Genomic DNA, 288358 nt, shown 5'->3' on the forward strand with positions numbered 1-288358 from the left:
CCCCAAAATTTCTATCATGGGCAGGCAGGCACTGGAAAACTTTTAAAATTGTCATATACCTAAAATGTCCTTTTGAAATGCCTATAACTTTTTGTTATTGAAGCTAAAGATTTAACATTTGGGGTGTTAGGACTACTGATGACAGTCTTTCAGCAGATAAAGCGATTTATTTCTTGCAGGCTCCTTTAATATTAATGTCGATTGTTCAGTAATAAAGGCAAATATATGGTACATTAGGTAATTATCTTACAGTACAAAATATCTCCGGACTTTAATCATCAGGGATCTAAAGGGATAAGACAATGGCCGATAAATTGATGTTAATCCTCAATGATGATAAAAATTAGGAGTTGAACTGTTGGAACACTCAATTAACCAACCAATCAAAGTACTAAGGCCCCCAAAGTTGTTAAGTCAACGAATAAGAAAACGTTATTATTAAACTTTGGGGACTAGTGTAATATACAGCTATTGTCCCCTTCTCTCCCTCTCTCTCTCTCTCTGTCTCTGATTACACAACACATCCTGAAACATATGGACCTGAGAAAAATATTACACAACCTGCACTATGGGGATAAGATTCATGTTAATATGAAATCATGATATACAATAAAAAATTATTTTAACATATTCTAATCTACACTATTTATGTATGTTGTCATCCTTGTTTAAAAGATAAGCTTATGCATTTCCTGATATTTGTAAATATAATCTACATACATTGACTTTTTTTGTCTGACTCTGAGTTAACTTAATAAAAATAAGATTTAACCGCATAGTTTATGATTTTGCAATCATACACCCTTATTCATCCCATATTTTCTATCATTGTTGGGGGTGGGGTGGGGTTGTATCCTGGAACCTATAATTTCATTCTTATAAAGGGGGGGGGGGGGCAAAGTGACACTTTTTGAAACCAAAACTAAAAGTCAACAAAGGAACTCAACTAAAAAAAGAGTTACAGGTCTGAGATTTTGCATGGCAGTTGCTTTATAGGGGTACAATATGGAACTGTGAAGAAACGGCGGCGCAACCGCCGAAAACCGCCGTTTTCCGCCGAATTTTTTTTTGCCTTTTCTCGGCGGTTTTCGGCGGTTGCACCGCCGTTTCTTCACAGTTCCATATTGTACCCCTATATAGCAACTGCCATGCAACATCTCAGACCTGTAACTCTTTTTTTAGTTGAGTTCCTTTGACTTTTAGTTTTGGTTTCAAAAAGTGTCACTTTCGCCCTTCCCCCCTTTACTTAGGGGGAGGGGGGGGGGGGTAGGGAGTAGTCCAATGGCAATACTTTAAATTCTTTTCAGGGAGGATGGGGACATTGGACTGTAAATTACAATGATATCAAAAGTTTTTTGAACAATATATCTTATTGGTTGACTTAAAAACTTTGTTTAATTTTATTATTCCTTTATCAAACTTTTAGTGTCAAAATTTTGCTACCAATAGTTTGAATATGCACAAGGGATAATTTTGTTCATTGTATTGGGAATGTACTTTCATTATTCTATAGGTCATTGTCTTATCTCTTAAGATCCCTTAACTGTGGCACAAGATTTAACCGACTCGTGTCAACTATCTAGTACTTATCGTATTTAAAGTATTAGTCAGAAGGAGCGAAGCTGCTCGCTCTGTACATTGATTTGTAATTTTGACCTTATAGGATTAACATTAATATGAGATGATGTTTTGTCCACTTATTGTTTACTATTGGCTACGTCCCTGGAGGCTATCGAGGGAACTTTCAATCTTAGTTTTTTAAAGGTAAATTTGTATATTGATTTAGGTTAGGTTAGGTCTTATTGGATACTGGGTAGACCCTCGGGGTTAGGGCACCGCAGGAGTTAGAAATATGAAAAACTTACCCCAACTTATTTTCAATTTATTAGAAAAAAATGTGAGAGGGGAAGGGGTTTTCAGTGCTCTGCAGGAACTTTGAGGAAAAATATCCATTATTATTATTAGTTCAAAGCTTCTCTATTTATGGATGTATTCATCCTGTTCAAATTCCTAAAAGAACGCGATGTTAGATATTCACATACTTTTACTATAAGAAATAAAGAATTCAAATTATTTTTTTTTAATAGAAAACTTTAAATGAATGTTTTAAAGTACCATGATTTCTGTCTGCCTTGTTAACATTCGAATTGATTAATTCCCAATATTAGGGAAAGTTTAGTATTTGTCCTGGGCAGGTTTATTGCTATTTTGTTAGAGGTGGTAAGTCTTCACTAAACCCATTTAAGAATAATTAGCATAAACAAGGGGTTACATAAAAAGGTCGTCATTACTACTAAAAAAAATGGCAAAAATCACAAAAAAAAAATTTTATTTTATTTTGTTGTTGGTTACAGCAATTCTAAAGAATTATTTTGCATGGAAAATACTTTGTTAGACATTTAATTGCGTAGTTGGCTCAAGAAAAAAAACTTTAAATTTGGTCAAAGAAAGCTAACTTTTTTTTAATGAAATACACCCAAATATTTTGCCCTTTTTAGATAAACATGAAAATAATATATCTCAAAAAGCAAATATATTAATAACAACACTAAAGAATATACTTTCTAGTAATCATTCGAAAATTCCCGGTGCATTAGAGCCGGTTCTTATCCATACGATAAAATTATGTCTAATATTGTATTATATACAGTTTTCTACGAATTTTAAAAATTGTTTCATTAATGTAATTGTACATTTTTATATCCGCGGAAAGCTGTTTATAATACGATGCAAGAAATAACTATTCTCATTTTTATACATCGAAACAGTAAAAATAACAAAAATAGAAAGAAAATTTTGCATTATATTATCTTTGTATTTAAAGATCAGCAAATGGCTTCGTGAAAAAATTGTATCAGTATTTTAAGGGTCATTATATCCATTGAGACTCCGGGAGAAAGAGTCCCCAAAGTCTTATAATAACGTTTTCTTACTCGTTTGCTTAACAACCTTTGGATCTTTTATTAAATTTTGATTGGTTGGTTCATTTAGTTAAGTGTCTAAACGGTTCTTTATTTTATTATTATTTTTTAATTTTACTTAGTCATTGAAATGTCGATTTCTAGGACTATTAAAAATACTTTTTTAGCGTGGGAAGCATCTCTACAATTATGCCTCAAAATGTATGTACGTCTATATTAAGCTACTAGTGGCTACGCCCCTAGAGGCTTTTAGGGGCACTTGAGGAGGGTAGGGTCGAATTTGATAACCCAATTTCTTATTTCAGATTTTAAAAGAAATAGTTAAAAAAAAAAAAATTGGGGGGGGGAGGGGCGATTTCTCTTTGGAGGGTGGTGTTACCCTCCCCCAAAATAGTTATAAACCTTCCTGAGACCTATGAGAAGCTACCCTGTTAAGGAGAGCCCGATCGGTTCAGCGGTTAGCGAGATCCCTCGGTACACACAAACAGACATCCTAACACTTTATTATAAGGATTATAAGGATAGTCTAATCTAAGTTAATGTCTATTATTTTCTATTTTTCTTTTAAATTAATGAGTATTTTTGTATGAAATTGTTGTCTGGGTTTCTTAAGGTTTATTTTTGATGAAACAAACTATTTTGTTTTATCTATTAGCCAAAAAAAACAAAGACGTCCAAAATTTTTTTTATGTCAGTGGGTAAATATTGCTCGAATCGTGCCAAAATTTGGTATATGAAATATTAAAAATTCACCTGATTTTTAAAAACTAAGAGCTTTAAACCATTTTTTGTATTGTTCATTTAGAGAGGTTATAAAAAATATACTTGATAATTATGTCAGTGCGGCCAGGAGGACATAGTGACTTACATTAAAGCGGTATAGTCCCTTTCGTGGCAACGCTTCTTAAGGGGCGATTCGTCGTATTTTTAAAATGATTCTTAATATGTTATTTTAGGTTAGGTTATGTTGGGTTAGGTGATTAAACCGCAGGGTTAGATCCCCCCGCAGGGTCTAGAAATTGGAGAAAAGCTACTGTGAAAATACGAAGGAATCGCCCCTTAAAGGGAGTTGCAAAATAAGGGATAGTGTAACAGCGCTACTAAGGCAATCCTCTATTTTTGCTGTAAGAAATAAACACTTTTTAGTTGTGTAAAGAATTAAACGGGAAATTAAGAACGGAACTGTACAGGATATACAAAATAAGGACAGAAAATTGAAACAAACAGCGTTTATGTATTTCAGCTAATTTTTATTAAACATTAAAAGCTAGGTATTTGTTAATATCATGTCTGTATGGGCAAGTGGCAAAGCCGCTGTTATTAAAAAGTGATGAGAGGGATAAGACAAGGGAAGTAAAATTATTGTAATACATTTTTGTTGTAAAAATTGCTTTGATGCCATAAAGAATATCAGTTTTGATATACGATAGAGTTGCTGCTACGTTACAAAGTACTCTGCGAACCAAAAAAAATAGGCAAATTCGAATTAGAAACTTGTAACAAAAAGATGCATCAAAATTTTGTATTTTTTGTAGTAAAATCGTCCAAAATGAATACATAATGAAGCTGCTATTCTGAAAATCCGAATTTGCAGTATATATACTATCGGCTACGACCCTAGAGGCCTATAGGGGGTTGGGGGGTCAACTCTCACTTCAAATATTTGTAAACTTTTCCAGGACCTACGAGATGCTATAATGCAATGGAGAATCATATCGGTTCAGCGGACAGCTAGATCCCTCGGAACAAACAGACACACTGATAGACATCCTGTTACACTTATATAAGGATAAAGATACTTTTTTTCCTATGGGGTCAAGCAGGACTTTTATTATATGATGAAATACTAATCAAGTTATTCGTCAGACAGTTATGTTTCTATATAGTTGTTCAATATTGTGTGTAACAGTAGATTTGTGTACTATATATCTTACTACTCTGCTGTAATTCTACTAGCAATCAATAACAGGAGAAATTACTTAGTTTTACTGAATTAAGCCCAATCTCAACTTTTGTTTTATCTTAAGAAAATTGGTGATTTCCAAGAAAGTGGCTAGTGGAGCACAGAAAGCTACCCCCCGCCTTATTTACAAATAGGTTGAAACTTTTGGGGGTTGGGTGTAAGTTTTTTTTGTGTTTTACACTAGATTAGGTTAAGTTAGGTTATATTTGTCCCCGCAGGCTATACAGGACCAGCTTTTTTCCATTTTTTAAAAACAATTAGGTGGGGGAGATTTTCAAGTTTTTTTGAGGAAAAACACCTGATATGAATATTCTGTTAATTTGAAATAATATATTAGTACAAATATTCTATTCAAAAAGGACGGTTCTATTCCATGGAATGGAGAACATAATGTATGTAAAGCAAATAATAGGTTACAGACAGACCGAATAACATACTTATGAAGTAGCTATGTCAGATCAAAAAAAAATATTTTATTAATATTAATACTACATAATTTATATTGGAGGCAAATATATTATTTCTAGTATTGATAAATATTCCATTAAATTGAGACTTGTTTATTTCCGAGACCGTATAATCTTTTTAGGCCCATGCAATACAGTTTTTAAAATAATTTTACCTTATTTTTCCAAATAAAAACAGATTTATCTGGAACAAAATAGAAGGATGTTTTTTCGTCTGTATGTCCATTTAAAGAAAGTTTAGGAACTATCTATCACTAAGGCAAATTTTCAGGTAATATTTCTTATGATTGTACCATGGTCTAGGCTTATTCTGGGTGATGGGACACTCTCGTCAGAAAACAACCCCCCCTTTACCCCCATCTTGGGGCTAATATGTACCTAAAGAACTAGTACTGATATACCCAAGATATTAAGTATCTGCTACAAACAGACACAAAATTATCGATTACGCAAAATAGGCAGAATTGACACATAGCCTATACAATTTTTGAAAATTATTAAAAATATCAAGTAATTACGCTCTTTTTATAGCTACCCTGCAACTTAGTTTATCTATTGCCTATTAGTCCGCTGTGTACGCATTCTAGATTATACAGAATCTACGCAGTCCTTATTATTAAAGTTTTAAATTCTTAATATTATATTACTGTCTGTTTTTTCTTCTATGCAGTAGTAGAAAACTTCTCTTTTTAGGTGCTCTAATTTATGGCATCTATGCATACAAACTGTTACTTTTTTGCTGTTTCTGCGAATAGAATTGTCCTTGTTATTAATACTAGATCAAAAATATTGAACTGTGTTAAGATATATTATGATATTATAAGTTGTTAATATCCTTAAAACCGCGACAGAAAATTCCCCCCTTCCCCATTTCTCTTTCGAAAAACATCCATAGATTACGGGGAGGCATTTTTTCTGTAACACCCTTCAGACAGCCAACCCTTTGATTGCACAGTTTTTGTTTTGAATTTCTTGGAGTTGTGCCTGTTTATCGGCCAAGGCTTTCCACATACCAGGGTTAGAAGGGTTATTAACATAAGATTTTATTTAATTTTCGTAGATTTTTAATGTGATTTTGGAGAATTTTTCACGATAACAATTTTGCCCCACTAAGCGATTAGTGGGGCAATTTTTTTAAACAATCCACCTCAGATCTCCTTAAATGTAGTCGAACATTTCAAAACTTTGCTGTTGGAAAAGCAAAACGTACCATTGTTATGCCCATTACCCCCTTATTGTTTTTAATTTTCTTAGGGGCGGGGTTCACTCTCTTCCAAAAATATTTTGATAATAAGTTTAATATTCCTCTTTGATATTGAAATCAGTTTGATCTAGTGTAAACTATTTAATTCAAGATAATTTCTTGCCATCGCAGGTGTGCATTCCCTTCCGCATGTCAATTTAATTTTTTAATAATCAGAACTGCATACTATTACAATATCCTAAACAGCCTAATCCACATTGTTTAGCAAAATAAACGTTCTTTGTTGCTATTGTAGCGTCTCTTTTTGCGGCCAGCATTTCTGCTATGTAGGTAGATATGATAATAAGCAAGCGGCAGTAAATGCATACTCTTGCCAATACTTTTTTTTGCGATTTTCAAGCATATTTAGGAAAACAGGGATTTGCCAATGGAAGAAAACTTGTCTGTATTGCATCGTTTGTCATTAATAATACACATTTTAAAATGGCTTTTTATAGGTTATTTTAGGTTAGGTTAGGTTATATTGGGTTAGGTGATTGCCCCACATGGTTAGGTAATTGGCCCCGCAGGGTTAGAGCCCCCCGCAGGGTCTGGAAATAGGAGAAAAGCTCCTATGAAAAATACGAAGAATCGCCCCATAAGGTGCGATGTTACTAAAGGGACTATACACGATAGTTTTTATACAGATGCCATATATTGGATAATATTCTGTTAGATCATGTTAAAAATATATTAAAAATAATAAAACAAGGATGTCAATCTTATTGTCTAGCATAGCAACAAATGCTTGGACTTGGACTATAAAAAATTACAATTGGGCTATTGTCTTATCCCTTAAAATCCCTGAGATTACCTTCTCATTAAACATAATAAAGCAGTAGTTTAAGTTTGGCCTGCCCTATTACTGTATTATGATTTACTCTTATGCTTTTAAAAAAATGTTGCTTTAAAATATAGAAAAGTACCTACTTCTTTTAATTCTTCCTTGTTACTGTTTACAATTTTTTTTCATTTAAAAATCTTGCTGTAGCTGTGCTCCTTATGGCAAAAATTATTCTTGTTTTTTCACAACAGAGAAAAAAATTATCATACGGACTAAATAAACTATAGACTAATAACTCAACTAAACATTAAAAACTGATAGAAAAAAATGCGTCAAGAAAATAGCAAATAAATCCGCCCAAGTATTTTTAAAGTCTGTCCTCTCCTTCTGGTGGTGTTGTACAACAGGAAAGCAAGCGAAACTAAATAATCTAAATAACATGTTTAAATGTTCCGTCTCTTGTATGGCGCTTAGTTTAGCAGTTGCTTTCATATTAACAACATTCATGTTATACAGTGAGAATAATTAAATTAAATATTTTTGTTTTTCCTTTACTTGACGGTAAGTTTTATTGAATTTTTAAGGCATCTTATTAAAAAAACATTTATATTAATAAGAGCAAAGCATTTAAATAATACTTTCTCGTATATATTCGAAACCCGATTAATATCCGGTGGATGAGAACCGGTTCTCGTCCATACGAAAAAATTATGTCTAGCATCGTATCATGTACAGTTTTCTACGAATTTAAAAATTGGTTTTAATCTTATAATTGTAAATTTTATATCCGCGGAAAGCTGTTTATAATACGGTGCGAGAAATAACTATTAACTTGTAATAAAGTACAAAGAAAGAACAATATCTTTGTGTTTAAATTATTTCCAAGATCAAGGACAGATTGATTTATTATTGATAAGTGTTGCTTTCACATTTCTTTGTACATTAGCATGCTGTAAATGCAGTTTTTGGAAACAAACTTTTATGAGTGTCGGAAAAGTTTTTTCAAGTGCAAGTCTATTACCTAGTCTTTTTGTTTTTATTATTTTTAAAAGCAAAGCTTTTCTGTAATTAGGGTCGGTCCGCCCGTCTGTTCGTAACAGACTCTTTTCGTTAATTTAGGTATGTTAAAATTGTCCTATCGATTATAAACTTTGCATGATGATTCCTAAAACAGTTAATCAAGTTCTGACACACTAATGTTAAAGTGTTAATGTTCGTTTGTCCTTCCATTTAAGAGCTTCGCTTTTATGCTTTTATGGATGTTGTCATCCTTGTTATTTTTTATTTAATCAACTAATTGCAAATCACAACAGGCGCCAGTGGCAGTTGATTTTCAAAATATTTTAAATTATAAATTACTTTTTTTAAAGTTTTGCTTAACACCCCTGTTTGTTTAAATCAACACCTGTTTGAAATTTCTAGATAAACTTCAATATATTTTTAATATTTACAATCCGATGTTTTTTATAAGTAATATGAATTTAGTTTTTATATGCTAAACTTAATTTACAAAGGAAAACATTTTTTGCGTGGTCTGAATATATAAATACTTATTCTTATCTCTAAAACAAAGTAGTTTGATGTCTGTCCGTCCGTCCGTCCGTCTGTCTGTCCCTTAAGATCTCGGTAACCGCTGAACCGATTGGATTCTACTCTTTAGGGAATATATCTACTGGCCCTGTGGTGGTTTTAAGCTATCTTCTTGAATCTTGGGGGTGGGACAATCCAAAAAACAAAAAATCTCCCCCAATTTTTTAGACAGCTAATTAAAACTTTGGTGGTCGCACCACCACAGGTACTTCATTTTTTTAAATTACCTCTTTGGGCAAAGCCCCCAGGGGCTAGGGGCAAAGCAGCTAGTGCAGTGGTGGTATAAAGTTATTGTTTTTTCAATAACTTTTGCATAGACCTTTGTAATTGGGTCTGTCTACCTTTTAGGATAACAAAGACAATTGTTTACACATTTGCAAGTAACTTTTGAAAAAAACATTTAAAGAAAAGATCAGTAGGTACATTGTATTAAAGAAACAATTTAGATAATCGTGTATTTTGGTTGCTGTTATTTTCCAAAATTGAAAATTTTAATCTAAAAAAATGATAATTTAGTTGATTAACATTGAGGATGTATATCAATTTATCGTCCATTGTCTTATTCCTTTAGTTTCCTGATCTAGGCCCATTTGCCTTGTCCTGCCCACTTAAAATACACAGACACACACACACTCACACACACACACAAACAATATCTATAACATGCGCGTACAGCGTGATTTCATTTTTTTATTTTCATTGTGTTAAATTGTAGTTTTACTTAGAACAGCATAGCTGCTCTTTGATTTAGTTTTTTTGTTTGTTTATTACTTGAGTTCGGCCATACAGGAGTAAGAGTAAGGAAAAAAACTTTCCCTCCCCTTTATTTAATCTTATTTTAATATATGGGGGGGGGGGGTTTAGTGCCCGAAAACCATAAAAAATATTACCTTGATTTTTGCATAGCCGGTGATATGCAACCTCCAGAAAAACCATTATGTATTTTTCTTATTCCAAATGGACATGTATAATAAGACGTCATTGTATACATTAATATGTAGAAAATCAGAAGTTTATATGTAGAAGTTTTTCTTTGTTCCTATATATATATTTGGCTCGGATCTATCATTTTATTAATTTTGTCTGTTTTGTTTAAGGATGTTATTATCCTTGTTACTATAGAAAATAAGTTGAACGACTTTTTTTGCAATTTTATCATTGATAGAAGGAGTGAAAATTGAAATCATGGATGTAGGGATGGGTTAATGGCAGATAAATTCTACACTTACACAATTTAGATAATTGATTTTTGTATTTGAAGAAGGTTCTTTCGATTCTTTGTAGTTTAAATGCTGTTGGTCTAGTTCCTAGCCTAGCATAGTATTAGGGCATCGCAGGTATAGGAAGACCCCATAGGGTTAGGGCCTTCCCGCAAGGGTTAGGCATAAGTTAAAAATCCTTTTTGCCTGTAATTTATTTAAAGTTTAGCGCATTTACCCTTTTTTATAAATCGAAGGAAATTAGCTTTCTGATTTGACGGATTTTTATACATAAAATGAAATAGCATTCTATATTTTATGTTTTTACGATGATTCTGAATTTATCATATCCTTTTTTCCTGGTCCCCTTTTTTGCGTTTAAATTACACTTGTCAGAATTATATTTTCTTAATAAGTACAATAAAAAGGATTTACTTAATTATATTATTAATTTAAAGCAAGGCTTTTATGCAATATGAGACATTAGTTACTTCGTTTTGATAATGGATATAGAATAAACGTGGATATATTGACAGAGGAAAATTTGTCGTAGATTTAGGTTTCTAACATGGACCTCATTTATTGGTCAGTTTGTTTATACAGAAGGAGGGGAGGGGATAGGATGAGCGACGGAAAGGGGTATCGTACTTTTAGCCAGCTGCTAGTATTACTTAATAAGTATGCATAAAAATCTGGTGCACTTTTATGTCCTGATGAAAAATCTTGAAGATTTACTTTTGTTCATTGTATTTTATTAAATTCTATGGATAATGTCAACCTTGTTATTATAGAATATTACTAAATAATCCACAAAGATAAAGTGTTTGTAGTCAATTGGCCTAATTCATTTGTACTATGAAACATTTTTAAAGATAAAGTAAATTTTATACTTTTTTTACTTAAAATCTTGCATTTTTTAGTAAAATTAGAGACAAAAAGTTTTTTTTGTCAGATGATAAAACCTGCTCTGTGTAAATCTTTCTTTTAAAAATCCGCAAACACTTTTTTTCAATAACAAAAGAATCAAGTTAATAAAATATTTATTGGCATTAAAGATTTTTATCTTTGCAATTTATATTTTAGAACAGGGAGGGAGGGGACATTGGGCTGTTTATTACACTAGTCCCCAAAGTCTTATAACAACGTCTTCTTATTCGTTTGCTTAACAACCTTGGCTACTTTAATTGAATTTGATAGGTTGGTTTATTTAGTTGAGTATCCAAACGCTTCAACCTCTTTTATTCAACGTTTAATTATATACTACAGAATGGGTAGTTATATGTATCATTATTATAAGTACATAAATCATCGGCCATTGTCTTATCCCTTTATATCTCTGATTTTAGAATTAGTCAAAGTGACAATTTTAAAACCCAACTCAAAGACTGTTTAATGATTGCTTTTTATTATTTTGTGCAGATATTCTCAATCTGTCCGAGTGAGTGTCCAATAAATAAATAAAAAATAGCCTAAAACCATCCCAAGATTTTTAGCTCTCCGAGATCTTTTGCTTCAGACAAACAACTTTATTACATTATTATTTTAATCTTCCCTTTTTCATAAAGAGACGGTTAAAATTACGGAAAAAACAGCTTTTGGATCATTAGAGTAAAACAGTATAGGGGGAAGGAGTTAAATAACACATGTCCCTACCCTGAGGCCCCTGTGCCGACTTTTAATTGGGGCTTTGAAAATCAACTAATAGCGTCGGGAATATTATCACAGCCAGTGGCCACAAAATAGCAGTAAGCAATTTGTTAGCAGACGAAAAAGGTCCCCAACAGGGGGTTCCAGGTACTTGTCTGGTTATACATCTTCATTTATACATTTATTTTTGACTCAATGGCTAACCTAGTAACCACCCTGCCTAATTTAATAACCTAACACTGTACAGAGTGCGCACTCTAAACGTAAGAACATTTTCTCTAGTTGAAGTTGCCGATCTTTACTTGATCCAAATAATATAAAAGCTTTACACATACACAAAGAACAAAAAAGAGAAACATAATATTTACTTAACATATTACCTACTTAGAAACAAACGTATGAATAAATCTGTGTACATACAAAATAAGTAGGTAAGAATAAAGGGATAGGTCAATGTAAGGTAAATAATCTTCCCATCATTTTTATAATAAGAAAATTATCATTAGCAGTGTAAGGATATACTTTATTTGTAGTTATTATATCCCTCCTTGTAGGTAGAATAACTCGATCTTCTGATTTCAACTAAACTGAAGACTGCTAACTAAAATTAAACATATAACTCAGCTGCCATTGAAGATAAGTGTCCAAAATGTTTACCATTTGTTAAACTAGTTCTTTTAAGCTTTTAGATGTTGATAAACAAGGATGACAACGTACATAAAAGAGAACATTGAAGTGCCAGATCTTTTTGGTACAATTATAGAGTTGCTACGCTTTCTAAATCATACTTAACTGTTACAGGAATCATCATCTAAGGTTTGAAATTGATTGGACAATTCTAACATGCCTAAATTTATGAAAAGTTAACTTGACGTACACACGGACCCTAATTATAGAAAAGCTTCGCTTTTAAAAATATTTAGTTGTTTCTATAATTCTGATTAAGGCATTGTGTATCTTTTTACTGATGTGTACAGATGTTTAAATACATAAGAATATACTAGCAGCTTCGCCCCTAGCATCTAGGGGCTTTGCCCAAAAGATTATCAAAAAAAGGACCAAAAAAATCTTCAAAAAAAGGACCAAGGAAATCTTCAGCTAAAAAAATTTGGGGGGGGGGATTTTTTTGTTTTTTAGGGGGGTTTGGGGTGTTCCACCCCCCAAGAGAATAGCCTAAAACCACCACAGGACCAGTAGGTATAATTCCTGAAGAGTAGAATCCGATCGGTTCAGTGTTTACCGAGATCTTAAGGGACAGACGGAAAGACTGTAGACATTATCAGGGTGGGGAAAAACCCAGGGTTTTTTTTAAAAGCCCAGCCCAACCCAACCCAAAAACTTAACCCAAAAACCCTTAAAAACCCAGGGTTTTAAGGGTTTTTATGGGGGTTTTATTGGGCTTTTGAAAAAAACCCTGGGTGGGTTTTTTGTATGCCCACCCTGGACATCATTCTACTTTGTATTTTAGATGGTCATACATCATTTTTGCCTAAAAAGTGGATATATCAATTTTAAATGTATTAATTTCAAAATTTCAGATTAAACAACGAGTAAGATTAATATGAAGATGAGAATTGTTTCAGCTATGATATTTAAAGATTCTAATAAAAACTCTTTTTGGCTCTAATATCATTGTGGTCGTTTTTCTTCAATTTTGGGTGTAATGTATATCGGTTCGCTTTGATTAATATTAGGCGGTAATTGTGGCACACCTATATATACAGGGTGGGGCACATAAATCCGGACTTTTTCAAATTTTTAAACAAATGAACATAAAATCGTCAATTTTAAAGATTTTATTGAATTTTAAAAACTGGTAGGCAGAATAGGTATATGACTATTAGATTATTCAAAAAAATGGCCGCCAGTCTCCTTCACCGCCTCTACCCGCCTCCTCAAACGCCTGCAGGCCCAGGTCAAAATGTACAAGGCCAAGTTGGCGAAGTTCTCCTTGATAGTGGCAATGAGGGAGGTCTTTGTGGTATAGGCATGTCTACTGGTGCATGCTTTAAAGAAGCTTTAGGCCCAAAAGTCCATTGAATTAAGATCAGGCTGCTGGGAGGCCCCATTCCCTTAGGAACGTGAGTAACCGCAGGATCCAAATTAACCCAACTTTCAAGCTACCCTTAGACACGGAGGTTCTTATTTGGACCACAGTTGAGCTAGAACGACGTTCTTTACCTTTTTGGAAATGGCATGACATTTCAGCTACGGTTGTCAGCGCAATACATAGTCTAAAATGAGTTTTAAAGTTCCATATGGGTTCCTGAAATCGAGAACCGAGAAATATTCACATTTTTCACGATTTTTGACGTTTTTGACATCTTAAAATTTGCCACGTTTCCCTTTGCTGGAGCACTACGGCCAAGCCATTTCAGTTAGAGAGCTCTAGTCTTTTCAAGTGTCTTTCTTATGTATCTAAGAGTATCTCCAGCAAGTTTTATAACCCTACCTCACCTACAGATGGGCTGAGGTCAGATTTAGTGGGCCTTAGTGGAGAATCAAGATTAAACCACCAGCGCATTTCGAATCTGCCTTGTTAAACATATGTGCGGCCAGCTCGAAATACACGCCAATCATCGTCCAAAGATTTTTTGTGCTAAAAGGTCATTACCTAAGCTTTTTATAGAGGGGTCAAATGTCCTGATTGGTCAAGTAGCTTTGACGCTATGGCCGTTTAAAAAAAGTCCGGATTTATGTGCCCCACCCTGTATATATATTTTATATATTTGTGCTCATGTGAACAGAAATACGCAGTTGAAAACAAGGTAGTATTAATTGTAAGTAGCGCATCAAATCAAACATAATGCAAAATGAAGGAATATTACTGAGGGCTTTTCATACAATATTATTGAAAGCTTGACAAAATTACTGCTTTAAAAAATCTTGAATAAGTTGATGTTTCTTAATTTTGCATAGAATTTTCGCAGCTAGCGTAAATGCACGAAGACGGATTTTACTACGTATTGCTTTAGGCCTTATGAAAATATTTTAAGCATTTTGAATTAATAGGAACTGATTTTTAGAATAGCTACGCTTTCTGAGAAACGAATAGCCCCATAGCGCCATACTCTAGATATATTCAGGGAGGGTGGGGACATTCAACTGTAAATTACACTGGTACCCAAAGTTTTATAACATTGTCATATTATTTGCTGGCTCAAAAACTTTACGTACCTTTGAATTTTGATTGGTCGGTTCCAAATTTTTTAACCTATTTTTGTCTACAGAAGGGGAAATTTTCTTTATCATTGGGAATGTACATCGACATATAATGTCCATTGTCTTATCCTTTAAGATCCATGACGATATTGTATACGCATAATTAGGACACTTTGTCAGTTGTACATTCACTTCCACATACTACTTAATATTCGCTAAACAAGGATGACAACATCCATAAAAGCGAAGCGCTGAAACGGCAGGACAAACGGACATTAACACTTGTACAGTGTCAGAACTGAATAATCAGAACATAAATGTAAAGAGTCGATGCAAAATTGTAAGTAAATTTGTTGACAAACTGCTTGATACAGAATAATGTTTATGATCATACTTTCATTTTAGGACTTAATTATAGAGTTGCTTCGCTTATAATATTGTACTTTGTTACCCAGGAATCAATATACAAAAATTTTATCAATCGGATAATTAGATGACATAAAAATTTGTTGTTAAAAAAGTAAAAAAATCAACATGTTTAAATGGACGTACGGACATTTTGGTAATAATTATAGAGTTGCTTCACTTTCTAACTCGTACCTAACTCATCACGCAAAGTTTGAAATCGATAGGACAATTCTAACATGCCTAAATTAACAAAAAAAGCTATCCGTTACGGACCGACCCTAATTATTGAAAAGCTTCGCTTTTAAAAAGTATCTAGCCATTATAAATATGAGAGTTATGCTAAGAGAAGGGGAAGTTTGTGATGTTTTATTATCATTCGGTTCTAAAAGGAATAATGAACGATAAATACATCCCCAATGATGATAAACAACTTTACCCATTCTGGACACTTCTTATAAAAACACCCTAAATTTTTTTAGCCAATGAATGAGAAATTTTTGTACCACCAGTGCAATTTACAGTCCAATGTTCCGTCCTTTCCTGGGTTTTATAATGAGTGCACATTGTAACCCCTTGACTTACTCGACGCAACTCTGACGCACGTTTAGGAAAGTTTCCGATCAAATCCTTTATTTTACAAGTGACTCATATGTTCCCTACCTCCATCCTCCTTTATATTTAAAGTTTAATAAAGATGCCTTTCGTAATAGAATCTCACTTAATGGTATTTCTAACCCCCCCCCCCCCCTCTTTTTCTAGCTAGATTTATTTTTAAAGGTTAAAATTTGTATATTATTTAATGATTAAAATTTATAGCATGCCATTGTACAATATGATGCAGAAAACAATACATTTTCTCTCGGTCATAATAAGATAAAAGGTAGAATGTCTGTCTGTCTATTAATACTTTCATAAGTTATGGGGGGGAGGTTGGTGGCTGACACGCCAAATATGAGATTCTAGCGGAAAAGTTTTCTGCAGATATTGTGCCTCAAATTCTTATAATTTTTTAGGTGCAAAATTTCTAGTTAATTTATACCTAAAGGAAGATGGAATTAGGTTGCCTAGGAAAATTACCAGGGTTGTGGGGGATAGGTAAATATGAGCAATTTGATAAATTGTCAGTCCCCCTTATATTAAAATTGATAATAAAGGAATTGGGGTAGTTTTAATGTGTTAGGATTAATGTGTTTAATTTTTACTGTAGGTTAGGTTAATTCCAATCCTAGATACTACTAGGTCATTAATTTGTGTATGCAAAAAAGTTTATCTTCAAGTGTCATATCTTTTCCCCCTGATTATATTTATAAACATGTTAATTTATGTTTTTATTTTTAGAAATTGTTATTGTAATAATAATAGTGTACATTTATCAATTTATGTAAATTGAAAACAAATAATTATTTAATTTTATCAGTATAACTGCTACTCTATAATTCACTTTGTCTTTCAGTCAGGAAATAACGCTAATAGGAATAATATGATTTTCTCGGCTATTATTCAAGATGGACGGCTTAAATCTTTTATACATAATTTTTCAGTATTTATTAAAGCAAGTTCTAATACAGCGAATATTAATCGGTTTCGAAGCCATACTGGAATATGTTATTTTGAAACTTTCCATTTATTGCAGCCAGTCGTAAAAGATATGAACAAATAAAAATTATTGAGTAGCTTCTACGCCAATAATCAAATATATTCAAATAATATTTTGCTTTTCCTTTCCCTTATCTCTTATTATGTTATTAATAGTGAACAAATATTTTTAAAAAATATGTAGGGAAGCTACTCTATAATCATAAATATATGTCCATCTGGCGTTAATGTTTGATGGGAAATATCTCGGCTACTAAATAAGTTATACGTTTGACGTTTTATGTAAAGATTCTAATGACGATTTAGCATCTTCTATACATACAATTCAGTTTTTGTTTCAGTATGCTTCGCTTTCAAATAATGGAGGTTTGAATAATATGCAAATCTGTCCCTCTCTCCCCCCAAAATTCTCAATTATTTTAAGAAGAATTTAGCACATAAGAACTGGGAAGAAGATTAGTTTAAAGTCCATTATCCTATCTCTTATCAAAAGTGTGATATGGTGTGTTTTCACTTGCGCTAAATTATCAAAACAATCTTTCTACAAATAACTTCTCAAAGGAAATAGTAGCTTTCCAAATATTCCATTAAATTGTCAGCAAACTTCCAGTCAAATGCGCTTCTTAAGTCTAACTGTTCTTAATGTTGACCAAGCGCATATTTTAAAACAGGTTAACCCAATAAGCGCATTTGACTGGAATCTTACTCACAACTTTACGGAATTTTGCAAACGCTAGTATTCTCTTTCTCTTTCCCCTTTGATTTTCTTTCTCAGTATTAACCCTTTTCTCCCTCCCCCTTATATTTGCTATTGTGCAATTATGATGAAACACTGTGCGGAAGTGACAATTTGCGTAAGTGAAGGCACACTGAGCGTAGGTCTCATTTTAGGAAAGTTCAAAATATTCTTAAGTTCATTACCTTGTATAGCTTCAGATTTTTAGAGAAAGCTTGATAATTTTTTATATGAATAGTTACTCTATAATTCATTATATTACACTAGCGGCTGCGCCCCTAGCATCTAGAAGGATATGGAAGGGCAGAAAAATAGCCTAAAACCATACCAAGACTTATTTATAAAATAAAATAGCCTCAAACCATATATGGACCCATAAGAAGTCTCACTGTAAAGGAGAACCATATCGGTTCAGCGCTGAGCGAGATCTATCGCTAAAGACAAAAAACTTACTATTTTATAATAGGATTGCCGGTTGAGATGATTAAATGTATTCTTTATTGATACTTTTACAGCATGTACCGGTCCCGTTAGTTTCGTACTAAGAAAGCTTTGTTATTCGTATGATGCTATTTTTGATTAGTTGGAATATCTTGGCAGATAAACATATACATTTATAAGTTCCAGACTAAGGTTTGGGCAATTAAATTTATTTTACATTAATAAGGAATTAAATAGAATATGTACAATAATCTTAAAAAGGATAAGAATTTTTTCTACAACGTTACGGACACACTAACTCACACTACTTAATATCAGGGATCTAAAGGGATAAGACAATGGCTGATCATTTGATGTAGATCCCCAATGTAAAACTCAAAATTACCCCATCTATAGATTAAAATTATTGGTTTAAACTTAACTAAACTTAATGAACCAACCAATTAAAATTCAGTAAATGTTCCCAAAGTTGTTAAGCCAACGAATAAGAAAAAGTTATTATAAAACTTTGGGGATTAAAACTCTTCCAGGCATAATATATGTAGTAGAGCTGCACATGGAAACTAGAGTAGCTGAGCTACTAATAAAATTCAAGCTTATAAAGTTTCCTTAAAATATTTGGATTCTTACATAAGATTAAGAAAAGCGTAAAGATGACCGTAAAACGCGTCTTAAATTTCAAGAGCAAAATCTCTCACTAGTAAAACACTAGAGGGAGAAAGGTTTGAATAACTGTATCTCCTCATCACAATGTCCTAGTGTCGACTCTCAATTGGGTCTTGAAAAACAACCTATGGTGTCGGGAATAATAACACAGCCAAGTAGCAGAAAACAATTTGTTAGCAAACGTAAACGGTCTGTATAAAACATCTATACCATAGATCTATTTCTATTACTTTTGCGCAACTGATATAGTAGCAGGTGGAACCCTCTTTTAACGTCTTTAGTTATGACACTGTGTTAGGTGACATAATAGTCAACACACCAACAAACAATTATTTGGGGGGAAGGGGGGTAGTTATCTATCATGGCGATTTGAGAGATTTTATTTTATATTCTAGACAGAATATTGTTTATGTTATGTAAAATTGTTTATTTTTAAATAATCAAACAATAATCTGATATGCAATGTTATTAAAATAAATACAATTACAGGGATAGGTTAATGAAAACAAAAATTAACAATATTACCCCTTTTTTAGATTAAAACTATTAGTTGAAAAGTTTGCACACTACGAGTTTTGAACCAACTAATCCAAATTAATTATATCTATAATACAAAGTAGAACGATGTCCGTCTGTCCGTCTGTCCGTCTGTCTGTCTGTCTGTCCCTTAAGATCTCGGTAACCACTGAACCGATCGGATTCTACTCTTCAGGGTATATACCTATTGGTCCTGTGCTGGTTTTAAGCTATTTTCTTGGGGGGTGGGACGCCCCCAACCCCCCCAAAAACAAAAAATCCCCCCCCATTTTTAAAAGCGAAGCTTTTCTATAATTAGGGTCGGTCCGTCCGTCCGTCCGTACGTCCGTCCGTCCGTCCGTCCGAGATAGATAGCTTTTATTCGTTAATTTAGGCATGTTAGAATTGTCCTATCGATTTCAAACTTTGCATGATGATTCCTGTAGTAGTTGGGTACGATTTAGAAAGCGTAGCTACTCTATAATCATTACCAGAATGTCCGTATGTCCATTTTAAACATGTTGATTTTTTTACTTTTTTAACAACAAATTTTTATGTGATCTAATTATCCGTTTGATCTGATTTTTGGTATATTAATTCCTGGGACAACAAAGAACAATAGTATAAGCAAAGCAACTCTATAATCAAGTCCTAAAAATGTAAGTATGTCCAAAACATTATCATGTATCAAGCAGTTTTTCTACAAATTTACTTACAATTTTGATTCGACTCTTTCTATACTTTTATATTCTGATTATTCAGTTCAGACACTAGACAATTGTTAATGTCCGTTTGTCCTACCGTTTCAGTGCTTCGCTTTTATGGATGTTGTCATCCTTGTTTTTTTTTGCTTAAGATTTCATTGGTCCTTTAACGAATTTCGCCCTAATCACCCCTTGGGGCAAAGCCCCTAGAGGCTAGGGGCGAAGCCGCTAGTGTACAATATATAAAATAATTTACAGTCCAATGTCCCCTCTATTTTCTGATTAATTTTGTTAAATAATACTAATCCATATTCTTTATTTATAATAATATTTGACTTAATATCTATTTAATGATAAATCTTTAATTTTCAGGTAAGTTTTGTTTCTGTCCCGAGGCTATTTATAACAAAGGCATGTGCGAAAAACAATTTATGCGATTTTTCTGTGGACACCCGTTCCCTTTTCAAAAGGGGATCTTTGTTATCTCAGATTGATTTTAGATTTTATTATTCAGATCATAACGATAACATATTATGATTGATTTATAGAGTCTTTTTTGGTTTAAACTAGATTTTTTAACTTTATATTTAAATAAGGACAATTTTGAGCATGAGTAGCACAGAATTAATACTTTTACATATTGATGAATAGAAAAAATTAATCTTGGGAATTGATAACAACGAAATTAATTCGCAAAAAATCACAAAACTGTTTTTTAAAACGGACAGACGGACATTCAGACTTTCTTTAGTTATAGAGAAAAAAGTTATTATGTAATATGAATTATTTTCTCTCAGTTTACTTTATGTTTATGTTAAAATGATTTGATTGCAAAGCTTTTCTCCAATTAAAGTACATATATCTGTAAGTTCATTTGAAACTTTTTACCGTCAACATTTCAGTTATTTACTAGTCCGTCAGTCTCTCGGTTGTGCTACACGGACATTTACATATCTTTTTTTCTTTTCAATCCCTCATTTTTATGACCACTGAACAAGTACTTTCCCAGTATAGATGTATATACAGATAATTACCCCCCCTCCCTCTTTTTCAATGACCTTTTTCGTCTGCTAGCAAATTGTTTTCTGATACTTGGCTGTGTTAATATCCCCGTTACCATTAGTTGATTTTCGAAGGCCTAATTGAGAGTTGGCACAAGGTGATTGCGATAGGAAAATACAGTTATTTAACTCTCTCCCTCTAGTGTTTTACTCTAATGTTGTCATCCTTGTTTATCATTAATATGTTATGGTCCAAAGTTCAATGTTAATAGCAAAAATCAAAATAAGGAAGTGCGTATTGAGCTAAGAATAAGTACTCAAAAAAATATTAAGCAAGTCAGGCATCTTTAAGGGATAAGACAATGGACGTATACTTAATACACGTCCTCAATGATGATATACAAAATTACTAAATCTTTAGATTCTTCCCAGTACCCGGTATAATTTAATCCCTTAATTTATTTTTAAAGAAGCCTTTTTAAATATTGCTAGAATCCGGAATCCGTCAAAAAATTAGAATCCGGAATCCACGGATTAATCAGTTTCATTTTTGACGGATTTTTGTATGAATCCGAATCCGGTTAAAAAATTAGACGGATTGCCAACCCTAGTTTTTATTAAACTTATTAATTTTCATGCATACTTATAATAATATTATTGTAAGGACAATTTGTAAAATAAAAACTAGTATTAATTTTTTATAGCATAAAGGATGACAACATTCATAAAAGCGAATCTCTGAAACGGACAAACGAACATCAACCCTTGTAGAGTGTCCGAACTAAATAATTAGAACATAAATGTATAAAAGTCGAACAAAATTGTAAGTAAATTTGTTGAAAAACTAAATAAATACAGGATAATGTTTAATGACATACTTAAACTTTTAGGACTTAATTATAGAGATGCTTCGCTTATAACATTGTACTCTGTCGCCTAGGAATCAGTATTTAAAAAAAGATCAATTGGATAATTATATGATGTAAAAACTTGTTGTAAAAAAGTTTTAAAATTAAAATGGACGTACGGATATTCTGATAAATATTATAGAGTTACTACGCTTTCTAAATCGTTCCTAACTACTACAGGAATCACCATGCAAAGTTTAAAATTAATAGGGCAATTCTAACATGCCTTAATTAAAAAGCTACCCGTTCCGGACGGACGGGCCGACCCTAATTATAGAAAAGATTCGCTTTTTAAAGTACAAGTTTGTAATTTCTTTATTTTAATAACAGAATGTTGTTGAACGAATGTAATACGGAATTGTTGCAGTTTGTCTCAATAATGATCAGCATAGGGCCTTATGTCAATGAAAAAGAAATCAATTCCATTCCAAATATATGTCCTTGTGTTTTAGCCCTATTGACTTTCAAAACGATTTGTTATTCGTAGCAAGGCCACTCCATAATTCCAAACGTATAGCTCATTTCTAAATTTACTAATAAACATCCTGCATATGATTTAGTTGATAAGTCATACGACATATATGTATATTTATATTACGATTTATAAAGGTTTCGTGATTTTATCCCTCTCTTGTTTATCACAACTAAACATCTGCTCTATAAATTACTTTTTTCTTTTTTTCCCTAATTTTTTTTATGAATCAATAATTCCTTTAAAAAGTACACTTTTCTGCCCCTTTTTTGGCTACTAAATCAGCTGATGCTGTCTTTTATTCTTTATTAATTGAAAGTACATTTTGAAAGCGCCTTCTTATTCCTCTTTTAATTTTGGACCACCCGGCACCCTTAGAAAAGAGATAGGACAATGTAAGAAAAACCAATCATCCTCAAAAAAAATTGTCTATATTTTTTGGTGAATTGAATATATTAAAGAGGAAAGAATGGATTGTAGATTAATTTTACTAATAATATCCTGTGTTTCCCTGGACAACACTCCTAGTTTTTTAAAAGCGAAGCTTTTCTATAATAAGGGTCGGTCCGTCCGTACGTCCGTCCGTAACGGATAGCTTTTTTCGTTAATTTAGGCATGTTAGAATTGTCCTATCGATTTCAAAACTTGCATGATGATTCCTTTAGTACGATTAGATACGATTTAGAAAGTGTAGCAACTCTATAATCATTACCAAAATGTCCGTAAGTCCATTTTAAACATGTTGATTTTTTTACTTTTTTAACAACTAATTTTTATGTGATTTTATCATCCGTTTGCTCTGAATTTTGGTATATTGATTCCTGGGACAACAAAGTATAATGTTATAAGCGAAGCAACTCTATAATCAGGTCCTAAAAATGTAAGTATGTCCATAAACATTATCAAGTATCAAGCAGTTTTTCAACAAATTTACTTACAATTTTGCTTCCACTCTAATACATAATACATTAATATTCTGATTATTCAGTTCTGACACTATTCAAGTGTTAATGTCCGTTCGTCCTACCGTTGCAGTGCTTCGCTTTTATGGATGTTGTCATCCTTGTTTTTACATAGATCTTAAGAGATAAGACAATGAACGAAAAATTGGATACTAACTCATAACCAACCAATCAAAATTTAATTAAAATACCCAAAGTTTTTGAGCCAACTAATAAGATAACGTTGTTATAAAACTTGTGTTACCAGTGTAATTTCCAGTCCAATGTCCCCTTCCTCCCTGTAGTTTTTTAGCAATAGATCAAATATTATAAAATAGAGTTCTAAAATATAAATAAAGGGTTCAAGTACATTTTTGAACTACAGTTGACTAGAGATACGGAAATGAAAATTAAAGAATTTTTACATGTTTTATTAGGCCTGAACTGGGACCTTATGGGACAAAAGTCATGATACTTAAATGTGTTAAGATTAGTAATATTATTCGGTCATTGTTATATCTATGGTGTTTAATTTCTTGTTGCTAGGGTTGACGCATTTTCTATACGCGTAACTCCAATATTCTAGTAGAGTACAATAGCAAAGGTGCGCGAATGCTTAAAAAAAGGTTACTGTGTCCGTCTGTCGGTATGCATACAAAACAGTCAATTTTCTGATAAATATATGAATAAATTCAACTTTTGGGCCTGTTAAAATATGTAATGTAAAGTTACTTTTCAAATTGTGCTGTAATCGTCATTAATTAGAAAAGAAGAAATGACAAAACGTATTTTTTTATAACATGAAAATATAAAGAACCTAAAAATTTCTGCAATTTTAAAGATCTTAACACACAGACAGACATCTAATTACATAGTCTAAAACTCTTCAAACTTCAAGAAAAACACAAAAGACAAAATTAAATAAATAAAATCTTATTTATTTTTTTGCAGTTTTGCGTGAATCCTTCCTGAGCATGCGTTGGTAAAGTGTTACTGAATAGGCATAGCGAGGAACAACACATGGCTTGTAATAATAGCATAAAACCAAGTCAGAGTAAAAAGTACAAATCATTAGAGGTTTCTGTACTGCCATTTATGAGATCTGACGGAAAAGACGTATTCAAACATTTAATGACGTCATAAAATGTACATACAGTTAGTGCCTGTCGTTAAACATCAGAATGTTAAAAAAGGGAGGATAGAAAAAAAAAGCGAAAGGGAAGGTTTAGAGTGGAAAAAAAACAAGTTCTATGGTTGATTCCCTAAAAACCGTCAAAAGTACATAGTACAATAGTATCTTTTAACGCTCTTAGTACATTTTACTCAATAAACCAATTATATTAATGTATGTTTTTGTATCTATTGGTCATTTATATATTAGAGTAGGTTTAGCGCCCCTAACCCCCCCCCCATAAAATAGCCTTAAACCACCACAGGATCAGAAGGCATATTCCCCTAAAGAGTAGAATCCAATCAGTTCAGTGGTTACCGAGATCTTTAGGGACGGACGAACAGACATCAAGCTACTTTGTATTATAGTATAAGTTATGTAGGATAATAATAGGATGTTTGCTATCTTAGTGTCTGTATGCACCAATAGATATTTCTAACCGCTGTAGACCAATATGGTTCTCCTTAACAGAGAAGCGTTTTATATATAATTACTTGAGATTATTTTAACTACCTAGGAAAGTGTGGGGGGGGGGGGGGTGTTGGTCCTAATTCTCACTCAAATTTCGCTGTTATGTTTTCATATATTTTTGTAACATTATGTGAGAACTAAGTTCTTTGTAACTGGCTAGATAGATAGAATATTATTAATATTATTTAGTCTGTACAAGTCTTATATATAACAAATACTCCCTTTTTCTACACGTTTTACTATACAAATCTAGAAAATTTGAGTGATTAATATTATTTTATGTCCTTTAATAAATATATTTTTCAAGTTACGTGATTAAGGAAGTAAATAAATAAAAGGGATAGTTCTATGAAGTGTATTTAAAGAGTTAAGGTACTTAGAGTAGTGAACTTTTATATGTCTTAGTAGAATATATTAGGCATTGGATAGATATGATTATATGTTAAAGAATTTTTAACATTGACCAGACCAAACTTTTTTTATTTGACAATATCGAAAAAAGTTAAAGAGATTTGCCACATAAATTACATGAGAATGGTCTATTTTTTTCCAAATATGTATAGCCAAAACACCAATTTTGGATAATCTTTTTCCACATATTTCACAAGAGTTATAAAAAAATTGAACAGGGGTTCCCCTTGGGACAAGTTACTTAAAAAACATAAAAAATAACGTCCGGTTCACTATAGGACAGGTTTTCTATAGATTCTTTTTAAAAAAATAAAGAAAACCGTCCGGTTTACTTACAATATACACATTATCTCACGCGGAAATACCAACTAACCATACAACATATATATATATAAAAAGACCATTCTCATGTAATTTATGTTGCAAATCATTAACTCTTTTAGATATTGTCAAATAAAAAAAGTTTGGTCAGGTCAATGTTAAAATTCTTTATCACAATCATATCTATCAAATGCCTAATATATTCTACTAAGACATATAAAAAGATCACTACTCTAAGTACCATACTGAATATTTTATTGGTCATTCTTTGTTGTTATGTGTATTTTGTTGTATAAAAAGTTTAAAGTTCTATTAACTAGTAAATGCTATCTAAAGTTGTATTTATGACAAAAAAGTTTTTGCCATATATAACACGCAACGAAGTTGAAAATAAAAATGAAAAACTCATTTTTTAAGGAAAATCCCTGGTAAAATCTCTTAATTTTAATCAATAACTTTATATTATGCACTACTACGTTATTTAAAAAAGAAAAAACTTACAGTTCACTATTTTTTTTAAAATGCACTTCGTGAAACTATCCCTTTAAAAATGTACAATTTTGTGTAACGAGAGTGAGAGTTTTGATAAAAAGGTTAGATATATTTATAGTTATGTGTGTTTCCATTTTAAATTGAATTAATATTAAAAAAAATGTTTATTATATGTACTTTGAATAAGCAGAAACTAGTCTTTAAATAATGCACGTCAGTTCGTCATTCTTTTAAATTTTTATTATTCAGTTCAGACACTATACAATTGTTAATGTCCGTTTGTCCTACCTTTTTAGTGCTTCGCTTTTATGGATGTTGTCATCCTTGTTAGATTATGATTATATATTTGATTTTATGCAGTAATCAAAACTATAATAGTATTAGGGAAAAGTAAATGGCGATTAAAGAAAACTATTTTGCGATTTGTTTTGTTGAACCTCAAGAAGCTGGCTAATCTGGGAGGGGGGGGGGGAGGGTTGTAAATTAATTTAAAGGAGGGATAAGATAAGGAATCTTGATTAGATTTACTGTACATTCTTTTTTAAAACCCCTGCGAAAGGCCCTAACACTCTTGGGCTACACTTAATCCAGTAGACCCTAACCTAAAGTAATAACGAAAATACACCCAGCCCCTCTTAAAGTTTTATTTTAACCTCAATTTCACCATCCCGGTATCCCTGCGACATTGCGACGACCTTTGACTGGCAACTAACAAAAAAAATGAAACTCATTTGCAATCATCTTATTCTTAACAAGGATAATTGTTTCGTAGATTTTCGCATCATATTTTCATATTAAATATCATTCTTTATACATATTACCTGACTGTGACATACTAAAGATGTGTTATTTACACGGACTGGGAATTGGTATTGTATTGGCTTTAAAACAGGCACTTGTTAAAACTATCTAGAATACAAAGTAGCTTGATGTCTGTCTGTCTGTCCGTCCGTCTGTCTGTCTGTCTGTCTGTTTGTCCCTTAAGATCTCGGTAACCACTGAACTATTTGGATTCTACTCTTCCGGAAATATTCCTACTGGTCCTGTGGTGGTTTTAAGCTATTTTCTTGGGGGGTTGGACACTTTATATTAGTTGAAAATAATTTGAAGAGTAGCCGCGACACCGTAAAAAGTACAATCTAAATTTAAGTACAAGTAAGATAAGGAGCCGGCTTTTAAAGATATTATGAAAACGAAAATTTTTACGCAATTTACAAAGGCAGAGATTATATATATAAAAGGAGGGTGTCATTTATCGTCTTTGGTGCTACCCCTTTTTCCCCACTAGCGCTTAGGCCCCTTGATGGGAGGAGGGAAGTCGAAAAGTCGACCTTATATTATGAATTTTAGTTATAAATAATTTTTTTTAGGGGGGGGGGGGGTTATTTCTATGGGTGATTGCTATTTAAAGGATGGAGGGACCACCCTTCCCAATTTCTATGCTCGCATTAAACGTTTGTTCAATAATAATAATAGATTTACTATCTCCTCCTACTTAAGAAATTAATTCTAGATCGAGTTAGTTTGGGTTAAGTTAGTTTAAATCACGTTTCCAACAAGATAGGAGGAACTATAGTAAAGTTATTGATTAGTTAGTGATCGTTTTCATTGTGTTTAATCATCAAAAGAGTGAGTTATTTTTCTTGATTCGTTATTTTATTACGTTAATTTATATATATTCTAGTAGGTATATTCCCTTAAGAGTAGAATCCGATCGGTTCAGTGGTTATCGAGATCTTAAGCTTCAGACGGACGGACGGACAGACAGACAGACATCATTCTACTTTGTATTATAGATTAGTCATGACGAATGCAATGCAATATAGCTTGCCGAAAAGTTGTAGGCAAAATAGGTTTTATTTAGGTGTCATATCTTGTTTGATATTCAGCAAAACTTAAAACATTAAAAATGTAAATCTATTAAAGTATCAAATTTTCATTTATAAGAACTTTTAATTTCATCATACTATTGGTAAAAAAATGTATTGATTGGCTTTATTTATCTATTTCTTGGCTAAAATTGCTATTAAAATTATTACGTATTTTATTGGTTTTAATCCGTTTATAAAAATAAAATCACAAAAATATTACTAAAATATAAAATATAAAATTATTTACAATTACTACATAAAAATAAATTCGGTTTCTTTCATGTGCTCCGTCTTCTTTGACTATTCGCATTTATCCAATTATTATTCGTCTAGTCTGAGTGAGGGCAAAATTGCATCATGCACACTTAATCCTGCTAAGTCAGGTGCGTGTACTTGTAGATAGCAATATCTATGATAAATATTAGGTGAAAATCGTTACAAACCTAAGATTGAACTTACAGTTATAGGCATGCAATCAAATGGTTGCAATCAGTAAATTTTTATTCTTTAGCAGTGCTAACCAAAATGAGATTTCCTTAGCTTCTCCTGTGCACAATAGGCGTCTGAATTTTAGTAGTAGATTCTCATAACCAAAATACTATTAATTAACTGCTTTTATTTATTTTTTGTGTGCTCATTCTGTAATTCTGTTTGTATTTGTATATGATGCGTTTAAAAATGCGCAACGAAAAGCAGAGAAAATAGATTTTTCCTAACTTCGCTAACACTAGACTATAATATCCTTGTAAAAAAGATGTTTACATAATTTTTCGTTATAATTATTCCAAATGTCAACGCTTATAAAATTTCTCTTAAATAATCGACGATGCATTTTTATTTTTAAAAGTAACTGACAGATTAGTAACAAGGATGACAACATTCAAATGATGCACAGCTTCTTATAATTGAAATAAAAAAAAACAAGTAGTATTGTGTTCACAGATAACATAGCATCCACAGCTTAATTTTGAATCCCCTTTTCTCACACAACCAGGTGAAGTTGCGTGATTATTATTGCGAATGAGAAATTCACACACGGAGAATTGAACTCGAACTCTCACCACCGTAGCTCAGTGTGCTACCACTGAGCCACGACGCCCCATATCACCTTATTAAATAGCGTTTTTGGCTTATGAACCAACGAAAAAATAGACATAGAGTAGCTAAGCTTCTGAAAAAATAGCTTAAAAGAGAATGGAGCCATAAAACTTGTTTACACGTCAACTTTTTATTATCAGGTAGGCGTGGTATTGGTCTTCAGAATAATTTTGACAGAAAGATATTTAAGAGTTAGTTTCAAATGGAATTAAGATATACTTTTATTTACAAGAAGTTTTTTAATTTAGACTATACTCAAATTTATCTTTCTATTTGTTAAAGATACCAGCGGCTTCGCCCATTTAGTCATTCGGTTCAGTGGTTAACTAGATCTAACCAAACAAAAATACATATTTAATAATATTTCTTCCTTATGAAAATCGAAGATTTTTCCCTTAAAGATTTTTTTTCACAGATTCTTAATCTTTTATTTCTGCATCCCTTTTTCGAGCTGATTTTTGCCGACTTTTTTTTTGCAGACTTTCATGCTTTTGAATTGATAGTTTACAGAAAAGTGACATTTTATATCTTTTAGATAATGCGCATTTTTGAGCGTAGCTAAACCATAATTCAATTAGACTGTACGTCTTTTTGTTTGTTTTACAAGAGTAGAATTAGATCATTGCATATGATATTTCACGTACACTTAAACTAATTGATATTAGCTGGATTAGAACCCCTTCTCAACCACATTAAAAAATCATGTTAAGCATCGTAGTATACACAATTTTCTACGAGTATTAAAATAAAAATTATAAAATTAAAACCAGTTTTGTTAACCCGGGCATTCGGCCCCTCGATAAATTACTAAAAACAAATCCTTCTAACAAAAATTTACATGATTTCTTCGGTACTTAACAGATAATTTTTTATTGTGTGTAAATACAATCTATTTTAACTATCTAATTACCTATCTATCTATCTATTTAGGTCTGTATGTCTGCAATGACTATACCAATGCTTGTCTAAGAACTATGTATATCTATCTATCTATCTAAACTATGTATGTATCTATCTATCTATCTATTTAGGTCTGTATGTCTGCAATGACTATACCAATGCTTGTTCAAGAACTATGTCTATCTATCTATCAATCTATCTATCTTAACTATGTATGTAACTATCTATCTATCTATTTAGGTCTGTATGTATGCAATGACTATACCAATACTTGTTTAAGAACTATGTATATCTATCTATCTATCTTAACTATGTATGTAACTATCTATCTATCTATCTATCTTAACTATGTAACTATCTATCTATCTATTTAGGTCTGTATGTCTGCAATGACTATACCAATACATGTTCAAGAACTATGTATATCTATCTATCTATCTTAACTATGTATGTAACTATCTATCTATCTATCTTAACTATGTATGTATCTATCTATCTATTTAGGTCTGTATGTCTGCAATGACTATACCAATACTTGTTCAAGAACTATGTATATCTATCTATCTATCTTAACTATGTATGTATATCTATCTATCTATCTATCTAAACTGTGTATATAACTATCTATCTATCTATTTAGGTCTGTATGTCTGCAATGACTATATACCAATGCTTGTTCAAGAACTATGTATATCTATCTATCTATCTTAACTATGTATGTAACTATCTATCTATCTATTTAGGTCTGTATGTCTGCAATGACTATATACCAATACATGTTCAAGAACTATGTATATCTATCTATCTATCTATCTTAACTATGTATGTAACTATATATCTATCTATTTAGGTCTGTATGTCTGCAATGACTATACCAATGCTTGTTCAAGAACGCCTTGATTCTAAGGTAAACTATTTTATTAGTAGCGCAGCTACTTTATAACTAATATGGCTGTACGTACAAAAAAAGATGCATAAATTGTAATATCTTAATTATTACCAAAAGGTTTAACTACATTTTTTGTTAAAACTAAAGATTTTTATCTCTAGAGATTCCTTCTGTATAAATTCTACTGTCCTTTTCTTACCCGAAATGTAGATAACTTGTTCTCTCTTTAGAAATTAAAGCATTTAGGGTCTATATATTCTAAAGGGTATATGGAGGGCCGGGTGCATAAAAAGAGCCTAATACCATCACAAGATAATAAGAATTCTCGGGTATGGTCCCTTTCATGACAACGCCTCTAAAGGGGCGTTTTGTCGTATTTTCACCGAATTTTCTAAGGAGCATATAATAATACAAAGTAGCTTGATCTCTGTCTGTCCGTCCGTCCCTTAAGATCTCGGTAACCACTGAACTGATCGGATTCTACTCTTCAGGGAATATACCTACTGGTCCTTTGGTGGTTTTAGGCTATTTTCTTGAGGGGTGGGACACCCCCAACCTCTACAAAAACAAAAAACCTCCCATTTTTTTTATATTTTTTAAAAGAATTTTTACGGATTTTGCGAATTCGCCATTTATTCGCGAAAATTTATGATTCCTTCACATTGTTTTCCGCTGGGTAGGTAATAGAAGATGTAATCATACCTCTTGGGGCAAAGCCCCTAGAGGCTAGGGGTGAAGCCGCTAGTCATATTATAAGAGTAGGATTATAAAACTGTAATAAAGTCGCAATATGTACTCAAATATGTACACAGTATATGTACATACATACTTTAAATAACTGAAAAAATCATGATATGTTTAATGTTTATCTTTTAATCTCACTCAAAAATCATTCTGTTTATTTAAAAACTATGAAAAAAATCTCCAAAACTAAAGTGTTATGTAACGCAATATTCATTACAATTTTTGGGTATACTCCCTATCGTGTCAACGCCTTTTTAAGTGGCTTTTCGTCTTATTTTCACAGTACCTTTTTATAAGTTATTTTAGGTTAGGTTAAGTTGAATTATGTGATAGTCCCGCAGGGTTAGGCAATTAGGGCTAGAACTATGGGAAAAGCCACTGTGAAAATACGACGAAACGCCCATTAAGAGGTGTTTCCACGAAAGGGACTATTAACCATAAATATTGAGTAAAATGTAATTCTAATTTATGGCAGGTGTCTCACTTTACAACCTGAAAAAAATACTATACTGAAGCTAGAATATTGGTTGAATTGTTAGAACACCGCCCAAAACGTGCTGTCATACTTTTCACTCCCGTGTTACGCAATCACATATTTCAATTAATTGTAGAATAGCTACTCCTCAATTCATTTTTTCCGCCATTGTCCTATGTCTGTTAATATTTATAAGCCACTTGTTGCTTTTTATCAAGTGAGGGTAGGGGTGTGGGCTGATTTATCTTTTCTTTGGGGGAGGGTTGACCAACCCTACAGAAATGGAATTATATGAAGAATGCCAAATAGGCAGTGAGAGCGGTTAGTGAGATCTTTTGGTACAGACAGACACAGACATCATTTATATTTTTATATCGCTATTTATCAATTTTCATTTTTACATTCAATTGAAATTTGAACTTTTTTATGGCTGGGTCTTTTTAGATATTTATCCTTGTTTGAATTTTTTCTCTCATTTTGATTTGCTTGCTAGTAAAACAAGGACATTTTTTCCATGAATGACGCAACAATAAAGCTCGAACATTATTGACATTGATCAATAAACAAGTAATTCATATCATTCTCTCCTCAATTTGACGGATTTTTGGGGGGAAAAAGTTCATATTCATTTGAATATATTTCTAGATTTTGCTCCATTCATAAACATGGCTTTGGGATGTTAAAAAGGATTATCCTTATATAAAAGTAAAGGATCTGTGAGTTTGTAGCAAAGGATCTCGCTAACCACTGAACCGATATAGTTCTCCTCCTTTACAGTGAAGCTTTTAATAGGTCCACGGAAGGTATATAACGATTATCAAAAAATTCTACAGTGTCTTTTCAAAACCAACAATATAAGTGGAGGGTCGACTCCGCTAATATGGAAAAATTTAAGGAAGAAATCCTTTAACCCATTAAAATAGCTGAAACCCTGTCCTTGTTTTTACATAAAGAAACCCTAGTAATCTCTGTCTCAGCAATTTACCTTTTTTTGTGCTTATATAAGCATTTTTGTCAGATTTAAGTAGGACGTGCTCACATCGGGAAAGTCCGCACTTTACAACAAAAGTGGCTTACTTAAATCGGACATGTCGGACTAACGAGCCATTTTCGTAGGTTAATTGCTTACTTGAAGAACTATTATTGCCCTATAAACCCCTAAAAATCCCCAAAAATAAGGGTGGCTGATAAGAATCAGCCAAATCGGACGCTTTTGTCGTAAATGTCTTACAGATTAAGATTTTAATCCGGATTATTTTTCCTCAAAATTTAATCCCTTCTCAGCCATTTAGGCTATATTTGTAGTTGATAGCTTACTTATATCTTCCATTTTTGCTACAAAATCCTTACTTAAACAAGCCATTTTTGTGATTAATGTCCTACTTATATCTTCCATTTTTGCTACAAAATCCTTAATTAAACAAGCCATTTTTGGGGTTCATTGCTTACTTAAATCCTCCATTTTTGCTGCAAAACCCTTACTTAAATAAGCCATTTTTGGGGTTGATTACTTACTTAAATCATCCATTTTTGTTGCAAAATCCCTACTTAAATAAGCCATTTTTGGGGTTGATTGCTTACTTAAATCATCTATTTTTGCTACAAAATCCTTACTTAAATAAGCCATTTTTGGGTTTGATTACTTACTTAAATCATCCATTTTAATTGCAAAACCCTTACTTAAATAAGCCTTTTTTGGGGTTGATTACTTACTTAAATCATCCATTTTTGTTGCAAAATCCTTACTTAATTAAGCCATTTTTGGGGTTGATTGCTTACTTAAATCATCCATTTTTGTTGCAAAATCCTTACTTAAATAAGCCATTTTTGGGTTTGATTACTTACTTAAATTATCCATTTTTGTTGCAAAATCCTTACTTAAATAAGCCATTTTTGGGGTTGATTGCTTACTTAAATCATCCATTTTTGTTGCAAAACCCTTACTTAAATAAGCCATTTTTGGGGTTGATTACTTACTTAAATCTTCCATTTTTGTTGCAAAATCCTTACTTAATTAAGCCATTTTTGGGGTTGATTGCTTACTTAAATCATCCATTTTTGTTGCAAAACCCTTACCTAAATAAGCCATTTTTGGGGTTGATTACTTACTTAAATCATCCATTTTTGTTGCAAAATCCTTACTTAAATAAGCCATTTTTGTGATTAACTTCCTACTTATATCATCCATTTTTGTTACAAAATCCTTACTTAAACAAGCCATTTTTGTGATTAAATTCCTACTTATATCTTCCATTTTGGCTACAAAATTCTTACTCAAACAAGCCATTTTTGTGATTAATCTCCCACTTATATATTCCATTTTTGTTACAAAATTCTTACTTAAACAAGCCATTTTTTTGTGAATTATTTCCTACTTTCATGATGAAAATTGGCAAAATTGATTTTATAATTAATGTAAGAAAAAACTTTATAAGTCTAATTATATTAAACTACATGATATTATACAGTATTACAATACATTCAAAAATTTTATATTCTTTTCATGTTTAAAAAATGACTGATGAAAGTTTGTTTTAAATTTATACAAATTAGATGTTTAAATTAAATTCACTAGTTTTCTGCATAAATCAATCTTGCTGTTTCTGATTTAAAGTTGTGTTATAAAGTTCCAGCAAAACCACTCTAACCACAGACTGAGACAATCTGCCTTTGAAGTGATTCTAATGTACTCTAATGATATTTTGATTGATTTATCAACTCTGTTCTCCAATGAAGTAAACTCCTGAGAAAAAATTACTAAAATTAAATATATTTAATATTGATATGAAATACACAAAACTACTCATTCTAACATATGTTTCTTTAATATTTACAATAAATATTCATGAATTATTATTAACATTTAGAATAAATAAATAATAGTAAAATATCTAATATAGTATTTGTCATTTGGGATTAGAGTTTTATTCAAAAACAAATTTAAAGCTATTATGTATAAAAACAAGCAATGAAGTGCACTGATGTCTAAGGGGGGAGGGATGTACAGGTATGATAACCCCCACCCCCAATGAAATTTGGCATTTAGGAACTTAGACATCATTGTGGAGCTTCTATGTAATACAGCATGACACACAAAAAGTATTTTTTAGGGTTTACAGACCATATTACTTAGTGTATCAAAAAAAGTAGCATATGTTCTTGATCTCTTAACATTTCCACACAAGAAAAAAATTTTAGAAAGAGCCTAAATTTTGAAAAAGTAACTTAAGAAAAAGTAACTTACACAAGTTTTAAGTAAAAAGTTAAAATAAGTTTTAAGTTGAAAGCATTTTTTTAGTCTTGTAAGGTTAATGATATTTTCATGATCCTAACTTTCATAAAATTTCATCAAAATGAGTTTTGATTTTCAAAAGCATAATTTACCAGAGATCTAAAGAGATATGTCGAAAAGGGGGCCAAATAAATGTTGGAATTCATCCTTTATTATACACATTGTGATGAAAAAATTTAGTTTTTAAAGTTAAAAGCATATTTCTATTATTGGGATTATTTATACCCACAAATTTTAGTTCCAAGGTTAAAAGTTTTGGGAATAAAAAAGATTTACAACCTGAAATGGAAATTACCATTCCTTTCAAAAAAAGCATGGAAGTCCTTGAAAGTCCTTAAAAATGTAAGAATCGATCTAGCACCCCAAACAATTGGCAAAACTTAATGAAACTTGGTGAAAATATGAAGATTATTACCATAATTATCCCTAAAAATTTCAGCTCTGTATCTTTTATAGGAGTTGAAAAAATCATGTTTCACCCTTTCTGTCTCTGACAGATGGACGGACAGACAGATAGACATTTCAGCTTTACTACTAATTATAGAATAGCTTTGCTACTAAAAATAAGCTCAGAACTCATATTTATAGTTTTAGAGGGGGTCTTTTGCTCCACTAGCCTCTAGAAAGGAAGTCCCGAAATGAAACTGTAATGGTTAATTAGTTAAGTTATGTTAAAAAAGTTTTCTTTAAAAAATCAGATTGATATCTTTAAAAATAAGCTCAGAACTTACATTTTTAGTGTTTTGGGGGATCTTTTGTTCCACTAGCCCCTAGAAGAAAAGTCCCAAAATTCAATTTTTACAGTTTTACAGGTGGATCCAATCAAATAAATGAGCTTACAAGCTATAAAAACAAGCCCAACAATCCAGGGCAAAATTTGGTACTGAATTATAAATATTATTGTAGCATTTGCTGCATAACAAAAACACACACACAGAAAAACTTTAGGGTACCTATATTTTTGGGTACCCCAATGCCATAGAAATGATAAGAGGGTAATAAAAAAAAATTACTTGTGTAAGAACCAATTATATTCAGAAAGTTTTTTAAAAACAGAGGGGAAGAGGAATGAGGATACTTTGTTAAATAGTTTAATGTTGCTGCCCTACTTATGGATATACTTATCCTTGTTTTAAATTAGTATAGTATAATGTTGTTGTTTTACATATGTATATAACTGTCCTTGTTAACATTAGAAGGAATAATGTTGCGTTACTAATTTCCTTGTTAACCATTACAGATTGGGGGGGAGTCATATTGACCCCCCCCCTCTAGTTATTTCAGTGTCAATTTTTTTTGTAGGTAAGATAGAGAGTTGTGACTTCATGACTATTTAAGTTTTGTAATTATACGTCGGCAAGAGTTGATCTTATAAGGATATCTGGTCTGTGTCGGTCGTGGCGTCCAGTCAAAGTTGGTTAGGTGGCACCAAATTTAGAAAAAATTTTAAATAAATCTTAATTTCTACATTATGACTTTTGTGTAAAAGGAAAACCTAAATTTTTTTTGGTGAATACTTAGATATCAATGACCTTCTGAGAAACGTGGTGTTATGACCGTTTGACCGCTCCCTGACCGACTTTATGACCGTTTTTTGTCCGGCTTTTACTACAGACATATATCATGAATATCGTGGCTTATATTACAGCTAGAGACCTATAAATTTTGTTGGTAAATCCTTGAGTAACAATAAACAGATAAAAATATTAATTGGCGTTGCCAACCGCTGTTTTACCGCCTATCCGCCGAAAATGGCGGTTTCCGTTATTTGCCGTTTTTGGCGATGATCAGAAAAAGTATTTTTTTGTTATGAAAAATTAAAAGTTCGTCCTAAAATTTGGTCATCCTAGCTGCAAAATTGGCCGCTCTACAGCTGTTTTAATATTTAACGGCTGGCCCCTAAAAAGCAGCTAATGAGCGGTCTGACTGCTATGACTAGAAAAAGTAATTTTCTCTAAAAATACACATGAATCACCAGAAAATTTTTATGTCTCTAACTGTAACAGGAGCCAAGATAGAGGGGGGGGGGTCAATATGAACTCCCCCCCCCCCAATCTATTTAGGTGGGAATTGGGGCCCGATCTGTAAGGGTTAAATTTAGATTATCATAATGTTGCTGACAAACTTGTGGATATAAATGCACTTGTTAAAATCAGTAATTTACCACAAAAATGGCACAATTAAGTAAGCAATTTACTTTTTTTCATGCTTACTCCACGAGGAGAGATTACTAGGGACAGCATAATATAATTTTGCCGCGCTATTTATGAATATACTTCAACATTACTTAAACATCACAATTGTATAATATTGCTGCTCTACTTATGTTTATACTTGTCCATGTTAAATTCAGTATAGTAAAATAATGCTGTTCTTCTTATGAACATACTTGTCCTTATACCAGTATTACCTCTAGGGGCTCGGTGACGCTTTGGGTAAAAGTCCTCTCCGCCCCACCTTGAACCTACTCTGTGTCTAAATTGCAATGTAACGCGCTCAATCGCCCAAGGGTATTAAGTAAGGTAACACCAAATAGATAGCCAAATCTTTAATTGCACGAATTTTGTCTAGAGGTCCTAACTGCATGGTAATGAGTTGCACCTGTTTTAAACCAAGACATTCCCCATACTCAAACTATTAATGTCACAAACCTCCCTCCTTGTTTGCTCAAACAAATGCATCTTAAAAACGTTTTAAGAAATAAAGCCAAACATTAACCCATTTACTAATTTAAAACAAGGAAATTTAAATAACAAAATGATTTGCTCATAAAAAAATTTAAAAGGGTGGGGTCAAAATAGGTAAACAAGGATGACAACATCCAAAAAAGCGAAGCTCTGAAAAGGTGTGATAAATGAACATTAACACTTTTAGAGTGTCAGAACTAAATAATCAGAATATAAATGTTTAAAAGATGAAACAAAATTTTGAGTAAATTTGTTGAAAAACTGCTTAGATACAGAATAATGTTTAAGGACATACTTACATTTTTATAGATGCTACGCTTACAAAATTATACTTTGTTGTCCTAAAATCAGATCAATCAAAAAATTATATAACACAAAAATTAGCTGTTTAGAATGGACCTACGGACATTCAGGTAACAATTATAGAGTTCCTACGATTTCTGAAGTCTACCTATCTACCACAAGAATCACCATACAAATTTTGAAATTGATAGAAAAATTCTGACGTGCCTATTTTAATTTAATTTAATGCATAATTTTAATTAACACTCAAAATATTCTTAAAAGTATATACTTGATATTGGGAAATATGTAAAAATATAAAAATAGCCAAAAACCTGCTAAAGTGCAGTCCAATCACCATGGATGTTTTTTGAAACAACTGGAAAATTAATTTTGATATTCTTAACTACAAAAATTTTGAAAATTGGACCATAATCACCAAAGATATGGGGAAATATGTAAAAATATAAAAATAGCCAAAAATCTGCTAAAAGGCAGTCCAACCTCCATAGATGTTTTATTAAAAGGCAGGAAATTTAATTTAGATATCTAACAATGGATGTGTGAAAGTTAATTATAATCATTAGTGATGGGAATGTTGTCATAAAGTTTCAGCCATCTATCTGTCATAGAAGCTGAGAAATCCATGTTTTTCCACTTTTTCTCTGACAGACAGACAGTCTGACAGACGGATGGACGGACGGACGGACAAACAGACAGGCGGGTGGACAGACATTTTGAATTATAGAGTAGCTTCGCTACTAAAAAGTAATCAGCTATCTATATCCAATTGATTAGGGTTTATATAAGAAGATGTAGATTGTTATTGCTGCGCTTCTTATGAATAAATATAAAGATTTAAAAAGGTTTAATTGTTATTGTTGCCCTACCTATGATCTTATTATTCTTGATTAAGAAAGTCTACTTTTTATTGATGTGATTCTTATGAAATGACTATTCTTGTTTGCATATTTTTTAAATGTTAGTATTTGAAATATATAACAAAGGAAAGGGTTATTTTGTCTTTCTTTATGATAATTAACTAACAGCTACACCCCTAGAAGCATCTAGGGGTAGGAGGGGGAAAAGTCAACCTCAGCCTATTTTGAATTTGAGCTTCAAAAGAGTAAAAAAGTATTTTTTGTTTGGGGGGGCGTGAAGATACCCTCCCCAAAAATAGTTTAAAACCATCCCAGGACCTATAAGAAGCTTAACTGTAAAGGAGACAATATGACAATATGCAGACGTGAAGGCCCACCAGAGTAAAGCATTGTATGGATCGTGAAGGGATGTGACACTAGACGAAATTAAAGTAACTATATTGTCTCTTATTTATTATTGCTTTAATGCAGGGATCTACAGGGAAAAGATAAAGGCCGATAAATTAATGTACATCCCCGATGATAAAACAAAAATCTTCCATTACAATTAGTGGTTAAAACTTTTGGATACTCAACTTAATGAACCAACCAATCCCCAAAGTAAGTTGTTAGGCCAACAAATAGGAAAAAATTATTATAAAACTATGGGGACTATTGTATAAAATAGCCCATGGTCCCCTCCCTCCCTTGAATTATCCTTCTTTTCATTATAGACTAAATATTTGATCTTACCAGGAATCTAAGGAGATAAGACAATGGACGATAAATTTATGTAAGCACCTCAATTACAATAAATCTTTTTTGTGGGTAACACTTTTTTAGTAGAAAGGTTAAGGTTTAACCACTACCATACTTAATAACCTAACTATTAAAAATCTAATAAAAGTCCCCAAAGTTATTAAGACAGCGAATAAGAAAACGTTATTGTAAAACTTTGGGGACTAGTATAATAATCAGCCCATTGTCCCCACTCATTCTCTGCTAGTTCCTGATAATTCAATTATAACAAGGATGACAACATCCATAAAAGCGAAGCTCTGAAATGGAATGACAAACGAACGTTAACACTTGTCGATTGTCAGAACTGAATTAGCAGAATATTAAATGCATTAGTACAAACAATATTGTAAGTAAATTTGTTGCAAAACTGCATAAATTGATGATACTGTTTAAGGACATACTTACATTTTTAGGACTTGTTTATAAAAATGCTTCGCTTATAACATTGTACCTTGTTGGAATAGGAATCAGTTTTTTAAAAATCAGAAGAATCGGGTAATTTTAACATACAAAAATTTGTTGTAAAAAAAAGTTAAAAATCGACATGTTTAAAAAGGACGTATGGACATTCTGATATTGATTATAGAGTTGCTACACTTTCTAAATTGTATCTAACTACTACAGGATTCATCATGCAAAGTTTGGAATCGATAGGACAATTCTAACCTAAATTAACAAAAAGAGCTAACTGTCTGTGACGTACAGACCGACGGACCGACCCTAATTATAGAAAAGCATCGCTTTTAAAAATTACTATTAGTCAACGTAGACTTTCCAGAATAGACACACATCATAGTGCCCCTAAAAGCTCTCTCTTTTCTCAGGCAAGTCGTGTCTTTTGTCTTGAGAAAAGCTGTGTCTTTTGTCTTACAAGCTCTGTCTTTTCATTTTGCAAGTTGTGTCTTTTGTAGTACAAAGTAGAACGATGTCTATCTGTCCGTCTCTATGAATGCTGAACCGAATGGGCTCTACTTTTCAGGGAATATACTTACTGGTCCTGTGGTGGTTTTAAGCTATTTTCTTGGGGGTGAGACACCCCCAACTCCCCCTCCCAAAAAAAAATTTAATAAAAGATTGAAAAGAAAGCATTATGGATAACTCATAAAATTATGGTTCGCAGCACCAAAATCTAAAATCTGCTTTTTTTTCAAATATGTTAAAAAAAAGTGGTTGCTTCTCCAATTTTTTTTATTATTTACCTCTTGGGGCAAAGCCCCTAAAGGCTAGGGGCGAAGCGCCAGTTCAATTATATTACAAGGAGAGACAGGACACAGAGAGGTAACTTAAAATAGAACTTAAGATAAAACTTTGGGTACCAGTAATTTACAGCCCAAGGGCACCTCCTTCATTGTTTTTGCTCAAAGACATACATTATAAGTAATACACCCCCCCCCCCCTACCACCCTCTCCTTATACAACCTAACCTACCTAACCTTGCCTAGTTCCAGTGCTCAACAAGGTACTTCAAGTGAAAGCGTTAATGTTTTTTTTTGAGCATGTATGTTTTTGTTTTGTTTTTACTTCAAACTAAATTTTATTTTTTACCAGGAATATTAAGGAATAAGACAATGGACGATAAATTGATGTAAATTTCCCATTATGATAAGAAATAAATAAATAATTTGATAACCCAATTTCTTATTTTAGATTTTAAAAGAAAAAGGAAAAAAATATAAAATATGTTGGGGGGTGGAAATTTTTTTAGGGGGGAGGATTCCCCCCATCATTTTTAATTTTTGTTAAAAAATTAAACTTTTTTTCTAAGGGGGAGTATTTTTCATTTTTGGGGGGGTTGGGGGTGTCCCGATCCCCAAGAAAATAGTTATAAACCTTCCCGGGACCTGAAGAAGCTACCCTGTTAAGGAGAACCCGATCGGTTCAGCGGTTAGCGAGATCCTTTGGTACAGACACACAAACAGACAAACACCCTGTTACTTTAGTATAAGGATAGTGTCTAAACGTCCACTCCTAATTGTAATCCATAGAAGGGGTAATTTTGTTTACCATCATTGAGGATGTAATTGTACATCAATTAATCTGCCATTGTCTTATCCCTTTAGATTCCTGCGATAATAAAATTTGGGTATAGTGGCAAGGGGTGTTTCATCGTAATTTTAAAAGCGAAGCTTTCTGAAATAAGGGTCGGTACGTCCGTCCGTAAGTACGTCTGTCCATACATCCGGAACGGATAGCTTTTTTTCGTTAATTTAGGCATGTTAGAATTATCCTATTGATTTCAAACTTTGCATGGTGATTCCTGTAGTAGTTTGGTATGATTTATAAAGCGCAGCAACTCTATAATCATTACCAGAATGTCCATGCGTCCATTTTAAATTTTTTATATATTGGTTCCTGGGACAACACAGTACAATATTATAAGCAAAGTAACCCTATAATCAAGTCCTAAAAATGTAAGTATGTACATAAACATTATCCTGTATCAAGCATCCTTGGTTTATGAGATTTTGATAGGTTATTTTAGGTTAAGTTGGGTTATGTGATTGCCCCGCAGAGTAGGTCAGTTGCGCGACAAAATGGGGACATGCAGGAATTGACCTAAAGTCATGCACAACTAAGGGATTAGACAATGATGATAAATAAATCTTAAGATCCCTGATAGTATAACATAACGTTAAAATCATTAATAAAAATTTCACCTTGATTTTACGAACATTTAAAACCAATAAAAAGCATCAGATAACCAAACCTTTGATTGTACGACCTTTGTCCGAGAAGTCCTAACTGTGAAATAGTAATGAGTTACGCTTGTTTTAGGCCAAGGCATTCCCCCCACTCTAACTATTTATGTCGCGCATCTGATATAGCAGCAGTTGGACCCATTTTTAATGTAATTAGTTGTGACGCGGTGTCGTACCGAGATTCGAACCTACGACGAGAATGCGGTACGTATTGAGACACGGCTGCGGGTTAAGGGATAAGATAATGGACGACAAATTGAAATACATCCCAAATGATAATAATAGTTATTTCTCGCATCGTATTATAAACGGCTTTCCGCGGATATAGAAAGTACAATTATGAGATTAAAACTAGTTTTTTAGCCCCGAGGTGCCGAAGGCGCCGGCTAAAAAAACTGGTTTTAATCTTATGATTGTACATTTCTATATTCGTAGAAAGCTGGATAAAATACGATGCTAGACATAGTTTTTTCATATGGATGAGAACCGGTTCCTATCCACCGGATTCGAATGAATACGAGAAACATGATTATCCTTCCAAATATTAAAACTGTTGGTTGAAATGTTTCTGAGCAAACAAATAAGATAAAGCAGTATAACAACTTTGGGTAAAAGTGAAATAAAGAACCCAGTGTCCCTTCCAAGTTTAACTGGTTATAAAACTTTGGGTACAAGTGAAATTTACGGTCCAATGGCACCTCCCTCCTTGCTTGCTCAAACAAATACATCGTAAAAACGTTTTAAGAAATAAAGCCTAACATTAACACATTTACTAATTTAAAACAAGTAATTTTAAATAACAAAATGATTAGCTCTTTAAAAGATTTAAAGGGTGGCATCAAAATAGGTAAACAAAGATGACAACATCCATAAAAGCGAAGCTCTGAAAAGGTGTGATAAATAAACATTAACACTTTTAGAGTGTCAGAACTGAAGAATATAAATGTTTAACGGTTGAAACAAAATTTTGAGTCAATTTGTTGAAAAACTGCTTAATACAGGATAATGTTTAAGGACATACTTACATTTTTAAAGATGCTACGCTTACAAAATTGTACTTTATTGTCCTAGGAATCAGTATTCCAGAAATCAGATCAATTGAATAATTATTAAACACAAAAATTTCCTGTTTAGAATGGACATACGGACATTCATGTAACGATTATAGAGTTCCTACGATTTTTAAAGTCTACCTATCTACCACAAGAATCACCATACAAATTTTGAAATTGTCTTTCCGTCGGTATACCCATGTGTTTATGTCTATATCTCCGTCAATACCTTTTTGTTAATAAGGCATGTAAGAGCTGTCTTTTAAATTCAAAGGTTTCAGGGTTTCAGTGCTCAACAAGGTACCCTGAGTGAAAGCGCCAATTTTTATTGGGATAAGACAATGAATGTTTAATTGAAATACATCCCCAATGATGATAATAGCTATTTATTGCATCTAATTATAGACAGCATTCTGCGGATAGTAAAATTAAAAGGTTTATTCTGGTTTTGTTATCCCTTAGGGGCCGAAGTCCTGGGCTTAAAAATCTGGCATTGATATTATGTTTTTTTCATTATGATATTCATAAAAAAATTGTGTTATCATAATACATTACACATTTGTCCAGTATGGCTTTGAACCGGTTCTAATTCCGCGGATATTAATCGGTTTCAAAGCCATACAGAAAATAAAATTACCCCTGTTGTAGATTAAAATTTTTGATTGAGCACTACTTGTTTGGAACCAACCAATCAAAATTGAATAAAAGTACCCAAAGTTTTTAAGCTAAATATAAGCGAGGATGATAATAAAATTTTGGGTACCTGTGAAAATACAGTCTAATATATGTACCCTCCCTCCTTAGGTATAAATGTAATTTACTGCTCAATGATCCCTACATTACTGGGTATGGTGTGTCTACAAAGTGTCCAAACTTTTCCACCAATAAATTTAATCTACAAAAGGGATCCCGTTTTATAATTGTAATTGCGCATATTGTAAACAGTTATCGCACAAGTAAATTTCTGTTTTTGATAATTGTCTACAATATAATACATTTTTTTCAGTATGAATCAAAACCTATTAAATCAAGAGAGAAAAATTAGATTCGTAGCCACACTGAAATAGTTATTTATAGCATCGTATTATAAACACAAAACAGCTTTCCGTGGATTTAAAAATATAAAATTGTAAGAGAAAAAAATTTTTTAAAAAAATGCGTAGAATACTTGATATAATACGATACAATAAATGATTTTTTAGTATGTCTTAGAACCGGTTCTAATCCAGCGGATATTAATCGGTTTCGAAGCCATACTAAAAGTATTTTACTAGTCATAATATATACCCCTACCTTATATATACACAAGTATGCATGATATTTGTTTGTTTGTTATGGTTTATTTCTTTAAAGTGTGATTTTATCAACATTGCAATATTAACATAATAAAATTCAAACAATATTCTTTAATATTCGAATTTTAAAATGTTTACAGCATTGTTAACATAATATTTGCTTTCACATACAAGGCTTTGAATTTAAACTTTTATAACTTTTAACATTAACACTCATTCAATGCTTCACTCTAGGCAGGTAAAAATAAACTAAGTCTGACCCGCGCACACTCACTCACACACACTCACACACACACACAAACAAACGCGCATATACAAACTAAAGCAACCATCGCATTTATCATTCAAGCTAATGTACATTTACACTTTTTGTGCTAACAAAACTCATGGAAGGAGTCGTTTTACGGGTGTCATCATAAAATACTAAATTGTAGAACTGATCAAGCCTGGCCAAAGTTAAATTCTGTGTCACCTGCCTACAATGCTTCGTTACGGCAATAGCGGCAATTTTAAGCGGCGTAAACGCGTTTCAAAACTTTTCATCCAATAAAAGTAGTCTTGGGAATTATTTTAAGGACTTGCCCTAAAAATACTTTTTTCTAGAACTCCAAGCGCCCTACAAAAGATGTCATATGTAGAATCCACGTAAGACGCACAATTACGGCGTTAGTGGAAAGATATAAGTAACGATTACAAGAGCTCAATTATTTATCATAGATATCCCTAGTAATGTCTTCCTGTGTAAGAAGGCAAAAATAAGTAAAATGCTTATTTAATTGTGCCATCTTTGTGGTAAATTACTGATCAGCCACATAAATATAAAATGCTTACTTATGTCAGCAATCTACAACAATTTGGTCTTACTTGTGAGTTAAAAGTGGGTGGAGTAAATTAATCCTCAGACATTTATAGTAAAAGTTGCTTATATCAGTTGAAGTGAAGTAAAATGAGGAGGAGTAGTTATTAATCCCAAGGGCATTCAAGCTTTTTTATTTTGGGGGGGAGGTCAAATTGCGCACAAAGCGTGCTGGAAATTTTTTTACCACCCAAAATTTTTACCTATGGGGTAAAATTTGCAATTAAACCTCCTGGAATCTGTTGGGAGACAGGATGAATACCCCCTCCCAAAATCTGTTTGGGGGGTAATTACACCCCCTAAAAAATTTACCCCCAGGGTAAAATCTGTTGGGGGGGGGGGGGTTTATACTAAACCCAAAGTTTTATCCAAAGTTTTATAGAGGTAACCAAAGTTTTATACTGTACCCAAAGTTTTATACTGGTACCCAATGTTTTATACTGGTACCCAAAGTTGTATACTGGTACCCAAAGTTTTATACTGGTATATATACAAAGTGACTTATTTCCAATGTAGTTAAATAATTTTTATTTAATTAAAATGAAAAGAATGAAAACCATACACATAAAAGATACATTCTTTTTAAAATTATTTTAAAAAATAAGTTTGAATAATCTTATTTTATAACGCATTTGTATATGTGACAAAAATAAATTTGTTGTATTGCATAAACATTTGTTGTCATTTAACCCTTTACAGCCAATTTTTATGTTTTTAAAATAAGTGAGAGAACACAAACATGTTAATGTTAATTCGTTGATATATTATAAAGAATTAACTTTTTAGTGAATTTTTATAGTAAAATCATAAGGCCTAATTTTACTCTATACCAGAATACAATATTTATGAAGCAAAACAAATAAAAAAAAAACCTTTTGCTTCGGTCAAAATGAACAACAACAGTAAAAATTAATATTTAAATCCCCCCAAAAAAGTTTATTGGGGATTTAATTCAAATTTAGGCTCTGCAGTCTGATTCTACTGGTGTCATAGTATATTTTTTATATTCGTTTTAAAAATAGGTTGAAAATCAGTTTAAAGTCTCTACATTACTTCTTTATTTTACGATAATTCTCTTTTTATTACGTTGAAGTCTCCCATATATTTTTTAAAACTTTGATTTTTTTGTCATTTCTCTTGGGAGGGTGGTTGTACCCTCCCCCAAAATAGTTATAAACCTTTCCAGAAACCATGAGAATCTACCCTGATAAGGAGAACCTGATCAGTTCAGTGGTTAGCAAGATACATACACACAGACAGACACACAGACAAACAAACATTCTGTTACTTTAGTATAAGGATTTTACTTTACACTGAAAGTTGTCTATAATACAATGCAATAATAATGTCAAATCCCGGCTTGGTGATGTAATTTCAATAATCTTATTTGTTTATGATAAGGGTCTGTGCGTCCGTCTGTTCATACACTATGTCGATTTAGAATTGTCCTATCAATTTCAAACTGTAGGTGGTGATTCCTGTGTATTATTTAAGAAGCGTAGCAACTCTATGAACAGAAAGTTTGTATGTCCAATTGAAATATGTTGATTTTTAAATTTTTTTTACATTTTTTTTGTGTGATTTTAAACCAGTTTTGTTAGCCCGAGATTCCAAAGGCACGGGTAAACAAAACTGGTTTTAATCTTATGTACATTTTTATATTCATAGAAAACAGGATATAATGTTTTTTCAGTATGCTCTAGTACCAAAAATATTTTTTCCAGTATGGCTTCGAAACCAATTAAAAACAGCTGAATTAGAGCCGGTTCTAATCCATACTAAAAAATTCTAGACAATTTTCCACGAGCATTAAAATAAAAACCATAAAATTAAAATCAGTTTTCTTTGCCAGATCCTTCGACCATTCAGAGCTAACAAAACTGGTTTTAAACTTTTAAATTTTTAAATCTAATTTCTGCAGAAAGCTAACAATAATACGATGCTATAAATAATTCTAATTTTTAAATTCATTTACTGTTTTAAAAATGAAGCTTTTCTATAATTAGGGTCGGTCCGTCTGTCCGTAACGGATAGCTTTTTTCAATAATTTAGGCATGTTAAAATTGTCCTATCGATTTCAAACTTTGTATGGTGATTCCTGTAGAAGTTAGGTACAAGTTAGAAAGCGTAGCAACTCTACAAATTTGTATGTGTCCTAATTATCCGATTGGTCTGAATTTTTGTATACTGATTCCTGGGACAACAAAGTGCAATATTATAAGCGACATGACAGGTCTCTACAGTTCTTGATGTGTGATAGATCTTTCTTTTTGATATCAAAATGGCTAAGATTGTGTTAGAAACCTGATTAAGGTGTCTATAGAAAGATATTGACGTGCCCCATCAAAAATTCTAAACATGGGGTTTATCTACGAGATTTTAAGTACACAAGACGGTCTGTTCTTTTTTTTAAGACAGAGCAGTCATATCTCTATGTTTGATGGGTCTGTCTTTTGAAAGCCAAATTGGCTAGGATTGGGTGAGAAATCTTATTAAGGCGTCTACAGAAAGGTCTTTACAAGCCACATAAAAAACCTCTAAACCTATAAGTGTATAGGAGAACCATATTGGTTCAGCAGTTATCAAGATCCTAAGGTAAAGAGAGACAGACATACAGACAAAGGTACTGTTACTTTATTATATGGAATGAATAAAAAAAAATAGCCTAAAACCATCTAAGGACCTGTAGGAAGCTTCTGTGTATAGGAGAACCATATTGGTTCAGCAGTTAGCAAGATCCTTAGGTACAAAACAGACAGACATACAGACAAAGGTACTGTTACTTTATTATAAGGAATAAAAATAAAATAGCCTAAAACCATCTTAGGACCTATAGGAAGCTTCCATCTATAGGAGAAACATATTGGTTCAGCAGTTGGATCAATCCTTTGGTACAGACAGACATACATATATACAAAGATCCTGTTACTTTGTTATAAGGAATAAAAATAAAAAAGCCTAAAACCATCTCAGGACCTAATGGAAGGTTCACCGTAAAAGATAATTTTATAGGTTCAGCTGTTATTGAGGTTATTTTCTACAGACATAAAAAACTTACTACTTTATATATCAACAATACATGTGAGTTAAAAGAGGGTGGAGTAAATAAATACTCAGTCATTTACAGTAAAAGTGGCTTATATAAGTTGAAGTGAAGAAAAAGAAGGAGGAGTAATAATTAATCCCTTCCTTCCTGTAAGCAGTTTATGAAAAAAAGAGAAGATTTGGCTGATATAAGCCAAATAAGCAACAAATGTGATTGATTGCTTGTAAGTAATTTATCAAAAAATTGGATGATTTGGTACATAAGCCAAATAAGCATTTATTGTGATTGATTGCTTGTAACTAATTTATCAAAAAATTGGATGATTTGGTATATAAGCCAAATAAGTAATAAATGTGATAGATTGCTTATAAGTATTCTATCAAAAAATTGCATTATTTGGTATATAAGCCAAATAAGCAATAAATGAGATTGATTGCTTATAAGTTATCTATCAAAAAATTCCATGATTTGGTATATAAGCCAAATAAGCATTTATTGTGATTGATTGCTTGTAAGTAATTTATCAAAAAATTGCATGATTTGGTATATAAGCAAAATAAGCATTTATTGTGATTGATTGCTTATAAGTTATTTATGAAAAAATAGCATAATTTGGTATATAAGCCAAATAAGCATTTGTTGTGATTGATTGCTTATAAGTAATTTATGAAAAAATAGCATAATTTGGTATATTAGCCAAATAAGTAATAATTTTCATTGATTGCTTATAAGAAGTTTATGAAAAAATAGCATGATGTGGTTTGTAAGCCAAATAAGCAATAACTTTCATTAATTACTTATAAGTTATTTATAAAAAAAATTGCTTTATTTGGTATATAAGCCAAATAAGCAACATTTTTCATTGATTACTTATAAGTTATTAATAAAAAAAATTGCATGATTTGGTATATAAGCCAAATAAGCAATAATTTTCATTGATTACTTATAAGTAACTTATAAAAAAATTGCATGATTTGTTATATAAAATGCAATAATTTTTATTGATTTCTTAAAAGTACTTATAATTGTGGAAGGAATTTCATAATTTAATTTTGATATTCTTAACTACAACAATTTTGAAAATTGGACCATAAACACCAAAGATATGAGGAAAAATATAAAATAGTTAAAAAGCTTGGATGATTTATAGTTAATTATGCTTCTTGACCCTTAATGGTTAGGGGGGAGGGGCATTCAGGACAGCCCTTTCCGTTTTTTTCTCTCATTTTCTTCGTGTGTAGCTGAGTGAGTTTTTAAACACAGGTATAACACATAATTGAGAGTTGGAATTTTTTTAATATCTTCATCCAGGCAGGCACAGGATGCAAGCAAAAATGCAGGGTTATCCAGGTAAAGAGCAGAAATAATTTTTTAATTAAACAAAGCATTTTATGTTACCAAAATACTAAATTATCCTCTAGTAGTACATGCTTATATAAAATATAGGTGTTAATTCCTTCCTTCCTGGAAGCAGTTTATGAAAAAAAGAAAAATTTAGCTGATATATGCCAAATAAGCAATACATTTCATTGATTACTTATAAGTAATTAATGAAAAAATGGCATGATTTGGTATTTAGGCCAAATAAGCAATAGTTTTCATTGATTGCTTATAAGTATTTTGTCCAAAAATTCCATGATTTAGTATAGAAGCCAAATGAGCATTTATTATGATTGATTGCTTATAAGTAATTAAATTAGTTAAATTTCATGTTTTCTAAAAACAATTTTATTTCTAACTGGTTTTAGTCCAGAAGAATTTCAATTGATGGATTTTTTTTATAATTTTACAAAAAAATAAAGAGTAGGGGAAAAATGGCCAAATAATTGCTTCAGTGGTAAGCAAGATTTCTGAAGACGAACAAAAAAAATTGGTGGGAGTTAATTTTTCTGGGGCAATTTTCTTAGTTGGGTGTTTGTACCCTCTTTTGAAATAGTTATAAACTTTCCCAGGAACCATAAAAAGTGTCACTGTAAAGGAGAAATAGTAGTAAGCGAGATCTTAAGGTACTGGCAAACAAATAGACATTCAGTTACATCCATATAAGGAAATTTTACTTTCTTTCTATCTATTTATAGAAGAGCAAAATATCTATCTATCTTTCTCTTTTATTATTTTATTATTTCTCAAATTCTCTCTCTCTCTCTATCACACACACTCTCTTGATCTCTCTCCCTCTCAATCAATGTCCCTCTCTTTTTCACTTTCTCTTTCTCTCTCTCTATCTATCTATCTAATTATCTAACTATCTATCAATCTATTTATATATCTTACATTTAAATATCCATGTTTTAATTTTACCTTTGCTACCAGGAATGAAGGGGACAATGGGCTTATTTGGCTTATATACCAAATAAAGCAATTTTTTTTATAAATAACTTATAAGTAATTAATGAAAGTTATTGCTTATTTGGCTTACAAACCATATCATGCTATTTTTTCATAAACTACTTATAAGCAATCAATGAAAATTATTACTTATTTGGCTTATATACCAAATTATGCTATTTTTTCATAAATTACTTATAAGCAATCAATCACAACAATTGCTTATTTGGCTTATATACCAAATCATGCTATTTTTTCATAAATTACTTACAAGCAGTCAATCACAATAAATGCTTATTTTGCTTATATACTAAATCATCTAATTTTTTAATAAATTACTTATAAGTAATCAATAACAATAAATGCTTATTTGGCTTATATACCAAATCATGCAATTTATTGATAGATTACTTATAACAATCAATCACAATAAATGCTCATTTTGCTTTTATACCAAATCATGTAATTTTTTGATATATTACTTATAAGCAATCAATCACAATAAATGCTTATTTGGCTTATATACCAAATCATGCAATTTTTTGATAGATTACTTATAAGCAATCAATCACAATAAATGCTTATTTGGCTTATATACTAAATCATACAATTTTTTAATAAATTAATTACAAGGAATCAATGAAAATGATTGCTTATTTGGCTTATATACCAAATCATGCAATTTTTTGATAAATTACTTATAAGTAATCAATCACAATAAATGCTTATTTGGCTTATATACCAAATCATGCAATTTTTTGATAGATTACTTACAAGCAATCAATGAAAATGATTGCTTATTTGGCTTATATACCAAATCATGCTATTTTTTCATAAATTACTTATAAGCAATCAATGAAAATGATTGCTTATTTGGCTTATATACCAAATCATGCTATTTTTTCATAAATTACTTACAAGCAGTCAATCACAATAAATGCTTATTTGGCTTATATACCAAATCATACAATTTTTTGATAGATTACTTATAAGCAATCAATCACAATAAATGCTTATTTGGCTTATATACCAAATCATCCAATTTGTTGATAAATTACTTACAAGCAATCAATCACAATAAATGCTTATTTGGCTTATATACCAAATCATGCAATTTTTGGATAAATTACTTATAAGCAATCAATCACATTTGTTGCTTATTTGGCTTATATCAGCCAAATCTTCTCTTTTTTTCATAAACTGCTTACAGGAAGGAAGGGATTAATTATTACTCCTCCTTCTTTTTCTTCACTTCAACTTATATAAGCCACTTTTACTGTAAATGACTGAGTATTTATTTACTCCACCCTCTTTTATCTCACAAGTAAGACCAAATTGTTGTAGAATGCTGATATAAGTAAGCAATTAGTATTCTTTATGGCTTATAAGTAATTTACCACAAAAATGGCACAATGGCACATTTAAGTAAGCCAAAAAAAATGTTAATTGCTTACTTACGCGTTTTGAGATTACTAGGGAAATACACTAATTGAAGAATATCTTTGCTATTGAAATAATAAAAACATTTAATAGAAAAAAATGTGTTAAATAATAATATTATATTCGCAACAAATTAAGGAAAAATAATAAATTGAGGATATTACATCAATGTAAATCATTAATAAATGTCTATAGGATTAGAACAAATATTCTTAGAATTTAAATTGTTATTGGGTGTGTTGACTTTTTTACTCTATGGGCGTTGTGACGCTTTAGGTTCAAGTCCTCTCCACGTCACCTTTCAACATACTCTGCATTTTAAATTGCAATGTAACGAGCTCAATCCCTTGGGTATTAACACCCATCAGACAATCAACCCTTTGATTGCACGACCTTTGTCTGAAAAGTCCTAACTGTGCATAGTAATGGGTTGAGCCTGTTTTGGGCCAAGGCATTCCCCCTAATCTAACTATTTATGTCGACCATCTGACATAAAGTGTCGGTCCGAGATTCGAACCTATCACCTTTCCGACGACGAGCGGATGCGCTACATGTTGAGCCACGGTCGCGGGTTGACTTTAGTGTTAGGGGATGCATTGAGGAGGTTCCCTGAAATTACTTTTCTATACACAATATTTTATTCGTTGGCTTAAAACTTTGGATATGTTAATTAATTCAATTTTAATTTTTTTTCCAAAACTATTAGTGTTTAAACTTTTCAACCAATAATCTACAGAAGGGGTGATATAATGTTTATCATCATTGGGGATACATTTCAACTATCATGTTACCAGGGATCATAAGGACTAAGATAATATATTATATGCAATACATCCCTAATGATTAAAAACAAAATTACCCGACTGTTGATAAAAATTATTGAATAAAATGTTTGAACACTGCTATTTGGAGATAACCAATCAAAATTAAAGTCCATTGTCTTCTCCCTACCTAACATGCTATCTACAAAGCTTAATTCTATCAATTGTTTTTCTCGTATTCATTCGAACTAGTTTTAATCTTATAATTGTACATTCTATATCCACGGAAAGCCGTTTATAATACGATGCGAGAAATAACTATTCTCAATTTCTATCTTTGTCCCTGAACTTCTAGATTAAGCCCGATAGTGAATTATACACTAAATAAATTTAATTTTATACGTACTATACAGTTTGTACTAGGTACGTTCGTTTTTGTTTTTAGTTTTATTTTTAAATTTAATTTTGATTAATATAAGTGTTATCTTGATAAAAAGAAATCTTTACCTGCTTATATAAAATACATTAGGATGTCTGTCTGTGTGTGTAGCGAAGGATCTTACGAACCGCTCTGTACTTATTTGGTTCTACTTAAAAGGGAAGTTTCTTTTAGGTCTAGGGAAGGTTTGGAACAATTTTAGGGAAAAGTACCAACAGCCCCCCAGAGGAAATCGACCCTGGAAAAAATATCCCCCCCCCAAAAAAAAAAAAATTTAAAACTAAAACTGAAAATTAAGGGTTGACTAATTAAATTATTTTCAGGTATTATCAAGTTCGAATTCCTTAGAAGACAAGGATTACGACACCGACATGGATCTGGGAGAATTTCAAACTCTCTTTGAACACAAGAATTTTCAGTCTGTTCTAGAGGTAAAATAAATTTTTGTAGAGTAGTTGCGCTAACAAATATTAATAACTCTTTTAAAAGTAACAGGATGTTTATCCGTCTAGTTGTGTGTCTTTTTCCGAAAGATGAAGGGAAACGCAGTGAACCTTTTGATAAGTCCTGAGGTGAATTCTTGAAAAAACTTTTGCCCCACTAAAATTTTAGTGAGGCAATATTATCCTCTCTAAATTTTTAGTTTGCCTCACTGATTTTAGTGGGAAAGTTTTTTAAGAATTCACCTCTGGTTTTAGATTATTTTTGAAATTAAAGAGTTGGTTGTCTATGCTTTGTAATTATACACAAACAACGTAGTTGCTGACTAACAGAAGACTCTCCTGAAATAACGAAAAGCTTTGCTTGCAAAAATGTGTTAAAGACACTACATCATTTTTAATTGTCATATTTGTCTGCAAGTTCAACTTTTTCCAAGATTTATGGGTCAAAAATATGATACAATGTTTTTTATTGCGTGAACTACAATGTTGCGAGTTTTACCATGGTTTCTATGAAAATAATTCTGAAATTTAAGTAATTTTTTGACGAAATACCATCAAATGTTTTGTTGAGTTCAAACTGCTTTGAAGAAAAAAAGTAACTTTTAATACAATAAGAAATATCTATTATGAGAGCTTTATTGAAAATCAAAAATCAGATAACATTTCCAGCGGTTCAACTTTTCAACTTATTATAATCTACAAAAGGAGTTATTTTTTTCTCTCATATTTTGTAATTTTCATTAATTTTTCGACCATTGTTTTATCACTCTTAATTTTTGTAGGTGTTAGGAGAGCATGAATCTTACATGGCCTCATTTATGAAGGCGCATTCATCATTACTTCGTGGAGATGTTCCTCTATCTATACCAGTCAGGTAAACATAGGACTAAGTAGTTATGAGAGAATATTCATTATTATTACGTGGAGATGTTCCTCTATCTATACCAGTAAGGTAAACATAGGACTAAGTAGTTATGAGGGCGCATTCATCATTATAACGTGGAGATGTTCCTCTATCTATACCAGTCAGGTAAACATAGGACTAAGTAGTTATGAGGGAATATTCATCATTATTACGTGGAAATGTTCCTCTATCTATACCAGTAAGGTAAACATAGGACTAAGTAGTTATGAGAGAATATTTATCATTATTACGTGGAGATGTTCCTCTATCTATACCAGTCAGGTAAACATAGGACTAAGTAGTTATGAGGGAATATTCATCATTATTACGTGGAGATGTTCCTCTATCTATACCAGTAAGGTAAACATAGGACTAAGTAGTTATGAGAGAATATTTATCATTATTACGTGGAGATGTTCCTCTATCTATACCAGTCAGGTAAACATAGGACTAAGTAGTTATGATGGAATATTCATTATTATTACGTGGAGATGTTCCTCTATCTATACCAGTCAGGTAAACATAGGACTAAGTAGTTATGAGGGCGCATGCATCATTATTACGTGGAGATGTTCCTCTATCTATACCAGTCAGGTAAACATAGGACTAAGTAGTTATGATGGAATATTCATTATTATTACGTGGAGATGTTCCTCTATCTATACCAGTCAGGTAAACATAGGACTAAGTAGTTATGAGGGTAATGTTCATTATTATTACGTGGAGATGTTCCTCTATCTATACCAGTCAGGTAAACAAAGGACTAAGTAGTTATGGTGGAATATTCATCATTATTACGTGGAGATGTTCCTCTATCTATACCAGTCAGGTAAACATAGGACTAAGTAGTTATGAGGGAATATTCATTATTATTACGTGGAGATGTTCCTCTATCTATACCAGTAAGGTAAACATAGGACTAAGTAGTTATGATGGAATATTCATCATTATTACGTGGAGATGTTCCTCTATCTATACCAGTCAGGTAAACATAGGACTAAGTAATTATGAGGGTGCATTCATCATTATTACGGGGAGATGTTCCTCTATCTATACCAGTCAGGTAAACATAGGACTAAGTAGTTATGAGGGAATATTCATTATTATTACGTGGAGATGTTCCTCTATCTATACCAGTAAGGTAAACATAGGACTAAGTAGTTATGATGGAATATTCATCATTATTACGTGGAGATGTTCCTCTATCTATACCAGTCAGGTAAACATAGGACTAAGTAGTTATGATGGAATATTCATCATTATTACGTGGAGATGTTCCTCTATCTATACCAGTCAGGTAAACATAGGACTAAGTAGTTATGATGGAATATTCATCATTATTACGTGGAGATGTTCCTCTATCTATACCAGTCAGGTAAACATAGGACTAAGAAATTATGAGGGTGCATTCATCATTATTACGTGGAGATGTTCCTCTATCTATACCAGTCAGGTAAACATAGGACTAAGTAATTATGAGAGAATATTCATTATTATTACGTGGAGATGTTCCTCTATCTATACCAGTCAGGTAAACATAGGACTAAGTAGTTATGAGAGAATATTCATCATTATTACGTGGAGATATTCCTCTATCTATACCAGTCAGGTAAACATAGGACTAAGTAGTTATGAGGGCGCATTCATCATTATTACGTGGAGATGTTCCTCTATCTATACCAGTCAGGTAAACATAGGAATAAGTAGTTATGAGGGTGCATTCATCATTATTCGTGGAGATGTTCCTCTATCTATACCAGTCAGGTAAACATAGGACTAAGTAGTTATGAGGGTGCATTCATCATTATTCGTGGAGATGTTCCTCTATCTATACCAGTCAGGTAAACATAGGACTAAGTAGTTATGAGGGAATATTCATAATTATTACGGGGAGATGTTCCTCTATCTATACCAGTCAGGTAAACATAGGACTAAGTAGTTATGAGAGAATATTCATCATTATTACGTGGAGATGTTCCTCTATCTATACCAGTCAGGTAAACATAGAACTAAGTAGTTATGAGGGAATATTCACCATTAATTTCAACATAATTTTGGTCGTTTGACATTAGAAAAGAGTTTGATCCGTTGAAAATAACCGAACTAAATTGGAATTACACAGCTAAAAACGCGCGAAGATGGTTAATTTTGTAATGAATGCAAATGAGTCTTTTTATCTTCTTTTAGGCCTGTTAATTTGACAAAATATTCCAATGATAAAAAAATATTTTAGACATTTTGTTGCCATGATATCCGCCAGTCAACACAACTGTGAATCCCTAGTTTCATATCACAGGTATTAACTCTAAACCTTCAGCACTCACCAGTGGAAAATGTAACGTCTGCTGTATGTTGTGTGATACTAAAGACAATAAAAAGTTTTGGCTCATAATTAAACAGGTCTAACCTATTAGTATATCTAGTTTTAACTTTAAGACAAAAGTTGCAATAGGTAGGATTGCGGATCTATATTGAAGGTTGAATTTTTTTAAGTTGAATTTGACATGATAATTCATAAGTAAACTCATCTAATAACATGGTTCCATAAATATATTTATCTCTCTTTACATCATTCTTTCAATATATCCATCTATCTAGATCTGAGTTTCTATCCGCCGGAGGATGTGCGGATTGGGCTGAAACAGGTTTATCCGCGGCCAACACAAAACTTCAAAAATTGGGGTAAGATAAAATTACCTTTATTTCTAGCTATCAAAAGTTAGATAAATAGTACGGGGGTATATTTTCCATACCCCCCTCACCCCCACAAAATTTTAAAAAGAATTTAAGAGAAAAGAGGGAGGGGGGGGAGTAGAAACATTAATTCCAACTTGGTTGGCAAATATAAAACACTGTAAATATTTAAAATTCAGAAAGTTAAACAAAAAGGACCTTTTGACCTTTTGAAACTTTTTAGAAGATACCAGTGGCTACGCTTCTACCATGTAGCATTTACATTTTAGGGATTGGTAGGGGGTGCGGGGGGTAGGGGTTCATCCCATTACTTTTAGACATAAAATAGCCATAAATAACATTCTTTAAGTTAAGTAAAGTTTCCAAAAATGGACTATATAATAGATTTTTTTTTATATAAAATTATTACTTTTAAAAATTTTAATCTTTATAGGACAATAAATCAAGTATTGGCTCACCAACCCTGGACAATTACACCAGCACATATTGAGAAAATTACCAGGTACCATTTTTCTCTTATTCATTCGAAACCGATTAATATCCAGTGGATTATATCCAGTTTTCTTTGAATATAATAATGTACAATCATAAGATAAAAGCCAGTTTTTTTTAGCCCCAAGACTGATATTAATCTTAATCTTTTAGTTGTACATTTTATATCCGTGAAAAGCTGTTTATAATACGATGTGAGAAATAACTATTAAGTTTTATTTGGGGGGGGGGGGGGGGAAGGATCATAGTTTTTAATAGTGCCCTACTTCCGTAAGCAGTTGGATGCAGCTTTTACCAGCAACGAAATTAATTGGGTAAAAATCACGAAACCTATATGTGATTTTCAGCTGTCGTTGGGGGGTGGGCAACACTTAGTAGAATTGACGATCTTTTTATCTGCCCCCCAAATGTAATTTTAGATTTATTTCGCTTTTTTTGAAATACCTTATTGCTGGATGTATGTGTCCCTATTTAAACGAAATGTTGCATATCTTCGCCTTTTTTCGGATTTTCAATTTTCTTTCATGAAAGTTCCAGAAAACAAATTCTGGTTGTTTAAGTTTTTACATGAGATGACATTAATCTTTTTTTTCATTTCCAAAGGTATCAGTTTTCAGTTAAACTAATCTTGTATGAGCCTTTACGCGACATTTCTAGCCAAGTGTAATATATGGGTCTGATTCTAAACATAATTGGAGCTTTGTTAATAATTGTAATTTTCTAGGTCTAGTTCTAAAGATAATTCGAGCTTTGTTAATACTCTGTAATATTCTAGGTCTGGTTCTGGGGATAACTAGAGCTTTGTTAATAATCTGTAATATTCTAAGTCTAGTTCTAAAGATAACTGGAACTTTATAAATATTTTGTAATATTCTAGATCTAGTTCTAAAGATAATTCAAGCTTAGTTAAAAATTTGTAATATTCTTGGTCTGGTTCTAAGGATAACTGGAGCTTTGTTAATAATTTGTAATATTCTGCGTCTGGTTCTAAGGATAACTGGAGCTTTTTTAATACTCTGTAATATTCTACGTCTGGTTCTAAGGATAACAGGAGCTTTGTTAATAATTTGAAATATTCTAGGTCTGGTTCTAAGGATAACTGGAGCTTTGTTAATATTCTAGGTCTGGTTCTAAAGATAACTGGAGCTTTGTTAATACTTTGTAATATTCTAGGTCTGGTTCTAAGGATAACTGGAGCTTATCAGAGCTTGTTTATGCTATTGTGCTTATGGCACACTTCCATGCCTTTTCTTCTTTCATAGGTAAACATTTTTTTCCATTGTTGTTTCCCTATTTTAAGTATAAAAAGATTTAAAAACTTTGTTCTAAACCTAGAAGGGAAAGAAATGATGAATATTTATTTTTAATGTTCTTTTTCTGTATCTTGTATCTAAAACCCCTAGAATTACTCAAACTTTATCCGTATTGAATCGTGTTTTCTACAAAATATAAAATGGACTTGTCCTTTAATTTTCATTTGACTATCCGCGGAAAACTTTCTATAATACAATGCGACAAATAACTTATTATTCGCCATTAACCAATCCCTTACCATATTGTTTAGAGAGTTGTGTAAGTGTTGAGAATGGAAGTAAGAAAGCAGACAACCTACCCTCCCCCATTTCCCCAACCAGTAATGGAAACCAGTCATCACGACCATTTGATTGTACCAGCCCTTCAAGAGGCACTCTGGAGAGATCTTTAAGGTAAACATTCAAAGAAAAAAAGCGCGCGAAATTAGAAAAAAATTGCGGGAAATTCTCAAGATGTCGTCTTTGAATTGAAATGAAAGGCAAACAGAAGAAGGATTAGAAATATTGCCCGAGAGAGGGGACTTTGGATGTAAATTACACTGGTACCCAAAGTTTTATGTACACGTTTTGCTATTTGTTGGCTCAAAAACTTTGAAAACTTGTATTGAATTTTCTTTTCTTTTTGTCTATTATTATTGGGGACGTTCATTAATTTATCGTCCACTGTATTATCCTTGAAGATTCCTGAATATTTACAGAACTTAGTAGGAAGTACTCTTATAAGTGTACTTTACAAAAATATACATAAATTAAAGCATTAAAAATCAGTTATGTCCAGATTATGATAATTAATTACCAATATTTGCTATCATTGCCATTTTTTTTATATTATTGCGTAAAGCCATTGAATACTTTATACAAGGACGGTTATTTTCATAGGTAGCATAACAATAAAAAGATCAACTGTTTCTTTAAATTATTTGTTTCCATTTTAATTTAAAGGCCATTTGATTTGAAATTTCGAGTAAAATTTTGTTGACTTTTATAAGTTTTTAAATATTTGGAATCATTATGGACAGACTGTATTTTTAGAGAAGCTTCACTTTCAAAAAAAATAAATTGTCTTTTTTGGAATATCTCATAAATAATATTTTTGAGTATAAAGCAAAACTTATTGTTTTAATAATATCATAAATATTAAAACTCATGGCATTGTAATAAAATGAATTAGATTCATTTCAAAGTCAAAGTTGTAAAATAATTTTCAACGTCATAACTATATTATTTGGACCTCTAATAAAACAAGAATGAAAAAATCCGTAACAGTGTAATATTTTATGTCTTAAAATTGTTTCTAGAAACGTTTGAACTTTTTCACCCTAAAATCAATGTTAAAATAGGTTTTTAATGTAGATAAATTAATTCGAGTAAACTTTATAGGTTTGCTCCTGGGATATAAAGGGATAAGACAATAGTTGTTAAATTGATGTACGTAACATACCCTATAAGAAATAACAAAAAAAAACCTTTTTTAGATTTAAATTATTGGTTAAAAAGTTTAAAATCCACCAATGAATAATATAACATTGTTACAAAATTTTCGGTTTCTGTACAATTTACATTCTAATGTCTTTTACCTCTCTGGGTTTACTACAAAAATGACAATCAACAGAATATTTTATTTCAGCAAAGAAAAGAGGCGGAGAAAAAACAGTTCTGCCTCGCTGTCAAGTATAGACTCATGCACAGCGGCGGAGGAAGCTGGTGCGGGGGGTAAACATGCCCCGTATGACTGCTCGGCACCCATTAAGGTAGGTCACATTAAAAACTATTAAGGATATAATAAATGTATAAGAATAGATGTTTACCCCAGACAACCATCTAGATCCAGTGTTTGGAATCTTTTTTGTCTGCTAGCAAATTGCTTTCTGCTCTTTAGTAGCGACTTGGCAGTGTTAATATTTCCGATGCTATTGGTTGATATTCAAAGATTCAATTGAAAGTCGGCACAGGGTCCACGTGATGAGGAAATAGAGTGTTAACCAATTATGTACATTTAGCTATGTGAGGAAAAAAAACGTTAGAGGTAATTTAGAAGGACTGACAAACAGAGTAAAGAGTGTATTCGCAAAGTTGGTAAAGTGTAGACACTTAAGCTTATGAATAGTAATAATTGACCCTACTAATAATATAGTACCACGCTTCGGGGTATTGTAATTAAAACTATAAAGAAAAAGTTTAAGAGATGAAAAGTGTATTGTAAAAATAAAGAATAACTATTTATATAATAATAATATGGTAAAATAGTAACATTCATTAATATTAAACTTGACTAGGGAATTGATAATATCCTTCATAGATACCTGTGGCAGTTTTATAGTATATCTGCCACAGATATGTAATTCAGACATTACCAATTACCCGGTCTGCCATACCTATGGGAGACTGGGGGGAGCAGTTGGTATCAGCTTGTGGGTCCTACCCCAAACGTAAGAGTCCCAAACGTCAGAGTGGACAAACGCAAGAGTCCCAAACGCAAGAGTCCCAAACGCAAGAGTCCCAAACGTCAGAGTGGGACAAACGTCAGAGTGGGACAAACGTCAGAGTGGACATTGCTTAAGTAAAACATCAGAGTCTATGCTATTTTAATTATATGACAAAAAATAGACAGTTAGGCCCCCTAGCCTGCCTAGCCGCGGGCGCTCGGCCCCCTAGCCTATAACCTAACCTAACCTAATCATAAAGAAAATGACTCTGGCTGCAGCACTCAGCACCCTGGCCTACCTAGCCGCAGCGCTCGGCCCCCTAGCCTGCCTAGCCGCGGGCGCTAGGCCCCCTAGCCTATAACCTAACCTAACCTAATCATAAAGAAAATGACTCTGGCTGCAGCACTCAGCACCCTGGCCTACCTAGCCGCAGCGCTTTAATGATTATAAAATCGAGACTCATACGTTTTACTTATAAAATGTCCACTCTGACGTTTGTCCCAAAAATCCTGCGTTTGTCCACTCTGACGTTTGTCCCACTCTGACGTTTGTCCCACTCTGACGTTTGGGACTCTTGCGTTTGTCCACTCTGATGTTTTTCCACTCTGACGTTTGGGACTCTTACGTTTGTCGTGGAACCAGCTTGTGCTGTAGGACTGAACTAACTTTTTAGAAAGAAATTTGCCTTTTTATATAAAATTGTTTAGGTGTTGGCTCAAAAGGGAAAGAGGTGGGGAGAGCTCTAAAAGCTATAAGTGTGCTTTGTTGTTTAACTTTTTAACAAGGATGGCTATGTTTTAGTTAGGTATGGCTTTTATAAGATTACATACATTAGTGGTTTACTAACAATTATATGACTAAACTTTATGAATTTTAAATAACAACAAAAAATGTTTAATTGTTGTTTTTACAATCATGAAACATGGGGTTTTTCTAATAATATATAAAATGAATTTTTAGTAAAGTAAAAAGTTTTTATTTTGATTATTAGATAAAAGAAAATTTAACTAAAAAATAGAAGTTTTGTAAAAAGGTGTACAAAGAAGTATTGGCTTTACTAGGAGCTGTGACTCATTTCTTTGTTGAAAAATCTTGTTGTCTAAAAGATACGTTAAAAAGCATGGGTGTATTCTTTAAACAACTGTGGGCTTAAATTAAAGATTAAACTTTGAAGTGAAGCTTTATAGTAATGTCTTTATATTTTGCTGGGAAGTTGTGTTGTTATGTTTTGCTTGAGAGCTATACTTATTTAATTACAAGTTTTATAAACATACAAATTTTATAGATTGACATTGTAAAAGTAGTAAAGAGAACTAAATATGAGTTTAAGGTTCTGCCTAAGAATATTCTGGTAGGGGCGCAGCCAATGGATTGTATCTTTGTGTAAAGAAAAGGGCCTCTGTGTTTTGAAGCGCGTATTTTTTAGGGTGTGTAATCTTAATGGTGAGAATCTTTTGTTGTATAATTTTGGAACTACACAAAGAATATTTTCAAAAGCAGTTTGTTTGGTTTTAAAGTTAGATGTTTATGGTAAGTAATGATTTATAAAATTGATTTTTTTTATAGTAAAATTTGAAAAAAATTGTAGGAGAGGAAAGAGAATTTTTCATCACCAGAGTGATTTAACCGCTTCCCCTTCTATTGTTCCACTTAAAAAGGATATGAAGTTTTTTGTGTAGCATTCATAAACTAAAACCGTTATTAATCATTAAATGCAATGGTGTAGTTTGATAAGATTATTTTTAATTTAACAAGATGTATTTATTAAGCTATTTCAACCTATTGAAATTATTGGATCATGAAAAGAAAAAAGTAGCTGGTATTTTCGTATTTTTACAGTTACTTTTGATAGGTTATTTTAGGTTAGGTAAATATCAATGATTGTCCCGCAGGGTTAGAGCTTCCCGCAAGTGTTAGAATTTAATTAGGAGTAAAGCTACTGTGAAAATGCGACGAAACCCGTTACTTCGTTTTCTTTCAGTGATTCGAATTATTTACCTACCTAGGGTAAAGCGGGGCGAACTCGGTCTTTTTTTCGGTTTTTGAACCTGCAAATCGTAAAAATTATTTTTTTAAATGGGACCAAGACCAGTAGAAAGATCTCGGAAAAGTCGATCAGGTCCTAAAAGGACGTAAACCTAGGACTTTGGGAAGTTTGTCAAAATTGATCTCTAAAACGGCACCGACTTCGCCCCGCCTTGAGGCGAAGTCGGTAGGGCATTTTCATTTCAAGCTTTGAAAAATCGATGACGTATTGATTTTATTACAGCATGCCCAAAAGGTAAAAGTTGCTAAATGTAATAAAGAGTATGCACAAAATTTTTTATTAAGATAGGTCAATTTTTTCTACAAAAAAAAATAATTTTTCCGAAGTACGCGAAATTTGACTTTTTTTTTCGAAAATTTTTTTGATAAAAAACATAAAAATACTACTAGGAAAAATAACTTTTTATGACTTTACAGGCCTGATCCTTAAAATTCAGGCAATTTTGAATAGATTTGGCCAAAAAAAAAATTAGTTCTATTAGCAAAATTTCCTAAAAAAATCAAGTTGAAAAAAAGAGAAAAGTTTGGCAAAATCTGTGGTCGATTTTCCAGCTTCAAAAAACCTATGACATATTGATTTAATTACAGCATGCCCCAAAGGTTAAAGTTGCTAAATGTAATAAAGAGCATTCACAAAAAAATTATGAAGATCGGACAATTTTTTCTACAAAAAAAAATATTTTTTTTTAAAGTACGAGAAATTTGACTTTTTTTCTCGAAAATTTCACTTTTTTATATAAAATTGAAAAAGTTAGTATAAAAAGTGAAAAAACCGAATTCGCCCCGCTTCACTTTTAGTCGATTTAGGAAAAAACTATACAAGCTTTTTTAAAGTTTTAAACGGAAATGGATAGCCTATTAGATTCTTAATAAGTCCCCTGAAGACGTCTAAGCTCTAGCTCTTACCAGTTTTTGTCCAACTTACCGTTTTTCCGACCGAAGCAAAAAAATCGAAAAAAATTTTTTTGTCGTCCGACTTTAAGACCCAATAAGTACCCTAAAAATTCATCTCACAAAAATTTCATTTTATACTTTTTTGTAGGCAATTTAATTTTATGTTTTTTTCTGTCAGTCGATTAGAACATGGAGAAAAATGTCATTTAATGAAGGTGGTCAAAATAATACCGACTTCACCTCAAAACCGAGATCGCCCCGCTTTACCCTATTGTTTTCAATAAACTTTTTATTAAGGTTGATGGAGCTAACTCCAGTTCTGGGTCTCCAGTCACAGACTTGGTGGACACTCTTGTACAAAAAATGGAGGAGCTTCGCGCCGAACCTGAGGCTGATAGGTGGGTAGTTTCACCAAAAAAAGACGACTTTTGTTTCTTTTAACGCAACTTATTTCCCGTATTTAAAGACTTCTCATATACAATAATAAATTAAGGGAATTCTAGACTCTTCTAAGCTACGATATATTTGGTCTTAAAACTCCATTCATCTTTAGGGTTATTTGATCAAAAAATAAGTAATACCTCTACACAATATTGTTTTTATCTAATTTAGTAGATAGGTACGCCTATTATTTGTATAGATTCTGGATCATGGAAAGAAAACGAAGTTGCGGGTTTCTTTGTATTTTCACAGTAGCTTTTCTCCTATTTCTAGCCCCTGCAAAGTGTGGGGGGGGGGGGCTCTAACCATCTGGGGCCTATTTCCTAACCCTGCGGGGCAATCATTAACATTTAGCTAACCTAACTTAAAACAACCTATCATAAGCTGCAATGAAAAAAAGACGAAACCCGCAACTTCGTTTTCTTTCCATGATCCTAAATTCTAATAGAAAATGATTTGTTAATAATCCTTATTATTGTAGTCAAGAGTTGGAGGCAAGATTTGAGCGTGTGAAGCTAACCAGTGCAGAGCTAGCTCCTGCTCCAAATCGTGGAGATCTAAATTCAGAATTCCTTCCCCCTCCACATATCAGGAATTTTATCATTTATTTCACTTTTAGTCAGCGATCCGGAGCTGTTTAATTTTTTTGTGGCTCCGGCTACGCGGAGCCGCTTGTGAAAATAACGGCTCCGACCTAAAATCAAGAAAAACTCAACATATTTTTTTGCCAAGTCTATTTTTGATTATTGAAGGTTTTAAAGGTTAATTTTTTTTATAAAAATAAACTTGAAAAATTTAAAAGGGGCATTTGCACACGGCACAACAGAGTTACCAAATTATAATTCTTATTAATTTTTTTTTTAGCTAACCCGGAGCCAGAGCCGTTTTTTGCCGTCTCCGCAACTGATTTGTTGTATATTAGTTTTTTTCTATTGTATGATTTGTTTTGCTTTGCAGTTTTTGGTGTATTATTTTTATCACTAAAAGGTCAACAACTTTTCCTGCTAGGTAGAATTCTTTTGCAAAATCTAGATAATTTGCACATTATCTTTCTAATTTTGCACCGTGAAATGTTACCTGTCTTAATTTATGTCAAAATAAAAATCTTGAAAACAATACCTACTTACTTTTAAACAGGGATGCGGAGCGGGTATATCTTGATTTTTTATACCTTGATTAAACTTAATGTTTAAATTTTATAATTTGGAAACCCTTTTAAGTGTTTCAAGTCCATTTTTCTCAAAAATTAAACTTTCTTCAAAAGTAAAAAATAGATTTGGAAATTTTTTTTAGAGTTTTTTATTTAAGGTAGAAGCCGGCCGCAAATAAAATCAAACGGGTCCACATCCCTGCTTTTAAAGATAGAAAACAAAGACTTTAAGAAGTGGTGCTACTTATAGATTTACAAAAGAGAATGGCGTTAAGATTGTAGAAAACATATTCTCTGTGATCTTTTGGCGTTGAACGTACGGACATAATCAACTGCTAGAGTAGCTGGGCTACTTGAAATAAGATATGACTCAAAACAGTAGAAAAATTTTTGAATTATCAAGATAATAAAGTAATTTGTTCAAATTTTGATAATTTAATTTTATGGTCTACGAAAGATAAACAACATGACTATTCTTTTTGATAATATCAAAGTATACAAGGAAATTTTTGTCCAGAAGTAGAACCGCATTATATTATGATAATAATAATAATAATAATGTTTATTTGGTGCTGCCAGGTACCCCCTAGCTTAGGAGATAGCACATACAATACTCTAAATTGCTGCTATCTATCGACAATTTAGAGTTTACATTATGATGTTTAGTCTCATACAAAATAAAATAATATATACTAAGAGATTAATTATTAACTAAATATAAATTGGTGGAAAAGAAGTAAAATTTTCAGGATATGCACCAGGAGCTACAGGAGTACTATCTTGACCAAAATGGGGATAGTGTATTTGATTCCTGAAGCCCCTTTTTAAAGAAGACGAAAAGAAAAAAAAGAATATAAAACAAATTAAATGTGAAAGGGAAAATTGAAACTTTAATTTAGTTAAATTGAGTTGTGAGGATGGTAAAAAAAAGTAAAAAAAAAAAACACAAATAAACATTTATATTATGTTAGAGAAATCAGTAAATAATAAGAAAAATGAAAAAAAAAAATATATGAAGGAATTTAGAGAAAAAAAAAAACAAAATTAATATGAAAGTAAAGAGAATAAAAAGGAAAAATAATAAGATAGATCATTGTTGTATATAATTTTAATACCATATTTCAAGTTTTAAAATATCATTGAAGATTAATAAGTAAAGTTTTTATAAAAAAAAAGGAGAAAGAAAAAAAACATAAAAAGGGAAAAAAAGCAATACTTCAAGCCTTTGTCATTGTATTATTTTTCAAAAAAAAAACAGAAATTTCTCAATTCAAAATAATATTTTTTTATAGAATGCCACTTTGAGCTTTGCCCTATATTCAACCCTCCCCTCCCTGCCAAAAAACAACACTCCCCTCCCCGCCAAAAGACAACCCCCCCCCCCCCCTACTTAAAAAATCACTAGGTTTTTTATGAAATCAATTTTCAAGATCTGTTTATGCACTCAGAACAGTTTTCTCTATTACAAATAAAATTAAGTTTTTCCAACAAAAAATCTTTGAGTTTCATACAAAATTGTTTTCTTGACATAACTGTGCTAAAAGTATAAATAACCTCGTCATTATTATTATCATTTTCATTTTCAGGATTAGGATTAGTATTAGGAATAATGATTTCATTCCATAACTTTGGTAGATCAGAGTAAGGGAATTTTTTAAATGTCTCAAGTCTAACAAATGGAACATTGTACTGTTGATTATTTCTAAGGACTCTTGTTGTTCTTGTGCTATTTCTAATCCATAAGTTATCAAAAGAACATGGAAGCCTATGATTAACATAATCAAACATAAATTGTAATTTAGAATAGACAATTTGTTGAGTTACAGGAAGAATTTCTAAATTTTTAAATAAAATTGTAGTATGTGCATTATATTTTGAGTTGGTGATTATTCTCAGTGCTTTTTTTTGCTGTTTTACAATTTTATCAAGAGTTGATGCTGCTGCACTTCCCCAAATTGGGGCACAATATGTAAGATGGCTATGGACAAGTGAATTGTATAGAGTTTGCAATGCTTTTCCACCAATAATATGTTTTGCAGCATTTATAGCAAATAATGAGCGTGAAATCTTTTTATTTATCATATCAATATGATATTTAAAGTTTAATTTAGGATCTAGATAAACACCTAGAAATTTAATTGCAGGAGTTTCACTCCTTGAGTTGACATATGAAAGTTTGTGTACCAAATTTGGATCATTTTGGTTATCATTATTGTGATCAAGATTAATACTAATGCTATCAAAGTCAATTGTTGATTCATCTTTTGTAAATATCATAAATTTAGTTTTTGATGGATGTAGGCTTAACTCATTAGTTCTAAACCAATAAGTTATTTTTCTTAATTCAATATTAAGAATATCAATAATATCATGAAGGTTTTTACCCGAAATTAAAAAACTGGTATCATCAGCAAAAAGTAATGTAAATAGAGTAGTACATTTAGCTAAGTCATTGATATAAATTAAAAATAGTAAGGGTCCTAAAATAGAACCTTGAGGTACACCTTTGTTAATATATTTCATATCAGACTTTTCATTGTTGATGTAAACAAATTGTTGTCTATTTGCTAAGTAATTTTTAAACCATGTCAATTCTGTACCATTGATTCCAAGCTTAGAAAGTTTGTCCAGCAAGATTCTATGAGAACAGCAATCAAAAGCTTTTTGTAAATCACAAAAGACTCCAACTGTATACTTTTTATCATTACTATTCTTTACAATTTCATTTATTAGATGAAAAATGGGCTGTATGGTTGACTTTTTTTTCTGAAAGCCATATTGATGTTTGTAAATAAGGTTATTTTCATCAAGATATGCAGTAAGTTTATTTGCAACTATTTTTTCAAGAATTTTTGAGAAGATTGGCAAAAGACTTATTGGTCTATAATTAGACATGTTACTTAATAGATCCGATTCTTTTGTTTTAAGTTTGAAAATTGGCAAAACTTTGGCTATTTTGAGCTCATTTGGAATGTTGCCTGACTGTAAGGATAAATTTATAATGTGAGTGAGAGGAATAGCAATATTTTCAATGATTTTTTTCATAAGTTTATTAGAAACACCTAGCATGTCTTGGCTTGATTTAGACTCTAGACCATTTACAATTGTTACTATATCTTTAGGCTGAATATGAGTAAATGAAAATATGGAGTCAGATGCAGTGGTATAATAAGTGCAGTCTCTATCTGATGGATTTATTTTAGTTGTAATATCATCTGCAATGGTTGTAAAAAATTCATTAAATTTGTTAGAAATATCTTTCCCCTCCTTATAGCAAACCCCATCACAGTAAACTGTAATACACTAGGTATAATAATATCCTTACTACTTAGAAAATCTTGTTAAGTATTTGGTAACATGAATATGTAAACTTTAGTTAACCAATAGCAAAGCTTTTAAAACATATTATCTTTACTGCGATTTTGTTTGTGTGTTGGAAGCGAAAAATTGACAATATGGTTGGGCCGGATACTTTTTTGGCCGGATACCGGAAACCCGGCTGATTTCTAATGCTGGATATCTGGTATCCGACCGGATATCTGGCCAACGCCAAATATCCGGAAAATTACCGTATATCCGGAATTTTAAATCAGCCGGATATCCGGTATCCGGATAGTTTCAATATCCGGTATCCGGTATTTAGAAGTGAAATAAATGTTCAATATAATTGTAGAAAATTCCTGTTAACTGCTGATTTCCACTATGTTGATTTCGCACAGAGGGATAGGAAACTAGAATTCCCTACTTTCAGAATACAGGTATGTTATTGCTGGTAGTTTCACTCATACTATCTTGTCCAACATAGAACCCCCCACTCTTATATTGAAATAAATTTAAAATAGTGTGTGGGGGGTGGGGTACTTTTTAGGGAGGATATCCTTATAATAAAATAACGTTTGTCTGTACCGAAGGATCTCGCTAACCGCTGAACATATCGGATTCTCCTTAACAGGGTAGCTTCTCATAGGTCTGGGGAAGGGTACCACCACCATCCCAAGAGAAATCACAAAAATATAAAAAAATTACATGTTACGCATTATTTAAAAAAAAAAACATTTAAAGTGCCTCTAGGCCTCTAGGGGCGTATCCGCTATTGTTATATATGTTACAGGTAAGCCGTTCCTTTAAAATTAAAGAGCTTTTTATATTTTGGACAGATTGTTTTGGAGGGCCGATTTTTCTTGGAAAGGTGAAGGTACCTCTCCTTGATTAGTTAAGCTTTATTCTAAAGGGGAACTATATCGGTTTAGCGGTTAGCGAAATCTTAATCTACAGACAGACACACATCTTGTTACTTAAATGTAAGGATTATTTTTTAGTTGGGTTAGGCCGGATATCCGGCCAGTTACCAGATATTGAAACTGATACTTATTTATATTGCCGGATATCCGATTATCCGAGCGTATATCTGGTAATTTGCCGGATATCGAACATTGGCTAGATATCCGGCTGGATACCAGGTATCCGGCATTAGAAATTCGCTGGATATCCGGTATCCGGCCAAAAAAGTATCCAGCCCAACCCTACTTTTTAGGATTTCAATTGGGAGGAGGAAGGTTTCTCTGTGATATCACGATTCTACGACGAAATAGCGCAGCTACTCGATGACAAGTTCAGGACGGCGTACAACATGACTTACAGAACTATGGGTAGGCTGACGGCCATTGATACAACCATGTTCAGACGAGCTACGTGGAATTACATTCAGGTAGGCACTCCCAAAATTTTGAATTTTGAAAGTTTATCCCTCACCCCACCCCACCCCCACCTGGTAGTGCGAATGGGGCGCTTGTCCAATATTATGGTATGGAGATCGCTCTTCTATGAGTACTACTAAAATTCCTACTTTTACTGCAATACACATAGACATTCTCATCGTCGGTTCGTCAATTTAGAATGCTTATCCCTCTATTCCCACAAGTATAATACGAATTTGGTTGAGCCTGTGGTAGCTCAACAAAGACCCACGCGAGGTATTATATTGCTTTAAACTAAGAATAAATGGTTGGTTATGGTATTCGATCTGTATTATATAAGTATATTAAGCACTCAAGAAGGAAGATGATTTTATAAAGTGTATTTACATTACAAGTGAATAAGTTAAGTATGAAAATATTTACAGGATAAGTGATAATAATCATAAGTAGTGTAGGACAGAAAAATGCCCCAAGTCCTAAGCATTGAATTGTGCTAAGTGTTAGAGTTCTGACATAAGGCCTAAGCTCAATTCATGCTAAGTACTGAGGGTCCTAAATTTAAACTACAATGCGTGCCAAACAACTAAGTCATTACCTTTAAAGCCAGAAGAACTTGATGGTTAGAGAGTCAATAAATAAGTGAGATATTTTAAGAAGTGCAAGCTATAACATCAACTATTAATAAGGATCTAAGCACTTGTCTGTTTAATTAAGTGTCTGTATGTTAAACTTGTGACGTAAATCAAACTATGGTTGTAGGCATACATACTTGAACTAAGTGGTTACATGGTTACTTTAACAATAAACATAATGTTTTAATAAACATATAACAATAATAAATCACATACAATTTACCATGATTAGGCTAGCATTACCCATATATGGTATTATATTGGTAAAGATAGGCTAATAAATACTTAAAAGCATATAAAAGGTGCCCTGGGGCTAGCTAGAGTAATTGTATCTCGTGCCTGAGTTGCGCTCGGTAATTGCCGTGGCACGTCAATCAAATATTCAGATTCTACTTTTATATGGTGTAAAATTTATAGTAAACATAGGTAGATGGACTAGATGCGAAGCATTTCTGTAAGAGTCTCATTCGTACGTTCAAAAAACTTTGAAAATTGGGGATCGCATCTCCACACCAAAAAAAAAAAAAAAAACTTGGACGCCCTTGATAATGTTCCTCATTTATCTATAATTCAAAGTAGCTTGATGTCTGTCCGTCTGACCGTCTGTCTGTCCGTCTGAAGCTTAAGATCTCAGTAACCGTTGAACCGATTGGGCTCTACTCTTCAGGGATTATACCTACTGGTCCTGTGATGGTTTTCAGCTATTTTCCTGGGGGGTGGGACACCCCCAACCCCCCCAAAAACTAAAAAAACCACCCCCCCCAAAATTTTTTTTTACATTTTTTGTAAAATCTCAGCAACTGCTTAACAAATTGGGCTCCACTCTTCTGGGAATATACCTACTGGTCCTCTGGTGGTTTTAGGCTATTTTCTAGGAGGGTGGGACACCCCAACCCCCCTAAAATTAAAAAAATACCTATTTCCAATTTTTTTAATTTTTTTAAAATTTTTGTAAACAAAAACCAGTAATTGGGTTGGGGGAACCCCACTGCACCATGGGGCGAAGCCCCCATGAACCCCTCCCCCCCCAAAAAAAAAAATTTCACCAATAAATTTTTTTGGGCTTTTTGTAACTTTTAAAAATTGACATCTTTGAAAAGTTGTTGCAATTATAGGTATTAAATAAAATTTACAGAGGAGAGTTTTCAATTTTTGTGTATATGTGGTCCAATCAGTGGGGCTTCAGAGCTTGCGCCGCATACAGGGTACTCGCTTATGCTCACCCCGTACGAGATATACGGTAAACAACCTGGGTTTAATTTTTACGAATTGAAATTTTTGTGCATACGGCGCACAACCTGGGTTTAATTTTACCAAAGAGTAATTCGGCAAAGTATAAATTTTTTGAAAATATAACTATAAAATTATTCTGGAGGGTTGACTTTCCATTACCTAATGGGGCGAAGCCCCTAGAGGCTAGGGGCGAAGCCACTAGTTAGATATATAATATAGACAGTTCCTCCAGTAGGAGGGAAGCGGATGGTATAGGGGTTATCATTATATTAGCCAGCTGAAAGTAGCATAGGTACTATCCACGTTTTCTATATCCATTGTAAAATCCATAGTTTCTTTATATCATTGTACCATAATAAAGATAAATTGGTAAACATCCCCTTGATGAATTATATTTATCCCTTATGTAGATTAAAATTGTTTGTTAAAAACTTGGAATACACAGGTTTGGAACCAAACAATCGAAAATAAGATAACGTGGTTATAAACTTTGGTTACACGTGTATTTTATGATCTAATAATATCCCCTTCTTCCCTGTCTGTTTTCAAAAGCGAAGCTTTTTATAATTAGGGTCGGTCCGTACGTCCGTCCGTACGATGGATAGCTTTTTTGGTTAATTTAGGCATGTTAGAATTGTCCAGTCGATTTCAAACTTTGCATATTGATTCCTGTAGTAGTTAGGTACCCTTAGAAAGCGTAGCAACTCTATATTCGTTACCAGAATGTCCGAACGTCCATTTTCAACATGTTGATTTTTTACTTTTTTAACAACAATTTTATATGTGATGTAATTATCCGATTTTTGAAGTACTGATTCCTATTACAATAGGGTACAATATTATAAGCGAAGCATCTCTATAATCAAGTCCTAAAAATGTCAGTATGTCCATAAACAGAATTCTGTATTTTAAAAGTTTTGCAACAAATTTTGTCAAAAATTTATTTATATTTTATTTATATTTTGTATATATTTTGTATATTCAATTATGTTACTCTACAGGAGTTCGTCTGTCCAACTGTTTTTTTTTATAGCTTCGCTTTTATGGATGTTGTCATCCTTGTTAATAACAATATATCTCTGAATATTAATTCAAAATTTAAAATACTATTTTAGTGTCTGTATGGAATCAGATGGGATGATTATGATTATTCCAGAGTTAATGTTCTTCTCCACAGGTATTGTAATATTTAGTTTATATACAGGGTGGGCCAGATAAATCCGGACTTTTTCTTATTTTTAAACAAATGAACATAAAATCGTCAATTTTAAAGATTTTATTGAATTTTGAAAACTGGGAAGTAAACTAGGTATATGACTGTTAGATTATTCAATAAAATCGCCGCCAGCCTCAATCACCGCCTTTACCCGCCCCCTAAACCGCCCCCCGACCCTGGTCACCATGTCCCTGTCCAAGATGGCGAAGTTCTCCTTGATAGTGGCAATGAGGGAGGTCTTATATATGAAGATCGGGGCTGCTAAGAGGCCACATCTCCTTAGGGACGTGAGTAACCGCAGGATCCAAATATACCCATCTTTCAAGCTACCATTCGACACGGCGGCTCTCATTTTGGCCACAATTAAGCTAGAACAACGTTTTATACCTTTTTGGAAATGGCATAAAGATTAAGCTATGGTTATCATCGCAATACATAGTCTAATACGATTTTTAAGGTTCCAAATAGGCCCATGTAGTCGAGAACCGAGAAATTTTCAAGATTTTTGACACCTTAAAATCTGCCACGTTTCACTTTGCCGGAGTACTACGGCCAAACCAGATGTGATAGAGAGCTACAGTTTTTTTTCTAGTGTCTTAATTAAGTATCTTACAGTATCTCCAGCAAGTTTCATAAGTCTATCTCAGCTACAGATGGGCTGAGATCAGATTTAGTGGGCCCATATTGAGAATCTAGGGTAAACTAGCGCTCATTTCGAATCTGCCATGTTGAACATAAGCGCTGCCAGCTCGGAGTGCACATCCTCCATCCTCCAAAAAAATTTATTGGCAAAAAGGTAATTACCTAAGCTTTTTATAGTGTGGTCAAATGTCCTGATTGGTCAAGTAGTTTTGGTGCTATGGCCGTTTGAAAAAAGTCCGGATTTATGTGGCCCACCCTGTACAACTAGCGACTACGCCCCCCCTAGAGGCCTCTAGGGGCTCTTGAGAAGGGAGTTAAATCCCAAAACTCAATATTTACATTTATATTTTTTTAAAATTAAAATAGGGGAGGGGAGACGATTTCTCTTTGGAGGGTGGTTTTACCCTATCCCAAAATAATCATAAACTTTCTCGGGACCTATGAGAAGCTACTCTGTTAAGGAGAACCCGATCGGTTCAGCAGTTAGCAAGATCCTTCGGTACACAACACACAGACAAACAGACATCCTGTTACTTTTAATAAGGATCAGCGTCATTTTACTGTCATTTATACAGTAAAAATTCAGTTTGTCATAAATACATCCATCACTGGCGAATACACATCCACTGCACTGTAAATTTGCTGGATGTGTAAATGGCAGTCCCCCCCTCATATACCTCTAGGGGCACTTGTTCAACTTTTAAAATAAACTTACGTTATGTTCTTTATCTGAAAGCATGAGAAGCTAAATTTAGCCAAAAACATGAAAAGTGTACTGAAGATTGCGATTCCATGGTAAGCCAAATAGCACTCTGTTAAATAAAATGTCTTTTTATAAAGAAAAAGTTTGTTTTAAGATATTTTCTTATTTCTTTTGATTCGTCATATTATTTTAAGGAAAAAAATATTGTATTTGTTAAAACAATTTTCAAGTAATATTTAATGTAAAAATGATAAAAAATTTATGAAATATTTGTTTCAGAGACACCTAGTGCATAATAATTGAACTATATTTCCAAAATATCTATTTTAAATAAACACATGCATGCTCTAACATGTTTTTTATTTTTTAATTTTATTTTTAATAGGAGTTTTCCAAAAGATTTTTTTATATTAGATACCTATAGGTAAATTCCAAATTAGTTTGATATAAAAAAAAAGTTGGATAGGGTGGTGGGGGAGGGAGGTTGTAGAGATGTCGTAATTTAGGATTTCGGGGTTAAAAAACAAAAGGAATGTACTCGTTCGTAATTTTGATTTTCAACGTTTTTTAGTAGCGAAGCTACTATGTAATTCATTTTGTCTTTCTGTCCTCAATGTGATAGAACGCGGATTTTTTTGGTAAAGGTTCATCGGTCCGTTGGCCATGCTTTTAAAACATAAATATGTAATTTTTATAATAGTTTCGTGATTTCTTATGAATTATCTTTTTCCTATTAACCGTTTGTCCATCCATGATTTTTTTGTGCCTCGATTCTTATGGATGTTGACATAACAGATCTATAGTATAGATGTATATACAGACAACTACCTCCCTTCCTTTTTCAAAGACCTCTTTCGTCTGCTTCTAAATTATTTTCTGCTACTTAGCTTTGTAATATAAGCGATACCATTGGTTGATTTTCAATGACCCAATAGGAAGGTTTCACAAGGTGGTTGCGATGGGGAGATACAGTTATTTAACCCTTTCTACCTCTAGTGTTTTACTCTAATGTTGACATGCTTGTTCTATTTCAGGTCGCTAAAGAAGTATATAAAAACAGCTGCTTGTTATCCAAACAGATGTACTTCTCATGATTATAAATCTATCATGCAAGATTTTCTACCTTCAGAAAAGGTAAATTGGCGGTTTCCCTCAGAGTGCCAGTCAAGTTTAGATCCCCCGCGTCCAATATTTAAAAAAAATTAAATTGAAGAAAAATGTTAGTGGGGAGGGGGTTAGTTTTTCGTTTTCTGCTTTTCTAACACTAGGTTAGCTACTCCTTCCCTTATAATCAATTTACTTTAAATATAAGGCGGGGTTTTCAGAGCTTGATAGGCACTATTGAGGGAAAGAACTATTAATTAAAAGATTTATTTTGCATAAAGGGGGAGGTAGGTTGTGCTAAAATTCCGTAAAGCTGTGAGTTTTCAGGCTTAAAAACAGTAGGAGTAGAATGATAATATTCACTAAATATTTTTCACTAATATTTTTGTCTATAGTTCTGTTCAATAAGGAATACACATATTTAGTGAATATTATAGTTCTACTACTGTTTTTAAGCCGTAAAACTCACACCTTTACGGAATCTTAGCACAACCTACCTCCCTCTTTCTTACCTTATAATTCTAAAGAATTTTGGCATTCATTATTTTTCTGCTTTTATTACAGAGGAATATAAACAATTAATGAAAGTATAAGATATAAAAAAACTTGTTTAATAAATGGATAAACATTAGATTTATCTGTTAGTTGGTTCTATCTTGATATATCTGTAAGGTTTTTTTTTGTCTGTAGCTTAAGATTTAGCTCATCTTTGAGAGTCCATTTTGGGCTATTTTACTGCCTTTCTTAATCCCATCAAATACAGAGCCCCAAGATGTTAGGAGCGAAGTCGCTAATTACATTCTAAATTAAGAAGATACTAAATATCCCTTTATACCTTTCGGCTACTTTTATATTGAATCCTCTATGTTGTAGTAACTGTATTGTCAACGCAAAATAAACAAACATGTCTATCTCCACTTGTTAACTGATACCTTACACTAACTTTGTTTAGATTTACCAAGGGTGAAATTGTCCATAGCAAGATGTTTTTTTGCCCAATAAAGTATTTAATAGTTTGTGAAAAAGTACGGGGATTATGAATTGTTTATTATCTGAGACGGGGGGGAGGGGATGTGTGTGTAACTTTGGAAGTCTATTAAAATGTAGCTTTTGACCACAACAGTTATAAAGCTAACTTGAAAAGAAAGTTTCTTTTTTTTTGGAGGGGGGGAGGGTTTCACTTTAGGTGATTTGATTGAACTTTGGTTGGGATAAAAAGGCCCTAAACAATTTTTTCACCCCCCCCCCCCAAAAAAAAAAAGCAAACAAAATTGTTTTGGATAGGATATTTATTCCTACTATAGACGTTTTGATTAAGAGATATCTTGTTGTGTTATTGAGGACTCATCATTTTTATTTTAGGTGCACGTGTGCCTGCTTGTGGCCGAGGCAAAATTTCAATCAGAACTTCTCTATGCACTCAGAGCCATCGCCACTCACTTCAGAATATGAAATTATTCAACAACGACGACATTTCAAATTGTCAAAGACGACTTTCATGTTAGCAAAGACGACTTTGATATCAATATATGTAGATGAAAATAATAAAATAGAAGCAAAATTTAAGTAAATCAAACACCAAATACGCCTATTAATTCTTTCCTTCGCACATTTTCAAATTTATTCCATGTGGTAAGAGATAAAATGTTAAATTATTTGCCTTTATAATCAGGGTTCAGGGAGAGGACAGTTAAAGATAAATTATTTTTCCTTTAAATTCTACTTTTGGTATCTTATACTGTTCTCTTCCCTGACTGCTTTTTCTCACAACGTACTTACCAAAACTGAATGATATTATAACAACTAATCATAAAATGCTAATTATAGAAGTTATAGAAAATGTCAATTTTTATTAAAAGGGGATTGTTTCATGAGTGGGATTGAGTTAGTTTGCCCATAAGAATAGTAATCCATCAAATATTCCCATGGAATTGTCCCTTTTTTTTGATAAAACTTTTACATTTTCTAAACTTTCATGAAAATTAATCAAGGTATTTATTTAAGAGGAGGGAAAAAGGCATTACTCACATAATAAGCAATAACCAAATATTTTGATAATTTATTAACATCTATAGAATTATTAAATTAACATAGCTTTTTTGTATATTTATCCAAAGGAGAAACAGGGCTCGATAGCCATCCATTTTATGTGCAGCTCTGGCAGAGGCTGAATAAAGGGGTAATTTTGTTGATCGTCATTGGGAATGTAAATCATTTCATTGTACATTGTCTTATCCCTTAAGATCTTTGACAATTAAACAATATGGCATGTAAAAACAATGGCGCTTCAGAACAGCTCTATAGTCCAGAATTCTGCCTATATTGTGAAAAAAAAATTCCTTTTCCCTACCTCTTAAAACTTATACATGAGCTTCTAATGTGTCAAAAAAATTTGAGATTTGAAGAGCTTATCCTAATGTTACTTCAAATCTGATGAAACTACGATGCAAGATATACTATACAAATATGAAAGTATATGGGATACCGTTTGCAAGATCTTACTGGATATACAATACATACATCCAGATACTGTTGTCCTTAAATATGCTTTCTTATTTGTACAATAAAAAAATCTACTAACGAAATGGTGAAAAAATCTTTTTTTTACAGCATTGCCTAAGTTTTTAAGCTTTAATTTATAATCAACATTATTAAACCTTGTGTTACTTTTTTTAAAATTTGTTCTGAGAAACGGACAGAACATTTTTTTCCACTTTGACGCGCAACCTGTGATTAAGTTATTATTTCAGCAACTTAAAAACCAGTCTCTTAGTTTATTTTTATGTACAAAAGGGCCTATTTTATCATGACGTTTTCAAAGTTAAGCCTAAATGATATGTTAAATGTTTGTTTTCTAATAACATTTACCTTCAAAATATATTTTATTTTTAAAAATTCATATGGGGTATTTTGTCGTATTTTCACAGTAGATTTTCTCATATTTTCTCCTATTACCTAACCCTGCAGGGCAATCAGTTAATCTAACCTAAAATAACCTATCAAAAGCTGCTGTGAAAATACAATGAAACGCCCCTTAAGAGGCGTTGCCATGAAAGGGACTTTACCCAAAAATTGTAGAATTAGTTTTTAATGTATCCTCAAAACTAAACACTTTTAAATCACAAAAATTTAAAATGTCATAATTGTAAAAAAACGGACTTTAAGATATCAAAAAACTTATTCATTCAGTCATTTATTAAGAATTAATTATTAAATATATATATTTTTAAACTTCTAAATGTTTAATATAAATATTAATATTTTAACCGTTAAAATTAACTTAACTGCACAATACTTATACATTCAGCATAAATTTAACCTAAAATTATAATTATATACTAAAATGATATTAAATAGAGTAGGGTTGGGCTGGATACTTTTTTTGGCTGGATACCAGATATCCGACTGATTTTTAATGCCGGATATCCGGCAAATTACTGGATATTTGGCATTATAAATGAGCCGGATATCTGGTACCCGGATAGTTTTAATATTTGGTATCCGGCCGGGTATTGAAAATGGCCGGATATCCTGCCAAACCGGATATCCGGCCCAACCCTAAAATAGAGCAAAATAGTTAATAGTATCAATATTATAATTTTTCAAATATGAAAAATTGAAAATTTTTAATATTTGAAAATTTAAAATAATATAAACTTATCACATATATTCTTAATAGAATAGATTAAAATTAATGCAGTATAATACTGTATCTATATTGTATGTTATAAAAAAAATTAATAAGATGTCTTTTTTCTTTTTCATAAATCAATGATTAATTAAGTCATCTTAATGTTTTTTTTTGTGTAATTGTATCCGTTACCAAAGTAGGTTGTACTACTTATTATTTTTATTTTGAAAGAGGTTTTAAAATTTTTTTTTAACATTTGTGTCTAAATTTATTTTGTGTAATTGTGATTATGGATGGACTGGATACCGGATATCCGGCTGATCTCTTAATCATGAAAATAGAATACAAAAAAAACTTTGGATGCTACCCACCATTTTACTTGTAGTTAAGAAACAATAAAATACTTTTTTGGCTTTTGTCTGCCATATTTTTGGTCCAAAATGAGTTTAAATTTTTGGCGGATTCCGATTTGGATTGCCAACCCTAGTTAAAATCACATATTACCAAACACAAAATTAGTTTTGTCACACTTGTTTTAAAAAAAAATATGCCACCCCTCTGCGCTGTGTCTACATTAATCATTCATTCTTGTTTTACCCAAAGTTTTTTAATAATTATTATTTCTATCAGTTTTATTTTTATTGTTTTTTTACATGTAGAAATTGTTAATCAAATGTTAAATGTTTAATAGAAATCTTTGGAAAAGGGGGAGGTAGGTTGTGCTAAAAATCCGTAAAGGTGTGTGTTTTAATGCCAAAAAATAGTAGTAGAATGATAATATTCACTAAATATAAATATATAAAAAAAATTTCTATGGTTCTTTTTAATAAGGAATACACATATATATTATCGTTCTACTACTGTTTTAAGCCTTAAAACTCACACCTTTAAGAAATTTTAGCCCCCTTTATTCAAGCTAAAAATGTCTCAAATTAAAAAATATTTTTTTTACATCACAGTAGATTAAGAGGCATTTTTAATGGAAATTATAATGGTGGATTTTCAGTGATTTTAATCATTTTGAAGAATACACTTGTTTTGATATTCTTTACATTCAACCAATAATTAAGGACTAGATAAGGGGCAATTTTGTTTATCAAAATTAGAGGGTATAATCTAAGATCCTTAGGTTTAATACAAATTATATGATTCAAATGGATTAAAATCCTGTAATATCCATCTTTTTAATGTAAATATATTTTTGTGGCATGTGCACTTATTAATAATATACAATACATATATATAATAATCTGTGAGGGGTTTATGGCATCCAAAAAAAATCTTGTGTATAGTCCCTTTCGTGGCAACGCCCCTTAAGTGGCGTTTCTTCGTAGTTTCACAGTAGCTTTTCTCCTATTTCTAGCCCCTACGGGGCAATCGCCTAACCTAAAATAATAAAAACCATTTTCAAAATACGACGAATCGCCCTTTAAGAGGCGTTGCCATGAAAGGGACTATACATAAAATCTTTCCACCTGTCGAACTGCTGTTATTATGTAGAATCATGCATACATTATAACAATTAGTGAAGGCAAAATAGTTTTTATTTCAGGTGCCATATCTTCATCCTCTAGAATAATAAAAAACCTATTGACTTAACATTTAATGAAATGTTTATTTTATGTACAAAAAAATTAAATAAAATGTAATATCAAAATGTTTTGTTGCTTTTTTGAATACTACTATACGCCCCTAGAGGCCTATAGTGGCACTTTAAATGTAATGTAAAAAAAAATACATAACATTTCTATGTTGCGTTCAAGTCTCTAAAATTTCTGTTGGGAGGATGGTGGTACCCTCCCCCAAAATAGTTATAAACCTTCCTGGGACCTATGAGAAGTTACCCTGTGAATAGAGAACCCGATCGGTTCAGCGGTTAGCGAGATCCTTTGGTCCAGACAAACACACATCCTGTTACTACTTTATTATAAGGATGTTTTTTTTAATACTGACTATAGATTTAATTAGAATCGCCTTTCCAATGCAATGGGATCCTTGATTTAGGCCTAGCACAGAGGTGTGTACAGAAAATAAATCTAAGAATATAAATTTGTTTAATAGCAACTAAACTTTTTTAGGCTATTTATTTTACTTCAGAATATTTTCCTAACATTTTAAAATGGGTATGGCCTTATCATAAAAGGGTTCTTCAATATTCTAAGCTTAAAGTCAAAAATTTTGACCAAAACAATTAAACATCTTGTAGCCTGTAGCGATTTTAATGGTATGCATAACTTTTTTCTACTGTTAACACACGCGGCGCAATTGAATTTTAAATATATATGCATTTTTTGGCACACCCTAGAACTACTACAGGCATCACAATGCTAAGTTTGAATTCGATAGGACAATTCTAAGATGCCTAAATTAAAGATATTCGTACAGACTGACCTTTATTATAGAAATGCTACGCTTTTAAAAAGATACATAGTTGGATGTTATATGTTTATTGTGCATAATATGAAGATAGGCCCAGAATCCAGTAGACTGCCACAAAAATTAGAAATACAGTTGGTAAAAATAGTTTTATAAACAGCTTCATTTGCTTCAAGATTTTGCTGGATGTTCCTGGTTTATTAAGGTTACATTGAAATTGTATTCCTGTTATTCTGTCCGTTTAGATTTCGCTAACCACGGAACCCTTTGAGTTTTTCGTTACAAAAAGCTTCACATTAATTCCAAGGTGGTTTTGGTCTATTTTATAAAAAGAAGGATGACAAGTTGACAACATCCTTAAAGCAAAGCTCTAATATGGTAGAACAAACAAATATTAACACTTTTAAATTGTCAGAACAGAATAAGCAGAACATTAATTTGTTAGTCTAAACTAAATTATAAGTAAATTTGTTGAAAAACTGCTTCAATGCAGAATACAGTTTAAGGACCTACTCATATTTTATGTCTTGATTATAGAGATACTTTGTTTATAACATTGTATCTCGTTGTAATAGGAATCAGTATTCTAAAAAATCAGACGAATAGGATAATTACATATCACATAAAAACTAGTTTTCAAAAAGGTTAGAAATCTACATGTTCTACAATCTATACGGATGTACGGACATTCTGGTGATGATTATAGAGTTGCTACGCTTTCTAAATCGTACCTAACTTCTACAAAATTCACCATGTCTAAAACATCGATTTGAGCTATCAGTTACGGACGAACATATCCTAATTAAAGAAAAGCTTTGCTTTAAAAAAGTTCTTATTTACAGAATGATTCCTACTCAAACTAAATTCCATGTAACTATTCCTTTGAGACTTTCTTTGCTGAGCTGAAACATGAGAGTATGGCTGGAGATGATGATGACCGGGTAGATCAGGTTCACTATCATCCATATGTCGATCATCTTGATGTAGGTGGAGGCGGGCAGAGAGTTGAAGGTGGAGATGAAGATGGAGCCAATGGTCATCATGATGGTGGCATTCACAGCAATTATACCTGGCAAATCAAGTTTACAATTCCAGGAATTTATAGGGATAAAACAGTGGACGATAAATTTTTATGTACATTCCCTAAGATTTTCCTTTTGTAGATAAAAGTTATTGGTTGAAAAGTTTGGAAACAACGAGAGTGCTCAACGTGCGTAAGTCCACGTATGAGAGGTAGTTTATACAAAATCAAAACCAATATAATTTACAGTGCCATGTCCATCCCTTTCCTGATGAAAACAAATTTTTTTACAATAATTTTAATTCATACAATATTCTTTTTTTTCTATTAATTAAATACCTAAGTAATCATATATTCATTTATGCATTGTACATAATGACAACTAGGATCTAGTGCAGTTCACGGTAAAATATTCCTGGTAACGATTATCACCAAAAATCTAGGAAATCTAAAATGGCTAAATGCGCATGGCTTGCCCGCACACCGTGTTAAGCGGGATAGGAAGGCCTACAAATATTCTACAATAGGGAAAGCTGAAAGAAAAAACGCTTAAAATCAGTCTTTTTTTGTGCATTTATGTGCACTGCGAATAACAGTGCATTATTAAGTAATGCCTATTTCAGATTATTTGTGGCGTTCTATTGTGAGCGAGCGAAAACTATACGTTCCGCCGTTTGGCCGATAGCAGCCCACCAAGTTTAGAGATTACCAGGTACATTCTACCTTGAACTAAACTAGATCCATATTAATTGTTACCTTCTAACGTGCCATAGTCGCTGAAATAATTAGTAAGCTGATTAATAAAAGTCAACAAAAAAGTTGGCAGAAACGTGTTCAGCACCAAAGGAGTGAAATTTCTCCTGAGAACAGGGTTGCCAGGAAAAGTCAAGGGCAGATTAAATTACATGTTTTTTTCCCGGTTTTAGCCACCAATAAAAATCCATATTAAAAGTCCACCTTGAAAAAAATGCTGTTTTTGGCTCCAAAAATGTCCTAAATTACTCCCTTTTCTGAAGAAACTTCTTAAATCTTCTTAAAACGCCTGTACACACAGTATAGAAACATTAGAATTTACAACAAAAAAGTATTCTTTCTATCTTTTTTAAAATAAAAATGTTGCATTCTAAAAATAAGTCTTTTTTTTGTTGTAAATTTTCTTTTTTTTATACTATATAGTTTTCCCCAATATTTAACCAGTTAAAACCGGACTTTTAAAAGTCCGCGGACTTTTCTAGAAAAAAACCGGATTTTTGGCAACCCTGCCTGAGAACAAGAATGATTGTAACCACGGGAGCACCCTCGCTGTCAAAGGATTTGGTGAAGTTTTCCATTTCAACGTCAAAAGTTGAGTAGTGTTTAATCTGATTTGTGACCAACATCTCGAGGTTCAGTTCTTTAGATTTGATGGAGGCTGAGTGAACTATTACAGGGCATTTCTAAGTTAATCATAAAGAAAATTTTCATTTTGTTACTTAAAAATTAAGCCCTTTTTTATTTTGACTGGGGATAGGGCGAAACTTTTTATTATTAGGGTCGGTCCGTCCGCTTGTCCTTAAGGGTTAGTTCTATTCATTAATTTAAATATGTTAAAATTGTCCTATCTATTTCTAACTTTGCATAAATATTCCCACAACAATTAGGTACGATTAGGAAAACGTAGCGACTCTATAATCGTTACATGAATGTACGTCCATTTAAACCATGCTGATTTTTTACTTTTAGACAACAAACTTTTATGTTATAATTATCCTATTCAATTAATTTTTGGAATACTGATTCCTGTTACATCAAGGTACAATGTTATAAGCGACGCATCTGTGATCAAGTCCTAAAAATGTAAGTATGTCCTTATACATTATCCTGTATTTAAGCAGTTTTGTAACAAATTTACTTACAATTTGGTTTAGACTTATACATTTATATTCTGCTGCTTCAGTTTTGACACTCTACAATTGTTAATGTCCGTTTGTCCTACTGATTCAGAGCTTCGCTTTTCAGGATGTTGTCATTCTTATTTTTCTGTATATTTTTACTATTGTACAACGACTTTAACAAAATGGTTGTTACCTAGGTTGTCTCTAAATGCTAAGAGGTGTTAGAATTATATCAACCTAGAACCAACATAGTGACTGCGCCCGTATCACAGCTTAGCGACTTTGTTTTTGAAGGTGTGGGAGGAGGAAAATAATATCCTTAAAGCATCCCAAAGGGCCAAAAATAAGGCAAAATAGCATAAAACCATCACAGGTGACTTTAGCTTTACATTTTCTTTTATAATTTTCCTGTGTGTCAAAAGGATACATCTGCCAGTCCAGATCACAAATAAAATCAATGGTGTATCTGTTGTCCTTGTATTAGGGTTGGACCGGATACATATTTGGCCAGATATCCGGATGATTTCTAATATCGGAAATCCGATATCCGGCAAGATAACCAGATATTGTAGTAGCAAAAAAAGTTTTTTTCATAAAATGGTGTTTTATTATGTTAAAATTAGAAAATTGAAAATTAAGTGACTATCAAGTTAGTCCTATATTTAAGAATCTAATGAACTATTACTACCATTCTTCTTCTTTCTTGGGTATCCGCCCAGATATTAAAACTGGCCGGATATCCGGCCCAACCTTACTACCTTGTAAATCTCAACATTGCTACCCTCGTAATAAAAATCATTTCTATTGGAACTGTAGCTGGATGTATATTCAGAACTGTTGATAACTTTAAGGTAGACAAAGCTGTTCTTCTCCTCAGGAATAAAGGAGGTTTCTATGAATTCTTTTGTGTCTTTCATCATAAAGTCTGGGATCCACATTTTGCTCCAGGCATCGTAACCCAAAACATTATCTAAAATTTGGATTTACAATTTAATTTTGGTCAGGGGTATCTTTTCTAACAATAAATACTACAAAAAATCACAAAACCTTTTAAAGTTTTCTTTAAAAATCTCAAAACCTTTTAAAGTTTTCTTTAAAAAATTTCGAAACCTTTGAAAGTGTTTCATTTAACCGAGGAGGGGTGGGTAAGAAGGGGAGGAAAAGAGGAAGGGGGTTGTGGGAAAATTTTCCATTGGAATTGTTTGTCAGAATATCATTCCCTTGTAATTTTAAAATAATATTTTTTATATATGTGTACATACAAATTCTGCGAGTCGGCTCCTTTTTTTTTCTGGCTCCCAATATCGAATCTCATATGTATTTTAGTAAAGAATATAAGCAAATTTACATATATAATCCCAGAATTTTGGAAGCCAAATCATTTCTTCAAAGGCGATTTTTTAAAAAGATTTTTGGTGTTTTTGAGCCACTTTACAAATCTGATATGTAACGGTAATAAAGATGTTAAAGATAAGAAAGTAATGTTTATAAATAATCATAAAATTAATAAAATTTAACTTTTATTGAATGCAAAAATTCACAAAATCTCTTACTTATATAAATACTAGAGTTGGCTGGATATAACTATCTCCCTATTGGCTAGTTTTCTATATGCATATCTATTTCTCAATAAATCTATTTTCCTCACCCGGCATTACTATTTAAACAGAAGTAAATATTTAATAATTTAAATGATCTTAAAAAGATCTTTTAAATTATATTTTTTTCTTTACATTACCATCACCAAAGGGTTTATTATATGATTACAATTTTAGTTCAATATTTGAACACACAAAGTGTCGCCACAATCGAATTCTTTTAAAACAGAGTTTTCTTAAATTTATTATATCATAAATTTAAATTTTCTTTTTTATGATTAGAAATTAAATACTTCATTATAATGTAAATAGCAACATGAAATGAAAAAAATGAATTTGTTTTTAATAAAGTAAAATAATGGGTCTTATCGTTCTGGGCAATGAGAGTTTATTATGGATTATTGGAGCACTATGAGTTTTCAACGAACAGTCCTTGGAAAACTTGAGCTCGTTTATAGACATTTATTTCCTATATAGATCTGACATGGATCTTGAAGCAATTAAGCAGGCCGTTTTGTACAGGTTAAAAATTGGAAGATTTCATTAAATAAAAGTTATCGCAAATATACTTAGTAAATTAAATGAAAATTCAACTGGAGCAAAACCAGTTAGCAAAACCTAACTTCTTTGTTTATGAACGGATTTCAAAAATTCTTTCACTAAACCCAGACATAAACAAATTTTATCCAACTTGAATATTTCGAATGAGTTTTAAATTAATATTGTTATACTTTAGATGTAATTTTTGTAAGTAAATGATAAAGACACATAAAGAATCAAATAATAATAATAATAATAATGATATTTGGGGGTTTAATGGAGAGGTCATCAATTCTACTATGTGTTCCCCCCCCCCCCTCAAATGACAGCTAAAATTACGTATAGGTTTTGTGATTTTTTTCCCGAAATAATTTCATTGTTGCTATAAACATCCTCCAAGTAAATTTACTAATTGGATAAAATAACTTTTTCTGTTGGTTCAAACTTCAAAAATATTTTCATTATGCTAAAGATAACATATTGTTAAAAACTTCCCCAAAATGTATATGCAATTCTTTAGGTAAATGACCAAAACGAAAAAGGGAGAATGCCACAGGTCTTCTTCTTCTTTTAGCCCTTTCAGCTCAGCCTGGATCATCGTCATTTCTTGCCAGGTTCAAAAATCTGGCTGCTTCCTGTGGCTTAGACCAAAGGTCCCTGACGTTGAGTGTGGTCGGATTGTTCCTACAGCTGAATAAGTGATTAGTTGTGTGAGATGCATCGTTACAGTGAGGGCAGGTATCTATGATGGGTGTAGGTTGATTCTGGCTAATTCGGGCCTTGTAACTATTTAAGTAGTTGCTGTAGCCAGATCTCAGTTGAGCAAGGGTGGATCTTGTTTCTCTGGGAAGGAACCTTTTCAGAGTCTGCGATCTTTGGGGGGGCGGCATTTAGGACCTTGTTATTTGCCATGCTTGAAATTTCATTCTGGACACAACTTGTATGGACATTTTTAAGCTGTTTCTTGTATGTTTCTGGAGACATATCTGGGTAGGATATTTGTTTGATTTTATCGCCAAATGAAGAGGTCAATGTATTTTTCATTTGACGTGGAGGTGGAGGGTCGGACAGATTGATTCTGTTGGGGTGATTTGGCTGCTGGGTGGCCAGCAGGAACTGTTGACTAAGCATCTCGCAATGTGGCTTAACTTTCATGATCTTAGTTTCATGGTGCAGATGGTCTATATCTGTCATTAAATGACAGCCTGTGGCGACACGTAGCGCAGCATTCTGGGCTGTCTGGAGACCTTTCCAGGAGGTGGCACTTAGGGAAGGTGTCCAGATTGGACAGCAGTAGTTAAGGACTGATTGTCCAATAGCCTTGTATGTCGTGACAAGAACTTCCTTCTCTTTCCCCCAGGTGGAGCCCGCCAGGGCTTTCAACACGTTATTTTTGGTTTGAAGTTTTGTTTTCATATCCGTAGCGTGTTGTCTGAAGGAAAGCAAGTTGTCAAAAGTAACGCCCAAGATCTTAGGTTTTTTGACAGTTGGGACTGTTTCACCATCAATAATTATGTCGAGGGTGGTGCTGACTTCATTTGAAGCTGTCGTGAATAGTGTTGTTGAAGATTTAGAAGGTGAAATAAACAGGTTTCTGCTTTTAAACCAGTTGTTGAGTACTGACAGGTAAGAATTCAATTCTTCGACCAGTGGTTCAACAGTTGGGCCGGAATTAAGCAGGTTTCCGTCATCTGCGTAGGTAACTAGTTTAATCTTTCCTGGTGGGCTGGGCATAGATGACATGTAAAGGTTAAATAGTATAGGGGAGAGTACCCCTCCTTGTGGTACCCCCTGTTTAACCTTTCTGTACGTGGATTCAGAGTTTCTGAAAACCACGTAGGTCTGGCGGCCTCTCAGGTATGAACAAAGAAAACGTTTTACATAGTCATTCAGTGGAAGGTTGTTTATGTCATTGAGGAGAAGGCGATGGTCTACTGTATCAAATGCTTTTGATAAGTCAATGGCCACTGAAACTGTTCTATGTACAGGTTTTTTTCTGTTCAGTCCTACATTTATGTGGTTTAGTATGCTCTGAAGTGCTGTGGTGGTTGAGCGTCCCTTTCTAAAGCCATGCTGGTGGTCGGCCAGGTGGATTGAAGCAGTAATGAATGGTAGAAGAAGTGCTTCTAGGATCTTTGCTGCTGGCGACAATAGAGAAACAGGTCTAAAACTTGTTCCCTTGTCTATGGGTTTACCTGGCTTTAGAAGGGGGATGATTCTTGCAACTTTCCAAATGCTCGGAATGATGGAGGTGAAGATACACTTGTTGAAAATGATGGTCATGAACTTGATGCCATTTGGGCCCAAGTTTTTAAGCATAATGGGTGATATGCCATCTGGTCCAGCCGCTTTGGAATTTTTGGCTTTTTTGATGGCGGCTGCAGTTTGAGAGGTGGTGAACAGGATCCTTGGATCACTTGGTTTCTTTTTCATCCGCCTCAAGATGTTTCTAATGGCCTTGTTGGGCTTTGTATTTGATGGTGGTGTGTACTGCATATTGAAATGATTAGCCATCTCCTTGGGGTCATTGGTAGTTTTATTATTGAAACTGATGCCGTGGTTATCAGGTTGTACAGGTTGATCATTTAGGTTTTTGATGGTTTTCCACAGTTTCTTTGATCCTGCTTGACAATTGGATAGATGTTCTTTCCACTTTTCCTTCCTGTGTTCATTAATGAAAGTGTTGATGTTCTTGTTCATATCAGGGATTCTATCGTCAGCAGGATTAGTTTTTCTAATGTCATCTTGTTCATCTATTAATCTGGCCGCTTCTCTTGGGAGGGCATTGAAGGTCTTTGGGATTCTTCCGGCTGTGATGAATTTTCTGGCCGCATTTAGAACTGTAATACGGAAGAATCTTTCTGCTGAATGGACATCTTTGACCTCCTTGGCTTTTGAAAAAATCTTTTCTGTAAAGTCCTTGAAATTTGGCCAGTCTGCTTTATTGAAGTTAATGTAGGTGTTGTGTTGAGTGTTGGTTTTAGAGAGTTCGGCTGAGATGGTTATGATGATCGGGAGATGATCAGAGCTCATTTTAGTTTCTGTATACCAGTTGGTGGTTGGTATCAGGTTAGAGGACGCTATACTAATATCAGGTGCAGTTGATGAATTACTGTGTACTCTTGTTGGTTGATCTTCGTTGATGACGCCAAAATCCAGGCTGGATATTGAGTCAACTAAGAGTCTACCTCTGATATCAGCAGTAGCTTCAGTATGCCACAGCTCGTGGTGAGCATTGAAATCACCTAGTATTAGCGATGAAGGGCCAAGGTTATCAAACAGGTTGTTGAATGGAGGATTGTAGTTTTGTTGGCAACTGCTTTGTGGTGGTATATATATATTTCTGATGAAGAGATTGTTGTTGTCTTTACTTGGTAAACTGATGGTTAAAGATTCCAAGTGTTGATCTCTTTCATGGCTGGGAGGCGTAGGTACTAAGTTAAAATTGACGTCTTTATGAATAAGGAACGCCAATCCACCTCCTTTGTTGGTACCTCTGTCCTTCCTTATGAGGGTGTAGTTTGGTGTCTTCTTGAGCTTCGATTTACCATTGAGTTTTGTTTCTTGAAGTGCGCCAATAAGTATCTTTTTTTTCTCCATGTAGTTTAAGAGTTCATCAATCTTGTTGTTAATACCATTGATGTTATATTGAAGCACTTTCAGGTGGGAGCCAGTGTTGTTTTGAATCGGGGGGGTGTTTGGGGGGGGGGGCGGGGGGTTGTTGTGGGGGGGAGAGTGGTGTTGTTGTGGGGGATGATTGCCATGGGGGGAAGAACGGGGGCGGGGGTGGCGTTGATATCGCTGAGGGCGAGGGGGCGGTGGGGAGGGGCGGGGGATGTGTCGAGGGGGGGTGAACATGCAGCATGGTCCAATCCAGTTGGGATATTTTTTTCTCTCATTGGATGATTTTAGTTGAGAACATTTGATGTGGAGCCATTTTTTGCATTTACAGCATTCTACAGCATAAGATATAAGATTCTTGGAACATACTGGGCAGATCCAGGGACCTGGGTTCTGCTCGATGCCAGCTATGAGTAGAAGAAGCCGAATAAGACCAGCTGGCGGTGTCTTATTTTTTGTCAGGTGAACTAAAAACTCGATTCAGCTGTGGTGTGACCCACATTGTCTTGGATGTTAGAAAAAAGCCACTGGAAGCATTTGTGACGATGAATTGCTGGTTGAGTGGGAGATTGTAGGTATTGGCTCTTGGCTTCTTCTGCTGGTGCTGATGTTGTTGCTGTTGCAGTTAAAGGTGGATTCGCGACGTAGACACGGCCAATGTAGAATCCTAAGGTCATTTCTTTCCAAGGGTTTATATTATCTTTTTTCTTTAAAAACATTTTAAAAATCAAGGATGTCAACAGATATCATGTTACTTTTATTTACGGTTATAATCAACTCTGACCTGAAGTTTGTAGGTTAGCAAATGTTAATCTCGTGTCCTGCCAGTTTGTCAACATTCGGAACTTTATCTTGAATGTGGATTCCATTATGTTCACCTAAAAACACAATGACGTAGGCAAGGCAGTGCAAGTTTTAGATCATGGAAAGAAAACAAAGTTACAGGTTTCGTCGTATTTTAACAGTAGCTTTTGATAGGTTATTCTAGATTAGGTAAATGTTAATTATTGCCCCGCAGGGTTATAGCCCCCTGCAGGAGCTAGAAATAGGAGAAAAGCTACAGTGAAAGTTCTAATCTAAATCTGCTACTTCGTTTTCTTTCCATGAGCCGCAGTTTTTTTGTAACAAGGCTGCAATGTATTTCTAACCACACTCATTGGTTTTTTCTTGCACTCTTGGGAGGGTGGTGGTAACATCCCCCAAAATAGTTATAAACCTTCCTAAGACCATGAAAAGCTATTCTGTAAAGGAGAATCATATCGGTTCAGTGGTTAGCAAGATCCTGCGGTACACAGATTCTTTTGCTATAAGGATATAAAAGTCTGGTGCAACATCCAAGTAACGATATATCGAATATTGGTTTAAATATTATATTTACTAGAAATTGCGTTGAAAGAATTATTGTACCATTATGAAGTGACAAAATGCTTTCTTTTATAATTAGAATCCATTTATCACAGAAAATATCTTCAATTTGCATTATACAATGGCGTAAACACATGTTAGTCAGGAAGGGAGGAAACACTGGGATGTTTATTACACCAGTCCCCAAAGTTTTATGATATAGTTTTCTTATCCGTTGGCTTAACAACTTTCAAACCAAAAGTTTCAACCACTAATTATAATCTACAGAAGGGGTAATTTTGTGTAACATCATTGGGGATGTACATCAATTTATCAGCCAACGTCGTATCCCTTTAGATCCCTGCATGTAAGTTATTGTATTTGATTTATGTAACACATTAAATAAATACTGATTTCAAAAAGCTTGTTTTTTTTGTATTGCTTATTTTGACCGAAACAGCTTTAAAAAATAAACTAATACAATTACATCTTTCAGGACTAATGAAAAACTACATTGCAAAGGAGAACCATTTCGGTTAAGCTGTTAGCAAGATCTTTCAGGACAGACAGACAGACAGACAGCTGTAAGCGAGATCCTAAAGTACAGAAAGAGAGACATCCTGTTATTTTCATATAAGGATTACATCAAGCATTGTTTCCAGCCATATGGACACAAGAACTTTAAGCTTTTGATTAGTTGATGTAGTAGGTACAAAATTGTTGTAGCCAAGGGGAATTTTCACCAATGAACAGTTTTCCTCATCTTCTGCCTATACAAATAAAATTTATTCATTTTAAACAAATAATATCAATAATCGATTTCAAACATAGTCCTATGATTCCTATACCAATTAGGTACGATTAGGAACCGTTGCAGCTATTTAGTGTTGCCAGAAAGTCTGTAAGGCCATTTAAAACATGCTGTTTTTATTTTATTTTTTGACAACAAATTTTTGTATGTTATAATCATCCTATTCATCTGATTGTTATAATCAAAGCATCTTTATAATTATTAAATTAAGTCCTAAAAATGTAAGTATGTCCTTAAACATTATCCTATTTTTAAAAAGTTTTGCAACAAATTTACTTACAATCAATACTCTGCTTATTCAGTTCTGACACTCTACAAGTGTTAATGTTCGTTTGTCCTACCATTTCAGAGCTTCGCTTTTATGGATGTTGTCATTCTTTAGTCAGAGAATGTACACAAGTGCAATGACTGACCTCAGAACATTCTGGCACCTGATTACACCTGATCATCCTGTCCAAACAAGTTCCATCATCACAAGCAAACTCTGACTGAGTGCATGTGTTTAGATTCAACATGTACTTCTCATTTGTGGCTGTCAACCAGGGCAATAACCCCAGAGGAATCTCATAATACTTTATGGAGTAGCTGTCTCTAGTGCCCTAGTAAAATGGGGATAGATGTAAACGCATTTGGCCTACCTATTCTATTGACGTCATAGAAGAGGGAAAGAACACCCTAGAAAAGAGATATGGTATAGGGTATTTCATGACGTCAATAGGTAGGCCAAAAACAGTGGCATCTTTCCCCATTTTGCTAGGGCACTATAGACAGCTACCTTTATGGATAAGATAATGTTGCCCTCAATGTCCTTCAGATACCAAAAGGAATCATTTCTTACAATAACATGATTACTGAATCCTTTCAATAGAAAATCATCTGGATTTCTTAAACCAAACAATGGAACAAATTCTTTGTCAATAACGGCAATCTCATCTCTGGCAAGAATATCATTATTTTGTAGTTGAACAAAAAACTTGGTGTTGAGCAGGCACGTGGTGTACTGCCACCTGCCACACGAGTTATCCTCCATAATGGTTTGATTGTGGGTCTTTATTACTCCGCATTGTTCCACCAGTCTACCATTGGGTTCTCCCCACTTCCAAACTAATTTGGGTTCAACACTTGCAACGTCAATAATTGTGCCATTGTCTTCTATACCTATTCAAATATTATCAAAATTGCGTTTAGGATCTATTTTCAAGTATTTAGCACATAAAATATCAAAATCGTGATGCTGTGCCTCTTATTTCAATTAGATTTTTTGTTTTGATATCTATATCTGTTTACTTTTTTATTTATTTTATTTACTCTATTTTTACTTTTTCTTTTTAAATCTTAATAACACAAAAATAGGTTTATTAAACCTCTTGAAGCAAAGCCCCTAGAGGCTAGGAGCGAAGCCGCTAGTGCTATTATATAAAATAATAAGAGTTTTTGTCTGTAGCTCAAGATATCGATAACTACTGAATTGATTGGCTCCATTAAATTTTAGGAAAGTGTTATATAGGTCCTATGATAGTTTTAAGCCTTTCTAATTTCAGATATAAGTGGTCAGTTCATACGGTTGGTTTTAAGCTTTTTTTCTAGCTTCTAAATACTAGGGGTGCAGCCATTAGTTAAAAAATACCTTTAAATTTATTCGAAGGAATATCCAAATTGAAACCTGACCAAAAGTTTGCCTCGGGTTCAAAATCTAGGGTAGGTACAGTAGTTATGACCATATCTTTATAAACATGAACATTGGACCTAAACTTTCGGATCTTGGACAAAGTAGCCTCGGACAAAGTAGCCTCGGACAAAGTAGCCTTGGACAAAGTAGCCTCTATGACAAAGTAGCCTCAGGACACTAGCCTATAACCTAACCTAACCTAACCTAAACATTGTAAAAAGAATACTTAAAATTGTAAAAACAATATTTAAAATTGTAAAAACAATATTTAAAATTGTAAAAATCTACCAACCAATTTTTGTAAAATCCACGAAATTCTAAACCACCTACATATTTTCCTTAGGAGGCTACTTTTCTTCAGTAAATGTCCTGAGGCTACTTTGTCCTAGAGGCTACTTTGTCTGGAGGCTACTTTGTCTGAGGCTACTTTGTCCGAGGCTACTTTGTCCAAATTCCTAAACTTTCTGCACATCCGCACTGAATCTTTGTAATTTCTTATCCTTGGTAGAATGACAACTGAGGAAAATGATTGTGGACAAAAATCCTCCAGAGTTGCTGAGGTTGCACTGATTGGTTCTTTAACTTCTGTTGCAACCTTTGTCCAGTCAAAGATGTTGCCAGCCTGGGAGTCTTCGCGTATTTTACATTGTGTCCAGCTTATCAAAGTTTCATCTATAAAGTTAAAATTATTTATTTATCTGCAGATATTAAAATGAAAAATTATACGATTAAAACCAGTTTTGTTAGCCTCAAGGGGCTGATGGCCCAGACTAACAAAAGTGGTAATAATTTCAATGATCCTTCCTTTGATATTTGTGAAGAATTGTCGTTTAAATCAAAACCAGTTTTGTTAACCCCGAGATGCCGAAGGCACTAACTAACAAAACTGGCTCTAATCTTATAATTGTACACTGTTATATTCATGGAAAACTGGATTTGATACATGATTTTTCAGTATGGCTCAGAACCGGTTCTAATCTATCAGATATTAATCGGTTTCAAAGCCATTCTAAAATCAAACCTGATAAAATGTGATCCCAAAGATTAAAATCTGAGATTAGGCCAGGGTTTAAAATTTCCATGACCATTTCATCAGCTGTTGTATTGTAACCACTGTAAATACTCAGAGAGTCTGCTGTTATATCAAAGTCTTTGATTCCGTCACTAAATTCAAAGTTGTTAATTTTCCAATTTTTTTTGAATCATCTAATATGAGCCTATAAAAAATGACGTCTTACAATACAAATGACAAATGATAGACCAGTATACATTTGAATTCACCAATGGTAAAATGTAAACTATTATAGGTCATTTGTATTGTAAGCATTCATTTTTTATAGGCACTATGAGCTGCTTCGTTTTGTTTCCATTACTCCGGAAACTCTTTATTGTGCCTTTATAGCGTAATTTTGAAATAGTACATAATTATATTATGACGTCATTCAGGATATTTCGGCCAAAAGTTTCTTCATAGACACTATAAAGAGCTTCTCACTGAAATTTCTTTTGACAAATTATCTTGATTTCATTTAATTTTAGAATTATTCTTTAAACCCCTTATACTTCTGTGGTAGTCGGACAGACTGTCACTTCCCAGAGCATGCTACGCTCCGGGGCTCCCGATAAAATGCACAGGTGGTTAATCCCCTAACCATCACATTCCTAAGCCAACCCTTTCTTCTATTTTGACCACCAGATAATGCGGTCAAAGTTTATCACCCGCCGATGTGGGGAGGGAGTTGCCCCTCCCCCCTTCATGTTCCAGATAACCTACCCTTTTTGGGGGACGTCTGCCTTACCCCAACAGGGGCCTGCCCATCTGCCATTCACCTGGCCTGCAGCCCCCCATTCTCTCCACACCCATTTTCTACCTAACCCAATATTATAATCTGTTGTATATAAAGCCATTAATTTGTTATGTATAATCAGTTAGAAATAAATCTTCAATACTGTAACTACTTGGAGTATTTTATTGATAGGATCATTAACCCATTAGTGCCGAACCAAGCATTAAAACCCGGTTCCGAAAAATGGAAAAAAAACGGTTTCCGGCTTCATAATTGCATCATTCTCAGTATGAATCCCCCCTCTACTACCCTGGCTTTCATTTCCCCCTGGAGCAGGCAGTTTAGCTTACTTCTGTTTGCCGGTATAGCTCAACAAAATTTGAAAATCATGAAAATTCAAAATACCCCTTCTAACTTTTTTGTTTTTATAGTAAAGTCGCTGATTTTTTTCGTGAAATCTAATGTTTATTGACAAGTACATCTATTTGTGAATTCGTTTTATTCAAATTATTATTTTTTATATGATTTTTTTATCGTTTTTTTACGCCCTATTATGACCCGGTTCGGCTTGGCCATAAATACCCGACAGTTTTAAAACCCGGCTTGGTTTCGGTTTTTATTTTTAACTTTTCAACCAATAAAAATAACAGTTTACGTCATTAGTAAGGGTTTGAGCCACCCTAATAACCCTAGTAATCTCTATAGGTGTCACCCAATAGTGTTATGCTTGTTTTCTGATATGTAACACCCAAATTTCATATGTTCTTTTTTTGTAGTGTTTGTCTTTTAAAACTTCGAGCAACGGGTTTTTTTACCCGAAAACGGCGGCACCTATAGCCAAAACACTAAATTTGAAATAAATCGCTTCGTATATTACTTGTAGCTCTATAGATTACATGAGGTTGTGTAGTTTTCAATTACGGATCGTATCAAAGTTCTAAAAAGTGTTCATCTCACTTTGGGCGTTCAAAAATTACATTTTTTGATTTTTGGTCGAAAAAAACGGGTTTTTACTACAAAACCGGGTTTTAATGCCCGGGGAAACCGCCCAAAACGGGTCATAATGCCTGGTTGGTATTTATGGCCAGGCCGAACTGGGTTTTTTTGCAACTTTCCTGTGCACGCCACTAGAGCAAAACAAAAAAATTGGAATTCCGTTTTTACCATTATAAAGCTTCCCTGAGATTTTCAGCTCGATCGGCCCATAAAAGTGGCGCTCGGCACTAATGGGTTAAGGCTAGGGGCTCTTTTGCCGGACTCGCTAAGTAGGGTTGAACTGCTTCACCCCTACCACACTTCCAATGATTTATAATATGTATGTATACAGTAGGACACACAAAAAAATATTTTTTTATGTTTTACACCCCTTATCTATAATACAAAGTAGAACGATGTCTGTCCGTCTGTCTGTCCGTCTGAAGCTTAAGATCTCGGTAACCACTGAACCGATCGGATTCTACTCTTGAGGGTATATACCTGTTGGTCCTGTGGTGGTTTTAAGCTATTTTCTTGGGGGGTGGGACACCCCTAACCCCCCCCAAAAACAAAAAAATCCCCCCCTTATTTTTTATTTTGCTCTGCTACAGGCTGCCGCAGGCTGCCCTTTATTATTTTTTATTCCAGCATTTATTTTGAATGAAAGAATAGCAACATTCTCTCACTAAAAACAATAAATATTAATTTTTTTTATCACCTCTTGGGGCAAAGCCCCTAGAGACTAGGGGCGAATCCGCTAGTTTCTTTATAAATCACAAAAAAAGCATATGTTCTTGTTCTCTATACATTTTCACACAAAAATATATAACAATTTCAATTTTACTTACATTAACAATGGGGATTTTTAGATCTAATGTTACGTCTGTGGGAAAGTTTCCTTTCCCCCAGACGTATTTTTATGGCGTCACACATGACATTTTAGGCTTTCTAAAGTTTTGAAATTTTTTTTTTAGAAATTTGACGTATTTTTGCCATGAAAAATTAATAAACCTAATAAAATAATGAATTAGTAAACCCTGAGAAATACTTTTCTATGGGTCTTACTGTATGTATTTAATTTGTAGAATTACCTGTAAAATCTGATATTTTTTTTCTCCAAATCTATCAAAACAATTAAGATTTTAAAAAAAGCAAATTTTTGGTATTATCCTCTCAGGAAATTTTTCTCAAAATTTGACAATTTTTACACCCCCTTCCCCCCAACCCCACAGAATAACGGCCCCCTGGGGGGGGGGGGTATAAAATTGAAAAAAATTGAAGAAAAAAATTCCTAAGAGGATAACGCCAATTTTTTTTATAACAATAAGAATGAAATTAAGGTTAATAGATATTAGTTTAATACTATACTAGAGGCTTCACCCATAGAGGCCTCTAGGGGTACTTGAAGAGGGGGGAATTAAATCCCATTGTTTTTTTACTTAGATTTAGTAGAAAAAAATTTTTAGGGTCTATTTCTCTTGGCACACTCCCCCAAAATAGTTATGAACCTTTCCGGGACCTATGAGAAGCTACCCTGTTAAGGAGAACCCGAAGGGTTCATTGGTTAGCGAGATTCTTTAGTACAAACAAACAGACAGACAGACATCGTTCTACTTTGTATTGTAGTTATAATTATAATTGATATGAAATTATTATAACCTAAAGACAAACAGGCACTGTGCCATTCATGAGGCCTCAACATTTTATCAATTAAAGTTCCCTAAAAACAATTCACACCTTGAAAATTATACATATGAATATTAAACCGTCCCGTCCTGAAACTATGTTAATAAAATTTTGGCTCCCAGCCACAATATGGTTGATTTATGCAAAAAAATTACCCATGCAAAATATTTTTAATGTAATGAAAAAATTGCGACCTCACAAGCAATGCAATTTTTTTAAGAACTTAGTAAAAGTTCTCAGATTATGACGTTAAAAAAATTAATCAATGAGAGGCCACTATAAATTTTACCAGTGGTCAAATACAGTGTATACTGGCCTCTCATTGGCTATTTTTTACGTCATAATCAGAGTCAGACACTTTTACCCATCAGACAAACAACCCTTTAATTGTGAAGTCCTAACTGTGCATGCTAATGATTGCACGTGTTTTGGGCCAAGGCATAACCCCTACTCTAACAAATTAGACCGCGCACCTGACATAATAGCATTATGAATAATTTTTAACGTTTTTAGTTATGTAAAGCTGACATTCGAACCTATCAGCTCTCCGACGACGATCGAGTACGCTACCCAATGATAATTATTTCTCACCTGATTGTATAAGGAGCCAATAAAGTAGATAGCATAATCCTTGTTATCAGTCATCTCAAAAGCAATAAGAGGCAGAAGCCTGATTTTTATAAATGCTATCCATTGTTTGATAAAAAAAATATTGTTTGCTAATCCTTTTATATAAAGTAGTAATCTTTTTTGTCAGTAGCGAAGGATATCGATAACCACTGAACCGACATGGTTCTCCTTTACATGGAAGTTGCTTATAGGCCCTGGAAAGGTTTTTAACCCCCCTCATAAAAAATCCTCCTCTCATTTTTTCCCTTTTTATTTTAATACTCATTCTGGTCCAACTTGAAAGTATTTTTTGGGGGAAACTTGGAATGTCTGTGGGTGGTTTTAGGCTTTTTTTTGATCCACTATAGGTTAGGGACGAATCAACTATCCTATTGTATAAATTGAAAACCATGTACCGATTGAGTTCTTTATTTTAGGAAGGCTTTACCCATATCCTGTGAAGTTTTCTGGGTTCTTTTTAGATTTGAGTATTAGGATGGTTTTAGGTTATTCTCTTTCATTTTCTACCCTTTTGAATACATGGCTCAACTAATAAGAGTAAAAAAATTAAGGGAAATGTTTCTTGCGTATTATTAGGTACTAGCGGTTTCGTCCCTAGCCTCTAGGGGCTTTGCCCCAAGAGGTAATTAAAAAAAAAAAAAAATATAAATCTAGTACTACTGGTGCTCCCAGTAGTTTTATGGCAGAACTAACTTCCCCATAAACCAAAAAAAGGGATTTTTTTGCGGGGGGGGGGGTGTCCCACCCCTCCAAGAAAATAGCTTAAAACCACCACAGTACCGATATGAATATAACCTTAAGAGTAGAATCCAATCGGTTCAGTGGTTACCGAGATCTTAAGCTTCAGACGGACGGACGGACAGACAGACAGACATCGTACTACTTTGTATTATTGATTATATGCATAAAATTGAAATGGATAACACCCTTATGATATTTCGTCTTCCATAAGATTTTGTCATAAATCTGAAGAAAAAAAATTTGTGTCTGAAATCTTACAAATGCCTTTTGAAGATAGACGGCTGAAATTTGGTGAAGATTCTCAATTCTCTACCAATGAGCATTAAGTGTATTATTTACTTTGTCTGTCAGTCTGTCGGTCATGCATAAAAGACATAAAATATTTGTTTGATTTTTTTTTTCAGAAAGGTTTCGTGATTTCTTTGAATTATTGCATATTTATGAACTGAACATCTTCGTTATAATTCATTTTGTCTGTTTGTCCTTCCTTGAATTTTTACTGCGTATGGATGTTGTCATCATTTTTTTCTTATATTTTTTCAAGTCCTTATAATGAAGTAACAGGATGTGTGTCTGTTTTTCTGTCTGTACCGAAGGATCTCGCTAAGCGCTGAATCGAGCAGGTTCTCCTTAACAGGGTAGCTTCTCAAAGATCCCGGGAAGATTCATAACTATTTTGGGGGAGAGTACCACCACCCTCTTCTGAGAAATCGACAACAATAAAAATAACGCCGCCCTGCGGACATTTTTGAAATTAGCTAAAAACATAACTAACACCATCTAGCGGCGAATAAAATATTTTTGGTAAATAGCTGATTTTAAAATAGATTGAAAAGAAACAATTTTACATGTCCCTAGAGGCCTTTAGGGACAAAACCGCTAGTTTAAGATATTTTGTACAAACCTAAAACAAGCAGAATATTCAGTAAGTAACTGGCCTTCCGTTCCTTGAAGTCTTATACCTGAAATGGATTTTTTATTACTTGGATCTTACACCAGATTTTCATACTCTAATAATGTAAGCTAATCCCCCCCCCCCCTCCTACTGGATGAACAAACTGACCAATAGAGATGCCCATGTTAGCAACCTAAACTGACGACAATTTTTCCCCTGCCAATATATCCACGTGTATTTATATTCATTATACCCGATCAAAATATATTTCGACAATTAAACTAAACTTTTTGCTTTAATACAAAAAAAATATTTTTTTCAAAAGAAGGTGTATCAACTTTTTTGCTTTTTATTTAAGATAGCTAGCCGGTTCTTTCAGTAAGTAGTAGAAGTAAAATCTTTCATAGAATTCAGATATGCAATCGTTTTTTTTGTAGACCTCTTATTTTTAAAGTAATTTAAGTTTTTTAAAAAAATAATTAAGTCGGTTTTAAGGTACTAAAACGCAACAAAATAAAAGAAGAAAATGGCTAGTATGAACAAAAATAGTAAGATCTTTAATTTGACACCTTACTTTTAAAATTCTGTTGAGTAATTATTGAAAAAATCTATTTTTCTAACCTCGGTTTAATAAAAACTTTAGACCTAAATATTTTCTCAAACAGACATAAAAAACATGGGTTCATATATACCTTTAGAATCAGAAAAATATTACGAATCTATTCTAAGCAAAATTGAAAAAGTTTTATAAAACTATAATAAAAAAAATAAGTTTATTTTAAGAATCATAATTTTCGGCTTTAAAGGGTTAGCTTGAACCAAACCTGAACTAAACCTAAACAAAAGACAATGCAATGTAGCAGATATTTTTTAAACACAAGAAACAATAATGTATTTTTAACTGCATTGTTTTGAAGTTTATAAACAGACTGATGCATATTTGTTCATAATTTTTCATTCTTTACATGTTCTTTAATATCACTATATTTATTGTAGTATCTATTGTATATATTGTATGAACGTTCTCCTTTTTTTCTGGCAATTCTATAGGTTAATTTTATAGGTTGAGTTTCCCGATTCGTCAATTTTTGCGATTTGTGATTGGCTAGTTTAGTAGTTACAATTCTTAAAATAAACTTTTTATTTTTTCTATTTTTTATTACAATTTTTTTAAACTTTTTCAATTTTGCTTAGATTGGAATCATATTATTTTTCTCATTCTAATGGTATATATGAACCCATATTTTTATGTCTGTATGAGAAAATATTTAGGTTTAATGTTTTGATTAAACCGAGGTTAAAAAATAGATTTTTTCAACAATTACTCAACAGAATTTTAAAAGTAAGGTGTCAAATTAAAGATCTTACTATTTTTGTTCATACTGGCTATTTTCTTCTTTTATTTTGTTGCGTTTTAGTACCTTAAAACAGACTTAATTATTTTTTTAAAAAACTTAAATTACTTAAAAAATAAGAGGTCTACAAAAAAAAACGATTGCATATCTGAATTCTATGAAAAATTTTACATCTACTACTTACTGAAAGAACCGGCTAGCTATCTTAAATAAAAAGCAAAATAGTTGATACAACTTCTTTTCAAAAATCATACATGGAATATTCAAAATTAGGGAAAGTTTGGAAAATTTAGAAGGTTTAATTTAACTTGATAAGTCGTTTCTTTTGAGAGAGATAAAACAGGCAATCAAAGTAATGTTATGGTAAAAAGTCTTTCACTAGCGGTTGTGCAACTAGACTTTTAAGAAATAGATAACTGAAAACCATCCTGAACCTTTATAAAAATGGTGAATTGAATGTTAGGTAAGCAAGATTTTAGCGGGCAAACAATAAAAGCTAACTATTCTAATACCTATCTAATAGGTATAGCCAACGTGTGAAACAAATCAATAATAATTTTAGGAGGGCAGGTGAAAAGGTCGTCATTACAACGTTGCATTGCAACCCAAAATAACGAAACCGTCTCAAATATTTTTTTAGAATTAATTCAGTTGTTGGTTACAACTGGCGACCTACAATGACTAAATTTCTTTTTTAAAATTATTAGCGGTTACGCCCCCTAGAAGCCTCTAGGGGCACTTGAAGGTAGGGGAGGTTAATTTTTATATACCAATTCTTTATTTTAGATTTTTTTGGGGAGGTGGGGGTGTCCCCACCTATCAAGAAAATAGCTTAAAAACCATCACAGAACCAGTATATTCCAGGAAAAGTAGAGCCCAATCGGTTCAGTGTTTACTGAGATCCTAAGCTTCAGACAGACAGACATCGTTCTACTTTGTATTATAGATAAAATTTTCTACCTGTTTTAAATTCTAAAACATCCTCTTCGTTTGTTTCCCATACTCCAATATCTTTAAAATTTTTTTAGTAATTTCCCTAAAAGTGCCTATCGACCAATGAAACCCCCCACCCACATTTTAAAATGTAATGCAAATAAAAGAGAACCCCTGAGCTGCGGGGGCACTAACCTTTCGGGGGCTATATCTGTGGTTCCTAAATCCTGAGGTATGCGACCATAGTTTAATGTTTTGGGAGGATTTTTATTTTTTTTGAGGGGGGGTTGGTTGGGGGTGTCCCACCCTCAAGAAAATAGCTTAAAACCACCACAGGACCAATAGGTATATACCCTGAAGAGTAGAATCCAATCGGTTTAGTGGTCACCGAGATCTTAAGCTTCAGACGGACGGACGGACGGACGGATGGACAGACGGACGGACGGACGGATGGACAGACGGACGGACGGACGGATGAACAGACGGACGGACAAAAAGACATCAGGCTACTTTAGTATTATAGATTACAGACATAGAAAAACATATAGTAGCTTCACCATTAATAACACAGATGAAATTAAAATACCTCCAAAAGAATATTTAACAAAGCATACATGAAAGAGTAAAAGAGAAAGAAAAGTTTCATTCATTTTGTTCATTCTAAAATCTAATTAATTCAATATTACAATATTATTTTACTAGCGGATACGTCCCTAGAGACCTCTAGTGGCACTTTAAATGTTTCGTGTTTTTAAAAAATCATTCGAAATCTTGCAATGTTGCGAAGGAGTCTCTATCAAATTGCTACAATACTTTGTAATGTTACGTAAGAGTCTCTATTCGAGGAAAAAAAATTTCGATTTATTGTGATTTCTCTTGAGAGAGTGTTGGTACCCTCCCCCAAAATAGTTATAAATCTTTCCGGGACCTATGAGAATCTACCCTGTTAAGGAGAACCCAATCGGTTCAGCGGTTAGCGAGATCCTTTGGTACAAACACACAGACACACAAACACATAGACATCCTGTTACTTTAGTATAGGGATTAATGGATATAGAATATGCGTGGATATTGTGACAGGTAAAAAAATGTTGTCAAATTAGTTTTCTAACAAAGAACTTATTTATGGTTAGTTTGTTCATCCAAGAAAAGACAAAGCCCATATTGTGCTAAAATTGTGTCAAAAATGATCAATGTGACTTAATAAAATGAGAGAGATACTCCCTAATTTTTATTACGTCACATGGATGATTTTTGACACAATTTTAACACAATTTGGGCTTTGTCCCAGGGAAAGTTAATTACTATTATTGGGGACGGATCCACCACCCTCCAATCGATAAAATACTCTTTCTAAAGGATAATTTTTATATAATTTTTCTCTTATTTAGAACTAAAATTGAAAATGGTGGTTAACATACCCCCCCCCCCTCTTTCCCCAAGAGGCCTCTAGGGCGTATTCAGAATCATTTTTAGAATGTTTATTAGTAAAGCCTTGCTGCTTTACATAATAGTCAATAACTTTGTTTGTCCCTTTTGCTCATTAGTTGAGCTTCGCTATTAAGGTTATTTTTATCCTTGGTAGAAACATATTTTCTAATTAGTTTCTAAAAGCAAATAATAACAAGGTTGACAACATCCATAAAAAGCGAAGCTCTAAAATTAGAAGAAAGAAAAAACTAACAATAGTTCTTGTAAATGTAGAGTGTCAAAACTTTTGAAGCAGAAAATTAATTATGTATGTATGTCCAAACAAAATTGTACACGGGACTTACTTTCATTTTTAGGATTTTGATAGAGAGATGCCTCACTTATAATATTGTACCTTGTTTTATCATGTTTTAAATGAACCTATGGACTTACAGGTAACGATTAAAGAGTTGCAACGCTTTCTAAATCATACCTAATTGTTATAGGAATCTTCATGCAAAGCTCGAAAAGTACGGACAGATGGACTAACCCTAATCATAAAAAAGCTTCGCTTTTTAAAAATTATATACAAAGTGTTTATATGTTGAAGAATGTTTTGTAACTGTATGAAAACAATTTCAATGAATAATTGCTTGTTATTTATCATTATTAGCTTGGAGGCAATTTCTCATGTGGCCCAGTAAAAATTTGCGGCTCAATAAGCGGTCTTAAATTTACGGTTGCGGCTAGTGCTTCTTCTTGATTTTGCCGCAGAAAAATTGCGGCTCGATAAGCGGTTTCTAATTTACGGCTGCGGCTAGTGCTTCTACTTATTTTCACTGCTGAAAATATTTAAACAGAGTTATGGCCGAGACTGTGGATTTATGTTTAGCCCAGCTGTGCAGTTCAAGGAAAAATGATCATGGTCATCTTCAAAAATTTATGAATTTTAATGAAAGACTGCTAACGGCAAACGGTGGAATTATGCTCGTACAAAATGTAACTGACCTAAGAAGGCCTACAAATAATCTGGAATAGTCATTACTTATAATACACAGTTATTTCGCGTAAAAGATTTATTTTACGTGTTTTTTTCTTCAGTGAAGCTTTCCCTGTGCATCATTTGGGTCTTGGTTAAACCAGATTATGCAGAGGCCGGCGCTAATGCCGTTTGACACGGGGTGCGGTAATAACTTGTACGTTTACCCTTTTGGCAGCTGGTAGCTTTTCAAGTTTATAGGTAATTGGTAATCGTTACCAGGAATATTTTATGAACTGCCCTAGATCCGTAGATTCTTTTTTTTTAAATGTAGCTGCGGCTGACGAGCTTTGTCTATAATGAGGAAAGTTACTGTATGTTTTTTCTATGAATTATAGCATTTTCAAACAATAAATGGCAATTAAAACAACTTATTATTTTGTAGGGTAAAATAATTGAAGAATTTTTATATTTCACTTATAAACTCTGCAAGTTGGGATAAGCTGAGGACCCTAAACAAAATCTACGGTCCTTTCATCTTACCATATTCTTCGTGGGAATTTGACGATTTTTGATTTTCTGCATTACAACCTACTAGGGTTTTATATCCTAAAAGATTTAATTTAATTCAATTTTTACTATTTCCGTATGCCAAGACATGCCACCTTATATAATTAATAATTATGAAAAAACTTATTTAACGTAACATCAATGTAAATAAATGACATTAAAAACAAAATTATGTCTATTTATTATTAATTTGGCATGTATTCAAGACTGGGAAAATATAGCCACTCTAAATTAGAAATAAAAGTTTTAATACAAATGTAGAATAAATTCAAATACATGAAATCTATAATTCTTTCTTAGTATATATGGCAAGTAATCTGACAAGGATGACAAAATCCATAAGTAGCGAAGCACAAACAAATATGGATGGAAATGCGGTTAAGAAAATTTTAATTGCATTTGATTATTGGTTTAAATCAAGACTTGAATGATATCGGAGAAAATAATCACGAAACCTTTCTCACGTATTTTTATCTTTCAATTAATCAAATTTTGTAGCATGGCTGACATACGAACGGACATAGTAAATTGCATATTGGAAGCTCATTTGTATATAGAATCTTCACAAAAAAATCTTGAATGGCAGCTGAGCAAAATCACATTTCCCCGTAGCGTTACAACCTGACTGACTGACTGACGGACAAAGTGAAACAGAGAGTAGCTTCGCTACTAAAAATTATACAAGCTGAAGCGGTGTTTCGAATCAAAGTTAATCTTATTATAAGTGGGTTACTTTTCCTTTTTAACCCCTTACAGTCGGGCCCCTTGCCGCACCTTAATCAGGGGGGGGGGGTGTTCAACGCTCCCCCATGTTATCTCAGTTTCTATTAGAGCTACAGGGATAAAATTTTTTGTGTAAGTTCCCTGTGTTATGATGAATTTCCGACCTTAAGTAAGTCAAGGTCAATTTTTGCTTCCTTCACCCTTTTATTTAACAACCTTTGTTTTTAGGTCCTTTTTTACTTAAAAATTTCAAACGGCTGTAATTTTTTTTATTTTTGAAGTTAGAATAAAATTTTTTTTGCAGAAAATGTTAATCTTTATGTAAATCTTATATTTCAAATATCAAAATATAAATTTCAGCGGCCGCAGCTGTACTTGGCAGCTGCCAGCCGCCGCAGTCGGCGGGAAAACGGCGGCGGATCTTTATGAAATTTTAATGCGTTATGTAACCATGTAAGAAAAGCTTAAGTTTAAAATTTGAAGTCTCTAAGTTAAAAATTGCGGCCACAGGAGCCATTTAAAGATTTCTGGAGACCTGAAGGATCAGGACCTGCAGGATCATACCTGGAACCTGAAATTGACTTGAACACCTGTATTTAATATGAGGATGTACTACTAGAGGATATTTTAGTATTTTGGTAAGATAAAATGCTTTTTTTAAGTCAAAAAAATATTTTTGCTCTTTACCTGGATGACCCTGCCAGGTTTGCTGGCATCCTTTGCCCGCCAGGATGGAGATATTCAAAAAATTCCAACTCTCAGTTATGTGTCATACCCAAATTTAAAAAGTCACGCAGTTTGGGCTCTTTATCTTTCACACACAGAAAATGAGATAGAAAAAACCGGATGGGGGGGGGGGGGGCGTTCAGGGTTAAAGATCTTCAGAAAAACCAAAAGTACTTTAATTTTTAATTCTATTATAAACAGTTAAAAATGCGGTAAATGTTATTGTTTCATTAATGTGACATGTAAATTTATGTTTTGATAATATTCATTTATGATGGTTTTCATTTGATACAATAACAATTATTAATAATTCTTTTTAGCATAGCTTCTATACTTATAGTTTTGCCAGTGTAAAAATGTGGTATATCCACCCCCCTGGTAAAATTAAGTGAGGTAGATACACCCCCCTAGGGGTCCACTCCCTTCAACCCCCTTGATAAAGGTCTACACCCCTCTATAATATTCAAATAACACAGCCAAAGTTGGTGTCAGGGTTAAAAAGTCACAACCCCCAAATTTAAGGGAGGCGTAAAAAAATTTACGCGCGCTTCGTGTGTCAATATACCAATTCAAGGGCGCTTTTTGGAGTATTTCAGTGAGTGGGTGAACACATGAGGGCCCCATGACACTAATAATACAACCCTCTTGTTGTCTTTAATACGCCCCATCCGATTTGGGTGGTCTTCTCTTACTTGCGTTACCTGAAAACTTTAATACATATTTTAAATCTTGATTGGCTGGTTCAAACTAGTAGTTTTCATTCTACTGTAAACAATGGCTAATTCTGAGAATTATCTTAAGCAAAATATTGATTTATGATATTGGAAGTGTCTCAAAAATCTGCCAGGAGACGTCATAAATATGAGGGAGATGACAGGAGAAGTGGGAAAGAAAACCCCAAAAAAAGAGATGAATAATCACTCATTTTTATAACGTCACAGTTCTGATTTTTAAGACACTTTGTCTCTCTACATGATATTGTACCTTTTTGTCCCAGGAATCATTATTCCAAAATTCAAATGAATAGGATAATTCTATCATACAATAATTTTCTTCTTCAAAAAAGTTAAAGATCCGCATGTTTCAAATGTGATCTGTGATAACAATTATAGAGTTTCTACAATCTCTAAATCGTATTCAATTGTTACAGGAATCATCATGCAAAGTTCTTTGTTTTTAAAATATTATTTTGCAACTTGTGTATAGTTTATTTTTTTGCGGCAGGGAGGGGACACCTGGCTCGATGAATGGGCTAGATAAGTGACTCAGTATTAAATTAGGAGTAAGATACGGTAATTGGGAGAACCCACATTTTGGCGGATTTTTTAGGATTCTAATTCATGCATGTTTTTTCTTACAATAATTATAATACACAAGAGATTGTATGATTAGTCATCTTATTTGAACAGCTGATTTGTATAGTTTATTTTTTCGTCTTGACTCTATTTTTTGTTAGATTACGTACAGTCTATTAATAGCAAAACTTTTTAAAGCGGCGCGGTGAGTGGTTAGCTCTATTCGTATAACTGCTACAATTTAGTTAGCGAAGAGACACTATAATCCAGAAAGTCCTTACGTCCATATCAAATCATTTACAAGTGTTAATGTTCGTTTGCCTTACCGTTTCAGAGCTTCGCTTTTATGTATGTTGTCATCCTTGTTTTAATACAACCTTCAAACATTAAAGATAAATTGCTGGATAGCCTTACAGAAAAAACAAACAGACGGACACACTTACTTACAGAATACCTTTGCCACTTAAGAACATGAATGCCTGTAATAATTTTAAGGGCATGCATGTCTATAATAGTTTCAGAATTAGAATCTAGTGTAAGGAGGGACTTGAGGGATGAGATAATGCAAATAAAAGGATTTATATCCCCAATTGATAAACAAAATTAACAGTTCTATAAATTAAAACCATTGGTTGAGAGGTTTGGATACTCCTAGTGTGTACAAACCAATTAATACTCAAGATTTTTCAACCAACGAATGAGAAAGCATGTACTAATGGTGCGATTATAATTTACCGCCCAATGATCCCTCCCTCCCTTGCTCCCTGAGTGTAAGGCAAGCCTACCATTAGCGATCATTAAAATTTTGATGCTGATTAGAAAATAACAGATATCATGAAAACATAGATAGATAGATAGATTAGATAGATATATAGACAAAATTGGTAATGTCTATAAAAAAACGAAAAAAATGGTGTAGTTATCGAAGACGAAGAAAGTCGTTCAAAAAAATTCTGACGTCATAAAAATGAGGGATGAGGAGAAGAGGAAAACCCCTAAAAAAGAGATGGATAATCCCTCATTTTTATCAAATCACCATAATTAGTCATTAGAATGTCGGTATTATGTCACATATGGCCATATTTTATTCTATAGAATAAAGTAGTAAGTTTTTGTCTAAAGATCTCGGAAAATGCTTGTCTGAAGCTATTTTCTGACTTTTTTCTGACCTCTCTCCCAGCCTCCATCAGAGGCTAGGGGCAAAACAACCAGTAATTATTGCAGTCGCATAGTAAACTTAAATAATTTATTTAAAAATAACGGGAATAGTCCCTTTCATGGCAACGCCCCTTAAGGGGCGATTTATCGTATTTTTAAAATGGCTTTTTATAGGTTATTTTAGGTTAGGTTATATAGAGTTAGGTGATTGCCCCACAGGGTTAGGCAATTGGTCCCGCAGAGTTAGAGCCCCCCGCAGTGGCTAGAAATAGGAGAAAAGCTACTGTGAAAAATACGAAGAATCGCCCCCTAAGGTGCGTTGCCACGAAAGGGGATGTACTGAATTTTAGTTTCCGAAAGTGAACTTAGCATCCGCGTCCTATCTCAATATTTGCTATTAGCTAAAAAAGCTTCAAACTTCCCCAAAAAATCTAAATTTGAAAAATTAAAATTTTGAATGTATAATGTATAAATTGTTTATACATTATATCGCTTTTCCTTTTGACCGGAGTAGCTGAAAGCAATAATTGGGTTATCTGCTGTACACATTTGGAAAAGAAATAGGTAATCCATTTTCAGCACATCCGAAAGGGACTATTGTCTATTCCCTTTATTCACGTTATATTTCATAATATACAATTTTGTAATTAAAAGTATTGGTTCAACCAGACAATGAAGAATTATCTAAAGTTTCCTAAAGTTTTAAGCCAACAAATCAGATAATGTGTATAAAAAACTTTGGGTACCAGTATAATTTACAATCGTTTGTCCCCTCCCTTCTTGATAAAATGTAATTTCCTAGTTATCTACTATATTATCAACTCTATTTAGGCTAAGTAAGTATATCATGGTTAATGGTACATGACAATACAAAACAACAAGGATGACAAAATCCATAAAAGCGAAGCTCTGAAACGGTATGATAGACGAACATTGACTCTTGTAGAGTGTCAGAACTGAATATACAAAAAACAAATATATATTTTTTGAAAATCGGATTATTATATCCAATTAAAAAGTTAAAAATCAACATGTTTAAAATGGACGTACGAACATTCTGGTAACGATTATAGAGTTGCTAGGCTTTCTAAATCGTACCTAATTACTACAGGAATCATCATTCAAAGTTTGAAATCGATAGGATAATTCTAACATGCCGTCCGTCCGTAACGAAAACAGCTATCCGTTACGGACGGACGGACCGACCCTAATTATAAAAAAAGCTTCGCTTTCAACAAGGATAAAAACTTCCATAAGTGGCGAAGGGATAAGACAATGGTTAATACATTCATGTACATCCCCAATGATGATAAACAAATTAAGCCCTTTGGTAGATTAATGGTTGAAAAGTTTAGACAATACTGCATTGGAAACATGAAATCAAGTATTCAAAATTTCTAAGCCAACGAATAAGATGGCGTGTTTATAAAAACTTTGGGTACAGTGTAATATACATTGCAATGTTCCCTCCCTCCCTCCTAGGTACAGAAATAAATTCATAATATAAACACAGTTAGAATAAGTTTGGACGGACAAAGTAATTTATGGAGTAGGTAATAATTGTTCCGAAGAATATTCACAAGAATTTTCTAAGCATATCTCATATAGCAGCTATGTTAATCTTATTCTCAATAGCTAAAAAGACAGAAATACAGACATACAAATGGATAATCGTATTATAAACAGCTTTCTGCGGTTATAAGATGTACAATTATAAGATTATAACCAGTATTTTTAGCCCCGTGATGCCGAAGGCACGGGTTAAAAAACTGGTTTTTTTCTTATGATGGTACATTTTTATAATCGTAGAAAACTGGATATAATATGATGCTAGACATAGTTTTTTTTTGTATGGTTGAGAACCATTTCTAATCCACCAGGTATTAATCGATTTCGAATGAATACAAGAAAGTTTATTAAATAATATATGCTTATAAATAAGATAAATATTCATATAAAAAAATTGAAAAATCCCAATCAGAAGCCGAATAAATCATATTTTCCTAATTGACCAACAGTTAAAGCGATTTATAGCGTGGCTTCGCTAATTATAATGATAATGATTATTACTTGTAAGTAGACAAGTAATATAGTAGCTACGCTCAAGTTACTTGATATCATAAAACTGTAATCATAATTATTTACGTTTTCCTCAAAATAATGATAATAGGGATATTTTTCTTCAGTTTAATACATTTTCAAAAGCAATGCTTTTCTACAAAAAATATACAAATCTGTATATGTATTTTATGAAACCAACCCTGACAACAAAACTGTTGATATTCTTTAGTTACATGATTTCAAAGATTTATGTCAACTGTATGGATGTAATTAAAAAGCGGTCGTAGCTGATAAAATATTGGTTTTTTTTAATATTCTTTTGGACAACATTTAAGTCGATCATATCCTTTATATCCTTTAAGTAACATCTATAAAAGCGAAGCTCTGAAACAGTATGACAGACGAAAATTAACTCATTGAGTGTCAGAACTTAATAATCAGAATATAAAAGTATAAAAGTCGATAAAATTATAAGTAAATTTGTTAAAAACTGCGGAAATACAGGATAATGCTGAAGGAAAAAGCTTTTCTATAATTTGGGTCGGTCCGTCCGTACGTCCGTCCGTCCGTCACGGTTAGCTTTTTTCGTAAATTTAGGCATGTTAGAATTGTCCTATCGATTTCAAATTTTGCATTGTGATTCCTTTAGTAGTTAGGTAAGATTTAGAAAGCGTAGCAACTCTATAATCATTACCGAAATGTCCGTACGTCCATTTTAAACATTTTGATTTTTTTACTTTTTTAACAACAATTTTTAGTGATCTGATCATCCGATTGATCTGATTTTTGGTATATTGATTCCTGGGACAACAAAGTATAATGTTATAAGCGAAGCAACTCTATAATCAAGTCCTAAAAATGTAAGTATGTCTATAAACATTATTCTGTAAAGCAGTTTTTCAACAAATTTACTTAAAATTTTGCATCGACTCTTACACATTTATATTCTGATTATTCAGTTCTGACACTATGTAAGTGTTAATGTCCGTTTGTCCTACCGTTTTAGTGGTTCGCTTTTATGGATGTTGTCATCCTTGTTAGGATTTGATTATAGAGATGCTTTGCTTATAAAATTGTACTTTGTTGTTCTAGGAATCAGTATTTAAAAAATCAGATCAATCGGATTACTTAATCACATAAACATTTGTTGTTAAAATAGTAAAATATCAACATGTTTAAAATGGACGTACGGACATTCTGGTTACGATTAGTGAGTTGCTATGCTTTCTAAATCGTACCTAACCACTACAGGAATCACCAAGTAAAGTTTGAAAACGATAGGATAGTTCTAACATGCCTAAATTAACGTTAAAGGCTATCCGTTCCAGACCTACGGACATACGGATGGATGGACGGACGTACGGGCGGACCGACCCTAATTATAGAAAAGCTTCGCTTTTAAGAATTGCCATGACTAACATTATATAGGTAGACATGTCTGATAATAAGTGTATTTGGCTTTCAGCGCTCAATATGCACTTTGAGGGAAAGCACAGATACATTAATTTTGTACAGATATCGTTGCTTACTTTGTAGGACGGACAAATACAAAATATGATATATGCAATTGGTTGAAGAGAGAGAGGGGGCAATGGGCTGTTTATTACACTAGTCCCAAAAGTTTTATAGTAACGCTTTCTTATTCGTTGGCTTTACAGGTTTGGGGACTTTAGTGAATTTGATTGGTTGTTTCATTAAGTTGAGTGTTTAAACGATTCATTCATCCACTAATTTTAATCTACAGTAGGGGTAACTTTGTGTATCATCATTGGAGAGGTACATAATTTTATCGGCCATTGTCTTATCCCTTTAGATCCCTGCGTTGAAGAGGGTAAATAACGCCAGGGGAACGCCAGGAATGGGACAATTAAAGTAACTGCCATTGTACACTCCCTCCCTCCCTGAAATACCGCACATATAAAACACGATTTTCAATGGAAAACTTGCCTGGCGTTCACGACCTTACAAACACTTTTTTTGCGAGAATCATTTGGTTTGGCGCATTTTCAGCAAGATTTTATTTTGCATTGAACTTTTTTTATTAACTTGGCTTGTTTACAGATTTGTAAAGCGACCTCCTATAATTTAGTGTGGCTTGATTTCAGCAACATTTTGTTACTGTAGAAAATTGTAAGGATTCGGAAAGATGTAATATTGCTTAAGTTCATCAAGTAATTAAAATTTTTCATGAAATATTGAATTTAGTCGCGAAAATGCTTTTAGAAAGTTTTACTCAAGCTAAATATTTTTGTTGTACCATAAACAGTTAGGATTAAGATTTGGATTTTTCCAAAATCAGAATTGCTTAACATAGTTTTGCCAGTTAAAAAGAATATATCAAATGTCTTTTTTTTTTAGATTGAATACTATTTTATGTAGAACTTATTGACTTTATTTTGCTATCATTAATGAAGAACAACCAATTATTCTTTATTTCAAAATTTTGATCGGTTTAAGTCACACAGTTGTATAAAATTCGAGTTTTGTAGGAATTTTGTTGCTAATTTTAAGCAACATTATTGCGAATCTTTTTGCATATTTGTTTTGTTAATATTAGGCCACACCATTACTAAAAGTCATGAATATTTTCAAACTCTTACCATAACAAATTCTTTGCTAATTTTAAGTCACACGATTGCAGCAGGCTTAAATATTTGTTTTTGAAACTTTTGTTATAACCATTTTCTTGCTAGATTTAAGCCACACTATTGCTAAAAGTTTAGATATCTATGCGAAAATAATTTTTACACATTATGCACATTACAGTTATATCATAAAGTGTTCACATATTCTTGTCAAAATTTATAATATTTCTAAAAACATGTCATTCCAAAGTTTTATGTTCAGTTCATACAGCGGATACGCCCGTACAGACCTCTAGGGGGGAGTTGAATTCAATAACCCCTTTTTAAAATTTTTTTTATGGGCGGGGAGGTCGAATTTCCCTTCCAGTATTTTAATTTCTTGGGAGGGTGGTACCCTCCCCCAAAATAGTTATAAACTTACCTCGGATCTATGAGAAGCTACCCTGTAAAAAAGAACCATATCGGTATAGCGGTTAGCGAGATCCTTTGGTAAAAACATACAGACAAACAAACAGACAAACAAACAGACAAACAAACAGACAAACAAACAGACAAACAAACAAACAAACAGACAAACACACAGACATCTTGTTACTTTATTATAAGGATTATGACAATAAGTTAGAGTTCGTCATAGATGATTGCTGACACGTTTTAGAAATGACGACTTTACTAGTATGGATCTAAATTTTCAGCTGGATTTTGAAACCGGTTCTGACTGAGCCTTAGTATAACATAATGTACATGACAATTGTCCAAGTACAAAATAGAAATTTTAGGACTAATTCCTGTTTTTTTGATTTGTGCCTTCGGCCCACTTAGGCCGAAGAAATTAGCAATTAATCCTATTTTTTTTTATTTTGCTATCTGCGGAAAACTGTCCATGGTAAAATATGATTTTTAAAAAATTAAACACAATTTGACAACTTGTTCCAAGATTTTTGTGGACAAGCATTTTTTTCTTCAAATTTCGTTGGAATGAATGAAACCCGTATTTTATCATATTTCTTTCTTTTGTGATCAATTTTGTATTGACATTCAAGTAAATATCTGGGAGGGAGGGGACATTGGACTGTAGATTACGCTGGTACCCAAAGTCTTATAAGCAAGTTCTTTTTTTAGTAGACTTTACAGCTTACACCCTTGGGTACTTTTATTGAATCTTGATTGTTTGGGTAGCGGGACAAAGTGTCTCAAAAGTCAGCATTGTGACGTCATAAAAAGAAGGATTATCCATATCTTTTTTATAGGAGTTTTCTTTCCCACGTCTCCTCTCATATTTATGACGTCACATGGCTGATTTTTGAGACACTTTGTCTCGCTACTTGTTAGGCTTAAACTTATGGTGTTCAAACATTTCAACCAATAATTTTAATTATGTCACCAATAATTCTATCATCAGTGTGTACTTGCATCAATTATCGTCCATTGCCCTATCCCTTCAGATTCCTGAGTAAACTTTAAGCACATGTATACATGCATGGATTTATGTGTTTTAGAAAAGCCTGGTAAGTAAGCAACAAGTAGCTTTGTCCCCCCCTCCCCCTCAAAAAAATAGGCGACAAAATTTATCCTTGGATTCTAGGTATGATCCTGGAGGTCAAGATCCTCCAGGTCTTTTGGAAACTTTTATTGTCCTTGATCAAAATTAAAAGTGAAATAAGGACATAAAAACAAAGGTTGCTAAATACCACACTAGTTAACAGTTCATTCATTAGAGTATCTAACCTTAAAGTTAGGTTTAGTTGATCCATTAGAGTATCTAACCTTAAAGTGCATAAACAAATGAATTTTATGTTGAAAAGCAACTCTGTAACAAAATAATATATCTGATTAGTTATTTCTCGCATCATATTATAAACAGCTTTCCGTAGATATAGAATGTACAATTGTAAGATTAAAACCAGAAAGCTGGATATAATACTATGCTAGACATAGTTCTTTCGTATGGATGAGAACCGGTTCCTATCCACCGGATTCGAATAAATACGAGAAAAAACTCTTTTTATTTCTCTAACATAGCTGTTTCTTAACTCTTAATGGACAGTTGATGCATAGCACTAGACGACCTGTTTTGCAAATTAGAGATCTTTTGCTACAGACATAAGAAATTGCTAGATTATGACTAATTTTGTCTTTGACATTGAAAAGCTTTGTTTAAGATTTTAGTGGGAAGGGGAAGAGGGGGTTTACAGCATAAACCACCTTAAAGTATTCATGAAGCCTTTTTAAAATTCCAAATTAGACCTGCCATTTAGGAGATAATATACTCCAGACAATTTAAATCCTAAATACAACTTAATATTTAAGGTTTAAAAACATCGTACAAGTTAAAAATATATTATTTTAGAATAATTCATACATATAAAATAAAAACAAATCAAATTTTAATAAAAAACTTTAAATATTTTGACAATGTTTTTTGACTAGAACATATAATTTAGAATTGTTAAAATGTCCAAAAAAATAAGTTTCAAAAAGAATATACTCTTTTATTTTAATGTTGAATACAGTAAGGTCATTTTTAGAAACATAATTGAAAAAAAAATAAAACAAGCAACTATAAAGTCCACAAGTAGCGCAGTAAAAAATTGTCACAAAAAGTGACAGAAAATTAGTAAGACAGACAATATAACTTTATTGGATTATAGACAACAAAAAAAACAGTTAAGCATTTTTACAGCAATAGATGCAGTTTTATTTATACATGGATAAGACATGTAAAATAGAATAATTGATAGAAAAGCTTTGAATCTTTAGAATGCTTATTAACCTATTTAATAGATAAAAAAGTAATTTTTCTAACTTTACTAAATTGACGGTCAGTATATGACAGATGAACGTATAAACGTACCTTATTACAGTGTAGCTACTCACTATTTAGTGCTTTAACGTGCGTATTAACAAAATACGTATCAAAATTCAGAAACACACAAAAAAAATAGAAATAAGTCAGCCGCCTATCGGCCGTTGAAGATATTGGCCAGCATACTCAGTATACCATCCGGCTGCTGTTCAGGATCTGATCGGCGGCGGGCGGCTTTTGCCGCCCCCGTAGACGGCGGAATGTAGAAAAATCGGCGGGTGTCGAAAATTCCCAAAAAGTCGAGGATAGACTTGTTGTCGTTGTAATTGTTTGAATTAGATTCCTAATAAATAGATAGATATAATACAATGACAAATTAATCCCTATACTAGTTGCTTTGCTAATAGGGTTGGGCGATTGGGAAGTCAGGAAAATAGCCAAAAACCACTCCAATACAATTATAAAGCTTGAAATGTAATACCCATTCGAACTAGCATTTTTCGATGATTTTAGCCTCAGACAAAACCCATACTACATTTATTTAAGAAGAGGGTAGAGTGTATCTCAATAACAACTAGACCTTTTCTGTTGAAAACTGAAATCAAAAATGGAGGGTCGACTAAGAAGGTCCAGGGAGGGGGGGGGGGGGGGGCGGGTTAACTGTGATTGACTAGGCATTTTGGGGGAATTTCATCTTTAAATTATATCTTTCCTGTAAAGCTGATGACCGCTTTAAGCCGCCACTAGCGGCCACCAAGCTGCCACCGAAACTTCTAGCCACTGCTTGGTTGTCAGCTAGAATTCTGGCCGACGGCAGCTGTCGTGTAGTCTCAGCAGGAGCCTTCCAGGTAGAAATATGGAATGGTTATTTACATCGTATTACAGAAAATTTCCTCGGAAAGTAAAATCTCACACAATCTCTCTCACTCACTCACTTATTCTGTCGCTTTCTCTTTCACATATGTACATACTCTCTCTCTCTCAATCACTCTCATTCTCATTCTCACTCTCTCTCTCTACTCTTTCTCTACTCTCTCTCTCTGCTATCTCTCTCTGTCTCTCTCTGTTTCTTTCTTTCTCTCTCTCTTTCTTTCCCTCTCTCTCTCTTTCTCTCTATCTCTCTTTATAAGAAGGGGGGAAAACGGGAAGGGTGTTGCGGGGAAATTTTTACATAGAATTGTTTGTCATAATCACATTCCCTTTTCCCTAAATAAACTTTCGTTATAACTATTCTATATTATTCCTGCAGGGTTTCTAAGGGAGAAAATATGTAGGAATTAATTTGATTATCCTCGCTCCCTTGGAATATATCATCCTCACCTAAATATTAAGTACACTGGTACCCAAAGTTTTATAACCAAGTTTCTTATTCGTTAGCTCAAATACTTTGGGTACTTTTTTATTAAATTTGATTTGTTGGGTCAAACCAACAGTGTTCTAAATATTTAACCAATTATTTTCATCTATAGAAGTGACAATTTTGTTTATAATCATTGGCTTATCCCTGAACTAGCGGTTGTGCACCTAGCATCTAGTGCATCTACATTTAAAGGAGGTAGAAAATAGCCTAAAACCATTACCAAGGCTAAAAAAACAGCCATGGAGAGATCCCATAAAAACGAGAACTCAATCGGTTCAGTAGTTATTGATATCTTAATCTACATACATACAAAATGTCTGTCTGTTTTTCATCTATTTGAACCGAAGGATCTCGCAATCGTAAATCTTACCTAACTACTACAGTAATCATCATGCAATGTTTGAAATCGAAAGGACAATTCTAACATGCCTAAATTAACTTAAAAAAGCTATCCGTTACGGACGTACGGACCGACCCTAATTATAGAAAAGCTTTGCTGTTAAAAATGCGCGAAATTTTACCTAAAAATGTGGCACCTCCTTTTCTTTCCGGGGAGACTATAAAATTTCTCTCCTCCCTAACTTGAAGAAAATTATCAACTTCGTTCAGGTTTTCATCAAATGTTATATCATCCTTTTCATAATTAATACTTAGATTATAATTTTTAGTTTACAGAATCTCCTAAAAGTTATTCTATCTAATGGCACTTTAAATGATTGGTTTCTTTTAAAAATGATATGATACCTATCTATGTTGCGCTCAAGTCTCTGCGATTTTTTGTGATTTCTCTTGGGAGGGTAGTAGTACCCTCCCCCAAAATAGTTATAAACCTTCTCTACCCTGTAAAGGAGAACCTGATAGGTTCGGCGGTTAGCGAGATCCATCAGGACCAAATACACAAACAGACAGACAGATATACATCGTTCTACTTTGTATTATTTATAGGATCTCCTAAGAAGCTACTCAAATTACATATTTACCAGGAAGAAGGGGACATTCAATTGGACTGCAAATAACACCAGTGCCCAAAGTTTTATAAACAAGCTCTCTCATTCCTTGGCATAACAACTTTGGGTACTTTTATTTAATTTTGATCATCCGTTTCATTCAACCAATTATTTTAATTCAAAGTAGGGGGTAAATTTTGTATATTATCAATAGAATTAAACATCAATTTATCGACCATTTTAATCCACTTATTTAAAATTTTCTATCCTATGCTCGGCTAGGCACTTTAAGGAAAACTGAACAAAATTGTCTTTATAAAGAAAACAAGGATGACAACATCCATAGAAGCGAAGCTCTGAAATGGTAAGACTAACGAACATTAACACTTGTAAAGTGTCAGAACTTAATAAACTGAATATTAATGGATAAGTTTATTTGTACAAAATATATGTACATACAAAAATTTGATGTTAAAAAAGTAAAAAATCAGCTTGTTTTAAATGGACATACGGACTTTCTGGTAGCAATTATAGAGTTGCTGCGCTTTCTAAGTCGTACCTAACTGTTTCAGGAATCAGCATACAAAGTTTGAAATCGATAGGACAATTCTAACGAAAAGAGCCAACTGTAACGGACGGATGGACCGACCCTGATTATAGAAAAGCTTCGCTTTTAAAATATTCCCAATATTGCTTCCAACTAATCCACCAATGAAAATAAAAATATTGTCTACATATTGTTGTAAAACATGATTCTATAATTGTAATAAATAAAGAAAATTGATTAATTAAGTATTTTGTTCCTGAATATTTTTGTTCTTTATTGGTTTGAACCCAAATTCCAATTGTGGCGAAGTTGTCCCTTTGTTTTGCCTAAAAAATATAAAACTTGTATAAAAGTAACAGGATGTCTGTCTGTCTGTGTGTGTGTGTTGCAAAGGATCTCGTTATCAGCAGAACGTCATACTGAAGCTTTCAGGGGAAAATTTCAAACTACTTTTGGGGATGGTACAACTTCCCTCGTGAGAGAAATCACCCAGCGTCACTCAAAATGGCGCTAAAGGCCACTAACGCAAAATAATGAAGCAAAATAATATAAAAGGCAACTAGAGGCCTATAGCGGCGTTGCCGCTTGTAAAAAATACGTTGATCGTTTTTCTGTCTGCACAAAAATCAGATAACTACAGATAAATCGTTTAAACTAATAAGTACGACATATCTGTCTTCTAGTTTACTGTTATCAAACACCAATTTTAAACATTATTATCAATGTTATTGATTAAATTAAGAAATATTTTTTTACCTTTCTGGAAATTTGAACTGCTGCAGATTATTTTTGTTGAAAAATCCTTTCATCGGCCCTCGCGGCTTAATTGGGAATACTTAAAATAGAAAAAAAGAAATAATTATTGCATCGTTTTATAGACATCTTCCCACGAATAGTAACAAAATCAAAGAATAAATCCAGTTTTGTTAGCTCCAAGGGGCCGAAGTCCAGGACTAACAAAAGTTGTCGATTTTCATGATTTATATTTAAATATTAGAGGTAAATTGACTTTAATACTACACATGATTTTTTAGAATAGTTCTAATAACCGGTTCTAATCCAGCGGATATTAATTGTTTTCGAAATCATACTATAATTAATAATTATTGCTTTAAATTAGGGTTGGGTCGGATATCCGGTTTAGCCGGATATCCGTTAATTTGCCGGATATCCGGCATTTGAAATCAGCCGGATATCCGGTATCCGGCCCAACCCTTCTTACAATGATGTTTTAGGATAAGAACCAATCACAAAACAATGGAAGGGAATGAATGTGGGTAAGTCTGTTTATTGTCTCATAAGATCTCGCCAATGTCACATTATAAAATCTTGAGGACAAATCAAAGGAATAAAGGTCATTCCAAAGGACTGCCTATAAAACTATAAATAAGATATTTTTGTTTATTGTGATAGGGGATGTACAATGTACATCAAATTAACATCCAGATCTCTGGGAATGTGACAATGGTCAAAAGATTATATCCCCTCAAAATTGTATTACAACTATTCACCTGCTATTTGGTCAGCAATTTTATTGCTTTCAGAAACATCAGAATCTTTTAGAGTTTTCTCGTCAACATTTTTATTGTCATCATCTACTTTAGCTACTCTGGGGTTTAAGTTGTCATTAGAATTGTCCGCAAAATAAACTAATAAAATACAATACATTCAAACATTGAAACAGATAGGATAGATTTCTTAATTTTTTTACTCTATATATTATTATATACTAGAGGTTTCGCTCCTAGCCTCTAGGGGCTTTGCCCCAAGAGGTAATTAAAAGAAATAAATAAAAAAAATGGGGGGGATTTTTTTTTGGGAAGAGGGGGTTATGGGTTTCCCACCCCTCGAAAAAATAGCCTAAAACCATCACAGGGCCAGTATGTATATTCCCTGAAGAGAAGAATCCGATCGGTTCAGTGGTTACTGAGATCTTAAGGGACAGACAGACAGACGAACGGACAAACATCATTCCACTTTGTATTATAGACTAGCGGCTACGCCCCCTAGAAGTCTCTAGGGGCACTTAAGTCAGGAGGGGGAAAAGTCGACCTCATCCCATTTTAAATTTGATTTTCAAAAGAGTAAAAAGAAACTTTCGGGGTAGAGGAGGTGAAGACATCCTCCCCAAAAATAGTTAAAAACCTTCCCAGGACCTATAAGAAGCTTCACTGTAAAGGAGAACAATATCGGTTCAGCGGTTAGCGAGATTCTTCGGGACAGACAAAAAACGTTTACTACTTTATATAATAGGATATCTCTCACAGCAAATCCTACGTAAATTTATCTATAATACAAAGTAGAACGATGTCTGTCCGTCTGTCTGTCCGTCTGAAGCTTAAGATCTCAGTAACCGCTGAACCGATTGGGCTCTATTTTTCAGGGATTATACCTACTGGTCCTGTGATGGTTTTAAGCTATTTTCTTTGGGGGTGGGACACCCCCAACCCACCCAAAAACAAAAAAATCCCACCCCCATTTTTTTTTTATTGCAGAAGATTTCCTTGGTCTTTTTTTTTGCAGGAGATTTCCTTCGTCCTTTTACGAATTTCACCTTATTTTTTTTGATCACCTCTTGGGGCAAAGCCCCTAGAGGCTAGGGGCGAAGCCGCTAGTATATAAAAAAGGATGACAACATCCATAACAACGAAGCTCAATAATCAGACGTTCGGTAAAACATTTTGTTTATCATAAAGATGTTTTGATTTATCACTGTATCTTTTCGTCATGGGAATCGCTATTTCCTAATTCGAATGAATATTTTAATTATGTAAAGATAAGTAAAGTAATAACCTTTTTATAATGATTATACAGCTTAAAATTGTACCAAATTGTGACAGGAATAATCAAGTAAAATTTAATGAAATGTAAAAGAATAATCATAATTTTGTATTGTATGAAACCTAATTTAGCTGTTTTAACCGGCGGCTTCATTGTGTCTAGCTGCTTCAGCGGCTCAGTTGTATCCAGCTGGGTTGGCGGCATTGGGAAGGTTATAACTTTAGCAGTTCGCACAGGAGCTGTCATGGTTTTAAGCTGCTCGGGGGCTGTTTTCAGCAGCTGTGAAGTTTCTTTTTGACCTAATGAAACTTTATTTTAATACCCTAAAGATTAAGATAAAAATTTGCTTTAGCTACTTTATAACAACGGCTTGTCCGTACGTCCGACTATCCATTCGACAGTTCAAAAGTGCAATATAAATAACTGAAGCTTATTTGAATATTTGAATGTTCAAGGAAACATAATGTTAAAAACTTTTGATCACTGATAACCAAACCCCATTTTTTTTACAAAACCTTACTCCTGCGTGGGTTTTAACCCTGCGGGGCAGAAAAGAACCTAATATATTGTGACCTAGATAAACTAACAGTACAAAACGAATCCCCCCCACCCAATCTCTCCACTTAATATCAATTTTATTTCCCAAATTAGGGGGGGGGGGGTATCAGTGATCCACAAGGTTACTTGTCTGAAAGAGCCGTTGAACATTTATTTTTGCTTTTTAAGAAGTTGAAATTCTATTTAAATACATGTGTAATTCATAGAAATCTATCGTTTTCAACAGACAAAGAGAGTTGTATAAGCTAACCTTTATAAAACACACACCGCGTGTTAAGAATCAGGTATTTGGTATAACTAACAAGTGAAATAAATCTTGAATAATTTTGGGGGCAAATGTAGAGGTCGTCAATTTTACTATATGTTGCCCCCCAACGACAGCTGAAAACCACGTATAAGTTTAGTGATTTTTTTGAACACAGTAATATTGTCTGACTGATTATGACGTAACAAAAAAAAATTAGCCAATGAGAGGCCACTATAAATTTCACCATTGGTCAATAGCGGCCTCTCATTGGCTAATTTTTTTTTGTTACGTCATAATCAGTCAGACACTATTACTGTGTTCGATTTTTTTTCGAATTAATTTTGTTATTGGTATAAGCTGGTTAAAAATATTACCTTCTGCATCTGTCAAAGTAAAATGAATCTTTCTAGTCCTCTTCTCCTCTTGGTGTATCTTCTTATTTCTTTTTGTTTCAAAAACAATATTGTACTTCGGGGGATTCAACAGACTATACAACAGTTTTTGCATGATATTTTGATTTGTAAAAAGGACAATTGCATCCAATGGAGCATAGCCAGTGATCTAAAGGGATAAGACAATGGTTCATTAATTAATGTAAATCCCCAATGTTAATACATAAAATTACCCGGTCTAGTTAGTTGTTAATGTTTTTAGGCACTTAACTTAACCCTTAACAGTCGGGCCCCTTGCCGCACCTTAATCAGTCGGGGGGGGGGGGGGGGGGCGTTCAACGCCCCCCCATGTTATCTCAGTTCCTATTAGAGCTAGAGGGCTAAAATTTTTTGTGTAAGTCCCCTGTGTTATGATGAATTTCCGACCTTAAGTAAGTCAAGGTCAATTTTCGCTTCCTTCACCCTTTTAATTAACAACCTTTGTTTTTAGGTCCTTTTTTACTTAAAAATTTCAAACGGCTGTAATTTTTTTATTTTTGAAGCTAGAATAAATTTTTTTTTGTAGAAAATGTTAATCTTTATGTAAATTTTATATTTCAAATATCAAAATATAAATCTAAGCGGCCGCAGCTGTACTTGGCAGCTGCCAGCCGCCGCAGTCGGCGGTCGGCGGGAAAACAGCGGCGTATCTTTATGAAAATTTAATACGTTATGTAGACATGTAAGAAAAGCTTAAGTTTAAAATTTGAAGTCTCTAAGTCAAAAATTGCGGCCACAGAAGCCATTTAAAGATTTCTGGAGAAATGGAGGATCAGGACCTGCAGGATCATACCTGGAACCTGAAATTGACTTGAACACCTGTATTTTATATGAGGATGTACTACTAGAGGATATTTTAGTATTTTGGTAAGATAAAAAGCTTTTTTTAAGTCAAAAAAATATTTTTGCTCTTTACCTGGATGACCCTGCCAGGTTTGCTGTCATTCTGTGCCCGCCAGTATGGAGATATTCAAAAAATTCCAACTCTCGGTTATGTGTCATACCCAAACTTAAAAAGTCACGCAGTTTGGGCTCTTTATCTTTCACACACAGAAAATGAGATAGAAAAAACCGGAGGGGGGGGCGTTCAACGCCCCCCCCCCCCGACCGTTAAGGGTTAATAAACCAACCAATCAGAATTTAATAAAGTCCCCAAAATATTGTTTAGCCAACGAATAAAAAAGCGTTATTATAAAACTTTGAGGACTAGTGAAATAAACAAACATGTAAAAATATTCAGCAAAAATCAACACTACGATAGATTCATAGATCATAGGGCAGATTTTTTAGTCATAAGAATCTTTATCCAAAATTTATATCTGTATGTAGTAGGATCCAAAAAAAAAATCACTTTTTGTATCATGTAAAAAAACCTTGGATAAAAAAGATGTAGGTTGTTTTTCTTTCCCCCACCATTTTTCCCCTCCCTGTTGGCGGATTTTTCTCCCCATATGTTTTGATTGAGGTGGTGGGGAGCCCTCATTTGTTTCAGGGTCTCTTTCATTGTTAGTAAATGCTCTTTTTCTGTCAAGTTTTCCTAAAATTTAAATAAATTGAAAAACAAAAGTTTGAATGTCTTTTTATATAAAAAGAAGATATTGTTGTCCTCTTGTCTACAAACAAACAAATTTTAGAGAACGTCTGTTTATTATATAAGTTATACCTAAATCAAAAAAGAGTTCGATGGATGCACTGGCAACTTTTTTAAACTCATTGTTTTAGAAGTCCTTTATGCCATACAAATGACGAGAAAGAATTAGCAAATTTTTGAAATGGTGGAAAAAGGTAAATTGGTTTCACAAGTAAATAACATATATAAAAGGATGGATTAATTGATGAATAAATATTTGTTTAATAGATTGATAGAAGAATTGATTAATAAAATGTAAAAATTTTAAATCAAGGAATAAATAAATGGGCAATTGCAAAGATAAATATTTAGAAAGATAAATAGGTTTGTTAAAAAATATAAAATGTTAATTAGTTGAGAAGATAGACAGATACATAATTAAACTTCTATGAATTAGAAGGGAACGACTGGACAGATATATTCTTCAAAAAGACTAACCTTAGAAATATCACTTTCAAAAATAGGATCAAAATCCCTAGAATTCTTCAACTTTTTAACATTTATTGGAGGTGGGGGAACGAGACTCGTACTAGGCACTGCATGGACCAATTTGGCGGATTTTTTGGGCTCCTCAAAGAATTGAATGTCGTTGTTAGTTCTTGGAGCTTCCAAAAATTTGGAAGGTTTTTCAACTTTTTCCTGAAATATATTTATATAAGTAATGGATAGAGTCACTAAAAAATCAGCCGTGTGACGTCATAAAAATAGGGATTATCCATCTCTTTTTTAGGGGTTTTCTTAACCACTTCTCCTCTCATCTTCCTCACTTTTATGACGTCACGTGGCTGATTTTTGATTGACTTTCTCGTCCTACTTATTTTATATTTATTGGTGACTTAAACGCAAAAGAAAGGTATTGCAAAAAATACTAATAAGAGATTTTTCTGTGTTACTGTCTTTTATGCTCAATCAATACTAGAACAAGCAAAAATTGATACAAATTGGCTCACACATAAATGCAGAGGCGAATTATACTATCCACACCTCTCCGCAAGAATCCGCAAAGTGTGGCGATAAAATTAAGGCCTATATTTCATGTTTTCATTTACAGTTAAATCCTTCTTTCCCCTTCTTCAGAGATATTTAAGTTTTTAAAAAAAATTTAAATCCTTATCATTAAAATAACAACAACGACTTTTAATTTTTAGGGTTAATATATTGTCTATCAAAAATATTTTATATTGAAATACGATTATTGACAATTAATTAGATGAACTTTTGAAAAGAAATAAATTATACACTTATTTTTAATATCCCTGAAAATTTTACCTTACTGAATTTGAAATTTATATCTGTCTGCTAAAATGTCCATAACATTTACATAAATAACTCCCAGTGGTAAAAAAAATTAATATTAATTTGTTGTAATTTATAACAGATTTTTAATGTAATAGCGTACGTATTTGATTTTACACGATATAATCATATGTAAGCATTGGATTTTTTTTATTACAGTCATAGCAGTGCCGCATTTTTTTGCGGTAACCAAGACGAAATTTAAATTATCTCCCGCAAACATGTATTCAATTTGCAAATGAAACAAGGATGACAACATCCATAAAAGCGAAGCATTGAAATGGTAGGACAAACGGACATTAACATTTGTATAATGTCAGAACTGAATGATCAGAATATAAATGTATAAGAGTCAAACCAAAATTGAAAGTAAATTTGTTGAAAAACTGCTAGATACAGGATAATGTTTATGGACCTACTTACATTTTTAGAGTTGCTTCGTTTATAGCATTATACTTTGTTGTCCCAGGAATTAATATACCAAAAATCAGATCAATCGGATGATTAGATCACATTAAAATTTGTTGTTAAAAAAGTAAAAAAAATCAAAATGTTTAAAATGGACGTAAGGATTATAGAGTTGCTACGCTTTCTAAATCGTACCTAACTACTAAAGAAATCACCATGCAAAGTTTGAAATCGATAGAACAATTCTAACATGCCTAAATTAACGAAAAAAGCTATCCGTTATGGACGGACGGACCGACCCTAATTATAGAAAAGCCTCGCTTTTAAAAATAGGGCCCAGATGCAGTAGTCAGAAAGGATAGTTTGAATGTTAAAATTTTTATAAATGGGGGGGGGGGGAGTTCTAACACTTCTACGTAAACAGTGATTATAGGCTTTGTCTTTGGAGTGAGAGGATAAATTATTTCACAAAAAAGTTTCCTTTTGGGATGTAGTTTTCCTATTTAAAAAAATTAGGATTTGCCTCCAGGTCCAGGTACTGCAGGCCTACAGGTGGATTCTGGACAGGTAAAAAAAATTCAAGTCAGAACAAAACTTATTTTACAAAAGTTGCTACTTTATGGGCAGTATGAACTAATTTGCAGAAAATTTTGAAATCAGGCTCCAGGTTTAGGTACTGCAGGCCTCTAGGTGGATCCTGGACAGGTAAAAACTGAAAATTTTTACTTTTAAAGTCAGAATAAAACTTATTTAACAGAAGTTGCTACTTTATGGGCAGTTTGAACTAATTAGAAGAAAAATTTTAAATCAGGCTCCATGTTCAGGTACTGCAGGCCTCTAGGTGGACCCTGGACAGTTACAAACTGAAAAATTCCACTATTTAAGTTAGAAAAAATATTTTTTAACAAAAGTTGCTACTTTGTGGATTGTATGAACTAACTTGAAGAGAATCTTGAAATCAGGCTCCATGTTCAGTTACTGCAAGCCTCCAGGTGGATCCTGGACAGTAAAAAACTAAAAAATTTTACTATTTACGTTAGAACAAACCTTATTTTAAAATCTGCTACTTTTTAGCTAGTATTACCTGATAAGCTTAAAATCTTGGTAACCACTGAACCGATCGGATTCTTCTCTTCAGGGTATAAACCTATTAGTCATTTTGTGGTTTTCGGCTATTTTCTTGGGGCGTGGAACACCCCAAACCCTCCCCCCCCCCAAAAAAAATACCCCCTATTTTTTTTTTTTTTAAGATGCAGTTCCAGATTTTGAAGATGCAGAGCCAGGGCCTAAATTTTTTTTTGATGATGCTAATGATGATGAAGATCCACCCCATGTACTACATTTTTTTTAATTACTTCTTGGGGTAAAGCCCCTAGAGGCTAGGGGCAAAGCCGCTAGTAACTTAAATAGTAGAAATTTTAGTTTTTAACTGTCCAGGATCCACCTGGAGGCCTGCAGTACCTGAAAATTGAGCCTGATTTCAAAATTTTCTTAAAATTAGTTCATACCATCCATAAAGTAGCAACTTTTGTTCAATAAGTTTTGTTCTCACTTCAAAAGTAAAACTTTTCAGTTTTTAAAGGACGCCTGCAAGAAATAACACGCTTTAACTGCTGAAAGACTGCCACAAGAAGACCAAATACCCCAAATTTAAAGCCTTCAGCTTCAATAACAAAAAAGTTCTAGGCATTTCAAAATAGCATTTTATGTACAATGAAATTTTTGAAAGATTTCCAATGCTAATAAAAGAAAAAACAATATTAAATTACGTTGCCTAGACATAAAATTATAACTTTATCTTTGTCAGAAACTTAGATTGCCTGTAACTGATTACATTTTTACAATAAAAACACCACATTTCATAGTCAAAATCTATGAAAAAAATTCAATTTAAATTGCATTTTTAAACGAAAATCATAGCGGAAACAAAGGGGTAAACTAATAAAAGCTTAGCTGTGATTGGTTGTTAAGCTGATTCAGCCTTCTGATTGGCTACAGTACATTCGGTACAACGCAAGTAAAACTTAATTTTTTTTAATGATTTTGACTATAAAAATGGGTATTTTTAATGTAAAAATATAATTAGTTACTGGAAACCTAAATTTATGACAAAAATAAGCTTATAATTTTGTTTCTAGGCCACGTAGTTTAATTTTAAAGTTTTCAACATGAGCATTGCAATTCTTTCAAAATTTCCATTGTACATAAAATGTCATTTTAAAATGCCTAGAACTTTTTTGTTATAGAAGCTGAAGGCTTCAAATTTGGGGTATTTAGTCTACTTGTGGCAGTCTTTCAGCAGTTAAAGCGTGGTATTTCTTGCAGGCTTCCTTTAACTGTCCAGGATCCACCTGGAGCCCTGCAGTACTTGAAACTGGAGCCTGTTTTAATTTTTTTTTTAAATCAGTTCATACTATAGATAAAGTAAGTTAAATAAGTTTTTAACTTGATTTTTTTTTACCTGTTTAAAATTCACCTGGAGGCTAGCAGTATCTAAACCTGGAGGCCAAATAAATTATTTTTATTTAAAATATTAAAACTACATCCCAAAAGGAAACTTTTTTGTTATATAATCTATCCTCTTCTTCTAAAGACAAAGCCTATAATCACTGTTTACGCAAAAGTGTCAGAACTCCCCCCCCCCCCCTCTTAACACTAATTGAAAGGCCATAATTTATTGAATTAAAATGTGATTATCTTATTATATAAAGTAGTAAGCTTTTTTGTCTGTAGCGAAGGATCTTGCTAATCACTGACCCGATATGGTTCTCCTTTACACTGAAGCTTCCTATAGGTCCTGAGGTGGTTTTAGGCTATTCTATTTGATAGATAAAGTCTGGGTATGGTGTTAGGCTATTTTTCTGCCTTTATTTATCCTTTAGAATAAAGCCTCTAGATGCTAAGGGCGCAGCCGCTTGTATATATCAAAGAGCAAAGCTTTTTTATCATTATTAAAGCGAGTTTTTCTATAATTAGTGTTGGTCAGTCTGTTCGTCCGGAATGGATAGCTCATTTCGTTAATTATGGCATGTTAGAGTTGTCCTATCAATTTGAAACTTCATATGGTGATTCCTTTCGTAGTAAGGTACAATTTAGAAAGCGTAGCAACACTATATTCAATACCAGAATTTTCGTATGTCCATTTTAAACATGTCGGTTTTTTTAACAACAAATTTGTATGTGATGTTATTATCCGATTTATCTGATTTTTGGAATACTGATTCCTAGGACAACAAAGTACAATTTCATAAGTGAAGCATCTCTATATTCACCTCCTAAAAAGGTATGTATGTCCTTAAACATTATCCTGTATTTCAGCAGTTTTTTACAAATTTACTTACAATTTTTTCGACTTTTATATATTGATTAATGAGTTCTGACAATCTACAGGTGTTAAACTTCGTTTTTCAACCGTTTCAGAGCTTTGCTTTTATGGATGTTGTCATTCTTGTTTTTAATGTCTATTTTTGAGGCGTCCAAATAATTACTGTTTGGAGGGAACATTGAACATAACTCAATCTATCACACAATTAAAATGAGAGTGCGATCTAAATTTATGATTCTAGTATGTTACTGCAATTTTCAAACTTAATCTTATCAATATAAATATAGTTTTTAATTGAAATTAAAAGGATTCAGAAGCTGCGGGTAAGCCTCAGTGAAATCGTCATATTACAACTTTAAAATTAACCTGGATATCTAAACATGTTTCTTTACAGCCATTTCCTGGTTAAAATCTTTATTTTGCACACCTGCGGAATTTGAGGCTTGTGTGCGGCTGTCGATCCCTTGAAATTACTATTCTTAGCCCAACATAAGAAAACGATATATTCTATGATAACAGCTGATTAGATAAACAATACTTTCTTTTAATGAAAAAATATGTATTTTTTGCAAAAATCATGTTTTAAAATTTTTAAAAAAGTTATATAGCTTAAAAAATAAAAATAAATAATTTTTATTTTACACCTTTTTTTATTTTGCTGCCTTAATAAGGAAATATTTAATATATTTGAATCGGCTTAATGCAATTTTTTTATCTTTTTTTTATGATTATTCAATACATATGAAAAAGTAACATTTAAAAATCTCGCCACAAGAAGATTTAACAAACAAAACATTGATTTTGAGTAAGATTTGATTTTTAAGTTTTAGAAAAACTATAGAAATATTCAAAGTTAAGTGTTTGTTTGCATTTTGAAAAAAAATTTTTGCCCTGTTCTATTTGATTAGAACTTTTCAAACAAACTTCATTTTATAAAAGATTAATATTTTTTAATGTTTTTTAAAACATATTACTTTAGATTGGTTAAAAGTTTATTTTTCTTTGTGATTTAGGGGTTGCAATTTTTTTGCAAATTACGTTTTTTGGCTTTTCATTCAAATAAATTGCACAATTCTGGTTTTTACTGTATAAATTTATTAAATGACTTCAGAAAAACATATTATAATCCTTACATTTACTTTTTTTTCTAACAATCTGTTTTTTATAAGACTTTTTATATCGCTGACATAAATGGCATTATTCTGCAAAAAAAATATTTTTTTTGCAAATATAAAGACATGAAAGTATTTAATAAATGGTTAACTTTAATTTTCGTTTTAGCAAAATGCATTATTGTTTCTTATAAGATGAAAATAAGGTATCGCGAATATTTGTTGCAATTTGAATGCGATTTTATTGCAAAAAGGAGGACATAGGATTTTAGTTTTAACAGATTATGATTCTGGACCCAAAATTACATAGGACTGAAGTTTTCGTTTGTTGATTGCTGAAAGTTAAAGTTTCTTGCTCTAGAATTGCTATGTGCTCAGTGATGATTACTGGCTAAAGATATATCTCTTATAAAATAAAATTAATTATTTAACTTTAAAATTTTGACTAAAACAATTATTTTACCTTTGGACTTTCATTAGCTTTTTCTTTTTTATCTCCTTGCTGTTCCAAGTCCACAAGATCAAGCCTCACAAATGGCGGCCATGATGTTTCATAAGGAGGCTCAAAAGTCGTCGTTTTTTCCTCATATGTCGTCTTCAGCACATTTTCCCGCGCTTTTGAAGCAGCTGGCCGCACGCCACCATCTTGAAAATTGGTAGCAGTCACGTGCCGGCGCCAGTTTTGGGTTTTGAACTTTTTAGAGCGTTGATGTGGTTTTGATTTTGAAGATTTTTGTCTTCTATTAGAAGAGTTTTCATTATTATCATCTGATCTTCGATTTATCTGTATGTCTGATCTTCTAGTGATTTGAAATTCTATTTTACAAAACATTTAAAATAACAGTTCTTCAAATGGTTAATTTTGAAAATTAAATACCTATTCATTTTTAAAATTTTATTATATAAATAATAATTTGATAATATAAATATATATAATATAAAAATGTATAATTGTTATTTTTGCCTGATTTTTCACTATTTGAAGATTTACATTTGACAAGTTTCTCATGATTACAAACTATTCATTAAAATCACGAAATTATAAATAAATTACCGGAACAAAGCTTGCCTTCAAAGCTTTGATTAATTTTAATAGGTTATAACAGCTTCGCTGTTGACCAAAATGTTTTTATTTTATCCTATAATACAAAGAAGTAAGGATTTTTCTGAATCTAAAGATCTAAAACAATGCTGCTCAGAATTGATTATACTTTTCAGTGAAGCTTTTAAGATGTCATAGGGTGGTGTTAGGCTATCTTTCTGGCCTCTCTTTCTGTCTTCCCTAGAGGCCAGGGACAAAGCAACCATTACTATACTTCTGCATAATAGTCTTTCTATTCCACAATTACATTTTTAGATGTTGACAACTAAGTTTTGAATTTTAGATTTTAATGCACTTTAAAAAAATGAAATATTTTTGTTGCTGTTCTATTAACTGTCTTAAAAAACGAAGAAAATAAGCCATTAATCATTAAATTCTGATAACTATAAGTGTGGTAAAATTGCTTTCAAAAAAGTTCTCATATAAAAAAACTTACTGTATTTATCAAACTCTACTATCTAATTTGTATTTATTATTATCAATCCTTTGGTAGAATCTAGTTCAGTTCCCCAAAAGTGCCTCGCGACCACAAAAAATACCCACCCATCTTTTTTAAAACAAGTTCTTATAATAAAGTAACAGGATGTGCGTCTGTTTGTCTGTCTATACCGAAGGATCTCGCTAACCACTGAATAAACAGCTGAATTTAAAAATAAACAATTTACGTGCCCCTAGAGGCCTCTAGGGGGCGTAGCCGCTAGTTCAAAATGAGGGGGTTATTTCTTGTGTGTTAGAGGAATTGTGAGAAATATAAGAAAAGAAAAAAAATGGTAATAACCCATAGTTTGTTAAACAATTATTCCAAAATTATTATTTTGGGCCCTGGGGGGAAGATTTATTATCTGTTATAATTAGATTGGGAAGGGGGGGTTTTCGGTGGTACACTTTCAAAAAAGTTATTTTTCCTTCATTTTTTTCAAGTTGAATAAAGGACATTTAAAGTCATTGCTTAAATCTGCAATTAAGATAAACATTTTATATATGGATGAATTTAAATACCACGGAATGTAGGGATATTTTATTGAAATAAAAACTCGATTGTCTCTCATTTTTATGTCAGTAAAAACAGTTCACAATGGAATATATTTTTTGCTCCATTCACGTCAATTTAAAGAGGTTAAAAAATGCTAGTACTGCTGCTTTATCGACTGCTTTTATATATTAAATATAAAAGGGGAAAATGCCTTGGCCAATCAATATTTCCATTTGGAGCTTCTAGACAATTTAAGTTTAAAAAATTTTTATAATAAAAAAAAACGGTGGTGCAGATTTTTTCTAGGGGCGATTTCTATGTAAATAGTTATAAACCTTCTCAGGACCTATGAGTAGCTACTCTGTAAAGGAGAATCTAATCGGTTCAGCGGTTAGCGAGATCCTTCGGTACAGACAGACAAAAAGACATCCTGTTATATTGAAAAATATAATAATTCATTTATTGCTATATCCTTAAAACAAGCGGCCACGCCCCTAGAAACCTTAAGGTGAGAAAGTGAAAATTTTAGTTTAGAAAAGAGAAAAAAATTTGGAGGTTGATCTGTTATTGGAAGGGTGAAGATACCCTCCCCCAAAATAGTTAAAACCTTCCAAGGACCTATTAGAAGCTTTATTTTTAAGGATAACGATGTCGGTTTATCAGTTAGCGAGATCCTTCAGTACAGACAGACAAAAAGACATCCTGTTATTTTACATATTTTATTTATTGCTATATCCTAAAACTTACTGAGCCTTCACGCATATGGTAAATATATTCACTTTTTATGCTAATTTACATTCAGATAAGATTTTTATTACTTTAAATAGATCAATTCAATAAAATTTCATTATTTCTATCTACTATCTATCTATCTATCTATCTATCTATCTATCTATTTATCTATCTATCTATCCATCTATCTATCTATCTATCTATCTATCTATCTATCTATCTATCTATCTATCTATCTATCTATCTATCTATCTATCTATCTATCTATCTATCTATCTATCTATCTATCTATCCATCCATCCATCCATCCATCCATCCATCCATCCATCTATCTATCTATCTATCTATAAAACCATATGTCAAATATCAATGGAATTGTTCGTGATTTTATCCTGAATTTTTCTCATCGAATTTGGTTCCCTCAGGACACGAAAATCTAAATAAAAAGATTATTTAAATAATAATATACAACACCCAGGGATCTGAAGGGATAAGACAATGGACGATAGATTAATTTACATGCCCAATGATGATAAACAAAACTACTCTTTTATCAAAAGAGTTGGCAATACTAATTTAGAACAAACCATTTATAATTCAGAAATACCCAAGGTTTTTGAGCCAAACTTGTCTGTAAAACTTTGGGTACGATCTTAAGTCCCAGGGATCTAAAGGGATAAAACAATGGCCGATAAATTGATGTAAATCCCCAATTACTCCTTCTGTAGATTTAAATTAGTGGTTGAAACGTTTGAACACTCAACTTTATGAACCAACCAATCAAAATTCGATGAAAGTCCCCAAAAATGTTACGTGAACCATTAAGAAAATGTTATTATACAACGTTGGGAACTAGTGTAATAAACAGCCCATTGTCTTCTCTCTCTCTCTGCCAATGTCCCCACCCTCCCTGGACAACTGAAAATGTCAACCAATAGATTTGAACCGAAACGAATTATTTCCTAAAATATTAAAATTTCTTTGAACCTACGCAGATTTTCATTTCATATTTTTGGTGACAAAGAAATTTTAGTAGAATTAAAAAAAAAAATTTCAACTTTTTAATTTGATTAGGTATTGCCCTTTGATTTTTTAGTCAAATATGTATTTTTGTTGTACTTTTATTAGCAAAGCTAATCTATAATCCACTTCATCTGTACGTAAGTCCGGAAATGTGAATTTCTAGGCTCCAATACAAGATAGACAGCTGATATTTTTTGAGACAATTCCCTATACTGATGAGCATAAAGTGTAGGATTAAAGTAGTAAAGTTATGCATTTGGAATCTTAAGGGATGAGACAATAGCAGATAAATTGATGTAAATCCCTAATAGTTTTCACAAAATTACCCCTTTTGTAAATTAGAATTAGTAGTTGAAACGTTTGAACACTTAATAAATTTATGAACCAACCAATAAAAATTTACTAGTCCCAAAAGTTGTTAAGCCAACGAATATGAAGACGATATTATAAAACTTCGGGGACTAGAGTAATAAATAGCCCATTGTCCCCTCTCTCTCTGATAGGATATACTTGGTCAGTCAGATTGACATTCAATCTACCAAAAACTAAAACAGGGTAGCTTCTCACAGGTCCCGGGAAGGTTATTAACCATTTTGGGGGAGGGTACCACCACCCTCCCAAGAGGAATCACAAAAAAATCGAAATTTTTTTATTTATAGAAACTCTTACGAAACATAGCTAGGTATCGTAGAAACTTGAAAGCAACATAGTGAGGTGTCGTATTTTTTAAAACCAAACATTTCAAGTGCCACTAGAGGCTTCTAGGGGACGTAGCCGCTAGTTTGAACATAAACCAACAGCGGCTAAACATTTTAACAAAAAAATTAATCTACAGTTGGTGTAATTTTGTTTATCATAATAGGGAGTCAAGACTTGACAAAACAAATATATAGTATAGATGTATATACAGACAACTACCTCCCTTACTTTTTCAAAGACCTCTTCGTCTGCTTCCAAATTATTTTTTGCTACTTGGCTGTGTTAATATAAGCGACACCATTGGTTGAATTTTAATGACCCAATAGAAAGGTTGCACAAGGCGGTTGCGATGGGGAGATACAGTTATTTAACCATTTCTCTATCTAGTGTTTTACTCTAATCCTTACAATGTGGATCGAAAATATTACTCTCAATTTATCGTTCATTGCCATCTCCCTTACTAAAAAATCAGGGATCTTAAGGGATAAGACAATAGACGATAAATTAATGTGCAGCCCCCATGATGATGCACAGGTCTACCCCTTCTGTAATATTTAAATTGTTGATATAAAATTAGACATTTTTGCTAGTTTTGAATAATTGAATCTAAATCTCATAAAAGTAAAAGTACCCAAAGTTTTAGAGCTTAAATTTTACATCCCAATGTCCCCTCCCTCTCTGAACAAAACACATAAATTCAATACGTATATGTATATACATATGATATGAAAATATTCATAAAAATGATAAAAAGATAAAGATCGTGCAGAATTCATTATAAAATATTTCAAATCGAATTTCAGACATTTTTTCAAGGGTACCCTGGTGTGCAATAAAATCCGCCAATTTGGCTATTTTTTCCAAGAATGAAGGGGATATTGCATGGGCTGTAAATTGCACTGGTTACTAAAGTTTAAAAACATCGATATCTTATTCTTCTGTTCAAATTCTTTGGGTACTAAATTATGGAATTCGATTTGTTTGTTCTAACTCAAACTTATAAACCATTAAATTTGAATTGAAGAATCCAAATGATAACGAACATATTTTCCATAACTTTTTCAACCCAATCGATCTCTCGGTAATTTTCTCTGACATCAATCGTAATGTAATTTACATTTGAAAATTCTGCATAAAATCAATAAAGTAACAGTACAAACATACGGACATACATATAACTTTACTTATAAAGAAGTTGCACTACAAAAAAAGGGATATATAAAACTCAAGGACATTTTCTGCATATAATGTCATATTGATGTGAGGAATGAGATCCCTACATTACATAAGGAGAAAAAAAAGTATTTTGAAAATGGATAGAAAACACAGAACAGATTCAGTAGTTCATTACTTTTATAACGACTAGCGGCTACGCCCCTAGAGGCCTCTAGTGGCACTTTAAATGTTTGGTTGTTTGGTTCAAGTCTCTATGATACCTAGCTATGTTGCGTTGAAATCTCTCTGCGTAAAAACATCTTGGGAGGGGTTGTGGTACCCTCTTCTAAAATAGTTATAAACCTTCCCGGGACCTATGAGAAGCTACCTTGTTAAGGATAACCCGATCGGTTCAGCGGTTACCGAGATCCTTCGGTACAAACATACAAACACACAAACAGACATCCTGTCTGTGTGTTTGTCTGTCTATCTATTTGTAATAAAGGATCTGGTAACCCGCTGAACTGATATGGTTCTCCTTTACAGAAAAGCTTCTGGGAAATTTTATAACTATTTTAGAAGAGGGTTCCACAAACCCTCCCAAAATAAATCGCCCCTAGAAATAATCCTAGAAATAGTCGCCCTCCCTCTCTTCAAGTCCTCGTTTTAAACTGTTTTTCCCATATTTTTTGTGTCATCCTTGTTTCAAAAATAAACTCTTTTTAACTTCTTTTCCCCATGAGATGTTCAAAGTAAAAACGCCCCTTAATTTCAGAATCATTTCTTTTAATTAGAGTTAATCTGTATTAATCTATTTGTTAGGGGATATAAAGGGAAAAGGATGACAACATTAAAAAAAAGCGAAGCTCTAAAATCAGAAGGAAGAACAAATGAACAATATCTCTTTTAGAGTGTCAGAACTTAATAATAAAATTACGTATATTGTACCTTTTTATCCTAAGAATCATTGTTAAATCAAAATCAGATGAAGAGCATAATTATATTATACAAAAAAATGCTGTCAAAAAATTAAAAATTAAATGTTTTAAAAGGAGGTACGGACATCCTTGTAACGATTAAAGAGTTTCTGCGCTTCCTATATTGTACCTGGCTATTGTAGGAATTATCATACAAAGTTTAAAATACAAAGTTAGACACTATAAAGAGCTTTAATAGGTATACTAAGTATTAAAAGGTATACTGGCCTGCCATTTGTAATTTAGTCTTTGTATTGGCCTATCATTGGTTATTTGTATTGTATGACGTCATTTTTTTTATTGACACTATAAAGAGCTTCAATAGCCAGGATTAAAACCTCAGGTCCATAATCCAATAACCTTAGCTTTATCTTAGCTTAGAATCCACATAGTGCCTATAAAATATGACGCCATACTGGCCTACCATTGGTCAATTAAAAGGTATACTGGCCTGCCATTAGTAATTTAGTCTGTGTATTGGCCTAACTATGGTCATTTGTATTGTATGACGTCATTTTTTTTATAGACACTATAAAACCTGAGTTTCAGAATCCAAAAACCTTACCTTAATGGTTCATAGCTGGTAATGCTGCACATAAAATATCCCCTGCAGTCCAGCTTAGGATCCACATAGTAGCCAGGGCTCAAACCACGACACTCTCCAGATAGTCCCTGAAAAGTAACACAATTAAGAAAATTAAGACTGTCTTTCTATTGGGTTATTGTTAGGAGAAAAAGGCATTCTATTGTAAGACCTTTGTCCTAAATCAGCTTACATTGAAGTTCTACCTGCTCAAGAGCGAGGTTGTTCGCTCACTTTTTCTTTTAAAGTTGGCACCTAACAGAGCAGCAGTTAATTAAAATCATACGCCCCTTGTATCTAGAGGACGGAGGGCAGTGAAATAGCCTTGGTCCCAATTTGAACCTATTCTGGACCCTATGTGAAACTTCCCTAAAATAGAGAGCTAAATAGGTTTAGCCCACTACTTTTTTTCATGATAACTTGCACCTTAATAAAAACAAATTTGAATAGTTATAACTCAAAAAAATCAAAAATTATATATAGCCAATTTAACAAACACCCTACTTTAACTCTTAATAACTAACAATATAAATCTTTTTAAAATGCGGAAAAACAAATATTTCTAGATTTTCTATCAATTTTATCTTTAAAAAGGAGCAATTTTATATTTTATTCTTTCATAGAATTTGCAAAATAATCTTAAAATATTAAAACTCACTTATAAAATACTTCCCTATTCATAAACCAAACTAAAGGAATGGGGCTTTAAAATTCGAAAAAAGAAAAACTAATTTTGTGGAAACGATACATGTTTTAACTCAACGGATATGAAGTTTAATAAATGATTATGGATGTGTGTTCTATATGATCTCGTAAACAGCTGAACCAAATAGTTAAGATCTTTGTATTAGTTTTTTGGTAGGTTTTAGGCTATTTTGTATGGGAAATATGACCTATTAGAAAAATAACCTACAAAAAAAAATTATTTTTCTTTAGATAAAATATCCCTTACATTATTCTACTAATAGAAGTATTCAGTAAATATCAGAGTGGGAGGGGACATTGGACTGTAAATTACACTGGTACCCAAAGTTTTAAAATAAGTAATTTTTTTATTTTATTTGTTGGCTCAATAACTTTGGGTACATTTAATTATTTTGATTGGTGGTTTCTAAACTAGTAGTGTACAAAGTTTTAAACCAATCATTTTAACTACAGAAGGAGCACCTTTATTATCATTATTGGGGGTGTATTATATATTTATCGTCCATCGTCTTATCCCTTGAGATCCCTGGTGTGTGTATATTGTTATTTTTAATCTATTTTTATTTCTATACAGTGGGTCTTCAAAGGATAATTAATAGTCATACAACAGGGGCGTAGTTAGGCCTTTTTGTACAGGGGGGGGGGGATTTATAAATTGACAATCACCCACCACCTTTGATAACAATCTTAAATACATATTTGAGTTTTTAGTAAAAAGTAAATTTTTTCTCAAACTGGCGGGGGTGGGGGGGTATGAACAATAAATATTCTCCACTAGAAATTCGACCAAATATTTAGATTACGGGGGGTGGGGGGTAAACCCCATTGCACTCTCTACTTTGTCATAAAACTTGCTTTTAAGACACGATTATCGTTAAATGCTTTTACTGTGGGCCTTTATTTAAAGCTCCCTATCGAGTTACTTTTTAGAAATATTTGCGTCTTCGCGCATAGGATTTGAGGACTTTGTTTTTTGAAGGGTGGAATGAAATAGAAAAGTAGCCTGAAACAATAGACTAAAACCTATCCTAGGAGCCATGTGAAGCTTACCTAAAAAGGAGAACTTAATCGGATCTGTGGTTAGCAAGATCAAATTTAAAACAAGCGGCTACTAGATGCCTCTAGGGGCACTTGAGAGAAAGATTCGGATGATTTTATCTTGGGAGGGTGGAGGTATCCTACCCAAAAAAAATAAAATAGTTATAAACTCTCCCCCGATCTTTAAAACGCATAAATCTACATACACATATTTTTATACAGACATCCTGTTACTTTTAGATAAGCATTTTCAAGCGTTTCTGGTTGAAAAAATCAAATCAGACTTTGGTCCTTTGAAGGAATTTTTCTCCAAGTGCCTTGTTGAGCACAAATCCCCCCCCCTTTATTTAAAGTTTAAATATAAGGGGAGAGTTTTAAGTTTGTTTATTACTTAGGTTAGGTTATATTGTGCTCAGGCTTAGATCATCGCAGGTATAGGCCTTGCAAGGTTAGAGCAGCCCGCAGGGGTTATGCATCTGAAGAAAAAAAATTTCTCCCTTATTTCTATTTCATTTGTAAATAAGCAGTGGAGGGGACGGGGAGGGCAGTGCTCGACAGGGAATTTGTGGTAAAGCACCGGAATACGCATGTAACATATTGAATACAGAAACGATAAGCTATAATAACCACTTTCAGCTGATAAGATTTTAGATTAGGATATCCAGGGATCTAAAGGGATAAGACAATACGAAGATGATTAAAGTCCCTCCACAGATTATGACGTCATACGATAGAATAGCCAATAAGAGGCCTGTATAAAACTTATGCTGGCCTCTCATTGGCTATTCTATCGTATGGCGTCATAATCTGTTGAGGGACTTGTATCATCTTCAGACAATATGGATCAAAAAACATTGTAAACAATTTATTTCTATTTCTATTTTTTTTGTAGATTAAGATTAAAGTTAAAAAAGTGACACAGCTATTTTAAACCACCCAATAAAGATTTTAGACCAACGAATAAGAGAACATGTGTAAAACTTATAATTTAAAGTCTGTTGTCCCCTTTTTCCCTGATGAAATCCAAATTCTTAAAAAATGAAATTTTTTAAAAATTATTTAATCAAATTAAAGATAGGTTGAAATATATTATTACTAGCGGCTTCGCTCCTAGCCTAAAGAGATATTTAAAAAAAACATAAGGTACGTGCCAAAAAAAATGATGTGAGAATGGGAATCATTACATCTTCTATTACCTATCCAGCCTAGAAAAAAAATCAATCCTGAAGAGTAGAATCCAATCGGTTCAGTGATTACCGAGATCTTAAGGTACGGACGGACAGATAGACATCTTTCTACTTTGTATTATAGATAATTGTGCTGTGTAATATATTTAAATTAAAAACAAGGATGACATTACCATAAGTAGCGAAGCACTAAAAATTCATGGAAGGACACACATACAAAATAAATTATAGAGACTATGTTCAATTGATAAATGTTCTAAAATTTTTTGAAATCACAAAACCTTTCTGATATATTAATAAAAAATATTTTTAATGTCTTTGTTTTAATGCTTGACCAACAGACTAACGGACACACTTGATGCTCATCAACAGGGAATCTTCACTCAAAATTTCTCCCCATAGCGTTACGGACGGACTGACGTACAGACAAAGTGAATTATAGTCTGTGGTATTTCTTAGACTTTTTTTGGAGGGTTGGACACTCCCCCCCCTCTACTTTTGCTTTTCTTTTTGTAAACTAAAACAAATTAGCAGGGGTGGAGGAACAACCACCGCACTATTGCATTGTGGCAAAGCCCCCGTGAAGGAAATACCCCCCCCCCAAAAAAAAAAAAAAATATACACGAACGAACGATTTTATATGGAAGGGGCTATATAGAGATATATAGAAAAGAAGGAGCTAGAGAGAGAGAGAGAGAGAGAGAGAGAGAGAGAGAGAGAGAGAGAGAGAGAGAGAGAGTGAGAGAGAGAGAGAGAAAGAGAAAGAGAGAGAGAGATAGAGAGAAAAGGAGAAAGATGGTATCATCTAAAAGATTAGGTTTAATATGACTAAGAATAACAATAGACCCTTGTTTATAAACATTTAAATACGTTTCTACAATAATGTATATTTTCAAATAATATGGCACAAGAAGGGTGCCAAAAGGGGGTGAATACACCTCCTTATGAGTTCATACCCATACACCCTCTTACCAGAGGTGTAAACCCCCTTAAAAAATAAGCCACACCCCCCTTTTATTTTAAACTCAATAAAAAGTCAAAATTAATCATAATTATTTTTATGGTATGTCCGTCAGTCAGTTAGTACGTAAGGCTTTGGTTAAAATGGGATTTTCTCGGCTGCTATTTAAGATACTTATGGTTGTTGTCATCCTTGTTCTTATAAGAATTGCTCTGCCTTGTATGGATATTACTTAAATGGATTCTTTTGGGAAAGGGACAATTATTTTAAAACCACATGAACGTTTTATATAAATTTTTAAATGTTATTACCCCTCATTACTTTGAGTTAGAAATCTACAATTCGCTTGATTTGTAAAGATTAAGGTTTTGACATCATAAAAGTCTTAGTAGGAGAGGGCTGTATAGAGATACCCACCAACTTAAAATTTTTGGAGGAAAATTTTGTTTTGGGGAGAAATTTATTATTGTATTTAGGGGAATAAACAAATTAAGCAATACAGTTTTTCTTAAGAAGAAATTATTGGAATACATTTTGATGGTAAATTCTAAATTTATTTTTCAGTACAATTGTCTGTGTCCGTTTGTTTGTCTGATTGGGTTCTTTTTTGTTCACCTAAAGTCTTTTTATCTTAATTGTACAACACAAATGGATATTTATGTCTTTATAATTCACAACAAGGATGACAACATCCATAAAAGCGAAGCTCTGAAACGATAGGACAAACGGACATTAACATCTGTAAAGTGTCAGAACTGAATAATCAGAATGTAAATGTATAAGAGTCGAAGCAAAATTGTAAGTAAATTTGTTGAAAAAATGCTTGATACAGGATAATGTTTGTGGACATATTTACATTTTTAGGACTTGCTAGAAATAGAATTGCTTCGCTTATAATATTGAATTTTGTTGTCCCAGGAATCAGTATACCAAAAATCAATACCAAATTTTTTGTAATGATTATAAATTTGCTACGATTTCTAAATCGTACCTAACTACTACAGGAATCACCATGCAAAGTTTGAAATTCCAACATGCCTACATTAACGAAAAAAGCTATCCGTTCCGGACGTACGGACGGGCGGTCCAACTCTAATTATAGAAAAGCTTCGCTTTTAAAATGTACAGTTTTATATGTGATGTTTTATGCTTAATCATTTTGGTAAAAATTGATATTTTATTACCATTATATAATAAATTATTTTTGTATCTTAAATCTAATTCTAGATTTAGTTTAAATTCCAGAATAGGACCAAATATCTAAATAATAAATTGAAATATAATCAATTATTTAGGAAAGGTGGGGACATTGCACTGTAATTTAGGCTATTCCCCAAAGTAAAATGTCAGAGATGACCGTTTCTATGTAATTTTCATTGATAATTTTAACCATTAAACTTATCTAATTTATGATTCCTTGATCTTCAGGACACCCCCTGCTCTATTTTCAATTCAATAAAAAAAAATAGGTTGAAACCTATCCCTGTATCTCTGATAAATAAAAATAGTTGATCCGTCGCTTCAGATCCTATCTAAAGAGCATTAAACAGGGATATGCCAAGAAAAGAATAGTTATTTCTCGTATCGTATTATAAACGGCTTTCCGCGGATATAGAAAGTACAATTATGAGATTAAAACTATTTTTTTTTAGCCCCGTGGTGCCAAAGGCGCCGGCTAAAAAACTGGTTTTAATCTTATGATTGTACATTTCTATATTCGTAGAAAGCTGGATATAATACGATGCTAGACATAGTTTTTTCGTATGGATGAGAACCGGTTCCTATCCACCGGATTCGAATGAATACAAGAAAACATGTTTTTCCATCAACTATTCTGCCAGTAGAGGACAATTATTTAAGAGATAGAAATTTAAACTTTATCCTTTATTCTCAATATAAACTATATTAGTTATTTCTATTATGGATATTATTATCCTATCTAATTATATGTGTAACTAAATAGTCTCAATATAAACTATATTAGTTATTGCTACACTACTTATGGATATTATTACACTATCTAAGTATATGTGTAACTAAATAGTCTCAATATAAACTATATTAGTTATTGCTACACTACTTATGGATATTATTACACTATCTAAGTATATGTGTAACTAAATAGTCTCAATATAAACTATATTAGTTATTGCTACACTACTTATGGATATTATTATCCTATCTAAGTATATGTGTAACTAAATAGTCTCAATATAAACTATATTAGTTATTGCTACACTACTTATGGATATTATTATCCTATCTAAGTATATGTGTAACTAAATAGTCTCAATATAAACTATATTAGTTATTGCTACACTACTTATGGATATTATTATCCTATCTAAGTATATGTGTAACTAAATAGTCTCAATATAAACTATATTAGTTATTGCTACACTACTTATGGATATTATTATCCTATCTAAGTATATGTGTAACTAAATAGTCTCAATAAAAACTATATTAGTTATTGCTACACTACTTATGGATATTATTACACTATCTAACTATGTGTGTAACTAAATAGTCGGTGCTTGCTTACATGTGAAGACCGGAGCACCGAAAAACCCCCCCCCCCGCTTAGTTTTGACAAAAATCAAAAATAAGGGGGGGGTAGTTTTTTAACCCCCCGCTTAGTTTTGACAAAAATCAAAAATAAGGGGGGGGGGTAGTTTTTTCACTGTACAACACGCCAGAAAGTTGAGTGAGGTAAATCAAGTAAATCCAGTATACCAAGGGGGAAACCTTATTACAGGGATATTCATGTTTTGGGGCATAATTTCCTTATTTATTGACTGATTTTAGTAATTGATGTATCCCTGAACAGAAAATAAGGAGGACAGGAGGGGGGCCAGTAAAAGGTTTTAATTTTGCGCAAAATTTGGATATTATTATCTTAAGTATATGTGTAACTAAATAGTCTCAATAAAAACTATAATAGTTATTGCTACACTACTTATGGATATTATTACACTATCTAAGTATATGTGTAACTAAATAGTCTCAATATAAACTATATTTGTTGTTGCTACACTACTTATGGATATTATTATCCTATCTAAGTATATGTGTAACTAAATAGTCTCAATATAAACTATATTTGTTGTTGCTACACTACTTATGGATATTATTATCCTATCTAAGTATATGTGTAACTAAATAGTCTCAATATAAACTATATTAGTTATTGCTACGCTACTTATGGATATTATTATCCTATCTAAGTATATGTGTAACTAAATAGTCTCAATATAAAATATATTAGTTATTGCTACACTACTTATGGATATTATTAAACTATCTAAGTATATGTGTAACTAAATAGTCTCAATAAACTATATTAGTTATTGCTACGCTACTTATGGATATTATTATCCTAACTAAGTATGTGTGTAACTAAATAGTTTCAATATAAACTATATTAGTTATTGCTACGCTACTTATGGATATTATTATCCTATCTAAGTATGTGTGTAACTAAATAGTTTCAATATAAGCCATATATAGAAAAAACATTAGCAACACAATGGCAAACAAAACAAACGTAGGGAATTAAAAAATATTTGCTTTAAACTTATCCGTCAGTCAAAGCTGATCAATGGTAGCCAAAAGAATTGCAGCATATTTATGTATTGATTTATTTGTTGTAAAAAATAAAAATTTAATAAAATATTTGACAATTTTGTTTGTTATTAGTCCAACAGATCTATAGTATAGATGTATATACAGACATCTACCTCCCTTCATTTTTCAAAGACCTCTTTCGTCTGCTTCTGAATTATTTTCTGCTACTTGGCTGTGTTAATATAAGCATCACCATTGGTTGATTTTCAATGACCCAATAGTAGATTAGCGCAAAGTGGTTGCGATGGGGAGATACAGTTATGTAACCCTTTCTCCCTCTTGTGTTTTACTCTAATATTAGTCCATTTAATGCATCGTCAATTAAAAAGTCAAACAGGCAAACAATCAAATTATGTATATAACAAAGGAGAAATTTCATGATTTAGAATTTTGGTACTGGGTAGCCCCGCAGGGTTAAGACCCGCATGGTTAGTCATAGAAAAAATAATAAAAAGAGAGGGGATTCATTGCCTGACAGGCACTGTTAGGGAAAGCACCTAAAATCTATAATTATTTCAAAATATCCAACTCTACTCCACAGTGAAGTGACCTATCCTAAATTTGTTTTGATATCTCTTGAATGAAAGACCCAATGACAAAGAGTATGTTTCATCAAAATCGCATATTTTTTTGTAATTTTTAGTTACTAATAAATTTAAAACTTATGTGAACAAAATACTAAAGCTGAAATGTCATTATTAGAATAGCGAAATGTGGTAGATTTAGGTTATTCTCGTTGCTGAGAAAGAGAAAGAAAGAGAAAAAATAGAAAGAAAAGGAATAGAGAAAAAAGAAACCGAAAGAAAAATACATGTATAGTGAAAGAGAGAGGGAGAAAAGAAAGACTAAGAGAACTGATTAGAAAGCAACTATACTGACAGAAAAGGAATGATAGAGACAATAACTTATAGAGTAGGCCCGATTCTTAAAAATTTGTTTTGTCCAAATGTATAAACACCCTAGAAAGAAAGGCGTCAACACAGTTACACGAGAACGCATCAAATTTTCAAGGATTGGGATCAAAATTATGAGGAATGTGGACGGTTTCTCTGAAAGTGCCTAGTCGAGCAAAGAAACCCTCCATTCCCCTATTTTTAAAATAAATTACATTGTGGTTGGTGGTAGTTTTTCTTTTATTACTTTAGTTTAAGGGACAGAGCAAAATGGCACCAAAAAAATGACGTCATACGATAAAATAACCAATGAGAGACGAGTATATATTAACATTGGTCAATTACAATGTAAACTGGCATCTCATTGGACAACTTTATTGCATGACGTCATTTTTTTGGTGCCATTTTGCACTGTTTCTATGTTAGGTATATTGGGTACAGGGTTAGGGCACCCGCAGGGTAAAAGGGAATAAGGGGAAAAACTTCAAACCCCTTATTTTCAGTTTATTTAAAAAATAAGTGGAGGGGGGGGGGGGGGGTTGGTGCTTAATAGGAACTTTGAGGGAAAGCACTAAAATTGGCAAGGCAATTGATTACATACAAAAATTTACACCTTTTTGTTAATTTCTTACACCTCTCCTACACGCCCCTGACGTGATGTTGTATACTGTAATACTAAATGACTGTTAATTTATTCTAAAATTGTGTAATTATCTTATTAAATACTTCTTTCCGCTTACAAAGCTAAGCAACTCGTAAAGTTTAAAATTAAATTTTTGTAAAAAATAGAAGGATGATGGTAATGTCTGTTTAAAAGATCTCGCAAATCATTATAATTATATTGAAAAACTTCAACGCAATATCATTGGAGGGGGGGGGGGGCGTTTAATGATCAATACACTTTTTGGGGTGAATTACTAATTGTGTAAAATTATTATTAAATGTACTACTGCTGCTATGTTTGGCATTTGATCAAATTCTTTTATCACCAAAATGTCTGTTTATCTAAATCAACTTTAAATTCAAATGGTGATTTCTAGAACGATTGGGCACAAAATAACAGACATCCTTTTAAAGAAATTTCACGTTAGATTAACATCGTAATGTTAATTCAGACTTTAGTATCTTCAATACTTAAACAGCTGTCATGTTACATCCTTATACTAAAGTAACAGGATGTTTGTTTGTGTGTCTGTGTGTCTGTACCGAAGGATCTCGCTGAACCGATCGGGTTCTCCTTAACAGGGTAGATCCTCATGGTTCCCGGGAAGGTTTGTAACTATTTTGGGGGAGGGTACCACCACCCTCCCAAGAGAAATGACAAAAAAATCAAAAAAAAAAATTAAATACGGAGACTTCAACGTAAAATAAAGAGGTATCGTACGTAAAGAACAAAAACCTTTAAAGGTCACTAGAGGCCTCTAGGGGCGTAGCCGCTAGTTATTTTATATTGTACTTATTAAGCTTCGCATTTATGAATGCTGTCATCCTTGTTTATATATATTCTAAAAAACAAGGATGACAACATCCATAAAAGCGAAGCTCTGAAATGACAGAACAAACGAACATTAAAACTTATAAAGTGTCAGAACTGAATAATCAGAATATAAATGTATAAAATCGAAACTAATTATAAGTAAATTTGTTGAAACTGCTTGATATAGGATAATGTTTATGGACTTACATTTTTAGAACTTGATTATAGAGATGCTTATAATATTGTACTTTGTTGTCCCAGGAATAAGTATAACAAAAATTAGATCAATCGGATAATTAGATCACATAATTTTTTTTATAAAAAAGTGAAAAAATCAACATGATTAAAATGGACGTACGATTATAGAGTTGCTACACTTTCTAAATTGTACCTAACTACTACAGGGATCACAATGCAAAGTTTGAAATTTATAGGACAATTCTGATAAGCCTAAATTAATGAAAAATCTATCCGTCTCGGACGTACGGACGGACCGACCCAAATTATAGAAAAGCTTCGCTTTTAAATACATTTTTAATAATCATCTCCCAAACACCTTTCTAAATCTACACACTGTAAAAAATACTTTTTACATGTTAAAACTAGCGGCTACGCCCCTAGAGGCCTCTAGTGGCACTTTAAATGTTTGGTTTTAAAAGATAATAATATTTCTATGTTGCGTTCAAGTCTCTATGTAATTTTTTTTATATATTTTTTGTGATTTCTCTTGGGAGGGTGGTGGTACCCTTCCCCAAAATAGTTATAAACATTCCCGGGACCCTTGAGAAGCTACCATGTTAAGGAGAACCCGATAGTATCAGCGGATACCGAGATACTTCGGTACAAACAAACAGACAAACACACATCCTATTACTTCATTTTTAAGGATATCAATTTCGACTAAAGAAAATTAGTTTAAAATTTGAGGGTGTCAAAAAAGGGGAAGGCAGGTTTTACTAATTTAAAATTTGATGGGGGGGGGGGAGGGGGGTGATGACACTCCACTTTAACCCTCTTCCTCACTCCAATGGTTTAATTTTTAAAACTTCTTATTATGTGATATTTATTTATTTATTTTTTTTTGGGGGGGGGGGAGGGGAGATTTTTTTACAGTGTAACTTCCTTCTTGATTGAATATTTTTTACTTTTTTCTTACTTGTCAAATTTAATCTTTACAAGAACGTCAACCATCAAAATAAATAACAAAAAATCTAGAAATAACATAAATAAATTATGGTTTGAAACATCACTGTATGAGGCCCTTAAATTCGGTGCCCTAATCAATTATAACCTAACAAAACCTAGGTGGATTCTTAAAAAGAATCAGGGTCACTTAGTGAGGCAAAATTATTTTTGTGAAAATGGCATAAAAAATCTACAAAAAATAATTAAAATCATAAAAGGGTTAATAATATAAGATTTTGTTTAATTTTTGTAGATTTTTATGTGATTTTGGAGGATTTTTCACAGAAATAATTTTGCCTCACTATGTGACCCTAATTTTTAAAACAATTAAGAAAAATTTCTTGATTGGCAGGTTTTTGCCTATTGAGCTAGGGTGAAGTCCCTAAAGGCTTTAGGCACAATGGTTACTTTTACCCCATCAGGAACATAGTTAATTTTAGAACACCTTTTCCTCCCTGTCTAATTCAATCTTCGTTTAACTGTTAAAATGTCTAATTATAAATACTCAAGATATATAGGTCCTATTCCTTTTTTAGAGAGTGAACTTCTTATAACCCCCCATTTTATTTTGATTTCAGTAATTTTCATTAACATATGTACTTTTTAGTAGCAAAGCTTTTCTATAATTAGGGTCGGTCCGTACGTACGTCCTATTGATTTCAAACTTTGCATGGTGATTCCTGTAGTAGTTAGGTAGGATTTATAAAGCGTAGCAACTCTATAATCGTTACTAGAATGTCCGTACGTCTATTTTAAACATGTTGATTTTTAACTATTTTAGCAACAATTTTTATGTGATATAATAATCAGATTGGCCTGATTTTTGGAATTCCATATGAAAGGGGGAGGAGGAAGGGGGTCAATAGAAAAAAAGGATTCATTAACGAAACATTAAAAATAGAAAGAAATTATAATACAAAAATATACATGTACTAGAAAATTTAAACTTTAACTAAATTGAATAAATTTTGAAGTTTGAACTTTGGAATAGTTATTTCTCGCATCGTATTATAAACGGCTTTCCGAAAGAAAAAAAAGAAAGTACAATTATGAGATTAAAACTAGTTTGTTTAGCCCCGAGGTGCACCGGCTAAAAAGACTGGTTTAATTGATTGTATATTTCTATATTCGTAGAAAGCTGGATATAATACGATGCTAGACATAGTTTTTTTGTATGGATGAGAACCGGTTCCTATCCACCGGATTCGAATGAATACGAGGAAACATATTATTCTCTCCCCCATTTAAAAAAAAAATTTCTATAATCTAAAATTAAATTTTAAGAGCCATTTATTTTTTCCTAAATTTATGCGTAAAATTAGTTTGTATGTGTGTGTGTGTATGTATGTTAATTTGCGTCAGTCTGAGTGTTAAAAAGCGTCAGAAATGATTAAAAATATGTTAATGAGCCCGTTTAGCTAAATTTTTAGGCGTGTTTTGTCATCTTTTAGTCAAGATTTTCAATAAAGGTGGGAAAAATAATATTTGAATATCCTAACTTTTGTGATAGTGTTTTCAAACAGCTAGTCGGTGCTTTTAGTAAGTAGTAGATGTAAAATGATCCATAGAATTTAGATATGCAATCGATTTTTTTTTGTAGACCTCTTATTTTTAAAGTAATTTAAGTTTTTTTTAAACAAGTTGGTTTTAAGGTACTAAAACGCACCAAAAAAAGAAAAAATTGCCATTATTAACAAAAATAGTAAGATCTTTAATTTAAAGAAATCTATTTTGTTGAATCCTGGTAAATCAAAACTTTGAACTTTTGGAGCTCATCATGAATGGGTAAAAAAAATTACAAAAGTTAGGACACGTACTTTTAACAAATCAAGGAATGAAAACAATTGAACATTTTTTTGTAAGTGTGTATGAACAGTAAGTAGGACGAAAAAAGGAAAAGACAAAAAAAAAACAGGGGAAGAGGGGCAATATAAAGCTGCATTACAGACAGACAAACAGTCTATTAGACAGCGCAAAAATATAATTGTAGAGTAGCATTGCAAAGATGATACATAAAGCGCAAGGTCTTTTTTAGACCACCCCAATACAAAATCTAAAACTAAACAGTCATGTTTTGTCATTAAGAGCGTTAACAAACATATGTTTCTAAAAAAACTGAATATTTATGCGCTTTTTACGGTAAATGATACTTTTTTGTTGTTGTCGCGTTAAAAAAAAATCCGTCAATCAATTAATGTCTGACTAATCAAATATTTTTGGGATAAAAGATGAATAAACAAGGATGACAGCATCCATAAAAACAATCTCAGCAAATTTGAATATCTTAAAAATCTTCAAATCAGGGGGGAGAGGACAATGGACTGTAAATTACACTGGTACACAATGTTTTATAACCACATTATTTTATTCGTTAACTTTGGGATACTTTTATTGAATTTTGATTGGTAGGTTCCATTATAGCAATAAACAAAGTTTTAATCTTATAACATTTAAGACTACAGAAATGGTTATATTGTTTATAATTATTAGGAATGTATATTTTAGGGAAGCTTAACATAGGTCCTGTGATTGTTTTAGGATATTCTCTAGGCTTGGAATGGTTTTAAGCAATTTTTCTAGCCCCTCTTTGCACCCTAGATGCTAGTGGCGAAGCCGCTAGATTAACTATAACAATAATAATATAAAACGGCTTACCTGGTTAAAAAAAGCTGTTGAAAATGTCGGCAAACAGCTGAGAAAAAATAAGAAAAATGTTCTAGCTTCTAGTTGATTCATCCTAGGCCTCTTTTCATCATTTTCTGAAATAAAAACAAGGATCACAACATTCATAAAAGCGAAGCTCTGAAATGCAAGGACAAATGAATATTAATACTTGTAGAGTAGCAGAATATAAATGTATAAAAGTTGAAACAAAAGTGTAACTAAATTTGTTGCAAAACTGCTTAATTAATTATACTGTTTATGGACATACTTACATTTTTAGAACTTGATTATAGAGAAGCTTTGCTTTTAACAATAAAACCACAAGGATAATTTAGATATTAGGGACTATAAAATTTAATTGTTCTTGCTATCATACGAGGAAAATAAAACAAATAAAAAATAATTTTAATTTTTATCTAAAGTGGAAAGTGGATTTTATTTTGTTAAGTAATTACGGTTGGTTTAAGTGGGAATTAGGAAACTCCCACAGGGCTAGTGAACTGTAGGGATAACAGATCTATAGATGTATATACAGACAACTACCTCCCTTCCTTTTCAAAGACCTATTTCGTCTGCTCTTAAATTATTTTCTGCTACTTGGCTGTGTTAATATAAGCAACACAATTGGTTGATTTTCAATGACCCAATAGAAAGGTTGCACAAGGCGGTTGCGATGGGGAGATATAGTTATTTAACGCTTTCTTCCTCTAGTCTTTTACTCTAATCTAGGGATCATAAGAATAGTTCTAAAAATACATAAGGAACTTGGGGGGGGGGGGATGTTCAAACATTGACTTAATGGTTAAATGGTTTATACATTAGATTAGTAACAGGATATAAAAGGTACAGAGAAGAGTCAATAGCAGAAAATATTTCACACTAACAACGCAAGGCCAAACCCTTTGATTGCACGATCTTTGTTTAATAAGTCCTTATCAATAAAGGTTGAGTTTTGCCCGTTTTGGGCCTAGGCATATTCGCTGACACATCTGACATAACAGATCCTTTTTAATTATAAGACAGATTAAAGCCAAAAAACTATTAATGCTGGCATTTCAAAGTATATAGTTGATGAGCTACAAAAATTGTTTAAAAATTTCTTCTTTTCCGTTTCAAATCAACGCGAATAAAAACATTCACCTAGAAATTTAAGAAATTTCGACTTACCTGAAAGTGGACAATAAACAAAAGATTTTTGATAATATTTTAGGTTAGTATAATTCCCAAAAAGTTTAAGTTTTCAGCAGGAACTAGAAAAATGTTTTTAAAAGTTTTTTTTTAAAGGAGGGGAAGAGGTATTTTTGCTGTTCATTCGTTGGTTCCAGGTTTTTATTTCAAAATTTCATTTGGATGAACCGCGGACAAGGATATGGCATCTGAAGAATAATTTATTTTCTTTTTACATAAAATATGTCAAAAAAGAAATATAAAAGAGATTATTTTGCTGCATATTATATAAAAATATAAGAAATAAACCTGTTAATTATAACTGGCGGAAAAATTGGTGGCAAAATTGTTTCCTGAGCTGTCCCTAGTCTTTGGAATAAGAGACATTATATCAGCGTTTTGCAAGCTAAAAATGTCGGAGGCAAAAAGATTTTCTTCACAAGAAATATTATTAAGCTCTATTGCTTCAATTTGAATTTAAATCAATATATGCCCTTTGTTTTTATGTATATTTTCCCTATCCAAAGAAATTTTGTATGTATGAACTCAAATGACATTGTACATTACACAACATACATACAATAGACTGGCTCATTTTGTAAACAAAATGCAATAAATTGGTTTATTTGTCAAAAACATATATATAATTTTGTACTACAATAAATAGCAATCAATTAGGCACAACCAAAATAGTCATCATGCTGATTTTGTGAAAACAGGACAGCCATTTATGATGCATATATCCAAAAAAAATTGATATCTTTAAAACTATCTGGTAGAAAATTAATTCTTTCAAATGTATGTCCTATAGATGTAGTATAAACTATTAAACACTGAATAGAAATATATGTGCAGTTTACTAAATTTAAGTTTAAATGCACTTCGTGCAACTATCCTAATTCACTAGTAAATCTAAATTAAATGATACATTTAGTTTATTTAATTTTTTGGGACATGCTATCACATTTTGTAAAACTTAGATATGTGGGACAGGCTAACGCACTGGTAGATCTGAATTACTTAATTTCCTTTGTAAATGAGTTTCTTTCATTTTATTGCATCTCAAGAGACACTACAGCAGATTCATTTTTGATTCTAACAATCAAAAATTCTCTGGATTGTCAAATGCACTTGATAAAAACAACAAAAACTATGAAATCTATTCATTTAAGTGTTTTGTTAGAATTATTAGTATCTTTCTGACAATCGCAAAAGCATGAAACTTTAAGTTATAGATAAGTAAAATTGAAGTATACAAACGTTTTTTACTATACAAAATGTCAGGCTACGTATTATAGAATTTATCTACTCTTGTCTACCTTGAAAACCAACGATTCAGAATCAATATGGATAAATTAGTCATCACTTAAGTTTAGCATTTTCAATATATAGCTAATCTTCAATAATTCTTCTTTTTAATGATTTAAAAATAAGGAACCTACATGGATTAACCAATGAATTTTATTTATATCTCCAAAGATGATAATAGTTATTTCTCGCATCGTATTACAAACGGCTTTCCGCGGATATAGAATGTACAATTAAAAGATTAAAACTATTTTTTTACATAGTTTTTTCGTATGGATGAGAACCGGTTCCTATCCATCGGATTCGAATGAATACAAGAAACAAAATTACTCCCTTTGCAGATTTAGATTCTCGGTTGAAAAGTTTGGACACTTCTAGTGTGGAACCAACCAATTAAAATTAGATAAAGTACCTGCAGTTTTGAGTCAGCAAATAAGATAACATGGTTGTTAAATTTTTGGTTACCAGTGCTGGATCTTTAAATCATTTCAATGGTGCGCCAAATCGGGGTGAGCCAACTTTCCACCAATGAGAGCAAAGCATTTTACGAAATGCCGCGCTGTGATTGGCTGAAATTCGGCGCACCCCGATTTGGCGCACCATTGAGATGATTTAAAGATCCAGCTCAGTGTAATTTATAGTCCAAGTCCACTCCCTCCCTATCTAATAATAGATTATCTGACCTACTAGAAATCTGTAGAAAATACGGATGCAGATTTGATGAACAAATTTTTTAAACACACAAATTTAAAATACATTAGTTATTGGAACACCTATACTTGAAGGAATTATTAATATCTTACAAAAATTCTTCAACCTTATCAAAATAAGTGTTGCAAATATTGTTTTATATATCCTATCCTAATATAATTAATGGAACTATTAGATAAATAATTAATTTGTAATATTTAAAGGTTAAATAAAAAAATGTATGAATATATTTCAACTGTATGAAAACTATTCCAGCAGGGCTTCGACATTCTGGTAATGATTATAGAGTTGCTACGCTTTATAAATCGTACCTAATTACTAAAGGAATCACCATGCAAAGTTTGAAATCGATAGGATAATTCTAACATGCCTAAATTAACGTAAAAAGCTATCCGTCACGGACGGACAGACGAACGAACGGACTGACCGACCCTAATTATAGAAAAGCTTCGCTTTTAAAAAATAAACAGTAGCCCAGTAGTGGTAAATATGTCAATTAGATTGCCTCTTCTCTATGACAAAGTGTTTATTTTTAAAATCGAAGCTTTTCTATAATTAGGGTTATGTCCGTCCGTCCGTCCGGAACGGTTAGCTCTTTTCGTTAATTTAGGTAAGTTAGAATTGTCCTATCAATTTCCAACTTTGCATGATGATTCCTGTAGTATTTAGGTAAGATTTAGAAAGCGTAACAACTCTATAATCGTTACCAGAATTTCTGTTCGTCCATTTTAAATATTTTGATGTTTACCTTTTTTAACAGCAATATTTTATGTGTTATAATTATCCGACTGATCTGATTTTTCGAAATTATACATTTATATCCTTATTATTCAGCTCTGACACGCTACAAGTGTTAATGTTCGTTTGTCCTACCATTTCATAGCTTCGCTTTTATGGATGTTGTCATCCTTGTTTTTAAAGATAATCTGTAAGTGAAAAATACATGTAAAAGGACAAATTCTTAATTAAAAGGAAAATCCGATATTGTTGGGTTTTTTATTCTGTAGCCAAGAAAATAATATCATAGATACTGAAAGAACAGATAGATGTTCAAAATGACTTAGCCCATTTTATTCCGAATTTGTATCTCTTTTGAAAAGTGCGACTCCAGTTACGTCATATTTTTCTTTCCCGAAAAATAGAATAGAATAGAATTTATTAACTAATGCAATACATTTAAATTATTAAATATACATATAAAATCATAAAAAAGGGAAGGGGGAAAGAAAAAAAGGGAAGAGGGGAAGAGGGGAAGAAAAAAGAGATGAGAGAAAAGGGGGTTTTCCCCATCTCTTTCGAAGAGATTTTCTTCCCCCCTTCCCTTTTTCGAGAAAGAAAAATATGACGTAACTGGAGTCGCACTTTTCAAAAGTGATACAAATTCGGAACAAAATGGGCTTCGTCGTTCAAAATAAGTTTTAGATTTTTCGCTTATTGTTCAAGGAAGGTTGAAGAATTTTGGGGTATAGTCCCTTTCGTGGCAACGCTTCTTAAGGGGCGTTTCTTTGTGTTTTCACAGTAGCTTTTCCACTATTTCTAGCCCCTTCGGAGGGCTATAACCCTGCGGGACAATCACCTAACCTAAAATAACCTGTCAATAGCTATAGTGAAAATACGATGAAGCGCCCCTTAAGAGGCGTTGTCACGAAAGGGACTATACCCGAATTTTGAAATAATTTGAAAATAACAGGGAAGGGGATTAGCTCCTTGTGTATTATGTTTTACTAAGTCATATTATGTTAGGTTATATAAGTAGTGAGTAGCCCTACATGGTGGGAGCATATAGGCATAGTCCCAGTAGGGTCAGGGCCACCCGCAGGTGTTTCTCATTTAATTAAGGTATTAGCACCTGGGATATTTTCCAAAAAATTAGTTACAAAAATGAAATGAAATATTTAGCAATATTTGGATAAACGGACAAATTAAACTTTATTTCATTTAATCTTCAAATAGGTCCTGTGATAGTTTTAGGCTATTTTCAGATTTAATGCTTTAAGGCTTCAGGCCCCCTCTTTGCCCCTTCGAATACAGAGCCCCTAGGTGCTAGGGGCATATCCGCTAGTTGGTCATGATGTTTCACGACAGACAATCAAATTACATATACCCAAATATGTGCCTGACATCTGAGCTGGATCTTTAAATCATTTCAATGGTGCGCTAAATCAACCCGCGCACCATTGAAATGATTTAAAGATCCAGCTCTGGACTCAAAAGCAAACTGAATTGTAGAGTAGCTTCACTACTAAAAAGGAACAATTCCACCCCTGAAATCACTATAATAATACCTAATAAAATTCGCTATTTAATATTTTTCAAATTCACCATTTAGCATTTTTAAATTTTTTATTTATTAGTGATATCAAACAAAAATTTGGGGTTTCCCTTTAAACTTTAAAATGACACACACACGCAAGCTCAAAATTATTGAAATCAACTTGAGCGCTTTTTTTTCCCTAAGTCATGCACCTAATCACGAATAAACTTTAACTAAAGTAAATAACTTTATTCAATCCTAGAGAGGAGAATTTCAGATTTTTAGCCACCGTCGTCAAATTAACCCCCCCCCCCCCCTCCGTATGGGTAATTTTAGGGGTGGATGTGTCACGAATTGTCGGGTGGGAGAAGAGGGGGGAGGGTGGGAGAAGAGGGGGGAGGGTGGGGATTTTAGGGCAAATCCTAAGTGTTCACCCCAATTATTGGTTTATCTGTTGTGTGTGTGTGTGTATGTGTTTATGTGTGTGTGTGTGTGTGTGTGTGTGTGTGTGTGTGTGTGTGTGCGTGTACGTGCACAGATGAAACCAAATTATAATTTTACTAGAGTATTCAACTTTACAAAAAAAAATAATAAGTAACTTCAAATATTTATTATTTATTGAAATTTTAATTTAAAAAATGCCCTTTTCTTATAAAACAATATTGTCAGAAATGATAACATTTAAATTAAAATTGCTTGTTAAACAGAATGCTTACACTTTCTACAGGGTTTTCGACAAATAAATATCAAAATTAAAAGTCAACAAAATGGCTCCAAGTTCTACTTATAGGTAGTTTTTTTGTTGGTAACTCTAAAATATCTCTAATATCTAGAGTATGGAAGTTACCATGTTGATAACTCTAACATGCATAATCTCTAATATCTAGAGTAATGAAGTTACTGTGTTGATAACTCTAACATGTATAATCTCTATTATCTAGAGTAATGAAGTTACTATGTTGATAACTCTAACATGCATAATCTCTATTATCTAGAGTAATGAAGTTACTGTGTTGATAACTCTAACATGTAAAATCTGTAATATCTAGAGTAATGAAGTTACTGTGTTGATAACTCTAACATGTATAATCTCTAATATAGAGAGTAATGAAGTTACTGTGTTGATAACTCTAACATGCAAAATCACTAAAACCTAGAGTAATGAAGTTACTATGTTGATAACTCTAACATGTATAATCTCTATTATCTAGAGTAATGAAGTTACTGTGTTGAAAACTCTAACATGTAAAATCTGCAATATCTAGAGTAATGAAGTTACTATGTTGATAACTCTAACATGCATAATCTCTAATATCTAGAGTAATGAAGTTACTGTATTGATAACTCTAACATGTATAATCTCTATTATCTAGAGTAATGAAGTTACTTTGTTGATAACTCTAACATGCATAATCTCTAATATCTAGAGTAATGCAGTTACTATGTTGATAACTCTAACATGCATAATCTCTAATATCTAGAGTAATGAAGTTACTATGTTGATAACTCTAACATGTAAAATCTGTAATACCTAGAGTAATGAAGTTACTGTGTTGATAACTCTAACATGTAAAATCTCTAATATCTAGAGTAATGAAGTTACTATGTTGATAACTCTAACATACATAATCTCTAATATCTAGAGTAATGAGCTTCCAATGAAAATTTTTACCAACTCAGGGTTTTGCGGACATAAGGCATAGGAACCTGAAAATTAGAGTGTAAAACAGAATAGACATATATTCTATTAGATGTTTGATTTAAACGGTGTGATTACATTTTTTTGGTGGGGTTGAATTGTAATACAATGGCTTGCACAGGGTTTTGCCATGACAACCCCCTAAAACCAAAATCTAGAGGGGTATAAAACAGACAACAAGAGGATTGTATTTTCTTGTTTTTGGTTAAACAATCTTCCTTTAATTGGTAAATTGAAGCGCGAAGCGCCCAAATTTTTATTCAACCCATCCTTTAATTGAAAGTGGATATCACCCCCTTCTTATCATTTCTAATTTGTAAATTAAGTAACTTTTTGATTTAATTTTTCTTTTTAAGAAAGCTTCGTAGTTCATAATTGATTTGTATATAGAATAATTATCACTTTCCCGTCTCCGGGGTTGGTTAATACGCTATATAGACGGGGTGGAGAGGGTAGGGGGGGGGGGGGGTAAATGAGGAAATTTCTTGGGGGGGGGGGATGTTCGGGGTTAAACACCCAACATGCAGATTGGGTGGTTACCAAAATTGCAACACACCCCTCCTTAACTTGCCACAACATTTTTGTTTATTGGAAAAAGAGAAATAGAAACTATTTTGCCTCCACATTTTCGGCCAGTAAAAATATATTTCTTTCAAATATTGTATATTTGTTTAATTAGAGCATAATACATACAATACAATTTTGCTAGTAGAAAAGTTAGAGGTTAATGCATGCATTTTTAAAAATAGAAGATATTACATAAAATTGATTTTGTAATTACAATTGATTTTAAATTACAGCCTTTAATTGTACAATAGAATGCAGTCAATTCATCTTTTACAAATTGATAATTCGTTCAAAATTTGAGAAATAAAGGCAACAAATTATTCTTAAGATGAAATATCCTTACCTGAAGAATGAAGATAAAAATTAAGGAGTCCTGTGGCAACCAAAAGTTTCAATGGTTTGGTTTGTCTGTCTGTCTGTTTGCAAATTTGTCTGTCTGTCTGTCAGTCTGTCTGTGCGTGTTTGTAAACATTTCACTGTTTCAATCAAATCGCTTTAACTCAAAAACTCCCCTTTCCCTATCGACTAAAAGTCAAAACGTTCCCCTTTTCAACATCACGAGGGGTTGGGGCATAAACTACCCCATTCCCCATTATATTGCATTTTGAGGGGTAGAAAAAAGTTCGCAAAACGTCAAAACGCAGTGGACCGCATTTCAGTCCCTCTAATACGGCCATAATTTACTTTGTAAGTGCAATTTTGGTCGCGCATTTTTAAGTTTTTGGGGACTTTGAGGCCTTTTTTTGTCCGCTACACTTTAGATTTTAGATTTTTTACATAAATGTTGGTTTTTTTTGAAAGTATGTGCATAAGAAAATAGAATATTCTCTATGTAAAATGAAACCCTAAAGTAATGAGGTCCGAAAATGGATTTTTGGCCTCATAAAAACTACCCAAATAAGCAAATCTCAGTCTTTTTAGACGTCTTTTTTTTATTTTTTAGTTGTCCTAGTTGTGACGTCATAAAAATGCGTTTAAGAAGGAAGGATAAGAGGGAATGGAAACCCTTAAAAAAGAGAAGGATTATCACGTAATATTATGACGTCACGCATGAAACTTTCCGAATCTCCATATTTATGTTGAGTCTTGTTTGTATACATTCCTTGGAATGCAGTGTCAGATTAGCCTTTGGTGGCTATTTTTTTTAAAAAGCGAAGCTCTTATACCTTTGGAGTAAGTCCGTTCATACGTCCGGTATTAATTTATGCATATTAGAATTGTACTACCAATTTCAAACTTTCTGTAAGAAAAAGGTACAATTTTGAACGTAAAGCAACTTTTCTATAATTAGTAGAATATCCGTGCGTCTATTTTAAACTTAATACTTTTTATCTTTTTGACTAATTTAAGAAAGTTGTTATTATTTCTTTTACTTGCTTCGCCAATTATGCTGGATTTCATTCCTGGTAATCTTGCAATTTTTGCTCAGAGTGTTTGGACATTTTTGGACTTCTTATATGTCCTAAGCCAGTGATGTGCACTGGGTTTTACCTGCTGTTGCAAAGCTACTGTGTCTTTTGATAAAAAAACTATTTTTATTTATTTTTAAAAATAAGGCGGAAGCTTCCTATAGGTCCACATAAGGTGTATAACTATTCACCCTAACAAAATAAATCGCCATTGGAAAAAATATCCCAGAACAAAAAATATTTTTTTTTAAGTTTGAAAAAAATTATAATTATAATTAAGTGAGAGTCTTCCCCTTAAGAATTAATCTTCTCCTTTTTCCCTCAGGTACCTCTAGAGGTCTCTAGTTGCATAGCCGCTCGTTTATTATATACTAGCGGCTGCACAAAAAAAAATTGTTGTCAAAAAAAATAAGTCGTACCTAACTGTAATAGGAATCAGCATGCAAAGTTTGAAATAGGTAGGACAATTCTAGCCTGTTTAAATTAACGAAAAGAGCTATCCGTTACGGACGTACGGACGCACCGACCCTAATTATAGAAATGCTTCGCTTTTAATAAGAATCAAAATTATCTGTGATTTAGAATTGTAGGAATGAAATAATAAAACAGGTTGGGAGAAATCAATAACTATAATATCTAATCTACAACTCTTTCTTCCACTTTACTTTAAACAACTACAATTAGTAAAAATCCAATTATAAAAGACGAGGCATAAATTAATTTCCCATAATCATTCGAAACCGATTAATATCCGGTGGATTAGTTATCCATACGGAAAAAATATGTCTAGCATCGTATTATATCCAGTTTTCTAAGAATATAAAAATGTACAATCATAAGATTAAAACCAGTTTTTTTAGCCCGTGACTACGGCATCTCGTGGATAAAAACTGGTTTTTATCTTTTGATTGTACATTTTTATATCCGCGGAAAACTGTTTATAATACGATGAAAAAAATAAATATTCTTATAGATTGTTTTATCCCTATAAGTCTCTGTAATTTATCCTGATTAGGGGCAATAATTGGACATTTTTAAAAATGAAGCTCTTCTATAATTAGGGTCGGTCCGTCCGTCCGTCACAAAGAGATAGCTTTTTTCGTTAATTTAGGCATGTTAGAATTGTCCTATCGATTTCAAACTGTGCATGGTGATTCGTATAGTAGTGAGGTACAATTTAGAAAGCGTAGCAACTCTATGATTAACCCCTTACGGTCGGGCCCCTTGCCGCACCTTAATCGGTCGGGGAGGGGGGGGGGGGGCGTTCGACGCCCCCCCTTATTATCTCAGTTCCTATTAGAGCTAGAGGGCTAACATTTTTTTGTGCAAGTCCATGGTTTGATAATGAATTTCCGCCGAATAAAAGTCTAAGTCAATTTTCGCTTCCTTCACCCTTTTATTTAACAACCTTTGTTTTTAGGTCTTTTTTTACTTAAAAATTTCAAACGGCTGAACTTTCTTATTTTTGAAGCTAGAAGAAATTTTTTTTTCCAGAAAATGTTTATTTTTATGTAAATTTTACATTAGAAATATCAAATATAAGTTTCAGCGGCCGCAGCTGTACTTGGCAGCTGCCAGCCGCCGCAGTCGGCGGTCGGCGGGAAAACGGCAGCGGATCTTCATGAAATTTTAGTACGTTATGTAGACATGTAAGAAAAGCTTAAGTTTAAAATTTGAAGTCTCTAAGTCAAAAATTACGGCCACAGGAGCCTTTTAAAGATTTCTAGAGACCTGCAGGATCAGGACCTGCAGGATCATACATGGAACCTGAAAGTGACTTGAACACCTGTATTTTATATAAGGATGTACTACTAGAGGATTTTTTAGTATTTTGTTATGATAAAATGCTTTGTTTTAGTCAAAAAAATATTTTTGCTCTTTACCTGGATGACCCTGCCAGGTTTGCTGGCATCCTGTGCCCGCCAGGATGGATATATTCAAAAAATTCCAACTCTCAGTTATGTGTCATACCCATACTTAAAAAGTCAAGCAGTTTGGGCTCTTTATCTTTCACACCCAGAAAATGAGATAGAAAAAAACGACCGTTAAGGGTTAATACCAGAATGTCCGTGTGTCCATTTTAACCATGTTGATTTTTAACTTTTTTAACAACAAATTTGTACCTATGCGTTATTATTATTTGATTGATCTGATTTTTGAAATACTGATTCCTAGGACAACAAAGTACAATTTTATAAGCAAAGCATCTCTATAATCAAGTCCAAAAAATGTAAGTATGTCCATAAACATTATCCTGTATCAAGCAGTTTTTCAACAAATTTTCTTACAATTTTGCTTCGACTCTTATACTTTTATATTCTGAATATTCAGTTCTGACGCTATACAAGTGTTAATGTCCGTTTGTCCTACCGTTTCAGTGCTTCGCTTTTATGGATGTTGTCATCCTTGTTTATCCTTGACTTCTAGATCATCAATTTTTATCCTCGTTATTCTTAATTGTTAGGTAGGAAGGGAACATTGTACTGTTTATTACACTAGTCCCTAAAGTTTTATAATAACGTTTTCTTGATTGTTTGCTTATCACTTTTGGGACTATATTGAATTCTGAATTATCGGTTAATTAAGTTGAGTGTCAACCCTAATTGTACTTCACAGAAAAGGTAGTTTTGGAAATCATCATTGGAGTTGAACATCAATTTATCGGCCATTGTCTTATCCCTTTAGATCCCTGCTTAATGGTAAAGGGTGAGCAAAAAAAAATGCGTACCTTTTTGAAATTGAAATTGCGCGGCTTGTGTTTATAGTAGAAAAACGTTATGCATACCATTAGAACCGCTATGAAGTCTATTTTTTGGAAATATAAGAACGATTCCTCTACTACGTATAGTTGGGGAGCTACGTGTTAAAATGTCCCAACTGGCTTAAAACTTGACTTGCGAGTAAATCATTAAAGATTAAAGTAAAGGGTATGCAAATAAAAATACATACATTTTTAAAATTCTAGTTGCTCAGCTTGTGTTAATAGTAGAAAAACGTTATGCATACCATTAGAACCGCTATGAAGTCTATTTTTTGGAAATATAAAAACGATTCCTGTGCTACGTATAATTTATGAGCTATGTGGTAGAATGTCCCCACGGAATTAAAACTTGACTTGCGAGTAAATCATTAAAGATGAAATTTTTCCACTTTTCTCACATTTATCAATACAGCTCCTAAACTAAAAATAGCACAAAAATCGTACTTATATTTCCAAAAAATAGAGCTTATGACGGTTCTAACGATATACATAGCATTTTTCTACTATTTACACAAGCCGAGCAGTTTGAATTTTAAAAAGGTCCGCATTTTTGCACACACTTTTTTTATCTTTAATGATTTACTCTCAAGTCAAGTTTTAAGTCAGTTGGGACATTCTTCTACGTAGCTCCTAAACTATAAGTTGCACAGTAATGGTTCTTATATTTCCAAAAAATAGACTTCATAGCGGTTCTAATGATATGCATAACGTTTTTCTACTATTAACACAAGCCGCGCAATCTCAACTTTAAAAAGGTACATATTTTTTGTATGCTTTAATCTTTAATGATTTACTCGCAAGTCAAGATTTAAGCCAGTTGGGACATTTTACCACATAGCTCCTAAACTATACGTAGCACAGGAATCGTTTTTATATTTCCAAAAAATAGACTTCCTAACGGTTCTAACGATATGCGTAACATTTTTCTACTATTAACACAAGCCGCGCAATTTTAATTTTAAAAAGGTACGCATTTTTTTTTGCTCACCCTTTATAATGTTGATATTTGGAAATTGTATTAGCAAAGGGTCAACAGGAAAAGAGCGCTAATTTTAAGTAATTAGAATATTCGCAATGCATACTTCGTCAGGGATTATTCTAAAGGGATAAGACAATGGCCCATAAATTGATGAATATCCTCAATGTTGATACACAATAAAATTGTACATTGCAATTATTGGTTGAAATGTTTGGACACTCAACTTAATAAAACAAACAATTAAACTTCAATAAAAGTCCCCAAAGTTGTTAAGTCAACAAATAAGAAAACGTTATTATAAAACTTTAGGGACTAGTGTAATAAACAGCTTGTTGTCCCCTCCCTTCCTAATATTAAGTACTTTCACACAAAGTGCCGGTTGAGCACCCCTCTTAATTTTAGAATAAAGGGGGGAGGGTATTTTTTTCATTAAGCCTAACCACTGCGGGGGATGGTCCTTAACACATCAGGGCTTTCCAGTACCAAAAAACAACACATCTCCCCTTATTAGTAGCGAAGCTACTCTATAATTTGAAATGTCCGTCTGTCCGTAAGTCCGTATGTCCGTATGTCCGTCTTAGTTTGGGAGAAACGTGATTTTCTCGACTCCTATAAAAGATAAAAGGCTGAAATTTTTTGACAACATTCCCATTATTAAGGAGCACAATTAACTATAAAACATCAATGACGATACGACCGCTTTTGAGCAGGTTTTAGGCTAGTTTTGTATTTTTCCCATTTTTCTCCATATCTTTGGTGTTTATGGTCCGATTTCCAAAATTTTTTCAGTTATAATATCAAAATTAAATTTCCTGTCATTTCAAGAAAACAACTATGACGGTCAGTCTGCCTTTAAGCAGGTTTTAACATATTTTTGCATTTTTCACATTTTTCTCCATACCTTTGGTGTTTATGGCCCAATTTCCGAAGTTTTTCAGTTATAGATATCAAAATTAAATTTCCTGTTGTTTCAAGAAAACATCAAACATTGGCGGTCAGACTGCCTTTTTGCAGATTTTTGGCTATTTTTATGTTTTTCACATTTTTCCTCCTATCATTGGTGTTGATAGTCCGTTTTTTAAAATTTTTGTAGTTAAAAATATCAAAATTAAATTTCCCGTTGTTTTGAGCATCCAGTATGTAATTTACTTTGACCATCAGTCTGTTAGTCATAGTACTGAAATATAAATATTAAGAAATTAAAAACAAATGGTGAAAAGGTTTCGTGATTTTTTTCCTAATATAATGCTTTTGACAATTAATATCTAAATTCTTATTTAATTGTTTGTGCTTCGCTACTTATGGATGTTGTCATCCTTGTTTTTAATTCATTTCAAAATAAAGTGCTTACTTTGTTTTTATCTGTAAAAGTGCCACAATTTTTTTGTAAAATTTTGCCAGTAATATCTGATAATAACTGGGGTGAAGAAAGTGTTGCAGATTAATTTTAGAATCATCGTCTTTATCTCCTATTCTTCTGCTCATTCAACCGTTATATTCATGTTTTATACGTATACAATGATTTACACAAATTGTTGCTTTTTTGCGGTGCTACAAAAATCAAACAAATCATCTGCTATTAGTAAAAGTGAAGGTGTGTAATATAGAGTTAGTAGCACGTTCTATCAGTAGGAAAGCTACTCTATAATTTAAAATGTCTGTATGGATGTTTATTCTGAAAAATAAGGAATATTGAGGTAACTTTAAAAAGTGTCAGCCATATGACGTCATAAAAATGAGGGAGATGAGAGGAGAAGTGGAAAAAGAAACCCCTAAAAAATAGATGAATAACCCCTCATTTGCATGACGTCACATATCTGATTTTCGAGACTTTTTGTAAAGTTACAATAATTAGGGCTAGCAGCTACGTTTCTCGAATCTAGGGGATCTGTAATTGAAGGAGAAGAAATACAACTTAAAACCATTCTAATACTTAATATAAACTAAAATAAGAAAGGGGACATTTTGTATTACTAACTTGCGATGCCCTACCCATGCAGGGCTATATTGTGGCCAGTATAATCTAACCTAACCTCACTAAAATATACAAACAAACGAAATACTATCTCTTCCTTATTTTTTTTATTTATCTTTAAAAATAATGGGGACGATGGTTCTGGGCTAAAGCGCTGGAAAGTGTCATGTGCGAAGTCATAAAAATACGTCTAAAAAGGAGGGATAAGAGGAAAAGTGGGAAAGGAAACCCATAAATAAGAGACGGATAATATGACGTCATATATGACATTTTCCAGCGCTACTTCTGAGCTCTATGAGGCATTTTGACTTGCACTGACAGTAATATTAACCAAAAGTTCGTATCACCTTCTTTTCTCTAAAAAATGTTGAACATGACGACCAAATGTTGGATCAAAAGATCAATTCAAAAAAGATCGGATTACTAGAAAAGTTTAGGAGCATCAAAAATGCAGGGATAGGGATATGGAATCAACAGATTTCCACGGATATTAAAATGAAAAAAAAATAAAAGATTAAAACCTGTTTAATAGTGAAGAAGTGTAAAAAAAATCCCTAAAAAAGAGATGGATAATCCCCCATTTTTATGACGTCACATGGGTGATTCTTAACACACTTTGGTTTTTGTCTAAGTACTTCCGTATGAAACATTGTGCATTTGGGGAAATATCATATTAAATTGAGTCAAAATTTTAGTCATTTATATTAATTGATAATTCTTTGTTTTTGTTTTATTGCAAATCTAACGGGTTGGTTATGGGTTCTAGTCTCGTACTTTTGTGTTATATTGTTGCAAATCTTTGAAATAGTTTTTGCTTTGTAACAGAAATAATGATACTGGGTTTGAAACCAATAGGACGATTCTAAATCACTTAATAACAAACATTGTATTTTAAATCCATTTTCATATAATAGTCTATCACGGACATGAATATGGCATCCAGATATTGTTTTGCATGCATATTTTATACCAGTCAATCTTTTGGTATATTTAACTAATTACTTATTATTACCATTTCTAAATGTTATTGTAAGATATGATTACAAAAACAAGGATGACAACATCCATAAAAGCGAAGCACTGAAACGGTAGGAAAAACGGACCTTAACACTTGTATAGTGTCAGAACTGAATAATCAGAATATATAAGAGTCGAAGCAAAATTATAAGTAAATTTGTTGAAAAACTGCTAGATACAGGATAATGTTTATGGACATACTTACAATTTTAGGACTTGATTATAGAGATGCTTCGCTTTTAATATTGAACTTTGTTGTCCTAGGAATCAGTATTAAAAAAATCAGATCAATCGGATAATTTTATCTCATACAAATTTTGTTATTAAAAAAGTTGAAAATCAACATGTTTAAAATGGACGTACGGACATTATACGTAAATTTGTTGCAAAACTTGCAGAATACTGTTTAAGGATATAAAGACATGTTTAGGACTTGAATATAGAGATGCTTCGCCTAATATATAGTTCCTTATTGTAATAGGAATCAGTAATCAGAAAATCAGATAAATTGTAAAATTGGTTGGCTTTTGAAAATCTGCCCTCGGTAGCTTACGTTGTCGTAATTGGTAATATGCTTGTTTCAAGTCTGGATGACACCACGTCTTGATAGAGACAATAAAAATGGTATCTATTAATGTTCTGGAATCAAAAGTAAGTGTATAGATTGTCGACAAAGCATAAATTGTCTCAAAATTGTGCCAAAAATCATCCATGTGACGTCATAAAAATGAGGGATTAATCCATCATGGATCATTTTCTACACAATTTTGACACAATTTGGGCTTTGTCAGATTGTTTTATGGGTGTTACTTCAATTAATACACTAGGCGTTTGGCATAGAAATATTAACCCTTTTTAGTAAACTTTAAAGTTAAATATCGGGGAGAATTAAGGATTGTAGATTATTTTTATCTGCCATTGACCTCTCCCATCCTGACAATTACAAATTGGATCAGGGCTACTTAAAACAAATGACCAACAAAATCCAACAATCTTTTGTGCATTTCATTTTGATCATCAAGTTCTTAGAATTCTATTTTATTAATGGATCATTGATATTAATTGAAGTATTGTTTTAAAAATGCATTAATATGACATATGATATTCTCTATTTATACTGTATTGCAGTTTCTTGTTGTTATGGGATCTAAAATAGTGGCAATGTTATAATATGTGGTCTTGGTATGAGAATGTTTATTGGCCAAGGCATTCCTACTTTGATCCCTAACAACATAATTAAACCCAAATTTATAAAATGTACATTAATCTACATTCAAGAGTGGGTCCTAATTAAATTGTAAATAATTTGTGCTTAGGATATGCAACATATCTATATTATAGATGTATATACAGACAACTTCCCCTCTTTCTTTTTCAAGGACCTCTTTCTTTAGCTTCTAAATTATTTTCCGCTACTTGGCTGTGTTAATATAAGCGACACAATTGGTTGATTTTCAATGACCCAATAGAAGGGTTGAACAAGATAATTGCGATGGAAAGATACAGTTATTTAACCCTTTCTCTCTCTAGTGTTTTACTCTAATGGATATGCTCCAGTGTTTTTGGCCAAGGCGTTCCTCTTTAAGTTCCTAACAACAGATGTAGTGCAAATGAAAATGTACAAGATCTTACATTCAAGAGCGGGTCCTTTTAAATTTTGGAATGTATGGTATGCAGCCTTTTTTGGTAGCATTTGCTTAGGATCAGGTTTATTACGTGAAGAATAATACGCGGCATTTGCGCTAATAGTAATATGACCGCTAGCGGTTAAGAAAATCTTAGGTTTGAATTTGGATCACACTGCGTCATAATAGAGACGTTAAAAGGGTTATAGTGAATATTAACAGTAATAGTAAGGGGAATGTCTGGTCCTTTAAACAGGAGTAACTGAAGATGATTAAAGTCCTTCAACATATTATGACGTCATACGATAAATAACCAATGAGAGGCCAGCATAAATTTTACCATTGGTCAATTACAGTGTATACTGGCCTCTCATTTGCTCTTTTATCGTATGACGTCATAATATGTTGATGGACTTTAATCATCTTCGGAGTAACTTCTTAACAATAGAAGTTGAATTTAATCAAAGAGAGGGTTGTGTTATGGGAATTACTTAATCAAATTTTCTGGGTGTATAAAAAAAATGGCTTCCTCTGATATGTTTTGATTGTGTAGTTAATTAAATTATGTCATGTGGTAGATAGAGGTTACCAGGGTTCGGAAGCCGCGCGTAAGCCGCGTGTAAGCCTCAGTGAAATCTTCATTTTATCACTATAAAATTCAGCTGGATGTATAAAACTGTCTTTTTAGCAGACAATCCTTCTTTCTGAAATTTCTTTTTCTGCTCACAAGCAGGTTTAAAACTGAGGCTTATGCGCGGCTGAGGCGCGGCTTCCGAACCCTGGAGGTTACTAGTAGTAATTTAGAACCTTGACTCACAGCAACAATTTTTCTTGGGAAAGGGGCTTTGGCAAAATCCACGTTTTTGGTGTGAAAAGTTAAAACAATTTTATTGGGGGGGGGGGGGGGGGGTCTAATACATTTTCCCAATGTTGTTTAGGGAGAATGAATCACCCCCTTTGCCTCCACCCCCCATTTGGACGCCCTTGTGTGTCGTCATAAAATGAACCTAGGCCCATTTTTTGTCGCGTGTTTGTTTGTTTGACAACATCACTTTGAATTAAGCCTTTTTAGTATCTGATGCAGTTTTAGTGGCCCTACCTTTATCTTTTAGTAGCGCAGCTACTTAAGAAATAAGGTATGTATGTGTGTACGTACGTCTAAAAATATATCAGTAGGTTACAACCAGGTCGTAGGGGAGGGGGGTATGGTGGGCATTATGCTGATTGACACGTTTCCACATTCGTTGTTTTAAAAATCTTCTTTTAAACACATTGTTTAAAGCAACTTTGCAATACAGTAAAATAGACATACTCTTATTTAGCATCTTGTATATAAGCAATTTAACAACAAATGTTTAGTAAAATTGTTTTATACATACATCCAAAAAAATATTCTGTTATGTTCTAATGTTCGTTTGTTCGACTGTATTTTTACCATCACAAGCGGTAATTGAATCGTTCCTGCTTGCTATTATTTTGATAAGAGGGATAATTAGTTTTAATAAGTTTAATGCCTTGGTCCATAAACCAAATACAGCAAAAACATTGGAGGTTCAATTGGTTGGTTGTCTGCAAGGTCTAGTACCCTGGGTTCGACGAAGCCCAATTTGTACTACTTTAGATTCCTGTGACGTCATAAAAATGAGGATGAGAGGAGAGGAGAGAAAGGAAAGAAAACCCCCTAAAAAAGAGATGGAGAATCCCTCATTTCTATGATGTCACAGGAATCAAAAGTAGTACAGATTGGGCTTCGTCCCTGGGTTCTAGATCAGTTAACGGGAATCAATGAGATCTTAGTTAATTTTGAGTGTTATAAACCGTAATTTCTAATTAGACACGAAACTAATTCAATTATACAAGGGTCAAAGATTGCAATATCATTTAAGAGGTCCAAATTAGTACGCTTGGATGTTATTACACAGTTGACTTGGACAAAATGTATAGTTTTAGAGAAACAAGTTTTTTTTCCTAATGAAAGAAATTAGTTTGGTGGTACCTTCCCCCCAAAATAGCTATAAACCTTCCCAGGACCCAGGAAGAGAAGCTACCCTGTAAAAGTAACAAATATAGGTTCAGCAAATAGGAGATTCTTCGGTATAAACAGACACAAGTCCTGTTACTTTATTATGAGAACAAGCGGCTACGCCCCTAGAGACCTCCCAAGGACCTATGAGAAGCTACATTGTAAGGAGAACATTATCGGTTCAGCAATTAGGAGACAAAGGTCTGTTAATTTACTATAAGAACAAGCGGCTACGCCACTAGAGACCTTCCTATAATCTATGAGAAGCTACACTGTAAAGAAGAATCATATCAGTTTTACTATAAGGACAAGCGGCTTCATTGCTAGATACCTTCCTATGACCTATAAGAAGCTACACCTAAAGGAAAATAATATTGGTTCGAATCCTTAGGTACAGACAGACACAAGTCCTGTTAATTTGTTATGAGGAATAGAGGCTACCAGGACCAATGAGAAGCTGCACTGTATCGGTTAGACCTGTTAGCGATACCTTTACTTTTAATAAAAACAAGTATGACAACATCCATAAAAGTAAAGCTCTGAAACAGAAGGACAAACGAACATCGAGTAACAGAACTGAGTAATAAGAATATAAATGTATAAAAAGTCAAACAAAACAAAATCGTAAGTAAATCTGTTGAAAAAATGCATTAGTACAGGATTTTGTTTAAAGGACGTACTTACATTTTTAGGACTTGATTATTATAGAGATGCTTCGCCTATAGCAATGTACTTTGTTGTCCTAGTAATCAGTTCTCCAAAAATTAGAATAATCGGATAATTTTATCACATAAAAATTTGTTGTTAAAAAAGTTAAAAAAGCAACATGTTTAAAATGGACGGACGGACTTTCTGGTAACGATTATAGAGTTGCTTCACTTTCTAACTCGTACCTAACTCCTAAAGGAATCATCATGCAAAGTTTGAAATAGATAGAACAATTCTAACATGCCTAAATATTCGTAAAGAGCTATCCGTTACGGACGTACGGACCGACCCTAATTATAGAAAAGCTTCGCTTAAAAAAAACCCCTAAATTTAGCTCGAGACACGTGTGTATTAAGTGTTATGAACCATAATAAGACATGAACCAAATTTGTCCCAACATCAGGGTAAGCGTGGGTACCCAATCTTTTATAACCACGTTATCGTTTGATATAAAAGTTTGGGTACTATAATGAATTATGATTGGTCGATTCGAATCTTTTAGACCAATAATTTTAATCTACAGAAGGGATTAATTTGTTTACAATTATAGTCTATATACATAAATGTATCATCCATTGTCTTATCCCTTAAAATCCCTGCATTAATGTTCCAAAAGAAAGGTCTTCTTGCTGCTTGTACTTTTTGTACTAAACAATCCTTAAAACTTAGAAACAATATAATTCGATTAATTGAACTCTCTATAAAGCAATTAGATTATGATAAATTTATCTACTCCTTAATCATATCCTATTAAATAAAGTAGTAAGAGATTTTTGTTTGAAGCTTAAGATCTCAATAACTAATGAACATATTTAAATACAGAGTCCCTAGATGCGAGGGTTGGAGAAGCTAGTAGTTCATACAGTGACTTCGCACCTAAGGCACTTTATTCGAAAATAAATTTAGAAATAATAATAAAAATAACCTAAACCAACATGGAAACTATGTGCTGTTTCAAAAATGGAGAGTTGGTTAACGAGATTTTAATAGATCTTTATTACTCGTGATAGGACTAGTAGCTTTATCAATATCATCTAATGGCTCTGTATTCAAAAGGGATGATATGAAGCAGAAGAATAATCTAAAACCATCATAAAACTTTGTCTCTAGAAATGAAATAGCATTAAACCGTCCTAAAAACCTTTCTGAATTTCCATATAATGAGAATAGGTTTGGTGGTCAGTAAGATCTTGACATACACCTTATTTTTTTGTGGAAATACACATAGAAACCCAGCTACTAAGAACAGGATGTTATTGCTTTTAAGAAATCATAATTCTATAGAAGTATGACTTTCTATAAAGATGTAATTATCTAATTTTATTTAGGGATCTAAAGGGATAAGACGATGGCTAATAAGTTAATGTACATCTCCAATGATTATAAAGAACATTACACCTTCAGTAGATTACAATTAGTGGTAGAAACGTTTGGACACTTAACTAAATAAAGCAAACAATCAATTTAATAAAAGTTCCCAAGGTTGTAAACTAACGAATAAGAAAACGTTATTATAAGACAGCTCAATGTCCCCTCCCTCCCTTAATTATATTATATTTTGATCCTATTTCCAGGGAGCAGGGGAAAAGACAATGAAATGAAGGTGCTATTGTACGCGACTGCTGGAATAAGGTATAACCTACAACCGAATAAATCTAAAATGATATTTGGGGTGTGGGGCAGATATAAAGGTCATCAATACTACTATGTGTTGAAACCCAATGACAGATGAAAACGCGTATAGGTCTCGTGATTTTTTCTCAAATTAATTTCGTTGTTGGTAAAAGCTGGCTAGACTGGGCCCTTATTTAGGGAAACCGCTGAAATTTAATTAATTTGCATCTAATATTTTTATATATGTAGTTATTTTTCTCTATCTATGGGTAAGATAAATTCATAATCCTTGATCCATCCCTGCATCCCTCAAATAATTGGTTTTATAAAACACACCCTTTTATTCGAAAATGTTAATTCATTACGGAAAATTTTAGCCTTCCACAATCACATCTTGAATTATAAGTCTCAGGGCCAAAAAAGTAAAAAATACTACTATTTTTAAAAGCGAAGCTTTTCTATAATTAGGGTCGGTCCGTCCGTCCGTCCGAGATAGATAGCTTTTATTCGTTAATTTAGGCATGTTAGAATTGTCCTATCGATTTCAAACTTTGCATGATGATTCCTGTAGTAGTTAGGTACGATTTAGAAAGCGTAGCAACTCTATAATCATTACCAGAATGTCCATACGTCCATTTTAAACATGTTGATTTTTCTAATTTTTTAACAGTAAATTTTAATGCGAGCTAATTATCCGTTTGATCTGATTTTTGGTATATTGATTCCTGGGACAACAAAGAACAATATTTTGAGCGAAACAACTCTATAATCAAATCCTAAAAATGTAAGTATGTCCATAAACTCAATAAACATTATCCTGTATCAAGAAGTTTTTCAACAAAGTTACTTACAATTTTGCTTCGTCTCTTATACTTTTATATTCTGATAATTCAGTTTAGACACTATACAAGTGTTAATGTCCGTTTGTCCTAGCGTTTCAATGCTTCGCTTTTATGGATGTTGTCATCCTTGTTGTATTACAATGATATAGATAAATTATTTAAAAGTGAAGTTAAAAATAGGAATAAAATAGAGATTTCAAAAAGACACCTTAGATTATAATAAATAAAAAAGTTAAAATGGGTGCATATCGATGACAAATTAGCTTCCTCAATTTTTCATTATTGTTTTAAGAATTCTTGTGGAAGGTTTAAACCGATGGGAAGATTCTAATATAAACAAGGTTTCCAGTGCTAAAACCGATTTTAGCTGTTTTTTTTAAACTTAAGTCCAGAAGAAAATATTTTGATTCTATTGTCTGATTTTGTTTTTATCATATCATAGCATCAAGAACATTTTGACGGCAAAAGATCCGCTTAGATCCAAAACAAGGATTAACACAACCATATGTAGCCCTGTTACAAAAAGAAAATACATTGTCTATCATTATATCAAAGGATCTTGCTAACTGCTGAACCTATCAAGTTTTCCTTAACAGGGTAGCTTCTCATAGGTCCCGTGAAGGTTTATAATATTTCAGGGGGAGGGTACCACCACCCTCCCAAGAGAAATCTCAAAAAAAAAATTTATTTAGAGACTTGAACACAACATAGATAGGTAACATAAAAGGTTACGCATTATTTAAAAAAAATAACATTTAAAGTGCCACTAGAGGCCTCTAGGGTCGTAGCCGCTACAAGAATATATAGTGTAGATGGTTGATAATAGAGCAGTGTCTACTCTAGTCATGAATATTATATAACCATGACTATAGAGACACAACCTTATCTATAGTTATATAGAATATATAGTGTAGATAGTTGATAATAAAGCAGTGTCTACTCTAGTCATGTATATTATATAACCATGACTATAGAGACACAACCTTATCTATAGTTATATAGAATATATAGTGTAGATAGTTGATAATAAAGCAGTGTCTACTCTAGTCATGTATATTATATGACCATGACTATAGAGACACAACCTTATCTATAGTTATATAGAATATATAGTGTAGATAGTTGATAATAAAGCAGTGTCTACTCTAGTCATGTATATTATATAACCATGACTATAGAGACACAACCTTATCTATAGTTATATAGAATATATAGTGTAGATAGTTGATAATAAAGCAGTGTCTACTCTAGTCATGTATATTATATAACCATGACTATAGAGACACAACCTTATCTATAGTTATATAGAATATATAGTGTAGATAGTTGATAATAAAGCAGTGTCTACTCTAGTCATGTATATTATATAACCATGACTATAGAGACACAACCTTATCTATAGTTATATAGAATATATAGTGTAAATGGTTGATAATAAAGCAGTGTCTACTCTAGTCATGTATATTATATGACCATGACTATAGAGACACAACCTTATCTATAGTTATATAGAATATATAGTGTATACGGTTGATAATAAACATAGTCATCCATTTTCAATTAGAAACACCATATATCAAAGAACATTAACCAGTGATTGAATTATATTAAAAATCACTACATTATGTCCCCTGATTTAAGGCAATCAGTAAAATCAACGGCTACACTTTCTTTGTTATTTGACAGATTTAAAACTGCTGATTTGAACAACTTTTTGGGTTTCCAATTAAATCCAAATAGGTCATTTGACTGTGATATAAAAAAATCATAGAAAAATAACCCAAATGAAAATTACCATTTCCAAATATAATAATGTAAAGTTAAATGTAAATAATAAGTTATATGCCTAAAAGAAAAAATACATTGGTTTATATACCTAAAATTTAAAAGGTGATGTACTCGCATAAGTTTAATGGCGGTCAGATTGATGTTTCGTGCGAAGTAGTAGCGGGACGGTCAGATAGAATTTACGCGCGCAGGTAGTAGCGGGCGGTCAAATTGGACAGCTCATTTTAATTTTTAATTGAAGTACTTTTGATTATAACCGTTGCCTCCCCCCCACCCCACCTCAACCAAAAAATATTTTTAAAGGGAGTTTCGTTTTTGTAACCCTTTCCCTAAACTTAGACAAAAATTGGATAAAATTTTTTTCTTTATACAAAAATGTCCTGTTTAATGATTTAATGACAATAACTGCCAAATAAACAATTACTATAGACACAGTCAATTCCCTTTAAATACTTAAATTAGAGAACCATCGCACGAATACAAATAATATCCCAATAGTTATAAGGTAGCTTTGCAATTATAAAAATATCGAACATAACCATTCTTGTTAAATATCATTAGCTGTTATTTTGATTGTAAGCTTTCATGTTTCTCTCAATTTTTAATCAATTTTAAAAAATTTTCTTTGAAAAAAAAAGAAAAGCTAAAAAGCCTTCACCACGCCTTAAACAAACATTTAAAAGTGTTCTGTTGTAGTTTGAAGATTTTCGGTGCTTTTACAAAGTGACTTTTAACACCCCCTTCCCCGTATTTAAAAAAATAAATTGATTATTGGGGATGGGTAGTTTTTCCTCTTCGGGGGCCCTAACCATGCAGGGAGTATACCTATTGAGCCCCAACTCTGCAAGGTTACATTGTGTAAAAGCAAAAGTAGGGACGGACCTATAGCTATTAAATTTATTTGGCTCTCAAGGTTTTTTCTTTTAGCAAAGAGTCTTCAACCCACTCCCTCCCAAAAAATATTTTTAAAAAATCTTTTGAACTCAAATTTAAGATGGGATGAGGTCGACTTTCCCCCCTCGTACCTTAAGTGCCCCTAGCGGCTTCTAGGGGGCGTAGCCGCTATTATTTGAAATAGACGGCTGATTTTTTTTGTGCAAAGATTCTGCCAACAATGCACAACATTAAGTTACTTGGTCCGTCAGAAAATCAGTACTTTTCTTGAATAAATACAATTTTCACTTTTCAGCTGATATTAAAAATAGAGTACCATTTTTTTATACTGCAAAATACATGTCTCCACTCTGCATCAACTCTACAATTCATATTGTTCGTTTGTCTATCTATTATGCTTATTTTTTCCTCCACCTTCTTGGCTGTTCTTCTTATTTTTACATTTATGAGCTGGAAGTTGTCATCCTTGTTTTACTACGTTGCCTTTGGTAGCTGATAAAAATTGGAAAATAAGGCCTTAAGAATGAAATATTTTCCCAAATAGCTTCGAAACCGATTAATATCCAGTGGATTAGAACCAGTTCTCAGCTGTACTGAAAAATTATGTCTAGCATGGTATTATATCCAGTTTCTTCTACGAATATAAAAATGTACAATCATAAGCGGAAAGCTGTTTGTAATACAAGGCGATAAATAACTTTTCCATTTCCCCTTATGATAATGATTTTTCTGCTGTTAGGTCATCAAAGCTCAAAATATTTAGTTGTGTTGAAGCAACATTTTTTATGTTTGTATATATGTGGTGATATTAATCTATGTAGTTTACTAATATGGCATTTAAACACATAACTGATTTATTTCAGGGAGTAAAGGGATAGGTCTATCCTTACACTACAGTAACAGGATGTTTGTGTGTCTGTGTGTTTGTTTGCACCAAAGGATCTCGCTAACCGCTGAACCGATCGGGTTCTCCTTAACAGGGTAGCTTCTCATAGGTACCGGGAAGGTTTATAACTATTTTGGGGTAGGGTACTACCACCCTCCCAAGAGAAATAATAATAAATCGAAATTTTTAGTTTAAGTATAGAGACTCCTACGTAACATTGCAAGGTATCGTATAAAGATACTCTTACGCAACATATCGTAGAAACTTGAACGCAACAAAAAAACAAACATTTAAAGTGCCACTAGAGGCTTTTAGGGGCGTATATTATATATTGGGGTATTATTTTCTTGGGAGGATGTTGCAACCCCTCCTCTATATAGCCTAAAACCGTCCCTGAACTATTATTTTAAATTGAATTACGGAATTATCCTGCCCTTTACGAGATCTTTTGAGACATACACACTCAAACACAAAAAATAATAGCAGGTGAACCCCTAGAGGTCTCCATGAGTAATTGATGAAAAGAATCTCAACTTTCAATTTAAGTTTTTTTTCTCGATTGGGTATTTAATTCTAGGGGTGTCTTTCTTCGGAAGGTTAACTTACCGCCTCCCCTAAATAGTTATAAACCTTTACTGGACCAATGAGAAGCTTCACTGTAAAAGAGAACCATATTGTTACAGAGGTTAGTGAGATATAAAGCTACAGCAACACAGAGAGACGTACAAACATTCTGTTACTGATATATAAAGATAAATACAGAAGTGTCATCAATTTGAACCAGAAAAAATGTCAAAAAAAGTTTGAAATCTATTCCTTATTTCCCTGGGAGAAAGAGTAACCATTTAAAACCTACAACAAATTCGTGCCAAAACAAAAAGGTCGAGTGGTAGTTGGACGATTTTTTAAATCGCAATATACAAAGTAGTAAGTTTTTATTTTGATTGTCTGTTAAGATCTTGAAAACCACTGCACTGAATAAGTTCTACATTTTAGGAAGGTTCAAATATGTCACTGGACGCTGTTTTAATTAAAATCTAAGTCTTTGGATGATTTCCAGGCTACTTAACGCCCCCCTCCCCCTCTAGATGCTACGGGCGCAGTCTCCATGGACCTATGTAATTTCTAAGAACGATTATTGAGTTGCTGCGCTTTAAAATCGGACCTAACTATTACAGGAATCACCATCCAAAGTTTGACATCAATAGAACATTGCTATCATGCCTATTTTAACAAAGGAGCTAACCGTTATGTACGTGCGGACGGTGCTTACAGACTATAATTATAGAAAAGCTTTGCTTTATAAAGTCTGTTTCAAACACTTCATCTTTTAAATGGTGTTTATTCAATCTGAAACGAATATATTCAATAGCATAAATTCTTTAATTACATTTCTTTTTATAAACCAAATATCCGTTCCAATCAGACTTTTGTACAGAAAAGGATAATTTGACAAGGATTAGATGTAACTAATCGAAATATATTCCTAATTTTGAGCTGTGTGTTTTATTATGGATAGTTTCTTTTCAACACTAGTGCCGTGTATTGTTCTATACAAAAAAAATACGTTTAAAAAAACAATAGAATGTGATTGTCTGTCTGAACGAGGGATCTCGCTAACCGATGAGCCGATATGGTTCTCTTTACATTGAAGCTTCTCTGGGAAAGATTTTATCTATTTGGGGAGAAAAAATAACTTCCCACCCCAATTAAAAAAATATATAAATAATTGAAAGTGGAGGGTCACCCCCAGAGGCCTCTAGAGGCATATAACCAATTGCATAAGGAAAAATTAGAAATTTCAGAAAGGATAAAAATAAAAGTGGTTAAGATATAAAATTGCATCTACTGTTGCACCCCTAGCATCTTTGGGATCTATATTCGAAGGGATAAAGAATGACAGAAAAATAGCTTGAAACAATAACCCGACTTTTTATATAAAAAAATAAGAAAAGCCTGAAACCATTTAATTATCTATAAGAAGCTGCACCGTAAAGGAGGACCATATCGGTTCACCAGCAGTTAGAGAGATTTTTAGCTACAAACAAAATAAAGTTTACTGCTTTTTATAAAAGGATCAGAAAATGATAAAAACAATGAAAGTCTCTCCTAACAAGAATAACAACATCCTTAATAGCGAAGCTCTGAAACGGTATGACAGACGAACATTAACTATTGTAGAAAATCTTGGCTTTTAAAAATGGTGGTTTTAAAGGCACACAGTTTAGTTTAAAGCTTTTTAATTTTTCTCTTGCTTTCTGCTACGCCCAATTACTGTTAGTTAGAGGCGAAGCTACTCTATAAATTACAAGCATTCTCTAGAATAAAATTACCAATAAAAAAGTTTGGACATTGAAGAATTTCACAATCAAGATTTGAGGAGAGTAAAGTTTTAATAAAAAGTTTGGGTACCAGGGCAATTTCCATTCCAATGACCTATCCCTCCCTAGAAATTTGATTTCCATGTTTGTTATACTAGCGGATTCGCCCCTAGCCTCTAGGGGAGGGGGTTTGCCCCAAGAGGTTTAATCAACCCATTTTTGTGCTATTTAGATTTTAAAAGAAAGTTTTTAAAAAAAATTAGGGGGGGAATTTTTCATTTTTAGGGTGAGTGAGGGTGTCCCACCCCCCAAGAAAATAGCTTAAAACCATCCCAGGACCAGTAGGTATATTCCCTGAAGAGTAGAGCCCAATCGGTTCAGTGGTTACTGAGATCTTAAGTATCAGACAGAAAGACATCGTACTACTTTGTATTATTGATATGTGATATATTTTTGAATACAGTAAAGGCAAGTTGAGCCATTATTTTGTGCTTTTTCTTAAAGTAAAAATCGAGCACCCAGAAACCAGAAACTCACCGTCCTAAAGATGACCAACTTGCAAGTTTTTTTTTACAATTTGTGTTTTTTGTTTTATTTTAAGAATCTTCGTGACTATTACACTTTAATGTCCTTGTTTGTCTTGTGATTAAATTATTTGTCCACCCGACCAAAGCGCAAAGTGTGCCCTACAGATTATACAGATCACCAGAAAAAAGGGAATGTGATTCTGACAAATAATTTCAAGTGAAAATTTCTCCTCAAACCCCATCCCTCTTTTCTCCCCCTTCTTACCCACTTCGCTTACAGTTACACCAAAAAACAAGTTTTTGGCAGTTTTAAATGGAATTAATTGGCTGAATAGAAGCCCTTGACAAATCACAATTTATTAGCCCAGCTACTCTATAACTAACTAAAATTCACATTATATAATTGTTACAACTCTTTGATTTCACCACAGAGAGATGGGACAAAGGGCTGTTTATTACACTAGTACATAAAGTTTTATGATTTTTTTTTTAAATTAATGATCAACGATGTTTTTTTTATAAAATATCTGTGTTATTTAAAATTATCTTTAGTTAAAAAATTTACTTCTAGATCAGGAATAAAGCGAAATAAATCTAAAATAATATTTAAGGGGTAGATATAAAGGTTGTCAATCCTACTAGGTGTTTCTTCCCAACGACAGCTAAAAATCACATAAAGGTTTCATGATTTTTTTTTGGCGGAGAAGGATTTTATTTTTTAGGGGGGGAGGTTAGTCGACTAACCACCTTTTTAAATTCTAGTTTTAAAAGTGTCGCGGCAGTTTATTGCCATTTGTGTTTGAATCGTCCGATGTGTTTGTGTTGTACGGGGCAATTCCCCTAAGACAACAACAAAGTGCTTGTTATCTTTCTATTTTGTTTATACTTTACTCGGTGTGGATGTATTGAGAATGAAAAATGGTTATTTGATGAAAGATTGGCCCACCGTAGTTTAAATTTCACATCTATGATCTCCCTGCTTGATGAGCAGCAAAACTAGGTAATTTTTATGCACGTATTTTGAATGAGAATGCAAAAATGACGCTTAAATTAATTCAATAGAAGTATTTTTTATTTTTCTTATGTTTAAAAGAAAGACCAATTATTTTTTATGAAACTTATATACGAATGTAGTATAATGTTTTTATGATTTTTTGATATACAAACCATTTAATTCTATTCTGTTTTAATGTGTTTAATTGAAGAAAATAGTTATTTTTTAAAAATTTTCTTTGTTCAAATTGAAATCACGAAACCTCGTATTATGATTTATTTACATAACAAAAATATAAAATGTATTAATTTTAATATTTTGTTTCAGGCAAACTGATTTCATACTAATAAACCTATAGTATTCATAATCCGCCTTTCTGTCTCATGGGGAGTAGATGTATTTGACTGTTGTCAAAGATCTCGGTGCTGGATTTAGCCAGCTACCTCGACAAAAAGAAATACTTTTTTTAGGGGAGGGCTGATCCCACTTAAAACCGTCACCGTTCTTGGAGGTATATTCCCAGAAGATTAGAGCCCGGTCGGTTCAGTGGTTACTAAGATCTTAAACTTCAGACAGGCAGACGGACAGACAGACAGGCAGATATCGTTCTACTTTGTATTATAGATAAATAGATAGATAGCAGAAGTAAAACAAAATATTGAATAATTTATGATTTATAGCATACTCTATCACGGCGGCTCGCTCACTTATAGAAATGGGAAACTTATAAAAGTTTTACTCAACACACGAAATCGTAACAATTTTCATGAGAAATACGCATTTTATAAGGCATACAAAACGCTCTAATTTTCGTTCTATTTAATGTAATTTTATAATTTTTTTTGCTGTTTATTTTATTTTACATATACTTTAATCATTTTATCAAAAAAAAATTATCTTTTTTCATCATTTTTAGAAGAAATTAATGCTTAAACTAAGGGTATCTTTAGACGCAAAATTGACGCACTTAGAATAAAAAATGCGTATTGAGTACAAAGGGGGGATAATTTCAAGTCATGAATGTTCTAAAGATATCTTTTTTTCCATAAAATTTTAATGTTTAGTCCACCCCACGTCACCCCGAAAATTATATATCAATTTAGGAAGATAATTTTTGTAGAATAATTACAGAATTTACAACGTTATGGACTCTGAAAGTATAGTTAAGATCAAAGGCGTGCAAAAGGTTGGTATAGGGGTTGTTTACACCACCCTTGTAAAATTAAGGGGGATGGATACACCTCCCTAGGTGTCCACCCATGTCCACCCTCTTGACAAGAGCCTACACCCTCAGATACACCCCTCTATAAATTCCAAGGGGGTGTAAAGGAAATAAATTTACACCCCTTAAATAAAGTGGGGTTGGGGGTGTTTAAGAAGGGTGTATATAAGCAAGTCACAGATTCAGATAATTATATGCTATCTATTTTTAGATAAATTAATTACCAGACTTTACTAAAATAATCTCGCAATATTCTGTACAACTGTACTGTACAACTTTTAATTAGTAAATTGGGACATGAGGAAGCTCTCATACATATGTAGGGGGGGGGGGGGGGGAGTTAATGCAACCATCCCATAATCAATTAATCCAAATTTTGTTATGAAAATTGGCATGTGTAATCCTTGGTAGGTCTGTTTTTCAAAATTTAACAAAAAGTTAAGCTTAAGGGGGGGGGGGTTAAGGCAACCATCACGTAATCAATGCACAAATGGCACTTAGAATTCGAATTTCATTACAAAACTATTAATCCTATTTTCCCAAAATGGAACAAAAAGTTGGAAAGTAATGGCTAATGGCTGTTTGCTCAGCTGTTTAGCCGTTTTTGGGCTATTTTCAGGGCAAATCCATCAATAATCATGTAGGAATCATCCATTAGGGATAGGTTTTAATGGGTGCTGAGCTGAAAAATACTACCAAAAATAGTGGCAGCTGGGTAATGGCTTATAAGGTTATAAAAAAATTGAATATTTCCATGGAATTAAACTTTTCTTAATTAACATTATAACTTTATGTCATGGACATATTACTAAAAGAACTTTTTTTAATTTCTAGATTTCGCTGTCATAACAGCTAAAAACTGCCAAAAATGGCTGAGAACGGCTGTCAACAGCCAAAAGTATATATTGTAGATTAAATCATCCCGCCCTGGAAAAATTTTGATAAAAGTTTTGCCCCCAGTAAAAATTGGTTGATTTAAGCAAAAAAAAGACCCATGCTAAATATTTTTCTGTGATGCAATAATTGTGACCTCATGAGCACTGCAAAGTTTTTGAAATCTGCAAAAAAAAAATTTTTTTTTAGTTCTTTTGTGTGATCTCAATTTTAAAGATTTTTACAAAATTTCAATTCTAGTATGTCAATATAAACCTGAAATTTAACAAAAAAATGGAGCAGTCTCAATTATAACATAAGAAGGTGTTGCAAGTAATCTGCAAAGTCAAATTCCATTTTTGCAGAGTTTTTCTTACATAACTTAAAAATAAAAATTTTAATTTGGTTTTCATTTAGATGCAGTAACTACTGTAACCAGGCAGTTTCAAAATTTTAGCTCAATATATATCAATTTTGCTCACCTTCCAACACTCAACCCCCTTTATTGATAAGAAGACCATTAATTTTATTTGGGGTTTCCCTCAAAGTTTTTACACAGATAGTGTTAGTATTTATAGTAAATTATGACCTCAAAAATTGTATTATATATATTTATGCAATTTTGACTTTGGAAGATGTGACATGTCTAGGGTAGGTTTTTTTTTAAAAACATACTTTTGCTTTAATGTATGTTAAATTATACCAATAACCATATTTTAATTTTCAGTACCACCCACTTAACAGCTAGAACTGGCTGGAAACAGCTGGGAGTGGCCAAGAGTATGATGAGTAGATAGGGCTTTTGACGTGTCTAAGGGTAGGTTTTTATGGGTGCTAAGCTCAAAAATACCACACAACATCCATATGGCAGCTTGCTAACGGCCGCAGCTCAGCTGGGAGCGGCCAAGAGTAGAATGAGTAGATAGGGCTTGTGACATGTCTCTAGGTAGGTTTTTAACAGTCTGTGTAACAGCCCCAGCTGCCAAATGGATGGACCCCTACTATTTATAGTAGTATTTTTGAGCTTGGTACCAATAAAAACCTACCCCTAGACATGTCACAAGCCCTATCTACTCTTCATACTCTTAGCCGCTCCCAGCCATTTTCAGCCAGTTCTAGCCATTTAGCAGCTGGTACAAGAAATTTTAAAAATGGATATTTAAAGCAAAAATATGTTTTAAAAAGTTGATTCCTATGTAATTAATGATAGTTTTGCCCTGAATATAGCCCAAAAACGGCTAAACGACTAAGCTGCCAGCTGTCAATTTTCCAACTTTTTGTTTCATTTTGGGAAAATAGATAAACCAAGGATTACTCATGCCAAGTTTTGTAATGAAATTCGAATTCTAAGTGCAATTTGCGCATTGATTACGAGATGGTTGCATTAACTCCCCCCCCCCCCTTAAACTTGAGTTAATTCCTTTAATGATCTTGATAGATATATGTTTATAACTTTTAATATATTTTACAATAGTGCTCAAAGTTAATGTTGGGAGGGATAAATATCCCAATCCTCTTTTTATAAAAAAATTTTAAAATGTAATAAATTTCTTATGTAAAGTAGTTTTGGTAATATCTTAATAAAATCACCCTTGATTTTGGTTAAAGGGGGCTGTTAAAAGTCATAAGTGGGGTGTCAAAAAATTTAGTTGTTAATAAATTAATGGAATATAACCTGATATTATAAATTTGAAACAGATTTTTGATGTACAAAGAGATTAAAGGAACATGTATTACACTTTTTTTCATAGAAGAAATTGAATAATTTTTTATTTGTTTTTTTCAACACAAGGTTATTTGTATATCTCTTGGTACAAGATACCACCATATCATTAGTTAAATCTAATTTTTTTTATAAATTAAGTGAATCATTCTGTCAGACCAAGGGTAGAAACTCAGCAGATAGACAGACAGACAGGCAAGAAGAATTATCAAAGTTTGACTATAATAGACAATTAATTAGATAAAATCCAATAGAGAACCTGTGAATAATCAGACAGATGGAGGGATAGACAGACAGACAAGACAGACAGAAAGACATACAGACAGACTAAAGGACAGTTAAATAGTAACAGACAGTCTTTGAGGCGTTAATAAATTACAATTAGGCTATGCTATATGATTCATTGAAATCCAAAAGAGAGGCAGTTAGACAGATAGACAGACAAGTGGTGGGACAGACAGACAGACAAATGGGTACTGCCTAAGAACAGTTTGGCTGCTATATGAATCATTAAAACCCACAATAGAAAAGAAATTTACATTAGTTTCTTATTTCGATACTCAACGCCCCCCCCCCTCCCCCACTCAAAGGGGTTTATTATTTCTTAAAATCAATAAGTGACTTCTCAGCATGATAAAATTGAATATACTTTTTATTTCATCAATTTATCGTAAATAGAACGAAAGTTATAATCATTTTATTGTCTACAAGAAATATGTTTTGAGTAAAAATCAACCTAATTGTCAGTAAAAACGTCATATTTATGCATATTTACACAGTAAATAAATTTTGAAATTGTATTCTATTGTAATGAATAACTTAAGGGGGTTGTATGAATTATCAAAAACCTAAAAAAAACCTAATTTGGTTAAATTAGTCCAAGTAATGATTGATTTAGTACAGCACATATGAATATGTTGTCAATTTCCTATCAGAGTCGCAGTGCTATTTCACTTAGTCATTCTATAACTTGGGGGCCAATTAAAATGTAAACACATAGATAATTTACTATGCTGTACTCTAGTAGAGTCAATTTAATATTTTATCATGGAAAGAAAACGAAGTAGCGGGTTTTGTTTTATTTTCATATTAGCTTTTGATAGGTTATATTAGGTTGGGTAAATGATTGCTCCGCAGGGTTAGATAATTGGCCCCGCAGGGGCTAGAACTTAGAAGTAGGAGAAAGCTACGGTGAAAATACGATGAAACGCCCTTTAAGAGGCGAAACCGACAAAACCCAATATTTCCTTAGTTTTTGTTTTGTTTTTTATTAATCCTTATATTTAGATGCGTAATACGTAGGCCCTCTATAAGTATCACCCTCACTCGCTGACTCACAGTTTTCATTCTTAAAATTTCCCAGGAGGGAAAGGACAATGAAAATTAAATCTTAATTATTTAAAAATTCGATGTTATTATATACTTATTCAATGTTAAACCAAGTATCAACGAATCTGAATTTTATTTTGCAATTTGATTTTTAACTTTTTCTTGCTACTTTTTCTTGCCTTATCTTTAATATTTCTGTCCATAGAAATTATCAGAGAGAGAAGTGACTGTAAATTAATCTTTCCACCACAAACTTTATCATCTAATTTCTTCCTTTGGTAGCTTAAAATTGTTGAAGATATTCTACCAAAGTAAGAATAGTTATTTCTCGCATCGTGTTATAAACAGCTTTCCGCGAATATAAATGTACAATTATAAGATTAAAATCATTTTTTTATCCCCGAGATGCCGAAGGCACGGGCTAAAAAAATGGTTTTAATCTTATGATTGTACATTTTTATATTCGTAGAAAACTGGATATAATACAAGTTTTTTGTATTGATGAGAACCGGTTCTAATCCACCGGTTTCAAATGAATAAGAGAATAGTTATTTCTTTCATCGTATTATAAACGGCTTTCCGCGGATATAGAATGTACAATTATAAGATTAATCTATGATTGTACATTTTTATATTCGTAGAAATCTGGATATAATACGATGCTAGACATAGTTTTTTCGTATGGATGAGAACCGGTTCCTATCCACCGGATTCGAATGAATACGAGAAATTTGTTTATTAAATTTATTGGCGGAAGTTTTTATTAATCCATTGTCCTATCCCTGAATTAATGGAGATTTGGTGGATAAGACAATTAATGTTAAATTGATATACATCCCAATACAAATTTATCACTTCTGTAGATTATATTATTGCTTTAAAAGTTTGGACACAACTAGTAAGGAACCAACCAGTCTAAATTCAATAAAAGCATCCAAAGTTCTTGAGCCAGCAAATAAGTTATAAAAGTTTGGGAACCTATGAAATTTCCAGTCCACTGTCCCTCCCTCCCTGAACAGAAGGCAACATAAAGTGCTTATTTGAATAATCATTTGAATAAATTATTTTTTCGTATTCATTTGAAACCGATTACTATCTAAAATAAGAAATTGGGTTATCAAATTCGACTCCCCCCCCCCCTCAAGTGCCCTTAGAGGCCTCTAGGAGCGTAGCCGTTAGTAATAAAAAATGGAAAACTTATCTCTCATTGACCTTTCCTTTATTTTTGGTTTATATATTTCAGGGATCGGCAGCCGCGCGTTAGCCGCGTGTAAGCCTCAGTGAAATCTTCATTTTATCACTATAAAATACAGCTGGATGTATAAAACTGCTCTTTAGCAGACAATCTTTCTTTCTGAAATTTCTTTTTCTTCTCACAAGCTGTTTTAAAGCTGAGGCTTGTGCGCGGCTGCCGAACCCTGATTTATTTTGTATATATTTAAAACCAATATATGTAACTGTAATAATTTGAATAAAATTGACTAAATTAAAAATTTATTTGCTTAAAGTGTATTTAAGTTAAACTTTACGACAAGTATGGTGTGTCCATCCGTAGATCGTTACCGGGATCTCTGATCGTTATAGCGTATATTTAAAAATAGAATTGATTTTTGTGGTTTCGATATCTTAAAAAAATTCAATTCAATTTTTAAAATAATATGTTTTTTTTGTTTGAATAAAAACTTTTTCTCAAATTTATAGTTACAGTAGAATTCAAAAACTTCACTGAAAGGTTTCGTGCTTTTTCTAAATAAAACTATCAGCTAATATTGGCATTTAAAGTATATTCATATATTTACTTAACAACTTTAGGGAATTTTATTGAATTTTGATTGGTTGGTTTATTAATTTGAGTGTTCAAACGTTTCAACATCTAATTATAATTACAGAAGGGGTAAGTTTAGGAATCATCATTGGGGATGTACAACATCAAGAACCCTTAAATTACTCCTGTAGATTAAAATTATTGGTTGATAAGTTAATACACCAATAAACCAACCAACCAAGATTAAATAAAAATACCAAAAGTTTTTAAGGCGACAAATAGGAGAACGTTCTTAAAAAACCTTGGGTACCATTCAAATTTCCAGTCCAATGTCTCCTCTCTTCCTGCATTTGACTACTTAAAGGGACTGTGAACGTAAATTTTTCTCATCTTAATATTAAATCTTAACATTTTCTCATTCATAATATCTCACAGATAGAGCAAAACGCGCTTTTGTTTGCTTAAAAAACGGCTTTTTCCGACGATTTTTATAAGGTAAAGGGAAAGGAAGAAATTTTCCGTATTATATAAAATGTGCATTAAATTGCTTTTTTCTCCCATTGTAGCTAAAATTAAACTTTTTCACATAGTTCTTGATTTTTCCTAACGGTTAAGCTGACTTTTAACATAATCCTTGCTTTAAACTAATGTATAGTTACTTAGAAATTGATAAAATAAGCAATATTTTTTATTGAAAACCAAATACAATAACAAAGCTATAAACAGGTTTTTTATTAGTATCCAATTAACTTTAGATAGCCCATCTCTCGCCCACCTTTAATTACAAATTTTTAAATAATAAAGACACAATATTTCTTTATAAACAGTCTGATAAAAGTGTAAACTAATTCTCCAAAGTGGGTTATTTATTGTCCAACACAATAAAAAAGGTTATTATTATTTTAAATAACCTATGAGATTCAACCCTTTGTAGACAGTGAGGTATTTTTTTGTCAATAATACAAATTTAAAATAGGTCTTTATTACCTAATTACTACATTATAAAAAAAACTAATTAGCAATTTTATATCATAAAATAAATCCTTAACAGTAAGTAAATTATTTTAACTATATTTGACATGTTAAATATCCCTACAAACATTATAAGAAACAAAAACGTTCAGATTTTCCCTGTTTTTTCCTTTTTCCCTCCCAAAATACCATAAAATCAAGGCATTATTTCTGGATATTTTTGTTAATAGGACGTTTTTGGTTGATCAGTGTAGTGAAATGTGCTATGAAAATGTTAAGATTTGATAATCAGATGAGAAATTTTTACGTTCACACTCCCTTTAAGTATTTGATACTTTCAGATAAAATAGCCAAAACCGTTTGAAGCTTGTCTAAAACGGAGAATCCGATTGATTCGGCAGTTTATGAGATCTTAGGCTTAATACAAAAAAAACTTACTTCTTTTTAAATAACCGCTGAATCGAGCGGGTTCTCCTTTACAGGGTAGCTTCTCATAGGTCCCAGGAAGGTTTATAACTATTTTTGGAGAGGGTACCACTACCCTTCAAAGAAAAATCGCATATAGAAAAAAATTCCCCCCCCCCCTTTCCCCAAAAATAATTTTTTTATATATTTTTTTAAAATAGGTTTTGGGATTCCACTCCCCCCTTCTCAAGTGTCCCTAAAGGCCTCTATGTGTGTCATAAAAAATAAATATCTAGGGGGCGTAGCCGCTAGTACATATTAAATGTATTATGATGAATCTACTTACTGGACGTAAAAACTTTGACCCCTATATTCATATACCAGCCATAAGGACATGGAATATAAATATATTTTTGACAGAAGCCAAATTACTAGCGGCTACGCCCCTAGAGGACTCTAGGAGCACTTAAGGAGGGGAGAGTCGAATTTGATAACCCGTTTTATTATTTTAGATTTTAAAAGAAAAAGTATAATTTTTTTTTAAAAATTGGAGCGGGTATAATTTCATTCTATGGGTGATTTCTCTTGAGAGTGTGGTGGTACCCTCCCCCAAAATAGTTATAAACCTTGCCGGGACCTATGAGAAACTACCCTATTAAGAAGAACCCGATCGATTATTTGAATTTTTAAATATGATATTACACAGCATTAACTAATTTCTAACGTTTCTAACTTGACGCTGTATTTGACAAAACCACCATCCACTTTAATAACAAGTAATTTAACATTTATTTCCAATTTTGGAAAATTAATGTTTTCATATTCTTTATCCCTATTATTGTTATATTTATTTACATAAACGTGCGTAGTGAAATGCACGCGAGAAATTAAACTACTTAAATCTAAAGGGACACTCATGCATTGGCTTAATTTTATAATTTTATATTTTACAATACAATGTGAATTTCGTAGAAAATTTTCTTTTATTTAGTCAGGATATTCTGCATCAATTGCGTTAATCATTACTAGCGACAATGTCCCTAGAGGCCACTATAGGAACTTTAACTTGGTTTGGGGTTTTTTTCTAGGGTTGTTTCTTAGGGTGGGTCGATTTTGAACATTTTTTTTCTGAGACTAAAGTGGGGATCTGCAAATGATTTTTATGAGTATAATACACCTCTGGATGATTTAAAATTTATCCTAAGTCATTGAGTAGCAGAATCAGGAACTTTAGACCGTTTCAAAAAATCTTGTTCCTAGCCTGAGAAAATCTAAAAAAACCATGACAAATTGGACAATTCTCAATAAACCTTTAAAAATGGTGTTTTTTTTTGTCTTTTCTAAGGCTAGGAACGAGATATTTTGAAACAGACAAAAATTCCTGATTCTACTTTTTAAGGCCTTTCCTGGGAGCACTATGAACCCATAGTTCTGATTCATTAATTTTTTTACTGTCCTTTACAAACAGCTATACCATTGTATGTTTGGTCGTTGGTAAGGGGTTGTTAAATAAAGGTTAAGGAAGCAAAATATGACTTTGACCAACTTATAGTTGTAAATTTATTATCAAACTGTTGAAATGCACAAAAATATTAAGCCCTCTAGCACTAATAGGAACTGAGATAATAAGTGGAAAGGACTTGAATGTCGTCTTTGCATATTTTTTTTTAATGAAATATATTTTGCAGTGGTGCATTCCAAAAAGCAATTTTTTAAAATTCTTTTTCTGTCAGAAATTTTATTTAAGTTAGTTTTATCTGTTGCACATCCCCTCTTTGTCTAATTCTGATATGAACCCGCCCTATTGTTTATCCTTGGATGGTACCCTTTCCTTAATATAGTTATGAACCTTCCCATGACATATCAGAAGCTATGTACATGAGAATCATATTGGCTCATCGGTTGGTGAGATCCTTAGGTACACACAGAGAGACAGACGCCCTGTAACTTTTATATATGAATGCAAAGTAGAATTTTTGTTTGAAGCGTAAAATCTTGCTAACCATTGAACCTTTTTGGCTCAAACCTTTTGGTGTATGAAGGTTTAAAATCTTGAAGAAATTTAAACATAACGTTTTTTTAACATTTTTGTGTTTTGCAGAGGTCTTTGGAAGTTGAATGGACTATGATTATGTTAAGATAAGAATTGGATAAAAATGAGTACTTTTTACAGATTAACGAACGTACGAACATTCACTAAATGTAGAGTAACTGTTTAACTAAAAAAAATCAAAGAAAATTAGTGTCCTATTAACCTATATGCAAATATGCACCTTCTAACTGTAAATCATTATAAAACTATAAAAACAATAAATCATATGAAATTATTATAATAAACATGTATAGTTACATCCATAAGAGCTACTTTTACTTTTCTATTTTTTTAGTAGCGAAGCTGCTCTTTCATTCTAAGCACCTAGAGGCCTCTATTTTAAAATCAGATATTTACCAAAAATATTTATTTCGCCGCTAGATGGTGTTAGTTATGGTTTTAGCTAATTGCAAAAATGTCCGCAGGGCGGCGTTTTATTTTATTTTATTCATATTTGTCGATTTCTCTGGGGAGGGTGGTGGGTGGTACCATCCCCAAAAATAGTTATAAACCTTCCAGGGACCCAAAAGAAGCTACTCTATTAAAGATAATCCGATCGGTTCAGCGGTTAGCGAGATCCTTTGGTACGAACACAGTAAAAGTGTCTGACTGATTATGACGTAAAAAAAATTAGCCAATGAGAGGCCACTAAAAATTTTACCATTGGTCAATAATGGCCTCTCATTAACTATTTTTTTGTTACGTCATAATCAGTCAGACACTTTTACTGTGTTCCTTTGGTACAGACAAACAGACAAACAAACAAACAGATATCTTGTTACTTTATTAAAAGGATAGAACTGAAAAGGTTGGTTTTCTGTGGGATGGCTGATCATGTAATAGTAATATTTATTACTAGCGGCTGAGCCCAAAGTATCTGGGGGCTTTATATTCGAAGACAATATAAGAGAAATAGCCTAAAACCATACCCAGACTTATTTATAAAAACAAAATAGCCTAAAACCATCTCAAAGCACATAAGAAGCTAACTATAATGGAGAACCATATCGGTTCAGCGGTTATTGCTACAGACAAAAAAAAGCTTATTACTCTATATAATAGGATATTCAGAATCAGATATAAACTCACTTAGACCTAATGGTGTAAAGTAGTAAGGTTTTTCTGTCGGAAGCTTAGATTTCATTAACTACTAAACAGAATAATTATTCATTTTATGGAAGCTTTATATAGGTCCTTGGATGGTTTTGGGCTAGTGTATAATTACATTTAAAACTTGAAATTTTCTAATACAAAATTCTAAAAATATCGTAATACCACCACAGGACCAGTGGGTATATTTTCTGAAAAGTAGAACCCAATCGGTTCAGCGTTTACCGAGATCTTAAGCTTTAGACAGACGGACAGACATACATCGTTCTACTTTGTATTATACTAGCGGCTTCGCCCCTAGCCTCTAGGGGCTTTGCCTCAAGAGGTTTCATCAAATCAATTTTTCGTATTTTAGATTTAAAATAAAAACTAAAAAGGGGGGGGGGGAGGGGTTAGTCGACCCCACTATTTTAATTTTAGTTTTAAAAAGAAAAAAATTTTTTTTTTTTTTTTGGGGGGGGGGGTATTTTTCATCTTTGGGGGGGTTAAGGGTGTCCCACCCCCCGAGAAAATAGTTATAAACCTTCCCGGGACCTATGAGAAGCTACCCTGTAAAGGAGAACCCGATCGGTTCAGCGGTTAGCGAGATCCTTCGCTACAAACAAACAGACAAACACACAAACAAACACACAAACAGACAGACATCGTTCTACTTTGTATTATAGATGTAGATGTTACGTGATTTTTTCACATTTAACATAAATACGAAAAGCCTGTTTTTAATTCAATTTTATAAATGAAAGTGATCATGTCTGACAAACAATTTGAATTATAGAAGTCTTGCTATTCTTATATTGGCAAAATAAACACAAAAACCTGAGGTCAAAAAGTCAAAATTTGCTGCAGTTAGAAAATAATCCAATAATATATTCTTATAAAGTACTTAAATGGATTTAGCACATACGTGTATATTAACACACATGGGAGAAATTGTCGTCAACATAGGTTGCTAACATGGATATTACTTATTGGTTAGTTCGTTCATCCAGAAGGAAGAGGGGATGGGGCAAAGGTGGTAGATGGCGGGGAATTAGTTATTTTAGACAGATACAAGTTTCACTTTATTAGAGTACATGATAATCTGGTGTAAGCTCCAAGTAGTAATAAATCTATTTATATTGAACATATAGTTTTTTGAAGGGTGGATGATGAACCCCAAACAAACTCTCACCGGTTGGTTTAAAAATTTTGGGTACTTTTATTTAAAATACTTTGGGTGGTACTAAACCTCAGTGTCCAAAACTTTTGTTTATCACCATCGGGATCTTCATTAATCTATCATCTATTGTATAATTCCTCACTGGTGTGTGTAACATTTGAAGCTTCCCTAATAATCAAAACTAGCTCATAGATATTCAAATATGTAATAACTTCAAAGGTTTCGTGGTTTTTCACATAAATAAAGTTTCATGAGTTTAGTCTTAATTTATAGAAATCCCAATAGCCAACTTTTGCTGACGAAAATAAATTTTTATGATATACAATTAAAATTATGTAAATAAGATAAAACGAGGATTTTCTATAATTGGGGCCCGGACAGCTTTTTTCGTCAATTTAGGCATGTTAGAATTGTCCTATCTAGAAGCACAAACCCATCTTTTTATTTTAGATTTTTAAATAAAAATTACGGATATAAAAAAATTGGGGGGGGGGGGGGGCTTGGGGGAATAATCTTAATTTATTTATTTTTTAAAAATAAAGAAACTCTGCCCATGGAGCCTTCTTAATAGCCAATAGCGTCGGAAATATAACACAGCAAAGTAGCTACAAAAGAGCAGAAAGCAATTCGCTAACTAGCATACAATAAAGGTAGTTGTCTGGGTTATACATCTATACATATACATTTATTGGAAGTACAAACAGTAAACATACAATCAATATAATTGACATTTTAAATTATATCAATGTAAAAAAGTTTTAAAATTCCAATTATACCAACTTTCCTTGGATTCACGGTTAAAGGAATTTATCTTCTAAAAATTCTGGAAGTTGAATATTCTATATTACGTTGGTAGGAATAATTGGGAGAAAGTAAACATTTATATGAGCGTTGCGGAGCCGGGGAGCAGCCATATTTTGACGGAGCTGTAGTCGTTATTTTCGTTAAAAAACGGCTCTGGCTCTAGGTTAGCTAAAAACAGAGATTTTTTATTATTGATTATAATTTTGTAACTCTGTTGTGTTGTGTGCAATAAAAATGCCCCTTTTATGTTTTAAGTATTAAGCCCATTTTATCAAAAAATTATCTCTTAAAACCTTCAAAAGTCAGACTTGGCAAAATAATATGTTGAGTTTTTCTTGATTTTAGATCGGAGCTGGAGCCGTTATTTTCACAGGCAGCTCCGCGGAGTTGGAGCCGCACCAAAATCAAACGACTCCGCATCACTGATTTAAATAAATATTTAGCTATCCTTGTCATATCCCTCCCTTCCTAACTTTGGCTGTGTACACCATAACTGTTTAAAACTACTTAAAATATTTTCCTTTAAAGTTCAAATTTAGAAATTAAACAGGAGTAATTACATTTATGGGTAGCTGTTTTTATAGAAAAAAAAACAATAAATTGTCATACATTATAAATTTACTGTTACCTGTGCGTGCCCTTGGCACCTAAAGGCTCTAAATTCAAAAGGATAAGAAAGTGGCGAAAAAATGAGGCAAAATCATCCCAATGCTTTAATTTAAAATGAAACAGCTTCAAACCACTAGGCACTTAAGTGAAGCTGAAGAAGAACTTGTATCAGTAGTTATTGAAAACTTTTGCTTTAGAAAATAAATCGTGTTACATATATTAATATTTAAGATTTTTAACATGGTGATGTCAAAGAGAACCTGTAGCCGAGAAGGCCTACATATAATCTGGAATAGCCAAGATCCAATGATGCACAGGGAAAGCTTCACTAAAGAAAAAACGCGTAAAATATGCCTTTTTTGCGCATTTCTCTGCACTGCAAGATAATTATACATTATTGATTTATGGCTATTCCAGATTATTTGTAGGCCTTCTTAAACCGCCTAAAACAGTGTGCGGGCATGATCTGTACGTTTAGTCTTTTGGCAGCTGGCAGCCTTTTAAATTCATAAATTTTTGGCAATATTCGTTACCAGCAATATTTTACCGTAAACTGCAGTAGACCCAAAATATGTTTAAAAGATCACTTGTAAATATGACAATACGGACTAACAGAATAATTGTAGAGTATTATAGAGTAGCTGCACTAATATTAATATAGTTTTAGTGCAATTCATGACATTGAACAACTTAAACAAATTTAGAATCAGAAAGAAGGGGATACACCACCTTGTGGAAAAATATATCGCCAGTTGGTACATAATCCTTGCATTTTTTTTGTACCACTAGAAAAACATTTTGATCGAAGAAAACTCCTTTTAGGATGGTGCAAAATTCGGAAGCCCCTTACTAGTAGCGAAGCTACTCTATAATTTACAATGTCCGCATTTCCGTCAGTCACGAAGTGGGGGAAGCGTGATTTTCTCGCCTTCTAATAAGATAGACAACTGAAATTTTTAGTGAAGATTCCAATGACATATACGCATCTAATCTATACATTGTTTTGTCCATCTATCTGTTATTTGGGGTGCTAGATCGATTACTAGATTTTAAGTTTTCGTAATTTTCTCAATTCCAAGTTTTATTTAATAATTGGGGTGCTAGATCGATTCCTAGATTTTTAGGTTTTCGTGATTTACTCTATTCCTATTTAGGATTGGGGGCTAAAATGATCAGGGATTGAATATGCTCATATTCTACATAATTCCATAAAGTTTTATTGAGATTTGTCTATTAATGGCAAAGCTAGAAAGATTTCTAGATTTTTGAGTTTTTTTTGTGATTTAAAGGTTGCGTGAGTTTAAAGGCTTTATGATTTCCCTATTTTATCAAGTTTAATAATTATTGTATGACATTGCTCTAAAGTAAATTTTTGAGCTTCTCCACTTATGGATGTTGTCATCCTTGTTTAGTTTCTAAATCATTATGCGTTTTTTAACATGCGAAGAAAAAAATAAAAAATAAACATACTGAACTTTGCAGTTATTTTATTTTTAGTAGAAAAGATTCTTTTTAAGTCATTGCATCGGTCTGTTGGTCTGTGATGATTATGATTTTAGCTGGGAAGTGTAGTAGTCCTTTTAAACGGATGTTAGTCTCTGTTGATGGGGAGTTATTTCAGGTTTTGATTTTGTAAAAGTATCCATTTTGTACTTTGTTTTCTCGAGTTTTTTAAAGTATTTTTATTGAAGTTTGTTAACTAGGTATTATTAAACAAACATTCAAACAGAGATTTTTAAATCCCAATTTTAAGGTTATATGAATTAGGAGGATTTTTTGAGCTAGTTTTCCTTAATAACTGTACAATTTTGGTGTACTGGGTGGCTGTCATTTAAACTTTTAAAAAATGTTTAACAAAAAATCACCAAACCTCTTCAAATAAGAATATTTTGAATAAAAGTTAGTTTACGAAACCTTTCCAAAAGAGTTGGTTATCAAAAGCGAATTTAATAAATAAACAGAATACCTTTTCTGGGTAGAAATATTTAAAACATTAATTAAGTAGCACGATGTCTGTCAGTCTGTCCGCATTAAGCTTAAAAACAAATAACCACTGGACTTAGCGGCTTCTGCTGGATAGGACACATATGAAATAGGGGGGATTCCACACCCACTATTAATGCAAAACCCCAGAGACTAAGACTTAACCATAATATCGCCAAAAGGTCCTTACAAATTAACTGTGCCTGTCAGGGAAGAATTGTACATGAAGGAAGGTTTTAGGCCATTAATGTGTATGGGAATGCTTTTATTTTTGGACTCTAATTATCCACCTTTCTCTGTCATAATCCTGTGCACGCCCTAGATTTAAACAACGGATCTCCGGAGATAGGACAAGGGACAAAACAAAGTTACCCCTACCAATTAAAAATTATTGGCGGAAAAGTTTGGACAAGACCCAATAAAGTTCTTATGCTTTAAAATGAGATTGAGAGCGTATAAAAACTTTGGGTACCAACATTACTTACAATCCATTGCCTACTAGGGTAAGCCGGATATCCGGTATTCGGCAAAAATAGTATCTGGACCAACCCTGTTGCCTACATGCTGATTTTGGTGGCCCCAAAGCCAAAAAAATTTTTAAAGGTCGAAAATGAAATAGAATTTAATTTTTAATCTAAAACACATTTTAAAAATAACCTAAATTCGACCTTCGAAAAGTTAAATGTTTGGCTTTTTAAAGCCATTACTGTTTTTAAATTAAAAGTAACCTTCAAATCCCAGTTAGACCTAGTAGCTATGTGATGACATTCAAATTTTTATGGCTTATGTCGAGTGTAATATGACAATTAATATGATCAAAGGTGGTCAACACTGACATTTTATTGACATGCTATTATCTAAATTGCAGATAATAAAGTAGAATGATGTCTGTCCGTCCGTTCGTCTCTCTGTCTGTATGTCCGTCCCTTAAGATCTCTGTAACCACTGAACCGATTGGATTTTACTCTTAAGGGAATATACCTTCTGGTCCTGTGGAGGTTTATGGCTATTTTCTTGGGGGGTGGAACACCCACAACACCCCAAAAAACAAAAATTTTAATGTGATGGTTGTCGCACCAAAGAGATACTGAATTTTTCTAAAAATTACCTCTAGAGAGGCTAGGGGCGAAGCCGCTAGTGTTGTTATGTAATAACATCTACTCTACATATTATCCAACGTGAAAATTGCATTGATACTAAAAAACTATATCTATACTGTGTATGTCGATAAAATGACAGCACAGAAGTCTAACTGGGATAGCTGGGTTGAAGACATTTAACTGTCATCTCCAAAGGACCTTGGAGGTCATTAAAGCCCCCAAGATTCGACATCTAAGGTCAAAAAAGGGGTAAATATATGCCCTCTTCAACTTAAAAATTTAAAAGCAGACATAACAAAATAGAAAAAATCTATTAATTTCAGTAAGAAAAAGCTAAAAAATATATAAATAATTCCTTAATTTTACTTCTGCGGTCGAAAAAAGTACCTAAATTGTATTTTTTTGACAAAAAAAGGGGGAGAGGGTGAATATAATAATAAGCAACATACATTGTTTTCCCTTTCCCTCCAATTGTACCCCCTTCTCCTCCCCCCCCTCATTTTTCACCTCTATCTACACTTCTGTTTTATTTTGTAAAACAGCAAAAATTATTATTAGCCAAATTTTATAATTATCAATTTTCATACCACCCTACCTCAATGATTCCTTCAACTGGAAGTATATATATATCCATGGACATTAAATATTTGTCTTAATAATGATCACATTTCCTGACAAAAAACTTGAAGACAAAATAGTTTTTACCCCGGTGCAATACTCTTCCCATGGTTTTTGTCCCTTTTCCTTACATCTTATCCTAATTTTTCTAGCTGACATAAAAGTTGGAGGCAAATTGGATTTTGTATTTTTGCCTTTTACCTTTTAATGGCTGTTTTAAATGTGGCACTTTATATAATACACTTTACACACAGAAAGAGGGCTCTAGCAAGCTTGAAGGGGGATGGGAGCTTAAGCTGCAATACTCTATGTATATCTCTCCCTCCCGACTTCTCACTCACTATCTATCTATATCTCTCGGTCAATCACCTTCACTAGTTTACTATGAAAGTGAATGGACCAATGGGAGGGGAGCAGTTTATTCACTAGACCAATAGGAAACGAGGTAAATATAAATGGACCAATCAAATGCGCAAATGAAAGTGAAATGAGCCAATAGCAGGAAGAGTTTGTGTTGCCTGGAATAGATGGATTCAATACCCGTCAGGGGCAACAAAATTATTTCAATTTTTTAAAAATCTAGTCAATATCCTCAAAAGTTTTTTTTGTGAAGTAACATGCAACAAACAATCAGTTGTTTTCTAAAAGTCCTCATTAGAGTTAAAACTGTATTATGGACTAAGGAAGTTCATCTTATTCAAAAACAAACAGAACATATATTTTTATATTCTTTAAACAAGGGTTACACATTGACACAACATCCATAAGTTCTAGCAATGATCTTAAATGTAAAAGTAAGACCAGCACAGCATATGGAAGAAGAAACTAAGCATAACAGACAGTAAGATATAAGAAATTATATAGTAAAGGTGGAAACAGTGTATAGTGTCAAATAAAAAATGACGTTATGCAATACAAATAACTGATGAAAGGCCAGTATATATTATAATTTAACAATGGTAAATTGTATACTTATTGGTCACTATATGCTGTTTTGTATAGATGCTGAGGGGTCATAAACTTTCACTCAAAATTTCAGCATTCTATATTTGATAATAGCTGAGAAAACGCATATTTCTTATTAAAAATGTATTTCAGAGCAGTGCTGAAAATCTTGCAGACTAAGACATTTTTGAGTAATTATACATTGTTCAGGAAATTTTCAAAATAAAAACTATGTTTAATTGCAGAAGAGAAAAAAACATTCCCCCCCACATATATTTTATGCATTTAAAGCATTACAAACAAACTGCAGACAAATTGAGTTACAGAGTAAAATCACTAGCTCCACAAAACAGTTCACCTGTCTATTTAGTAGCAGTTATTACAGTTGAGTAAATCAATCTTTTCCTACATAATTTAAATGACCATCAAATCCTTATCAACAGACTAATTAGATCATATACTGAATGCTCATTGGCATGTAATGAGCTGAGAAAAAATCACATCACCATCAACTTAGCTGACTGACTTGGACTAAAACATTTACAGACATATTATATGTTGTGGAAGCTTTAATAGATCCAAAGATGGGTTTAGGCTATTTAATTATATAGTGTAAGGCTATTTTTCTCCACATTCAAAGGCCCTTGATGTTAGTTACAGAACCATCAAAATCTTTAATAACATGTCAGTGATGACCACTTTTATTTGATGTCATACAGATGACACAAGACAATGAAATTTAATGTCAACACAACTTATTAAGTTTTAACTGGGTGGAAAAGCATTAAAAATTAGTTCAACAAATATTTTTTGACATTACCTCTCTATATCTGCTAAAGCAGGCGCGTTCCACGTTGCGGCAATGTTGACTGAGTTGCCCCTGGTTCTGTGTCGAAGGAAAACGCGAGTTTGTTGAACTTTCATAAATGCTGTTGACTTCAATTCTCACGGAAAAAAGGGATAGGCCATTGGGAAGAGATTTAAAAGTTTCCTCTGGGAACACAAGGATAGGACATTGGAGGAATTATTGGGTATATTTCATTTCGTGGCAACGTCTTTTCAAGGGGCGTTTCTTCGTATTTTCACAATAGCTTTTCTCGTATTTATAGCCCCTGCGGGGCTAATCTCCTATCCTAACCTATAATAACTTATCAAAAGCCATTGTGAATATACAACAAAACGCCTTTTAAGAGGCGTTGTCACGAAAGGGACTAAACTCGATTTATTGATCTATATTTCAAACTTTGCAAAAACAAGAATTATTTTACATGGTTTCATTTATCCCTGACTTTAAAAGTTCTACTTTATACATAATATATACTGTTCTTACATCATATATTAAGAAAACAAAGGACCTAGGGGGTAAAAAATGGATATGGCATCTAAAGAAAAATATATGCTTCTTATTTTTCCACCAATAAAAAAAAGATTTTATTCTGTTGTCAAAGATTAACAAATAGTATCTAGATAATTAATTATTAAATAGTAAAAAAAATTACAAAGACCAACAAAAAAATCTACAAATATGTAAATTATTTTGATGAATTTTGTATAAAGATATTTATGAACATTAGGCACATCTTCTGTAATAATTATTTTTCCAGTATGGCTTCGAAACCGATTAATATCTGCTGATAAGAACCTGTTCTCAGCCATACGGATTAAAAATTGTGAAGCAATTATTGCAAACAAATTTCCACAAATATTAAAATAAAAATCATAAAATTATTATCAGTTTTGTTAGACCGGGCCTTCGGGAGGAATGAGAAACTGTCCCAATTTTGTATAACTTTAGCGGAACAAGTTCCAATTACGTCATATTTTTCTTTCCCGAAAAAGGGAGGGGGGGAAGAAAATCTCTTCAAAAGAGATGGGGAAAACCCCCTTTTCTCCCATCTCTTTTTTCTCCCCCCCTTCCCTTTTTTTTCTTTCCCCCCTCTCTTTTTCGGGAAAGAAAAATATGACGTAATTGGAACTTGTTCCGCTAAAGTTATACAAAATTGGGACAGTTTCTCATTCCTAGCCTTCGGTCTCTAGGGCCTAACAAAATTGCAGTGGCGTGCGAACCGAAGGGGGCATTTGGGGCAATCGCCCCCCCCTAGCGACCAAAACGCCCCCCCCTGCCCCCCCCTAGCAACCGCCCCCCCTGCCCCCCCCTAAATGTTAAAAAATGCCCCATTTTGCCCCCCCCTGGTCAACAAAAATGCCCCTTTTTGCCCCCTACCCTACAAAAAGCAAAATTATCCCAGTTTCCAAAAAAAAAGATCAAGATATACTCCAAAAAAAAATTTTGGCGCTTCGCGCCAAACAGACAGTTACTATTCATTTAACCTTACCAAATTTTTAATTAGTGTAGAAATTAGGTTTTAATCTTTTTTCACTGAACATAACAAACCAGGTTATAGGAAGTATTTTATTTTGTATAATATAAACTTTTTACCAAAGAAATTTTGTACATCCCCAATGATGATACACAAAATTACCTTATATAGATTACAATTAGTGGATGAAATGTATGGAAACTCGACTTAATTAACCAACCAATCAAAATTCCATTAAATTCCCCAAAGTTGTTGAGCCAACGAATAAGAAAATTTATATGAAATATTGGGGACTAGTATAATAAATAGCCCAAAAACCCCTACCTCCCTGCATATTTGAAGAAAAAAATTGGCGCTTCGCGCCCTTCCAAATGGTTTCTGCTATGAAATATTGGGGACTAGTGTAATAAATAGCCTAAAAACCCCTCCCTCCCTGCATATTTGAAGAAAAAAATTGGCGCTTCACGCCCTTCCAAATGGTTTCTGCTATGAAATATTGGGGACTAGTGTAATAAATAGCCCAAAAACCCCTCCCTCCCTGCATATTTGAAGAAAAAAATTTGCGCTTCAATCCCTTCCAAATGGTTTCTGCTATGAAATATTGGGGACTAGTGTAATAAATAGCCCAAAAACCCCTCCCTCCATGCATATTTGAAGAAAAAAATTTGCGCTTCGCGCCCTTCCAAATGGTTTCTGCTATGAAATATTGGAGACTAGTGTAATAAATAGCCCAAAAACCCCTCCCTCCCTGCATATTTGAAGAAAAAAATTTGCGCTTCGCGCCCTTCCAAATGGTTTCTGCTTTATATCACAATGATAGGACAAGTAATTTTTTTTTATTTTTTACACAGTTCATTATATCTTTGGTTTTTATGGTACAATAGATTTTTTTGTGGATTATAATATTAAAAAAAATAAAATTTTTCGCTGTTTCGAGCATCCAGTATGTAATTTACTTTGAATGTCATCACACAACATACAGGAAAAAGGATTTGTGACTTTTCCTACCTAAAATATATATTTATTTCAACAGATGCTCTTTAAATCTACTTGTCTGTATTCTTATTAATGATTTTTTGTGCTTTGCTACTTAAAGATGTTGTCATCCTTGTTGTCAAACAATAAAGAAATATTTAATATCATTTTCTCATATTAGGTTAATTTTTGGTAAATTATTTCCAAAATGAGTTTTTTTTATCTCCCCCCCCCCCCCAATTTTTTTTAATGGGGTTATTCATCCTTCCTGCTGAGATTTTTAACATCCCCTTCCACACATTAAAAATGTTTTGTGGTGGAGGGGGGGGTGGAAAGGTTAATTTATCTTCTGTACTATTTTTTCGAAGATGATTTCTAGCTCCCTTCCCTTCGGTCATTGCAGGGTGGGGAGAAGGGATGGGGGAGAAGAGATTGGGGGGGGGGAAGAGATGAGGGGGGGAGGAGATGGGGGGGGAAGAGGTGGGGGATATAAATGGGAAATAGGGATGGGGGAAGGGATGGGGAAGAAGGGATAAGGACTAGGAGGCCCATAATCAAATAATCCCACCCCTCAAAACGCCCTTATTTAAAATTAGTATATATAATCAAAATGCCCCCCCCTAAAGCAAAGTGCCCCCCCGGGGCACTTTGATTTAGGGGGGGGCAAAATTTTACAAAATCTTCAAAATGCCCCCCCCTAGACAAAGTGCTTCGCACGCCACTGCAAAATTGGTTTAAATCTTTTAATTTTTCACTTTACTCTCCTTAAAAAGCTGTCTATAATACGATGCGATAAATAACTATTCCTTCACCTACATGACTGTTCTTTTTGTATTTTTATTAAAGAGCTTCGCTTTTATAAATGTGTTATTCTTGTTATATTATTTTTTTTAATTTGACAAATGCACAGATTTTTTCAATTTTTTAAGTAAATAAACTAGTAATTCATTTAAATGCAAAGAAACTGATTTTTAGCCCAGCTATTCTATATTTGACATGTGTCGGTATGTCATTAGGTCTCAGCAACATTACGTCATGGCATACTGTCAAACTAGGGGATCTTAAGAGACAAGACAATGGACGATGAACTAACATACATCCCCAATGATGATAAATAAAATCAACCCATCGACAAAACCCAAATTGTGTCAAAAAGGATCCATGTGACGTAATAAAGATGAGGGATTATTCATTTCTTTTTTTAGGGGTTTTCTTCCCCACTTCTCTCAACTCTCTCATTTTATTACGTCACATGGGTCATTTTTGACACAATTTTAACACATTTTGGGCTTTGTCAACCCACCTACATGATTATTGCTTAAAACGTTACTTTGAAACCAAACAGTCAAAATTTAATATTTTTAAAAACATAATCTGTTTTTGCTGCGCTACTTGTGGATATAATTATCCTTTGTTTTGTTGTGCAAAGTTTTTTTATTTTATTTAATGAGTTCAACGAACTTTTAATAATGACTACATGTGATTTTTAGCACATAAATTGTGTTCTATAGAGCTTTACATCTCCCACTCCATATGTGTGTATGTCTGTATGTACATAAAGCAAAGTTCTTTAAAAATGCATTAACATTTTGTAGTTTAATAATCTTGGTCATAAAAAATACATACACTCTCTTTTTATTTATAATCAATTTGAAACATAATTAAACATATTTTAAGTAAGTGAAAAAATATAAAAGTAAAATATAAAATAACTTTTTTTAACTATGGATGACAACATCTATGAAAACGGACGCTAATAATTCAGACCGCAGTGGGATGAGGGAGCACAAATATAGCCTTAAACCGTTCAATATCTTTCATTTAGAAATAAAATAGCATAAAAGAATTATAGGACGTATGTGAAGCTCTCGAAAAAAAAAGATATAGCGAGGACTTCAAAAAAAGATTTTAAAAATATTATTTTATTCCTTATAAAATATATTTAAATAAATGAAATTAATAAAAGTAAAATCATAACAAAAATCTGTTAAAACAAGGATGACAAAATCAAATTAGGAATCTATATAACATTATAATACTATTTGATAATAATTAGAGTTATCGAACGGACGAAAAGACAAATCATAAATGTAGAAAGCTTCGTTAATTGAAAGTTGTCCTATTTTTTTTATGTATAACATTTTTATTTAAAAGTGTTTTTACTTTTACACTGGGGTCATTGCACTCTGCAAGGCATGTTTCATGCATGGAGTGGGGGGGAGGAGGAGGAAACACCCCACCAAAAGTAATTTACCCTCACCAGCGGCCCCTCTTATAGTCACTTCCTGTGGGCTATTTATTTGTGTCATTAAAAGGGAAAGAGAAAAGGGATAAAAAGCAAGGAGAAAGGGAATGATAGAAAGAGATATGAGAAGAGAGAGAGAGAGAGAAAGAAATGCCTGTCGGAGTATTTAATTTCACCTACCAGAGAATGCCTCCGTTCAAAGTTGTCAAGCAAAACAGAAAAATGTACACATTATGCAAACAGCAAAAGTTTTCAAAACTAACAGATAGATAGATATTTATTTCAACATAAGCTTACAAAAAATATTATTACACATATTTACATAATTTTATGCATAGTTAGGTACTTTCATAACCTTGATAGGTCGTTGCAAAAGCTGAAAACACCAATAATAATAGTTTGTTCAATGTTCTTATCTGATTAATGCGTCGTGGTATGATTTACGTAGAGACAAATCTATGAAACAAACTGTAATACAATACCTCAAAATTGATGAGATAACCAAATTGATTGCACAACACTTTTCTGGAGATAATAATTTTGCACTAAATTAATTATCTCTTTTAAGGCATTCCCCCAACTATTGTTAGTAAAATCTCATCTCAAATAGCAGCAGCGTGTAGAAATTTTTAACATCTTTAGTTATGACATTGATAAGCTCTAATTTGTGTAATTTCAAAATCTTAAAAGGTAAAAATGCCCTGGTAAAGAAACAGGGTAAAAGCTGCTATTTTTCTCTATGTCAAAAATGGTGATAAAAACTATTTGTAGTCCAGTATATGACAAAGACCAAAGTGTGTCAAAAATCAGCATGTGATGTCATAAAAATGAGGGATTATCCATCTCTTTTTATGGGGTTTTCTTTCTCTCTTCTCCTCTCATCTCACTCATTTTTATGACGTCACATGCTGATATTTGACACACTTTGGTCTTTGTCCACAATATATTCTTTTGTAATTACAATACTTTCAATTTTTAAACAAAGGAGAACCCGATCGGTTTAGCAGTTAGCGAGATCCTTCGTTACAAACAGACAAACAGAAAGACACACAGACAAACAAACAAACATCCTTTTACTTTATTATAAGGATATTTTTAGCAAGAAATTTTCAATATCTTTTGTAAAAACACCCGTATAAACATGACGGAGAGAGAAAGGAAAAACAGGGAAATTATCAAGGAATGCGGCTCCGAGAGCTTACAAAGGGGTGGGGGGTCTTATCGGAGGTGTGTGTATTTAGGGGGGAAGATTCATACTAGGCCTATTGAAACTCTGAGAGTTCATTGAACTCAAGTCTCCGTTGTATAGTACAGGCTGATAGTAAACCTCTCAAAATTTGGGGATGGGCAACTTTTAGTTTTCATTCTAAAACGTTAAAATATGATTATAAAAAAATAAGTAACTATAAAAGGGAAGAAAAATGAATTTAAAATTGAATTATTTAAGGCTTAGATATTTTTTTAATGAATAGTGGATTTAGTAGAATTTTTCTTATTTTTGTATTTGACTTGCTCAATCAAACTCCAAATAATTTTTAAAAATATTTCTTTATCAATCCCACTTGAGAGGAAGATGTTTAGCCATACAGGGCTTTAGCCTTGTTGGTGTCTTCAAATCCAAAATAGACCGAACCTACCCTAATAAAAGTTATTAAAATGCTTTCTTCAAACGTTACAATTGTTGTGGTTGATTATGATAATAGCAAAGGGGGGAGGGTGGTTCAATTAAAGATGGTCCACTTACCTGTTAAGAGAATTTTACCGAATAAAATATTAAGAAGAAGAATATTTACTACAAGCCCATGTAAAATACTCCAACAGTTTATTGACACTATTTGTGATACTAGGACTGTGCACAAAAAAATAAATTTGGCGCGAAATAAAAATGATTAGCTGACCTCGGGCCTCACGTGACCTTATAGATTTTTTCTAGTAATAATGATTTTAAAGGTAGGTTTATTGTTTATTGATTTTATGCCTATTAAACTTTGTTGGTGTTTGTATGTCGTTATATAGTCTCATTTTCATTATTAAAGTGGCGTTATTTAGATTTCTAGTGTTGTAACTTTTTTTGTAAAATTTAATAATCAGTTTAATAACTAACTAAAAGTTCTTTTTAAAGAGCAGACATACGGACAGACAAATAATAAGTATCTGCGCCTATTAAAAAAATTTCAAGTGACAGTTTTTTTAACTGACTTTCCATATTTTTTTTTAACCGTCGTCGTTTGAAATGTATTTTAATCGGTCAATGAAAGGAGTAGTTTAAAGTGAAGGAATATAGGGAAAGAAAAATGGAAGATAAATTCACTTTCCCCCAAATCCTTATGTGCAAGTTTAATTGCTATTGTAATTATTGAGGGGAAATTATTGCAGATAATGTTAATGTCATTATTACTATTTGCTTTTTAGACATGGGATTTGAAAATAGATTAATCCACCCCCAATTTTTTATGATACACCAATAGAGATAGTCAAGCTATCCGTTACGGACGGACTGGCGGACTGACGGACGGACGGACAGACAGACGGACGGACTGACGGTCTTACCTACCTTAATTATAGAAAAGCTTTGTTTTTAAAAACATTTAAAAGAGATATGGGGGAGGGGGAGTTTCTATATGCTACACAAGGCAAAAATTTGAAATTTTGGGGAGGAAATGATTTATCAATTCCATTGACCTATCACTAGATCCCATAAAAAAGCAGCCTAAAAAATGGCCTCAAATCACATTTTTGTTGCTTTTCAAATATTTACCTTTTAAAAAAATTTGTTTCTGTAAGAAAGTTTTTGAGATTACATAATTGTCTCTTATTTTTTTTACCTGAAACTTTTCGATTTTTATATTTATATACTTGATTTTTGCCTATTTAGATCTCGTTTACTGCTTGAAGAACGGTCAAAAAAAATCTATAGCATAGATTTATATACATATAACTACCTTTCTCCCTTTTTCAATGACCTTATTCGTCTGGTAGCAAATCGTTTTCTGGTACTTGGCTGTTTGAATACACTCTACAGCATTGGTTAATTTTCAATGACCCAATTGAGAGTCGGCACAAGGACAATGCAATGGGAAGATACAGTTATTTATCCCTTTCTTCTTCTAGTGTTTAACTCTAATGTTCAAAATATAGGAAAGCTTAGTGTTGGTCAAGGTATGTAGGTTGTAGGTCAAATTTTCTGTTGAGATATGGCAGTAGAAATGTAGAAAATCCTCCAATAAATTTTAAACCTTCATGAGGATTCCTGGAGCAATTAGGTTTATTAAGAAACCATATGAAATCTATAATCATTACGAGATAGTCATTAGATCTGTGTAATAAAGAGTATATTATTGAAATAACGATTCCTGGGAAGTAAAGGAATAAAAGGAATAAGTTAAAAGCAAATATCAAAATGATTTCTTCTGGGATGGTTTAAATTTAATCCTTTTTACAATGTCTCACTTTTTTAAAGCGAAGCTTTTCTATAATTAGGGTCGGTCCGTCCGTACGCCCGTAACGGATAGCTTTTTTCGTTAATTTAGGCATGTTAGAATTGTCCTATCGATTTCAAATTTTGCATGGTGATTCCTTTAGCAGTTAGGTACAATTCAGAAAGCGTAGCAACTCTATAAACAATACCAGAATGTCCGTACGTCCATTTTAAACATGTCGATTTTTAACTTTTTTGACAACAAATTTTTGTATGTTAAAATTATCCGATTCTTCTGATTTTTTGAAAACTGATTCCTATTACAACAAGGTACAATGTTATAAGCGAAGCATCTCTATAAACAAGTCCCAAAAATGTATGTATGTCCTTAAACAGTATCATCTATTTATGCAGTTTTGCAACAAATTTTCTGAAAATATTGTTTGTACAGTGTACTGATGCATTAATATTCTGCTAATTCAGTTCTGACAATCTACAAGTGTTAATGTCCGTTTGTCCTTCCATTTCAGAGCTTCGCTTTTATGGATGTTGTCATCCTTGTTTCAAAATGGTTCGTTCTTTTCATAGATTATTTTTAAATAAAAAACGGATATGATTTTTTCTTCAACCTCTTTTTTACGTCAATAAAAATCAAAATAGTCTTTTTTTCAATAAAAAATTATTATTCATACATTCTACCTCTATCATGTTTAAAAAAACATTTAAAAGTGGTGAAGCCATACTTTCAATTTCTCATTTGCTATTTAAGATAGAAGGCGTTGTTATCAAGTAAATTTTAATCTTTTTAAAATTAAACCATCAGAAATATTAAATGATTTTGGTATGTAGCTTATGATTTTGATAACTACTGAACCGATTAGGTTCTCCATTTTAGGGAAGCATTACAAATGTCCAGGGGTGGTTTCAGGCTATTTATTTTTAATGTAAGTCTTGGCATGGTTTAAAGCTATTTTTCTGCTCTTCCATTTCAATCCCTTCGAATACAGAGCCTCTAGAGGCTAGGGCAGAATCCGCTAGTTTGTTGATCAAATTACATCAAATGAAAATAAATTACAAGCATCTTATGCATGTTATTCTTAATATCAATTACAAAAACAACCCAGAATTGAATGACAGACACAGACAGATGTACGTGTGGTCCCAGTTATAGAGTAGCTGCACTTGTAGAAAAGAGAAATATAAGAAATTTATGTTTGGGCCGGATATCTGGCCAACGCCGGATATCCGGCACATTACTGGATATTCGGCCGGATAACCAAATATCCGGCATTATAAATCATCCGGATTTCCGATATCTAGATAGTTTCAATATCCAGTATAAAGCCGGATAATTTAAAATGGCCGAATATCCGGCCCAACCCTAATCAAAATATATTATAAAATTATTATTGACGTCTATCTATTTTATTAAAAATATAAAAAAAAATGAGATGAATAAATCCTTTAATTTTCAAATAAGGAAACTACTAAAAATCTCCGGTAGGAAGGGGACATAGGACTGTAAATTACACTGGAACCAAAAGTTTTTCAAACATGTTATCTTATTTTATGGCTCAAAACTTTGGAAACTTTTATTGAAATTTTATTTGGTGTTAGTACCAACTAGTTAAAGTCCAAACTTTTCAACCAATAATTTTATCCTTCATTGTCACAAAACTAGCGGTTTCCTTTCTTATTCCGGTATTTGTCCCAATGTACAATGCAATGGTAGAAAAAAAGATAGGTAGATACTGATAGATAGATAGATACCCATTACAAGAAGAAATGCAGGGTTGCGAAAATGGGGGGAAGGAGAATTTATGTGGAAATGCAGTCAGAAGTTTGCACCATTTTAGCCATTATCCCACAAAATTCTGTAGAGGCCTGTCACCAACCCTCTCCCCGGCCCCCCTCTAGTCATGTCGATAAAATATCAGCAATGACTACTTTTGTATAAGTGTATATACTGTCACTATAACAGATCTATAGTATAGATGTATATACAGACAACAACCTACTGACGTATGAGGGGATGTACAGACAGACTGCGAATACGAGTATAGAGTAGCTCCGATACAATTTAATAATCAATAATCTAACAAAGTATTTCTAAAAAATACACATTTATTAAACATATAAAACTGGTTAGAAGTAGGCAGATTAATGGGATTATTATTATAGGATATATTTATTATGATATATATATTAAAGGCTCAGACGTCCTGTTTCTTAGTTAGGTAAGAAACGACGTACTTGAACACGTGGGAAATATAGATACCGCCAGCCTAGACTTATAGGCTTGTATCTAACCGAGTGCAGACGGGAGGAAGCGTATTCACTCTTTGGCCTGCAACAATCAACTAGCCCTCAACACAGCAGGATGGAGTATGGTGGCGGTTACAAGTGGAGGTCTGACTCAGCCAGAGAGTATAAGAATGTGAACAGGGATAAGGATACATAAACTTGGGTGTTGATTACCACACTTGCCCCCTCTGAGGGAATATGAAATATTCCCTCACAGTTGACCAGCACGCCGGCTTCTGCGGGTTGATGTGGTACTCGCAGGTTCTTCGATGGCAGCCATAGCCCTCTCTACGATATCCACAGGATTAGGTTCAGCGGGAGTAGGATTTTCTGGAGCTGCTGGAGGCTCTGGAGCAACAGCATTTTGGAGGGCTAACATGCCCTCGCAGGGAGCCGTGGCTACTGGATCTTCAGAGGCAGCGCCAGCCTGTGGATTAACAGGCAGATCAATTCCAGAAGGAAAGAGCTCATTGATTTGATTATCGAGCTCTGTGTCGCTGTTTTCCTCTGCAGGATCCAGGACCTCTGGATTGCCTTCTCTATCGGTGGGCCTGTACTCATCAGAGCACTCAGAACCGCCATAATGGGAGATCAACTCGACTCCATCATCATCTGGCCGGGGTACGTCCCCAGCGGGAAGAGACGCCTCTATTGGTGCCACATTCTGCCCAGGTACATTCATTACATTACAACGAGTATTAATATATTTAATTACCCTGTCGGAGTTTTGGTCCAACAGTCGACTAGTGGCCTCAATAACCGTGGTCATTCGTGATTTTAACTCAACGGTCGAGTCCTCAGAGACGGTGCGAATTTTGTCGCGCAAACTTTTGCGGTTCCGCAGTAATTCTGCGGAAATTTCAATAAGGCGCTTGCCATGTTGTATATATGCTTTCTCAACAAATGAAGCATTGCTAGCAATTTTAGTTTCCAGACTTCTCTGGAAGGGGAGAAGAGCTTCCTCCATTGCTTCTTTTACAGTGGAGGATAGGACTTTTTTCCATTCCTCAGCGGTCACCCAAAAAGCCTTAGGCTCACTTTTGTTTTCTGCTAATGTTTCTTTCTTTTTAGGGGGTAGTGGAGGCGGTTGAATTTCCACCTTAGCCTTTTTGGCTACTGGCCCGCCGCTGCCTGTTGGTGTTGGCGGACGTTTTTCTACCGCTTTTGGGGCAGATTTTACGGCGACTACCTCCAATTCAGGTGAGGCATTACGTTTTGGCGGCGATTCCACCCGATTTTTTTGCGGTTCCCCTCCCCTATTTTGTTCCATTAGAGGCCTGGTTCTAGACCTGGCTTTATCAGAATATTCGTTGGCTTCTAAGTTTTTAGCCTGCCGCAATTTTTCTTGCAGGTCTAGGAGTTCCTTTGGAACCTCTTTTCTCGCTTGGCGGTAAACGTGGATTGACTTTGAGACGCATTGCAATTCACTGAGGTTTTCAGGGTTGCGCGGCGGTTTTACCCGCGGCTGGTACCTGTTTTCATCAGGTTCATAGTAGGCTTCCTCAGGGCCGCCCTGGGGATAGCCATGATTGCTGTCATAGTAATAGTCCTCTTCATTGTAAAAGGGTGCCTCTTCATATTCTCGACGGTATGAAGAGTGACCGGCCCCATGGGAGTGGTGAAAACCCCTTGAAAAATTCCGCCTGGGATATCCTAAAACAAAAATAATAAACTTAAAATTAAGGGTCATTAATTCCTTATACCGAATAAGGAAATATTTTTACAAAGACGACCTTTAGGGACGACAATTTTATAGGTATATATGCTTGATACAGGTCGTCCGTTTTTGAGGGGATTAGTTTTCCCCATTATTTGTAAAATCCCGCAATTCGTGCGTTTCACTCGTACCTCCTTCTTTGTACGCGTGAATTTTGGTGCAGGCTAATATGTAGATAATAAAAGCGACGCATAATAACGACCCTATTCCTGTAAGGATGGCTGCTACTACAAGCACTATATGATACCAAGTACTGGATAGAAAATCAACCACCTTATGATACGTTTGAATAAACCAGGAGTCAGTTATTTTTACTTCAAAATTATTGGAGTCTGCGGCAAGTTGGCTGAGGTATAATTCCTCGGTACTTTCTGAGAAATTAGTTTTTTCTAGGCTTTGCCAAGAATGATATAGAAATAAGCTAATCGGTTTATCCATAAGATATTGATTTACATTTAGTATTTGCATACCCTGCCCTTGATTACCAAGGAATTTTCCTTGGTACAAATGTAAGAAAATTGGATTTTCGGCACATTTAGTCGGGGTTAAATGGGTGGTATTAACCAATCTGCGTGAAAATGGGGATATTCCCATAGTCTTATTATTGATTGAAACCGAAAAATGATCCACAAAACAGGGTAAATTTTCTCCCAAAGAAACATTGATTTTAAGACTGTCGCACTGTATTACTAAATCCAGCTCACCGAGCGCCCTAACTAGTTTTTTACGATGAGTCTGAATACTGCTTTTAGACAGAAAATGGTTCTGTAAACAGCGAGTTTCGGGGACAATTAATTTGTTATATTGTTGGTAGGAATAGAAAATCTCTAGTGGTAACATATCATCTTTTTCTTTAGAGTTTAAGAGTGGGAAATATGGTTTTATAGCATTTGTGAACCATACCATTAAGTTATCAATATTAGTTTTGTAATAAAATAATTCGGGAATTAGACTTTCAAAATGTTTTTTATCTTTAAGTTCTAGTGCTAGAGTAATTTGGGGATCGATCACTAGATATTTTTGGGTACCCTGTTCTCCTTCAAATGTAAACAATGAAATATTAAAAATGTCTACCGTTCGCCAAGGAGAAGTGAATTTTTGTGCGCTATCAGTTTTATCATCTGAGATAATTCTATCGTAGCCTAATCTCAGATTGTGATCTAAACAATTGTTTCCCACCCAGTGACTGCCCAGGTAACAGCCCGCTTTTGTTTGTAATAATTCAACAGGCTCAGCCTGGACCCCTATTTGTTTTTCCTCAAATGTCCCAGGGATAAAAATGCCGTTAATGTTTACGCCGTTTCCCTCGCAGGCGGGGTCGATACCGTTAAGGATGTTGTTGGGGTAAGTAAGTGTCCCGTTTACCAGGAAACGCGTGTATGACATCTGGTGTTCATACACTGAGACTGATTTTCCTTCAAAGTTAAATATTTTAGTTTTGGACATGGTGTAACAGTCTTCATAAGTTACGAGGTTCGGTATCTCAACGAGTGCAGGAGCAGCGAGGTGTATGTGGCTATATCTGCCACAATACCAGTAATGAGTACTGGTTCGGAGGTGGCAACGAATTCCAGGTATAATTTTTCTTTCAACCTTTTGCAGCAGGTGAAATTGTTTTTGTTCAATATTAGTAATATTAAGAAACGCAGCGCATTCAGAGATTTTCAAACGCGGATTTTCGTTTGCTACACATTGAGTCGCATCTATTTGTATTATTTCGGACGCATTTGATTTTGCCAAAATAATAAAAAGCCCCAAGAATCCCAAAATAAATTTACCTCGAGCTCCTGGTGCCTTTGCCAAATGATGCTGCATTTTATTTTTATGCTTCTTGTTTTTCTCTGAAATATGTTAATTAGTTAGTTTTAACATATATTTTTTTTGTTTATTTTCGTTATTATACATACGTAAATTAAGCTATATACATCTGCCACCTTGGTTTTATATAATACATTTATATACATTTTATTTTTTCCTTTTAATTGGGTTATGCAGTCCGATTTGGACATGTATGCGGTTATCCCCCCCTTGTGACCTAGTTTTTCTTTCTTCTTCTAATATATACTTTGGTACTATGCTTTGTTTGTTAACGTTAATAACCTTTTCAGGGCTGGATTGTTTGGGTCTTTGTGCGAAGAAAGAAGCCTCGGACGGGACGGTTTCTTCCAAGAAACTATTTTCGACGTGAATTTGAGGACCGGATGACCGATCTGCGCCAGGGGGTTCTTGGTCTATGGGCTGTGACTCAAATGGTGAGTTTTTTTCCATTATATCCCCTCCCCCATCACAATCCACCTCCCCCTGGGGTAAATCCTGACTAGTTTCAGGGTTTTTTTCTATTAAATCGTCACCATCGTTATCTAGGTAGGTAAAATCGTCATTTTCCATACCTTTATTATCGTTTAATTCGGTTTGCCCGGTATTATCTATTCCTAAGGTTATTTCCTCAGACGGGACGATTTCCTCAATAGGAAAGACGTTAAAGGAAAGTGTTTCCCCCAATAATTTTACTTTAGAATCAATTTTCCGTATTTTATCTCTACTAACAACTTGGTTAGTTTTTATTGGATTTGATCCAAAGGGACTGAGCTCAAAAAGGGCCTCTGAGAATTTTTTTGTTACAATAAAAGGACCCCCATAGAAAGATTGCAATTTTTTACTGACCCCTATTTTGACTAGGTTAAAAAATGCAAAAACCACGTCGTTAACGAAAAGGGGAGATGAAGCCTTCCTAGATTTATTTTGAAACTCTAAATAAATCTTAGATTTTTTGGAAACCTGTGCAATAATTTCTTCCAAATTTTTTAGGTAGTTCAAGTAAGATCTGCAGTCAATGTCCTGCCTCTTCTGCAAGATTGGAGAAAAGAAATCGAGATTGAGAGTTGGTTGCCTGCCGAACATGAGGTAATAAGGCGTATACCCCGTTCTTCTAGACGTACTAGAGTTAATTACAAAAGTGGTCAAGGCTAATTTTCTTGCCCAGTCTTTACTTTCAAATCGGTCATCGGATCTTAGACCTGCATAAATGCTTTGATTATGCCTTTCACATGGGTTACTATTAGGGTTTCTTGGGGGAATAAGTTTAGTTTCGATACCTAGTTCATCCATAACCTTTTTGAAAACTTCCCCAGTAAAATTTGTTCCCCTGTCACTTCTCAATGACCGAAATAAGCCGTAGATGGGTACCACCTGTTCAAGGATGACCTTCACCGTGCTTTCCACGGTGGCGTCCTTGATGGGGTGGGCGATAATATACCTAGAGAATAGATCAACCAGTATAAATATGTAACGGACATGTTGTCCTTGAAAATAGTTAGGGGTTAAAGGACCGATAAGGTCTACTGACACCTGGCCAAAAATCTCGTGACTAATGGCTGAATGGGTGATAGGTTGCTTGTGTTTAGGTACCTGTCCTATTTTTCTTAGGCAGGTAATACAATTTTTAATGCGTGATTCGACAAATTTATTAATTCCTACAAGGAAGAATCTTTCATTTATCTTGCGTGTTGTTTCGTTAACCCCCTTGTGACCTATACTATTATTATGTGCCAATTCAAAAACTTTATTATATAATCCAATGGGTACGACGGGTCTTTCAATGAATGTTCCATTGCTAAGAGGTTGTCTAAATATTATAAGTCCTTCCATAACGTATAAATGTTCTATTAATTTAAAAAGGACCTCTTTCCGGCCGGTTAGTTCAGCTTTTTCAAAGCTTGACAACTTCTTTTTTTCGAATATCCACCTACGAATTTCAGATAATACTTGATCTTTTTGTGTTTCAGATTGCCAAACATTGTTCACACCGACTTCAGAAGCCGAATGTAACTCAAAAATCTGGTCTTGGTATGGGCAATCCTGTTCATAAGGATCCAAGGTAAATGAGCTAGTACATTTTTCACAATCGGTTTCCTTATGTTCTTTGCATAAAAATTGCCCTCTAGATAAATTATCGGCATTACAATGGTCCCTACCCTTTCGATGAATTACTGTAAAGTCAAAACTTTGGATGAAGTAAATCCATCTTACAGTTACACCATTTATTGTTCCTTTTTGCCATTTTTTGTAATGAACTAAGGAAATCGAATCTGTACGCACAATAAAGTTTCTGAATCTTAAATAATGAAGAAAGGTTTTAAGAACAAATACTAGACATGCTAATTCACCTTTATAACTTGGATAATTTTTCTCTGCCCCGTTACATTTTTTGGAACATATTCCAATAATTCTTTCTACCCCCCCCTGATTTTGGCTGAGAATTCCAGCGAAATAACTCGTAGAAAAATCTACGTCTACTATAAAGGGGTTAGGATTATCCCACTGGGGGTAGCCTTTACTTATAGAATTTGAGAACATATTTATGAAATTTTCCCAATCTTTTGATAGGGAATCGGTCCATTCGATAATTTTATCATTTCTGTGTTCATCTAGGGTACAAGAATTTTTCGCATAGGATGGGAAATAGGCCCTATAATAATTGGAGAAGCCCAGGAAACGCTGGAGTTCCTTGCCTGTCCTGGGCCTGCTCCAATTTTTAATTTGTTCTAAATATTCGGGGTTCATTTTAAGTCCTTGGGAACTGACTATATGACCTAAATATGTACATTCGGATGTGAAAAATTTACATTTGGCTAGATTTAACTTAAGTTTTGCTATTTTTAGGACTCCGAAGAGTTTTCTGAGATGTTTCAGATGTTCCTCAACATTCTTTGAGAATATAATAAGATCATCAAGGTAAGATATTATAAATTCATATAAGCCAGGGATAAGGGTTAGGACTTTGTCCATCAAGTGGCAGAAAACACTTGGCGCGTTACACAGTCCAAACGGCAGTTTCTTAAAAAGATACTGCCTGTTAAGGGCTGTGAACGCGGTCAAGTGTTTACTTTCCTTCGAAATGGCTAGCGCATGGAATGCGCTAGTCAGATCGAGGGTGGTAAATACATTACCAGTGCCTAATTTTTCTAAATTACTAGAAATCAGGGGAAGGGGCCAATTAATTTTTCGTGTTACACTATTAAGCGCACGAAAGTCGATAACGAACCTAAGCTTGCCTTCCCCCCCAGCCGTCGGTTTTTTCTTTACCGCAAAGATTGGGGAGGACCACTCGCTGTAGCCCTCCTCAATGACGCCCCCCCTTAGCCAATTTTCAATTTGTTCTTTTAATTTGGCTTCGTATAATGGGTTTAACTGAATGTTTCTAGCCTTAATAGGTTTAGCCCCGGGGATCAAGTCTATTTTATACTGTAAGAGGTCACAGTTACCGATATCAGCATCATCAGCCGAAAATATATCAAAATGATCAAGGCATAATTTTACTACCTTTTCCTTCATCCCTGGGTTGTTTTTGATAAGATCACTATTTTCTAAATCTAATTTTTCTTTAATGAATTTAATTCTTTTAAGAAGTGTAGTTCCTGATAATTCATTTATTTGATTAATACTTTTATTGCAGGAATTTGGGGGATCTGATTCGAATTCAAAGCAATATCCAACTTTAACGTTATCCAATAAGGTAATATTTTTTTCCTGCTAAATTAACAAAATTTACCCAACATTCTCCTTTCTCATTTACATTATAAATACCCTCCATAAGCATTAAGCCGTTATGGCTTGTCATTTTAGAATTATTTGGGGATATATACAGCTTCCTATTTTTCTGATGAATAGGAATTGTTATCATTGTTGTATTCCCCCCCGGCAAGAATGTTGTTTTCTTTGCTAATTTTACGCATGTTTTATTTTGTTTTAATGTCCCAGTACCCCCCTTGTTACTCCAATTTATTCCCGGGATAAGGGAGTTTTGTTCCGTATGAACATTACTTGTAGGAATTAGGGGTATGTTTTTACTTTCTTCAACTATATTAATTGTTGAATTTTCTATGGGGATTTGCTCGCCATTGGGGAGCTCAAAGGAGAACTTATCTAATAATAAATTAATTCGATTAACTTTGAGAAATTCATATCCTAGATTTATAATTTTAGACGTCGTTTCAGGGATGTAAAACGTTTCTTCGAATATTTTATCTGACCCATCAAAGCTGAATTTTAAACTTACATGTCCTATGATATTTACTGGTTTTAAATCTACAGACAGAGCGCTAAGATTGGCGGGGGTGAATGTGATTTTATTATCATCTAAAATTTCTCTAGAAATAAGGGACCTAAAGTTATTTCCTGTATCCACTAAAGCAGTTTGCAGGAATTCCCCCCCCACGGGATTAAGAACTTTTAGTTTTGCACAGATAGGCATTATAAAATAAATTATATTTTTAGTCGAAGCCTAAGATGCATATTTTCCAAGATCCCCACCTCAGCGGTTAGGCGATGGTAATCCTCACACAGAGACTTCCTGTGTTCCAGGTATAGTTGTCTGTCGAAATTTTTTAAATAATAAAATGTTTTAACAATATGGTTAATTGTTAAAATAATTTTGTATAGCTTTCTGGGTTTCATTAAGTTTTTATCAAGCGCTTTTCAGCTCCAGAAATGTCTCAATAAGCATGAGAATGTTAATAGTTCTAAAGAAACTACTTAATTTTTATACGGGTCCTTATTTATATACTTGGATATATGATAGAATCCTATCGGAATATAACTGAACTAAAAAGTTTAAAGGATTGAAGGGCTACAAAGTAGCTTAAAAATAAGTGTTCAGCTTGCAACTAACAAGACATTAAAAACAGACTGACTTATTTTTTGACTTACATCTGTATTTATACAAAATATAGTGTCATTAGTCAGTATCTGATTCACGATACAAATAATTTAAAGTTAGCGCTAAATTATAATTCAAAAATTATTAGATATGGTTAATATAATAAAGAGGGTCAATGATGACTGGTTTATTATTCTGATATTGTTAGTATTTATACTTAATTTTTCCACCTATGGGGTAGAACAAGCTTATATAATTACTAGAGTATAATTAATGCTGAAATCAGCTTAAAAAAATAGGATGTGGTTTGTAGTAACTGCTTTGGTAGTAACTGGCCTCGATTAATAATGTGCATTCACTTTTATATAGACTTTTTATTCCACTGGTAATCCTAGCGGAAGCTAATAGAACTAACTTTATTTCATTCTGCTAGTAATCCTAGCGGAAAATAATTTAATCAAAAATGTTTTAACACATCTCAAGTGATTAAAGATTTTAATTTTTAAATGCTGCTTGATTGCAGCTCAAAAATGAGTAAATGATAACAACAAAGAACTGAAGGACAACTGAATTAGATTTGAAAATTTGCTTGTATTTATACAGATTTTCCATAGACCCCCCCCTACTTAACTTTATCATTTACTTATACGGACCGCGGTAGCATTCTAGGCGACATCTTTCGGATACATAATAAATTAAATATAGTTCTATTATTGTCACTGTACAAAATGCAATAATATGTATCCATATGGATAAGTTAATATACATAATTGCTGAGATATTTCAGCTACAAAAATCAGAGGCTAAGAGTGAGCAACTCTCAGATAAAATTGATACTGAGGGTTCAACTCAAAAATCATTGTTTATATACAGATAATTCGCTTAAGTTCCCCTAGCGGTTAAAACTGAACTAGAATGTTTTAGATTCTACTATATATACATTCAAAATATACGATATTTACATATTAGATAAGTCATGCGATATTAAAAATAAATACTACTAAATAGAAAATAGGTATTCACTTATTAGCTTCTTGATAAAGACTATTAGATTTAAAAAATGGAAATATTAAGTGCATGTGAAATGCTCCTCAGGTTACTTCCCTATTTCCCCCAATTTCCTGTATCAGCTACATTTGGATAGGGAAAGGTGGGGGAGGAGTTTATTTTGTGTTGCTTAGTCAGACTTAATAACAATAATTTGTTTTATTTTTTCGCGCCAAAGCATTGCTTGGCAAGGGATATTTGATATTAAGGAATTTGCAAGCTTAGCTTGGCATGGGATATTTTGTTTATCTTTCATATCAAAATATGAAACTCATTCAGCAAATTTTTATTTTCTGGGATAGGGACAATTAATATCGCATAAATCCATTTTTATATTTAGAGGACGTGATTTTTAACAATCGCTTGAACATATTTATCTATTTCAGATTCTTCGCTGGCTTCCTGATCCATTTGGTTGATAGTTTTACGCGCATACTGCTCAGGTATTTTATTACTATTACTTGGAGCTTTTCTGGGCGTGAATTTACTTCGTGTTTTACCAAAGCGGGACTCAGGATTTGGGGGCTCCCCAGCTTTCTTTTTGTTGCAATTTTGCACTACATGGCCAGGGATATTACAATGCCAGCATTTAATATTTTTACTCCTCCCATTAAAGGCTCCTATAACGCCCTCGATTTGATCCCAAGCAATAGGATCATCCTCATGGTCTACCCAAGAAGGAACCTCGTCAGGTTCTTCGGTTAAGTTTTCCTTATACATTGCCGTGTTAGTGGGGATATTATCTTCGATAATACTTATTATGGGTTGTTTTTTCGTTTCCGCAGAATTTTTAGGTAGGAACATTTCCATAGCTTGAGAATAGCAAGCAGAAAGGTTTTCCTTGCTAATATGGCCAGACCCATCCCAGTTAACGTATCTCTGTCCGAGATTAATAAGTTTATTTAAGTAAGCGTTGTAATCGTCCAAAAATTGCATGCTCTCAACATAGTTGGCCATGTCTATGGCAAGGTTGGTATACAGCAGATTTTTGCTAACGTTAAGATAGAATTCTTTCCACTTCTTTTTAGGTATGAGACCAGGATTCATGAGTTTGAACACCCTAAGTTTGTTTTCAAAATAGGTGTCAAGGGGTTGATTAGTCTCCTGTTTTAGGTTGTAGAAGTACTGAGAGGCTACTTCTGGATCCGAGAAAGGAGTGACCAGCCTCCTAATCATCAGGTAATAACTTAAAGCAGATAAGGCCTGATTTCTTTCAGGCGTAATTAAGTCTCCTAATCGTTCCCCTCTAGAGTCATAAATTCGCTGGTATAAAATATCCTTAAAAAGGATTGGGTCACAGATTCTATATGTCTTTGCAACCCTCCACATATTAGAAAAGAAGTTATCAAAGTCAGCCCTACCGTCCCACCTAGGGGCATCCCTCGCAAAATCGGAATCCCATTTTTGTCCCTTAATAAAGCATTCTTTAATAAAGTCATCGTCGGCGGCGCTAGTTGTTGCCGTTGCGGCTGCGCCTGTGTTTGGCGTATTCCTTGTAGAGGGTCTATTTGCTACATTGGGTGCAGACCTTGTAGTTTTACGGAGGGGTTCTAACGACTTAATCCTATCAGGGATAAAGGGAATCCTTTCTAGCAAGGTTTTTTCATATTCAGTTAGAGAAGTTTCTCTTACATTCATCCAATTGTCATTATCCGCCGGACCTATAAAGCCTACAATTGAATAGGCCATACAACCTGGGGCTGTCATCCTATCCTTGGCAACCCATTCAACCACGTTTATCTTTTGCTGGACCGATATACGGTCATAAAAAGTGGCATTAATTGAATCGTCACCTATGGTGTTAAAATGAGTCATGTTAAGACTTTCGTTTAGCGTTTTTTCAGCAAACAATGGGCCAAGATTTCCGTCCGCTGGGAGTTTTGATACTCTGCGTTTTAGGTCTAAAATGTCGGTATCGGCTAATAATCTGCGATGTGATTCTGTGTCCTTAAACCCTGCCCATTTTGTTTCTAATTCGAGCTGCATAATCTCGGATTCTTGTTTTATTAAATCTCTATAATGTGCCGAATATTCGTTTAACTTATCATTTAACGCTTCCGATATGAGATCTTTGATTTTTTCAGGGGAAAGCGGGTCAGCCTGCTGCTGCTGCTGCTGCTGCTGTTGCGAGGTGCCAGAGACGGCCGGAGCCGGCGGAGGCGGCGGTTTTTGTTTATCATCATTTTTCTTATCGGTCATGGTGCTGGAGTGTAGTGTTCGTTAACACTGATTTGTCTACCACGAAACTTTTTAAGAACTTGGGAATATCCCTTTCTTCCTGTTTTAAGGAGAAAATATGGAAATGTGTGAAATTAAATACTAGTGTGAAAATAAAAGGCGGGTTCCTTTTTATCTTTATTTGGCAGTTTGCCACGAAATAATTATTATGAATATTCTGTAACAAATTGTTACTGTAAACCGTTTCCGTGAATAAACTTAGTTATCAGGAAAATATTAATTTCACTTTGCAATCGAAGCTACTTTACAATTTAATTTTGTCTGTACGCTAATTATCCAAACCTTCCCCCCTCAAAAAATGAGTGGTAGACAAGACTGCGCCAAAATGACGTATGAGGGGATGTACAGACAGACTGCGAATACGAGTATAGAGTAGCTCCGATACAATTTAATAATCAATAATCTAACAAAGTATTTCTAAAAAATACACATTTATTAAACATATAAAACTGGTTAGAAGTAGGCAGATTATTATTATAGGATATATTTATTATGATATATATATTAAAGGCTCAGACGTCCTGTTTCTTAGTTAGGTAAGAAACGACGTACTTGAACACGTGGGAAATATAGATACCGCCAGCCTAGACTTATAGGCTTGTATCTAACCGAGTGCAGACGGGAGGAAGCGTATTCACTCTTTGGCCTGCAACAATCAACTAGCCCTCAACACAGCAGGATGGAGTATGGTGGCGGTTACAAGTGGAGGTCTGACTCAGCCAGAGAGTATAAGAATGTGAACAGGGATAAGGATACATAAACTTGGGTGTTGATTACCACACTACCTTCCTTTTTAATGACCCTTTTCGTCTGCTTCTAAATTATTTTCTGCTACTTGGCTGTGTTAATAGAAGCGACATGATTGGTTGATTTTCAATGACCCAATAGAAAGGTTGCACAAGGCGGTTGCGATAGGGAGATACAGTTATTAAACCCTTTCTCCTAGTGTTTGACTCTAATGTCACTATGATAAATTCATGTCGATAACATGTCAGTAATTAACATCTTATTTAAACAGTCGACAATAGCAATATGTCATTAGAAAAATAAATTTACAATTTTGTATAAGGCTTTATAAAAGAACTAGCGGCTACTCCCATTGCCTCTAGGGGCTCTATAGTCGAAGAGAGGGGCTAGAAAAATAGCGTAAAACGCCCCAAGACTAACAAAAATTCAACATTATCAGTTTCATTATAAAAACGTTAATATATCGCAAATTTCGCGAAATACTATGGGGGGAGGGGGGCTGTGTGGTTCATTAGTGTATTAGTGGGTTTGTGCCCAATTTTGCACATTATTCGCAATGAGAGAAAGAGAAAGCATTTGAAGAGAGAGAAAGGGGAAGAGAGAGAGGGAAAGAATGCAAATAAGAGTGCAAAAGAGATAGAGAGAGAGAGAGAAAGAGAGAGAGAGAGAGATGGAAAGTGGAATGAACTTTTGGTTAGAAACAAATATTTGCAGTCTGCACAATTTTGAGTATTATCAAGTTTGTCTGTCTGTCTGTTTGATATTCTATCCATATGTTTGTTTGCCTGTTAGTCCATCTATCTATCTATTTGGGGGGGTTAGAAACAAGTTTTGCAGTCTGCACAATTTTGAGTATTAACAAGTTTGTCTGTCTATCTGTTTGTCCTTGCGATCCATATATTTGTTTTTTTTTTGTTTGTCCATCTATATATCTATCTAAATGTTGGGGTTAGAAACAAACGTGCTTTCCCTCAAAGTGCGTAGCGAGCACAAAAACCTACATCCATGCCAATCCCCCCCCCCCCTCCCCCAGTAATTAACAGTTAACAAATTTCATTTTATTTTATTGACCATTGTCATATCTCTGATATGCACTTCTTAGTGTTTTTTTTTTTTCTAACGGTAACGCCCCTAAAGGTCTATAAGGAAATTTAGGGGTAGGGGAATTATCCTACCCTCCCCTTAATTTAAATTTTAGTTTTAAGAAAAAAAAGTAAAACTTTTTTTTAGGGGGGATTTTAATTAGAAGTGCAAGGACGTCCAATGGGGGGGTAAGGAGGTTATTACCCCCCACCCTCAAAAAAAGAATTCCCCCCTCAAAAAAATAAAAAGCTTGAACGTCTTTGCCTATATGATACATGATATTGTGGGAGTATTTTAGTAACCCTCAAAACATTTTTAATTTGTTCAGCAGTTAGCATACAGACAGACTCGAAGACATCGTGCTACTTTGTATTATAGATTGTCCCATCACTGTTTTAGTTGATATTTATATTTTGGGGGCAATGCACTTTATGCATTTTTATTTGCAAAATTTATGGACAAGTACATCAGAGATAGGATAATGGATGATATATCAATCTTGCCCCAATGTTCTTAAGTTGAATTTGATGATTTTTATTCTGAGGAAAAGGGGTTGTGAATTTTTAAAACTTCCAGGACCTTTTTTTCCTCCAGGGATTTCAATATTTCTACAGGAAGATGATTACAGTCCCTCAACAGATTATGACGTCAAACGATAGAATAACCAATGAGAGGCCAGCATAAATTTTACCATTGGTCCATTACAGTGTATACTGGCCTTTCATTAGCTATTCTATCGTATGACGTCATAATCTGTTGAGGGACTTGAATCATCTATCTTGTTTTCTGTTTTTTTTTGTAGCGACTTGGCTGTGTTACACAGGGTCCTAGGGGTGGGTACATACAGTTATTATCCTTTTCTCCCTCTATTTTTCCCTTTAATATTTAAACTGTCAAGGACCTTTAAAAATATTTTAATAATCAACGATATTAATAGTTTAGATAATGGACTTTTAATTCATATACATTGACAACTCCAATTATGATAAACAAAATCATTCCCTGTAAAATTAAAATTATTAGTTAAAAAGTTTGAAGCTCTTAATGGTGTATGTATTAAAAATGACGTCATGCAATACAAATGACCAATGATAGGCCAATACACAGAATAAATTACCAATGGCAGGCTAATATACATTTTAATTGGCCAATGGGAGGCCAGTATGACGCCAATTTGGATGAATGTACAAATAAGCCCCTTGCTGGGGTTAGACATTAAAAAACCTAAAAGATTGTCTGAAATAGGTAAGGTTTTGGACTCTTGCGTTTATCCTAGGATCTAATTTAGGTATATTTAAGAAAAAAAATCTTTTGTAAAAAAATGCCTAATTCAATAATTGTTTTTCCTGTATTTCTGATATTGACAGTCCTATTATAGAGTAGCTGTGCGCTTCACAATTTTATTGCACTCTGCAAGAAAAATAGAAAAAAGAAAGAAAAAAAATAGAAAAATTGAGAGTAAAACTTTTTGCTGCCTTTTTCATCGGAATAGGAATATTTTAAATAAAGGTATTAGATTTAAAGGTAAACTAATTTACTTAAGACGTAAAACTGGGGCCTACTGCTACTATGTCTGGCACTGTGAATAAATAAACATTCCATTGCAAAAAACGCGATATTGGGTTTGTTAAAATATCCATTTATTTAGCATTTTTCAAGAATGTCAAGCGTGGGAAAATTTTTCGAGTGTGGGAACCATTTAATTTGATTTAAATGGTACATATGATTTTCATTTAAATTCATTTTTTGGACCCGTGAGAAAATTTTTTTAACGTGAGAACCATTTAATTTTCATTGAATTTCATTTTTTGGAAGTGTGGGAAAAAATGGGAGAAAAAATATGTTTTAGTATAAAGAAATGTTCTATCGGTTTCAAACCTTTTCCATTCGATAGATCATACTGACTTTGGAAAAACTGTCAGACCGATTTTTGAAATTCAATCTGTGAAAAAAGATATTCAAGTTTAAATTTTTTGTTTTGAAAATAATATTTTACATGTAATGACGCCATCTTGGATTATAATAATTTTTTGTTGTTAGAAGATTTTTTTTCTAAAATATTTTTTAAAAATTAACTTTTTACAATAAAAAAAATCTTTGAACTTAAATTGACCAATAATTCAAAGATTTTTTCTCTTTGATTTGAAAGATTTTTTATGATTTTTATTTTTAATATCAAATAAAAACACAACAGTGAAAAAAATGAAAATTAAATGAAAAAACGTTTATGATTTTATTCAAGAAATTATTTGCTAACATCACCTTTTTGTTGCAATAGAATGTTATTTAAGCAAACAAAATTTAGCATAAATGGATATTTAAATCCCTCGGTATTAAATGATGAGCTAACGCTCGATCATTTAATACCTTGGGATTTAAATATCCATTTATGCTAAATTTTGTTTGCTTAAATAACTCAAAGTAGGGGGGATGCCTTATTTCATAAATAGGCGCAACTTATTTCTTTACACTTTTACGACTTCCAGACAAAGTTTTACAATAAATTGTCTGTTAAGTTAATAAACAAAACCTCTTCTTTCCCAATATTTACAACTAGTGGCTTCGCCCCTAGCCCAAAGGGTTAATTTAAAAAAAAATAAATACATCTGGTGCTGCAACCACCACATTTTAAATTGACTGCCTAAAAAATTTGAGGTTTTTTTTGGAGGGGGGGAGTTGGTGGGGGTGTCCCAACCCCCAAGAAAATAGCTTAAAACCACCACAGGACTAGTAGATATATTCCCTGACGAGTAGAATCCAATCGGTTCAGTGGTTAACGAGATCTTAAGGGACAGACAGGCGGACGGACGGACAGACATCAAGCTTCTTTGTATTATACCGTTTACCGTTTGTCTGTTCTGATTAAATTGTTCTTTATTATTATTATTTATTAATGAGCTTCGCTACTCATAATAATTTATATCTAAGTTTCGTTTAAATGCCAATAATTATGTTTAATTAAATGAAATTCAATTAAAATTGTTTTTTTTTAGGGGACTCTTTAATAGGGAATACCACTCTATAATTGTCAGCACTGTTATGTATATTCTAACATTATGTTTATTCTGGGGGGGGGGTTGTAAGTTCGAGGCCGGCCTTTTTTTGTATAGTGGGGGAGAGGTTGAAGGGGGGGGCGGAGATATAGTGCAATAACCTGATAGAGGCTGAGGTTGTATGTGTGTGTATGTGTTTCTGTGTGTGTATGTGTGTGTGTGTTTCTGTGTTTGTGTGTGTGTGTATGTCTGTGTAAAGGAAAGGGAAGGTTCAAAGACCTTACAATATTTCTGTGTATTAACCCTCCGTAGATACACACAAAATTTCTGTGTGTATGTATGTGTGTGTGAATGTGTGTGTGTAAGTTTTAAAGGAAAGGGAAGGTTCAATAAACTCGTAATACTGGATGTTAACCCTTGAGAGACCGTGTTAAACCTATCAATATTATGTTGACATCAAATTTATGCCGTTTGTGGCGTCTTTATGGCTTCTAATGAAAGTGTTCATGTCCAAATTTAAGCATTTTTAAAATCGTAGAAACTCTATAATCGTTACGAGAATGTCCGTACGTCCATATTAAGCATGTTGAGTTTTAACTCTTTGACAACAAATTTTTATGTGATAAAATTATCCGAGGATTCCTAGGACAACGAAGTACAATGTCATAAGCGAAGCACCTCTATAATCAAGTCCTCAAAATGTAAGTATGTCCCAAAACCATATCCTGTATTTAAGCAGTTTTTCAACAAATTTACTTACAATTTGTTTCGATTTTATACATTTATATTCTGTTCATTCAGTTCTGACACTCTACAAGTTTTAATGGTAATGATTATAGAGTTGCTACGCTTTCTAAAAGAAATTAACGAAAAAAGCTATCTGTTCCAGGCGTAAGGATGGACCGATCCTCATTATAGAAAAGCTTCGCTTTTAAAAACAAATATAAACAGGTGTATATACTAAATAAGGAAGGGAGAGGACAATAGAAGATAAATTATTATTAACTACTTAGGGCTGAGTTTCTCGGAGATTAATTTGTTATTGCAAGATGAATTGATTTACATGCCCAAGGATTATAAAAAAGATTACCTCTCCTAAAGATTAAAATTATTCTTGGAAAATTTTGGACAATCAATTCTAATAAAAGTACCCAAGGTTTTTAAACCAACAATTTTGAGTACGTTTTGTTTACAACAAATTTAATTCAAAGTCCATTGTTCCCTCGCTCCCGTGTTTTGACCAATTTCAGAAAGGTATAAGGTGTTAAAATCCTCCCCTCTCTCTTTCTTTCTCTCTTATCTTTTTTATCTCTCTGTCTCTGTCTCTCTCTCTCTTTCTCTATCACACTCTCTCTTTCTCTTCCACCTTTAAAAAAATTTTATTATTACCATTTAAACCCCCCCCCCTCCCTCTCTCCATTTTTAAAGGGCGTTTACTTTGTATCTTGGGGAAGGGGCCGGGGGGCGTTCGGCAATACATACACCCCTACTATTATTGTTTTTCTAGTGAAAATGTATGGTACTATACTACAAGGGTGAAAGAACTTTCATTAGTGTCTCTTAAATCCCACAAAAAAATATTTGGCTGAGTTAATATAACGACACTATTGGTTGATTTTCAATGACCCAATAGAAAGGTTGCACAAGGCAATTGCGATGGGGAGATACAGTTATTTAACCCTTTCTCCCTCTAGTGTTTTACTCTAATATCTCATTTTGCATGAAATATTACATTGTCAATGTATTACTACTGAAATTTGACATATAGCACCAAAAGTAGTCATTATGACAGCAGTCATATATTGATATAATTACAGCAAAAATATTTTTTTTTGTTGTTTTGAAAATGTGTAGGTTCTATGAACTTTCATTTGCTGCCGTGGTGTGGCATAACATCATCAGGGAGGGAGGGGACATTGGGCTGTTTATTACACATTCCCTAAAGTTTTATGATAACGTTTTCTTATGCGTTGGTTATACAACTTTTGGGACTTTAAATTTTGATTGGTTGGTTCATTTAGTTGAGTGTCAAAACATTCCAACCACTAATTGTAATTTGCAGAAGGGAAATTTTGTGTATCATCATTGGGGATTAATATTAATATACCGGCAATTGTCTTATTCCTTTAGATTTCTACATTACATTAGTCTGCAAAATTTTGTTAAGTTATTATTAATAAATATATAAATATTAGTTTATATTTATAATTTCATTAGAAAATATTATCCTGAATTATGTCTTAAGTAACTTTTTAGTAGCGAAGCTACTCTATAATTCACTTTGTCCGTCCGTCCGTCAGTCCGTCCGTCCGTCAGTCCGTCCGTCCGTCAGTCCGTAACGCTATGGGGGAAATGGGATTTACTCAGCTCCTATAAAAGATAGAATGCTGAAATTTTTTGCCAACATTCCCATCAATAAGGAGCACAATTAAGTATAAAACATCGATGGCGGTAGGACCGCTTTTTAGCAGGTTTTAGGCTATTTTTGTATTTTTCACATTTTTCTCAATATCTTCTGTGTTTATGATGCGATTTTCAAAATTTTTTCAGTTATAGATATCTAAATTAAATTTTCAGTCCTTTAAAGAAACCAACTATGACGGTCGGACTGCCTTTAAGCAGGTTTTAGGCTATTTTTGTATTTTTCACATTTTTCTCCATATCTTTGGTGTTTATGGTCCGATTTCCAAAATTTTTTTAGTTATAGATATCAAAATTAAATTTCCTGTCCTTTTAAGAAAACAACTATGACGGTCAGACTGTCTTTCAGCAGGTTTTAGGCTATTTTTTTTATTTTTCGCATTTTTCTCCATATCTTTGGTGTTTATGGTACGATTTCCAAAATTTTTTCAGTTATACATATCAAAATTAAATTTCCTGTTGTTTAAAGAAAACAACCATGAGGGTCAGGCTTCCTTTTTGCAGGTTTTTGGCTATTTTTAAATTTTTCCATATCTTTGATGTATATAGTCCAATTTTCCAAATTTTTTTAAGTTAAGGATTCAAAAATTAAATTTCCTGTCGTTTTAAGAAAACAAGTATGGCGGTCAGACTGCTTTTTAGCAGGTTTTTGCTATTTTTATATGTTTTACATATTTCATCATATCTTTGGTGTTTTTGGTCCAATTTTAAAACTTTTTTGGGATATCAGTATCAAAATAATTTTTCCCATTGTTATGAGCATCTTTAATATAATTTACTTTGACCATCGTCATCATACAAAATAAAACAAGGTTTCATATTTATTTTATCCAATAAATCTATTCTTGATTTTAGTAAAAACCTTTTAAATCTACCTGTACGTATTCCCATCTACGATTTTTTGTGCTTCGCTACTTATGGATGTTGTCATCCTTGTTTATATTGTAGTTGAGGGCGAGGAAGGACAGAAAATAGCCTAAAACAACCAAAGGCATTTAAAAAGCTTATCTGAAGGGTACAACCCATTCTGGCTGGCAATTTTTGAGATCTTAAGCTTCAGACAAAAATAACCTTACTTCATTATATTATCGGATTTCCACCCAGCAAGTCCCTCCCTTCAAATCAATGAAAGTTTTTTGAACCCTAGATGTTGAGAATATTTATACGTTTATGCAAAGAAGTAAAAGAATAAATAGCTAAATTTGTACTTTTATAAAAAACTTTAACAGATTTTTTATGATGCTAGCGGCTTTGCCCCTATCCTCAAAGTAGGGGTTCATTATTCAAGGGCTAAATAATTTTCCTAGACCATTAATTAATGTTTTAGCTAACTAAAATATTTGAAAATTTCGCCGTTTTGTTGGAAAATCAATGAAAGTTCTGTGAACCCGAGAAGTTTAATATTTTCACCAGAAACATGTACATTGCAATTTGACAGGGGGGGAGGGGAGGGGTGTTTTTGTTTGTTGTAGTGGGGGGAGGGAAGGTGAAAGAACTTTCCCAGGGGAAATGGAAAAGAAAGATAGAAAGGAGGAAAGTTTGGGGGGGGGGGAGGGGGGTCGTAGAACTTTCACCGGGTAACAACAATTTTAGATAGATTTATAGGTAAATAGATAGAAAGACAAAGATAGTCAATAGGAATGAGATAGACAGATAGCTAGAGGTGATTATTTCAATAGATAGAAAAATAAGAAAGATATAGTTAAAAGAACAAAGAATTTTCTGCCAATAAAAACAATAGGAGCTTCTTTTAATTTTTGTCATGGTTAACAATAATAGCAAAAGAACATTTAAATAAAATCTCAGCACGCCGTCATGAACATTAAATTTCTTTTTTGTGTTACGGACTGACTGCCAAAGATAGCTATAGGGAATCTTCTCTAATATGAAAGGAAATAAAATGTAGAACGAATATAAGAAGGGGAAATTTCCGAAATTGTAATGCGTACAAATGGAAAGAAAAACGATTAAAAAACGACAAATAAACGAAAATAACAGTTTTGTGTATGTTTGTTTGTTCATTAATATCACCTAAACGCCATGTCATAATTATAAACATACACATATAATTTTTTCCTTTTAAGGAAATATATTTTCGCCCTTTCAAGTTCTTATTCGATCAGACAATTTGAATTTTGTCTAATATTCTTAACATAATGCTAAATATAATTTCGGTTACTAATTTGTCTGTCCGTTGGATCTGTAATTCACTTTGTCTGTACGTCTGTTTATAACTGTGCTTCGCTTCTTAAAGGTATTGTCATTCGTTATCTATTAAACGTTTCCTTTCATTCTATCTATTTCTATAATTAGGGTCGGTCCGTCCGTACGTCCGTCCGTCCGTACGTCCGTCCGAGATAGATAGCTTTTATTCGTTAATTTAGGCATGTTAGAATTGTCCTATCGATTTCAAACTTTGCATGATGATTCCTGTAGTAGTTGGGTACGATTTAGAAAGCGTAGCAACTCTATAATCATTACCAGAATGTCCGTACGTCCATTTTAAACATGTTCATTTTTCTACTTTTTTAACAACAAATTTTCAAGTGTTTTAATTATCCGTTTGATCTGATTTTTGGTATATTGATTTCTGGGACAACAAAGAACAATATTATAAGCGAAGCAACTCTATAATCAAGTCCAAAAATGTAAGTATGTCCATAAACATTATCCTGTTTTTAAGCAGTTTTTCAACAAATTTACCTACAATTTTGATTCGACATTTATACATTTATGTTCTGATTTTTCAGTTCAGATACTATACAAGTGTTAATGTCCGTTTGTCCTACCGTTTCAGTGCTTCGCTTTTATGGATGTTGTCATCCTTGTTTTCTTAAATTTACATTTTTTATACCTATTTTCTTTTTTTTATTCTTTTTATCTTACTATCCTTATTAATTTTCATTTTTCTCTGTATTTTCTCTATTTATTTATCTCCTTATCTTTCACTCTTTTTTCTATTTTTATCTTTCTAACTATCTTATTTTCTTTCTGCCTATCCCTCTTTATCTGTCTCTCTCTCTCGATATCTTTTTATTCTTCTCCTATCCTTTCTTTTTCGTTTTGCATATATCTTTTCTCTGACTCTCTCTCTCTCTCTCATTCTTTCTTTCTTTCTTTTCCCCTCCTTTTATTCACTGTCTAATTTCTTTCCCTCTAGATATTATGACATTTGTGTGCGCCTAACTATGCGCGTAATACGCACGCAGATTTCCAAACGTGCTTGGCAATTAAATAATGTGCGTTCTTTCTTAGATATTGGGATAATTTGGAAAATAAGAGTGACATCATCCATCATTTTATAAAAGTAACAGGATCTGTCTATCTGTCAAAGGATCTCGTTAACCGCTGAACCGATATGGTTCTCCTTCACAGTTTAACTTCTCATAAGTCCTATTAACCTCCCTCCCCCCCCCACCAAAAAAAAATCTCATTCAATTCTTTTTTAATTATTTAAAATTAATGGTAGCAGCACCAGAGGTACTTAATTCTTTAATTTATCTTTTTCTTTAATTACCTCTTGGGGCAAAGCCCCTGGAAGCTAGGGGTGAAGCCGCTAGTTAAAATATATAGGTTGGTATAACGAACCAACCCGTAAATTTATCTAAAAACCAATTGTTAAAGGATTATCTATATCGGAAACCCTATCTTGTATAGTAGCCGAGTAAATCCAACTTCTCAATTATCATAATGAAAAGTTAATAAAAGTATTGCTTAATACGGTTGTACTGCCAAGCCCTGTTGTACAGGCCCAAAAAGCTTGATTTTAAATAAAGAGACGGTAAATTACAAAAACTGCTTTTAAATAGACACTTTTTTACATTATACCGTTAAGCATGTAACATATTTCAATTATAAATCTACTGTTATTTATCCCTTTAAATGCTTTTTTGCTGTAACCATATCAACATAAAATTGCCAGCCAGGGAGGGGACATTTGGCTGTTAATTACACTAGTCCCCAAAGTTTTATAATTAAATAAACAACTTTGGGGATTTTTATTCAAATTTTAATTGGTTGGTTCATTACATTTAGTGTCTAAACGTTGAAACTACTAATTATAATCAGAAGAAGGTATAATTTTGTGTATAATCATAGGGCATATACATCAATTTATTGGCCATTGTCTTATCCCTTTAGATCCCTGTCTTAATACCCTGTATAATAATCTTATGGTCGATATTGTTGTTGTCATGACATGTCGATAATATGTCAGCTATTACCACTGCACTGTTCTTTAATACCATAAAGTCAATTCAATAATCCGTATAATAAAGTAACAGGATGTGTGTTTGTGTTTCTGTCTGTTTGTCTGTACCGAAGGATCTCGCTAACCGCTGAGCAGACCGGGTTCCCCTTAACAGGGTAGCTTCTCATAGGTCCCAGGAAGGTTTATAACTATTTCGGGGGAGGGTACCACCACCCTACCAAGAGAATTCACAAAAAAAATTTACGTAGAGACTTGAACGCAACATAGAAATTATTAGAAAATTATAGACAACATTCGATGTGCCACTAGAGGCTTCTAGTTGCGTAGACGCTAGTATTTAATAAATGGCATATAGTCAAAAGAAAAGATTTAATGGAAAAATATGTTTATCTTGTTATTGCTGCGCTACTTAATTAATATATCATCCTTGTTATTTAAGAACAATAAATCAATAAATAAGAAGAAATTAAACTCATAAAATTTATTTTAACCAAATTGGTTGAAGAAAATTAATAAATTTGAATTTTCTCCAAAATTTAAATTTAAGATATTTGATATTAGGAAACAGTGATTTGTCAATTGAAGAATGTATTTTTTTCTGCATTAATCAGTCGAAAATAGTTCGGATCAAGTCAAGCTGAGTGTGCCAATGGCAACAAGTAAAACAGAGCGTGCCAATATTCCCCCTAGTCAAGCGGAATATGCCAATATTCCCCCAAGTAAAACATAGTATGCCAATATTTCATCAAGTAAAGCATAGTATGCCAATAGTTTATGAAATAAAGCAGCATGACAAAAAAATAAAAAAATGAATTTAACATATTTTCCGATTTCTACAAATTAACTACTTTACGTACATAAAATATATAAACTAGCAGTGCGTCCCTAGCATCTAGGAGCCTTATTCCAAGTAGTAGAAAAGTTACGAAAATTAGGCATTTGGCATACTCAGCTTGACTTGATCCAATAGTTCTTTTTAATGTGTTATCGTTGATTTTGTCAAGATTAAGTTTTCAATATTGTTTAGTCTTAGAGATCTTTATGAACTTATACAGATGAACAAACGGACGTTACAAGAAAAATTAAAAAGGTGATAGATAGATATTGACAAAGCAACAGATAGATAGATAGATAGACAAAGCGACAAATATCAAGATATCTAAAAAATGATTAATGTATATCTATCAAAAAAGTGCAAAAAAAAATTTGGCTGTCAGAATTTTGTTCCGCTTTCTAACTTTTTAATTGTGGACTTACTTTTTTGTTGTCAGCGAAGCTATTATATAATTAGGGTCTTTCTATACGTCGTTCAGTAATTACTAAAACTCCGTTATCCTTGTGCATTGGTGAATTTTAAATTGTTTCAAATAATAATGTTAATATCTATTAATTCGAATGGTATTTGCTTTAAAGATAGGCGGCTGAATTTTTTGCCTGAAGAAGATTTCTCTTTTTGGTTATTAGTCCCTTTCGTGGCAACGCCTCTTAAGGAGTGTTTCGTCCTTTTTTCTAAGTAGCTTCTGATAGGTTAGGTTAGGTTAGGTGATTGCCCCACAGGGTTAGAGTCAGCCGAGATAGCAATAGTGGAAAAGCTACTGTGAAAATTCAATAAAACGCCCTCTAAGAGGCGTTGCCACGAAAGGGACTATACCCCTCTTTTTGATGTTGCTACTTATGGTCGTAATTGTCCTTTTTAAGAGTATTTGCCGGTGCTTGCTTACATGTGAAGACCGGAGCACCGAAAACCCCCCCCCCCCGCTTAGTTTTGACAAAAATCAAAAATAAGGGGGGGGGGGTAGTTTTTTAACCCCCCGCTTAGTTTTGACAAAAATCAAAAATAAGGGGGGGGTAGTTTTTAACCCCCCCCCTTATTTTTGATTTTCTTCAAAATTAAGGGGGGGGTTAAGTCTTTGCCTTGCTGAGCACTTTGCCTCCTTGCCGTTTTCCAGACATTAAAAAACTACCCCCCCCTTATTTTTGATTTTTGTCAAAACTAAGCGGGGGGGGGGGGGGTTTTCGGTGCTCCAGTCTACTACATGTAAGCAAGTACCTATTTGCCTTCCTCATTTTAAAACAAATTTTATATCTTAACAATATATAACATCCATAATTGGCGAAGCTCAGAAACATAGTACACAAAATGATAAGAAAGACCAAATACACTTTTTGCATGGGGGGGGGGGGGGCGGGTGGTTTTTTTTTTCTAGGGGCGATCTCTCTTGGCAGGGTGGTAATATCCTCCCCAAAAATAGTTCTTACCCTTCCCAGGACCAATGAGAAGCTTCCTTGAATTTTAAAGGAGAATAATATCGGTTCAGCGGGTAGCGGGATACGTCGGTACACGAAACAAACAGACATAGAGTCATCCTCAAACTTTTATAAAAAGATAAACATTAAACAAATTTCAATTTATAAATTTGATGCCTTGTGCATTACAGACAGACAGACAGACCTAGTTGGTTACATTTATTACAGAATTTAACAAAAATCCGCCAGTTATCTCAAATGACAGCACAGACGGACACACAGACAGAGTAAGTTATAAATAGCTTCGCTACTCAAAACCCCTGGTTTTCCATATTTCACTTTTGATCATTAGTCACGAAAAGAAGTAGGGATAAGTGCTATGACGATGGAAGATTCTTCCCTCAAAATTAAATCCCTTTTTACGCCCCCCAGAGGCCTTTAGGAGCACTTTTGGATTCGATAACCCATTTTTTTATTTTAGATTTTTTAAAGAAAAAGTTATTGGATATTTGTTAAGGGCGATTTCTCTTGGGAGGGTGGTGGTACCCTCCTGCAAAATACTTATAAACATTCCCAGAACCTATGAGAAGCTATCCTGTAAAGGAGAACCATATCGGTTCAGCGGTTAGCGGAATTCTTCAGTACAAACAGACAGACATCCTGTTACTTTATGGTAAGGCTTTTGATGGGGGAATAATCTGTCATTGTCCTATCTCTTCTTCCCTACAATATGGCTTTAAATCCCACACACACGCACGCACACACACACATTCACACACACACACATACCACCCCCCTAATTGTTGATCACCTACCCTTCCTAAAAAGTAAAACACATCAGGGACGATAAATTTATTTTTTTCATTCCCAATGATTATAAACAAAATAATTTTGTCCGTAGACTACATTTAAACCAACGTTTTAAGCGAAAGAATGAAGGAACGTGTTTATGGGTGAAATTTGTAGTTCAAATTCCCCTGCATTTCTAAGACTTGATCATAGAGATGATTTGCATGTAATATTGTACATTATTGCCCTAGGAATCAGTATTCCAAATATAAGATGAAAAGAAAAATCATATTATACAAAAATAAATTAGCGAGTTTAAAATCGATAGAACAGTTCTAATCATAACAATATGAGCTATTCGTTCACCATTCACGTAAAGCCTGCCGTAGAGACCGACCATAATTATAGAAAAGCCCCGCTTGAAAAAAATTTTTACTTTAAAAAGAAGCTTTTAAGTTTGATGTCAATCTGTCGATAATTTTTTTTGTGGTAGCGAAACAACTCTGTAAATATGGTATAATTAATCAAATTTACTCTTAAAATTAGCGGCTGCGCCCCTAGCACTATATTAGAAAGGATATGGGAGGGCAGATTAATAGCCTTAAACCATACCCAGACTTTTTTTTTATAAAAGTGAAATAGCCTAAAGCTATCGCATGACATATAAGAAGATTCAATGTAAAGGAGAACCATATCGGTTTAGCTGTTAGCGAGATCCTTCGCTACAGAAAAAAAGCTTACTGTTTTATATAATGGGATATTTTCGCTGTATCTACTGTATTATTGTTTACTATTCTTTATTTTTTTGTTTTTAAATTTCTTGTTGCAAATTTTCTTTTGGGTAAACTTTTCTCTGTTTTTTTAGGGGGTGGGCCCGGGCTACACCTCCCTGAGCGAACTGGTCCAGCCGTTTACGATATCTTACTGAACAACATACAGACATCCTGTTACTTTAAAATGAAAAAAAAATTAAGATAATCAAATCCTCTATTTGGCTTGTCTGTTCAAAAAGCTTCGTTAATATTAAAAACAAATTTACTGTTATATTAAAAATGAGACATTGACGTAAAAAAGAAAAATAATAATTTAGTATAAAAAAATAATAAAAGTACGGGCTTTTAAGAGTTTTTCTCTTATTCATTCGAATCCGGTGAATAAGAACCGGTTCTCATCCATAAGAAAAAAACTATGTCTAGCATTAAGGATAGATAACGTTAATTTAAAAAAAAACAACTCAATATCTTTTCATAATTTTAATTAAAACTTTTTTCTCTTTAAATCCTTCTTTTTAACTTTTTTTTACGAGTCATATTAGACAGTTATAAATGGTATATTTAAAAGTATCCTGTTAGACAAATAAGTATAGGTTGACATTCAATTTTAATAGAGTTTTTGTCGACAAATGACATTGGTGATTATAGCTAACACAGTTACGTAATGCTATTTGTATTTTTAGCGGCTGCAATCTTAGCATCTAAGAGTTCTCATTTCTAATGGGAGGGGAGGTATGGGCAGAAAAATAGCCTAAAACCGACCCAAATAAAAAAAAAATAATAAGCCTAAACTATCCTGGGATCTTTGCAAAGCCTCCCCTAAATGTAGAACCCAATCTGCTTAGTGGATTGCGAGATCTTAACCGACATTTTAAAAAAAACCTTACTGCTTTATCGAACAGAATGACATTAATTGTCGAATGCAATGTTACTATACCAACTCCCAAGTTGTATAGGATAGGGGTTATTGCCCTCTGAGTAAAGTGTAACCTAACCTCTATTTCTATGACCTTGGCTTCCAAAATATTGTACTAATAACAAGCACAATAAGCCATTAGCAGCGCAGCAATATAAAGCTAACTACTTTTTTGATAGAAAATAAAAGTACAGTAATGAAATAAAAATAAAATGTACAGATATACGGCCAAATGTTTCTTCGCCCTAGCCTCTAGGAGAATGTAGGGTAGGTCAAGAAAATAGCCTAAAACCATCGCAATCAAGATACCCTGAAGGGTAAAACCCATTTAGGCCAACAATTTCAGATATCTTCATTTTCAGGCATAAAACTATACTACTGTAAATTAGGGGATGGCCTTTTCTTACATATTTAAACATTCTTTAAGAGTCTTTCATAGAAGGATGTACATACGTAAGGATCAGACCTAATTATAGAGTAGCTACGCTACAAAAAAAAACATATTAACGCACAAACGTACAATACTCTTTAAACAAAATGACCTTGGAATATTGGCGGAAAAAATGTTAGACGACGGAAAAATGCTCTCTCGCCCTCTCGTCTTCGTTGCTCTGATATTTTTATTTTTAACCTCTTCTAGAGTCGACTGACTCCCCATGAGAGTAAAATATGGATAGGGATATTTCACTAAAAAAAAGTTTTACCTTCATATTTTCGGCCAGTCAAAAAATGAATATAAGTGACAGCGTAAAGTGGTACCAAAAAATGACGTCATACTATAAAGTAAACAATTTAGTGGCCAGTATACACTGCAATTTGGCCAATTGTAAAATTTATACTGCCCTCTCATTGGTTATTTTATCGTATGACGTCATTTTTTGGTGCATCTTTACGCTGTCAGTGTCTATGCAATAAGATCCAATATTAGTCTAAAGCCATAGATTTGAAGAAGAAAAACCTTACAGTGCAGTGTAGCAATTAATAGAAAAACTTTGGCCCAACAAATTTTATTTAAGGAGATTAAATTATTGTTCATCTCTTTCATCTTTCTGTCTGTCTGTCTGTCTTTCTGTTTCTGAGAATACTACATGGTATGTCTGTCTGAAAGTATGTTCGCTTAGATCGCGCAAACAGCTTGACCAATAGTTCCACAATTTTCAGGAAAGTCTTAAATTGGTCCATTTAGCATTTTTGACACTAAACTCAATGAAACAAGGATGCCAACATCCAAAAAAGCGAAGCACTGAAACGGTAGGATAAACGGACATTAACACTTGTTTAGTGGAACTGAATAATGAGAATATAAATGTATAAGAGTCGAAGCAAAATTGTAAGTAAATTTGTTGCAAAACTTTTTAAATACATAATTCTGTTTAAGGACATACTGACATTCTTAGGACTTGATTATATAATTGCTTTACTTAAAATATTATACTTTGCTGTCAAAGGAATAGATATACCAAAAATGAGATCAATCGGATAATTAGATCACATAAAAATTTGTTGTTAAAAATGTAAAAAATCAACATGTTTAAAATGGACGTATGGACATTCTGTTAATGATTATAGAGTTGCTACGCTATCTAAATCGTACCTTCTATAGGAATCATCATGCAAAGTTGGAAATCGATAGGACAATTTTAATATGCCTAAATTAACGAAATTAAGCTATCCGTTACGTACGGACGGACGGACCGACCCTAATTAGAGAAAAGCTTCGCTTTTTTAAATGTCCCTATTCTCCCTGAAAATATAAAAGATTATTTTTTAAAAATTATCTTTTTTTCTATAATCAAACATCTTTTTGTTTCAAATAAATAGTTAAAAGTACGTTTGTAAAGGAAAATAAATATACCTCTAACTTCACCACCAATCAATTAACTATCATGATTATTGACTTTAAGAATGAATTTATTGACTCAGCAATATTAGTATACCAGCGGCTACGCTCCTAGAGGCCTCTAGGGGCACTTGAGAAGGGTGGAGTTGAATCCCAAGACCTATTTTTTTTTAAAGTAAATTTTTTTTGGGTACCCTCCTCCAAAATAGTTATAAACCTTCCCAGGACCTACAAGAAGGTATCCTGCAAAGGAGAACCCGATCAGTTTAGCGGTTAGCGAGATCGTTTGATACAAACAGACACACAGACAGACAAAAATCCTTTTACTTTTTTATAAGGATTAGGAAATTACAAAGATTATTCACTCCAAATTTTTGAGGTAAAATGCTTTTTGTACGAATTTCCATTATCATGTTGTTAATAAAATATGTCTGCCCATCTGTATAGCTGCTCCTGGATGTTATCATTCTTGTTTTTGGTCAATTTTGCAGTTTAAGTATCCACGTTACTGATATTCAACTTCATTTGGTGTCCGACCCCTCAAAATATTAAGCCCAATTTTCATAATTTCACTCTCTTTTCATTTTCATCAACAAACAAAGCCCTAAAATACACCAAAATCTTAAAAATCTTGTTTTAAAATTGCGCTTAAAAAGCCCCCTTACCCCTCTTCCCTTACAATCGAACGGAAATTCCAAAAGCCCCTAAAAACACCCCCTCTAATGTGTCATTCCCTAATTTAACCGTAGGGGCTTTCATGGTACGCACACACATACACACACACACAAGGCCCTTTTGTAAGCTTGATTTTCGTCTCTTTTAAATCATGTTGCCTTGGAAGGGTCATTAAAAGTACCCTGAGTGTCCAAAAAATATATCATTAACATTTTTTCTACATTTAAACAATTATTTTTTTTCAACTTTTCGAAAAATGCGGGAAACCATTTATTTTCAGAGATTTTTTATATTTATTGTTTCCCAGATTTTTTGTTGGACACACTCCATTTTTTCTTCATGGATTCCCTCTTCACAACAGTGAGATAAAGGAGGAATAAATGTTTAGATTTTAAGCGTCAATTCAAATAAAAAATATTTTAGAAAAATATTTATCTTGATCTAAATCCCTTTTATAAGGAACGAAAAATTTAAAAAAAACATTTAATAGAAATATGCTTTCTATATAATTTTCATTATTTACTAACTCTATTGTCCACTACGGGGTGAGTGACTTTACTACGTGGGCCCTGACATTTATGTGTTTCATTTTCTCAAAAAAAAAAATAATTTTCAAATAAAATCCTACTAAATAAAATAAGTATTGATAATTTGATTTAAAAATTTCTTAAGGTTTTTATTCTAAAATATGTAAAAATCCTGGGTCCAAAATTGCGTTCATTGAACTACTCTTCCCAACACCCTATCCGATGATGATACTTCTCCCCCTTTTCTGATTTGCAAGCAACAAAAAGAAGTACTTCGGTCCCCCTTACTCTTGTTTGTGAGACTAAAAGAGAGAGAGAGGGGGGCTTTCCCTTTCCGTCACAATTGAGAGGGGGAGTGAGAATTTCATGCTATGGTGGTTATACAAAACTACAGAACTTTTCTTGTCAAAGATTTCTGTAAGGTTTTTTTTATATCATTATGATGAGAATTATTGAATAATTAAATTAAACATGGATATGATTTTCTTTAGGAGGGGCCTGTTGCTTTAAGGCCACAATATAGCCCTTTCTTGTTATAAATTTTATCCTATATTTTAGTTGATTTTTTAACATTAATTTCTGAATATAAACATAACAAAAATAGTAATAGCAATAGGATGTATATATGCATGTAAATAGGTTAAGAATCTGTAATTTTTAAAGAAAACTCACTCCAAAGCTTCCATAAAGTACTTGTCCAGGGTGGGTTTTAAGAACAGATCTATAGTATAGATGTAGATACAGACAACTACCTACCTTCCTTTTTCAAAGACCTGTTTCATCTGCTTCTAAATTATTTTATGGTACATGGCTGTTTTAATATAAGCGACACTATTGGTTGATTTTTAATGACCCAATAGATAGGTTGCACAAGGCGGTTGTTTAACCCTTTCACCCTCTAGTGTTTTACTCTAATCTTTTAAGCCTAATACGCGCCGGATGGCGTCAATGTGATATTTTTCTCTGTTTTGTAGGACTACCTTCATTCCTACTATTCTCCTCCCTTGTAACCAACCCCCAACAGCAGAAAGTAATCTCACTCTCCCTCTCTATACACCCCCTCCCTCCCAATACTTGCCCTTCTCTTCTCCCAAACTATATGGGAGGGGGTTACTTCAGAGGAATAATACTCCAAGTTTAGATTTTTAGTAGAGTCGGACATTCACACCGAGTCTGAGTGACTTGAAGCGAAACACTGTGAAATTAAAAACCCTTTTTTCCCCAAATAAATAATTTACAAAACAGTGCTGTGCTTTTTTATAGATATTTACAAACGGTGATTTTTTAACACATTGAAAAATTTAAAAAAAAAGGTTAATTTTATGAAAGTTATTAACTAAAAAATAATGTTAATAAAAGTGAAATGTTTCTAAAAAACAATTTTTAAAATTTTCATCAATAAGACAACTATCAGATTTAGGTAGGTTGATGTTTATTTTGTTAGTCTAGATAGATGACATCATTTTTAGACCATGTAGTTTTCAAAATATGATGACTATTTTTATACAATTATTACTTTTGTGTTTTATGTATCAAATTAATTAATCTAATAAAACCCTAACTTAGACAACCACCAAATAATTATTTATTATTTTTTTTATGCATTTTTTAACATCATGAAATAAGTAAATCTTTTGATTTTGCCTCTAAAAGGTATCTTTATAAAGAAAAGGTACTTTAAAAAGTCCTTTGAATTCATTTTAAAAGAAAATTATGTCTGATAAAATGTCTAAATTTAAATTGTAAATTTAATGCCTTTTTGGTGATTTTTAGCAGCGCTGTTACTCTATAAGTCTATCACCGTGGCGACGCCAAAGTATGTATATAACATCACTATATTAGGTTCTTGAGGATCTTTAAAAATTTAAAACATCATTTGTTTTAAATTAAAAAGCTATCAACTTAACCTGGCAAAAAAGTCATGGTCAGTGATTTGTTGACAACACCTGCCAAACATAATTACTTGTTTCTTAAATGTTTTCACTGCGCTATTTATAAAATCAACACGTTTTTTAAAACTTTGTTGTAATTTACTTCAAGATAATTAAAATATAAGATGAATGTAGGGATAGGAGAATGGAAATTAAATTAACGCCCCTTTTTCACTATTTGAGGAAATTTTTTCCTCTTTCCCAGGTATAAAAAATCTTAATATTTGGGGGGAAGATTAACTTTGCGTCATAGAGAATCTCTTATTCCCTGAGGGTGAAAGTCTAGTATTAAGGCCCCCAAACTAGGGGCCCCTTTGTTCTGCAATGGTCTAGGCCCTTTCACTACGCGCAATACTTTCCTCAATCTACTAGAAGTGTCTTTATTCCCCCCCCCCCAAAAAAAAAAATATATAGAAATACTGTTTAGTCGAAAACATACTTAATTATACTTTCTTTATTGATAGCTACTTTTACATGCAGAAAGTAATACTTTTTGTTACAATAATGATTTTTTTCACATTTGAAACCAAGGAGGCATAATAGTTTCAGGTGAAATATCTCTCTCTGACAAGTTATTCTTAGTGGGGGGAGGGCGGGCTAAAATGATTTTGAATGGAAAATGCTAGAAAAAAAATTGTTACTGCCCCCTCAAACGAGAACCACTTTCTAAAAGATTTCCAGTGAAAAATTCAGCCAATCGGAATCTTTTCGCCAGACTTTTTTTTTGGACAATTATTCTAAAAAACAATATTTTTGGACATAATTTTGTTTATTTTGATAGGGGGTGTTTTTTAGTCTTATTTGGCCTTTAACTTTTCCATCATTATCTTATCTTACAATTTAACGCTCTTATTTTTTACCCAAAAAGGAATTGTTACATTAAGGTTAGGTATTATTCGGTTTTTGACAGTGGTAAAATAGTTTTTTAATGAGGTGCCCTATCCCTTTCCCAAATGGTAGACAGACCTACGACGTAATTTCTAAGCCAAATGTCATGCACAAGAGAAAATACGATTGGCTGAAATACCCCCCTCCCCCCACACCCTTCATTATACTAAAACACTCCCCCTCCTCCCATTAAAAGAAAAACGCGTAGTTTTTGCGCTTTCACGAACGTGCGTGAACGAGCGTAAACTCTCTCACCAAAAATGCGCGTAAATACAACTTTTTATGTAGCGAAACTTCTTTATAATAAGCATCTGCCTGTCCCGTCACATTAGCTTGGCCTGGTCATCCAAACTTTACTTCTGTATCACAATACAATGTTCTTAAACAGGGTAGCTTCTCATAGGTCACGGGAAGGTTTATAACTATTTTGGGGGAGGGTACCACCACCTTCCACAGAGGGATCACAAAAAAATCTAATTTTTTTTACGTAGAGACTTGAATGCAACATAGACATGTTCTGTATTATTTAAAATAATCAAACATTTAAAGTGCCACTAGAGGCCTCTAAAGCCGCTAGTTATAAATATTGTGTATACTGCGCTATATATTGGAAACAATCATCCTTGTTATTTAACTTCTAGCTTTCACCAGAAAGAAAAAGTAATTTTTTAACTGCGTAAATCTTCATGTTATTTGATTTTTAGCTTGTATGGTTTTGACTAGGTAGTATTTAATCAACGTTTATAAAGTTAACATATTGAAAATCTATGAAAGTTTCTAAGGTTTGCAGATTCTTTAAAATATCTATAGATAAATCTAACTGTCTCTTAAATATTGAGCTAGATGTCTGTCTATCCTGATTCGCTTTTTCTATCCTATTATCTATCTATCTTATATTTCTATCTTACTGCATAGTTGCTCTAATCAAAGGGTAAAAGGAAGGGTGCCAGAAAAATAGCAAATAAAGCCGCATCAAGACTTAGATTTAAATAACCATACTGGAACCTATATAAAGCTCCCCTAGATAGGGAAATCAATCGGTTAGGTAGTAATTAAAATCTTAAACTTCAGACAAATAAAACCTTACTACTTTATATTCTATCTTAATTAACATCTATCTATGTATTACAGGAAATGGACGACCGGCTGGACCTGCCCTACATAAGTGAGGGTGAGCTGCCCTCGCTGGCCACATACAACGTCATCGACAGCCTGTGCCCGCCTAACTGTCCGAACCGCGCCGAGAAATCGCTGCCCAAAAACCTGGTCCTAAAGCCGACCAATGCCCTGCCCGACAGCTCGACCATCGGCGTGTGGGCGCGGGAGTACATCCCGCGGGGGACGCGGTTCGGCCCCATGCTCGGCGATATTTACCCGCGCAATAATAATATTGCGGACAGAAAGTATTTTTGGCGGGTGTACAACAAACAGACAAACGAACTGTCCTTTTTTGTGGACGGCAAAGATGTGCGGAAGGCCAACTGGATGCGGTATGTCCTCCCCGCATACATAAATGACGCTCAGGTACGCATTTATTGGGCGCGAGAATGCCCCCCCCCCCCAAAAAAAAATAAAAAAAATAACCACAAACGTTCTATTATTCGTTTCCTTAAACTTTGGGTACTTTTATCAACAATTTTATTAGTTCAAACTAGAAGTGTCCAAACTTTTCTAGTTATAATTTCAAAAGGGGTTATTTTGTCGGAATTATATACAAAATGCATACTTTCTTGCAATTGAACGTTTTAATAAAATAAGACGGACAATTTTATAAAGAGATAAAATAATCTAGAAAGGTTTCGTGTTTTTTTTGTGAGAAAAAGAAACTATAAGATATAAAATATCCCAAGACTGAAGTTCAAAGTTGGAATGAAATTTCTCTTAAAGTTAGATCCTTAAAATGTGAAGTGTACCCCCCCCCCCCCCCCCCCCAGTAGTTTATTAGAGAGAAGAATTATAAAAAATATCCTTATGTTATCCTAATAAAGACATCTAATATCTATCTATCTATCTAGAACCTTGTGGCTTATCAAGATGGAGAGGACATATATTTCCTGACTATCAAACCTGTAGAGAAGGACGAGGAGCTGACTGTTTGGTACTGCAAAGAATTTGCTACCAGGTATACATTTGATGTCTTTCTCGCTATCCTATTGATATCTATCTATCCTACATATTGCAATCTATAATCTTTTTTGTTAATCAAACTAATACCTTAATAAAAACTTGTTTTATAATAAAATCCTAAATTTTAGATTGGGGTATCCCGCTACTGGTCAGCAAATGATGGAGAAGGTACGCACCAAGCAGCAGCAACAACAGCAGCTCGAAGCCGCCAAAAAAGCTGCCATCGAGCAGCTGCAGAACGCGTACGAGCAGCACAAATTGTTGCGCGAACAAGAAGCCCCGCCACAAAATGCGCCAACAATCAAGACTGAAAATGGCGGCGGCGCGCCAAAATCCTACCACAGCACCAGCTCGCGCGCCAGCACCTCATCGCCTTACGACATGACCATGAAGCTTAATAGTCCACCGCGCGGCGGCGGCGCCGACAGCGGCTATATGGGCTCCCCACAGTCCACAGGATCGCCGATCTATGCTGTGATCAACTCTCAAAACGGCGGCAGAGCTACTCTAACTGGCGAAGGGGTGAATCCTATCACCAGTGTGGGTGTGAGTGTGGTTACCGGTGGTTATGCTGACGCCAATTCTGGAAGCTATTCAGACCAGGTTCTGGATTTGACGAGTACAGGAAGAAAACGGGAACACTCCCCCTGCTCAAATGATAACTATGACAACTTTAGGTAAGTCTAACCCTGCGGGGATATTTCTAACAAAAGATAAACAAAAGATTTAGAAAATATCTGCCCATTAAGAATTCTGAAATATCTTTGCTAATAAGTTTAATCTTTTGAGGGATGCGATTTTTCTCTATGTAAAACATCTTTTATTAAGTAGCCAAAATCCTGCCCTATACTAATACAAAGGGGGGAGGCGGATGTGCCACTTTTTGAAACCAAAACCAAAAGTCAACAAAGGAACTCATCTAAAAAAAGAGTTACAGGTCTGAGATTTTGCATGGCAGTTGCTTTATAGGGGTACAATATGGAACTGTAAAGAAACGGCGGCGCAACCGCCGAAAACCGGCGTTTCCCGCAGAATTTTTTTATGCCTTTTCTCGGCGGTTTTCGGCGGTTGCGCCGCCGTTTCTTTACAGTTCCATATTGTACCCCTATTAAGCAACTGCCATGCAAAATCTCAGACCTGTAACTCTTTTTTTAGTTGAGTTCCTTTGACTTTTAGTTTTGGTTTCAAAAAGTGGCACATCCGCCTCCCCCCTTTTACCGAAAAATTGTGGAAAGATTGGAATTAAATGCATACAATTGACATAGAAAATTGGTATCCTATAACTTTTAATATTTAGAATATTCGAACACATTAAGGTTGCGTGATTTTTCCAAACTAATTTTAAAATATTTTTTTATAGGGATGAGAACAGCTATAGGACGCACAAAATAAAAATCCACAAATCCTCGGGGGGTAGTTCAGTGGGTAGTGCCTCCCCCGACCACGTGACCCGCACCCCCTCACCCCCGCACAACCACCACCATCCCCAATCCTCCCACCCCCAGCTACCACAAAATTTCGCGCTGAAAGACCAACATCTAATAAAACGGGAAAGCGCGCCACCCGCTGATGACTCTAATTATCACGCCGTGGACCATTTCAACCCGCACCACAACATCGTGAACCCCGCCTATATTTTGAGCCGGCGGGAAAGCATTGATGCTGTCATACAGGCGGAGCTTGCCGCCGACCGGGACACAGAAGAGATTGGGCCTGAATATTACTACGCCCGCCAAAATTTGCAGCAAACCCAGCCGCCGTCACTACATTCGCCAAATTCTGCGGCAGCTGTTGCCGCTTTAGCGGCTCTTAAGTCACGTCACCCATCTAACGGGGCAGTCAACACAAATCTGGACCAAAAGCTGGCGGCTCTAAATGCTGCCATTGCAGTCAGCCTTCCACAGTCAAATCCTTTACCGGCAGCTGCCACGAGCAGAAGTCCACCGCTAGCGCTTACCACATCTGGCGGCCAAAATTTGCAGCATCAGCCAGTGATTTCTACAACCGCGGCGGCCTCTCTAGTTGTCAGCACCATGCCAAAGCAGCAGTTGAATTTAGTCCGCCATCCGTCGGGATCGGCGCTGGTTAACAGCCAAATTCTGCCGCCACGCATTCCCAGTCAGCAGCCATTAAACTTTAGCACTCCCAATATTAACAACGGCGGTTTCCGGCCGTCTAGTCCTCCAACCCACAATTTACCGGTGACAATGGCCTCCCATCAACGGCGGCCGACAATAGACAGTTTGGCAGTTGCGGCGGTACAGTCGCCGCCAAACGTGAAAATGGAGCTGGGCCTTAACCCGGTGGTTACAGCGGCTCCCGTGGCGCAAACACTCTCTCAGATCATGCAAAATAAAGTAAAGGTAATACAAATATTTTTAAGGGGAGGGGTGAGGGGTCAACATGATTAACATTTTCATTTCATATGTTTTCAAATATGATTTTCTATAATTAAGACAGTAGGTAAGGTCTTTTGTAATTTAAACGTGATAGTATTGACCTATTACTATTAAACTTTATTTTGGTCTTAGGAGGAACATTTGAATTCAGCTGGTCACAAAGCCTTGCCTTATCCTCTGAAGAAGAAGGATGGGAAGATTGAGTATCGGTGTGAGACCTGCGATAAGGTATAATTAGATAGATAAATAGATAGATAGATGGATAAGTATATTAAATACAAATGGATAGATAGAAAGATAGGACACTGACAATGAGAAAGATAAATGAGTAGATGGATAATTAAATATTTTAAATAAAAAAAAACATACCTATAGAATGGAATAGATAGATTATACTTCAAAAGGCCTATATATAAATATATCATTGTGGATAAAAATAGATAGCTAAATATAAGGATAGACTTTTAGATATTTGATAGCCAAAAAGATAACAGGACATAAATTATATGCAATTTTTTTTTAGGTGTTCGGCCAGCTAAGCAACTTGAAAGTCCATCTGCGAACGCATTCCGGCGAGCGGCCGTTCAGATGTCAGCTGTGCCCTAAGAGCTTCACCCAGCTGGCACATCTGCAGAAACATCTCCTTGTTCATACAGGTTAGTCTTGTCTGCTGTTAAATTATATTAACTTAAACATGTTAGTCTTAAAGCTGGTAATATATCAACATTCAACATCTCCTTGTTTTATGCTGTATAGTTTATAAGCAACTGGAAGTCTTTCTGACTGTGTGTTTTAACTTTTAAAGGCATAATAAGATCTCTTAAAAGGATGGACCGATAGGTCCACAATTTTGTGGAAAGTAACACAATTAAAGGGCAGGTTTTAGGCTGCTAGCGGTGGGTTACGTCATCCCCCTCAAGAAAAATATACCAAGAAAAAAATCACCTAAATTTCCTTACAGGGAAAATCCACGAGTAACTATAGCATCATTGATAAGAAAGTGGTATATAATTCTCTAGGACTGAAATTAGAAAGTTGGAATGACTGAATTCTTGCAATCAGAATTACCCGGGACTTGCACTTACACATCCGCTTATTTTGCAAGACAGACAGACGGACAAACAAACAATCTTTGCGTTGTCATTATGCATAAAAAAATCATTTTTTCCACGTTTCATAAACCCAAAATGAAATTAACTTTCCCCCAAATTTATGATACTAAAATGAAAAATGATAAAAAGATTAATTTATCTTTCATTGTCCTATCTCTGTATACCTGATATTTTTATAGACATTTATTGGAGAGTTAGAATTGAGGGGGGGGGGGTAAACTTTAATTTCTTTTCATCTTATTCGCTGGTATCTTCCATTTCCCCCCCCCCCATTTTCCTTCCCCATGAAATGCATTTATTTGTTGAGAATAAGATGAAAATTCAGACAAAAGTTCATTGCACCAAAATTTCTTTGTCTATAAATCCTTTTGGAAATGTTAAAAAAGAAATAAAAACATTTTACCTCCAATTTTGTTTCTCAAATGATCATTATTGAGACAAAAGATATTATATTCCGGTAACAGATGTTTTTTTCTCTATATTTTAAAGTTTATTCATTGCAAAAACTTGGAATAAATAATGAGTCATACCAAATATTATATGATTAATACAATGGACAAAAATTGGTATATCCATGTTATACATTGAAACAGTCTCTGGACCATTTAAAACCCGCTCAACCCTTTGCAGAAATCATTAAAAATGTTAAGATCTAGGTTTTTCATACCCTCCCCCTGATTTAGCTCAAAACCTGCCCCATTCAATACTAAGTAATTAGTCTAACCGTTTATGAGAACTTGGTGAACAAGTATAAATACAAATAACAACTGACAACTTTAATATTTAATATACATAAGAAGGGGGTTTAAAAGGCTCACTGTTGTGAAAATTGCCTAACAAAATAAATTCTTAGTCATATTATCTCAATTCTTAATACTTAAAGAATGAAAATTTACTTTGTATTATAGTTGTATAGTGAATTCTGTAACGGTATACATTTTGTGTTATCCTATTCTATAAAGTAGTAAGGTTTTGTTGTCTTTAAGATTTTGATAACTTCTGAACCGATTAAGTTATTCATTTGAAAAGCTTCACATAGGTCTGGTATGGTTTTAGGCTATTTTCTGCTCTCAGCCATTAACCACTTAAAATGAAACTAATATATTTGACTGCTTCTGATAATGATAAAAATGATTTTTTTCTAGGGGAGAAGCCTCACGTGTGTCCGGAATGCCTGAAGAGATTCAGCTCAACGTCCAACCTGAAAACGCACATGCGCCTGCACTCTGGACAGAAGCCCTACGGCTGTGATAAATGTAACTCGAGGTTCACCCAGTACGTGCATCTTAAGCTGCACAGGTAAATTACGCGTTTTTTTATTTTTAGTGTTAGAAGGGATCTTAAACTACAATGGCCGATAAATTCATGCACACACCCCCGATAACGATTAACAAAATTACCCATTTAATAGATTGTGCCTACTAGTACCACTGAGTAGTTGCTTTTCAACCCTAGAATAAGGGCATGGCTATTGTCCGTCCGTATATTTGTAATATTTCCATGATTTTTTATAAAAAATTTGTAGCTGGCCTTAGAATTGTTCTTGAGAAATATTTTTTTTGAATATTTTGTACCTAATATTTTTTTATGTTTTAGGCGGTTGCATAATAATGAGCGGCCATTTGTGTGCGGGACGTGCAACAAGTCCTATATCTCCGCCAGCGGACTGCGCACCCACTGGAAGACAACCTCTTGCTCCCCGACGCCAGAGGAGGAGGCGTTCACCGCCGAAAAGTCAATTTTCTTGCTGCAGCAGAGCGACCCGCTACTGCGGCAGCTGAAAATGGAGGAAGATGGGGAAGAAATGAGCGAAATGGAGGATGGTGGCGAGAATTCGCGAACCAGCGGCGAAATGTCGCCAATTTCGCGACAAAATTTGATGGGAGGTGGGGTAGAATCAGAAGGCGGTCAACTAGTCATGGATATTGATCGGGGACGGTCGCCGCAGCACGACTGGCGCCACGGCGGCGATGATCATATGCACCACCAACGGCGGTCAGTTTCGCCACACCACATCAACCACCACCCCGCGCACCAACAGGTGCACATTATTCCCGCCGATCATTTGGAGCTTGCCGACAACATGTTCAACAACGGGCCAACGATCAATGTGCACACCACGTCGTCTTCGGACGAGGGAGAGCGGGATATTGAGGAGGAGCGCCGCCGCAATTCCGTTTCGCACCATCATCACGGCGGCAGTAGAGATAATTCTGCCGCCAATATAACATGCATATAAAAACTTTTCAAAAATATTCTATAAACTACAACAAAAAATGACAAAAGCACATGATATGAACTTATTAAAATTACAAAAATAAGTACATGGTAAAGCATAAAAATTAGGTATATATATCTAAATTAAGATAGATATACCTAAATATTATGTGATTCCAGCTATTATTAATATCAAAGGGCATAATAAAACGCTAATATAGTCTTTCTATAATTTATACTTGTGAAAAAATATTGTAAAAATGGAAATAAAATAAGCACAAGCCCAAAAAAAAGGGGGACAAATTCCTTAAGGAAAACTATATTGCCTCCAATTGGTAAAATAGTTTTTCTTCTGGTGACTTATTCCCTTTTGTAAAAGTACCACATTTTTATAAACCTAACTGTAAGATGAAAAAAAAATCAGCTAATCGCACTGCTCAAAAAACTTTTTTTTAAAACATAAATTAAGACTGGATTTTTTATGAAAAAAAATAATTGTTCTTTTTTCATGCTAAAAATATCAATTGTGTCTTAGAAAAGTGAACTTGATTTGTAGAAACACAATTTATTAATTAGTAATTTTAGCACCAAGGGATAGCTCCATTAAAGAGATTTGTTTAAAGAGGATAAACTTTTTAATGGAACTTCCCTATGACAAATATCGAAAGCCATTCAATAATTGTCTTTGTGCTAAGATTTTTAACATGTTTAGACAGGGGTGGAGATATAGCATTTGAAGGAAATTATGATGCCTGCAACTTTTTTAAAAAGATGCTTTTATTTTAAAAAAGAAAATTCGATCAGCATCAAATTCTAGGCAGATTTTAACAATTGCAATATCCTGACTCCCTTTAATTAAGACTTGATGATATTTTGCATTTTTATAAAATTATAAATTAAGGATAAATTAGGATTTTTAGCGGTGACTTCTAGTGGACAAAATTTGAACTAAATTCAAACCTAAAGCCGCCTGGCGGCTTTTAAATGAACTAAATTTGATATTTTGCGCCATCTTTCAGTCGTTAAAAGTCTAAATTTGTGCTACAACCAGCTAAACCACATGTGTCGCCAAAATTACTACCAAGTATTATTAAAACTATATTTGTATAACAAGGAGGGGGTGTTGAGTAACGCTTGCCAAAGTGTTCAATCTCACATCCCCCCTTATTTTAATGTTTTCAGTTTTATTTCACATAAAGTTACCATAATGAACATAGAGTACAATATTTTCACTTTTTTTTCTTGTTTTCAATTAAGAATTAATATTTTTAGAACTTTTTTTGGTGTATCAAGACATTTTTAGATATGGCAAAAAAGGCAGCTAAAATATTTTCTTATAACTTGATTTTAAAATCAATGTTATTGGGTTGTGAATTTTAATTTATTTAGATCTATGTAGATAAGTATAACTAACTAATATTAAAATTCTCCATCAGTTTTTAAAGCTTTAAAGTAACAATTTTTAAATGGCATTATTTTTTTTCTCTTTTTCGCAGGGCATAATTGCTAAAAATATTATGTTAGTTACTTTTTTTTCATTATTTTAAGCATTAATTCGATGGTTTTTTGATTTAGTTTTCTAATTTCATAAACTTTTCGACTAAATATTCTTTTTTGGGCATATTGAGACGCAGTGCAATTATAAAATTTCTTTATTATTTAATTAATTATTGTAAAAATTCGGGGGGCAATGATTTTAGCCCCTTAAAAAACTTTCTGCCTTAATTTTGGGGGGCAGAATAGTTTATTTTCTGGTGCCATATCAAAGTCCCCCATAAATCTAGTTATTTAGAATAGACGTTCAAATTATTAGTAAAAAATATTTATTTTAAAGAATTGATAAAAAAAACATAATAAGACCAAAATTTTATAAAAATACATGAAAACACCATCAACACAGTTCAAATGGTCTATAAAGAAATTTTGAACATTTATGAAGAAAAAAACATGATAAAAAAAGCTTTTTATAAAAGGGCTTACATTAATCTACCTCTATTTTTTGGACATTATTATTAAACTATATAAAACCATTTTTTAGATCTCTATATAATTAAAAACTGTAAATTAAATTAAAAGATATTTTATTTTCATTTTTTTCTTAAAAATTAATTTTCCTTGGATAAAAATTATCTAATTTCATAGTTATTATTATTTTGTTATCATATTGTAGTTAAATTTAATTTACCTATGTATCAATAAAAAGTTTATTATCTAAAAAAATATATATTTTTTGTATTAATAGCGAAGCTTTTCTATAATTTGGGTCGTTTGTTCGTAACTAATAGCTTTTATCGTTTATTTAGATATGTTAGAATTGTCCTATCGATTTTATACGTGCGTAGTAATTCATTTGACAATAAGGTTGAATTTAGAAGTCATAGCAACTCTATAATCAAGTGAGTACCAAGAAGTCCATACGTCCATGTTAACTAATATTTTACTTAGGGTTGGGCCGGATACCGGACATCCGGCTTATTTCAAATGCAGGATAACCGGATATTGAAGTGGAAATTTTTTTTTTATAATCAATATTAGGAATAAAAAAATCCTCCATTTATTTTACAAAAAAAAATATATGGAAAAAAATCTTCGAATTATTTGTATAAAAATCTTTGAATTTAGTGATTAGAAAATTATTAAGTTAGTAACTTGAAAACTTTGAATATGGATGCTGAAAATTATTTTGAAGCGATGGAATATGTAAGAGAAGTTGTTATTTCAACTGTTTCCAACCTTCCTCTCTCCGTTCAAATGTTGGCCGGCTCCTCGATGGCTCTGGGAGCATATAAAATGTTGGTTAACTCGGTGCCTGGCAAAGTTCCTGTCGTATCCATTATCAAGCTGGAAGGTGTTATCGCGGCGGGTGGCGGCGGTCCGCCCAATCCGCTGATGCGAGCGACCAACATTAATTTGGATGGGATCAGGGGGGTAGTGGACAGTGCGTTCAGCCAGCAGAATTTGAAGCTGGTCTGTCTGGTCATTAATTCTCCTGGAGGCAGTCCTGTACAATCGGATCTGGTTTACAGGTAAAAAAATTAAATTTTTTTTCGGTATTTAATTACGTAAAAACATAGATTATAAGTTAGATTTTAAAAAACAAGGACCACAATATCCATAAAAGCGATAATTATTCGTATAATTCTCTGTTTGCATTTACTGGACATAACTCAAACATTTGGTTTAAATTACCAAATTTGTTGGGCTTATAATTTTAAGTTATTATTTCAAAATATAAGTTTAATTAATAATACTTAATATTTTAAAACTGCAAACGCATTCTGGAATAAAACTTATACAGAAATCTATGTGTTTAAAACAACAAAAACATATTAATTGGTCACCAATTTGCTTTAAACTTCACAAAATTGCTTAACTTAGACAATTCAAAATATAATACAATAATAAAATTTGCATTGCTTTTCGTAGTTCTGAGTTCTTAACCTTTTTCAAGGGGTATGCTGAAAATCGTAATTTGTAGAGGGTATAGCACTCCTCTCTAAAGCTTTAATTTCATTAAGAGTTGAATATTTGTGCCATTGAAGACCAGAAAGTTTGGAACAAAATTTTTCACACAATTAAGTGCTGCATAAACCTTAAGGGGAACGTACATATGTAGCCGCCCCCCCCCCCCCCCCCTAAAGTAATTGGTAAGTTATTAATTATTGCTTTATTCTAGATACATAAAGCGAGCAGCAGAAAAGAAGCAGGTGGAAGTCATTGCATTTGTTGAGGTAATTTTATTTGATTTTTACTTCTAATTCTAATAAAAGTTTTTGAATGGATCTTAAGGGCAATGGACGATGATATTTGTACAGCCCTTATGATGGTTTATAGAATAATGGTTGAAAAGTTTGGACACTGTTAGTTAATAAACCAACAAATCAAGATTCAATAAAAGTACCCAAAGTTTAAAGCTTACAATTGAGACAAGTGTTTATAAATTTACAGTTTAATATCCCCTCCCTCCCAGAGTTTTACATAACTATCTGTGACAATAATGAGTACAGCTACTCTTTAAATGCGTCAATTTCTCATCAAAAAATGGTAATAAATTATCAAGTTTAGTTTAAATTATAGAATTTGTTTAGTTTACGAGATTTTATTTTGAATTATATTAATTAGGATGTTGCCGCTTCTGGAGGTTACTGGCTAGCCTGCACAGGATCCAAGATATTTGCCACTCCCTCCAGCATGGTCGGCAGTATTGGGGTCATCAGCAGTGGCTTCGGCTTTCATGAGATTATCAAGAAGTATGGCATTGAAAGGCGTGTTATAACGGCAGGTAGGTGGTTTATTTAAATAAATCAAAAATAAGGTTTTTTTTCTCGAAGTCCTAAACTATGCACGGGGGCCTTACCCAATTTAATCTAACTCACCTTAGCTTATAGAAATAATTACGTCAGTTTGTCCGTTATGAATAAAAAGACATTAAAAATATAGGCGTTTTTTGAGATGACCCAAAAAATTTGTTAATATTATTTCAGAAAGGTTTCGAGATTTCTATGAATTATTGCATATTTATCAACTGAAATTCTTGTCTGTAATTCATTTTTCTGTTGTTCCCTTCCATGAATTTTTAGTGCTTTTCTACTTATGGATGTTGGCATCCTTGTTAGTATATGTGAATTTTTTTTACTGAAATAAAAACACATTGACTTTAACATAGCATTTGACTTCAAAACCAGGGCTGGATCTTTATATCATTTCAATGGTGCGCACCCCGATTTAGCGCACCATTGAAATGATTTGAAGATCCAGCTCAGTTGATATACAGTATACTTCTCGATCGTCCTATCATTGCTTCCCTTGACAAACCTTACCATTGTTGTAACAATAAGATATCGTTTTATCTCCCAATTGTTTATGATGTTGCAGGTAAAAACAAGTCAGTGATGGACCCATTCAAGCCCATCAAGGATACGGACATGACCATCATGAAGGGCCTGCTCAACAGCACCTACAAGTGCTTTGTGGATCATGTGAAGAACTCCCGTGGGGATAGGCTCGGCGGCTCCAAGGATATCTTTTCTGGAGAGTTTTGGACAGGAGAGAAGGTCAGTTGTTTTGTTTTAATTAAGCAACCCCTCTCCCAATTTTCTCTCTTTTGTTATTTAATGTTGTTTTTATATAATTTATTTCGAGTTAAACATGAAACAAACTATGAATTTATGTATTTTTAAATGTTTATAATAGATAAATTACGAATTAAGGAATATAAATCATGTACATTTGAAGTATGAGATATTATTTTTTTGTTTTAATAGAAACTCAAGAAAATCATTTAGAAAATCGGAATTTAGACCCATGTTATTTAAAATTGTTAGAGCAGATTTTACAACTAACAATGATTGAGAGAAACAGTTTAAAATGGTCCATCTTGATAAACATTCATCTTTACTGATTTTTAATGATTGATCTTTGGCAATTAGAATTAGCAGTGATAGTTGAAAAAATATTTCATTTTTAGCAAGTATAGGGTACCAAACATTAAAAAGATAAAAATTTTCTTTGAGATGAATGAATTCTGGGGTGTCATTATTGAAATAATAATCTAAATATAAGGCAAGTGCATGTATAAAGAATTTTGGGTAAAGGCAGAAGAATAACGAGTGTTCTATACTACTTTCTACATTACATAGATTACATTTAGTAGAATCACTATGACCAAAAAGACCAAGTTTTCGTTTTGATACAAGAGTGCGGGATATTTGTTCAAAAAAGAAACTTTTAAAATACAGGGGTAGAGGAAGAGAGAATAATTTATTAAAGCTCAATTCAAAAGTCTCTGTGTCAGGGAAAAATAAACGAGTTTTTATTCTAGGATGTTGTTTTTTGAATTTATATCTTTCATTATTTAATACTTATAATAGTGGCTCTTCAATTTTTTTTATTTCAAACGATTTTTATACTAGTTAACAGATTTTGTCAGATTACTTCTATGTTGTGTTGAAGTCTCCAAAATATTTTGAAAATTTAATTTTTTTTGTGATTTCTCTTGGGAGGGTGGTAGTACCCTCCCCCAAAATAATTATAAACCTTCCTGGGACTTATGAGAAGCTATCTTGTTAATAAGAGCCAGATTGATTCAGTGGTTAGCGAGATCCATTGATACAGACAGATAGACATCGTTCTACTTTGTATTAGAGATTGGAATTGATATGATTCTTAGGGCTGGCTATTATCACTTAGAGGTGAGCCAACCCCCCCCCCCCCCCTCCCCCAGAAAAACATTGCTTATAATACTTTTGTAATTTGTATAAATTCGTTTTTAACTTAAAACATCTTTTTGAAATTTATTTATCTTTATAGCACAAAATTCAATAAAGATGTTTTCATACATGTTATTTCTTATACTACTACAATAATTGTTTTTAGACTATTTTATGATTTTTTTTATTCTTATTTGAATTGTTTATTTAGGCTCTGGAGCTTGGCTTAATTGACGGGTTGGATACAGTATTTGAATACATTGACAGAGAATTTGGTCCCAATGTCAAGGTTTTTGATGCCAGCCAGCCACCATCATTTCTCATGGGTGCTCTACAGAGATTTATGCCCACTATCCCATTTTTCAAGGTATACTAAATTTTAATTAATTAAAGCATGACTGACAACACCCATAAGCTATATATATTTTGTGGCAAAGCCTCTTAAGGGGCGTTTCGTCGTATTTTCACAGTAGCTTTCCCAATATTTCTAGCACTTGCGGGGGAGCTCTAACCATGCTGGGCCAATTGCCTAACCCAGCGGGGCAATAACCTAACCCAACTTAACCTAAAATAACCTATCCAAATTTATACTGTGAAAAACGACGAAACGCCTCTGAACAGGCGTTGCCACAAGAAGGGACTATAGCCGAATATTCAAAACGTTAAAAAAATTAAACTGAATTTCTGTATGCATGTTGTTCAAGGGTTTATTTTTCAGCAATGTTAAACGTCTTTAATTATGTCAGCAACTTGTCAAAGTTAAGATTTCTAAACAACAGTTTTCCAAATAAATTGGTCGTTTAGCGTTCAATAAGCTGTGCATTTCAATGGGACAGAAAAATAGCCCTAAACCACCCTAGGAGCTAAATAAAGCTTCCCTAGATTGTAATTTTAAATCAGTTCAGTAGTCAGTAAGATCCTAACGGATAAAGAAAAACCCTACTACTTTGTGGTGCATAATCTCTTTAATTTTAGGAACGAGAAACAACTCTTCAAATGCTATCAAATCTATGCAAAGAGGAGGAAAGTGTGATTCTGGCCCAGCAAGAACTACTATTGGCTGATACAACTTTCTAAACATTTCTATTGGTTTACTTATAAATAAATTCTGTGTATTTATTTGATTACATCAAACATTAATAACATAAATAAAAGTCTCAAATCTTAAAAACCTTGTTTCTGGTACAAATAATATAATAAAATATGGATAAATAGTACAATATTATTAATATTATTAAGCTTATAGACTACAGAATTAATGAATATAGACATACAGGTGTGTTAGGATTATACAAAAATAGATAAAGGCAGTAGTCTTAACTATAAACGGTCGGGGGGGGGGGGGGAGGGCGATGAACGTCCCTCCCCCCTTCGTTTTTTTTCTATCTCATTTTCTGTGTGTGAAAGATAGAGGGCTATAACTAAGTGACTTTTTAAATATGGGTATGACACATAAAGAGTTGGAATTTTTTATTATCTACATCCTGGCGGGCACAGGATGACAGCAAACCTGGCAGGGTCATCCAGGTAAAGAGCAAACATATTATTTGACTTAAACAAAGCATTTTATCATACTAAAATATCCTTTATTAGTAAATCCCTATATAAGATATAGGTGTTCAAGTCAATTTCAGGTTCCAGGTATGATCCATCAGGTCCTGATCCTCCAGGTCTCCTGTGACCGCAATTTTTGACTTAGAGGCTTCAAATTTTAAAATTAAGCTTTTTCTTATATTAATATTTGATAAAGATCCGCAGCCGTTTTTCCGCCTACCGCCGACTGTGGCGGCTGGCAGCTGCCAAGTATAGCTGCTGCCGCCAAAATTTATGTTTTGAGATTTCTAATATAAAATTTGCATAAAAATAAACATTTTCTGAAAAAAATTGTCTTTCTAGCTTCAAAAATAAGAAAATGACAGCCGTTTGAAATTTTTAAGTATAAGGACCTAAAAACAAAGGTTGTTAAATAAAAGGGTAAAGGAAGCGAAAATTGACTTTGACTGACTTATATTCAGAAATTCATTATCAAACAGGGGAAATGCACCTTTTATAAGCACAGATAACATAAAATCAATAAAAAAATACTTAATTATACTTTTCTCGTATTCATTCGAATCCGGTGGATAGGAACCGGTTCTCATCCATACGAAAAAACTATATCTAGCATCGTATTATATCCAGTTTTCTACGAATATAGAAATGTAAAATCATAAGATTAAAACTAGTTTTTTTAGCCCCCACGGGGCTAAAAAAAATAGTTTTAATCTTATAATTGTACATTCTATATCCGCGGAAAGCCGTTTATAATACGATACGAGAAATAACTATTCTCTCATTTTTTAAATTTGATTCTGTTGAATTAAATATTCTTAGAGGGATTTATGCATTGATAATAAAGAAACATAATATTGGCTAGAAATTAAATTCTATTGTTAATATTTTTAATTTCATACAAACAACGGCTAAAATATGTTTATTTTAGAAAAATCCCACGCAAGTCCTGATTATTATCATAATTCTAATGGTTTTGTAAAAGTCGTCTTTGCAACAATAATTATTTAATATAAAATCAAATTCAATACAGGGCTAGAGGACAGCAAATGTATTAAGCCTGAATCATGCTTTATAAACTTGTCTTGTTCCAAAGTATATGTTATTTTTATATATGAAAAGAACAATGCAAATTTACAAGGTCATTGTTCTGACAAAATAGCTTTAGAAATTGCTAGCTGCTAAATGGCACTGTGTCTGTTTGCACACCTATAGTACTGGAGTTGAAAGGTTTATAAGAAAACTGGTTTTATCAGTTACTAAAAATACACGGGAATTGAGCATGCAAAATTGCCCAAAAATGTTTAAGTAACTTCTCCAGTATTTATTAAATCAAGCAATTATCAAACCACAATAAGCATAATACGTGGAATCACTTAGAATTTGTATTTTTTTTGTCGCAAACCATACAAATAAAGAACTCTATTATTATTATTATACAACACATTATTCTTCTATACAAAGAAGTAAGGTTTTTTTATAAGTAGCTAAAGATCTCGTAAATTGCTGGTCTGAAAGGGGTCGGGTTATCAAGGAAGCTTTATGAGTGTCTTGCTATTCTATTTCTGACCTTCCCTGCCCTCCCCGAGTATTATATTGCAGTACCACCTACGTCTCTAGAGGCCTCTAAGTGTCACTTTAAATGTTTTTTTTCTTCAAGATTCTAATATGAGAAATAATTTGTCTATGTTGTGTTTAAGTCTCTGCGCAAAAGCGAGAATATTTTAAACATTCGATTTTTATGATTTCTCTTGGGAAGGTGGTGGTACTGTTGTAACTTTATCGCGAAGTAAAGGAAGTAATTTGAGGAAATCAAATGTCGTCTTCAATTTATGTTTTTTTGGACACGTCGTCTTCTATTAAAAAATAATTCAAATATTTTAAAAAAAGGACACTCTGTTCCGTGAGATTTATATCCTGCTATCCTGTACTGTACCCTCCCCTTAAATATTTATAAAACTTCTCGGGACCATAAGAAGCTACCCTGCTAAGGAGAACCTGATCGGTTTAGCGGTTAGCAAGATCCTTCGGTACAAACATGCAAACACACAGACATCTTGTTACTTTATTATAAGGATCATTGAAAGATTAAACCTGGATAACGACATTTGTAGTAAAATTATAATAAAAATTTATATTCAATTAGGTTTTAGGATACTTTTTAGTAGCGAAGCTTCTTTATAACTTAAAATGTCAGTCTGTCCGTTTGAAACATTAAGTTGGAAACAGTGATTATTTCGACTCCTTTTAAAGATAGACGCCTAAAATTTAAGGGGATTAAATAAGTTCATATTCTTCAAATTCTCATTAGCATATGTCAATTGATTAGGGTGCTAGATCGATTCCTTTTTTAGTTTTCATAATTTTCTCGTTTTTTTAGGGATTCAATTTTCATTCACATTTTACATATTTCCACAAAGTTTCATTAATATTTCCTAGATTTCACTTTTTATATTATAAAAAGTTTCGTTCGTTATTTTAGTTTAATGTTTTCTTATGACACTGCTGTATAGTTAAGCTTTTATGGTTGTTGTCATCCTTGTTAATTCAGAAATATTATTGGTAAAATCGAGACAATCTTAAAACAACAAATATGTTAGGACAAACAAAGGATTTTTTATAGTGATGCTTAGCTCATAATATGGTACCTTGTTGTTCTACAAATTATCATTTAAAAAATCAGATGGGATAATTAGATTATATTGTGGTATCCACCTTGGTTAAATGGCAGACACCCGAGTTCAAATGACTACGGCAGTGCGAACAGACGTGGACACATATATTATAGAGAAGCTACGCTTCTCTAGCAATCACTAAATAATAAACAGAGTCTATTCAGATGTTACTTTTTCAGGGTCTAAGGTTTACTAAAGATGTACAACATAATATAAATACATATGGATTAGGAATAGAGATAGTTAAAGGTAAATCATACAAGTAAAACATAGATAGTTGCAATGGTTAGGTAGATGGCTATCCCTGTCCGGGGGAGGCAGGATAGCCCATGGAACAGCACAATAGGTAGATAAGAATAGAGGGGTTGAGTGGTAGGTCTGGGTACTAAAAGGGAAGGTGTGATGATTACTGTGACAACAACAGTCTGTGTGGGTGGTGAATCTATCGGGTGAAGGAAGGCTTAGAACCTTTATCCTCAGGGCTGAGGTGGTGCTGATAACTTGGTGGTTGAAGGGGAAGGTTCCGGTACTTAAGAAGGGAGAGGGAGGGGTCACACCCCTCCCTCCACTTGCAGGACAACTGAGAGATGAAATCAATACCGTTATCTTATATATTTGCAGGTGGCTTTACAATTGTAGAATAACAGGATTAGCTGGGTGCGTAGCATCACTATAATATCTTGGTTTCCGCATGGCCCAGAGCTGCCGAATACCACAATATCATAGTAAAGATTAAGCAAACTATCTAATCTATTAAACATTAATTTTGTTATTAAATAGTGAAAAAAGCTTGAAGGAATTTCTGTAATACTTATATTTAAAACTGGAGCTTTTCTATAATTAGGGTCGGTCCAACCGTCCTTGACAGTTAGCTCTGTTCGTTTGTTTAGACATATTGGAATAGCTCTATCGATTTCAAAATTTGCATGATGATACCTTTAACGTTGAGGCATGACTTAGAAAATGTCGCAATTCTATAATTGTTACCAAAACATCAGCACATCCTAATTTAAAACATTAGCTTTCCATTCTAATGAAGAAAACACCAAAAAACAAACTGGGAAATGGTAGAACCAGAGTATTATAGACTTTGCACTTGTTTGTCAAATATGTATGTTGTCACTAACCTTGCAGGGTCTTAACCATGCTGTGCCTAAGTAACCTAAAATTTGTATGATTTGCCAGTTAAAATTCTGTGAAAAACTGGTTTTGAATTATAACCAATGACAACATTTCCACTTCTGTAGATTAAAACTGTTGGTTGAATCGTTTGGTCACTTGAGCAAAAAAGAACCCAAAGTTTTCAAGCCAATGTATAAGATAACGTGGTTATACAACTTCAAGTGCCTGTTTAATTAACAGTCCACTGTCCCTTCCCTTCCTCTATTTAGAAAACTGATATATAAGGGATTTGACGAATGTTTTATTAAATTTGTTAAAATATTAATGAATCAAAAACTTGTACTACAAATTACAACATATCTTATCCCAAACAATCACAGGGAGGGAGGGGACATTGGACTGTATAGTACTCTGGTACCCAAAGTTTTAAAACAACGTTTTCTTATAAAGTGTGTTACCTTTTTTTATGTTTTATTATTATTTGGCTACAACTTGGTCAAAACTGCTCACAAATCAGACCTTTTTCAACCAAAGAGACTCAAATGGTTCCTTTACAAGCCCAATCAATCAGTTTTAAGATATCTATATATTTCAAGAAAAAATTATGAAAATACTAACAAACAGCAAATTTGGGTGTTACCTTTTATATGCACAGATACCATAAAATCAACAGAAAAAATACTTATTTTTACTTTTCTGTCATTTTTAAAGTTTGATTCTGTTAAATTGGCTATTTTTGAAGGGGTTTATGCATTGAAATATACTGAAACATAATATTGGGCAGAAATTAATGTATTTCAAAGAAAGAAAATTTTGAAAATAAGAAATTCGACCTCTATTACTTCAGAGGACAGCTGCCAACCTCCAGTTGACAGGATATAGTTAAATACTTGTTAGCAATAATAATTAGCCCAAAAAGTAAAACAAATATTTTTTTTAATATGGTAAAAAAATGATAAGCTAAATCTTAATTTTGGAGATGATGATCTGAAGGACGCTCTTACTGGTGGTGAAGATGACCCAGATGGTATCCAAGTACATGAGCATTATAACAACTCATCTATTGAACTATGGTTCAATTTTTGTATTTGTAGCAGCCTCCAATTTAAAGTTGTAACAAGAAATATAACCATCTTTTAAAAACTACTATATTTACCTTATGAATTGGAGAATTTAAAAACCAAGATTGTATGTTTTGGAATTTCTCTTGATTGGAGAATGCTACAAATACAAAAATCGGACCATAGTTTAATATATAAATTGTCATAATGCTCATGTATTTGGATACCATCTGGGTCATCATCACCAACAGCAAGAGCGTCTTTAAGATCATCATTCCCAAAATTAAGATTTAGATTATCATTTTTTTACCATATTAAAAAATTTTTTTTTTACTTTTTGGGCTAATTATTATTGCTAACAAGTATTTAACTACATCCTTTCAACTGGAGGTTGGCAGCTGTCCTCTAAAGTGATAAAGGTCGAATTTCTTATTTTCCAAAATTTCTTTCTTTGAAATACATTAATTTCTACCCAATATTATGTTTCAGTTTAATCAATGCATAAATCCCTTCAAGAATAGCCAATTTAACAGAATCAAACTTTAAAAAAGACAGAAAAGTAAAATTAAGTATTTTTTCTGTTGATTTTATGGTATCTGTGCATATAAAAGGTAACACCCAAATTTGCCGTTTTTTAGTATTTTCATCAATTTTCCTTGAAATATAAAGATATCTTAAAACTGATTGATTGGGCTTGTAAAGGAACCATTTGAGTCTCTTTGGTTGAAAAAGGTCTGATTTGTGAGCATTTTTGACCAAGTTGTGGCCAAATAATAATAAAACATAAAAAAAGGTAACATACTTTATGTGTTAGCTTAAAAACTTTGGGTGTTTTTACTAAATTTTGATTGGTTGATTCGAATCTGATAGTGTCCAAACTTTTCAACCATTGCTCTTCATTATTGGGGATTTAAATCAGTTCATTATCCATTGTCTTATCCCTTTAGATCCCTGAATATCCATCAATAACAATTATTCAAGTTTAATCAGTTTCTAAAATTCCAGTATGGTCTCAAAACTGATTAATATCCGCTTGATTAGAACCGGTTTTTAGCCATAACTAAAAATCATGTATAGAATCGTATTACAAACATTTTCCACAAATATTAAAGTAAAAATCATAAAATTTATACCAGTTTTGTTACCCGGGGCCTTAGGTTCCTATAATTTTTCCATTTAATATCCGCAGAAAGTTGTCTATATATAATACAATGCGATAAATATCTATAATTAAAAATGATAAATTAATAATTTAATAATTAGTCGTGGTCAAGTTTTTATTGCCAAGGATCTAAGGGATAAGACAATTATCGAAAAATCGATGTGCATCACCAATAATGTAATATAAAATAACCCCTTCTATAATTTACAATTAGTTGTTGAAACATTCAAACACTCAGCTCAATAAAGCAACTTATAAAAATTCAATAAAGTGTCCCCTAAGTTGTTGAGCAAACAAATAAGAAAACATTATTATGTGGTATCCGCCTAGGATAATGGCAGACACCAGAGTTCAAAATGACTACGGCAGTGTGAACAGACGTGGACACCTTACTATAGAGAAGCTACGCTTCTCTAACAATCACTAAATAACAAACAGCATCTATTCAGTTGTTCCTTTATTGAAGGTCTAAGGATTACTAAAGTTATATACAACAAACAATAGCTACACAGATAGGAATAAATAATCATAAAATAAAAGCAATATAATACATATACAATAGTCAGTTTGGGCAATAATGATCCCCCATCCCTGGGAAGGGTGGGGGGAATTAACAATGCAGCTTAACCATAATAAAGCTTGTCAGATTCAATCATTAATTTTAGGCATAGGGAGGGGGTCGGCAGACCCCTTCCCCAGGACTCGGGGGAGGGCCTTTGGCCCTTCCCCGAACCCCGGTCAGGGGTGCCATAGGCATGGCTCACGGTTGCCGAATACCACAACTCTCCCCTCGGAAGGCTGGGAGGGGGTCTCCCTGCCAGACTTCCGACAGTGGTTGAGGCCTTCGGCCCGCTCCTTAGGGCTAAGATATATACAAATGATAATGATTCAATGGAATCCTAGTGGTGATTTTCAGGGCTGATGGGCTCCCAACGTGGGATAGAAGGTAGAGGCTGGCTTTGGTTGGACACGTAGCTCGGCGCCGGCAGGTGTCAGGTTGGCGTGGGGCACAGCTGCTGCAGGGCCGGTCAGCAGCGGGGCATTCTGGTTGTTGTTGGCAGCGGCTGGGGCACTGGCTGCCAAGTTGACCGTCTGAGCGGCAGCCTGGCCTCCCGAGGGGCCGCGGGGTCTTCCAGAGGGCGGTCCAGGCCTGCCTGGGCGGTCATGCCCGCTATCGGCCGATTGCATGGACACCATTTCCTCGGCGGCTTCCCGGCCAATGGGAATGGCATCCCAGTCTACTGAAAAGTCCCGGGACTTGGCATGGGTGAGCCGGGCTCTGGCCAAGGCCTTCCTGTACAAGGTTGGATGGTACAGGAACACTTGTGACATCGCATTCATGGCGGCCCGTACACCTCCTTGTGCGGCTGCCAGGGAAATGATGGTCAGATCCCCCAGCAGTTTGAGGATCAACAACAGCAAACACAGTATGGCTGCGCCATCTCCCCACTCGTGAATAGCTTGTCTGAACCCAGCCCAGACATCCAGGGCGGCCTCTCCTTCCTCCGCCAGTCGGTCGATATTGTAGGACACGATCCCATGGTCTCCGGTGGCCGAACAGCTACCTTGCTGAACGCACGAGCCATAGGACAGGCCGGTCAGCATGGCGCTTTTATACGCTGGGAATGCTAGCAGCTGCTGCCAGTCGTTCAGCTCAGCCTGTGAATACAAGCCTCCCGAACTAAAATCATCCAAGGGTTCTGTCAGCAGCTGCTTGGGCGTATCCAGCGGGGGTGGCCTCTTCTTAGGTGCGGGGGTTAGCTCTATCCAGCCTTCCTCCGCGTGCACAGTCAGGGGGTAGGTGGAGGAGCAGGGAATCTTGGTGGCGTGGCCGCTATACACCCGTGTCACGGCGTCTACAAATCCTGTGGGTTCCACTGGTACTTTGTCCCAACATTCCTTGCTTTCACGGACAACGTATTTGTTGCGTTGGCAGGTAAGCTGGAGCAGGACATCTCCCCTTAGCACAGAGAACGTGCTCCCCTGGACACGCACCGGGTGGGCCGGGTCTAGTTGCTGGAGCTTCCAGCAGTTGGCCGCTACTTCTTCTGCCGCTGTGCTTTTCATGCGTGTCTCCAGGGTAAATCCAATGTAACCTGCATGTATCTGGGCCTGCAGGGGGACATCCACATCCCTGGCCGATACTCTGGGCAGCGCTGCCGCGGCCGGGTCAGCTGCCACGAACAATGCTGGGTGGTTGGTGGCATGGGCCTCAAAGTCGCAGTTCACTATTGAGGTGGGGGTGGTCATGTTGATGAAGAACTGGGCTTGATGGTCAACCAGGAACGCATCCATCACTAGGCTAGGCTGAAGGCTGCGGATCAGCCTCAAGGGGCAATCTCTCCCCAGGTGGTCCCACACGTAGGTTGCTTCCCCAGTGATGCAAGACAGCTCAGAATGGGGACATTCTAGGGTCAGGTGGTCAGATTGGGACTCCACCCGTCCATCCTCTACTACGTAGGTCTCTTCCTTGACCAGCAGCCTTCGTTCCTGGAGCACTAATTCATTGCGGTACAGCTGGCCCTCGAAGTGGACGTCCTCCCCTTCACAACCCACCCCCTCGGGGCTGTTGACCAAGGCGCCCACCATGTCGAGGGTGAAGAACAGGGGATGGTTCAGCTGGAACGTCAGTGGCTGGGTCTTGCCTGGCAGCGTGTAGACTCGGTTTCTGGCCAGGTCTCGGCACGTTTCTGGATCAATCTTGGTTGGCCTCATGAGGGTGGGGACCGAGGTCACCTTGAGGTGACCCCATACCCCACACCTGAATGTCCACTGGGACACGGTGAGCTGGCAACTGTATCCTGTTGTTTCCCTAATCTTGACTTGCTGCAGGACATGTACTTCATGGCCCAGGGGCACCTCCTGGTGTAGCGGTTCCGTGCTACACATCTTCTCCTTATTGTAGGCTGTGACGTGGGTGGGGTTGGCGCAGTCCCACCCTACCAGGACGTAGCTAGTTGTAGGCCACACGGCTGCCAGCAGTAGTCCCCACAGAACCATCCACCAGTGTGAGAATCTACCAGACAGCCATCTACCTCACGCACGCGGCTGGGGATCTTCGGCTCGGGTCACGGCTGCTTCTTGAGGCTGGACACGGCTGGGCTGCTCCTGGCTAGATACAAATTTCCATTGAGCGTTATCTTTATGTGTCCGGGGCACCCCGATACCCTCCCCAATGACAGACTGACAGGCGACTGGCGCCTGCCTGGGTGTCGGCTCCCCTAGCCCCAAGGGGTCCCTTCCCTTGTCCATGACATGCCCAGTGGCATGGGGCTGAAGTGCGTGTGGCACAGGCTCGCCCTGACTCACGTCCCTCCCCTGCCCTAGGAACTCAGGTGCATGTGGCACAGGCAAGTCCTTATATCCCCAAATTTCAATCTCCCCAGCCTCTGGTGCAGGAGGCACAGGCAAGGTTGGGGTTTTACAATAATTTGGATACAATACATTTGTTAAATTTAACTTATCCTGGCTCGACTGGAAGTGCTGGGCAGCTGGGTTCCCTCGGCTGGCAGGGGGCGCTGGATGGTGTATGGCTGGGCTCTCCCTACAGGCTGGTGGCGCTGGCTGGCTGGGGGTGACGGGTGTCACCCCTTCCTCTGGGACTGCTGGCTCGTTCCAGGATCCAGGTATCTCGGTGGCAGCGACGGTTGTCGCCCCAGGCACCAGGTTGGAGGCGCTGGATAGCACCCCCCAGTCATCGCAGGTGGCGGCGCCGGGTGGCGCCCCATACATCGACTCTGATGCGCTGGCTAGCGCCTCCTGCCTCTCTCGTTCAACGGCCGCCAGGGCCTCCCCGTACACCGTCTCAGTGACGCTGGGTAGCGCCCCTCCACTCTTGCTGGGTAGGCTCGGTCGGGCAGGCCCCATCATGTTTAAGCTAAAGGGCTGGGGCCTCAGAACTTCTGGCTCGGCAATGTTGTTGGGCTGCACAAACTCCGGCCGCAGGTGGTTGAGGCTGAAGCCCAGGCCAACCCGGTTGGGTTCAGCCGCGCCTCCCAGTACGTTGATCCTAGCTGGAACGGTTCCAAACTGCGGCATTCCGTCGGCTCGGCCCGCTGCGTTGGGGGCGATTGCTTGCTGCGGGGTGCTGGGGGCGCGCTCCCTTCCATGTTGGCTACTCTGCTGGGCTTTCCTGGGGGAGCGCCCTTGTCTGCGGTGCGCCTCCGGCCGGCTACCTGGTCCCAGTCGGCTCTGCACTCGGCCGCTGTATGGCCAGCATAGTGGCAACGCTCGCACTTGGCAGGACGGTCATGACGTGGCTGGGTGCGTCTCTCCTCCAGGCTGACTTCCATAGGCGTCGGACAGTCTCGGGCTCGGTGGCCTTTCCCTTGGCAGCGGTAACAGCGGCCTGAAGTCTTGTCATCTGGGGCGACCTTCCCCATCTGGTGGAGACCCGGAGCCAAGGCGCCAATCTCCATTGGCTCCGACTCGTCGTAGTTGGGCAACTGGACGCTGGCTGATCCCGTGAGCCCGTCGGTGGCGTCCACTAGGCACACACCCTCCTTCAGCTGCTTGGTAATCATTGTGACGGTGAACATGGCTCGCCTCGTGTACTCAGGTACAGAGGCGATCTCATGACTCATCATTTCACGTTTCACATTAGCGTTACGAATGCCACGATTTAATTCATCGATTAATAACTCGAGATCCTCATGGCTGTAGGCCTCCCTATACAAGGCACACTTTGTGGATATGTATGCTTGTATAGGTTCTGTTGAGTGTTGCCTGTAATCCCTGAAGGCTTGCTTCAAAGTCTGGGATTTAAAGGCTGGACGAAATAACATTTCACACTCGGCCTTGACTTGTTCGTAAGTCAAGGCTTGGCCTGCCTCGCCAAACAGATGAGAAGCCATTTCCGCTGCTTGCCCTACCAGTGACAGTAAAAGGGCGTTGCGGCGGTTGAGGGTGTCATGGGGCGGCACGCGGTAAGCCGCCCATGACATCTCGAGTCTGCGGATGTGGGAACTCCAGGATTGCTTGGGCGGCCCTCTATACTCCGGCAGGTTACTCAGCATCAGCTTGCGGTACTCGGCTGGAGCCGGCTGGGGGTCATCCTGGAGCCATCCTTGGGCTTGGTCGCCTCCTGGCGCTTGCGGCTGCTCCATCGGGTCAACGGTTCAACGGCAGGACACAAAGTTATAAGGCAATACAGCATGACCCTCGAAAAAGTATTTTTAAGCATCTGCAGCCCTTATTTCTCAATGAATTATTAAAAAATGCATATGTCCTTGTTCTCCATAGTATTCCACGTAAGTAGATATAAAATTATTTTTTTTACCTCCATTAACACCGGAGATTTTTAGAGCTAAAGATTTGAAAAAGTGACTGAGAAAAAGAATTTTTTTTTGTTTCTCTTATTTTTTGGATGGTTATATTATGTTTTTCTGGCAACTGAATAATGAGACACAAAGAAAAACAAGTTAAATAAATATTTCTTTTTTATTCCACAAAAAAAATATAAATTTTTAATGGCAAAAAATACTACTGAATGAAATAATTATTTGCAAATTTTAGGTTATTTATTAACCCTTATTTAAAGAAAAGGATTAATTATGACAGTTGCTCCGCCTACTTTTCTGACATCTCAATTATTTAATAGGGGGTAAATTAAGCTTTTTAGACTAAAAAATCATTATGTTTATTTTTATTTTCTTTATAACTTTTTTGTTATTAAAGTTAGGATTGTGAAACAAAAACAATTTTCCTGCTATATTCATAGAGATTTATTTGGTTTTTTAATCTTAAACAATTTTGCCTAATAAGTAAGTTTTTCAAAATATCATTAAACTAAAAAGACTCAAAAAATATGTGTAAAAAAATACTTTTTACTCAAAAACTAAATTTTTTATTTCATTTTTGTATAAAGTTTCTGCTAGTAACAAAAATAAAAGGATTTCTAGCTTAATTTTGCTAAAAAAGTCGTTTCATGTTAAAAGTTACTTTTTCCTCAGTCACTTTTTCAAAACTTTAGCACTAAAAATCTCCGGTGTTAATGGAGGTAAAAAAAATATTTTTATATCTACTTACGTGGAATACTATAGAGAACAAGGACATATGCATTTTTTAATAATTCATTGAGAAATAAGGGCTGCAGATGCTTAAAAATACTTTTTCGAGGGTCATGCTGTATTATAAATGGTTTATCACTTGAGGCTTTCTAGCCTAGCAGCCAACACTGTTTATCACTAGGTTGGTAGTTTAGTTACAAAGATATAACTTAGATGTACTTATCACTAGTTTTATTCTGAGTTTGTAGAGTAGGCTGGTAGGGGTAGATAGCTGTTGAGGGTCTGAACTGCTGTCAGGAACTGATTGGGTTTTCCTTTATCACACTATAGATAGGAGGGAGAAGCTTGTAATTCTTTATTTTCTAAAAATATCTCTGTTAGATGCTATGGAGTAGCTCCGCTCCTGTGTGTGTGCGTGAAATCTCCTTTCCTTGCAGCGCGCTTACGCACCGTCAAATCCGCGCACACAGGTAAAACGCGCACTTATCCCTCAACTCGCTCTCTCATTGGTCCGCTTTGTCCGTTGAATTTTATGATATGTCCCGAACTCTGTTGCGCGACCCGTAAATGGCGCTCTGTTTTCCCGGTCGCTAGCTCCACACCGTGGGCGGACTTAGTCAAGTGTGGGTAGGAGGGGGGGAGCGCGTGAGGGGACGGGGTAAAGCCGTCCGTTCCCCCTGTGGGGAAGGGGGAGTGCTGTGGGTTTGAGGTAACTGTGTGATGAGATAATGGTGCCCTTTCTCCTTAATCCTAGGCTTATTGTTATGTCACCTTGATTGTATTTTCTTCAATGGAGAGTGGGCCCCTCCCTTTCCTCTGGAATAAGGGGTGTATTTGTTGTGCTGGAGGCTTGGGTGGTTAGATTGTTTATCAAGGCATTGTTATATTACATCTAGATTCTATTTTTGGCCTTATCACAATACATAACAGATCTGCTTACCAAGCCTGTTCTATTTTTAGTTTTATCACAATACACAACAAATTGTTTGCCAATCCTTGCTCATAAATCTATTGTTTAGCCATCACACTAGGGTGGTAATCCCTACAATGTGATATAATATCTGCTTTTCTAGATGGGTGGCTGCGCTGTAGCCTCTCAGGATACTTGGAGTTGACGTAGTTTCCTCTGCTTGGTACACTACACTCGTATGTTGGCTCGCAGCTCGCAGCTATTTGGCGTGTTTCAGCCTATCGGCGGCAGGGAATGTCCCGTTCTGCAGCGCCGTGTATCCGAATCCGGCTGTTGGCGGCAGGGAATGTCCCGTCCTGCGGCGCCGCTGGTTCGAATCCTTGGCTTGTTTCAGTCTATCGGCGGCAGGGAATGTCCCGTCCTGCAGCGCCGTGTATCCGAATCCGGCTGATGGCGGCAGGGAATGTCCTGTCCTGCAACGCCGCTGGTTCGAATCCTGCTATCTTTTGCAGTAAATGTTGGCCTATTTTCAGCCGTTTACACTTAGTTGGCCTGTTTCAGCCGGTCCGCAGGCCTGTTTCAGCCGGTCCGCAGGCCTGTTTCAGCCCTTGAGCGCTCAATTCTCCGTTGGATGTCGGCGCTTCTCGCGGTTCTCCGTCAAGTTTCGCTGTCTCGCTTCCACAACTGCCGGATACAGAGTTAGACCTTGCTATCCAGGGTGGGTAATTCAGGTTGCTTGTGTCAGTTTTGCCAGTTTCACTGCTGGGAGTACCTTAGCCTCAGCTGCGCGTCTGCTCTACACTTGTGGTTTGCCGTAATCTCACACAGCTGTCACCAAAAGTTGTGGTATCCGCCTAGGATAATGGCAGACACCAGAGTTCAAAATGACTACGGCAGTGTGAACAGACGTGGACACCTTACTATAGAGAAGCTACGCTTCTCTAACAATCACTAAATAACAAACAGCATCTATTCAGTTGTTCCTTTATTGAAGGTCTGTGGATTACTAAAGTTATATACAACAAACAATAGCTACACAGATAGGAATAAATAATCATAAAATAAAAGCAATATAATACATATACAATAGTCAGTTTGGGCAATAATGATCCCCCATCCCTGGGAAGGGTGGGGGGAATTAACAATGCAGCTTAACCATAATAAAGCTTGTCAGATTCAATCATTAATTTTAGGCATAGGGAGGGGGTCGGCAGACCCCTTCCCCAGGACTCGGGGGAGGGCCTTTGGCCCTTCACCCCGGTCAGGGGTGCCATAGGCATGGCTCACGGTTGCCGAATACCACAATTATAAGACTTTGGGGACTAATGTAAATAAAAATCCCAATGACCCCTCCCTCCCTGTGTTTATGCATATTCAATTATTCTACTTATCAAATCAATTTTTTTGTCTAGGAATTTTACTAAATTAGAAGTATGGTCCTAAACGTTCTTGATATTATAGATAATCCTAACTTTTTAAATAAATGATTAATAGAACAAGGAAGACAACATCCATAAAATACGACTATAACACTAAAAGCATGATATTAATTTGTAAGTCAAAACAAAATTGTACAAAAATGTTTTGCAAGATAACTGTTAAGGACATACTAACATTTTTAGTACTTGATTATAGAGATGCCTCGTGTAAAACATTGTACTTTGTTGTCCTAGTTATCAGTCCAAAAATCAGATCCCTAGGAAAATTACATCACATAAAAATTTGTTGTTAACAAATTTAAAAACCAAAAAGTTTTGCATGGTAATAATTACTTCGGAAATCACCTAGCAAGGTTTGAAATTAATAGGACAATTCTAACATGCCTAAATTGGTAATAAAAGCTATCCGCACGGACGGACTAACCCTAATTATAGAAAAAATCTAAGAATTTTGATCAATGTAGTATCAAATCCTTATAATAAAGTAACACGATGTCTGTCTGTTTGTCTGTCTGTGTGTTTGTTTGTCTGTATCAAAGGATCTCACTAACCGCTGAACCGATCAGGTTCTCCTTTACAGGGTAGCTTCTCATAGGTCCTGGGAAGGTTTATAACTATTCTGGGGGAGGATACCACCACCCTACCAAGAGAAATCGCCCCTAGAAAAAAATTACTCCCCCAAAAGATATAAAAAAATTTAATTAAAAATGAGAGGGGGGAGAGCACCCTCCCCCCTCTTGAGAAAGTAACCATAACTCTCTTTCTCTCTCTCTCTTATGAGAAAATGATTGATAGACACATTCATATAAAACCACCTCTCTCTGACGTCAAACTTTCAATCCAGTTCTACATCACTTTTAATACGCGCGCACACACACACACACCCAGCTACAAGCTTAGTTACGTATAAATTATGCCTGAGGCAGGGATGGTGAGAAAGAAAAATACTTTCTAGATTTTTATAATTTCCTCTGTAACTTGTTCTGAACCCAACATTTAATGTTTTTTTTAACTCTGAAAATATTATGTTGCTGGCATTGACATCTAAGATGGGGAGGGTAAATTTTAAACACAAAATGTGGGTTTTTCCCAAAACTAAATTTACAGAATGGGGGGGGGGGGTGGATGGGGTAATTAACCTCCAATGTGAATTTTACCATCGTAATGATTTTTGAAAGAACATTCCACAATGTAGGTTTTGTGTCCCCCCTCCAAAAAAAAAGCTTAGACGTCATTAGTTGCTGCTATATTCTAAATCTTCAGGTAGATGAGGAAAAATATACTAATTAAGCATAAAACTGAGTACTGTTTTAGGGTCCCACTATTATATTGATAAGTAGTTTAAATAGAAAGTAATTATAAGTTATAACATATAAATATGCTTTTCAATATAATTTGATATTTATAAAGTGGTTATTTTACATGGAACATTTTAAATTAATAGGATTATAACAACCAACTATGTTTTGTAAGGAGAGATATTATATGTACATACATTCTGAATATATACAGGGATACAAGGATATGTCTAATGCAACAAAAAGAAAGATCTGCCTATCTTAAACCTTCGACAATTTTCCTAATTATGTTGTAAAATAGGGAAGGGAGATATTTTATTTTATTTGTTATTGTCCTTACCTCCCTGGAGTAACTGAACCATACAAATATTTTTGCTGTGCTTCACATTAATTTTTTTTAGCTTTTTCCTAAAGATTCGTATTCACACATCTTTTAGTTAATATTAGACATCAAATCTACTGTGATTACAACACAAGAAAACTTTAGACCAATGGTTAATAAATCTTGTCTGTCTGGGGCCGAAAAGAGAGAGTTGGCTAGTTCAGTTCTTTGTGTGCTGTGATTATGTTTACTTCTCTAAATAGTTTTAGAAGGGGGTATGACAATAGTGATTAAATTAATCTGCATCTAATTCCTCTCCCTATTTTATCAAAGTTATGGAAAGACATTTTTTATCTCAAAAACTTTTTGGAGGGGGGGGGGGGATATTGTTCTTGTGTGACATGTTTAAATTTCTTGATTTATAAAAAGCATTGACTGTAAACCATGGGGTAAACAAAAAAAATATTTTTTTAGGGAGGGGGGGGGGGCAGGGATTTGAAAGGTTGTTTTTTTTTGTGTGGGGTGGGGGGGATAATAACAAAAAAACTATTTACTTTCACTTAAAATCTGAAAATAGGAGTTATGGGTGTTTATGACTAATAAAGCACTATAAGAGAAAGTTCTAGATTTCCTTATTATTAATGTTGTTATATTCATTTAAATTGAAATCCATAAAATTCAATTTCTTTTATTTCAGATAAATTAAACCAATATTATTCAAAATTTGTTCCCAGAATAAAGTAAAGTATCTAAAGGTAAAAAATGATTGATTAGATTATTTTTAGGTGAAGCCTTTCTGGTTTATGGCTGGTCCTTCAGTCTATAACATAATATAGCTCATATTATTAATTTAGGCATGCTAGAAGTACATTTCAAACTTTTCATTAAGATTCTTGTAAAATTTCAGAACAATTTTAAAAGCACAGCAACTCTATAAACATTACCACAAAGTCTGTATGTACTTTTTTGACATAATGATTTTAGCTTTTTAAAAAAAAATATTTTGTTTTATATAAGCTTACTATCTACTTTATTTGAAACTAGAGGATACGCCCCTAGAGGCCTCTTGGGGCACTTCAAAAGGAGGGTGTAGTCAATCTCCCCTCAGTAATTTTTGTATGTGAAGCTACATTATAAGGGACAAATATCAAATGTTTTATCTGAATTTTTAATGTTTATATGTCTTATTGATTTGGGTAGCTTTGCTTTAGGATGTTGTTTGAAAACAAATAAATGAAAAAAAATTAATGGCTAATTTAACCCTCTTACCCCTTACAGAAATTATTTATCAATAGCTTATTTTTAACTTTAATAACTTTAATATGCTAGATGCAATAAGGTTCAATAAGAAAAACTGAAGTGGATTGCCAATCAACAAATTTGAATGATATTGATTTGATAATCAGTCCAATTTAAGGAATTGGATTACTTATGAATTATGACCAATGATGAGTTTTTGATAACCACCCCCTTTTGCTTTAACATGGGGCTTGATCTTTAGGTTATTCTTTTTTCTAGGATTCAGATATGAAGCTATGATTGAGCGCAGAGACAAGAGAAAAAGATTATGACGAACAATTGTAAAAAAGGATTCCATTTAATCCACCTTCTTTAACTCTACCCTTTATACTAATGGTTGCTCAGTTATACAATCATGGAATTGTATTTATTAAAGGTAATAACCAGGGACAAGGAAATGATATTCTGACAAACAATTCTAAAGAAAAATTTCCCCTCAACCCCCTTAACCCTTTCCTCCCCTTCTAACCCACCAGTTATATAAAAAAAAACAAAATATGCTTCCACAGTACTTTAAAAGGTTTCGTGATTTTTTCTAGAATTGATTGTTAGGCTGGCTACCCCTGGGTAATAACTTGTATTATAAGCAAGGATGACAGATCCATAAGTAGCATAGCACAAAAAATCATAAATAAGAATACAGACAATAAGATTTACAGAGCATTTGTTAAAGTCAAGAATATATTTATAAATGAAAAAATTTTTAAACCTTTCTTAAAAACTTAGGTTAGGTTAGGTTATAGGCTAAGGGGCCGAGCGCTTTGGCTAGGCAGGCAAGGTGCCGACCGCCGCGACCAGAGTTCAAAATTGAAATAAAAAATCCTAAGAGGATAATATTGATAGTTTGCATCTAATTAGAAATCTTGTATGAATTAACATTTTAAAATTTCTACCACCAATCAATGGATTTTTTATTTTAGGTTTATAACTGTTTTTGGGATGGGTGCTCCCACCCTCCTAAGAGAAATCGCATCTATAAAAAAAATCACCCACCCTTCTAAAAAGAAATTTAATTTTTCTTTTTAAAACTAAAACTAAAAATAGTTTTGAATATTAGAATATACCATGAAAAACTATTAATAATTGTTTAGGTATCAATGCATGAAGTGAGTGAGTGGTAACAAAGTGGTCTAAACTATACAAAGATAATTAATGATGTCCTTGATGGTGAGAGAATATATGAGGACTATACTACTGTATTTTTTAACAACAGATATATAAAAGATACTTTGGTGTAATTACAGGTAAATTGGGTATAGTCCTTTCCACGACATCCCTCCATAAGGAGCGATTCTTCGTATTTTTCACAGTAGCTTTTCTCCTATTTCTAGCCCCTGCGGGGGGCTCTAACCCTGCGGGGCCAATTACCTAACCCTGTGGGGCAATCACCTAACACAATATAACCTAACCTAACCTAAAATAACCTATAAAAAGCCATTTTAAAATTACGAAGAATCGCTCCTTATGGAGGGATGTCGTGGAAAGGACTATATCCGGTAAATTATATCAGCATCTACAAAAATTAAAACCATATTTTGTTATTAAGGGATGTTTAGTGTAATAAATAATAGATATATATGTATCACAGATAAGCTTCACTTCAACTCTTCTGACTTCAAATTAAGTTTGTAAGAGGGTATGGGTAACAGAAATTGCATAATATCAATTGCATTATATCTATAAGTAATGATTTATAATTTCCTAATATATGCATAAATTGCATAAACTTTTAAATGTTAATCAATATATAGTATTTTCTTTTTTCTTATTGAATTGACAAAGAGCTTCATTTTTTTTTTGGGGGGGGGGATATAGGGAAGGTAGTTTTGATGAATTAAATATCTATCCCTGAATAAATATTGATTTAGATTATGAAATGGAAGGTCCTAGCCCAATAACAACTTGCTCCAGCACTTGTGGCCTTCAATTTGGGGTATATCCCCTACATTCACAAGAATCTCAATCATCAAATTTGACTAAAGAATCTAGTAACTTTAGAATAAACTTTCATGGGCCTGCAGGAGAAAATCAAAGAATTTTAGCTAAAGAAAAGATTAAAGAGATAAAACAGAAAGTAGCTGATTATTATTATGATTCAGAGAGTGAGGTTATTGCAATTCCCAATCATTTTGTAACACCCAAGAAACCAGCTGTGTTAGGAAAAGAGGGCAAGGAGAAGCAAGATGATCAGTTTATTGATAAATATCTTGAAGAACAATTACACCATGAGTTTGTTAATGCAGCAAGAAACTTAAAAATGGACTCATTGATCATAAACAATTTTCAAGCAGGGGACTGTATTCAACAAATAGTTAATAAGGGAAAAGACACCAGAGGAAAGGATCAAACTGCAGATTTTAATGAGCATGAAATGAGAATAAAGGCATTGTTGAACATTGAAGATATTTCTAAGGAAAAACTAGATTTATGCATAGAGGAACATTTAAAATGGAAAGAAAACAAGCTTGAATATAAAGATGCAAAGAGCTGGCTGTTTAGAAAGGAATGTTTTATAGATAATGCAAGTTCATTTGTGGGTAGGGATTAATAGCAGTTTCCTTTTTTAGAATTTTTTTTTGTTATGTTTTTCTGTAATATACTACAAAAGATATTTAAAGTATTTGAATTTATTGCATTAAGAATATAAAATATTTAATATTATAGGTGCTTAAAGGGCATGGAGGCAATAAGAATAACAAAATTGAAAACACATTCTTGTATAAGTTTCCTACCTGTAATCTAGAGAAATTCTATACCTATCAATACTTTAACTACAGTGTACAAGAATCAAAAACAGAATGGGATTCTCTAATAATTATCCCAGAACACAGTCTTATCATAAATATAGAGGTAAAACTTGGACCACGAGATAGTGGTGACAAACTTAAACTACTAAAATATGCTTCAGATCAAACAAAGCAGCACTTTTCTTTCATGCAGAAGTTATTTGGAGGAATGCTTTCCAAAGATTGGGTGTTTGTCAGGGCTGCATGTGTTCCACATTTGACAATTCATGAAGAAACCGCAGTTCCCTGTGTCAACTGTCAGCAATTTATTTTACAAGATGTTGATGATGTAACAACTTGGCTGGATCAGATATTTGAACATAATCTTGTTACATCTGATAACCATGATCGGACAGTATATGAGGATCTAGTAGCTGAACTGATATATCACTTATCAATTAAAGAGTCAAGCAGATTTAATCAAGTGATATCTGATCCATTAACCATTAGCAAGAAAGTTGAGAAAGCATTAACAGGAAAGTCTGATGGAATATCAGTAGATAGTAATGCTCCTTTTTACATGCTCAACAATGAACAACTGCAAGCAGTGAACTCAACAGCTAAGTTCCTTATCATAGATGGTGACTATGGTACAGGGAAAACATTTGTTTTAAAAGAACGAGCAAAAAAGTGTGCAACTGACAATCCTACAGATCAAATATTTTACATTGATTTAACAGCAATTACAAATATAGATGGAATAGACAGTAAGGCATCTCCATCGTCAGTTATGGATACAATGGCAAAGTTGGAGTTTGAATCTTATACTAATGTAAGAGTTATTACAATGAAAAGTCTCTTTGATGGTGATCAAATTGTAACAATAAAAAATAAAGAAATAATAAATTCTTTAAATGGCTTTCTAAGAGACAATCTTTGTGAACACCTATTAATTGATGAAATGATAATTGGAAGATTTAAATTTCCCAGCTCTGTGAAAACAATTTGCATGACTATGAAAGTAGATGATGGCTTTATGAAAGAGAAATCAGAGTGGATAGAATTTTTGATAAAGAATTACAATGCTCTGTGTTTTAATCTTTCAAAGAACATGCGAAACAGTCACCTATTATATAAGTTTTCTGAAATTTTCAATTCAAAAATATCTTCAAAACTTCCTGACAATAATGTCATTGGTACTCATATTTATTACTATCATAATATTCATAATATATCACCTGGCTTATTAGCCATTGCTGCAGTAGAAAAATATTTCTCACTTCAACCACATGAAGGTGTTGTTGTATTAACTACTGAATATAACAACTCAACGTTTGATTTGTTATATGAACACTTTTCTAGACCAGTTTTGTCAGACTTCAAAGATTTTATGAATAAACCTGAAGGAATATTAGTAACAAATTTATATAAATTCCAGGGTGCTCAAGCAAGGAATATTATCATAATTAATGATCATGCAGAAGAAGAATATAAAAATGAATGGGTACGAAATATGATACTTAGATCAATGGCCTTTGCAATTCTTATTTCAAGAAAGCATATTTCTACAGCAAATAAATTTGGAGGAATTAAAGATGAAGATTTACATAAATATGTCAATGCTGAAAGAATAGCTATAGATTGTCATCACTATCACAACAAAGATAAACATGATATTAGTGCCATTACTATGGCAATATTAGGTAAGTACCAACTATTGGACCAGGATGAGGGTATTGTCATTGTAACGCACAAAAGAATATCTAAGAATATTATGAAAATGGCAAATACAAAGAAGTTTCTAAATTTAGCTGATGAGGAAAGAAGGAAACAAGTTAGGGAGAATATTAAATTAGAAAACAAAGAGCTTTATGAAAAATTGAAGAGAAATATTTCTAGAAAATATGATGAAATATCTTGGAGCTACCATGATGAGGATGAAATTGAAGATTTAGTAAACACGCCAATGCATATTAATTATATCAATATCAATTATTTCTCAGAATTCTATTTCAATGAAGCAAGGAATATTATTGTATTTGCGGATGAAAATGTTGACTATAAACATGAATTTGCAGCTTGGGGACATAATCATGATTTAGTTTATTCAGATAATGAGACAAGCTTAAATTCTGATTCGAGTAAGATTATTAGAAATAGATATGAAATACGTTGCAGAGATTTTATCTTGGAAGCAAAATCAAAATTTGCAATTGTTGTTCATGATGGAAATGATTCATTTAGTCAACCTAAAGTATCTCTCAATCTAATTGAGGTTGATAACCTACATGAATACATAACTAAAGAAAACACAAACCTACTGAAGGAGGAAGAACATACAACTAAAGAAGTAGAACAAGTCAACAACCTTCCAAATCAATAAGAAAACACAAGAACTGTATTATTCTTTAACTTATATTCCAGAAAAATTTGTATTTACTGAATTTTTTAATGATAATGTATTATATAATTTGTAAATTAGAGAAAAACTAAGAACTTAAAAAATATCTTTTTTTTATATTTATGACTTTCAATACTCTATAAATTATTTTGTTTGCAAGTGGTTTTGATTCATATAGATTTTTGTGATTATAATTCTAATAATATTTTTTATTAATTATTAATGGCTTTTATACATATATGTATACATAATGTCTTTTAATTCTACTTTATAACATTAAATTTTATATTTATTGGGTTAGAAGTTGCAGGATTTTAATAAAAGTTTGCACGTTTTTTAAAAGCTAAGCTTTCCTATAATTATTAAAAGCGAGGCTTTTCTATAATTAGAGTCGGTCCGTACGTCCGTCCAAGATAAATAGCTTTTATTCATTAATTTAGGCATGTTAGAATTGTCCTCTTGATTCCAAACTTTGCAGGGTGATTCCTGTATTAGTTAGGTACGATTTAGAAAAAATAATCATTACTAGAATGATTTTTCTACTTTTTTAACAACAAATATTTATGTGTTCTAATTATCCATTTGATCTGATTTTTGGTATATTGATTTCTGGGACAACAAAGTACAATATTACAAGCGAAGCAACTCTATAATTAAGTCCTAAAAATGTAAGTATGCTTATAAACATTATCCTGTATCAAGCAATTTTTCAACAAATTTACTTTTACTTTTATATTCTGATTATTCAGTTCTGACACTATACAAGTGTTAATGCCCGTTTGTCCTACCGTTTTATTGATGTTGTCATCCTTCTTACATATATTTGACATAATTAATATTACCTCTGACAATTTTGTCCATAGGTAGCTTCTCTATAAAGATCTTTAGCTTCAGATAAAAAAAATCTTATTTATTTACTAAGTATATTTGCGATTACTTTTATTTAATGAAATCTTCCAATTTTTAACATTTACAAAACGGCCTGCTTTATTGCATCAAGATCCGTGACAGATCTTTATAGGAAATAAACGTCTATAAATGAGCTCGAGTCTTCCAATGGTAGAGTGTTTAAAACTCATAGTGCTCCAATAATCCTCATTAAACTCTCATTGACCAAAGCGATAAGACCTTTATTCTATTTGTTTATGGAATGAAATAAGTTTTTCACTTCATGTTGATTTTTGAATTACATTGAAGTATTTATCCTAATTTCATAAATAAAAAATATAAGTTCATAATAGAGTAAATCTAAGAAAACTCTATTTTAAAAGAATTCGATTGTGGCGACACTTCCTTTGTGTTAAAATATTAAAACTAAAATTTTAATCATATTAACCCTTTGGTGATGGTAATGTGAAAAAATATAATTGAAAAAATCATTTAAATTAATAAATATTTACTTCTTTCTTTTAGATAGTAATGGCGGGGGAGGAGAATTGATTTATTGAGAAATAGATAAATAGATATGTACTTATAGAAAACTAGCCAATAGCGAAATAATTATATTGAGCCAACTCTAGTTTATATTATATTAGCGGCTACGCCACTAGAGGCTTCTAGGGGCATTTGAGGAGGGGGGAGTTAAATTAGATAACTCTTTTTTTAATCTAATTTTTAAAAAAAATGGGAGCGTTGTGGTACCCCCAAAATAGTTGTAAAACTTCCCAGGACCTGTAAGAAGCTACCCTGTAAAGGAGAACCATAGCGGTTCAGCGGTTACTGAGATCCTTTGGTACAAACAGAAAGACATTCATCCTGTTACTTTAATACTAAGATAGATATTAAAATTGATAGTAGCGAAGCTACTTTATAATTTGAAATGTCCGTTAGTAGCGAAGTTACTCTATAATTTGAAATGTCCGTCCGTCCGTCTGAGACAGAAAGGGGGAAACGTGATTTTCTCGGCTCCTATAAAAGATAGAGAGCTGAAATTTTCAGGGATTAATTATGTTAACAGTCTTCATATTTTCACTAAGGTTTATTAAGATTTGTCAGTTGGTTGGGGTGCTAGATCGATTCCTACATTTTAAAGTTTTCATTATTTTCTCAACTCCTATTCAACACAGGGATTTAATACTTT

General features: G+C 33.6%; 8 protein-coding genes and 3 long non-coding RNA genes across 15 annotated transcripts; 6 read left to right on the forward strand and 5 right to left on the reverse strand.

The window, feature by feature from the left end:
- Positions 1–26305: 26305 nt before the first annotated feature.
- LOC145304470 (sestrin-2-like) lies at positions 26306–79325 on the forward strand. Its single transcript, XM_080146352.1, has 17 exons — positions 26306–26332; positions 30951–31007; positions 54370–54477; positions 55272–55363; positions 57627–57689; positions 57992–58075; positions 58521–58589; positions 59753–59841; positions 60144–60285; positions 61520–61643; positions 65556–65656; positions 66181–66289; positions 70521–70607; positions 71384–71557; positions 74527–74588; positions 77007–77106; positions 78439–79325. The coding sequence occupies exons 2-17, from the start codon at positions 30957–30959 to the stop codon at positions 78526–78528; spliced, it is 1545 nt and encodes a 514-aa protein (XP_080002478.1). The 5' UTR covers positions 26306–26332; positions 30951–30956; the 3' UTR covers positions 78529–79325.
- Positions 79326–80296: 971 nt separating this feature from the next.
- On the forward strand, positions 80297–82364 carry LOC145304475 (uncharacterized). The gene is made up of 2 exons (XR_013874088.1): positions 80297–81445; positions 81600–82364. It is a non-coding gene; the product is annotated as an uncharacterized LOC145304475 (long non-coding RNA).
- A 3527-nt stretch (positions 82365–85891) lies between these two features.
- On the reverse strand, positions 85892–95642 carry LOC145335322 (uncharacterized). Its single transcript, XM_080181058.1, has 8 exons — positions 95520–95642; positions 94668–95050; positions 94306–94464; positions 93726–93851; positions 92522–92615; positions 86737–86948; positions 86344–86452; positions 85892–85932 (listed from the first exon to the last, which is right to left on the reverse strand). Exons 1-8 carry the CDS (start codon positions 95611–95613, stop codon positions 85892–85894), a joined length of 1218 nt encoding a protein of 405 aa, XP_080037184.1. The 5' UTR covers positions 95614–95642.
- Positions 95643–95946: 304 nt separating this feature from the next.
- LOC145335323 (uncharacterized) lies at positions 95947–100833 on the reverse strand. The gene is made up of 5 exons (XM_080181059.1): positions 100601–100833; positions 99983–100043; positions 99415–99445; positions 96583–96725; positions 95947–96233 (listed from the first exon to the last, which is right to left on the reverse strand). Exons 1-5 carry the CDS (start codon positions 100652–100654, stop codon positions 95947–95949), a joined length of 576 nt encoding a protein of 191 aa, XP_080037185.1. The 5' UTR covers positions 100655–100833.
- A 691-nt stretch (positions 100834–101524) lies between these two features.
- Positions 101525–105232, reverse strand: LOC145303918 (uncharacterized). Its single transcript, XR_013873864.1, has 4 exons — positions 105150–105232; positions 104591–104641; positions 102285–102342; positions 101525–101605 (listed from the first exon to the last, which is right to left on the reverse strand). It is a non-coding gene; the product is annotated as an uncharacterized LOC145303918 (long non-coding RNA).
- A 14314-nt stretch (positions 105233–119546) lies between these two features.
- On the reverse strand, positions 119547–134350 carry LOC145335324 (uncharacterized). The gene is made up of 11 exons (XM_080181060.1): positions 133982–134350; positions 127816–128016; positions 127121–127284; positions 125691–125803; positions 124634–124810; positions 123242–123379; positions 122487–122565; positions 121985–122056; positions 120758–120867; positions 120119–120196; positions 119547–119716 (listed from the first exon to the last, which is right to left on the reverse strand). The coding sequence occupies exons 1-11, from the start codon at positions 134348–134350 to the stop codon at positions 119547–119549; spliced, it is 1671 nt and encodes a 556-aa protein (XP_080037186.1).
- A 2301-nt stretch (positions 134351–136651) lies between these two features.
- On the reverse strand, positions 136652–154590 carry LOC145335419 (U-scoloptoxin(01)-Cw1a-like). The gene is made up of 3 exons (XM_080181163.1): positions 154491–154590; positions 140745–140851; positions 136652–136761 (listed from the first exon to the last, which is right to left on the reverse strand). The coding sequence occupies exons 1-3, from the start codon at positions 154569–154571 to the stop codon at positions 136713–136715; spliced, it is 237 nt and encodes a 78-aa protein (XP_080037289.1). The 5' UTR covers positions 154572–154590; the 3' UTR covers positions 136652–136712.
- A 56049-nt stretch (positions 154591–210639) lies between these two features.
- Blimp-1 (PR domain zinc finger protein 1) lies at positions 210640–258315 on the forward strand. 2 transcript variants are annotated; one of them, XM_080146133.1, is made up of 9 exons: positions 210640–210768; positions 249372–249764; positions 250256–250362; positions 250496–251044; positions 251728–252730; positions 252899–252994; positions 253290–253422; positions 255024–255177; positions 255475–258315. In XM_080146133.1, the coding sequence occupies exons 1-9, from the start codon at positions 210757–210759 to the stop codon at positions 256115–256117; spliced, it is 3090 nt and encodes a 1029-aa protein (XP_080002259.1). In that variant the 5' UTR covers positions 210640–210756; the 3' UTR covers positions 256118–258315. The 2 variants fall into 2 exon arrangements, with proteins under 2 accessions (XP_080002259.1, XP_080002260.1); XM_080146134.1 differs by lacking the exon at positions 210640–210768 and adding an exon at positions 246556–246841.
- On the forward strand, positions 217700–226652 carry LOC145304524 (uncharacterized). Of its 4 annotated transcripts, XR_013874108.1 has the most exons (10): positions 217700–217831; positions 218366–218509; positions 219066–219161; positions 220043–220134; positions 220920–220991; positions 221713–221772; positions 222534–222620; positions 224349–224405; positions 225076–225141; positions 226047–226652. XR_013874108.1 is itself a non-coding variant. In XM_080146420.1 (7 exons), exons 2-6 carry the CDS (start codon positions 218459–218461, stop codon positions 221756–221758), a joined length of 357 nt encoding a protein of 118 aa, XP_080002546.1. In that variant the 5' UTR covers positions 217700–217831; positions 218366–218458; the 3' UTR covers positions 221759–221772; positions 222534–222838. The 4 variants fall into 4 exon arrangements, 1 of the variants encoding a protein (XP_080002546.1); XR_013874107.1 differs by having other exon boundaries at positions 225076–226652; XR_013874106.1 differs by having other exon boundaries at positions 224349–226652.
- Positions 258316–258660: 345 nt separating the features above from the next.
- LOC145335099 (Na(+)/H(+) antiporter NhaA-like) lies at positions 258661–263475 on the forward strand. Its single transcript, XM_080180814.1, has 6 exons — positions 258661–259121; positions 259772–259826; positions 260218–260377; positions 260971–261149; positions 262516–262671; positions 263280–263475. Exons 1-6 carry the CDS (start codon positions 258760–258762, stop codon positions 263379–263381), a joined length of 1014 nt encoding a protein of 337 aa, XP_080036940.1. The 5' UTR covers positions 258661–258759; the 3' UTR covers positions 263382–263475.
- A 17072-nt stretch (positions 263476–280547) lies between these two features.
- LOC145303964 (uncharacterized) lies at positions 280548–283611 on the forward strand. The gene is made up of 4 exons (XR_013873881.1): positions 280548–280607; positions 281371–281527; positions 282243–282395; positions 283020–283611. It is a non-coding gene; the product is annotated as an uncharacterized LOC145303964 (long non-coding RNA).
- Positions 283612–288358: the final 4747 nt, after the last annotated feature.

The sequence above is a fragment of the Acartia tonsa genome, chromosome 13 (genome assembly GCF_053477335.1).
Source record: "Acartia tonsa isolate MP-2025a chromosome 13, ASM5347733v1, whole genome shotgun sequence".
NCBI classification, from domain to species: Eukaryota; Metazoa; Arthropoda; class Copepoda; order Calanoida; family Acartiidae; genus Acartia; species Acartia tonsa.

Excerpts from the sequence above, each read along its gene's own strand:
- LOC145335322 (XM_080181058.1), bottom strand. The coding sequence starts at position 95,613 with ATGGTCATAACTACTGTACCTACCCTAGATTTTGAACCCGAGGCAAAC. Across the intron at positions 92,616-93,725 it reads GGCTGGAAACAATGCTTGAT|GTGAACATAATGGAATCCAC; the intron begins GTAATCCTTATA and ends TTGTGTTTTTAG. Across the intron at positions 86,949-92,521 it reads TGCTAACCTACAAACTTCAG|ATAATGTTTTGGGTTACGAT; the intron begins GTCAGAGTTGAT and ends TCCAAATTTTAG.
- LOC145304470 (XM_080146352.1), top strand. The coding sequence starts at position 30,957 with ATGTCTGCAATGACTATACCAATGCTTGTTCAAGAACGCCTTGATTCT. Across the intron at positions 70,608-71,383 it reads TCCCTACTTTCAGAATACAG|GATTTCAATTGGGAGGAGGA; the intron begins GTATGTTATTGC and ends CCTACTTTTTAG. Across the intron at positions 71,558-74,526 it reads CTACGTGGAATTACATTCAG|TGTCTGTATGGAATCAGATG; the intron begins GTAGGCACTCCC and ends ATACTATTTTAG.
- Blimp-1 (XM_080146133.1), top strand. Across the intron at positions 250,363-250,495 it reads TGCAAAGAATTTGCTACCAG|ATTGGGGTATCCCGCTACTG; the intron begins GTATACATTTGA and ends CCTAAATTTTAG. Across the intron at positions 252,731-252,898 it reads TCATGCAAAATAAAGTAAAG|GAGGAACATTTGAATTCAGC; the intron begins GTAATACAAATA and ends TTTTGGTCTTAG.
- LOC145304524 (XM_080146420.1), top strand. The coding sequence starts at position 218,459 with ATGACCGATCTGCGCCAGGGGGTTCTTGGTCTATGGGCTGTGACTCAA. Across the intron at positions 220,135-220,919 it reads CCTGTTCATAAGGATCCAAG|GACTCCGAAGAGTTTTCTGA; the intron begins GTAAATGAGCTA and ends TGCTATTTTTAG. Across the intron at positions 220,992-221,712 it reads AATATAATAAGATCATCAAG|GAATTTGGGGGATCTGATTC; the intron begins GTAAGATATTAT and ends CTTTTATTGCAG.
- LOC145335324 (XM_080181060.1), bottom strand. The coding sequence starts at position 134,350 with ATGTTTTGTAAAATAGAATTTCAAATCACTAGAAGATCAGACATACAG. Across the intron at positions 122,057-122,486 it reads CAGTTCAAATTTCCAGAAAG|GCAAAACAAAGGGACAACTT; the intron begins GTAAAAAAATAT and ends TATATTTTTTAG. Across the intron at positions 120,197-120,757 it reads AGGAGGTGCCACATTTTTAG|GTGAGGATGATATATTCCAA; the intron begins GTAAAATTTCGC and ends CTTAATATTTAG.
- LOC145335419 (XM_080181163.1), bottom strand. The coding sequence starts at position 154,571 with ATGAATCAACTAGAAGCTAGAACATTTTTCTTATTTTTTCTCAGCTGT. Across the intron at positions 140,852-154,490 it reads CAACAGCTTTTTTTAACCAG|GGACTATCTGGAGAGTGTCG; the intron begins GTAAGCCGTTTT and ends GTTACTTTTCAG. Across the intron at positions 136,762-140,744 it reads ACCAGCTATGAACCATTAAG|ATTTTCGTGTCCTGAGGGAA; the intron begins GTAAGGTTTTTG and ends CTTTTTATTTAG.
- LOC145335099 (XM_080180814.1), top strand. The coding sequence starts at position 258,760 with ATGGATGCTGAAAATTATTTTGAAGCGATGGAATATGTAAGAGAAGTT. Across the intron at positions 259,827-260,217 it reads AAGTCATTGCATTTGTTGAG|GATGTTGCCGCTTCTGGAGG; the intron begins GTAATTTTATTT and ends TATATTAATTAG. Across the intron at positions 261,150-262,515 it reads AGTTTTGGACAGGAGAGAAG|GCTCTGGAGCTTGGCTTAAT; the intron begins GTCAGTTGTTTT and ends TTGTTTATTTAG.
- LOC145335323 (XM_080181059.1), bottom strand. The coding sequence starts at position 100,654 with ATGACTGATAACAAGGATTATGCTATCTACTTTATTGGCTCCTTATAC. Across the intron at positions 100,044-100,600 it reads TTGGCTCCTTATACAATCAG|GGAACTTTAATTGATAAAAT; the intron begins GTGAGAAATAAT and ends AATTGTTTTTAG. Across the intron at positions 99,446-99,982 it reads CAGTGCCTGTTTGTCTTTAG|ATTTGGAGAAAAAAAATATC; the intron begins GTTATAATAATT and ends TTGTTTTGATAG.